Source organism: Rattus norvegicus, chromosome 11, assembly GCF_036323735.1.
Source record: "Rattus norvegicus strain BN/NHsdMcwi chromosome 11, GRCr8, whole genome shotgun sequence".
In the NCBI taxonomy this organism is placed as follows: Eukaryota; Metazoa; Chordata; class Mammalia; order Rodentia; family Muridae; genus Rattus; species Rattus norvegicus.
Window position 1 is genome coordinate 50,557,153 of NC_086029.1, and position 288,358 is coordinate 50,845,510.

Consider the following 288,358-nt stretch of genomic DNA (forward strand, 5'->3'; position numbering starts at 1 on the left):
CCTTGCCTATGAGGTTGCAGAGAGGCTCAGAGGCTTAGAGCACTAGCTGCATTTCCAGAAGACCCGGGTTCAATTCCCAGGATCCACATGGCAGTTCACACCTGTTTGTAGCTCCAGTTCTAGGGGATCCTATGCTCTCACACAGACAAACATGCAGACAAAACACCAATGCACATAAATAAATAAATATCTTACCTTCATACCCCACCCTGTATCCTCCTCTCTCCTTTCACTACTCTTATCCGCCCCCACGAACTCCCCACTTGCCCCACAGTAGCAAGCAGTGTCAGATGAGATTGTTGGCTACTTTGCCCACTGACAGGAGACTCACTCTGCAGCTTTAGGCTCAGGAGGGAATAAATCCATTCCTCTCAGGAAGTGGGCTGAGCAGCCAGGAGAAGCCAACAAGGCCCTGACATGAGTCAGGATGTGGACACTACCCTGGTCATGAGATCATTTCAAAAGCATAGTTCTGCTGTGGAGGCAGGTGTCAGGGACACCACCTTGAACAGAGAGTTCAGCCACCAATAAGAGCAGCACAGCAGCTGAATGGAGACCCAGAGTCCCACCCAGTCTTGCCCACTTGAGCATGTGGGACACCCCACAGGGTGACTCCTCACTGAGTCTTCCCTTTTGGAGTCATAAAAGTTGACAGGTGACGCAGCCTATATTGTTTTCTGCAATTTGAGGGGGCTGACCCTCTGTGTCTGCCCTCTTTCCCATCATATGTCCTTGGACAGAAGGCCCAGGGCCCAGGTCACATGTTCTTCTGAGGAAATGACTCTGGAGTCCTCAGGCTATGAGAGGGGCCCTATTATGGACACAACCACATCACCGGAAGCAGAGGGGCCATGGTATGATGGATCTGAGTGGGTCATGCTCACCAGGTGAACTCTGTTTGTGCACTGAGGCTGCTGTTAACATCAAGAAAGAAGATGGATCGTCCCAAAGCCCCTGGAGAAGAGGGGTCTACAGTGAGGGCAGGTTCCTAGTGAACAAATGAAGGGATGAACAATGAAGAGAAGAGAAGAGGAGAGGAGAGGAGAGGAGAGGAGAGGAGAGGAGAGGAGAGGAGAGGAGAGGAGAGGAGAGGAGAGGAGAGGAGAGGAGAGGAGAGGAGAGGAGGAAAGGAAAAAGGATTTGGCTGCCCAAAGAGAGCTGTGTTCCTAGCATGTGCCTGAGCACTGAGAGCTGAGCAAGCAGAAAAGCAAGTACTGGTGAGCTTGACATCAAAGCAGACCTGTAATATGACACAGAAGCAAGCTGGACCACTTTAAAAGGACATTCTCCCAGCATTTAGTGACAGCCTGGATGTGCTCCGGGATCCTCCCAACAACAACAACAACAACAACAACAACAACAACAACAACAACACACACACACACACACACACACACACACACACTGAGCTCCTCACGGTAAGACAGTTCTTCCACCAAAACACTCAGGCTGGGAGAACTTGCTGCCTCTGCAAAGTAGAGCCAGGCAGCTGCTGGAGGAAATCGGTTTTGAAGACCACTACTACCAAAAGTTTGACCTGTCTCAAAAGACGCCAGTGAGAACTACCAGTGACAGCTGTAGGTGTGGCCTCCAAGGAGATGCAGCACTTCACAGATTTGGCTTCTTTCAACTTTTCTCAAGGGTCAATGGGTCAATGGGTCAATGACAAGGAGCTTGCTCTACTTCCAGATGGAAGATTCTAGCAGCCTAGAAAATGAAGTGAACAGAAACCCACTAAGGCAGTTTCCTGATGTTCTGGAAAGCAAATGTACATTAAATGTACATTAGCCTCATATTTTGCTTTGTTCAAGTAAGTAGACATGACAGGTCAGACCCCTGCCAGGTAATGTCGTCTCTTGAGCAGACAAGACTGGGGTGACATACCTCAGACAAGTAGGAATCATTTTCCCTTTATGAGAAGCTTGGGGATGAGTCCCAGTTTCACGTCATCAGAGCCAGCAAGCATCCCAACAAGACCTGGCTCATTTCCTCAGGTCATGGGTGACTGCTGAGGTTTAACCAAGACAATTCTCTTACGGCAGTGGAGACCAGGACAGATCTATACAACGTCTCACTCTTCTGGACAGTAGTAGCCAAGACAAGCAAATTCGGGGATAGTGACTGAGTTGGTCTCTGGTTGTCATGCTGAGTCCCTGAGGGCCAAACTTGCAGCTTCTGCAAGACTGGTGAGGTCTGAGCTCATTTCCAGTGACCGACAATGATGAGAGAGTTTTCTGCAGAGCTGGTACCCTCTCCAAATTCCTGCCTCCTGCCTCCTGCCTCCTGCCTCCTGCCTCCTGCCTCCTGCCTCCTGCCTCCTGCCTCCTGCCTCCTGCCTCCTGCCTCCTGCCCCCTGCCCCCTGCCCCCTGCCCCCTGCCTCCTGCCTCCTGCCTCCTGCCTCCTGCCTCCTGCCTCCTGCCTCCTGCCTCTGCCTGCAGCATCACTTACCTCCTTGCTGCAGCCTGCTGGGCTGGGAGCTCTGATTCTAGGCTGCCCCCCTGATCCGTGCCAAGGTAAATTATTCATGAGCCTAACGCACACGCTGGTAGAGTTCCCACAAAGGCCACTAAGGGAACTGCCTGTAACCTGAAGCCCTAATAAAAGTGTGGGGCTTTAGTGGTAGGGAGGAGGTTGTGTTGAGGACTCTAACTTCATTTCCAAGTCAAACAGAAGGAAAGTCATTTTTTTCCTTTGAGGCAGCCAAACTGGATACAAGCCAAGAGCTTTTTCCATCTGCCACCATTTTCAGTCTCTGAACTACTGAGAGTTGAGCACTGGGCTTGTGGCTTGGGGTCCCCATCCTGGGTGTCTAGGCCTTGGTGAGAACAAAGATCTTCACTTTTCTGTGCCCAGGTTTCCAACTCTAACCTTGGTGGTGCTGCTGTGAGGATTAAGTGCTACAGTCCCCTTGAGATAGATGGCAGGAGACCCACCATGCCCCTTTCCTACATGCCCTTACATCCCTCTCCTTTGGAGTCTGAGGCAGATCTGAAGTCTAGGCAGGTCTATGGTCTTAGTGGCCATTAAGATGCTATGCACATAGCATCACTCCACTTCTGAGAATGAGAGTGTCCTTTAGAAGAGGGTAAAAGAACAGTGCCCGAGGAACAGACTACTGTTCCCAGGGAGACTTGGGAGCTTAGTTCAAAGGCCTGGTTCTGGCCTAAGACTCCCATGCCCTTTTCAGATAGGAGAGTTTCTAGAATGGGGCCAGGGTACACCAATCCCGGCAGTGGGAGATACCTTGCTTCATAACTGTTCTGGGGTTACTCAGTATGACCATATGTTAGCTTTGTAAGAGAGCTCCCACCTCAGTTTGCTGGATACCAGAACTCTGGTGTACCCAAGATACCCAGTGAGAGGTAAGGTGGAATAAGGCAGGGTAGACTTGGCTTGATCTCTTCTGAATGGCTCTGTGAATCTGGGAAGCTTGTATATTTTTCCATAGATTATTCTTACATCGTGCCCTTCCTGGAAATGGCACTCCACCTTTGTGTTATATTTTGTCTCGTAGGTGATAGTTTACACTTTGATTTGGGGCTTGTGTCACTTTGTCTAAACTGTGAGGACGGGAAAGAGAAAGTGGAACAAACCTAAAAACGGCCCTTGCCCTAACTAGTGGCACCACATTGGCCATCAGGAGGGTAGTTTTGCTTTCCAGCCTCCTCCATTTGTCTGCGTTTTCAGTCCCCAGAGTTCAAGGACACCCTTCAAAATATCTATTAGTAGCCGGAAGGCTAAAACAAAGGCACAAGGCACAAAGTTTTCAAAACTGTCCCTGTTAATCTCCTGAAACAGAAGCCCAAGTCATGCAGTCTTCAGAAACGTCCCTGTTAGTCCCCAGTGAGCTTTTCCTCTAGATGCTGGATCTCACTGTAATGTGCCGTCTCCAACTCAAGTCTCAATGCTCCTATCTCAGCCTCCAAAGGAGAGCCTGGCATTACAGACATGTGTCTCTAGATCAGTTCCCTGTCAGTCTTCAAATCTGAGGAAGATACTGGAAAACATAAACAGAAGTATCTGCAGGATTGGTCAGTTAACCACAAGATCCCAACTAGAATCATGGCCTCTCTCTCTCTCTCTGGATCTTGCTCACTCCCTTTAACCACTGATTCTGGGAACTCCTTGTAGCTCTTCGTGGCTCCTTGGGCTCCTCAGGCTCCTTGGGCTACTTAAGGTTCTTGGCACTAGACTGGGAAGCCTGATCAGGGATCTTGGTTAGAGTTTCTTCTTTGACTCAAACAGCCCAGAGACCAAAGGTGGTTTGGCTCCAGACTTCTAGAGTCTCATTTCAAGCTCAAAGAAAGTAGAGACCTGATTGCCTTTTTTTCTGGTCACCTGTGTCTTTAGCACCATCCTGTAGAGTGACTTACATAGGAGAGAGAGGCCTAGCAAAGGTGACAACTATTTGAAGGCCCTCCTGGGCCTGGATCAGAATCCCAAGGTGGGCTCCTTACGACTAAGACAGCTGAGTCCACCCAAATTCTAAGGGGTCACCTAGTCTCAGGTAGGTAGCAATCTTTTTGAGAAGCAACAACTTGAATGATGAGAGTCTATGTCCAGTGTCCAATGGCCTTGTGTGACCACATGCTGGGCATAAGACCATTGGTAGCTTGTGTCTCAACTTCCTCTTATGTAAAACAGAATGAGCTAGAATGCTCGTGGCAAAGGCCACATCAAGATTTAATATTGCTGGTGTGTTTTGTTTTGTTTTGTTTTGTTTTGTTTTGTTTTGTTTAGACAGATCTTACTTTGTAGCTTAGGCTAGACTAAAACTTGCAATGTAGCCCAGGTTGGTCTCCCAAACTTAAGACAATCTTCCTACCTCGACCTTCAAAATACTAGGATTATAGGTATAAACCACTACACCTAGATCAGTTTTATGTAAACCATTAGGAAGTGCCAGTGAAGAACAGAATGACCCTCTTTCATTTCCCTGTGCTCCCCATCTTTCTTCCCCTCCCCCCACCTGGCTAAGTGCAGCTTGGCCTGGACCCTGCACTAAAACCTTGTTTTCCTAACACAAGCAGAGGGCAGTCAAATTTAGACTCCTTGTCCCAGCTCAGGTATCTGAACTCACAAAACCTGAAGAGCCAGTTCCTTGGCTCACTTGAAAGGTTAGAAAGGGGAGGAGAAAGTGGCCTTGGAAAGAAATCTAGGGGGTGCTCTGCTTCCAGAAGAGGCCAGCACCTGACTCCTGTGCTTTTCTGCATCATGGGCTCAATCCAAAAACAGCCAGGAAAGGGTTAAACAAGTCTTTCCTAGGAATCTGGGTTCTCTGCTGATAGTCCCCTGGAAGTACAGGGCAGAGTAGGGAGGCCATCATCCCCTAGAAACACTTGTATTACTCCCTTTGGGACTCAAGGTCTTTCCTAACCGGGGTATATCTCTCCATCTGCAGCATGAGACCTCCATACATCCCCTTCATTGCCTCCCCCCAAAAAAACCCCACCAGGATAGCTTAAGAACTCTCTGGGGCATGGACTGTTCCCTGCAGTCCCCTGTGCTCACAGGTGGCTCTTGGGCTTCCCATCTGCTGGATTTCATCTAGCATACCGTCAAGCACCACTCTCTCCACTTCCCACTGCTGGGACTGTCAGTCTTCAGAGGGCTCCTCCACCTTGGAGTCCTAGCATCACCTGTTTTCTCTGCCAGTAAGATCCTTGTCACATGACCATTGGCAAGTGCTCGCCTCAGGGGAAGCTTTGGTGGAAGATCTAAGAGAACCTCTTAGCTTCCATCACAGCCACTGTCTAGGCTATGCAATCAAAATTCTTATCGAGTTAAGGAATCACCAGTTTTCACACCTGTTGCCCTACTGGACCCAGAGCTCTTACAACAGGACTGGTGGTTCCAAAGTGCAGCTCTTATTCCTGGTGTAGGCAGCTCAAAGTTCAACTCATCACAACTTGAGGGACTCAGGCTTAAGGCAGGCCCTGGTCTCCAGAGCCACAGAAGCTGGCCAGACTGTTTCTCTTACTGATGGTCTGCCTCCTTACTTGCAGAACGGATCCAACCTCTGACTCAGAATCTGCTGGGGATCCACATTCGAGCCTGCTTTGTCTGGCATGGACACACCCATGGACAATGGGCCATCAGCAGAAAGTCTGTCAATAGAATGATGAACACAACTGCCAGGGACCCCAGGTAGTGGCATGGGCCACAATGCCTATGAACAGAAATTGTCTGAAAAGAGGCCTTAGCCATGAGCCCACTATGCCTAAAGGCCAGAGAGGCCCTGCTGTTCAGAGCAGAAGCATTTTGACTATTCCTATGCCAAACCTTGAATCTTTTCTCAGACACCACCTCCTGTCTTCTCTTCTGGAATTATCTAGATCTGCCCACCCAACCAGACACCCTTCACATAGCTAAGTCAATACCCAAGACCTGGTATTGCCATACTTCCGCACAGGCTGAAGGTGAGCTTCCAGGCTATACAGAGGCTGCTGTATACTTGGACCCTCATGGGATTCGTCTTTCATATTCTCTGGGCAATTGACTCTCCTTTCTCTTCTTGGTAGCCAAGGATAGGTTAGGAGGCTCCCACATAATCACATGTTCAGGCTGTGCACTGCCTTCCAAAACCACCTGATACTTGGAAATGCACTACATGAAAACCTGGAGACATTCAGTTAAAACCCTTAACTGGCACTGACCTGAGCTGTCACAGAAGATTTCTGTCTATCTTAAGGACTGGAATTGCATTGGGGTCTATGGTTACACCACCCTGAACATGTCCAATCTCCTCTCAGAAACTGAGTAATGTTGGGCCTGGTTAGCACTGAGAACTGTTCTGGGATCTGCACACACAATAGGGGAATACATGCATACACAAACACAAGTATACATATGTACACATAAACAAACATGCACAGATGTGTAGCTGGTCTTTTTAGTACATTTTGGGTTCGTTTTTTTTTTCTACCCTTTTTTCCTTTCAACCCCCTAACACTAGATAGAAGAAGAAAAACGTATAGATGGGAAAGGGGATGATGTTATCATTAGACTGCTTCCTGCTGATTGAAGGTGTTGAGTTCCTTAGGGAAAATCTGATCTTTGCTGTAAGGATATCTAATTCCTTCCGCTTGTTGTTTTTTCTTTGTGCATGACTACCTAACAAACCACAACCAACGGCAACCAATTATCAACCAACAAAGCACACCACCTCTCAGTGGTCCTAACATTTATATACCTCTGAAAAGTTTCCAGAATTCCAAATATCACACAATGCAGAAACTATCTGCTATGGGCAAACCCATGCTTCTGCTAGAGCATGAGGCAAATCTTAGCTACTGTGGACAATCTGAAACAGCCCCATATCCCACACCAGGGATTAAAGTAAGAACATATTCCCATTATATTTCTGTTCTTTTTTTTTTCAAGAAATCAAAATTCTTACCACACAAGTTTATATATATATATATATATATATATATATAATATATGTGTGTGTGCGCATACCTACACAAACACCACAGCACACACACCACAAATACATACACATAAATACCTACTCATATCTACATGCAAAAAATGCATACAAACATACAGACATGTAAATATACCTAGGTACGGATGTACATTCACACATATACAATACAAACACACATGGACACACATGCACACATGCACTGCCAATCCAAAGAAGCACCTTGCATGTTCTTGCTTTAGGGTTCATGCAGTAGAAACTAAAAGTGATTGGTTCCCAGGCTGCATACTGATGCCTAGAAGCACAAGTGCACGTGTGCACAGCAATACTCAAAACCCCACAAGAAATCACCACACAAGACACATTCCTCACTTCCACCTGTGGGACAGGAAAGAGTGTGACCTTCTTTTACCCCAGAAGTGGAAGCTGGAGGCTAAATCAGTAGCCTGTATCCAGGGTCCCGGATTAAAATGAGTTCAGCCTCAGGTCTTCCCCACCTGACAGGAGATCCCTCTCTGGGGCTGGAAAGAGGCCCGTGGTCTTGTGGAGTAGACTAGCTGTGCATGTGCACAGGTTGTGATAACCTCGCGCCTGTCCTGGCTGGATTGATTCAGTCCAGCCTCCAAAGTTCCCATCACTGTGTTCTCCTCTTTAAATATGGATGATGCCAGCTACTCGGTGGGATGGCTGGGAAGTTGGAAACCTTATTTCTGGAGTCCGGAGCATAGTGCACGGTGTGAGGGGAGCACGTGGAAAATGGTAGCTGGAATCGGAATGCAGCAGGGAAGGGGAAGTGTGCAACTGAGTGGAGGCAGGCTTCCCACAGAGGAAAGGAACACCTTGGGTTTAGAAAATGAGTCTTCAAGGGGCTGTGGAACTGACTCAGAAGGCCAAGTGCTTGCTGAATAAGCATGAGGACCTGAGTTCAATATCCAGGATGCATGTAAAACATGCAGGATGTGCTGGTACATGCTTGTAGTCTCCAGGCTGGGAGGGTAGAGACAGGCAGAACCTTGGAGCTCGTTAGTCAGTCAGCCTAGCTACTTTGCAAGCTCCAGGCCAGTGAGACGGCCTGTGTGAAAAACAGGTAAACCATTCCCAGGGAACTACCTCAAGGTTGCCCTCTGGTCTCAGTATGCACACTTATATGCACACAGGAACATGCATGAATACACACACACACACACACACACACACACACACACATCAAAATACTAATGAAAGAAGAAAGAAAGGTACTTCTAGGAAGAACACTCACCAGCAGACAAGGAGGGTGAGTAGATGTCCAGGCAAGGTCATTTTAGCTTATTCTGTTCTTGCAAGGGGCAGAGTAATGGGGGGCAGGTATGTGAGATGAAGGAAGAGCAAATTGCAGTGGGCGGGGCCAGAGCTCTGGTATGAATTCATCGGGGTTGAGGAAGTAAGTTGTTGGACTGTCCCACTGTAAGGATGCCCCAGGGAACCATTCTTCAGGAGACTTCAGGGATCAAACCTGAATCAGGGTGGCAAGGCTGCCCAAAGGCTTCGTTCATATCCAGAGGTGCCTTCAGGTCTGGCCTACTTGTTTCCTCAGACTTTTCTTCTCCCCTACCTGATCTTATCCTAGCTTTTCTCTACTTTGTCCCCAGGAACTTGCATCCTGCTGGGGAACCCTGATTTCCCAGAGCTGCAACTCCTTGCTTTCCAATCCTCTTAGGACACCTTAGGCGCTATAAAAAATCGAAACTTACCTCTGAGTTTCAGATGTGTGCTCCTTCAGAAGTTTCTTCCATGTCTCCTCCTGACTCTGCTCAACTACTAGCATGGCCCCAACACCTCTCTAGGGCTGTCTTACCAACAAGACTGTTCCTAGACCTTCCTCTCTCTGCACCAGAGACTCCAGCACACACCTGGCTTCCACAGTCTAGCCATTTTTTCTGGGAGGGAAGACAGCAATATGGGCAGAGCTGAGCCCTTGTCAGTAGGGCTGTAGTCTCTCCTCATTCGTGACAAGGACCCTCACATGGGGCCACCATCCCTGTGCTACACTGTCAGCCTACAAAAGGTGCATCAGAGCTTAGGGTGGCATTAACCAGCTTCTCCCTGTCTGCCCATCAGTAATTAGAAACTGGCAGGTGGGCGGTGAGGCAATGGCTTGGCATTGTTTTCACTAGCATGGAAATACTTTCCCTGGAAGTAAAAACCTGCCTCAGCCAGTTCCCATGACTGTGTCCCCAAAGGGGAGGGAAAACATGTTTGATGCCATCAATAGAGGACAGAATTATGAGCCTTCAAACATCATCTTAAGGGCCAAGCCACATACGAACCTTTGGGGCAGCACGGGGGCCTCCTGGAGAGCAGAGAGTTATCTTCCTAGGTTTGATTTCCTAGACTTTAGGACCTAGAACCTCACACAGTATACAATACACAGGAACAAGTCAGTGAGGCACAATAGGTTCCAAAAATTTTAAAGGCCATTGCCACAGTAGAGTGTCTAGGCATTTACCCCCAATGCATGCTTTGAACCTTAAGCCCTAAGAGGCTTGTGTTAGGGGTAGGGTCTTTTCAGAGACAGGGTGTGGAGGGGTGATTAGGTCTCAGAGGGGCAGCCCTTATGAATGGACCTCATATCCTCATTGGACGTTAGAAAGGCGATAGTTCTCCCTCTACCATGGGAGAGAAGGTGGCATCTTAACCAGAAGCCCATCCCAGACACAGATCCTGCCTGGATCTCAGACTACCTGCCTCCAGAACGGAAGAAGCTTCATCCAGCTTCTGGATGGAATAAGTTTTCCATGTTCCATCTCTCCTGTGGCCAGAGGGACTCCTGTGCTCCCTACAGCGACCCAGAGTCAACGGCATTTTTGGTTGTGTGGTCAGGGTGAACCGAAGCATTCATCATAACCTTTAACACCTACCAACTGGAAGAATGGAGATGGAATGCCATTCAATTCCACCGTTGAACTCAGACAAATGAATCATCTTCCTGACTCCTGCAGTGCACAGTGTCCCTGAGAACAGATATCTTAAAGCAGCATGACCTGGTCTCAGGCTGTTTGCGCAGAACCGAAGTCTGAAGCTGAGGATGAACTCAGCAATAAATTGATTGACTTGTGTGCATAAGGCCCAACGTTCAATCCCTAGCACCACCAACAAATAAACAACAGGCCTAGGACTGTGTTCTGTGTATAGACGCTACCTTTAAACCTGGACTCCTGATCCTAGCCCTGGCAGCAAGCAGGAACCTTGGGTAGCTGCTCTGAGGCCATGCCTATCTTTGAGAAGAGAGATGTAACGTTCACAAAAGGCCAGAGCTTCTCCAAAAATGAAAACAGTGCAGGAGGCAGACAGGATTAAGCTGACGGGTACATGAACAATAACATGGCTTCTTGTATGGGTGGTTAATAAAGGGCTCTGTGGTCATTTAACAGAGAGGACTCTGGGAACGGTCTGAACCAGATGACCTATGGGACCAGATACAGACACAAAACTCAAAATATGAAAATCTCTCTGATCAATGCCTCTATCCCTGTTTTCCTCCTTGCCAATGTTACAGATACTTACACCTTTTCTAAACTTGCTGGGTAGAGCAGAGTGTAGAAGGAAAGGCAGGAGAAAGGAAGTATGGAAAGCTTAAGTTGTGTTTACCATCCTGGAAAGGGAACGTTCTGGGAAGAAGCAGCGTTCAGGCTTGTTATGGGATGAGCTGACCCAGACCCACAAGCTGATACCTGCAGGGAGGGTCAGAAAGCAACTAGGCCAGGGCAGTGCCCCAGAAGATATCTGTCCTCATGGATACTGTGCTGTGCCAGGATAAAGTCCACTCTCCCCATGATAATCACACAAGGAAACTGAGGCTGGATCGATGGAGTCATTTGCCAGGCCACACATCCCAAGCTCCCTGTTTGCAGCCACCCTGCATGTCCTCTGCCCAGGGCATGTCTGAGCACCAGTGTCTTTTCAGCCCTTTTCTGATTCCCAGTGACAGTTTCACAGCCCTGCAGCCTAAGCTTTTTTGGATTAGAATTGTAATGCATCTTTATGCTGAGACAGCCTGCACCAGCTTGTCGGGACACCCGTCATGAAGGATGCTGTTTTTTTCAAAATGTGTATGAGAAGGAATGTGGGGAGGCAGGTTAGGCCAGCCAGAGTGTGAAGGTCTTTTGACCTGGGGCTCAGAGAGAGGACAGCACCTCCCTAGACAAGGACCAGGGAGAGTGAGGGGTATGAAACAACCAACTGCTAGCACTCTGCAGACACATTGGTCAAGGAGACCCCATAGGAAAGTTAATTTGGATAATAACCACATGATATGTGATCCAATAACAGTTGTAATCACCAGACAGATACCTCTCCACCCAGGATAGTGTCATGAGGGGCAACCCTGGCTACCACTCTCTTTTCTTTACACCTGCATATATTCTCTCTCCCTCCCTCCTTCTCTCCCTCCTCCTCCTCCTGCTCCTCTCTCTCTCTCTCTCTCTCTCTCTCTCTCTCTCTCTCTCTCTCTCTCTCTCTCTCTCTCTCTCTCTCTCTCCTGCAGTTACATCTCAAAGAGCTGCTAAGAAACCTAAGTGAGAGTACAGGGTTGAGTTGCATGAAGAGGGTTGCAGCTCAGACTTTGGGTGTAGCAAGCAAAGGAAGCTTAGGTTATTTTGTTTTATGACAGAGAATCACATAGCCCAGGCTGAACAACTTTTTCTTTTCTTTTCACTTCTTTTCTTAAGATAGGGCCTCACTATGCAGCCCTGGCTGGCCTGAAACTTACTATGTAGAGCAGTCTGGCCTCACGCTCAGAGTTCCTCCTGTCTCTGTCTCTAGAGTTCTGGGATTAAACACACGGGCCATGATACCCACTCCTGAAATCCTTTCTGTGAGAGAAGAGAATACTCACCTGCCCATTATGCTTGATTTTCTGGGATCCCCAGCACCTAATAAACCATGGGGTGTACCCACCTGTAATCTCAGTACTCAGGAGATGGAAGCAAGATGGTCAGAAGTTCTAAATTGGCTAGGCTTGGTGGTACACACTTCTTTTTTAAAAAATTTTATTGGATATTTTCTTTATCTACAGTTCAATTATTCCCCTTCCTGCCCACCCCCGAAACCCCCTATCCCATCCCCCAAACCCTGGCTCCATGAGGGTACTCACTCACCCACCCACTCCCTCCCACCTCCCCACCCTGGTACTCCCCTACACTGGGGCTCCAAGCCTTCATAGAACCAAGGGCCTCTCTTCCCATTGATGCCTGAAAAGGCCATCCTCTGCTACATGTGCAGATGGAGCCACGGGTTCCTCCATCTGTACTCTTTGGTTGGTGGTTTAGTCCCTGGGAGCTCTGGGGGGTCTGGTTGGTTGATATTGCTGTTCTTCCTATGGGGTTGCAAATTGCCTCAGCTACCTCAGTCCTTTCTCTAACTTCTCCATCGAAGACCCCATTCTCAGTTCAATGGCTGGCTGCAAGCATTCTCATCTGTATTTGTCAGGCTCTGGTAGAACCTCTCAGGAGACAGCTATATCAGGCTCCTGTCAGCGTGCATCTCTTGGCATCCCCAATAGTGACTGAGTTTGGTGACTGCATGTGGAATGGATTCCCATGTGTGGCAGTCTCTGGATGGCCTTTCCTTCAGTCTCTACTCAAATATTTTGTCTCTGTATTTCCACTGGTGAGTATTTTGTTCCCCCTTCTAAGAAGTACTGAAGCATCCACACTTTGGTCTTTCTTCTTGAGCTTCATGTGGTCTGTAAATTGTATTTTGGGTATTCCAAGCTTTGGGGCTAATATCCACTTATCAGTGAGTGCATACCATGTGTGTTCTTCTGGGATTGGGTTACCTCACTCAATGATATTTTCTAGTTCCATCTGTTTGCCTAAGAATTTCATGAAGTCGTTTTTGATAGCTGAGTAATATTCCATTGTGTGGATGTACCACATTTTCTGTATCCATTCCTCTGTTGAAGAGCACCTGGGTTCTTTCCAGCGTCTGGCTATTATAAATAAGGCTGCTATGATCATAGTGGAGCATGTGTTCTTGTTATACGTTGGAGCATCTTTTGGGTGTATGCCCAGGAGTGGTATAGCTGGGTCTTCAGGTAGTACCGTGTCCAATTTTCTGAGGAACCACCTGACTGATTTCCAGAGGGGTTGTACCATCTTGCAGTCCCACCAACAATGGAGGAGGGCTCCTCTTGTGAGAGGATCCAAGATTGCCCATCACCGACCCCTTTGCAGACAAAGATTCTTGCTTATATTTGCCCCTGCTTCTGTCTCATTTAGGGTCAACCAGAGACTGTCAGGTATGCTTCCCTATTTAATCACATGGGACACCACTTGCTTCTAGGGACCCCCATTCCCCTGGATGGCACCCCCTCACCAAGACACACCTGGTGTCTTCTCTCCATGACAAGGCTTTCCATTCATCTTCAAAGGCAAGGAGCTTGACTGCCTTGCTCTAGAGAATAAAGTAATTCTTGGTGTTTCTTATTCACATGGTCTTATAGGATGCTGCTGCTCCACACATTCCAGTCTCCCTCTCCCTCTCCCTCTCCCTCTCCCTCTCCCTCTCCCTCTCCCTCTCCCTCTCCCTCTCCCTCTCCCTCTCCCTCTCCCTCTCCCTCCCCCCCCTCTCTCTCACTCTCTCTCATAATGACTGCGCTGCTTGGGGGCCAGAGGACTGATTGGTTCCATTCCCCTCCTCCCTTCCCCTCCACCCTCACATGGGATTTTCATGCCCGGTACATGGGGAAAAGTAACATAGAGAAGAACATAGTGCAGAACAAGGGCTGCACTTGGGCAGCAGCAATAGCCTGGTGGTAAGGCTCAGAATTGCTTTCACAAGTTGGAGCACTAGATTAGAACTTATGGGGGCTGGGAACTTATGTCCACAACCTCTGCCAGGGATTTGGCGTTAGTACCATCTCACAGGAGCCACATGGGCTCTGAAGGACAGTGTCGGTTATCACTGCTCACCACACCGGATGCTGAGGACAGTCTTTCATCCATGGCCTTCCGGAGGCAAAGCCACAGCTCCAGGCAAGGGCTGAGCCTGGGAAAATCGTTTTGAAAGTGGCTCCCAAGGCGCAGTGGGTGCAGGTGAGGGAGGATCAATAGCATTCATCTGCCCACATCGGGGAAAGAAATCAGGGCAGGTAGCCAGGCTCTTGCTGCAGGGAAGAGATAAGGGGCCTCACAAATTGATAGTGGAGATGGAGGCTAAGGAAGCAGAGAAAAGCTGTGACTGCAGCACAGCCAGGAAGGCTGAGGTTCAAATGGCTGGACTACGTACAAAACCGGGACTGATGCTCTGCCTCCCTCCAAAGACTCAAGCAAGTATGGAGCCACAGAGAAATATAGGGTGAAAAGTCTTGTTGAAGGCCAGGTGTGTTCTTTTCTTCCCAAGCAGTAGACATGGCTGCCTGAGAAAGTGTAGGAGCAGCGAGTCCCTGCCGACCCCTACGGTCCAGCATCCCTGCCCGCTATGGTTCAGCATTTGAAAGGATTGGAGGGATGTGAAGTGGCAGCAAAGCTGGCTCAAAGGGGATTCTTAGAAACTGCCTTTTGTGAAAAGAGCCAGGCATAAGAGAACGTTTTACTAGAGAACTTCCAGAAAATGTAGCTAGAACAGCAGTGATGAAGAAAGGTGAAGTATAAAGAACTTTCCGGAAGTTTGCTGCCAAGGGAAGAAGATGCAACAGTGGGCCCTCATGCTCCACTCAAGAGTGAGGCTCTGAAGAGAGGGGTTGCTCAGGCAAGGAGTTCTGAGCAGCTATGTGAGGGTGAGAAGATCAGTCTCTAAGGTGGTAGTTTTGTCGTCGTTCTTTAGAAGCTTTGTTATTTTGGGTTTTGTTTTTTGTATATGTGTACATGTGTGGGGACCACACAAACCACAGTACTCGTGTGGAGCAATTCACAGGAGTCAGTTCTGTCACTCATGTGGGTCTCAAGGATTGAACTTAGGTTGTCAGATTTACTGGCAAGCATGTCAACTGGTGGGACCGGGATGGTATTTGGAGTCAAGTCTTTGACTGGATTGTTTCTCCCTTTGGGGGTGTGATTTTTTATGACATTGTTTAGAAAATCCAATACTGATACAAGAGTATGACAATATACATGAGCACTTCACGCCCTTCCCATCTCTGACTCTCTTTTCTGGGGTCATCTTGCAGTTGACCCTCCCAGCCGTGTTTTGGTTTTTTCTTCCACATTGCTAACTATTGGTAGTAGTATTTTTTGTTGCTTTTTCTTTTTCCCCTCATGCATACTGCAAATCTCCATGCACTCTCACTGCATAATACCCTGTTCACTATACATATATTTTTTACTTCTAGTGTCATTATGAGCCATGAATGTTGTCTCAACTAAGACACTTAGGATGCTATAGTTACTTTTTCTTTTTTCTTTTCTTTTCTTTTTTTTTTTGTACATTTAGTTTTCCCCGCAATTAACTATTGCACTGTTGTTGTTGAAAGGACAGGTACTATGTCAGGACCACCAACAGGGGGACAATCCAAGAGAGGAGAAAAATCCAGGACCTGTCAGGATTTTCAGAGGGTTAGCAACAGACACTGGATTCCAGTGGTGGGGTCACCAAATGTGAAAGGAAAACTTCCAACCAAACCAAACTGAACAGGATGTGCCTATCTGCCATCCAAGGGAGTCCACCGTAATCAATGAAGGTTGTGGTGGGGTGCGGTCTTTTCAGTCCCACAGGACAGAACAGGGACACTTGACAGTACATGTTTATCACCTGATAACCTGGGGACTGCTTAGGACAGCAAGGGTTGAGGACTTACCAATCAGCTGCTGCTGGATGAAGAGAACATTCAGAAGGTCTGAATGTTCAAAACCTGGGTTACGCACAGGGTTAAGGGGTTCAGAAGACCAAATCCAAGTCACAAGACCATAAAAGAAAAAGTATCGGCTTAGGACCCCTAAGACCAAATTCTCAGCACAAAAGAGATTTCTTTGCCCTAGAGGGACAGAGGGCGGGGATAAGGGACAAAAGTGGGAGGTAGAGGACAAGGAAGAGGGAGAGGGGACAAGGGAGAGGGGAGGAAATGGGCATGGGAAGGGAGGAGGGGTATTTCCTTGGGGGGGGTGTCAATAAAAGACTGCCTCTGCATAGAGAGGAGTCTGTTGATTGCTAGATATTTATACTTTGATAGCTGGACATTGGTAGTCAGCTTCAGGAGGAGGGATTAGCCAAGTAAGGGAATAGGCCTTGGGGACTAGCTTTAGGAATGTAATCTAACAGTTTTTAGCAAGGCAGAGGGAATTGTGGAGAAGGGCAAGACTGGCCCGAGTCATGCCCAATGTCCACCATGCTCAAGATGGCCAGAGTCCCTTCAATTGTTACTCAGCTTCTAACATACTTTCTACCAATTGTTACTCTGTGATTAAAATTCTGTTAAACTCCTAGTTTTAGTTTTATTTCTGTTGCTGTAATAAAATATTCTAACCAAAGCTATCTTGAAGGAGGATAGGGCTTATCTGGCTCCCAGGGTATAGACCCTCATTGAGGAGAGTCAAGACGAGAACTCCTGGGGAAACGGGGAGGTGACTTCCAGGGGACAAAATACTAGAAAAGGCAAGTTGTGGAGATGGAAAGCAGCTTTGGGAAGGAAGATGTAGACAGCCAAGGGAAGTGAGGGTGGTTAGGCGTTTCCTGTGTGTCCTGTGTGTGCATTATGGTGGTGGCTGTCCAAGTGTGTGTAGAGTTCACAATGTACCCATTTTATCTCAGAAATTTTCATCTTTTAAATATATATATACGTGTACATATATATAGTTGCTGTTGTAATGGGGATCCAACCTAGGAAATCCAGGGTCTTGTACGTGCTTGGCAAATACTTTGCCATTGAGTTTCATCCCAGTCCAAGGAGCCTTACTTTTAAAATAAAGGTTTTGGAGCAACAAGCCCTGATCACAGAGTCCCTGAGGATTAAGCTTAATCAGGGCCCTTGATCAGAACTGAGAAACCCTATAGTTAGTTCATGTATTCAGTATAATTCTCTCTCTAAAGCTTTCCAAGGGACAGACTTGGACGGCTATCCAGAGGGGATGCTGCGAATCCCTCTGTATCAGCTGATCTTGAGGCTGGTCAGATTTGGCCGATGGACTCTCTGAGGGCCCTGGGGTAGCTTATTTGATTCTGCTTGGAGCTTCTCTGAGGAGGAAGTGGCTTCTTCTACCTTTGCACACATTGACTACAGTACTTTATGACCCCAGAAATCAGCAAGAAAGGTAACTCCCACAAGAAGCCGGGCTGAAGCCCAGGGACCCTGGGGAGGGGACCTGAGGGCGCCTAGCAGGTCACAGCCCTGATAGTCTCATCCTCCTTCACAGAGACTGATGCAGGGCAATGTGTCAGTGGATTGAGAATGGTGTTCACTTCCCCTTGAACTTGCACCAGACCCCTCTAAGTGCCTGTGATGTTACTTTCACATGGCATGGGTCAGGGGACTATACCAGGCAGTACAGAACCATCCTTGCCAGGGTTTGCCCTTGAAATCAGAGCAGGGTAGGGTATTCGTATCGGTGCACTCAGTTGCTGCCATGCTCAGCTCCATGGATGATAGCCCCCCAAGGGAGCCATACATGGAACCCAAACCAGAAAAAGAGGCCGTTGTACAGGGCTGGCCTGTCTCGCTCTGCCAGACTGGAATCTCTGGGCCGTGCCTCTGCCTCACCTTATACGTAGGGTGCCAGCTTCCTGCCAGCCAATCAGCTGCTAAAAATAGTCCTAACCTGCAGCTAGAGTCGGATGACATTCTTTCCAGGCACCAACCCAGTGACAATCAGGTCTATTATGGCTTCCACTGCCTCCTGAAGGCAGGTAGCAGCAGTAGCCAGAGAAGCGTTGCAAACTCAGTCATGGACCCTGGGAAATCTGCAATTTGAATGGTGGACACTGGGAACTCTCTGGACTCCACACATCTTCTGAGGGCAGGTACAGTAGGACCATGGTAGCAGCACACTCTGGAGAGGAGCTGGCCTAACAAGGACTTTCAGATCCAGAAGCAATGAGATCCATGGCTCCTACAGCAGAGCAATTGACAAACATCAGTGTAGATAAAAAGAATTCATAAATACATGGGTTGGGATGTAGGTCAATTGATAGAGTGCTTGTTTAGCACCCATGATGCCTTGGGGTTAGTCCCTAGTACCACATACACCAGACGTGGTAGTGGTGCATGCCTTTAATTCTAGCAATATGTGGAGGCAAGAGGATCCGGAATTCAAGGTCATCCTCTGCTTCAGTGTAAGTTCAAGGCTAGCCTGGACTATATGAGACCCTATCTTTAAAAAGGAATCTATAAATATGGCCTACCACATGTTCTTGTTGCTTTGGGTTTCTGGAGACAGGGTCTTTCTACACAGCTCTTGCTACTCATCATAGCTACTCATTATGTAGACTAGCCTGGCCTGGAGCTCACAGAGATTCACCTGCCTCTGCCTTCTAGATGCTGGGATTAGAGCCTGCTCCCACCACATATTCTTTATTTTGCAACAAAAACCACAAGCAAGCCCACATTTTAAGTCCTGGAAACATTGCATAACTTTCCACCACTGTCCAGGTACTTCCCACAGGAGAACACGTAGGTGGTACAATATGGCCCCTTGCCCTGGACAAGACTTGAAAGAATGTTTTTCACCCATGCTTGGCAACTTGACTCCCTGTTTTAGTCTATTACGTCAGTGTTGACAAACAGTTACAGACTGGGCCCCCTAGACAACAGAGCGTGCCTGTCACAGTCCCACAAATTGTAATCTCCTGAGGGATGACAAGGGTAGGGAGGAAAGAGGGGGAGTGAAGGAAAGAGGCAAGAGAGGAGGAAGAGGGGAAACTGCTTCTGGATATCTGGATTTGGTTGAAGTGTTTTGCACCAGGAAACCTACCTGGCAACAGAACACAGGACAGTAAGCTCGGGTCAAAAATTCTTGAAAGTACGGAGGACCCTACAAGACAAAGATGTCATCTTCCTATGGGTCTCTGACTGGCTCTTCCTTCTAACCTCAGTCCAGCTGTCTCTAACTTGGCAAAGTTCTAAGTCAGAAGCAAGCCCTTGGTCCCAGAGTAGCCATATTGAAGCCATTGAAGGCACAATGGAGTTGTGCCTCTTGTCAGGAGATATTGAACTTGCCTTGCAGCATCTAGGGAGCTGGTCCTAACCCATCAGGAACGTCTGAATGTACTGTGGTTTCTACTCCACTCCTATGAGAGCTTATAAGGCTTTCTTCTGATCCCAAAGGACCCATGAGGTGTGCTCCTATGAGGGTTTAATATTCCAGAAGACCTTCTGCTCGCTCTGCCTTTAATAACTTTCAGGCAGTCAAGGCTCCAGGTATCCAACTGGCCACTAACTCAAACCACATACCTGCCTATCGCCCTCTAGATGACAGCTTACCTAAACTGCTGGTTTGTGGGTTTGATGCACACACTTGAAGGAATCTTGCCTTTACCCAAGTAGACTCAATGGTCACCACTCAATACAGGGTGTGTGATAGCCTTTAAGATTCTTGAGACCCTGAGCACCTAGATGAAGGCATTTTTTGTCTCTTCAGAGGGTTATTGCCTGCCCCTCACTGTACTGGGCTGCTGGCAGGAAATTTCCACCCACTGGGACAATTCAGTGCTTTCTCTTACACAGCAGTTTGGAATTTGTGCCAGGCTGGGCCAGGAAGAGCAATTCCACTGAGCTCAGAGTTGGCCCACCTGGAGCCTACCACTCTCCCAGGAATGCTTTACTGTCAGAGCAAAAAACTTACAGGCTATTTGCTGGATTTACTCCTAGAAAGTTGGGGTTGTTTACTTGCTCTGAGATTGGGTCTCGAGTAGCACAGGCTAGCCTTAAGCTCACTGTGTAGCCAAGGATGGTCTTGAAGGGCCGATCTTCCTCCTTTAGGTGCCAGGGTTATAGGCCTGCTCTGTCACAACCAGCTTCTGTAGTGCAGGGGGCTTAGTGCATATTAGACAAGCACTGCACCACCTGAGCCACATCACAGCCTTCCTGGAAGACCTAATTATTTGTATTTTTAGGAGGAGGAGGAAATGCCCCCACCCCCACCCCGGGAGAACTCAGCATTGCCAGGTTACAGGAGGAGCCCGACATCTCTGTTACACATCCTCTGTTACAGGAAGTGAAGTGCTGAGGTTAGGATGACTCAGAGGCTAGTGTACTCACCCAGCACGCTAAAGGCCCTGGGTCTGATCTCTGGTGCTATGTAAACCAAGTGTGGTTCTGTTCTGCTCACAGGCGAAGGGTCAGGAAACCAGCTCTGTGCTCTGTGGTGTTCTCCGTCCTTATTCAACTAGTGGAGTTCAGCTCACCTGTAATATTAGTGCTTAAATGGAGGCAGGATGATCAGGAGTTCAAGGTTACCCTCGGCCACCTAGAAAGTTCAAGGCAAACCTGGGATGTGTGGAGCCAACCTCAAAGAAAGACAAAGGAACAGGGGAAGGAGGAAAGCAAGCAAGGAAGAAGAGAAGCTTTAGGTTTCAAACCTGGGACCAAACACTGAGGTGCCTACTTAACAAATCGAAGCAGAGCTGGTCATCCCACCCTCTATCACTGCCCCTTACTGGGTTCTCCTGCTTCGCATACCCTGTCTCTACTTTATACTCCAGCCGGGGGGGCTGGGCTGCTATTCCCTAGAGGATCCAGATATAATGGTTAACAGTTCTCATTGTACCTTTGTACCTCTTGTCTGCTGCACCTGGTTCTTCTCTCTCTACTCCCCACTCGTCCCACATAGCACAACTCATTCTGGTCATGCCCACTCCGGACTCTCCTGCCTCTGGCTGTGCTCTCCCACATATCTAAAATAAACCCTTTCCTCCACTATACCTAGGAGCAGTCATATCCTTTCCTTTTTATTTCTTTTTTCATTCATCTGGTTATGTCCTTTCTTCTTATTTCTTTCATTCATTCATTTACTCATTCATTCATTCAGAAGAGAAGAGTAAAGAGAGATGCTATTTCTAGAAGAAGTAGATCCAAGGCTGGCAGGACAAACTGCAGAAACCAGCATGAACAGTCATATCCCTTTATTGGTGCTGGTTTCATTTTCTTTTCAGGAAATGGATTGTGTTGTGATCTCAGTCTCTTGGTTCAGGAGTGGACATGAGCTCCATCTGGCCGATGAAGAATAAGAAGCCACTACATACTCTGGTCAAGGCAGGATTCTATGGTGCAAAAGTAGTGAGAAGTGAAGATATTCTTCCTTTCTGCATTAGCCGTTGTCCTTGGAGGATGTGAGGCCTGGAGCTCTTGAAGCCGTCTTGCTATTGTGAGGAAATCTAAGAAAATCCTATCCATTCAGTGACTGTCTCTAGACTTTGTGAAGCGTCACTTTAAGAAATGTCATAATCCCTTCCCCAAATATCCTAACATTGCTCTCTGCAAACAGGGCAATCCTGCTCACAGGCAGAGAGCCAGGAAACAAGCCTTGTACTCTGTACTCTGTACTTAAGTCAGAGTTTGGCTCAGAGGCCTTGGCCTGACACCTTCACTCTACAGCTGTAAATGAAAACTCCGACTCTTGAGATTTCCTCACCTCCCCATTCCCAGGTGGCCTAATCTTCTGTTTGTGAAATGATTCCCAGTTTCCATGGAGACCAGCCACCTACAATCGAGGTAGATTGCTAGATGGGTCTAGGGATCAGCCCTTGAGCAGAGGGCATAGAGGGCAGATTGGGCCCTTCCTAATGGCCTGGTTGTTACCGTTCTCACACGATGGTCTGCTTACTAATTCTTCCCAAAGGACAAGAGACAGACCTGCCCCAGATCACCTTCCTTGTCCTACTTGTCCTTCCAAGGCCTACTTCTCCCAACCCCGCATATGTCTCAGCTCCTAGGAACCTTCAGGCCACTGCCAAGCTGTCCCCAGGGCAGAAGCAGGGCCTTTACTCAGCAGCCCTTGGACTGGCAAGGTAGAACCCAAAGGGAAATGGCAGGAAGCCTCACCCTGTGAGCACATCAGATCTGGGAGAAGTTCTAGGTGGGCCAGTTGTTAACACACCAAGCAGATAGGCAGAAGCACTTGTGAAGCACCCTCTGCATACACTGCCCACTCTTGCTTCAGCCCCTACTAGCCTCTCTGAAAATGGAAAAGGTGCTGACATCTTTGGAGAGGCCATTATTCTATCCACCACAGCAAACCCTGCCTGAGAACAGAGTCCAAAAGTAGGCTCAACTAACTTTACAGGAAAGGTGGTAGAGGTGCCTTCCTTAGAAGCCTGGGCAAACCACTTCCACACCAACACAGACTACTGGTGTGGTTCAGTTGAAATTGGAGAGGGAAGGTTGTCCTCAACTAACTGGGTTGCCAGGAGTCATTACAGCTCGCTGTGGCTTGACGGCCGGACACCATGACTCCCTTTTCTTAAAACACCAAACACACAAAATAACCCCTCTTTTTGGTGTTTGTGAAAAAATGCGTGAGGGCGTTCCAGAATGTGAGTGCAGGCATGAGTGTGCCATGGCACTTGTGTGGAGGTGAGGTCAACCTTGGGTGTTGGTCCTCACCTTCTGCCTTGTTTGAGACATGGTCCCCTCCACCCCTCCATACACCCCAGGCATGCTGAGTTAGGACTCAGGTGCTCCTCCAGTCTGCCCTCAGCAACTCAGCACCAGCAGACACCAGACGGTCATCACCTGCTGCTGCCAGGTGTGGTGCCTTTCCACTGCCATCACTGCATATACAGAACGTGCACCCTTGAAGAGGTCCCTCCTGACATCATGGCTTTCTCCTGTCTTGTTCCCTCTCTCTATCTTCCAGTCTCTCTGCCTGCCTGTCTCTCTGTCTCTAGCTCTCTCATTCTCCCACTCTGAGACCTCCTTTCTCGTCTCTTCCCACACCCCCATCTCACATCCCACCCTGCCAGTAAACTTTTTTCAATAGATCTTTAAATGGTGTGTTCACTTTGTGGCACTCCTTGGCCCCCATCTACCAATGTACCCCTGCCGCTAAATCCTAACAGGCTGGCCTGTGAGACTCCAGGGATTCTCCATGTCCCATCTTACCACAAGAAAGCTAGGATTACAGATGCTCTCTCAGGCCTGGCTTCACATAGGATCTGGGGATTCCTGTTCAGGTCCTCCCTCATGTGCTCAGCAAACCACTTAGCCACCTCCCCCAAACACTGTGGCTCCCTTTTGACTCTGGTTACCATGGAGACTGAATGCAACTGCTGAGGGTCTGACTTCCTCCTTCAGAGTGGAAAGAGTTCCTGCCCCTGTCAGGCTCAGGGCCCTGCTATAAACACCTCTGCTTTTCACAGTCTAGGATTTAGAGCCTTTCAGTGCTGCAGGTTAACCCAGGCCTTCCAGGTAACAAGAACCCTCGTCTCAGGGGAAAAGAGGCATCTTGACTTCTGTCATATTGAATAACCCACACATTTAAAAAGCTCTGCTCTTTAACCCATAGAAAGACTGACCCCTGGTCACCTGTGGCCCCCTCCCCTGCCTTGCTATGTAGCACAGGTGACATATTAGCTCAACATGTTTCTACTTTTACCTCAGGAATCTTTAAAAGACACTTTGCTGTGTCATGAGGAGCTGAAATACTTGACAGACCCTTATTAGCCAGCTGGTGGCATTAATATGGCTCTTGCCCGAAGGGCTTTCCTTGGTTTCTGTCTGTAGAACCCCCTCTCCTTTTCTTTCTTAGAGCCTAACAGGTACAGCCTGAGGAGTGGCTCTTGTCTGACTGTCTGGGAGACAGTACATGAGCTACAGGGCCAGAGATCTCAAGGGAATCTCAGAGATCTTTGGCTGCACTTTCATTGGCCTTGTATTACAGAACCCCACCATATGTACCTCATGCCAAGCTTGGCTTCCAGGCTGGAGACACAGAGGGAAGAGAGGCAGCAGCCACTGTGCCTTGCCCAACTTCCAATCCCAGTGCAGAAAGAAGAGAGTGAAACTTAGACTCCAGATAGGTCCAGTTCACTTTTGGCTTTGGGAGAATGGGTTCACAACACTGCCCCCACACACCTTCTCATTTCCAGTGAGTAAGACCAACTCATGTAGACTGCATGCCTGGACCTAAGCCAGTCTTTACTGACCATCCAGGTCCTTCACTCAGCCCCATACTTTCCCTCTATCTCCTTTCCCCAACACCCCCAATTTTCTAGCCCATCGTATGTAGATATACCTGGAAAATTGCAGGAGAAACAAGCCTTTTCCCCAGTGAGAGGTACTAACTATGATGAGACTCTGGTTGCTGGGGAGACACCTCATATGTTAGTTAGGCCCTTCATGCAGACTACAAGAAATGTCAGCCATGTGTTTCCGAGCAGTCTTGTACTCCCCAGGCCAGTATGTGAACATCTATCTATCTGCATTGGGCTCAGAGGTTTCCTGGAGAAGGTGATAGTGACCTAGGGGCAGAGGCAGTGGAAGAGGTGAGGAGTGAGTGGAACCCAGAAATAGAAGGATAAACAGGGATGGGGGGAGAGGGGAGTCCCAGACAGTCAGGCCCCTGGATGAGACCCTGACTACCTACAGAGCTTAGAACCTGGAGGCTTGAGAGCCACTTAGAGAAAGGCTGAGGAAGGCTGAATACAGGAGCCCAGAGACTGCAACCTCAAGATGAGGGTAGCAGGGTCAGGTGCTGGATTCAGAGAGACCAAGATAGAACCAGTGGCTTGATTAGATCGAGGAGATTGAGAGGCGTGAGGAAGGACAGCTGCTCTATCACCACTCAGATTTATGACAGAGGGAGGGGAAAAGTCAGAGCCTTGTTATAGGTGTCAAAGGGCAGAGTCCTCCCCACTCTGCTGCTTGATTTGGGGGCCCTCTGAGGCCTCTGAGATTTAGAGTGCAAGTGAACTCTGATCTACAGTTTAGCCTCCTAAACGAATCCCTAAGAATAGCAGTCAGTTACAGGCTTTCTTTTTAACTCACATTTTTTTATGTCACACCCAAAATAATTAAATATTAAAAAAAATTGGACAGGACCTCCGCTACCCCCACTTCATCAGCTTCTTCTAACAGGGTAAATTCAAATTAGGACCCAAAGTCCATCAGAGCCATCTGCACTGGGTAATACAAGAAGGGAATTCAGGTTTGGGGACTGAGGCAGGAAGCCGGTCTGCTCAGTGCCTTCCAGCTCTGAGGATCATTAATTCAGCTTTGTCCTGGGGCTGGGGAATGGCATGCCTACATCCGGCTTTGCTTAACCTCTAGGGTGGCAGTGCTTGTCAGAGCCAGAGGACCAGGCTCCATGGTTTCAGGTGCCAAAACACATCCCTCTGCTTCCCAGAACCGAGATAGTCTGCTGTGTGTGAGGCTGCTCAGACCTCTGACCCTCTACGTCGTTGCTCCTCCACTGGCCTTTTACACACTATCTGGGACCCAGAAAAAGGAGCAACTTCCTTTCCACATCTCTCAGCCCAAGCTCCCTCTGCCTCAGAGGAAAATCCCAGTCCTTACCAAAGGCTGACACCAACCTCACCAGTTAATCCAGATTAATAGGAGGAGGCCAGTGATCCCTCAGGCTAGGGGACACACCCTGGACCAGTGGCTAACCACAGAGCAAGCCATGTACCAGATGTTTGTCTTCACATCGGCCACCCCAACCTCACCTGATCCTGCTCCACCCTCTGTGGTCAGCACTAGCCAGACACCCAGCTTGTGAGAGCCACATTGCATGGAGCCGAGCCGTGTGGGGCTGCAGGTACTGGACGTCTGCTCTGGACGCCTGGCTTTGCCTGGCGCAGGCTACTTCCTGACTTTAGCCATCTGTCCCAGGGCTCATTGAGGAACTGTAAGTCCCTCCAAGGTGGGAATAGTCACCACACTGCCTCCCCCAGCTGTTCCACCAGTGGTCACCATGGCAATTTCAAGCAGTCTCCACAATTTGCCACTTTGTGGGAAACCCCTGCCTGCTCCCAGGAGACCTAGCTTTGCCGAGGCGGAGTGACTCTGAAAGGCAGCTAAAGACGCCCCCGCCCCCACTAACAGTTACAGCAATCCATGAGCACAAACCCAGAGAGAAGCTCATTTAGGGGGAACTCCTATTTCAGAAACATTTCAAAATAATGTTCCTGAGCATAAGAAATGCCAGGAAGCCAGAAGACCAAGAAAAAGAGGCTATTCCTAGCCAGGCATTGAGGTGCATGCCTGAAATCTCAGAATTTAGGAGGTGGGGGCAAGAGATCAGGCATTCTTCAGCCTGGGCTAAATGAGACCCTTGTCAAAACAAAACAAGACCAAACCAAATAATTCTCAGTATGACGTTTCATAAACAAAGTATAAATATAAATTATAAAGCTTACAAGGTATTCATCAACCAGTGCAAACAAAAACCCTCATAATAACTGAAATTTCAGTATGCAATAGTTAGAAGATATTCACACTAGGAAGTTATGAATTCAAGCCAGGTATGGCGTTTCACAGCTGTAATCCAGGACTCAGAAGGCAGAAACATGAGGATCTCTGAGTTGGAGGCCAGTCTGATCTACATAGTGAGCTCCAGGCCAGCTAGGGCTATACGTAGTAGCACCCTGTCTCAAAATGAGTAAACAAGCAATAATATATAGACATGTGGCAGTGGCATGAGGCAGGCATATGTAAGTGGACTGGTCATGAGTTTGAAGTTAGCCTGGGAGACATAGTAAATCCCGACCCTATCTCAAAAAATATACTAAAACGCAAGGTATATAACAGATAATTCGTTCAGTATGTGAGATATGCACTAAAAACTGATTCAGTTCTGGAATTCACAGGTAAACTGGCCATCTTGTATTCTGTTTACAGGTTTAAACGGAAGCTTGGCTCATCCGTGGTCTATATACAACAGGCCTCTGTTGTGGCCCTGGCCTCACCCCTAATGGGATACCCTAGTTTATCTCTCTAATGCCATAGTTTCCCCTTACTCTCCTGCAGAACGGTTCCTATTTGAGGGGGGAGGGTTGTTTCTCCGTGTGCTGTTGATGTTGTTTTGTTTTGATGTGTTTTACTAGGTAGCCCTGAGTCTCCCGGAACTTGCCGTGTAGACCAAGTTAGAGTTAAACTCACAGTGATCTGCCTGGCTTCTTCCTCCCGAGTGCTGTGCTTAAAGTGGTGCACCACTATGCCTGGCCAGTTAGTTCTTCTTGAAGGCATCAGAGATAAGATGGAAACAGGATAAATCCAAGGTTTTCACTACATTATATTACATTAATTATATTATATATTATATGCTTATATTATATATTCATATTTTCTATGTAGTATAATATAGTTGCATATACATACATATATACATACATATAGTATACTATGGCCTTATGTTTCTGGAAGGGTATGTTTAGAGGTAGAGCATCCTTGTAGAGCGTTCTGTGCATTCTGGCAGGGGCTATCGAGTCTGGTGCTCTGCATGTAGCTGACTGGTTACACTGGCTAGTAATAAGGTGCAGACATCCTGCACTTTCCTTGGCTGTAAGGGAAGCCATGTTATGGAAGGAGTTGGGGGTTGAGCAAGACCCAAGGAGTCCTAGCCAGGGGCTGGAGGCTCAGTACCATAATCAGAGACGGGAAAGCCCAGGTAGGGGTGGGGATGCAATGGGGCATTTTAACATTCACAGTTGACAATGAGGTGGGTACCTCAGCCCCTGGCATATTGCCCCCGCAGTCCCACATTCAGACTCAGTCCCTCCCACACCAAGTCCTTTGGCTATAGGTCTGCATCAAAGATCTAGAAGAAGCAAATGCCAGGGACCCTAGACCTACTCAGGCCAGGTACATAGCTGGCCGTGGTTGCTGCAGTACACACAAGCCCTTCAGAGAATGCTGGGCTGTCCATATTCTTTGAGAACAGAGTACGTACACCCTCTGAGAAGCTGCTCACCCTGGCTGTGATCCTATTCCCCCCTGCCAGTTTCCCCTGGCCAGATGGTGGGAGGTTGCAGGCCTCCCCTGTCTCTAAGACAAAGGACAGTCTACATCAAGGACAATGGGATGGATACACCCAGAACAGAGGGCCCCCACCCAGTGAAGATTATGGCTGGTGATGATTTCCGGTAGCAGGTCCCAACAAGCCGTGTCTGGCTTTGAGAAATGAAGGAAAAATGTTCCCAGCGGTTCTTGGCAGCCTGTGAGGGTGGCACAGCCTCAGCTCCAACCCCTTACCTCATGCAGGGCTACTGTGACTGCCTGCATTCTAAGAAGAATGTCACAGCCAGCCCCTCTGGGCTCCCCTGAACATTAGGCAGTGTCCACAGTGCTTGCCCAACTCAAAATGGGTCAGAAGCATAGGTGTGGGGATGAGGGTCTATGTCTCTACCAACTCCTCCCATCCCTTGTGCTGGTTAGTTTTTGTCAATTTGAGGGTCATCTTAAAAGAGGGAAACTCAAATTTTGCCTTGGTTTCTTGAGATTATGACAGTCTCTTTCTCCTTAAGTTGATTTTGGTCACCACAGCAATAGAAGACAAACCAGGACATCCTGTCATGGTCTACATCTCCTCTCCCTCAGTTTTCGGCATCAATCTCGACCAAGTGAGCTTGGTCAGGACAACAGGGTCAGGCCTGGCCAACTGCCCTCTGCTCTCCCCACTGCAGAGGCCTCCTGGTGATAGAGGTGCATGGAAGGAGGTAGAAGACAAGTTCGTCTGCTTTCCTAGGTTGGGCAAAATCCATCAGGCCAGCCACAGGCAGTTACTGAAAGCAGACCTCAGTCACCTTCCAGAACACGGCATTCGCCCACACATGAAGCAGCTGGAGGGCACCTGGCTAGGGCCTGGTAGCAAGAGCAAGGTGGGATCCACCCAGGGTCAGAGGCCTCTACATCCTCTAGAGGCTAAATGGGAGGCTGGGTGGAGGGAGCCAAGCAGGAGAAACCAGCTCCTCAGAGTTGCTCTGCCCAGTTACTCAGACAAGGAAACACAGGAAACGTGGAATGTTCTCACTGGGGCCCAAAGCAGTGGGCAGGAACATCTCAGAACACCACCTCCCCACCTCTGGGAAGCTTCTGGTGCCTCTGAGGGCTGCTTGCATGGGAAGAAGTCAGGTGCGAAGTGGTGAGAAAGCCAATTGGCAACTTTGCATGCCCACCAGGTTCCTTTGTCTCACTTCCGTGTATCCTCCTTCTCTGCCTCAGAAAGCTAGCAGGCCACTGGCCCGCTCACTGGCACCTGGGGGACTGAAGCCATGTGCTGCAGAAGTCCATCCTAAAACTCCAGGCCACTACCATAAAAAGTGAAAGCACTGGTCCACTCCTGCGACTCTGAAAAAGGTCCACGACTCTGAAAAAGAGTCCTACCAGTGTCTGCACCCCTGCACCCCTCTGTATCTGTGCTGTGTCCCACTGAGACCTTCCTGCCTGCACACAAGTTGAGACAGTCTTTTCCATGTTGCCTGTTTTTAAATTAACACAGTAAAAGTGCTACAGCAAAACTGAAAGGCTCACATGGAGGAAACAGACCTTCACAGCTTCTCTGTCCCACCCCCCACACCCCCAGCCAGGGTCCAGTGCTTACCTATCCCATGCTCTGTTTACCCTGTGCTTTTTCTGCTAGAGACTGTGAATTCCCAACTGTGCAGGATGCAGATGTGCCTCTTACACAACAGCCCCACCCACACCCACGGGGCTGTCATGGTTATGTCACCGCTGTCACTGGAGTCCAAATTCACTGTTTAGACATCATTATGACTAGGTCATGGTTGTTAGACCCACCCCTCTTTGGCGATTTGGTGAGACATTGACTCATGGCTTGCAAAGATGTTCATTTTTAGCAATCACATTCCCTTGCCACACTGCCGGACTTTTGGCCACACCAGAATCCTTACAAGTGACTATTAGCGGAGAAGGAGAGAGGACAAAACTCCAGGGCAGGAACTAAAGGAATGAAGATAATTGTGGCTGACACCACCTGCCCTCAACTGAAATAAGGACGGTGCTAAACTCAGTAATAAGGGACGCAAGTGGAATCTTTCAGAAACCAGGGGAAGACACCACCTGCCCTCAACTGAAATAAGGACGGTGCTAAACTCAGTAAGAAGGGACGCAAGTGGAATCTTTCAGAAACCAGGGGAAGACAAGGCCCATGTGATGTAGCTGTTATGACAGAAACCCTGAAGACTACTCCTGGAGGAAAATATCCCACCCACCAGCAAAGACAGATTATCTGAACATGTATCCCAGCCTGAGCTATGGAGAAATCCAAATACCCTTGAGATGCATTGTGCCAAGCCTCTGTGTTCTTGCATCTTGCCATCTTAAACCCTTCTACCTCTGTGACCCAGAACCCATGAACCCTGAAAAGAGCATAAAACCAATCACAGTTTAACAGCCCAGCTGTGGATCTCACAAATAAAAAAAAAAAATCCTTCCCAGGCCTAAAAGATTCCCACAGATATAACAATATTGAGAATGTGCTCACAGTTCATAAAGGTAAGAAAGGCAGAAAAGCAATCTACCAGCAGACCCAACAAACCCAAACATTAATTCCCTGAGAACCTTAGGTAATAGTGCAGGCAGGTGATGGCTTTAGGGAAGTGAATACCTGTTCAAATTATTACAAACAAAGAACAGAAGGAAATGAGCTCCAGACAGCTCTGTAAAAGCAAGACAGGTTTGGAGAGAATGGATAAGGTTTGAAAAGGAGAAATAAAGCTAGTGAAATAAAAACCTCAGCACCTATGTTAATGGCAGAATGAATGCAGCCTCATTTACAGTAGGGCCAGGGCAGCTCAGCAGCCAGAATGTTCAGTGCCTGTTGAGACAGAGACCGAAGGTTGGAACACAAGGGGCCAGAGAGGGGGACTAAGAACAGCAAGTCCAGATTCAAGGGAGTTCTTGGGTGAAAATCATTTTTCTTAGAGTGTTGAAGGTGATGATCTCTTTTTTTTTTTTTTTTTTTTTTTTGGTTCTTTTTTTCAGAGCTGGGGACCGAACCCAGGGCCTTGCGCTTGCTAGGCAAGTGCTCTACCACTGAGCTAAATCCCCAACCCCGAGGTGATGATCTCTTATTCCTGGCTTCGATGTTGCTCTGGAAGACAGATCCATTGGATTCCTGTGCTAACGCCCTCCCAGCCCCTCCTGGAAGCTTCAGCAGCAGCAGCATCCCTCCAAGGCAATGCGTTCAGAGTGTGTTCTCACTTGCTCTGACCTTCAGCTTGGGGAGCAGTCTCTTCTTTCTGTAACCCCCATGTTGCAGATATTTTGCGTTCTAACATAACTCATTTTCTTCATCTTCCCTCTCCCAAATTCTACTTTTTTGCTTATATTTTCTTTCTGTGACAATTTCTTCTTTAAAAAACATCTACTATCATTATCATCATCATCATCATTAATTATTATTATTGATGGGATAGATCATAACCTGCAATTATGAACTAAAATAAATTCTTTCCCCCAAATTTATAATTGCTTTGTCTGGCTACTTTGCCATAGCAAATGGGAAGGAATCCACCACGCTGTGAAGCCTCCTTCGACCGCCATCAGTGAAGGCACCTTCCATCTCTTGCCCAGATGCAGCTCTCTTCCTCCCTCCCATCTCCATTCTCACAGTCCGCTTCTTTTGCCTGTGACGCCTCCATCCGCCTTCCCCATCTTTTTAGAACGACCACCTCAAGCTAGCTTTTCAGCAAATTCTCATCTAGAGTTGGCTGGGTGGCCAAACTCCCAGAGATGCTGTGCATGGGTGTGTAGCCAGTACACAGCCACCTTGTGTTATTGATGACCCCACCACCACCATCTCCATTTCTTGTGTAATTTGTCCTTTCCTAGCAGTAAGATGGGGTCCTTGCTTGTCCCTCCCAGTGCAGAGAAGGCAGGGGTCCTTTCATAACCTCCAGGGAAGATGGGAAAAAAGGAGCGTGAGGAAGGACAACTCAGGCTGCAGCCCCTGGAGGAGGCTCACTGGACTTTTCCGCAAGGGCCACCTCCCACCAACCACACCTGTCATACCAGCCGCACCTGCAGCCTCAGCTGCCACCTCACAGAACCTTGTTTTTCCAGTGGCCCAGCTGTTCCTGGCAGTGACTCCAGGAGGAAGAGGAGCTGAAGCTATGAAAGGAGACCATGAAGAGACCTCACTTTTCTGGGTTGCCACGGAGGAAAGGCTTGTTGATGGCTCCAAGCTCTGTTCCAAAAGGCAACACCTTCCAACATTACAATGTGAAACTGGGTTGGGGGTTCTTCTCGCTTCACCTAGAGTTGCACACTTAGGGTCAGCTCACATTGTGGGGATCTAAAGAGCTATCCCAGCAATGGGTTTACACCTTTTTATTACGTGTAAACTCGATGACAATGTGCAGAGAAAACACCCACCAGATCGCCTTCTCTGTCTCCTTTCTCCTTAACCCAGCACCGGAGGGACTTTTTGTTCAAGCTTCCTTGCTTATCGTTCAGATATCTTTCATTGATAGCAATGGCCTTTGGGCAGGGAACAATAGCTTACTGCCTTCATGGTGACCCAGGACAACCATCCAGCAAGCTCTAGAATGTTTTCACTTCCAGAACTAGTCTGTGTTAGTGTGTATGTGTGTGTTAGTGTGTATGTGTGTGTGGGGGGGGATGAATGAGAGTGATATATGTATATATGGTATATATGGTATAGGGTGTATGTGGTCTGTGTATATGGTGTACTGTGTGTATGGATGTATGTGTGGTGTAGAGTTGTGATATATATATACACAGCGTCTATGTATGTTATAGGTGTGTATAGTATGTTTATGTAGTTTATGTATGGTATGTTGCATAAGACCAGGGGCACTTCTGAAGCAGGTCTAAGAGAAGAGCTAGGCAATCCTCAGATCAGGAAATTGCTTCTGAGCAAAGGCCAGGGCTAGAAAAAGCATGGACGAAAAGCAGGAACCTGTGAGCACCTGGCTGCATTACTCCAACCTAGAGCTAGGAGTGTTTCTTCACAGCAATAGAACATTAACTAGCACAGTTCCGGTTTATAGCTGTTTACATAAGTAAGTTCGTGTTAGTGCCCCACGAAGGGAGGGGCCAAATGGTAGTGTTGGCTCTCAGGCCTGTATAAAGACTGACAGATAAATGATTCTGTGAGGTGAAGGCTCTGGGCTTCTGAGCAGACTGAGTGCAGCAGGCTGAGGCAGAGAAAGTTCTCCACTGAACTAAGCAGCAGGCAACACTGAAGTTGTGGGAACCCAGATGAAAGTTCTGGTAATCGGGAACGCTGGAACTATTGGTGGATAGATTGTTGGTGAAATCCATATAGGACACAGATGGGAGTGTGCAAAGCACCCTTCCTGATCTCTTTGCTAAGACTCTAGCAGTGAGGACACTATTAACAGTGGGAACGGCACTTGGACCAGCATTTTTCAACAACATTCTCTGTCAATTTTCTTGTGGGGGGCAAAAAGAAGGCCGCCCCTGGTTGGAGGTCTGTATGGCAAGACTGTATACTGTCTCAGCCAGTCACAGCACTAAGTCCTCAAGCTGGCCAACTTAGGGAAACACTGAGCATTAAGAGATAATGGAGTTTGGCCCATTGGCTAAACAGGAATCTGACTGTGTACCAATATCAGTGAAAATAAACAGGGAGATAGAAACACAGTATTCAGTCTGTTGTGTGCTGGTCAGAGCTGGTGAGCCTAACCCATCACAAGGTGGGTCAGCCTTATGTAGGAGTGCCGCATGTACCACGGAAGCCCGGAACTGAGCACAGAAGAAAATCAGAGACGTGACAACTAAACCAGGTCTCCCGAGGTTAAGAACCACTGCTGCTGCCTTGAGGTCACCAGTAAAACTTTAAAAGGATTTATAGACGAGATAGCACGCTGCTGACGTCCTGATTCTGATGGCTGTTAAAAAAATTAAAGCCCTTGGTTTTGAGGAAATACACACTGAAGGATTGAAAAGTAACTAGGCAATCCTCAGACCAGGAAACTGCTCCTGAGCAAAGTTACTCTGAGGGGTAGTCAGAGAGGAAGGCAGACAGGTGGAGGGGTGGGCGGATGGGTAAAGAGGCTGGACCATTGGGTAGACAAGTGGGTAGTTGCAAGGTCGAGTGTGGTGGTGGAGGTGGGCTGATGGACAGATGGATGGAAAGGTAGTGGCTAAGAAAAGGATAATCAGGAAAATGAGGGCAATTAAACTTAAATTAATGAGAAACCCAGAGTCAATGTGAAATTATAATTGACACAATCTGGAAGTGTTTCAGATGTAAAGTTAACATGAGAATAGTAAATCATTTAAAAATGCAAACACCGCTGCTGGAAGCTCCTCCCACCAGATATGGTGCATCCAGAAAGATCGATGCCCTGGGCCATCCTCTGCTTCCCGATCTCCCCGGGCCTGTGCTGTATCGATGCAACCTCCCCAGACCCACGGTACTGCCCCAGACCTCTGGTTTTCAAGAAGTGAATGATCAGAGCTTATTGATAAGAAATAACAGTCTGTGGATTCCAGAAGTAGGTGAGTCCTTTATTGACATCAATCAATCGACATCTCCCATGGTCTCTGTTTTTTTTTTTACACAAGAGCGGGGAGGCAGTGAAGACGAACTGAGGCATACTAAAACATAGCCAGCTCCACTACGTCCCGTCATGAAAAGGCATCCTGTCCACGATTCATATCAAAGTACACAGTACATTAATACCATTCTGTGCCACACGCCATGCTACAGCATGTGTCTGCACACGGGTCACTTCTACGGTGAAGTGTTCAGAACACAGAAGGTACAACAAAGGCTATCAAATCTGACTTCTCAGAGCATGACCATCTCTAAAGGCCACCCTGAGCCACATTCATCTGTGGCTGGAACACGGCATGAGTTGCCCCAGGGCAAGTCAGCAATGCCCTTGGCACAAACCATCACTTCACCAAAAGAGCCTGAAAAAGTGAACTGTTTGACTAAACAATTTTTAGTATAAAACCCATTTACAAAGAATTTTCCTGTAACATATATATATATATATATGGCTCTGATGTTTTAGGTGAGAACTCAGCAGGGAAAGTGGGGGAAAGAGGCGTGGTGACCTAGACATCAAAACTAAAAACAGAAACAAAAAAACAACCCAAATGAAACATTGTTTTCACGCTGGTAAGGTTGTTCAGTGTTAGGACCAGCCCTGTGGTTTTATAATCATTCCCTTTCTAGACTCCATCAATCAGATCCTCAGAGGTCTCAAGCAAAGCTATCATGTCACTCATGTATAAAGAACCCACTATGGCTTCAGAGACAGATACTCTGCCCATCGCAACGAGAAGACAAAGGACACTGCCCTTCCCACATCTCTCCTGAAGACGCCATGCGCCAAGCAAGCAGAAGTGGCTCGCTCTGGGACAGAGGGCACATTCTTGTATAGGCTTTGTCATAAAAGGCCTGCATCAGCGGCCATTCAATACCACAGTGACATGACACCAACCTAATCCCATCTGATATCAGATACTGGCTATGCAGGTCAGCAGTTGGTGGTAGGCAGCCTCTGTCCTGACTCTGCTACTACTGCCTTGTCCATTAGCCTCTGCTTGGTCGGTGTATGGGCAGGCCACCAACAGGGTGAGCAGTGTCCCAGGACCATCCCGTCCCCATGAGGGAACAAGGATGGACCAGAAGCCTACATGGAGCCCTGGTTCTGTGGCTGGCAAGCTAGGTCTTGCTGCGTCGGAGCAGTGTGGCAGTAGAGCTCTGGCCTCCTTGGAACTTGAGACTCTGCAAGTTAATGTGTGCTCCATGTTTGAGCAGTATCTCCACAGTCTGTGAATGCCTGCCCTGAGCAGCCAGGTGTAGTGCACTGAGGCCCTGCTCATCAGACAGGTCAATGAGGTCAGCACTGACCAGCTCTTCTACCACCTCTGAGTGTCCACGGGCAGCAGCCAGGTGCAGTGCTGTTTGATTCAGGGGCCCCCGAGCCAGCACGTCAGCCTTCTCCTCTATGAGCAGCTTGACAGTAGCTAGGTGTCCATTCCGGGCTGCCAGGTGCAGGGCAGTGTAGCCCTCTGAGGTCAAAGCCTCCTTGCCAGCACCACGATGCAAGAGTAGCCTGGCAGTACTAGTGTGTCCAGTCTCTGCGGCAACATGCAGAGGTGTCTGTGCCTGCAGGCTGCAGATGTTAATGTCAGAGCTCAGGTCTATGAGGATGCGAGCCACACGGTAGTGCCCCCTCTGAGCAGCCAGGTGCAGGGGTGTCCTACCATCTAGTGTCTGGGCATTCACACTCACCCCAGGCTGCTTGGCTAGCAGCTTAACAATGGGCAGGTGGCCCTGCCAGGCAGCATAGTGCAGAGGCAACCAGGCATCCTTTCCCTGCAATCCCACGTCCACACCACGGCGGAGCAGGGTGCGAACAATGTTTTCCTGTCCATGCTGGCAGGCTACATGCATGGGCGTTCGGCCCTCGAAGTCAACCTCATTGACAGAAGCATTCTTCTCTAGTAGCAGCCTTGTGCTGGCCTCATCCCCATTTTGGGCTGCAAAGTGCAGGGCGGTCCACTGGTCTTCATCCTTGGCATTGACGCTGGTCTTCCGGGCCAGCAGTAGCTCCACAATTCCACGCCCCCTCCTCTCCACAGCCATATGTAGCGGTGTAGAGCCCTTCTTGTTGGTCAGGTTGGGGTTGGCATTGTTAAGCAGCAGCCACTTGACACACTCCTCCTGTCCAGCCTCTACAGCCAGGTGCAGCAGGCTGGCGCTGCTGTCCAGAACCAAGTCCACGTCTTGGGGCTGTAGGATCTTCATCAGCTTGTTAGTGTCTCCTGACACGATGGCATCCACTAGCTTCTTTTTCTGGATGTCTGTGGGGCCCAGATCTGCAGGGAGAGGAGAGACAATGTCAGAGGCCAGAGTAAGGCAAACACTATAGAATGTGGGCGTCTAAGGCTTGGGGGCTGAGGTCAGGTGGATGACACCTTAGGGACTCTGAGGAAGGACATCCAGGGTACATCTCTTATTTGCAGGTCTTTAAGCATCTACCTTGGGCAGTGTAGTTGATGTCTCCAAAGTGTTCCTCTGTTGATTTGTAGAATAAAACTCTAGCTTTTCTATGGTTGGGAAAGCCCTCCTGCAGCATCAGCAAGACTGTTCACACTCATTTAAAAAGAGGTGCACCAGAAAGGAAAGCCAGTCAGGAACACAACATCCCCAAAGACTTAGACCTGCAATACACTATTCCTGGCCTACAGACCTGGCTCCTGGAACTTGGAGGAGCACAGACTCAAAGTGACACCCATGTTATCACATGGGGTGTTTCTGAAATGATTCTCAAAACTAAATTTCTCAGAACGCACTGCCCAATATTCACAATGGAACTTCTACTGAACCTGAAAATCCGCTGCATTACTGGAAATCCTGACTCCCATAAATAGACTTTCCCTCTGCAGGTAGAACACTCTCTAGGCTGTTTTTACAGAGCAGTGGAGGTCTGGGTGGTACTAAGGAGGCAGACCCGGACTGGTGTTTAAATACTACATTCCTTTTTCTTTGTTGTTTTGAAACAGGGTCTCTCCATGTAGTCTTGGCTGCCCTGGAACCTGCTTTGTAGATCAGGCTGACCTCAGCTCACAGAGATCCTCCAGTTTCCGCCTCCCAAGTGCTTGGATTAAGGACATACCATGACTGGCTTAAACATTACGTTCTTATAGGATGGTAGTCATCTCTCGGACACGAGGACGAGGCATCACCAGAGAGGGCTAAGCCCGAAGAGAAGATTTTAGGACACATCTCCCCACGGCAGGCAGTGACACGGCTGCGGCTGCTGGGAACTTAGCTCTGAATGTCCTTTTTGACTTTATTGTCCACTGCTTGGCTAGAATCAAACTCGGTTCTCTCCGCCTATCTCTGCGAGGCATTTCCTTAATGTTCAAAGGTCTTTGACCCAACATTCTACTGGAAAAATCCCTGCGAACTGGTGAGGCCTCAGGTCTTTGCAAGTCATCTGCACTCTGCCTCCCTTGTGCTATAGCCCAAATGGAAATGCCCGTGCCTTACAGAGGAGCCGCGGCCCCCCAGGTGTCAACACCTCACAGTCAGTCAAGCCAGCTTGACACAAGGGTATCCATAAACACAAAAGCTTGGGGCAGGGGATATCTGGAAGTGTCTGAGTCTGAGGCAGAAGTAAAGTCCCCAGGGGTCACTAGTTTCACTGGATGGGACTTGGGCTTTCCAGGTCGCAGACTTGAGACCAACCTCTGCCCCAGGGCTGACTCGGCCTGGTGATGTGGCTTATCCTCCTCAAACATTAGACACCCAGCAGAACCACACTACTGAGGTGGGACTTTCTGGATCTGTGTTCTGAGCACAAACTATGGTGACACCAAAAGCTCATCGGAGAAAACCGAGAGAAGACAAGCTTTACCAGGGAAGAGACCCTGCACAGTAGTTGCTCAGACTCGAATACGCAGGTGAGCCCCACACAAGCTCACCAGTGCTCACAGACACTTACCGCCCGTCGAGGCTTCCCGCTCAAATGACAGTGACAGTGATCCTCTGGAGGAAAAGGCGGAGTCCACGGAGGACACCCCCGAGAGCCTCTTGCCACTACTGGACGATGGGAGCTTGCATTCTGAGGAGCTCCGGCTGAGCTCCTCGGGGCCTTCAAGAGTCTGGGAGATCCCAGAGTCCAGCTGTGACAGCAGCTCGGAGAGACTGCAGTCATTATCGAAGGGGGGAGCAGAGGCGCGCTTGAGGCGTGAGGACTCAGGCCTGGCCTGCAAAGGCGGAGAGGGTAGTAGTAAGGACTCTGCTCCTCAAGCCTCCATGTCAGAGCACAGAGAACAAGACAGGGGGGACCAAAAACTACCGGGGCAGAGGTGGAGGTCCCATAGTTGTGCACTACCACGGACAAAGAGCATCAAGAAGCCCTGAGACTCAAGGCTGCAAAGAAACCTCACTGGACTTCCCTGGCAGAAAGAGAGAAACAACTTTATAAACATGGAAAAGTCTAAGTACATGATGCTCCCACCCACTCGGGGGCACTGTCTAGGCCACAGGCAGTCCGGGTAAGCTGTGAGAGCACAGTGCAGGCAAGGCCAGACCTGGGGGCTACCCATGACAGGCAGCCCAACAAGAAAGGAAAATACTTAGGCTGGGGGTCTCCCTTGCTCTGACAAAGCGTCAGACTTCTCAGGAATGTCTTGGAGTTATGAGAACGAGGTCACTGCGGGGGCAGGGGTTGGGGGAGTACAGGTCTGGTTGCTTCAAGAAAAGCAGATTTCTAGTAACTGAGTCTGAGGATTGTCACTCTTTCCGAGTCCTCTTCCCTTTGGGAGCCACTGCCTTACTGTGCTTCCACTTGTGCACTAAGTCATGTCTACTTGCTGGCTACAAGCATATATCAGAGGTAGGTTCTGTCTCTTTATTGCTGTCAGGAGAACCTTTGTCCCCAATTCTCACCTGTCCCACAGCTGTTCTCCCCAGGAGAAGCTGTCCAATGTCAGAGAAACCACCACCACCTCACCACCACACCCAACCCTTACAATGGAGTTCCCTGCTTCAATCGTTACCCTAGAGGCATTCAGCTAGCACTGCCTTGGGAGCTTCTCACCGCTTCTGAGTAGCCACAGACACTCATAACACAAACCATCATGAGCAGACTGTGCTGAGATCCTCAAGCCCCACCTAGCAGGGGCCCAGGAGGATGGGGGCCATCTGCCCTTTGTGGTTCTCTATCTATACTTATCAATCTCCAGTGTGCAGAGCAGATGGGGGACTGCCATGGGATTGCACTTCTGGGAGGAGATGGTAGTAGGATGGGCTCAGAGGGAAACGGGGAGGAATTTTCAGACAAGATGTTGGATAAGAAAAATCCTGCCACAACCGGAGCCCTGAAGATGCTGCCGGAGACGCTCACCTCACTCCTGGGCTCTGGAGAACTTTTCTCACCCGGCTCATGAGCCAGGTCTTTCACCTCCTCGTCAGGTTTTTCACAGAGGTCTTCGGTTTCTGAGGTAATTTCTTTGAGAGAGAAAACAAAAGGGGCTGACATTTAGATAGAACTCCTACATAATTCTATGGGGACAGAGGCAGTGACACCCCTGTCTTGACCAGCGGAGGACCTGCCCAGTACCACTGTCAGTTTGTAGAAGACACCCCAGGCTTCACTAGAAGACAAACCCAACCACCATCCCGAGTGTCTGGTCAACCACCTGCCAGGTCTCACCAGGAGCAAACAGGTCTCTCTTAGTAGCCTGCCCGACACAAAGGGTTAAAGCTGTCAGGGCTGGCAGGTGAGCCCTGTCTATTCATGTTGCCCCAGATCGATGTGAAGGCAACTCTATCAGGTTCACTTTTTTACCCCAAAGGCTCATTTGCCTATGAGGACAACAGCCTAAGAGACGTGAGAGAAAACTGCAGGCCTTTAGTCTCCTCCAGCTGCCTAAAAGTACGCCATTGCACCTGCACTTACAATCCAGGATTCTAGGCTCCCTGGAAGCCAATGCAGCCTGCTAGACTAGGTGGACACTGGGTCTGCCTGTCTCGTTCTAACTGCCCATTCCAGCCCTCAGCACTGGGCAGTAAAAGTAGGGGATGGGCCAACCTGTTAGTGGTGGGTTTGTTTCATCCCTGTCTCTGCATGCATTGTTCCCCACCTGAGCTTGACCCTCAACCCTGTCCTGGTCATCAACCCTGTGGCCTGTGACAGTGGCAAAGCCATCACATGGCGGTGATGAGACGGGAAGGGCACTCACCTTGGAAGGTGGGCCGCACCTGTGGGTCTGCATGCCAGCACCGTTGCATGAGCCCTATCAGGCTGGCACAGGCGCGCGGCCGGGGTCTGCAGATGGGTGGCAGCTCTGGGCGGTGGCCCTTCACCACTTTCATCATGATGTGTAGGATGTTCTTCTCATCTGCAGAGGAGAAACAGATGTTCAGACTTTGAGGAGCAGGAGATGGCTTCTCACTTAGATGTATGGACAAGTGCTGGAGACACGCTATGACTTGCCCATCACCTAGGATACCACCAAACCTGGTAAGTCTCCCTTTCTAAACCTGGAGTTTTCTTTAATCCATATTTTTTATAGGATATAACATTCTCTGTTTTTCTCAGTTTTACAGACTCATGGGCACAGACTTGGCCATTATAATTACCAACCCTAATTGGGAGGGGCTCAAGAGGGACTCTCAGTGGGTGACCTTTGGCTCATCTTAAACCACGAGGCCCATCAGCCACTTGTTCCCACGGGCATCTCCCCACCCCTGCATTCCAAGCACACCCTGTGGAGCAGCAGGCACCTATTGGCAGGTATGGAAAATTGGCCCACAGTCACCATCGGCTGCCAGCGTTCCACACTGACACTTTGTTCACTTTCCCGTTAAGTCTTGTGCAATGCCGGTCTCTTCCGTGTATCTGCAGGTTAATTCCATGATAACCCAGCCTTCCAAACCCAGCAAGTTTTCCAAATGCAGTGAGAGTCAAGAGAACACCTACAAGATTTGTTGCTGCCAAAGCAAGCTTGATGGGGGTCTGCGTGACATCTGAGAAGTCCTGCTCTGGTCCCTCTACCTAGTAGGCAACAAAACCCGAGGGCCTTCATACGTCACACACTGGCCCAAGAGTCTCTGCTAGACATTGGACAAGTTCACGTCCGACAGGTAGGCTGTCACGCTGAAAAGAATTTGGTATGTGGACCTCCATGGTGGGGAACACAGTTAAAAGAAAAAAGCAATATGGGAAAAGACTGGAGAGATGGCCCAATGGTTAAGAACACTGGCTACTCTCTCAAATGATCCTGGTTCAGTTTCCAACATCCACACAGCAGCTCAAAACTGCCTGTAAGTCTAACTCCAGGGAATTCAGAAGAGGGCGTTCTCTTCTCACCTCCCTGTGGAGGCCACATACAGGGCACAGGCATCACTTGGGCAAACACGAATACACATAAAATTAATATATCTTTTCAAAGAACAAACAATGGAGGACAGGAACAGAATAGAACCAAGCTTCCAACATCCCCTAAATCCTGCTATGCTTGGAGGATCTTTTCTCCACCCTTCCCCGTTTCCGTGCCTGGTTTGAGTGTGTGACTGTGCCAGCAATGGGGCCTCAACTTGAGGCTCTGACTTAATGATATCTGTCTATGGTACTGGAGACTGAACCCAGGACCTCTGATATACTGAGCATGATCTCTGTTTTCAAATATCTTTTGTCATACCCCACAGTGCAAATAGCCAGGAATGTCATAAAAGAAAAGAGACTTTTCTCTTCCCAATGTGACTAAAAACGACTGAAGTTTTATAAACCTGAGTTGCCATGGTAAAACTTCTGGAGAGGGGGCAACCACGTGAATGCTTTCACTGCTATTCACAGTGTGTTTAGAGTAGTTAATGCAGTAGATTCGGTCATGTGTGTTTTATACCATTTGTTTTTTAAAGAGAGGGAAGAAGGAAGGTGAAGGAAGGCTATCTTCTTATAAAGACTTTTAACAGCACAAAACACTAAGCAGCATCAAAGGAAAAAGTTGCATATGTTCCAATGGTCCCCCCATTGACCTGTTTGTGTGAAAGGAACACAGCAGAAGGGCCAAGCCACACCAATACGAACTGATGAATGGGAAAGAAAGTCCATGCTGGTGTTTTGTCAACCTTCTGCAAAAAGCTGGCTGTGGGCCTTCAGTGTATTCTCCAGGTGGGTGTAAGGCACCTGCCCTGAGGACAGGCCCTAAGTCTGGAAGCCCAGAGGAGCCCTGCCCGGCCAAGTAGAGGCACTGAGGGGCTGAGAAGGTCCAAGCGCATGCCCACTGGTCTTCATGCAGAGCGCTTACCTGAAAATGGCTTCTTCTGTGTAAGCACGCCCCAGATCACGATGGCAAAACTGAAAGAGAAACTACGTATCAGTTGGTGCTGCAGCCTCGGGTTTGATAAGAATTTCCAAGCTCTGAGCTGCCATCTCACAGGGGCACAGACCAAGTACTCAGACATCTAGGGGCACTTTTGCCCCCTGCTCTTCTCTGTCTTGGCTTCAATCCTTTAAATCCAAGGTCAGGTTCTGTTTAAAATACTCCTCTAAGAAGCCCTGGAAGGCTTCGGCAGAGAGTAGCTAAAGAAAATGTATACAAAGTACTAAGAAGCAACAAGCTGAGCCCGAAACCCTCTCAGTTACTAAGTAAATTTTTCTAGATACATTGAAAATGGTCCAATCTTAAAAAAAAAAAAGACTGAAAATTGAGCCTAACTCATTAACTGGAAAATGCTGGTTCAAAAGTTAAAGCCAACATTAAAATAAACAAAGTTCTTGACTATCCCCAAACTCTGCAAGCCCTGACTCGTCCCCAGAGGGCCATGCCCAGTGGGACTCACTGTTCAAAAGCCCAACACCGGCACATTTGCTTCTGTCAAACCAGTTAGCTAGGCCTAGTGACAAAAGACAGAGCTGGCTGCTCCGGCCCTTTCTTTTCCGAAAGTCTGTTGGAATAGGACCCTCACAATCTCGGGAGGGATGGGAAGTAGTTCTTATGTACTTGGATCTTGTTTGTCAGATCCAAGGGGAACTCCATTTCTCCAATTCCGATGGTTAGACAAAAGCCAGCATTAACCAGGAACTTGTGAAGCAGGTTCCCCTCAAACAAAAGGAGCCATTTCCCTTATCACTAGCAGAAGGGACAATTGGCTATCTGTGGTGCCTATTAGCATACCAAAGCTCATGCGGGTCTCTAGGCTCCTAAGGTACACATTAAAGCCCAGGCTGGCATCCTGGCGCTTCTTGCCTCCTCCCCTACCCTAAACTTGTCCAGCTCTTTCACCTCAGCCACTCATTCTCCTTATAATCTTGTTACGTTCCCTCTTCGCTCTCCCCCACCTCCTTCCCTCTTCGCTCTACTCCTGCTTCTCTTCTGGCCAGGTCCAGTTTACCAGCCACGTTCAGACTGCTACTTTCTCTCTCTGCTGTGGAATCTTCCAGATGCCTTTGGCTGCTCTCTCTCATGTCTACCATTAAAAAAAAAAAAAAAAAAAAAAAAAAACAAAAAAACAAAAAAAAAAAAAAAACAACAAAAACTTCCCTTTAACCATACCATGAAACAATCAGTCAAGGTGTCAGTTTATACCCTGGGGACCAAAAACTGAGTTGCTCACTTTGGTATTCAGAGGAGTGTGAGCTTTGAGGAGCACAAACCCATACACCCATGGCTCTGCGGGCTACTCAAAGCAGCAGGTTCTTCTGACAGACAAGTAATAAAACCCATGTTTCATGAAAATGCTGTATCATATCCAAGCACTGGGCTACAACTCCTTTTTCTAACTACTTCTGCACAGCACCAGTCAGCATCGCCCACAGGAAAGAAGTCTTCCATGCACCTGGGGAGCAGGTACGTGCCAGCTAAAATCCCCAAGTCCAACAGGCACGCACCATTTGCATGTGCATCAAACCCCATGGCTGAGTGGTACCCCAGAGCCTTTCTGGAAACTGCTGTTCAGGGCAGGAAGCAACGGTGAAGCTTAGAGCTCTTAGCCTGGCACGTAGGGCACGGTGACATTTCACACACCTGTATACATCATGTTTGGTGTCAAACAACCGGCTCTTCTCACGAATTCGCTCTGGAGGGAGGTAGGCGATTGTGCCAAACAGGCCATCCATGCTGAGGTCATGAGAGTGGGACATGCCATTGCACTTGGCCAGCCCAAAGTCAGAAATCTGTAAAAGCAACCCAAAGGAGGCACGTCAGCCTTAAAGGGGGCCACTGTGGCATATCTCCTGCTGCCACATCAGATGGTGGGTCCCCAGCGCATGCTCTAGGGGCTCACCCCCAGAGGGAAGGGTTGGCTCCAGACAACCCTGTCTCTAAGCAGGCAGGAAGCATAGGGATGCAGAAGGGCTAAGTCTGGATGTACCATCAATATAAACTTGATGAATGGGGACAAAAGACACCATGCTTAAAGAATGGAATTCACCTGGAGAAAAAAACTCAGAATGACAGCCAGCCCTGCTTCCGTAAGGCTTCGTATCCACCCTGGTGGCTGTCTGTCACAGTCAGCATGAAGGAAGGGAAAACAGCCTTTAGCTTTCAGGCAAAGGGAGCCACGTGACGGGCTAGGGCATCTATCATCTATCGCCAGTCCGGTTATGCAACCTTCCAGCTGGGGCAGCTACAAGTGCCAGCAGGTCCTTTAAAGCGCAACACGCCTTCAGAGAGCTTTAGAGTGAGCAAAACACACGCCTCATCACCTTCCGGGCTCACTAGTCTACTCCAGACATAGTGTCCCCTCCCTTGGTGATGAAGTCACTGTCAGGACCCCAATCTCTACTTCCAGAGTTCATGAGCAAGGCGGGTTCCCCACTGGCAAAGGTGTCCTTGCAGCTCAGACCTGCAGGCAGCTCTGGGAGTTTTCCTTTTCTGCCCACGCCACCACATCCTGGTGCAAACCAGACCCTCTGAAGCACTGTGAATTTGTAAGACCAAATTCAGCACCAAGCGGCCTTCCAGTGCACATACAAATGGCCCCTTTCCAGTCTCCTTCAAGGCTGATGTCGTTTCAACCCTTTTAATTCACCCCTGGGCTCATCTTCAAACACACCCTGACAGTAACAGGAAGTGGGCTGAGTCAGGATTCTTGTTTCCAGACCAGCCATACCCATGAAGGGAGCCTACGGCCTAGTGTCATCAACTCCGAATCAGGAAAAGTGCACTTCTGTTTGTTTCCAGCTTTTTGTCAGTGACTAACTTTACTGGTAACAGCCCGGCACCACACAACAGCAGCTTTTGCCACTCCTCTCAGGGTGGCTGAGGTAAGGGGGTGGCCTCAGCATCTCAGCTTTGGGACAAAGTCCCTTCGTGATGATGAAACACCCTCTCATCAGGGCTCCACAGCTTTCAGCCCAGCCATCCGGCTGGCACTGTAAAAGTTACAAGTGCCATCAGGCTGAGGGGACAACAGCCTGCAAGAGAATGTCAGCCCAGAATGTGTCAAGGGCAGCCCTTACCTCCTCAGTGAACAAGCATTAAGTGCCTGCTGTGTACCAGGTCTGAAAAAAAACCACCTAACAGAGGACAATCCACTAGTAACAAACTAGGTACTAGGACATCACTCTGTACTCCCAAAGGGGCTCTGTGTGTGTGTGAACCCTGACCCTCACTCATCTAGATAGCAACCCGGAAGTAAAGTGTCTTTACTCCACTTCTCAGCAGAGTGACAGAGCTGGGCGTGTTGTGTCCTTGTCCCAACTCCTGACTGCACTCCCAAGGGTAACACTTGGAAGAGGATGGTACTGTGCCCCCTCAGAAGCACACCACAGCTCTCCCGAACAGCCACACACCTCTCAGGAGAGGAGGGCAACATACAAGGGAATGAAACATCAAACACTGGCTGCACCTAGGGACTCTACAGAGACCCTGGGTAGGGTGACTTGGGCTACGCCAGACTCATGGTCCTCGAGATGGTGCTGGGTGTATACTGACAGCAACCCTGGTTAAGGCACATGTGTTGCAGCCAGCTCCTACTCAGTAGTTCTTAAAGACACAGGAGCTTTCAAACACCACCCTCTACTCAGCACTGCCTACTGCTTCCTTCACCCCTTCTCATACTTTTGTGTGATTTTTCTGGGCCTCCTTTTACCTCAAGTCTACTCTCCCCTGCCTTTGCATGCCCTGCTGCATAGAGAAGCAGAGCCTACCCCTGTGGAGGCCCCAGGTATACCAGGGGCTGTCTGCACCTTCTACCTTCACAAGCCACCTAGCTTTCTGTGACTGTGGTTCGTAAGAGGAGTTTCCTGACCGTGTTGTGTATGCATGGGAGTGGGTTGTCAAGACCTCTGGAAGCTATGATTTCAACTCCTGCAGCCACCAAGCAGCTATGGGCTCCTCTGCTCTGTGGTGAGGCCCTGACCCAGGGTAGGGGTCTGTTATTATTTTCCTTTTCTGGTTTAAGTTTCACATACGAGAGCAATGTTTTTATGACGCACTGAGCCCACAGGCCCTGCTCTGCCTGGGAAGAATGGAAGCCAAGCCTTCCCGGTCATGTGGAAAAAGAACCCAAGAAACTCAGGTTACGAGAGGATGCTGGAAGCCACCTTGGAGCTGGCTCACATCAAGTTGTGTGATATGTTGTCGCCCTTTTCAAGATATAAAGGCCACGGCTGGGCATTGTCTACCTAAGCCACAACGCACAGCAACTGTACGGAGTGGAAACCATTTTCTCTGCCTGGCTGAGACTGAGTCTATGAGTAGCGTCACACAAGTCACACAGGTTACCGTGTACTGAGTCAAGATGAGTGTCACGATGAGCCTCCTAAAAGTCAGGCCAGCAGGGTGGGTCTGGGAATGTTATACAAGCAGACATATCTCAGTAACATAGGCTGGGTACACTGTTCCTCGCGTGAACACTGCTTGCTCCAGGGCTGTCTGTCCCTCTCCCTCACTCCGTCCATCTGCTTCCTTGCACACAGAGGAAGGAGATTGTGACCAATACCGTGGGCCCATGACCTGGGCTCCCCAAGGCCACGTGCATATCATATGAGAAAAGTCCATGAAAGGTGCTGCCCTTGGTGTTGACGCAGAGGTGTTCAGAGGAAAACATGTCCGAAGCCATACGACCCAGGACAACCTGTCAATACCTATATCCAGGCAGGCAGCACCTGTCTCCTGTATCACTCCTCACACTCTATTTTATAAATTCCCAAAGAAAGAAAGACTCAAATCCTGTAGGCCTCATATCAATGACTGTCCACAGCTTCCTAGCAGAGGACCGAGAGATGAGTAAGTCCTCTTGGCAGCCTGAGTCTAGAATATAGCACCTATTCCACAGTACCAGAATACTGAGGAAAACCAGCTTCCATTATCAGAGGACACAAAATCTCACCACTTCACAACCCAACTTCTGATGTGATTTCTCAAGACAATAAACCTGGGACCCCTAAGTCCCTGATCTGTTTCAGGGTGCTCAGAACCTAGAACGTACCCGGATATGGGGGAGAATCCCATGGTTTACAGGGGTTACCCTTCCAGGTACCTATCATGTGCAGATCAAGTGTGACCAGCTGGGCTCTCCAGTAGGTCTTACAGTGAAAAGGGCCCTGGCTTCAAGTTCTCTGCTCTTCTCTCAGGCTCTATTCCAGAATCCCGGACCATCTAGACAGAGCTCTCCCTAAGGCGTCCCGCATCCTGGTTGCCCGCTCCCCAGGGCACGTGCTGTCCCTACCTTGACATGGTAGTGGGCATCCAGCAGGATGTTTGCTGGTTTCAGGTCTAGGTGCAGCAGTGGCGGGGACATGCAATGCAGGAAGTTCATGCCCACGGCTGTCTCATGCACAATGCGGAAGCGCAGGTCCCAAGGCAATGGCTCTGAGGCCAGCAGCTTCTCCAGGGAGCCTGTCTCCATGTACTCCATGACCAAGCCAACAGGTTCCTGGCATATGCCATACACGGGGAGAATGTAGCGGAACTTGGCCATCTCCATCTTCTTAGCTTCCTCCAGCAGCTCCGTGCGTTCCCTGAAAAAGTTCGCAGATGTGAGGGCATGCAGCTGTCACCTAGCTGGACACAGAGCCACCAGCCAGGACACAGCCAATGATAAATGTACAGGTGTACAAAGTTCATTGTCACGGATTAAACCCGCCTCTGCACCTGGGGTCACTGTGAGGATAGAGCCTGGCGGTTATCTGGATACCTACAGGCGACATCATGTCCCTTGTCTGGACAGAAAACTGCTTGCTAACGATCCAAGGACCTTCACTCTCACCTTCTGTTAATCCCAACTCTTTCACTAACCCAATCACTCCTGGATCTAATCCTGAATGAGCCTATAGCAAGATTCGGCCAAGGGCCACATACAGCTCTCCACACTTTCTACTGACCACACAGTCCATATTCCTCTAACTACCCGTAAGTGGACAACAGTGGCACTCCATATGTAGCCATCACTACCGTCTACACCCAGGACGCTGTCATCATGCCTAGCAAACATTAATCACCCAACAGACCCCACGTTCTCCTGTTTCTGAATCCGGGTACCCCAAATGAGTGGAATGGTCTCCACCATTCTTCCGTGTCTGCCTTACTTCATAAGGCATTTTCAAAACCCATGTGTATTGTTGCACACATCCAGGTTTTATTTGTGCAGCCAAGCAATGGTATAGGAATATACTACATCTCGCTAATCCACCCATATGACTACGGACAAGACTGCTTGTACTGATTAGGTTTTTTTTTTCTTTTTTTCTTTCTTTTTTTTTTTTTTGACAACTTGACATGTCTAGAGTCATCTGAGAAGGAACCTCAATTGAGAAAACGGTCCCATCATGTTAGACTGTAGGCAAGTTGGTGGGGACAGAAGGGGCCAAGGCCACTGTGGCAGATGGCCCTGGATTGCACAAGAAAGCGGCTGAGCAAGCCATCGAGAGCAAACTAGGAATCAGTGCTCCCCCATAGCCTCCACTTCAACTTCTGCCTCCAGGTTCCTCCTTGACTTCCCTTTACAACAGCCTGTAACCTTTAAGATGAAATAAACCTTCTCAAATTTCTTTCGGCTGGTACTCTATCAGAGCAACAGAAAGCAAACTATTCTTCTTGTTTGCTCTTGAGAAGAATGTCTATAAAGCCTTCGTGTTAGTTCTTCTGGGTATCTGCCCAGAAGCAGAGCTGCTGGATCATGAGGCAGGTCTATGCCTAATGTCTAGAGAAGCTGTGGTGTCCGCAGCCTGCTACTTCCTAGCCAACGACCTTCCACTAGGGCTGTCTCCTCATACATTTAGGCACCGTCTGTGGCAGAGACAGCTGCAGCATGGGCTGCATTTACCAGTTAGAGCCAAAGGTTAATTCCATGATGTTTATACAGATGACAATTGCTGTGTAATGGTCTGTGCCTGTAACAGGGGTCAAAAGTCTCAGTGTACACTCAGGGAAAGGCCCCATCCTAAGAGGGTGGGACTGAACTACATAGGATCCGGGTCAGTGTCTCTCCAAATAGACACAAGGAGGTACTCAGGAGGCTGGGAAGAGGTTCTCATGCCAGGGCTACAAAATCTGCTTTCTAGTAATAGAAGAACTCCTTAAAGGAAACTTCTAGAACCACTCCTAGAGAGAACTGTTGGAGCTGGGAACTGGGCAACCTTGGCGACCACACTTAGGTCTAGTAGGCTAAGGTGCCTTGGTGCCTTCCCAGAAGGCGGGCAGAGTAACCTGTGTCTCACTGGGTCTTCATTAGTTCCCCGTAGGGACTCTTTTGGGTCTAAGTGGCTGCTGGGAAATCACCAGGTACATGCTAGAGGACCCAGGATGGTGCTAACAAGCCACTTCCAAACCTGCCCTCCCCCTCTCAATTGCAGGAGGCTTCCAGGCTTCCCTGGCCTCGTGTAAGGACAAAAGCAGGCAAGTGGAGCTACAAGAGCACCAAAACCACAGCAAAAAAGCCTCATACACTGACAGCTGAAACTGCCACAAATTCTAAGGGCTGAAGAGTTTACCCCTCTGCCAACCAGCGCCAATCCTACCTGTACGTAACTAAAGCTTAGTCCTTGTGAGCCCACAGTCTGAGCTTACTGCTGGAGTGACAGGCAACAGACCCCTGGCTAAAATGAAGCATCTGGAAGGAATCAATAAATGACTTCAGAACAGAGTCTAGCGTGGTGTGCTGTCCCAGCCTTCTGGAGACGCTGCTGAAAGCAGCCAGTCACTGGAGTACAGGACCAGCCGTGAGATACTTGGAATGGGTGGACAAATACTCTCACACCAGGATCTTGTCCACTGCCTCTTCCAACAGGAGGCAGAACCCTGGGCACCACGCTCGCCTTGGACAGGACAATGTGGAACAGGCTGGAAGACTCCTGGTCCTGTTCCTGTACTCCGCAAGTATCTGAAAAAACAGTACAGCGAAGAGCTAGATGCCCAGGTTAAGCATTAACAAAATAAAGGTGGTACTTGAAGGAGAAGATCGTATTTCTTGGGCTGGGCTCCTTTCTTCCCAGGGGAAGGCAGGAGCTGAGGACCTCCCTGTCCAGTTCTCAAACACAGCATCAGAGACCTACTCTCGGGTGCTGCTTGGTCTTTTGTATGAAGAATAAAAGTTATAATTTGTAGTCCCCTTCTCCTCCCTCACCCCACCCCCGTTCATTTTCTTCTATAAAAAGGCCAGCTTGCACTTTCCAGTGTGGGCATCCTTCCTGCCCAGGTGATGGCCCTACAGACTGTAGGGAACTATCACCAAGTGAACTGAGAAGGTATACCAGCCCATCTCCAGTCTAAGGAACCCATGTCTGCAGGCTGGCTATAGCAAGGACCCACTCTCTGGACACCTTTACTCAGCCAACCTAACCAATCTCTTTATTTGCCCAAAGATTTTAATATACACAGCTAACTTCTGCTGGTAGTTCTTGGTACCCACTCCCAACAGCCTTGCTAGCAGAAAACAGCTAGTTCTATCCTTCCTACCACTCAAAATTCAACAAGTTCACCCTCCCTGCCCCAGGCCCTTTCCAGAACACAAACCTCATTTAAACAGAAAGGGCTGCTGAGCCCAGCACATTTACACACTCTGCACAGCAGGCTGGACATGACGTCACCCTCTTGCCCCGGCCGCACGCTTCAAGGCACTTAATTGGAAACTGGCCAACTGGCCATTGTTTCCTGGGTCAAACATCAGTCATCTTCATGGTTGCATAACCAGAAAGCTCAGGGCAGAAGGGGCTAGCACTGAGGCAGAGTCGTGGGACATCCAGTAAAAAAACCTTTCAAAGTCTTTATTATCTAATATCCTTTGAACTAAAACATTCACGACATTATCCTGATGCTCTGGGGACAAGCAGCCTGGGGCAACCTGTGGCCAGAAGCTCTGGCCTTTTGGTGTTATCAGGAGCACTTGCAGCCTGGGCCTAAACAGGGCCAGCTCCCAGCCTGGGAGAGGCAAGAGAACTCCAGTATACATAAAGTTCGTTTTATGTTTTTGGTTCTTATCATTTAAAATACATCTTATAGGTGACATTTCTTATTAGTATTGATAACAACATAAAAAGAACTGTACACTTGTAATCCTGACTATTGTTCTAAAACCTGGAAGGATTTTCCATCTTGTCCTAGCCTGGATGCCTGGGTGGGGCAGGATCACAGGTAGCAAGCCCAGGGCATGCTCCTGGTCGCCATTCTGTTCTTTCTGCTCACAATGAACAATGTTTCTGGGCCACAGAACCCACTGACTCAGGTTCATTAAAACACAACTTGATCTTTGCTTCTGCAGGAAGGCTGAAGTTACAGTTACTCCTCTCCTTTGCCCCTGGAATAGGAATGGTAATTCCAGTCTCTGAGGAGGAAGAGAAAAGATACCTCTGCCCCACTCTCATCCCTGTTTTGGGGTTCCATTTAGAAATCTGGGCCCAAACAGGCAAAGTTAGGGTTATAATTTCTAAAGACACTTTTGGGGGGAGGCATAGCTGGCTACTCAAGCTAGAACCTCCCACATGCCAGGCAAGGTCCTAACTGAAAAGCTATTACCCCCCCCCCAGCTTCCCTCCAAGTTTCTTTTTCTTTTTTTACCCAGACTGACCTCGAACTCACATCAATCCCCCTGTCTCAGCTTCATGATTACTGAGATTGCAGCTTAAGATACTTTTCAAAAGCATTTACAACAATTCACACACTTAACAGCCCATTTACACCAACTACATCTGGTCTCCCACCAAGGGAGGGAAGTGGTGTATAAGTGGAATGTCAGGGGTAGCTAATAACCACCATTTCTGGAAGGTCTGCCTCCCAGCTCGAGAAAAAGGGAGAAAGAGAGAGAGCCTAAGACCAGCTGTGAGTGAGCCTGATGCCTGCAGGCAACACGGGGTGAGGGGGACTCTGCTACAGCTGCCAGGAAACCTGGGAAGCATTGCTGGGAGAAGAGTATTTCAGCCTCTCCGCTAGGCTCCTGCACACCAATCCAATTAAGTTCCCAGGAGCCTCAGAGGGGTTCCCACACTGCTATTTTTAAAACTGACAAGAATCAGGCTTGTCCAATTGTCAGCTCTGTAGTTACAAACCTGGGGTTTGCTCGGGCCCGTCCCAACGAGCTGAGGCATTAGTAGCTTTGGGCCCCTGTGCCAGGGACTTTGTTTTTCTGAGCTCCTCTTAGCTGGGAGCAGGGAGAGGCATAGAGCCCCTGGGTCATTTTGTTCTAAGATTGCCAGGCCTATTCTCCTGTACCTGTGATCTTCCAAGTGAGAGCCAGCCAGGGAAGATAGCCTTCTCCCCAAAGCCAGGGAACAGGACCCTCCCAAGACACCTGGCCCCAGGAAGAAGAGAAATCAGATGAATAGGGAAGTCACTTGTGAATTATGCTGCGGTCCTCTTAAGTGTCCCTACCTTGGCAAAAAATAAAAATAAAAATTTCTATAAGTGCCCCAGACCTGGTAAGGCCCCACCTTCCCTGAACTGAAATGGAGGGTCACAAGCAGAAGGATAGGGCCTGGGCAGCTGCTGGGGAGCCAAGAGACCCCCAGCCAGCTTAAAGGGTAAACAGCCTGGCTAGTGAAAATGGGACTGACCCACCTATGTGGCTAAAGTGAACCCCTCCCCAACCAGCAAGTAAAGGCCATAAATGACAGCAGCAAGCTACGCAGAAGAGGTACATGTTAGCTGGCCTGGATGTTATTATGGATGACACTACTTCCAGTACCCCTGGGGAAGCACCACAATGGCCCCTCTTTAGAGGTAAAGTTAGCAAGGCTTTGTCATGAGGCCAATAGAGGAAGGCTGTTTCCTCCTGGCAAAGTATGGATGGCTATTTAAAAACAAAAACAAAAACAAAAACAAAAAACAAACAAAAAAAAAAACCCCAAGGTCTCTCTGCATCAATGGTTCTCAACCCCCTCTGGGAGCCACATATCAGATATCCTTCATATCAGATATTTACATAATGAATCATAAGAGCAGCAAAATTACAGTTATGAAGTAGCAACAAAATAATTGTATGGTTGGGGGTCACCACAACATGAGGAACTGTATACTAAAGGGTCGCAGCATTAGGAAGGCAGAGAAACACTGTTCTACCTAGGCCGGATAGTCCTGGAGCTAGACAAGCCTGGCCTCAAACTTATAAAGATTCCCGTGCCCCTGCTTCCTGAGTGCTGGGGTTAAACGGATGGGCCACCATACTGAGCTTATTTACAAGGTAGCAAAGGCAACTCGTCCCTCCCCTCAGAAGCCCGCCAAACATACGGACGGCAAAAGACCCCTAAAAAAGCTTTAACTGCAAGAAACACAATTCACCTAAAGGTGTGTTAAAGAGATGGAGGAAATAACTACCCTCCTAGCGAAATGTATGTGTGATGCCAGGGAAGCCCTAACTTTGGGGAAGCTGCCTGCAGGCCCTCACTGCTAAGCCTGTATGTTTTTCACAGCTTTTCCTTTCTTTCTTCCTGCCACCCTTTTTGGTATACTAGCCAAAACCCTAAGCCTGTTCACTCTAACGCCCTGGGCATCTTTCCACTCTCTCTGTGTCTGAAGTCCTTCTTGAGGTCCACTGTGGAGCCTGCCTGCCCGACCTCTCTCAGAAATGGAACTTTCTCTTTTGTGTCCCCGCTGCTAAGACTGGCTTGTTGGTCCTGTTGTTTTCTCTCAAACCTCAAAAAAAAGTTCCTTGAATTCCAAGTTGAAATCCTCTAATCTCTGAGGTTAGAATCCTGCAAATAAGACTTCCTGTCCTCTGGCTGGGGATGTGGAGGGGCTGCATACAAAGCCCCTAGGAAAATTCTGTTTCTAGTTCGAAAGGTAATGCCTTGCAAAGGCGGCCAAAGGCAGGACTACAGCAACAGCCCAGGTAAAGTCAGCCTCCCTCTCAAGCTTCAGAAGCAACTTGGCTAGCCCGGGGCAACAGGCCCCTCAGGCAGAGCAGAACAAAGTGAATTCCTAAGCATTTCCTGGCCGCAACACTTTGTGACTTCCTAACACCGAAGGGAGCTTAAACACTTAGCTTGTCCTGGGTGGGAGAAGTCAATCCTACGTACAAAAGAGCAAGGGCAGCCCTGACCTGGTGGCCAAGTACTTCCTGCTGGGTGCTGCTGACCTCTACCTGCCTGCTAACATGCCACCACCTGCCTGCTTCAGGCAGGGAAGAAAGACCTTGCAATTAAAGGACAAACAATTCAACACAGGCTCTCTGCAAGTGGGAAAATCCTGCCTTCGACCTGGTCACCCCCACCTTCCCCAAAAGACCTGTAGGACTGTACCACACATTGACTCCAAGGACGCCACCCCTGGGGTGGTTCATATTTACCCTCCTATAATCAAATTCTGTCAAGTGTTTGATGGTGAATAACATTCACTCTGCCTAGAAAAGGATCCCACTAAGTCTCTGAGGGCATAAGAAACACCCACGCACAGGTTTTTGTGGGTGTTGTTTTGTTTTTGTTTTTTTACCTATGAAAAACTGTGGGCTGCTATTCAAAAATGGTTTGGATTTCACCTAAACAACCATAGTGCTAGTTTTCCTCCTGGCCTGAAGGGTCGGGGAGGCTTTACACAGCTTGGTGAGCTGGTAGTGATTTTAGACACTAGTTTCCACTGTACTACAGTTTCTAAGAAAAGCTGGGTGACAGCAAAAGGCAATCAAGCAAGCAAACACAAACACAGGAGAGCTCTGACAGAGTCTCCAGGCTAGAGATGAGGCATAAAGGGAGAAGACAGAGGTCTCATCCGCAAACCATACTCCTTATTGCCACCCAGGCAGCCAGTGACACCACTCCAAAAGTAACGTTGGAATTCGGAGTTCCTGTGGCTTAAGGCTGGTCCTGCAAGCAGCTTGATGGAGTTTAAGAGGTATCTCTGGGTAAAATGCCAACATCACCACCATGTCAGCTTAATTAAAGAATAAGAATGGCATTTAAATCTGCCATTCTAAGGCTCATACATAACCTATCACTACCCCGACGTAAACAGTGAAATCTGGGGAAAATGCTTTGGAAGAACTGCTCAGCACCTCACTTCCAAATTTACTCACAAACCACAATCGCCATAGAGTTTACGGGGGACCGCTCTGAGTCCTTTCCAATCGCTGAAACAATCCGCTAGGAGGGACAAAGAAAGGCCCAAGGTGCCCGGAGTCACCTGCCCAGGGTCAAAGAAAGGCGTTTTCTGGGTCTTGGTTCCCCACCCGAAGTCCCCGAAAACGAAGGTGTGCGGAGGAAAGCGGTGGGCGGAACCAGATCCCAGACCCAAGCGGGACGCGGAGCCCTGTAAGCCGCTTTGCGCCTCGCCTGAACCCAGCCGGTGCTTCCGAACAAAATAATTACGGTCTTACACCAATTTGTGCTCCGACGAAAATTACTAAGTGGAACGGAATCTAACTCATTCACAAAGCGCGGAACCCCACACGGCAATTTCTCTAAGCCCGGCGCGGACCGCAGCGTTTGGTGGGGTCTTGGACGAGCCCGACGCACCTCGCAGGGCTCAGGGCCACCGCTCCGGATCCCAGAAGCTCTGGAGCTGCGAGGGATCCGTGGCCTGAGTGCCTCAAACTCTCTTTCCCGGCGCCTCACATAGCGCAGAGCCCCCATCCCACCCGGCCCCGCCCGGAAGCTGACCTGTCGTCGACGTGCAGACTGGGCGAGCACTTGATCGCGAGCCATGTCTTCCAGTGCACGTGGCGCACCTTGTACACCTGTCCGAAGCCGCCCGAGCCCACCTTCTCCCAGCCTGCGAATTCGCCCGCATCGAAGGTGCGCAACAGCCCCAGCGCCCACCGGCCCCGGCCCTCGCCCTCCATCGCGTGCGTATTGCCGCAGCCTGGCTCAACCGTGACCGCCCAGGTGCTCAGGTGCGCGCCCCGCCCGTTGACGTCACTTCCGACGCTATCCCTATTCGCCAGCCGGCCCGCCCCCCCCCCCCCCGACGCCTTCAAGGGAGCGGCAGTGGGTTAGAGTCCTGTGCCCGGTGATGCGGAACCTTCACCAGGGGATCCGTGGAAGCCCTGCGCTCCCTAGGGCATGCGCTGTGACTGGGCAACTTTTCACAGCAGTTGTAGTTAAGTGCCTAGTTCACTTCTCACACTGCTGCCACTCTGCAAAACACAGCAAAGTATAATCTCCAACTGGATGTGAACTTAAGATCCAATCAATCTCCTGGCTTGATCAGGTTTCCCCGGTTATGCGCATCTTCGTTTGCGGACGTTAAATCCTACACAATGCTATCGTCTGGGTCAGTTCGTGTACCCCACACCAGTGGAAAAACAGAACATTCTGTGCCCTCCTGGGAGCCTTTTGCAACTGCGCTCTTAGGTCCTGGCCATCGCTAGTCTTTTTTCTCCCTCACCTCCCCCTGCTGAAAACATTTGTTTATATTAGAGAGTTATATAGTATTCAACCTTTGGGACTGGTTTTCCACTCCTCTTGCGTCTTGTTTTTTCACCGAGCTCCTCATAGGAGGTAACTGGTTCTTTAAAATTCAATCACCCCTGCCCTATAGCTCAAGCCTGTAAATCATAGTTCTGAGGAAACTGAAGCAGGGGGAGTCACCTCAAATTTGAGATCAGCCTGGGCTTCAGTGTGAGACCTTGGTTTAAAAGCAAATATCCCTTCATTATGGAAAACAGTGACCTTTTAAAGGTAAACAGATGGCTGGAAAAGGAAGGATAATCGACCTGTTCACCTTTGGGAAATTTCAGCTTTAGGAAGAGAGCCCGGGTGAGAGGTGAAAGTGCCTGCTGGTGAGCTCTCCACTTTCACAGTGGAAACACTTGGGTCCACTGTGCTAAAGAGCCAGCTATTCCTCACCAAGCCAGATGAAAATTGGGAGAAGGGGAGCGGGCGATATGAGGACAGTAATGCTGGAGAACCTCTCTCCTGAGGGGTAGACCATTTCAAGTCATATCCTGTAACTGAGCCTTCTCCCCTGAGCCTCATCTCCCAGCTGGCTTCCCAGTGAAGGGGTCCACAGTCCCATCCCCACATGCTTACTTGGGGTTGGAGTTGGGGTTGGGGTTGGGGTTGGGGTTGGGGTTGGGGTTGGGGTTGAGGTTGGGGGTAGGGGTTTCCTAGGAGCCATAGCCACCACCTTCCTTTTCCACATAATTCGAGACCAAGGCAGCAGATGGCTATTTTAAACTCATCTGTAGTGAATAGACCTAACGTATAAGCTACCCCTTTAAGAATAATTGGGGCTTTTCAATGTATAAATATAACTTGAAAGTAAACATAGTCATTATTTTGGTAAGGAAAATAATTGACTAGAAAATGAGTCATGGCACCCATTTCCGGGGTACAGCTCCAGATATCTTTCTGTTCACGTTTCTAGTCTCACCCCGCCTGCTCCACACCAAGGAGGAAGGGGGTGACTAACAGCCCATAGTAGTCAAGTAATAAAACACTCCAATTTCATTTATTTAATCATCCATATGCTTCACTCAACAAATATTTATGGAGTGTCTGCTGCAGCCTCCGTATGGAAACTGGAGCCCAGGAAGAACAAAACAGACAGCTCACTTAGGGACCCAAGTCACAGCACTGAACTGGCTTCTCTTTTTTTCTGAGATGTCGCTTGGCTTAGCCTGCCACAGTGCATAAGCCTTGGAAGGTTTTTTGCAGATGAGCTGGAGGCTTGCTTATCAACTAGGAACCTGGGGCGGGTGGGGGTGCTGCTCACACATTCAAGTCCCCTCACCTTCCTAATGCTTATCCTACCCTTCAATTGTAAGAATGCCAAAGTTGGGATTCTACCTACACCAAACCCAGCGGTTAACCTAAGTGGTGATGCTTCTCAGTTCTCAAAGTGAACTCTTCTCCATCTGGCCCATTTATTACTATGCCCAAACCAAGGGGGTTGGCAGAGGACCCTGAACAGGACAGGGCAATTACCTGTGGCATCTTCACTGGGAGAGCACAGTTAAGCCTTGCAGGCCCAGGGCAAGAACTCAGGGCAAGTAGAGCCAAGAACTCTGGGTTTGTGGCTGCTCCACCTGGGATAGGGTCCCAAAGACTGTGACTTCAAGAGACTGAGGATTTCCCCCAGATGCTCAGATGTGGGAGGATAGCACCTACTCCAGGCTAGTCCTACATGCAGCCCTGCAATGATAATTTGAAAGCCAACCCTACCTGACAACCGCTAAACAATGGTAGTTACTTCCTACTCCCGGTGTGTATCTGGGCCAAGGGGGTTTAAAGGGTTATTTTCAAGTTAGCGGACTTCTGGATCCCTAGAGCAATCACAGCTCTGGGATGGAGTTAAGCCCAGGAGTGTGGAGCTAAAGAAGCCTGAAGCCTGAAGCCTGCCCTCCCCACTCCACCCCACCCCACCCACTTACCCCTCACCCCAGCTTCTTTCCTGCCAAAACTTGAAACTTACCAATTGTCTTTGAGTGGTGTTTTTAAAAGAATCTAGCCTGATCTTGATAGGGATTCTGCCTGCCTTAATTCTAAAGACCTCGCTTGGGTGAGGCCTGGGGTAGGTGTCTAGCAGCCCCCTGGGCAAAGGGCTGAACATACCCTCCTTTGACTCCCCACTGCTTGTCAAGCGAATACTTTCTGTTTACAGAAACACTCCTCTCTCAGAGACTCCACCCCCTTTGGCCCCTGATCCCCCACCACTCCCATCAGTCTTTCCCACGCTCTTCTGGAGAACTTTCATTCATTCCCTGCCCCAGAGATTCAACCCCAGGATGAGAGCCTGGCAGACAGTCCCAGGGGGTGGTGTGAAGCTATAGCCATATTGGCAATGACCGGCCTCTCTATTTCCTCCACACACAAGTTTCTGTGGCCTTAAAGTCCTCATTTGAAGGCTGGTGTGTGTGTGTCTGTGTCTGTGTGTGTGTGTGTGTGTTTGTGTGTGTGTGTGTGTGTGTGTGTGTGTGTAGCTCAGCACATGAATGGAGTTCTAGATCTGCATAAACCAATCCCAGCATTCTGTAAGATCAGATGCTCATCCTTAGCTACATAACAAGCCTGTGGCCAACCCAGGCTATGTGAGACGGTCCCCCAAAACAAAACAAAGCTTCCAAGAACCTTTTCAAGTAGACTGGCTCAGGCTGGAGAGAAGGCTCAGTGGTTAAGAGCACTGACTGCTCTTCCAGAGGTCCTGAGTTCAATTCCCAGCAACCACATGGTGGCTCACAACCATCTGTAATGGATCTGACGCCCTCTTCTGGTGTGTCTGAAGACAGCGAGAGTGTACTCATATAAATAAAAATTAATAAAAAGAATTTTTTAAAAGGTAAACTGGCTCACCTCCTTGGAGCCAGTGGAATTGGGGTTAGAGCCTCCCTAGAGCACCCTGAAGCCTTTGATTTTAGCTAGCTCCTCAAGGGAGCCCTGTTTGAGGACCCCCTGATGCCCAGGAGCTACCATACCAGACTCACTCTATCGGAGACACCAATCCTGGTCACTTTTATCTAGTGTTTCCAGACCCAAAGCGTTACCTGATGGTCTCATTTATTAGGTAGTTGAAACCAAACAATTTCTAAGATATGAGAAAACAACCTGAAACTTCCTACAAAATTAAATCTCAAATCACCGGGAGACCCTACAATTCTACTTTTAGGTATATGTCTTGTTTGAAATGTATGATAATTGCATATATCTTGTTTTTAGGTATATATCTTATTTTTAGGTATACTATTTATTTGAAAACAAGAATTCAAACTAAAATATGAGTATAATGTTCACATAGGTGTTATCCATAGCAGCAAATAGTAATGACTCCCAAGCCCAAAATGCATGGATGAATAAACCAACCAGGACATCTGCACACTGTGAAATAACGATGCAGCCACTAAAAGAGGTAAATTTTGGAGCTGGGGAAAGGCTCAGTAACTAAGCCCTGACAACTTGAATTAGACTCACAAAAAAAGCCCAGATGAGACTTGCATCTTTTTTCCCAGTAACTGAGAGGCAGAGACAAGAGAATCACCCAGACACTCACAGAAGCTCCTGGGCTATCTGGACTAGCTAGGCAAGAATACATAACACAGAAACAAGAGAGACCCTGCCTCAAAAGCAAAGAAGGAGAGAACCAACTCCTGAAGGCAGTCCTATAACCTCCATGCCAGTGACATGGCATATGTGTACACACACACACACACACACACACACACACACACACACTAATTTTCTAAAAAGAGTAAAGTTCTGATGTGTGCCATACAGGTGACCCTCAAGGAAACAAGGTAAATGATGAGTCACATACCAAGAAAAAAAAAAGCATGATTTGTGTGACCCATTTACATGACATGTTCAGAGTAAATAAGCTCATAAGGGCAGGAAGTTGGTCTCTGCCAAGGGCTGAAGGATGACAGGACTGAGGTTTCTGTCAGGTCCACGACCATGTTTTAGAATTAGCATAGCTGGGTGGCAATGGTTTATGCCTTTAATCCCAGCACTCAGGAGCCAGAGGAAGGCAGACTTTCTGAGTTTGAGGCCAACCTGGTTTATGAAATGGGTTCTAGGGCACAGTACACAAGAAAATCATGCCTGAAAAAGCCAGAGAGGGGGGAGCACTTGTCTTGCTTATGTTCAACTCTGGACTGCATCCCTAACTCTGCAGAGAAGAAAACGAAAGTTTGACTTGGGCCAGCGGTAGTGATGCACACTTATGTCTTAGCCCCAGGAAAGTGGAGGCAGGAAGATCAGGAGTTCGAGGCCACCTCAGCTATGTTGTGAGTTTAGGGCCATCTCAGGCTCCATGAGACTTTGAAAAAAAGAAAAAGAAACTTGGTAATTAATATTTTTCGAGTAGGGCATGGTGAGACACACCTGGAATCCCAGCACTCTGAAGCAGAGGCAGGAGGATGACTGCACATTCAAAACCAGCCTGGTCTCCATAGCAAGCTCTAGTCTGGCCAGGCCTTCACAGTGAGAGAGCTGCAGGCATACTTTCTCCCAGCGTGGGAACCTCACTGGGCCTGCTCTTACCCAGCATTAGCGTGCAGTCATTCTATATCACAACAATCTCTGAAAACCCAACTGTGCAAAGACATGACATCACCAAAAGGAATTCGTTAATGCTGCCTGGCATGGCGTGGCATGCCTTCAATCCTCCTGTATCCTAGCGCTCAGAAGTTGGAAAAGGAAGACCAGGCAGGGCGACCAGGCAAGACCCTCCTCTTCAAAACCAAATAAATACACAACGAGCCCAAACCACATAAGAACTTATCGCAACCTAAAGTTAGGTGCAAAGCTCATGTTTCTAACAGACCTAACTGGCTCCCTCCGAAATTCGAGCTATCCCACTGCCTTATGTGAGTTCTCCGTGCTGCCCTTCCCACAAGCCTGGGCTGTCCTCATCTGCCTGGGATGACTCTGTTGACTGCCAATGCTTAATGTTTCCTTAAGCACCAATTGCAGGCCCCAGCTTCTCCTTCCTCTCTTGTTTACTTGCTGTCACCTTTTCCTTTCACGTAACTTTGTAAACAACAGCCAATTACTCCCTAAGACTCAAACCTCTGGAAGGCTCTCTTGAACTTACAGACCCCTCCTTCACTGGGGCAGCAGAGGGTAGGCACTGATACCCACCTCCACATAGGTCACATGGATGCATTTAGGGAACTGAGCCAAGATTTTCCAGAGTAGAAACACAAACCATGGAGGCTGGAGCATTGTTCCAAAGATAGGCAGGCAGGCAGGCAGGCAGGCAGACAGACAGACAGACAGACAGACAGATGAACAGACATGGGTCACATAGGACATCAGTGAAAGGATGGAAAAAGCCCTAGAAACCTCAACTTAGTGTTGGTACCAAGATGAGCTGAGGAAAAATTAAACAGGCCTTCAAACATCGGCTGCTGTTACTTTGAGAGGAGAAAGGGGAACAGGAAGGATTAGGGGGTGACAATAGCTAATGAGACTGATGTGACACCTACATGTGAGGGGATTCAAAGCAAGACAATGCAAAGGTATATGTGAGCACACACACATACACAGGAGTACCCTGAAAGCTACTTTCTTTCCACGAAACCACCCTGGACACTGGAGAATGGGTTTGACTCTGGCATGAAAGGTGTTCTTAGTGGCCAAGAAAGGGCTGTAGTCCTATCTTCAGCTGGAAAAAGTCCAACACAGGGTCCAAAACTTAGCCCAGAGGGCCAGCCAGTGTTACATACAAACTTCAGGCAAGCTACAGAGGGAAGGTCCACTGGATCCAATCTTGAGTGGTCCAGGGAACTTGGTTTCTTTTCACTAGTGTGCAGTTCTAAGGCCTGAACAGGTCAAATGCTCTCTGAGGGTGGCTGACTCCACTCCTTGGAGCTGGCAGCCCAGGAGGTAACCATGTGCCTTCTTGGTAGCCTCCTGGATGTTCTGATGACTGACCAGACAGAAGTACAGGAGAAAATTGAGTGGCGAGCCTTTACGGTGTGCCTTAAACTGGTTCTAGGGAATGGGATGGGGGACCTGCTAAGGCCACAGAACAGAATCAAGCACACAGCAGTGTACCTGTTTGTCCCTGGGTCCAGAGCCCCTTTTCAATAGGTAACATGAAATAGTGCATACCAACAGGCTTCGGGTTGGAAAACTCTGCCTGGCTGTAGGCTGATCTCCGTGTTTACAGCATACTCAAGGCTGACAAGGCCAAGCTGGGAGGGTTGGGAAGGTAGATTAATACATTCACAACATGTTATTTTTCAACTTCCTGTGATTTCAATGGGACATGTTCTCATGGTAAGGCAGGAGCATGTGTGATTGTGTACATGTTACACGGACACATCTTCTATTGGTCCTGTTTTTCCAGAAGGTCCCCAGTGAACATGGATCTTGAAGGTTTTGTTTTGCTTGAACCATAATCTCTAGATCCAATAGAACCCCCTTTCCCCTAGATTTCCTAGACTCACTTGTATCTGGGATAGGAGGCTGGTTTTAGTGTATCCCAGGCTGGCTTCTAACACTCGGTGTGACCTTCAAGTTCTGATTTTGCCTCTCTCTCCTGAATGCTTATTTTATAGGGAGCCCCTACTTCTCCAGAACAGTTAATTTCTTTGCAGCCCGTTTTGTAGTTGTTTTTCCTTTAAATTGGAAATCAGTTTCTAAGCTCCAGTAAGGAAGCTTGTGGTGCGGTGGTGGCGGCAGCTGCCGCTGCAGTACATCCTGTACACAATGCAGAGGCTATCATTCTCAGCCCTCTAGACCATCTGCCAGAAAGCTGCCGAAAAGTAAGCTGTAGGCAGTCCTTTGAGGCTGACCACGGTGGTCAGCGTCATCAGAACCTGTGAGCAAGGTGGGAGTCGCTTCGGCTCAGCAAGAGAAGGTGCGCTGTTCCTCCCCAAACCTGCTGCTGTTCCAGGGAGGCGGTCCCTGCCTGCTCCAGCGTGAGTCACCCTGCTGTGTTCTGAACGCAGCAGCTCTGCCAGCGGGGTCCTTCTTATCAATGCTCAGATCACACACCGGCAGCCAAGACTTTTCTCCTTAAGCCCTCTGTTTGGAAAAGAGTGCTCTCAGGGTTCTGTTTCTCACACTCGCCCCAGATAGCTCTGCCAGTCTCCAGGTCGTCCCCACCTGCCACCTGCCGGCTGTTCTGGGAACCGCAACCTGGCTGCTTGGCCCTTTGCACCTAATGAACTTACCAATTTCCGGCCAGAGTCTTAAGTCACACACACACACACACACACAGCCAGAGTCTTAAGTCACACACACACACACACACACACACACACACACACACACACACACACACACACACACACACACACACACACACAGCCAGAGTCTTAAGTCACACACACACACACACACAAACACAGCTCCTGCAGACACAGATGTTGGTGGCCTGGACCTCTGTATTTCTCTTTTGTGCCTCAGTTACAACGCTGGAACTCTATTTGTTTTATTGAACACATGATGTACAGTTATAACTGAAAAATCTCACTTTTTGTTAGTGCGAAAGTCTCTGTAACTTTTGGGTTGGTTTAGGTCCATTAGTTTTCCTTCTTGTTTTGGGTCTCGCCTGGTCTCAGGTATGTGTGGTAATCTTTGGTTGAAATCCAGGCATCTTGGTTTTGCTCTCTTGGGTCCTGGGTATTTCCTATTGGCTCTCAAGTCCTTAAAAATACCTTACACTTGCATCTCTCCAGTCTGTCTCCTCCAGCACCTCGCTCCTTCCATGTGCCCGTTACCCCGTTATGTGTCCCAGATACCCTCTTGTCATAAGGATTTAGCCCCTGAAAGGCCCACATTGATTTAGATTGTCACAGCCATGGTGTCAGTGTCCTTTCCAAACTTGTGTAGAAATTTTTTTGGCTTGGCAGTGGTGTAGAGGAGCAGAGCTTTTAAGAGGTGATCAGGTTAGGAGAGCTCTTGGGAACAGAATGCCATGATAGTTGAGTGAATTTGTTATACCAGGATCTCACCCCAGCCTGTGATGCTGGGTGCTATGGAACACCCAGAGGCCCTTAGCAGAAGTGGCCCAGTGGCCCAGTGGCCCATCCATTCTGGGTTGTGATCCCTATAAACTGTTATTTTTGTTTGTTTGTATTTAAATTTTCATTTTGATATCTCTCTCTCTCTCTCTCTCTCTCTCTCTCTCTCTCTCTGTGTGTGTGTGTGTGTGTACATGCATGCCAGAGGCACCTGTGTGGAGGTTAGAAGAAATTGACCTCTCAGGAGTCAATTTCTAACTCAGGTTATCTGGCTTACAAGGCACACTGAGCTCTCTTGTCAGACTAACTACTTATACCCAATCTACGGTATTGTTATAGCCCCCAGGAAGTAGATGAAGCCAAACAGGATCCTGGCTAACTACAGCTGCAAAACCCTATTAGCAAAGGGATCACACCCAGAGGGATAGGGTTGGGTTGGACACATCTCTAGGGGAATAGAGCTATTGCAGCCTTAGCACCAAGCTCGCCTCTCCTTTGTTGGTAGTTCATTAGGCTTCTCATCAGTGTGTAGCTTAGAAGGAGGGCCCAGATGTCTACTTTGATGCTGAATTCTCACCACTTCACATAAGCTTGCCCTTATGTGAAGACCCAAGAAATAGGAGATCTTTATGTCTAGAAAGGTTCTGTCTCAATAATCCCCTGACTTTCCTCAAAAATACAATTATACATCTGTTGGCACAGCTTTTGTCTCTATTTACGATCTTTCCAATTAATTTTTTTTACTAGAGAGTTGTATACTTATGCATATGTTTGATGTGTATGTAAGTAAGGGTGTTTTTCATGCCACAACATGTGGAAGTCAGGGACAACTTTAGCAAGTCGGTTCTCTCTTTCCACCATGCTTTTGAGGCAGGGTCTTTTTGTTGTCTCTGCTGATGCAATATGTGCTCCAGCCCTTAAGCTTCTGGAAGATCCTCCTGTCTCCACTGTTTGAACTTTTACACACACACTCACACACACACACACACACACAAACACACACACTATATACCATATATTATATATACTTATTATATATGTACATATTTATTAAATATATTTTTAATTATGTATATTTGGGGTTGCCTGAGAATGCAGGTGCCTTTGGACGCCAAAGACATTGAATTCTCCTGGAGCTAGGATTCCAGGGGGTGTGGACCACCTAATTTCTGTGCTGGGAACTAAACTTAGTCTGTTGAGTGTATGCTACATCTGGTTACTTAGTTGTTTAATATTAAACCCATTCCCCACTTCTTTCCCTATGCTGACCACTTACTTCTGTCCATAAGCAGTGGTGAGGGTTTTTTTTTATTTTAAAACTCATTGTTGTGGTTGGAGAGGTGGTTCACTAGCTAAAAGCACTTATACAGTGTGTATATATCCACACATGCAAACACTAGAGGCCAGCAAAAACACAACCAGCTTTCCTTTTTCAACAAATATACTATCCCATTCTATTTATTAAAAAAAGAGTTAAAGGCCAGATTGAACTTTCCTTAAGAAAGAGAGGTGGGTGGGGAGAGAGAGGAAAAAAGGGAGGGAAGGGAGAGAGAAGAAGACAGAAAGAATAATTTTATGTTGTAGCCCTTAAACACAACATGATAGTTTTTATTTAAAAAAATAACAATTCATTCAAAATAAAGAACAAAAATAAAGAATAAAAAAATCATGCAAAAAGCCAAAAGAACTATATTTGGGAGGGAAAAACAAATTTAAAAAAATTGAAAAAGAAGTGGTTACGAAGCCAAAGTCGGCCTAGTGTTTATAACTTGGTAAAATGAACCTCTCAGAATCAGGGCTTTGGGCTGCCTCCACCTGCTGGTGTTCTGACTCAGGAGCAGAATGCCTGTGTATGTGTGTGGTGCAGTCACTCCCTCTGTCCTTATAGATGGCCCCAGAAGTACCTGCTTACCTATACCCTGTGACAGCTGCTGGGATCAAATGAAAGGGATCTTAATGAAAATAATCTTTAGATGGTATTTCCTCACGCCTGTTCTTTTTGACTTTCACCTCATTAGTAACCTAGAGATTAAACAAAGTACAGCATGTACTTTGTAAATGTAAATGGTCATTGTTAACTTGCCAAAAGCAAAGTTAGTCTCCATCATTAAAAATGTGACTTGGGGCTGGAGAGATGGCTCAGCAGTTCAGAACACCAGCTGCTCTGCCAGAGGTCCTGAGTTCAATTCCCAGCAACCACATGGTGGCTCACAACCATTTGTATTGGGATCTGATGATCTGATGCCTTCTTTTAGCATAAAAGTATACATGCAGATAGAACACATGAATGCATGCATGAATTAATGAATGAATGAAAGACAGAAAGAAAAATGACAGAAAGTTTAAGAAAAATGTGGCGCCCAGGAATGGGAGCTACATTTCTTTAATCCCAGCACTCTCAGGATGCAGAGGCTGGTGAAACTCTGTTGAGTTTGAGGCCAGTCTGTTGAGTTTCACAACAGCAAGGACTATGTAGAGAAGCCCTGTTCTCAAAAATAATGTGGCTCTAGTATAAATCTATCCAGCAGAAAGCAGAACATCAAGATATGACGGTCAAATACAAACCAAAGTTTTGAAACATCTCACTGTATTGCCCAGGCCTGCCTGAAACCCTTCTGCCTCAGCGTCTTCTGTGCTAAGGATTGCAGGTATAAGCCACTGTGCTTGGCTTTGTTTCTTTTGTTTCCTTTAATCTAAAACTTTACCCTTAAACTACTTTCCTTCATTTCCTGTACTTTCTTCATGCTCTGGTCTTGTGCACATGGGTCAAGTGTAGAGCATGTGCACATGGGTAGATGTGTGCAGTTTTGCCTGTGTGTTTGTATGTGTGCACACAGGAATGTGCAAAAGATGCTTCACACCAAGCCTCAGAGGGGCAGTGTAAGGCGAATGAAACATTCTAGCGTGATTTTCCTCTTTCTCCCCACCACGTTTATCATCTGGAATACTGTCAATATATGCACCTATCTGTCTGGTGTGGATTTATTATGATGGACAGCTCAACATGACTATTAACCAATTTTTGAAAATTAACATCTAAGTGGCTGGCTCGGGAGTTAAGAGCACTTGTTGCTCCTATAGAAGACTCAAGTTCAATTCTCAGCACCCATATTGTGGTTCCAAGGGTTAAATAGTCTCTTCTGGTCTCTTCAAGCACCCAGGCATGCACGCAAGGCATAGACAGACATACAGACAAGCAAAACCTATGCATATATATAAAATAAAATAAATATTTTCCAAAACATTAACACTTAACAAAACTAAAGTCCATACCTATATTTGGTAAACCTTTTAAATATGTACATGATGAAAACATTAATTTGCCCCATTTTTGGTACATTTGTAAAGATATACATCCCTTCTGTGGGAATAATCTTTGTCTGCAACTAGCCAGTATATGCGCACGGTTCTGAAAATGCACAACAGGGAGGAGCCTGCATGTGAAGCAGGCCGGAGAATTCTGGCTGGGTAAATATTGACATGGCTGGTGCCTGCAGGGACGAACACATCCTCCAGATGGGACACACCCCAGGTGTCCACTACAGGTGGCTGGCGGGTGTAAGCCCTACGTGGGATGCGTTGAGTCTGTTACACTAAAAGCCACCCAGCTACTCTTTGGAACTTGGGCTAAGTATAGGACACTTATTGTGAAGACTCATAGCAGTGCCAACAATAAACACTTCCCAACTCTAAAAATAGACACAGTAACTTTTTCTTCGGCTCTTGATGCTCAGCTAGAACAAATGTCACCCCAAGAGCCACTGGCTTTGCCGCCTAGGGGACAGCTGGGGGCCTGACTAGAAAGAGACCTGCAGAGAGCCCAAAGCAAGATGAGGTGTTTTGTCTCAGGAGTTTGAATCTTTACTTTGTAAAGAAAAAAAGAAAAGCCTGCGTGGCTTTGTTCTGTTCTGTTTTTAATTTTATCTTCTATACGGAGATTCAGGTTAGCCTTGTAGTTGGGACAATCCTCCTGCCTCAGTCTCTCCAGTGCTGAGACTATAGGTATGCACCACCGTGCCTGCTTGTTTTTTCTCAGCAGTGAGTACCAATGCTCCTGGACTTTCCTATGGTTGTACTTTTGGTTTTGAAGGTGGGCTGTTTTGTCGCTCTTCTTTTCAACTTTGGTAGAGTACAATCTACCAAACACAATGCTTCGTTAGCGTAGCTGGTTAAATAACTGTAGAGTAGCCAGTCTTCTTATATCTCTGCAAAGCAGTGTGTATTTATGGGAAAGACACATGAGACTCATTCCCAATTCTATCTTGGCTTTCCACCCAGACCTACTGGTGTTTCCAGCATGAAATTAATTTTGTCAGTATGCTGTGGTTAGGTAAAAGAGTTTTTAAAATTTTAATATACATTCCATTGACAATCTCTGTAAGATAAAAATATGTAAGAATGATGCCCACAGATTCAGTGAGGGTCCAACAGATAGGATCAAGAATCCAAGAATAACCCAGAAAACAAAACTTTCTGAAAATAAACATCCCCTTTCGTGCACACACACACACACACACACACACACACACACACACACACACACACACACACACACAGAGTAAGAGAAGGGGAGGAGAGAATAAAACACGTTCTCTTACTCCCACCACCTGTGAGGGTTTTGCAAGTTTGCAAGCATACATTATAGGCTAGGAGCCAACACACATAGCTCAATCTTGTGATGTTCTCACACGTCTGCCTCTCTGTAGAAACAGAACCCAAGGCTACACTGCCTGTGCTAATTCAACATAGACAGCAGCAACCCAAGACTTAGTTTATGGGGCCAGAAACCTGAACTCCCCATATCCCTGCAAACTCAGGTTCCTGAGAACTGTACTGTTAGGAGACCTGGACACCTAGGTTCAATCCCTTGAATCTAATATGAAGAGAGAGAAAGAAAGAGAGAGAGAGAGAGAGAGAGAGAGAGAGAGAGAGAGAGAGAGAGAGAGAGAGAATCAACTCTCAAAGGTCTTTTGATCTTTCTGTCATGTGTCAAATGTTTCTGAAGAGAGTGCTGACTTTTTTATTTTAAATTTTTCTTTTTTAAAAAAGATTTATTTTATGTATATATGAGTACACTGTAGCTGTCTTCAGACACACCAGAAGAGGGCATCAGATCCCATTACAGATGGTTGTGAGCCACCATATGGTTGCTGGGAATTGAACTCAGGACCTCTGGAAGAGCAGTCAGTGCTCTTAACCTCTGAGCCATCACTCCCCTTAGTTTAAAAAAAAAAAAAAAGATTGTACTTTCAGGAGTCAGAGAGATTCTTCAGTGGCAAAGGATAATTGCTCTTGCAGGGGATCAGGGTTTGGTTCCTAGCGTATACACAGTGGCTCACAGCTTGCAACTTCAATTCCAGAGAATCCATTGCCCTCCAGGGGCACCAATAGCAGGTGCAGAACACAGATATGCATACAGGCAAAACACACACACATGCATACACACACGCACACACACACAAAATTCATTAAAAGATTTTTGTTATTTTTAATTATGTGTATTCATGCGTGTCTATATGGGTACAGGTACCTGCAGAGGCCAGAGGCGCCCCTAAAGCTGGAGGTACGGGTGGTGCTAAGCCACTAGATGTGCGCTTGGGTTCTCTCTACGATCAGTGAGTTGGTAAACACCGCACTATCTCTTCAGTGCCTGAATTGTCTCCTTGCTGTTATACCTGAGCTCTCATCATCCAATAAGTGTGTATATTTACATGTCTGTCTATGTGCCTGTACATGTGCCATTTCCTTATGTAACCTGGAACTGCCCCAAACCTGATTGTACTAGATGACCACCAAGTACAATGAATTTCTGTACATCCTATTGATAAAGATGGACCAGTCAGAACATTCTAGAAGATCCCTGTGAACTTGAGTCGAATCCAAATGAAATAGCCCTTCCAGAGAGACTATTACTAAGCCTGTGGAGAGAGCTCCCTCCCCTCGCAGCCTTCCCGATAGCATGTGAACCCCTTACAGGTTCAGAGGGGAGAAAGTGTCTGAGAAACACTGGCTGCTGCTGAGATAGCCTAGGGGTCTAAGAAGTGAAAAGCTATTAGGTAGAAGGCTATAATCAGCTCTTCTTGATCTTGACCGTGACCAAGAACAGAGTAAGAGTGGGCACTGCCAATTATCTGGCACGAGGCTGCTTTGGTGCAGGAGTACCGTGGGAGGATTGTACATTGAAAAATCCATTCCATCCATTCCCTTCAGAACAGAATAAATCATGTCTGGGGTAGTTCAGCCATGTTTCTGTTCTTGCCTTCAAACAATGGCCCTCAAATTACAGCCCAGGGCTATAAAATGTGATTTGTCTTGAGATGAAGGCAAAGACGGTAGGCTCAACCGTAAGTCAGTGCAGGGGTCATGAGTTATCCACTAAGAGCTCTCACAGGAGCCTGCACTGCAGAGCAGTGTGCCAAGCCTTGGAGATGGAAGGTGACTTTGACAAATCAGTTCGAATGTTAGCTTTGACTCTACCTGAAGGCAGGTATGGAGGAGGCAGTGAATTGCACCCCAGTAGGGATGCTGGGATGTGGGGCCAGCACTACTAGTATGGCATAGGAGCCAGCAAAGTTTTTTTTTTTAAATGTGTACTTCTAATGTGTGTGAATGTGCGTGTGTGTGTGTGTGTGTGTGTGTGTGTGTGTGTGTGTGTATGTGCATATGTGTTTGCATGTATGTTAGGACACGGTGTGTGCATGTACATTTTGTGTGGAGACCAGAATTGAACACTGGGTGTTTCTCTCAGTTGTTTTCTATTTATTAAAACACTGACCTGGAACTCATGGATTTGACTCGCCTGGGTAGTCAGAGGGCCCCAGAAGCTCTCCTGTCTCCACTTCCGGTGGGAATTACAGGCACACACCCTCACGCTCAGCTTTTTTACATGGGTTAAACTCAGGTCTTTATGCTTACGTGGCAAACACTTTATTGAGTGAGCTGATTCCCTGTTCCCCCATTGACATCTGTGTTGGTATCTATTAAATGAAAAAGAAAAAGCAGATTTCTTTTAAGGTAAATATTATTCAGTGCCACATTCACAGGTTGGCTATCCCTGGAAAGATTTGTCTTGTTCTGCTCTGACATAGGCAGGTCTCAAGTTTTCAATGCTCCTGGACCCCCGGCCTCCTGAGTGTTGGGATCACAGCCTTGAACTTCTGCACTGGCTACTAGCTCTCTACGCGTCACTTTTCTCCTGAAGGGCATCCAATAGCTTAACCTGTGTAGGAGCAGAAGACCTCTTGGAATTCAGGATTTCACACAAAGTACTAATGATGAGTGACCCAGCCCCATGGGCGGGATCCACTGAGACAAGGCCATCTGTGGATAACATTGCAATATGTTAACTAACGGTTTCCCCTCCTGGTGGCTGAATCCTGTACCTTCTGTCTGTGCTTTCCAGTTGTCTTACATGGTCAGTTTAGGTCCCACTCCACCTCAGCCACAGCAGAACTGCTCAGCCGTTGATACCTTCTACACCCTTTCCCCTTGATTTGACAACCAGCAAACGTGAAGTCAATTTTCTAGGGATGGTTTTCTGAGAATAATTCCCCAATGTTTGTGCAGTTTGGGGAAGAGAGAAACTTTTTTTAAGCTCTAGGTCTTAGTATTACTGTATCATGAACTAGTTTATTCTGACTAGATCAGGTTGTATAAGAATTAATAATAGGGGCTGGAAAGATGGCTCAGCAGTTAAGAGCACCGGCTGCCCTTGAAGAGGACCCGGGTTCAGTTCCCAGAACCCGCATGTAGCACAATTTCCAGGGGATTTAGTACCCTCTTCTGTCCTCCATGGGCAATGTATGTAGACAATGTACAGACGTACGAGCTGGCAAAACACCTATACTTGTACATACACATAAAACAAAACGGCCCACTGGTACATACACATAAAATAAAAATAAATCTTAAAAAAAAGAAGTTGGGTATGGTGGCACACACCTTTAATCCCAGCACTTAGAAGGTAGAGGCTGGCAAATCTCTGAGTTTGATGCCAGCCTGGTCTACAGAATAAGTTCCAGGGCAGTCAGGATTACACAGAGAAATCTGTTTTGACAAACAAAAAACAAAACAAAGCCGGGTTGGGGATTTAGCTCAGTGGTAGAGCGCTTGCCTAGGAAGCACAAGTCCCTGGGTTCGGTCCCGAGCTCCGGAAAAAAAAGAACCGGAAAAAAAAAAAAAACAAAGCAAACAACAACAACAACAAAAAGAATGAAGTAAGACAAAGCATAAGATGATGAAGCACACAAATAGGACCCAGAGCATGACGAACATGTGCACACACTCGTATGTGCACACTCACACACGAGTGCACACACATGAAGGTACCCTTGGTGAGTCAGAGCTGGTTCTTCTGTCACTGACCGTTAGTCTTTACTGGGCTGGGCAGGCTTAGGGGGATGTTGGTGAGAAAGTAAGGAAACAATCCTTCCCTTCCAGCTTATTGAAGGGCAGGACAAAAGCACATAACTGTGACTGCAGGCCTCCAGTCCTTTGAAGAAAAGACAAATCATTGTCTGAGTGGGAAATGAGAGCTTCTAGAAGATTCCTAGAAAAGGTATTTGAGCCATAATTTAAGAGGCACGTGAGCATTATCAGAAAGGAGAGGCCTCAGTTGGGATGACTGGTTCAAAGCTGGAACAGCATGAGACCACCCATGGGAAGGTCACCTGGGGTCCAGCATGTCACCAAACACGCTCTGAACACTTTGCCACAGTATTTGGGTCTTTGGGGATCTGGTGGCAGTTACATGACACTGAGGGTCCCACAGAGGGTGCTGGGCTTTGTTTTAGATGACATGGTGGAGCACACATCTTTTTGAGTGCCACTGACAGCACGGAGATCCGTCTTTGGGGATAATTAGCTTGATGGTCTCCTGGAGGTGAGAACTAAAGATATGAACTAGGGGAATCTGGGAGAATGGGAGCTAAGCTATACACTGAGTGGACAATGGGCTGCTGAGTGTGAGGACAGAGGGGATGGCTAGGTCTAGGTGGCAAGACTGACTCCACAAGTTACATGTAGTCATCTTTATCATTCCTTGAGACACTGAGTGGAGATGGACTAGTATTTAATGCAACAAGAAACAGCAAAAATGGGCTTCCCGTGGCTGAAGCCAATTCACCCAGCAAATCTCTATCATCATGTTCTACTTACACGTGGAATATTCTAGAAGAGAGTTCATAGCCTGGCCAGCAGCTCCATTTCATTCTGGAAGAGAAGAGCTTATTGGGGGCTAAGCTCCAGACTTCACACATGTGAACAACTGCCAACGTAGGGATGGACGTGCATCCAACAAGCTAAGCTCAGCAGGAAGTTCTTGGGCCCCCAGCCTCCCTTTTTCTGGAGGAGTCTCTCTAGAGTCACAGGTGGGTTTACTGTAGCAAGGGGTACCCTTACCCATCTGTTTGTGGAAGCAAGAGGGCAAGCATGTGAGGAGGGACAGCAAGATGCTGGGATTTGAGGTGCCTTATAGAGTCCTGTTTCCAGTGCTAGCAGCCTGTATACTTAAAGTCTCAGAAGAGTCAGTCCCTGAAGAGGGCTTAGGTAGAAGGCTGGTTCAAGCCGGACCAGCATCTTCATTTTAACCTGTCGACACTGATGTGTTCAAGTCACACAGAAACTGGTAAGAGAAGCCAGTGGGCCAGTTGGTTCTATTTCTTTGGGATCTTTTTACTGTATGCAGAGAGAACGTTAATAACTTGGCTTATATACGTAAAGACGTGTCTATTGAGTATCCTCCCAACAGCTAAGGTCTGACTACATAGTATGCTGCAGCCACAGTCCCAGGGGATATGCCTTGAGCTGCCAGCAGACTCACATTGTGTATGTGCTGCTGGTTTTAAGCTAGTGTTGAACTCAATGTTTATACCAAGCTTCCAGAGAAAAGCCTGGGAGGACAGGCAGTGTATAGCAGGGTTGTGTTTCCTTCACGGAGTCCCCAAAAATCTGTATATGTGAAGCCTCATTTCCAGTGGATAGATTCCAAGAAAACAAATCATCTTCCTGTAAGAGCGACAGGTACTGACAAGGTGAAGCTGGCTCCAAAGAAACCACGTGTGCTGCAAATGGAGTGGAAATCCGAGCTGCTGTAGTCACCGGCACACGGACGGTGTGACCCTAGGCCCCAGATGTTAGATGTGGGGCTACAGGCTTAACATTTACCTGCTGGGTTGGGTATGTCCTCGCTTAGGCTATTCTGTGCCTTTATTTTCTCAAGTCTAAAAGGTTGTCTTTTATCTCAGTAGATACTATGCAAGTGTTGGGGCTGTAAAGATCTGGGACTCTTACAGTTGAATGTAGCTGCATTATGAGGTAGCGATGAGAATGTGGGCACTAGGAACACAAATGTTATGGTTCAAATCCGCAACGTCTCCTACAGACTATTGGGAAAAACTATTGACACAAGTTCCTGATACTACAGATAGGGCTGTTCCCGGTACCCAACTTCCCCTGCCAGGAAGGACTGCACCAACTGAAACAGGGAGCCCAGGTAAGCCCTCCTTTAAGTCCTGTCAGGTGTCTTCAGATCAAGTGTCTGAAAGCAGACATGATGGGGTACATTATGGTGCTAGTGGATCTGCTGTGGAAATGAGAAAGGACTGCGCCGTCTCTCCCACTGGTACATCCAATGTCTGCTGAGTAAAGAGGGAAATAGAGGCTTGGACCCACAGGAAGGGCCCCTAACTATTAAGGTTAAATAAGTTTTACCAGCAGGAGAGCTAGCTGCTACTGGATGCTAAAATACATGAAATGTAGTCCTGGTAGCTAACTCTTCTGAGAACTGATAATAAAGGTGTTTCACAGTTTTAAAAAGACTCCTACCTGGACACAGTAGTGCATGCCTATAATTCTAGTTTGGGAAGTGCAAACGGGTAGGTTGGGGTCCGGGGAGTAACAAGATGACTGGAAATTCAGAGTCTAAAGCCAGCCTGGGCTATATGAGACTCTCTCTCAAAACAAACATAAAATACATAGAGACAAACTAGGATCCACCACTTAATTTGATCAATATAAGTAAGGGACCATCTGAGATCATAGGCCCACAGAGAAGCTTTGCCAAGGACTACCTGGTGGCCACTATGACCTCAACTTTACTAAGAAGCCCACATTGCAACTCTCGGGGAAATTCTGACCTCCGTACCTTAGTGTTTCAAATGATCCAGACATAAACCTCAGGACTTCGGGGAAATGAGACATCACCTGTAACAGGAGCCAGAGCCATTTTCAAAGATTATCAGGTACAACTCTATCATGGGCAGGAGAGCAGAGGGCCAGCGAGTGAGACACAGGTCACAGCACCTTTATTTACCCCCATACACACAGATGTGACATGAGACACCCGGAGTTACAGAACGGCCTTCCACAACCCTCAGACTCCATGGGGGCCACGGGCATGGCCTCTGCCTGGACACCGACTGAGAATGGTGTGGAGGAGGAAAGCTCTGCCTTTCATGAAGGGCCACTCTCCAGCAGGCTTTCATGCCTGACACAGGAGAGGGCACCTGGTACAGACCCTTTCCCTGAGAATGTATCACTCGCTAACACCGTCCCAGAGGATGGAACCCAGGCTGCAACTGTAAGATTGATCCTGTCATGACATGTGACCCTATAGCATTATCATTCACAAGGTGTAAACAAAGTCTGGTACATTTATTTATGTGAACCTAGACATAGTCACAGGGCTTGCTGGACACATAGCTATGCCCACTTTAGACCAGATTTAAAAAAACAAAACAAAACTCCTGAACACTTCCTACCAATTAACAATGGTTTATGTATGCAGGGCACCTGGAGTGTGGAGATGCCTTTGTTTTGCTATCCAGTTGCTATATGCAGAATAGCTGTAACTATGCTAAAACAACCTTTTTGTCTCAATGACTGGTGAGACTGTGTGTCCCAGACACTTGGGGAGAAAGGCTGGTTTTATCTGAGTTCCTGCTTACAACAGCAGGAAGCAGACGCCTCTGTATATTTAAGCACACAGAGGCGCAGGAGAGACTGTACAACCTAAGCTCTGTCTTTCAACAGGATCTGACGACCTGGCTGTAGGCACACAAATACATCTTTAAAAAATAAAAATGTGATTTCAAAGGCCTTTCTTTCAGTGGGAAGAGAATAGAAGTCAACCGCTAGTGATGTCTGCTTGAGCCCAGTGCTCATCTGGGCTGAGCTCAGGCATCTCTGAGGCTGTAAAGGCAGAGGAATTGTGGTTGGATTTTTTTAAAAAACAGTGTAGAACTATGAACTGCCCACAGCTTCCAGGAATAGTTTTATTTGGAGAACAAAAGCTGTATTTTAGAAAACAGTTCACCCCTAGGCCGAATGAAACAGTTCATTTCATTAGGGTACTGTGTACAAAGTAGTTAATTATACACATAAATAAGATAAAAACAGCTGTCATAAATTAAAACGTCCACGAATTCCCAGCGTGCCATCTGCCAAGAGGTGGGACTGGCCTGTGTGGGTGTGGAGAGGGTGTGGCCAGGTGACCGTAGACCTGCAGACCTGTCCTCCAGTGTCACCTCCTCCTTATGCTCCAAATGTGAAACACAAGCTCCAGCCTCATCCTCAAAGCTTGCTCTCTGGAATGAGGTATTGAGAAAGTGGCATCTTGTCTGACATCAGGCTGACTGCAACTTGCCTTGTCCACTGCTGGTTAGTAGCCATCTCTGCAGGATGGCTGCCCACATATGAATACATCCAGGGAACATGGGACCAAGGACAAAGTAAGGCAAGTTCATCTTTAAGTTCTTCTTTTGTATGACATTAAAATCTGATGAGAGTGAGACCAAACTCTCTCCTCACCTCGCCTCTCCGTGTCCCTGGCTGGGCTGTGGACCTATGATGGCAGCCTGGCCTGTTGCCACTGGGACAGCACAGGTCTGTGCTAGCCATGCTCCCCTCAGAGCTGGGTGTGGCCAGTTTAAATCCACTGTCATGATGACCTCTTCTGCCCTCACCGCCACAGGAAAGCACCTCTCAGGTTTCTTAAGTCACTAGCTACGCTTCTCTCCTGTAGAGCTGAACCTCTCCATTTCATAGGAAATTGGTCTTTAGATACAGCCACCTTTGGAATTAAGGCTTACACAGAAAGAAGACATGGGTTCACTCCCCATCCTTCACTCAGGGTGTGGCTACGCTGCACCGTGACACATGTGTAGATGGCAGAGTCCTGAGATAGCTCTGGAGGAGCACTGGGATTCAAGCGTGAGGGCTCACTTTGCACACAACTGTGTGGGGCCTCTCGAAAGGCATCTGTGCACAACTGGACAGGGACCAACACCCTACAGTGCAAACGACTTTATCATATTAAAATAATAGAAATCAATACGCCACAAGAGGGCCATAATACATAACGTGGTTATGAAATAAAACAGACTGTTTATAAAAATCAATCAATAGATGTTCCCAAGATGTCTTTTGTGCCTGAGCTGGGGGCCTCAAGATACTTCCTACAGGAGGCCTCGGGCCACAGCTCTGTGATATATGAACTGAGACTTCAGAAGAAGAGTTACTTAACTTCTCCCTGCTTGAGAATCCAGGAGCAAGGATAAACCTGGGTTTGCGTCTGCATTGCCTGAGAAGGCTAGCCATGTTTCAGTATCTCACTGGAGTGCTAAAGAAAACAGAGCAAGTCTCCCTGGTCCTTGGGATATCATTCCTGCTTTTAGGATCCTGCTACCTGTGTCCCTGAGCCCCATGACAATTATAGACCTCTGAGGGTGACACTTATGGTCTGGCCAGGCTGTACCACCTTGGGGGAACACGTGGTAGAAGCACCTGCTTGCCAAAAGCGGACAGGTAACTCTGTGATGCTAACCTCTGTGATCTTGACATGCGGACACCCTCCCTGTTTGGTATCCAGCAAACACCTCAAGACCTCAGAGCCCCCGCCGGCTGCAGCTCAGCCGGTTCTGCAGCCACAGATCAGTAGCTATACATCTGCTGCTGCTCATTCTGGACCTGGGGTTGCACCGCCTGCTGCGGGGCTGCAGGGGCCTGTGGCGGCTGCAGTACATCTGTCTGGGGCACAGCTCGCCAGGTGAGTGGGTGCTGCTCACTGAGCTGGTTCCCCAAGGGTGTGATGGAGTTTACCAGGGTGGTGAGGTTGATAAAGTGAGCCACTGACTGAGGGTTTGTGGCTTCTGGCTGTGGGTGGATCTGGACATCATTTTGACGGTTGTGCAACATGGCGGAGCCACTGACAGTGTCAAAGGTCACAGTCAGGATGGAGTTATCTAGTTGTAGCTGGCGTTCAGGGTTGGTAAGATGTCCAACAGCCACTGGCTGTAAATTGGTAAACTGAGTTCCAGCTGCAGTGGTGATGGGGGTCACGGTGATGTTGGTTAGGCCAACAGAGCTTGATGGAGCAGTCACATTGGGGTCCCCTAGGGTCACCACCACCTGTAAGAGTCACATGGAGAAAGAAATAATGAATTGCTTCTACAAGAAGGAGAGAGAACCTCCCACAGCACCCACAATCTGTGCTAAAGTTGCATGCTCAGGCCAAGGAGCAAGGCCTCCGCTGGGGAAAGCAGAGCCCAGTGTCCTTGGGGAATTACACCAGTGGAAGAGAGGAAGGAAATATGGATAATCCTCAGGGGTAATGCAGGAATGGAAAATCAAGCAAACATCAAACGGATGAATCATGCTTAGAGCTGGGGAAGACAGTAAAGTGCTCACCACTGATTCAAGAGGCCCTGAATATGCTATCCCCAATTTCTTACTCACTCTGTGTCTTGTGTGTGTGTGCGCGCGCGCACACACACACACACAGAAGCATGTGCCCCAGAGAGCAAATATGAAAAGGAGGAAGCCAACCCTTTCTTTTCATCCACCCCCTGATTTGCCTGTCTCAATGGCAGCCACAGCTGCAGCTTCCTCATACCTAGTGCTGAAAGGCAGATAGATGCATGCAGGTTTACTGCAGAATCATCATCTCCAAAAATGAGACACGCTTACAGACATGGGGTTTCAAAGTCAAGTGATATAGACTAAGCAAAGAAGAGACTGCCCAGAGAAGCCAGCTCAGTGGCTGGCAGCTGTCCAGGTTCTTCTTGGCAGGGCTGTTAGGGCACCCAATTGGGAATGGTATTATTTCAGTGTTTCATTGTGTCACACTGTTATTAAAAATGACATGTGTGATCTGGAGGTCATGCTTGGCATGGTTTGCATGAGGGTGAGAGTTGGAACCCCTGTGGACACACCCCTGTGGACACATAATAGGACTCAAGTCCAGAGGAGCTTCCCCTGCAGAGGCAGCTGTCACCGGATAGAAACAAAGGCATCAACCAACCTGCTGGATGCTCTGTACGGCAGAGTTTGTCTCGTCACCCACACTGCCTGTGAACTCTGGCTCCTTCTCGGGGTATTCGCTGAAGGTGGTGTCCTCAGGCACTGCGGCCCCTGCCTCTTCCTCTGGCTTCTGCTTTCTCTTGTGGCTGCGTTTGGCAGCCTTTCCATGCTTACCTTCTGCCAGTTCCTCCTGCTCTAGGCCCAGTGCAGGCTGTGAGGAGATTGGTGTCAGAACCCACCAGGGCAGTGGGTCGCATCTGGATGGGGGCCAGGGCAGCGTGTACTGCCTTAGACACAGTCACAGGGCATCAAGCTGTCATAGGACGTGGCTTTGTGTTCACAGAGAAACATCTTGAAAGGAGAACTATTTCCCTCCTGGGGAACTCAGATCAAGGGAAGTCCTTGTGAGCCACCACCCACAGCAGGAACACTGGATGTAAATGTTTGACTAAAACTCTGCAGACTTTTTCTGCTGCTTTCTGTGCAGCCTTATTCCTTTGCTTACACAGCTCTGAGAGTGCTGGCAAGATGGCCTGTGACCAGCATAGCTGGAGGGCAGGGGCAGGGTGGTCCTACTCTGTCTTCCTTAGGGTAGACAGACCCACCAGCAGCTGGCCAAAGTATGGTGTTGGAGAAACTTTCTTTCCCACCATCACCTATGAACTGTCAGGCACATAAATGGCTCACAGCAGGGCTAGGTGTGGATTCTAACCCATTCATTCCGTAAGCCATGGACACCTGAACTCATGAGGCACCCATTAGCACAAATCAAAGCACTCGGGTACAGACTTAAACACTGACAGTGTAATACTCTCTTTATGATTAAAAATAAAATTGTCATAAAAATACTGAGTATATCCAAGCATTATGGTACACATCTGGGATTTTAGTACTTGAGTAGTAAAGGCAGGAGGACTAGGAGTTCATGGCTAGCCTTGGCTACATAGCAGGCTCAAGATCAACCTGAATAGCATGAGATCCTGCTTCAAAAAAAAAAGTATTGAGTAAAATTTCCTTTAAAATCTAGGTTTGGCCAGGTGTGGTGGTGTACACTTCTAATTCCAGCCCTGGGGAGGCAGAGGCAGGAGGAACTCAGTGGGCTTCAAAGCCAATGTGGTCTATATATTGTTCTAGGCTAGCCAAGCACACACAGTGAGGCCCCTGTCTAAAAAGAAAAGAAAATTCTAGGTTTGCCTAATATGGTTAAGTTTAATAATCATAATAAAATTCCTAAAAATGATCAATTTTAAAACAATTTTTAGGTTTGTTTTATGTGTTCTTTTTTCTTTTTTTCAGAGTTGAGGACTGAACCCAGGGCCTTGCACTTGCTAAGTAAGCACTCACAACTGAGCTAAATTCCCAACCCGTTTGTTTCATGTGAGTGTTGCTTGCATATACGTACGTGTGCCACGTATATGCACCATGTATGTGCCTTTGTGCCCACAGATGTCTGAAGAATAGTGCTGGAGTCCTAGAACTAGAGTTACGAATAACTGAGCCATCGTGCAGTTGCTGGAACTGAGCCTAGTCCTTTGAAAGAGCAACAAGTGTTCCTAGGCACTGAGCCATTTCTCCTGCCCCCCAAACTTCCTGTTTTCCTAAGATGCATGCACTGAACATCTGAACATCTGAATTCATAGCCACGACAACAAACCAAGATATATTCTCTTAAGGCTCTGGGAAGGAGGACAATCGAATCCCAGTGAGCCTATGCTGCTGTACGTCATGGTCAAGGGGGTCGGTGTGTCTGGGGCCTGCTCCTATTTGAGGCCTGTTCCTTCAGGGTCCACTTGGTAAGTTGAGTTCTGCTCCCCTCACACTCCAGCCCTGCAGATGTGTGTGCTTACCTGGACAATGCCGATGGAGGATGCATCGATGGTGGTGGTCTCGGGGAGGTGGTCCAGATCGTCAATCCGAACAGCGAGGACCTGCAAGGGGCAGAAAACAGCAGGGTAGGGTTGTTGTGCCACCCAATGGCTGCCCTGATGATGCAGGAGGAGTCCAAACTCGCTGTGCAAGGTCCACTGCTATAGGAGACTGGCTGCCGACAAACTCACCCCTGCTTCTGACTGCCAGGCTCAGGACTGACTGAAACTATTTCTAGAATGCTCTCTAGGGCATCCCCAGCCCTGTCCTCTGACCCCCATGCAGTGTTATCTGACCTGGTGGGGACAACTTCCTCCTTCTATGGCCTCCATGACATGTGCTGTCTGTCAGTGGGTGTACCCTATGTCACCACAGGGAGCTGAGTGAGCTAAGACAGAGCAAGAAGCTTGTCCTACAAGGAATCTCTAAAAGGTGGCTTCTATGGGCCAAACACTATACTCTTCACATAATACACGCAGCTACATGCATGCCAGCTTTGTGACAAAGTGAGGGCCTAGTCCTACCTTTCCTTTATTAACCCTGATCAAGAGGGTGCTTAGCATGCGACACTCACACCGTGACCTCTCCCATGAGCCACACGGCCTCCCAACAACCCCGCTGTCCTGTCAATGGTGAACAATACTCTGGTCAGCTGCTTACACTCACTACTTATGTCCTAAGTGGGAACTAAGTCCTATGTAAGGCAACAGACACAGCACAGGAAAGAAAATGAATACCCAGGGAGGCATATGAAAGGTGAGCTGCCAAAGAAACCAGGGGTAGGGAAACTGCAAGGCTGAGGGGAAGACTGCACATCTGACCTCACGCCAACAGCCCTTCTATCTGGTGCTCAGCAGAAGAGAGCAAAAGTGTAACTTTATCTGGCTTCGTTGTGAAACGAAGGTGGTTGGGCTGGGGCCAAGTTGACTGAGTGCTTTCCTAGCGTGCATGAAGCCCTGGGCTCAAGGCTCAGCACCACATGAAACTGGGTGGTAAGGTGCACGTCTGCAATCCCAGCACTTGGGGAATTGGAAGTAAGAGGATCAGAAGCTCAAAGTCATCCTCATATACATAGTGCGTTCTAGGCTGGTCTGGGCTGCACAAGCTCCTGTCTCAGGAAAACAATGACATGATTCAGGGACGTTGAGATTGGGGCTGTACCTTAGGCTCACACTGCACCAGGACAGAGGTGTCTCAAGCAGAGCAGGCACCCCCAGCCCACGGCAGGGCCAGGACATGCTGTGGAGATTTGGGAGTGGGTCCCCACCAGGCTAACCTCGGGGTGCTTGCGCCGCATGTGTCTGCTCATGGAGGCCCGGGTGGACACCTTGGTGCCACACAGCTGGCAGCTCTGTGCTTCCACCTTGTCATGGGTGAGCTGTACGTGTTTCTGAAGCATGTACTCCGTGACGTACTTCTTGTCACACACGGAACAAGTCCACTGCTTGCCTACTTCTCACACACGTAAATGGGGTAGAAAAGAGAAATGCCAGTTGACAGAGAGCTACTAATGCTTCACTCATCTTCCAAGCCAAGCATCTACCATAACGTCTCTTCCTCTCGAGAGAGCCATCACCTGGGCAGACCAGCAGGATTCCCCTGGCCCAAGACTAGCAGCAACAACTGCTCATGGTCCTTGAAGAATGGACACTGGAAAGGCACAATGGGACTTAGAGGCCAAGAAGCGGCATTAAACCTCGACAGTCCTATTCTGCCAGTGTTTATGAAATAGAGCAGGTGTTCTCATCTCTGCAAACTTGCACAGTCTGGACCAGCCTTGAGACTCAAGTTACCTGTGTGGATGAGCTTGTGTGTCTCCATTGTATTCCTCTCACTGAATGTCTTCCCACATAACTCACACATGAAGTCTTTAATTCCTGCAGGAAAAATCATGTTCGATATCACAAGCTTAGTGAGTTTTTGGTGTAAGTATACACAGAGGATATCTCAGTCTCTTCATGCTTCGGGATTTATAGTACTTCAGGGTAATGGTAAATTGTCAAAAAATCAGTATTTCAAAATTTACCCAGAAAACTGTTGGCCTCATATTAGGCCTTTATTCATATTTTTTAAAATGATGAGATTTGTGAAGGCCTGAAAACATAGATGTAGAGAGGAGAATCCAAGGTGAAGACAGCAACAATTTCTCTAAGCAGGGTAATTTACCTATACCTCTACTTAGCCTCAAAAAGCCTTGGGTAGCTTCTGAGACACACAGTAAGAGACTAAACATCAACAGAAAGCCAGGACCCAAGGCAGGAGCGGGAACGTCTCCATGACAGACAGCAGAGCTTCTGTGGACACATGAAGAACCAGGGACTTTTCACTACTGACCAGCACACCTCCGAGACAAGCATGATCAAGCAGAATCATCCCAGGATGCAAGGACAACTCAATCTATGCAAATTGACAAATGTGCTATGATCCATCAACAGGACGAAGGCCCAAAAAAATCTCACGATCATCTCTCAGTCAATGCAGAAGAAGTATGTGATAAAATCAAATGTCCTTTCAAAATAAAACACTGATAGAGCAGGTGCAGAAGGGTCATACCGCAGCACGAGGTTATGCATGGCAAATCCACAGCCAGCATTGGACCAAAAGGGAGACAGTGAAGTAGGCTCTACTACAGTCTGAAAGGAGACAGGGTATTGGTTCCCATGCTTGTCTGCCAAGACAGCACCTCAGGTTTTAGCACAGCGATTACGCAAGAAAGAAACAAAAAACAAAAATGCAGGAAGAGTGGAAATCAAATTGTCCCACATGTACACAGCATGTCTCCATGTGGGAAAGCCTGAAGACGCCCTAAGATCTTCTGAACTGATAATGAGGAGAATTACGCAACACGAAAAGACAGCACACGAATGTACACGCAAAGAATTGAAGGTAAAGACGTGGCCCTGTGGGCTGAGTGCTCATCTGCGTCACAAAGCTCCTGGGTCTGATCCTGTGCACTGCACAAACCAGGGGCAGCAGTGCACACCTCAGACAGCAGAGACAGGGGATCAATAGTTCCAGATCATCTTTAGTTACAGAAGGAGTTCAAGGCCAACCTCTTGAAATAAAAATTATACATCAATAATGCATATCTGCTGGGGAAGAAATCACAAAAACATACATCATCTGCATCTATAAAGATATTACGAAGCCGGTCATTTTGTACAGTAAATACACATAAGATAAAAAAGAAAATTCCTGAGAGTCAGGGAAATTCAGGCTGGACACTTAGTGAATTCTGTTAAAGAGAAGAATACCGTATTCAGGACAGGGACTCTGTGCTCAAGTCTTCAGACACACCAGAGCGTGACAAAGGCATGGAGTCTCTCATCGCACACACACAAACTACTGGGGAAAGAGACAAAGACACTAGGGCTAGTGAACCAGCACATCCCTCAAAGTCACAAGATCCCTCCAGGTAACAGTAAACTTAAAGCAGTTAGGAGCCCAGCCCGAGGCTGCAGCCCGGCCTTCCAGCAGAGAGAGCGTGTGCCTCCCGTGCACCGAGGTAGCTGAAGCCTGGGGAGCAGGCTGTAAAGCGTGATGCCACCACCGCTTCAGACTACAAAACACAAGCCACTTTTATTTAAAAGGAAGTCTTTTCATTAAAGTATACTCTATTTTTTTTGTTTTTTGATTTTTTGAGACAAGGTTTCTCTCTGTGGTCTTGGTTGTCCTGAAATGCACTCACCCTGTAGACCAGGCTGACCTCAAACTCACAGAGATCTGCCTGTCTCTGCCTCCTGCGTGCTGGGATTAACAGTTTGCACCACCACCTTGTGCCTTAAACTGCATTTTAAATTAAAACTCATGAAAGCAATTACACAATAGCTACAAAGAAACAAATACCTAGGATATCATGAAATCAGTGAAATGTTCCTCCAGTGACAATTGTAAGCATGACAAAAACCACTGCGGCACCAAACACTGCAGAGGTGCTTCACGCTCACAGACTGCAGCACCAAACACTGCAGAGGTGCTTCACGCTCACAGACTGCGGCACCAAACACTGCAGAGGTGCTTCACGCTCATAGACTGCGGCACCAAACACTGCAGAGGCGCTTCACGCTCATAGACTGCGAGAATGAATACTGTCAAAATGTTCACTCGACCCAGGGATTTACACCAAAGACTTCTTTACAGAATCAGAAAAACAATCCCGAAGTTTGAATGAAAGCCTGGCAGAAATTACAGAAATGACCTGGAACGAAACAGAAAGAGCTGCAGGTACCAGTTCCTTTGTTTGAAGACACTATAGGGTCCTAAGTACAAAACCATGATGGTTCTAGCATTAGAAACAAGCACACGAATCTACGAAATAGACCACAAGACTAAGCCATGCATGTAGAGCCAAGTGGCTCTCAACAACTCCGCCAGGAAAAATGGATGACCACCTGCAGAAGCTGCAAACTTGACTCTAACCTCTTTAAAGATTTATTTATTTAATTATATGTGAGTACACTGTCACTGTCTTCAGACACCCCAGAATGGCATTGGATCCCATTACAGATGGTTGTGAGCCACCATGTGGTTGCTGGGATTTGAACTCAGGACCTCTGGAAGAGCAGTCAGTGCTCTTAACCACTGAGCCATCTCTCCAGCCCCGACTCTAACCTCTTTAAAAAAACCAACTCAGAATGGATCAAAGACTAAATATAATACCTAAAAGAGAACTTAGGAGAAACATTTCAAGACATCGGTACAACAATGCTATCTGAGATGAGCCCTAAAGCCCAGGAAACAAAAGCAAAACTGTACATCACACCATGAAACTTCTCCAGAGCAAAGGAAACAGCTCAGAGTGAGGAGACAATGGACAGAGTGAGAAAACACATTTGACATATGACAACAGTCATATGTCAACAGTTCATATGAACAAGCCAACATTTTAGAAACAAGCAATCCGAGCTAAAAACCAGAAGTTATTATAATAGACAGATATAGGAAAAATACTATCATCAGCTACCAAGGACATGAAAACCACCACTCCAATGAGGAGCCAGCTCACCGTAGTTAGAACGGCTATTATTAAAATAAAAACATGCCAGGGGTGGGGGTGGGGGTGTGGTGGCACTCAGGAGGCGGGGGCAGGGGCAGGGGCAGAGGCAGGGGCAGAGGGGCAGAGGAGGCGGAGGCGGAGGCGGAGGCGGAGGGGCAGAGGGAGAGGCGGAGGCGGAGGCAGGAGAGGCAGGGGAGGAGGCAGAGGCGGAAGCAGGGGAGGCAGGGGAGGAGGCAGACTGATCTCTGTGAGTGGGAGGCCAGCCTGGTCTCCAGAGTGGGTTTCAGGACAGCCTGGGCTACAGAGTGGGAGTGGGGAGAGAAACACTAAAAAGATATGGAAATAAAGATGTCACAACTAGTGATGATGGGATAGGTGTGTGATCCTTTGCAGAAACGGAGTGCCCCAGTGTGGCTACGATTTCCTGGGGTCCAGCCAGAGACCTTCGGCAAACCTTTAAAAGCATGCCTGGCGCAGACGTTTACAATGGGGTTCTACTTGTATACAGGGTCACAGTGCTCATGAAGTAAGGGAGCTCCGAGGTGCACAGTCTCATCCCACAACAGCCAGCACAGTAAGCAAGCCTGGGCTAGGAACAGAGAGAGAAAGCCCAGAGGAAAGCGCTGTATCACTACTAGCTCTGGGGCCATGTGGTTTTGAAGAGTTGGGACACCTGTATGCCGTTTGTAGTGCTTGAGCATGTTGACCTTCTGTGCAAACTTGCGGTGACATTCCTTGCACTCATACTCCTTGATGCCTTTGTGCAGCTTCATATGGTGGCGTAGTGCATGCTTGGTCTTCATACCTGCAGGGAGCAGATCAGTATGAGCGCCACACTCCCCAGAGCTTGACCCAGGGCATTTGCCTCTCGTTCCACTCCCCTGAAGCACCCGTCTGAACCCAGTGGGCACAATATCCACAGACACAGAGTAGGCAGGGGACAAATAGGCTGTGGCCTTATCTCAGAGAGTCCTATTCCACCAAACGCAGAGTCCACAACGTTGCCACTTGTGCTGACAACAGCACCTGAAGTGATGTAGGAAGTCTATCTTGATGACATAAATGAGGACACTAGACCTACATTTAAAAAAAAAAGCCACTCTATTTTTAGCTGGGCAGTGGTAGTTATGCCTTTAATCCCAGCACTCAGAAGGCAAAGGCAGTTGGATCTCTGAGTTTGAACCCAGCCTGACCTAAAGAGTAAATTCTAGTATAGCCAAGACTACACAGAGAATCCCTGTCTTGAAAGTGTGTGTGTGTGCGTGTGTGTGTGTGTGTGTGTGTGTGTACACGTGCATACATGTACGTGCACACTATCAAGGTCGGAGAGCAATTCTCCAGTCAGTTCTTGCGACCCTGCAGGGTTCGGGGATCAGTCATTATACCTGTGTCGGAGCACCTTTACCCACCAAGCCATCTTGCCAGACAGAAAAATTTAACTTATTGCAGCCAATCTTAGGCACTGAAACAACTCAAAATCACACTGACTTCAGGCTGATGATGAGGAACGGGTGAAGCACCCTCATCAGCCACGACCCCGTTGGGTGAACAGCAGTGGTCACTGGCAGCGCAGTACACCCAGAGCGCTCACACACCAGGGCAGGCAGAGTGCAGTCCTTCAACCCTCCAGCAGACAAGCCAGCAGTGGTGTCATACTGAGTGGAGCAGTGTGCCCAAAGCCCCCTCTCAGCTCCAAGCTCAGTTGGACGACAGCTCACCCAGTCCCATTTTGTCACTACTCATCTTCACCTGCCTCTCCCTGTGGAGAGCCTTCAGGCAACCCAGCTCGGACACAGGGCCTGTCAAACCAGAGCCAGCAGAGGGCACATGAGTTCCACCCTGTGTCTCTCAGCTGCCAGTCCCTGGCTACGTGTCAGGCCTTTCTGACTATGGAAGATCAATTTTACCTTAATTCCCACCTCTGCCCAATCTTCATATTAAAAATGTCATATATCTCCCACTGCCCAAGGACAAAAACCACAGGTGATGAGAGATTCAGCCAAACCCTGGCCACCCATCAGACTATTCTTTAGGTAACTCTTCTTAATCCCTCTTGGGCCGTCTCCACATCAGGCTCTGCTCAAACAGTAGCACCAGTATTGCCCTCTGCCACTGCTTGTCTGCCTGTTTTGCAAAGGACTGCAGTCAGCTGATACAAACCTTACCCCCACAGTCCCAACACCTACTCATGGTCTCATTCATTCATTCATTCATTCATTCTCATAACTACTATGCTGACTTGTGTATGCCAGGACTGGAGACTAAGTGATATGCCAGACAGAGCTCCCTGGTCTCACAGGGCTTCTCTTCTACGTGAGACTGGGGGATGAGAGAACCCACACAGTATGTGGTGAGAAGGGAAAGCTAGGGAGAACCAGGCAAAAAGGGGCTTGAGGAGAGAGGTTGTACTCAAGGTCATCCTTGGCTACACATGGAGCAGGAAGCCAGCCTGGGCTACAGAGACCCTATCTTAAACAATAGATCATCATCAACTTGGAACATCCAGCTGTTCTTGCAAGCCATACAGATATCTTGTGGATGATTTTGTGGTAAGTGATGTGATTTTGAGAAAGATTCCTGTACCTGGGACCCTGGACCTCCTTTGCCAAAGAGACTCTCATGATTCCTAGCATCCCCACCCCACCCCCCAGGTGAAGGCACAGACTACATCTATGCTCAGGTCTAGAATTATGATCATAAGCAAGCTGAGTGCAAGGCTGAATATGCTCTAGTGGCTTGGGGTGTCCCATAACTCCAGGGACACCCTGTGGCTCGCAGAGACCTTCTGGTGCTCCAGGCACACCCACCTTTCCCGCATTCGGCACACAGGTACTCCCGGATGTTGTCATGCACACGCATGTGCTCTTTCAGCATGTCCTTCCTGGCAAAGGACTTTCCACACTGCTCACAGGCATGGCTTTTCACACCTGTAAACAAACACAGCAGTGCCTGAAAGCCTTCGCCCCCGATAGAAAGAGGTCTCAGCAAGAGGCACACGCGGGCTGCCTTTCAGACATATTCTACGGGAGTCTTTGGCATGAGAAGGCCCTGAGGACTGGAGTGGACACAGGTAGATCAGAAGGATGTGCTGCAAGTGGCAGGGAAGCCAGGATGAGAGCTGCAGAAGATGTGCTGTGTACACGGAGCCAGGGGGAGTGGTGAAGCAATCCTGGTGCAGGGGCAGGTGGGCTGGCACCAAACATCACTGCAGGAGCGTGTTACCTGTGTGGATGAGTTTGTGGCGCTCCAAGTTCCCGATGCTGTTGAAGATCCGCCCACAGATCTCGCAGGGGTGAATGTACCTGAAAGTAGAGGCAACGCGCAGGAGCTCCACAGCCGCAGGGCTCATCCCCTGAGGGCTCACCCACTGTGAGGGCCTTAGCTGCCATGAGGGGTCCTCGCTATGAAAAGCTATGGGAGCTCCTTTATCAATGGAGGTGAGGCAAAAAGGTGTTATGATCTCAGCTTCTGTAATGGGCTGAATTGTGTCCCTCCAATTGCTGTTGAAGTCCTAGATAAGGATGTGGCTGTATGTGGAGACAGAATCCTTAAGAGGAAGAAACAAGAGATGGACATGTACAGAAGGCTGAGCACGAGAACACAGACGATGCCATGCGCTAGTCAAGGAGTTTAGGGGAACCCCGAGATACTTGATATGAGACTCTTGCTAGGACTAGGAAGTATGAGGTGCTTGGTCACAGCAACCCTGAGAGGTGAATTCAGTCATCCTGTCGCTCACTACATAGCCCTGGAGTGACTTCTTACATGGGGTAGCATAAGTGAAACCTATTTAGGATGGAAAGGTGCTGGCTTGTCAAGTAGGCCAACATACTTTACTGTTAGAATCCTGTGAGGAAAAAGATGAGGATGAGAAATGGCCTAGGAGGTCAGAGGAAGAGCAGGTGCCCCAAATATCTGGCATAAGGTGACCCAGGTGATTGGCTAAGCCGAGCACTGCGGCTTTGCCGTCTCCCTCTTCCGCACAGAGTCTTACTTCTGCACGTTGGGGTCAGGCAGGTTCTCTCGGTGGATGACCATGTGGGCGTGGTAAGTAGCCTTGAGTGCAAAGCGTCGGTGGCAGATGCTGCAGCCATGGCCCTTCTCCTTGTGAACCTCCATGATGTGCTTCAGGTATTCCTTCCCACGGCCGAAAGTGAGCTGTAAGGGCACAGGGTGGAGGCTGCTGACCCTCGGCATCCTGGGCATCTTTACTACCTACACTTGTATCAGCCAGACACCCCGGGAGGGTCGTTACTCATGCCAGGGAGGGGGCTGGGGCGGGATCTGCACAGAAGCTGAATGTTTAACAGAAGACATGGAAACTCAGGCCACAGACTGCTTGGAGCTCAGTCGTCCTCCCTGTAAGCATGCGCCCTGCCGTGTGTAGCATGGATCAGTTTCAGGCTGGCTGGACCAAGAGAGGGACCAGTGAGGCTACTTAGGTACTGGCCCTGTGTGCCAAACCACAAGTGGGTTCTGATGGGTGTGGGGCCCACAGTTACCATCCCTAAGCTCAGGTGATATGGGACAAGCTTCTTTAGTGGAGAAAATTGTACAAAACAGTGCTGAGTTCCCTGTACTCCATGGTCAGATTCCTCCCCGGAAGCCGTGCCTGGGGCAGGGTGTGCAGTACCTGGCACCTCTTGCAGCTGTACTTGTGTGGCTCAGAATCTGCACTCTCATCAGAGTTGTCATCGTTCTCCTCTGAGGAGATCCCAATCTTGCCAATGAACTCCTCCCGCTGGTGGTCATCCATCAGCGCGATGTCCTGCAGAAGAGCCACAAACCCGGTCTCTAACACAGTGAACTGGTACGCTGGTCATTACTTTCAGGGAATCAGTTGTTTGCCTAGCGAGCTATACCTGTGTCCCTATGGATGGTACTGGGCCTGGCCATTCACCAGCTCTCAGAGTCACCCAAAATCCTGCTCTGCCCAGGCAAAGTCCTGGAGGACAGCCCAGACTGCTGCAGCACTGCTCTGGACTAGGCTTACTTTGTACTAGGCCTTTGACTCAGACAGGTACTTCTCCCACCTGTCCTCATCTCCAGTTCTCAACAACCTGGGGGTCCTGCACTGCTCATCTTTTCCCTAATGCAGGGAGGCAGCAAACTGCCACCCTCCTTACATCCATTGTTCAGGGAAAGGCCCAGGTAAGAGGAATTGTCAGGCCCCACACAAGGAGAATCTCTGTTCAGGCCCTACAGTTGGACAAGCAGGTGTGCTAGTGTACGTCTGATGAAGAGCCAGCTAGTGCCCATGTGTTAAAATTTCATCCCCAAGGTGACAGTGTGAGGAAGCAGGGCCTCTGGGGAATGACAGGTTTTGACACCCATAAGTCGGATTATAGCCTTTAAAAGGAAGATTCCAAAGATAGTCTCATCCCTCCAGCCTGTGAGGACACAGCAAGAGAGTGATGGATGAACGAGGACGCCTTCAATAGACAGTGAACTTTCCAGCACCTTCGTCTTGAACTTTCAGCTCCACAGCTGTGAAATACAGTCTGCTGCTGGTGAGTGCCTCATCTATGTGCTAAGAGATCCTGCCCCAGGGTGGGCCGGGTCCCCAAGTGCCACCTGTATGGGCCCCGCACCTTGAAGTGGACATGAATGTGGTCCCTGAGTACGTCCACTCGGAAGAACTTGCGCCCACAGATCTCGCAGGTGTACTTCTTGTCACCGTGGGTCAGCAGGTGCTTGTTCATGTTGCTCCGGCAAGAGAACACCTAGGGACAGGGAGCCAGTGCAGTGAGGGCTAAGTTATTGGACATACACATGAGCTGGTTCCTATGGCCCACAGGACAAGCTACCTCCAGACTTAGAATACATGGTAAGTTCTAGACTTATGGTGATTGAGACGTCCACTCACACCACAATAGAGGACACATTGGTTCCAGTCTCTGCTGCAATGGTGGTACAGCAGAGTGCTCATGCGGAGTTAAGCAGCTCACTGGTACAGCGCCTACTGAGGAGCCATGCAGATAGATATACCTACAATGTTCTCAAAAAGACACCAAAGAAGACACTCAACTCAGTTTGAATACTGCTTCATGTTGCTTTCTATTTCAGCCCAGAGAACGGATGCAGATTTACTCCTATGTCCACACTAGTCCTCTGGGAGCCACTTTGCAGCCAAAGCCAACCCTGATCTGGGGCTGGAAGGACGTGGTCTAAAAAGCAGACATGCAACCATTGTCAGGCACCCAGGAGTCCCACTGACCACAGAGCACCCAATGGCAGGGCTTGCCTCAGATGAGGTGCCCCAGAGCCCACTTATCTACTGCCATAGACTCCACCTCCCTCTCCCTGCACCTTCTGGCCCCCAAACCCAGAGTTTAAGAGGCTCCACATGGCTTTGCTACTCTGCTGATCCACAGGCTTTGGCTTGCCTGTGGGTTGAAAGAAACCAGGAAATACCATGAAAGCACGGTTTCTCATTTGCTCTAGGAAGCATCACTGGCTCTGGCAGTGCTGCTACATGCTCACAGTCGGGAGTCGGGAGCAGCCAGCCATGAGGGGCTGCATCCCCAGTGTGGTGGTACTCGGGTGCCCACGCTACGCTATGCCAATAGCTACTGTGTGCTGCTTTGACAGGCTCAGCAGTAGCTCCTTCTCTAAGCAACGCCTGAGGCTGCCTGAGTCACACGTATAGGAGCCTCTCAAGAACCCATAAGTGTACACTTGCACTGAACTTGTATCCCCCAATATGTGCTCCGTGCAGTGAGAGACACGACTTCTACTCCTCTGGAGACACAACTAGTACTTCCAGTTACCTGAGTTGTCAAAGTTGAGTGTAGTGAACAAGCAATGGCAATTCCGGTTGAGAGCAGGCGCTCATGTGTGACAAATGGGACAATGTATATGTGGCAGCCAGGACAGGGGCTCGGAGCTCCAGATAACTGCACCATAGACATGAGCAGGCCAGGGTAGCTCATGTGAGGCACCAATACAACAGCACAGGCTGCCCAGGCAGGCTGCCCTAGCATCTACAACCTAACCTTGATTGCCACGGGTTGAGCTATGAAAATACTTAGCCTACCTTAGAACATACTAACTTAGAAAATACTATCTAGACACTGAGGAGGGGTGGCCAGCACAGACAGCATAAAGCCCCAGGGCATCTCACCTCCTCAATGTGGAGACAAGGTCCAGTCATTTAAGAGGACAGCATGTCTCACAGAGTAGATAGGACAAAAAAAAAAAAAAAAAATTCTCAGTGGATCTTTGTAAACCAATCCCAGTGGCGGAGACCAAAATGCTGACGGTGCAACCTGAGGGATGCTTTAGTTAACACACAGGGTGCGCACGTTAGTCCCTGAGCACTGTTGTCGGCAGGTGCATCTAACCTTTGATACTGAAACATGGCATTGTCTACAAAGTTAGCACTTAAGAATTGCAAGTAGAACTGAAAGCCAAAAAATAATCCTCATCGTAGTGGTTAGTTTTCTGGTTGACACAAGCTAGAGTCATCTAGGAAAAGGGCACATCAGTTGAGGAAAAACCTCCATTAGATCACCTATAGGCAAGTCTGTGGAGGTCCAGCTCACCATGGGCAGTGCCACCCCTCGCTTAGTTGTCCTGGTGCTGTAAGAGAGCAAGCTGAGCAAACCATGGAGAGCAAGTCAGTGAGCAGCATCCTTCATGGCTTCCCGTCTCCAGTTCCTGACTGAGTTCCTGCCCTGCCCTCCCTTCATGACGGACTACAAGCAACTCTTTCCTCTTCAAGATGCTTTTGGTCACAGTTTACCAGCAACAGAAACCTAACTAGGACATGTTTTATGTCTTTAACGTAAGATTTTTGTGTTAGGCTGGATTCATAGCTATCTGGGGGTGCAAGGAGACAGCATGCTGTAGGCTGAACATGCCTTCAAGTTTCCTGGACAATGCTCCCTGCTTGCAGCTCTGACTTGAGCTTAAGAGAACAGGGACATCCAACATCCACGTTCCTACAGAACATTACCTTGCCACACACTGGACATCCAGAAGGTTCCTTCTTGTAACGAACCAGGCTTTCCCCGCTGGCCTCCAAGTCTTCTCTCTTCACCCGCCGCACACCTGAAGTTCCAGACCAGACAGGAAATGTGAGGCCACACAACACAGGTTGGATCCCAGAACTACCTTGGAACTATGTTGGAAATATTGTGGTACCAGATATGCAAGAGGCTGGTGGGAAGTCACTTAAACCCATGGGTTCAGGGCCACTTTGGGCAATACAGCAAGACTCCATCTATCTGTCTACCTAACTAACTAATCAACCAAACAACTAACCAACTAAACAAACAAACGTTCGTGTGAAACAGGCAATCTCTAAATTAAGGAGAGAAACTAGGTGTCTTCGGGCATTTCTATATAATCTGATATGAATACAGAGCTGGTGACCTCGGCATCAGGGAGCAGGCTGATTCCGGGTTCTAGAACTAGGAGGCACAGCAGAGAGTGGAACCAAGGTGAGGAGTATTCTCAGCTTCCAGAGCAGCCAGCTGCTGCCCACAGCAGTAGTGTGTGTCACATGTGAGTAGTGTACCTAGTCCAGCTAGATTGATCACAGAAAGCAGTGGCTTCTGGCAAGGGCCACAACATACTTGGTTCTGAAAAATTGGTCTGTGTTGGGCTTGAAGGAACCTCATGGTCCAGTCGTGACATTGAGCTCAAGAGGGTCAAGTATCACCTTCCCTGTACAGGCAAGAAAACTAAGGTATAGTGATTTGCCTACGGTTCTTGGGAGGTTGGGTAGGGGCCCGGAGTATACTCTTAGGAACCTCATAAGACCTTGCTGTAGGAACAGATATGGAACTCTGTGTGTGTGTGTGTGTGTGTGTGTGTGTGTGTGTGTGTGTGTGTGTAAGCAGGAACTTACTAAGGATATGACCTTGTCTTGTTTTCACAAACTCATATGCATGTATCTAACAGCTATGCTTTCTACACAGCCTGAATGTGTTCTGTAGTGTTTTCAAACACTAACCTGCGAGTGTTTATGTCAGTGAGTGCTAGTGACAAAGAGGCTGTGACTCTTAACAGGAAGTAATGAGAGCCTTCACCAGAATGCTGATTTTAACCTCTGTTTCACTTCTTACTCTACACTTGCTGCTGTCTCACATGTGTGCAGAGAGCTGACTCCGCTGGATCTTTCTCTGACCTCACATAACCTACCATGTAGACTGATGGCCTCTGCCAACAGTACTCACCAGCACATTCTCTTCTCTTTACATGGCTGAACTGGCCATGTGCAGGACACCATCATGACCTTTCTTATAGCTCATCACGCTGAAGTCATTCTTCACAGTGATAAGAAGTACTCTAAGAAATACTTCACCTAACTCAACAGCCAACAGAGTAGTCTCCTGTGCCCATTAACAATGTTCCTTCTCTCTGCTCACGGCACTGTTACTGCTATCCTAGGGCCCCTAGGACTGGGAGAAGGGTCACTGGGTCACAGGCAGGCAGGTGTCTCAGGCCCCAAGCTTACCATCCAAGTGCCGCCTCTGGTGGTCCAGCATGACATCCTTGCGGTAGAACATCTTACTGCAGACCTCACAGGCAAACTTCTTGTCCCCATGTTTCTTCTTGTGCTTAGAGAGGTTGCTGTTGGTGGAGAAGAATCTGAAACACATCTCACATTGGAACGTCTTGTCATCTGTCCAGAGAACAAACACACAACATGCGGTAAATCACCCCTGACCAGGATCCTGCATGTGTGCCTCAGCAGAGTGAACGCACAATCAAGGCAGGAAACCGGCGGGGCACTGTGGCCCAGAACTCATCTACTGTGTGTGCTCAGCTAGACGTACAAATATATACGGGTGTGCCAACTCTCCTCACTGGGAGAGGCTGCCTCAACAGCTCTCTAGGCTCCTCTCCCTCTATCTGAATGCACTATAAGCTTCCTCAGACCCAGAGGTGGCCTCCTTGTCCTCAGCAGGCTCCACCTACTTCTCCAGCACAGTGCCAATGGCTGGCCTGTCTCCTCTCTGCCTGATTACCTCTTATAGCACCCCTACAGCAACACCCCAACTTCTCTAACTTTCTGAAGAGCTGTCTTGACCTAGGCCTCTCTTTAGTGGACTCACGCTCCATACTCACTCAATATATACCCCATAAATATACATGCACGTCTAGAGGCCAACCCACTTAACACTGAAGAGCACACACACATAGACAACCACATTCACACCCATCTCCACCCCTATTTACCACACAGCACATAAACATACACATTCACATTACAAGAAGTCAGCATCCTCACATCCTGGTCCCCACTTCAAAGTCCCCTCTGGAAGGCAGCCAGTCAAGTTGTAGTTCTTGCCTCTGAAAGTCTGCTGTACCATCTGGCCCTGCCCCCTCTCCCTGGTGCTGCAGTCTCTGTTCCTCATCCACTGGGTGCCTTGTTTCCTTGTGGACCAGCTCCCAGAATCACTTGCTCTTTCCTGCATCAGGATGTGGATGCATCTGATAGCAGGAAAGACAAGTATGCTGTTGCTTCTCTCAGGAGCAGAATATCTCTAGTCTCAGCAAATGTTTTCCTATAAAACCCTCGTCTCCGCTGGTAGGACTACTCAAGTGAGGCCTATGCTGCAGGAAGTCTTGAGCTCCACTCAGGAGATCCCATGTGTAGCCATCTAGAGGCCAACCCACCTAACACTGAAGAAAATCAGCCATCTTTTCTCCTCCTCCCAGGGTACAAAGACACAAGGCCTTCAAGTGGGCACCACACCTGGGGGCACAGCAGCACAGGAGCAGTGGCCTAGCTACAGCTTTTCCCACAGCGGGATGGCTCCTCTTGTGAGGGCATGGACTAGAAGCTCTATATGAGTCTCAGGAGACCCGGACCTGCACCTGGCAGTGTAACCTCAACACATATGAGAACGACACCATGGCAGTGTCCTGTCCTACCATGCAACTCACAATCCCAAGGTGAAATGCTATTCATATAATTCAACCCTCTCTCTCAATTGTTTGGCTACATCACAGAGCAGCTCTGCTAAGCCCCAACCAGGTCACAGCACAGGCAGGCCTCCCTCCTAAGCAGTGTTCACAGCACAGGTGAGTTCTGAACAGAACATAGGAGCCTTCTTCCTTATAGGTTCTGAACAGCATCAGTAACCATGGAAAGCAGCACTGCTGGCTGGGGCTCTAATGCTCTCCCTCACAAACCTCTCCTGGTATGTGGAAGGAGACCCTACTTCCAACTGTTTGATATGCTGATCACCTACACAGTCAACTAAGATGGCCCAATAACTGGGTACAAGAACCCAGTCCTCGGAATGATATCCTACCCTACTCCCGTACTCCAGTCACTGGAGATATGTTCAGGCCCTGTAGGTAAATGCTCCAGGATATGGTAGAGAGCAAAAGAGTGCACTCCCAGGGGCCAGGCTGATGGGAGGCTGTATTTTGGGGCCCTGACTTGGGCCTTGCTACCTGTTAGTGCCCTCTTTAGGTTTAAACACAGAGTGAGAGGGGAACCAATGCACAGGGGACACAGAAAAGGCTGGACAGCATGGGCTGCACAAATACTGCACTTGAAGCACCCAGCCCTCTATAAGTCTTTTGAGGATGCGCACTGTACTAACTTCATACCACAAAAGGCACGAGAGCACTTAAAGAGACTGCCACGGGGTCTCAAAGCTAACAGTTCATCTTCACTCTTAGTTCCTAGCCTTGAAATCAGCCTCAGGAGAAAACCTGCTTTCAGTTCATCAATGCCATAACCCCCTAACAAGGACAAGTGACTTGTGCAACAGTTTAGCCAACACACACAGCAACTGATTCTTCATTTTCTGTTCCACACTTGTCTGGAGAAACCATTAAACTTTAAATAGGAACAAGAGTTCTTCAATCTCTAAGGGTCAGGGTTAGGGTTAGACTTCAAGCTGGGGTTACTCTCACCCTGTTCTGCATCTCTCTGAGGAACAACAGGAAGGTGGCACCGATTCCAGGTAACAAAGTCTGCCTGAGGCTGAACCACATGGGAACCTGCCCAGATTCTCATGGACACAAGACAGTGAGGGCACAGGGTACAGATGCTCCCACACAGATGGGTCATGTCACTGACAGGCAACCTCCAGAAATCCCTTGTCCTGTCTCTCAGAACAGCCTTGTCACAGTGAGCAAGCCCCATGCTGAGGACAAAAGAAAGCAGCAGACAGAGAAAGAACAAATTGGTCTAGACACTGATATTCGCCAGTGTGGACAGAAGCCTGACAACAGAGCCAAATGTACAGAATGGCCTTGTAGGTCTGAATCACAGAGTGAGGTAGAACACAAGGCTCTGGTGACCTCCCTGTACACTTCCTCTGGTGACTTGGTCACATGGCCAAAGCCCAGAAACCGGTGAACTCAGGCTCTCTCTAGCACAGGGTATCCAGGCCTCAGGGAGCTGCCACTCCTTGGCCTACCTGCTGCCTGCACAGCCTCCACCATTCATTTACAGAGACAGTGCCTGAGAGTACTGTGGTCCCCAACTACAGCTGTCCTCCAGCATGGGCAGCTCACAGCACAGGAGCTTTGGGCTTCATACAAAGATGGCTTTTTTCCTTCTGAAGAGTGACAGATGCAAACAGGCTCAGGACGTAACAACCTGGGACAGGCGGCAACAGAATCTATCTGGATGCCCATAGGGGACACAGGTGCAGGAGACTGATGGTGGAAGGAAAGCTCCAACAAGGCAGGTAGTAGGCCTTTCCCACCTCAAGCCTTTGCATTTTCTCTCTCAAACACTTCTAGAACAAACTCAACACTGCTGCTCAACTGTCAGCAAGGATGAGGGTCCTGCATCACAGTAGCTTCAGGCACAGGGTCTGAGAATGCACAATGGACATGAGACAACCCATCCTTTCTTTACTAAGGGAAAGTTGCCTTAGACATCTCCAATGGCTGGACAGTTCTGAATATTCCTTACATTCTGTGATGGTTTGTATATGCATGGCCTAGGGAGGTGTAGCCTTGTTGGAGTAGGTGTGTCACTGTGAGCATGGGCTTTAATACCCTACTCCTAGCTGCCTGGAAGTCAATGTTCTGCTAGCAGCCTTCAGATGAAGACTCTCAGCTCCTTCTGCACCATGTCTGCCTGGATGTTGCCATGTTCCTGCCTTGATGATAACAGACTGAACTCTGAACCTGTAAGCCAGCCCCAATTAAATGTTGCCTTATAAGAGTTGCCTTTGGTCATGGTGTCTGTTCACAGCAGTAAAACCCTAAGACACATTCCTTGAAGTAAAAGGATCAGGGAGATGGCCAGGCAGCTCAGTGGAAACCTTTCTCCTAACACGAAGGGCAAGCATATGTGTTAGGGCCTCACCTGTCCTACAGTTGTGGAACTCCAGTGCACTCTCCATTCGGAACGTCTTCCCACAGCTGCCACAGCGGTAGCGGTACTCACCGTCCACCTGCTCAGAGGGTACACTGTCAGCAAGGAAGACTGCAGGAGTTCAACACAGGCGTCCCCCTCTGTGTGCTGTTCTAGTAACTTCTAGGGCTGGCTATACCAGCTTTCCTTCTCTGTTCTAGTAGGAGTACTCTTGCTGACCCACTGCCAGAGAAAGAGAACCCCAAACGCAGGTGACTGCATCCAAAGTATCAGCCACCATGTTCCCCCATGTTGTCCCTACTGTTTCTGTAAGCAGCGGCCTAAGCTGGGCTCAGAAAGCATGTGGGGTGGGGGCGGCTCCCTCTGGAAACTGAGAGCTCCCTTCTATCACGGCTCTTCCTCTAGAAAACAGTTGTTCAGTCAGTTGCCTGGGCGTTCACTTACCTCATTCCGGCTGTGCTTGTAGGAAACATGTTGCTTTAGACTTTCCTTACGGCTGAACAATTTCGAACATTCCTCACATTTAAACAACTTGTCACCTAAGGAATGAACCAACAGAAGGGGGATTCATTGCACTGGCCTTTCTCAGCAAGGCGCACCCATCTCTGAAACATGAGGCCTCTGTGTGGGCAGGGCACCCCTGTGCTGGGGGGTGGGGGGCGGACAGGCAGCCACAGGGCCACCCCTTGCAGCAGCTCTGCAGCAAGGACCAGCAATGGACACACACCTTCTTGGCCCTGCCCTGTAGGCTGGGCAGGCACTCACCGTGCGCGCACTCACCGTGCGAGCGCACGTGCCGGCTCAGGTTGCTGCTGTTCTGGAAGACCTTGCTGCAGGTGCCACACTGATGGATGCGTTTATGCTCACCCAGCTGTCGAACGAGCTTCCGCCGGACGCCATGTCTGCTGGACAGAACCAAGCCCCTCTTGAGGGCAATGGTGCTGCTTGGATGATGTAAGAACCTGCCCAAGAGAGGGACAGCTGGTCAGAGAGGTGGCGGCTGGGTCCTCAGAGTCAAAGTTTCCGATCACCGTCACCTCAGAAAGGTCATCAGCCACACTTCCCAGCTATGATTGGAATAAGGAAAGACGGAAGGCAGAACTTGGAGTCACCCGGTCCTAGGTAGCATAGACTCTAAGCATTAGCCTCAGGGCTGTCTAACAGTTCACTTGCTTCAGCCCTGGCCACCAGGAAGCCTGAGCTTCATTTGTTCTAAACAAGGTAGCCCTGTCTATGGCTTTTGTCCTGTCTTGGTATCAACTCTACTATGTTCTATGTTGACTCTGAACTTGACTCCTAAATGCTTCTTCATCCTGTCAAGTGTGCTTTTTCTGGTAAGTGCTTGAAATCCTCTGGGCAGTAAGACAGGAAAGAAATAATAAACACACCCACATTTTCACAGGTTCACCAGGTGAATTCTGCCAACTCCAAAGGGCATAGAAAACACCAGCAGCTGAGTCAACTTCAGGGCAAAGACTCACAAGGGAATTTTAACTGCGGTATAAACATTTCTTTCCCGTGCTCACAAAAAAGAAAGGAGAGCAAGATGTGAAACTTTTATCCAAGCATAAGCAACTGCTGAACCATAGCAGCCCTGCTCACATAGCTGGGGCAAAGCCCTCAGGATCCCCCATGGGTGAGCAGACAAAGCAAGTACATGCTCAGTACATGAGCCTTACAGAGATTTGGAGACACGCTATGGCATAGGAGGATATGTACTGAGCAAAACGAGCTATTCGTAGAAAGCAAGTACTGTGCGCCCTGCTGGCGTGGGGATATGGCTAGAGCTGCCTGCAGACAGAAAGCAGAATGGGACGGTTAGTTTTAGTTTGGGTCGATAAAAAACTTGGAAGATGGACAGCCAGTGTCTACACCCTGTCCTTAAAGAGTTGTGATGGTGAATTTTCTGTCATTTGTGTTTTAAGAAAAAAAAAAAATCTCACAGTGAACAAACTAGGAAACTCCTAGAGTTCAGAACGTGCATTGCTGGCCAGAAGAGATAATGCCCGGCTCGGCTGTGGGGATTAAAGGTGGGAGGTTCTTTCCCTTCCGTACCAATTAGCCATTCCCTGGGCTCCGTCCCCGAGCACCAGCCATGTACAATCAGGACTTACTTTGGCACTGAGCTGGCTTCACTTGTGGGGGTGGCCAGCTTCCCCAAGACTAACTCCATTATCCGTTCATCTGGTGTTGCGTTCACAGGCTCATCGGGGGGGACCTCGGTTATGATCTCTGCCACATGCTCTGTGCAAAAGGGTATGACAAAGGGTCATCACTAGTGTAGGGGGCAGACTGTAACAAAACCCAGGAGAAGCACCGCCCTGGGGGAGCGCATCCTGAGTGTGGACGCAGTAGGGACAAAAGCAGAACATTTTAGATTCTAAACATTTATCTATATTTAAAGAGGGTATAATGTTTCTAATCCAAATCAAAGTTACACTACATGCCTTGTACAGCCCAAGCATCACATGACCTCAGATTCTCCTGTCTCTGCCCAGGACACCATCAGCCAGATCTTGTAGCTTATTAAATGAGCTCTGACAGAGATTTACGAGGATGACTAGTTATCTTGAGGATGTTCAAGGGTGAGTAAATATTCTGTTTAGGGCCACATCAGAAATGAGATAAAATGAAACATGAAGATTTATACAGAAAAAAAATTCAACCACTGTTGTTTGGTTTTCTTGAAGTAGGATCTGATGTAGCTAGGGCTGGCCTTGAACTTACTATGTAATCAAGGACGACTATGATGTCTGATCCTTTTATCTCCTAACAGATATAATTCTAGTCTTGCATCATCGTGCTCAGTTTCTGTGGTGCTGGGGATGGACCCTGGGCTCTGTGAATGATGGGCACTCAAGAAACTGAGTCATATTCTAGACGCTTAACCATTGGATTGGTTTATATTTATTTATTTTTGTTTTCAATACATCCTGTCTACAGCCCCGCCCCCCGCCACCTTCACATCCACTCTTCCTTCATTTCTCCTCAGAGAAGAGCAGCCCTCCCAAGGATAACAACTGAACGCAGCAGAACAATACACTAGGCACAAACCCTCCCATCAAGTCTGGGCCAACAGGAAGAAAAGGGTCCCAGGAGCAGGCAAGTGTCAGACACACCCACTCCTACTGTTAAGAGTCCCCCAAACACCAAACTAACAATCATAACGGGTATGCAGAGGACCTAGCACAGACTATGCAGGCTCAGTGACTGCCACTTCAGTCTCTGTGAGCCCCTCTGAGTCCCGCTTAGTTGTTTCTGTAGGCTGTGTTCCTTTGTAACCTTGACTCCTCTGACTCCTACAATTCTTCCTCCCCCCTCTTCTGTGAGGTTCCCTGAGCTCCAAGGGTGGGGAATCAATGGAGATCTCCAACTTGGGTTTTCTCTCCCCCTAATGCTTGGAGGTGGGTCTCTGCATCCACTCCCATCAGCTGCTGTGGAATCATCTCTGGAGCCAGTGGCTTCTACCTACTATCACTAAATGCAAGTGACAGCCAGGAAGTAGTTCCTTCTGTCCCTTCCTGTCTATAGAGGCAGGGACATCCCACAGGGAGCTCAAACCACTCCTGCTCACGTGCAGATGCTTCCAAATGTTCAGAAAACAGGCACTGGCCAAGGAGAGGAGAAAATAGGAAAGGGGAGAATGTTCCATGGAAGCTGTTCTTCTATTTCCCTTTTAATTTCAAGCTTACTTCTCATTTCCACAATGGTAAGGGTAAAGAGTCAGAGTCCAGTCACACAGGCAGAAGGGCAGACATCTGAGCACTACACTTGTCCTGAATGTGAGGTGGACCTCGCGTCCAAAAGACCAGGCAGCTGGGCAGGGGTTGCATGAGGACCACAGAAACAATGGCTTCCCTGGGACATGTACATGCTACAGAGTGAATCACTACTGAGGGTTCTGTATAGTCAGTAAGGTGGCTCAAGTGGTCACCTGACACCAGCTAGAGTTACCTGAAAGGAGGGAGCCTCAATTGAGAAAATGCCTCTAAAAGATCATAGGGTTGCAATAGAAACCCTAACTAAGCTGTAGGGTATTTTTTAAATTAGTGATTGATGTGGGGGGCCTGACCAGTGGGGGTGGTACTATCCCTTGGCTGGTGGTCCCAGGAGACCACAAGTGAATCTCAGATATCGGGCACTGAGTGGTTTACACTGTCAGAGTTTAATTTTGCTTTGCTCAGATTATGACCATGCCCTGGTTCTTCCCTCTTGAAAAGTATTTAATTTTGATCTTATGGGCTCCCACAGCTCAGAGAGAGTTTTAAAAGAGATTTTAGAATTTTACAACGACTTTGGATTTGAATAAAGACTAAACTTTTAGGTGGTAAGATATCTACTGTACAGGCCTGGCCCCAGAGTTCCATCCCTGGAGTCCTCATAGAACTGAATGAAAATTACGAAGCCGTCCATCCTCTGGCTTTTGTATAAGCTGAGGTCTGCGGCCTGTTTGGGATGACTGCACATATACACAATGAACGAATGTGTGAATGAATGAAACATTTTATAAAGAACAGGGCTATGACCAGAAACATGGCCACCCATAAGTAGTAGGCAACAAATGATGGATTGAGGGCTGCTGGGTAAACAGAGCTGGGACAGACAGGCATGGCATGGCCAAGACTCACAACTGAGACAGTGACACAAGCACTTGGCAGACACAAGCCAAGCACTGCGGTACAGGTGAGTCATCCCAGCTCTTCAAGAGGCTGCGTGGGTAGGATCAAGAGTTTAAAGTCAGCCTGGGTTACATGCTGAGCTTAAGGCCAACCATAAATAGAAAACAAAGGAAAAATAAACAAACAGAAAAACAAAAGAGATTGAGGGCTCCAGTCCTGATGAGAAAAATGGCTACCCAGGCATCCATTTAAAAATAAAAATAAAAAATCTGTGTTTTGAACACTCTAGTGTGAAGATTCTGCATAATTGTACTGGCTGGTTTTGTGTCAACTTGACACAAGTTGGAGTCTTCACAGAGGAAGGAGCCTCAGTTGAGGAAATGCCTCCATGAGATCCAGCTATAAGGCCTTTTCTCAACTAGTAATCAATGGGGGAGGGCCCAGCCCTCATCCCAGGGCTGGTGGTCCTGGGTTCTTTAAGAAAGCAGGGTAATAAGCAAGACACGTAAAAACAGCACTCCTCTACATGGCCTCTACATCAGCTCTTGCCTCCAGATTCCAGCCCTGGTTGAATTCCTGTCTTGATTTCCTCCAGTGATGAACTAAGATCTAGCAGTGTAAGCCAAATAAACCCTTTCCTCCCCAACCTGCTTTTTGATCATGGTATTTTGTTGCAGCAATAGAAACCCTAACTAAGACAACAATCACACTTTAACAACTGACTGAGGAACTAGAAAGGACATAAGCCCTTACCTCATGAGCCCCCCTACCCAGAAAACTAAGGTGACAAGGACCATACCACCAGAGCTAGCACATACCCGGTCAGCTTCTCACCTGCAGGCTCCTTGTCTTTGATAATGACCAGAGGCTGCTCAACCTTGGATGCTTTGGGTTTCCTCCCCCTTCGAGGCTTTTTCTTTGGCTCTTTGGTGACTGTGGCACTCTGCATACTCTTGCTCTCAACTGCTGTAGGAGGCTCCATCCTGGGTGCATCAGGCTCCTTCTCAGAAGCTGCCTCTTGCTGCTGGCCACCTGCAGGGAGGCTTTTGGATTGCTCCAGGTGGCCCAAGAGATGCTCTGCAAGAGGAGACAGCTGATGGTGACACAGTAGGAAGTCAACTCCTGCCAGTTCACCACTGGCCTCCCTTCTTTGGCTTTCTTTGTTATGCTTGCTGAGAGTGCCCTCTGCATAGGTAAATATTATCTTCACCATTTTTAAAGAGAAATGGCTCTACTACACACATACAGCTTCAAATTGAGTTTCTCTCATCTGACATGTTCAGGACCAGATGGCTCCAGATCATGGCTGACTCTGAGTTTAGAAATTTATAGTGCTTCACAATGGGAACTTTCAATGGAGGCTGATCAGCTTAAATTATTTTTATTTATGTATTAAAGACTGCCATGTAGGGCTGGAGAGATGGCTCAGTGGTTAAGAGCACCGACTCCTCTTCCTGAGGTCCTGAGTTCAAATCCCAGCAACCACATGGTGGCTCACAACCATCTGTAATGAGATCTGATGCCTTCTTCTGGTGTGTCTGAAGACAGCTACAGTGTACTCATATACAATAAATAAATCTTTAAAAAAAAAAAAAAAGACTGCCATGTAGCATAGACCGGTTTCAACTTCTGATCCTTCTGCCCTACCTTCAATGGCTACGATTACATAAATGCCATTGTGCCCTGTTTTATGCAGTTCTAAGGCTCAAACCCAGGGCTCCCTGCATCCTAAGCAAGCACTGTGCCACTTACGTCCCATCCCCCACCCTGAAGCTATACTTAGAAGTAAACGAGGTGCAGGCAGGGTATGATGTTATGTGAAGAAGTCTGTAAATCTGGAAGTGCACACACTTATCTGCAGAGGCCATGCTCACATGCTGGTGCAGCTCCAGTGAAACCATGGGCAGCTGACTTACTTCCTTGATTGTACTTTCGTTTGGTTTTGTTTTAATAGAGTGTGACACACTAAGACGAAGCGCCTATAGAGGGTATTACCTGAAGCACAGCAAACATTTCTTCCTCCCTCTTCCTTCCTTCTTCTTTCTCCCCCCTTCCTTTCCTTCTTTCCTCCCTTTCTTCTTTCTTTCTTCTTCCCTCCCTCCTCCTTTCTTTGACATGGTTTCTCTGTATACCCCTGGCTGACCTGGAACTTGTTCTGTAGACCAGGCTAGTGCCAAACTCAGCGATCAGCCTGCCTATCTCCCAAGTGCTGGGATTAAGGTGTGCTCCACCACCGCCTGGCTACACATCTCTTTACTAACCCTGCAAGAAAGCAAAATGTCTTTGCTTATTTACCCCTGACAGAAAGTGTTCCAGACCACCCAAGAAAAAGCAGTAGAGACAGCACTGGAAACAGGCAAGCTGTAGTGGGCAAACGTGCTGGGTCGCAGAGTACCGGACGACAGGAAGAAGGGAAGACATGACAGAAGCAGCACTCTGCCTGGAGCTGGCTCCTTCCTCTGCAAATGTGAGTTGACTCAGCACCAGCACCAAGCATGGCCATTATCCCTGAATGGTCCAGCATTAGAGACCCTGTGCTAGGTGGTAGCCCCGAGGAACAGAGCTGTGAGGGAAAGCTAACTTGATCTGACACCTAACCAGGTTAGAAAAACAGAACACACACCCCGAATAGTTTAAGGACAGCAAACAAGACTCTGCCAATCACACAGAGGGAACTTAAAACCAAAGTGAAGGACACAGCGAGAGTGAAATCAGAGGCCATAGGCGCTCACAGGTGATCAGGCTGTAGGACCGAGAGTCATCGCAAGACCTGGGGACTAAGGCATCAAGACCTGGGGACTAAGACCATCAGACTTGGTCTACTCTGGACCCAGGCCCAGAGCAATGGAGATTCAAGTTTACATGGACTCTGTAGGAGACAGAGATTCATTCTACACTATAGCTCTGGGTCTGTGTTGGAGGCATTGCTTTTCATCAAAGAACAGAGAACAGAGGAAAGCAAGACTTTTGACTCAGACACAGAGCCATCCACAGTAGACAGAAGCTGTGATTCTCTGGGTCCAAGGTCCAAAATAAGCAGAGAAAATAAATGGTACAACAAGAGCTAGGAATCAGTGCTGTGGGCTTTGTGTTTGCCTGGCTCCCATGAAGTACTGCCTGGTGCCCAGAACTGTATAAACAAGTGTGGTGTCATATGCCTAAAATCCCAGCAATCAGAAGGTTAAAGCAGAAGGACCGAGAGAGACCCTGTCTCAGAAATCAGTAAATAAATGTATGAGAGGTGGGCCTGCAGGGATGGCAAAGTGGTTAACACTGGCTGCTCTTCCAGAGGACCAGGGTTCAATTTCCAGTGCCCGCATGACAAGCTCACATCTGTCTGCACTTCCAGTTTCAGGAGATCTTACACATACATACATGCAGTCAAAAACGCCAATGCATATAAAATTTTTAAAAATCATTAAAACATGCATGAGAAGCACAGCAACTGTGGCGCTGCACTCACACAGGCCACTGAGTCTGTTACCATGCTTATCAAATTCCCTGTGCCTTTGTGACTTGTGTTTGACTTGTAACCGCTCTGGTGGACATGTACAAATCTACCATGAGAGGAGACGGTGCAATTTCCTCCCTACAGCCGTCAGTCTATGAATTTCTGGACCATGTTATGTCATGCATGAGAATTGAGAAGCAATGTCGAATAAAATGTGGAAGGGAGCTAGCATGGCTCTTAGGGAAAATTTCAGTGCTTATATTAAAAAAAGTAAAACTGACAGGGTGAAGCATTCTACTTAAAACAGAGAAAACAAAACCAAAAAAAAAAAAAAAGGAAAAAAAAAGATAAATCATCAGAAGTTAATTTTTTAAAAGTGAAAATACAGTAAGAAATAGGGTTTTAAAAAAAAAGTCCATCAAAAAAGGTGCAAATGACTGTGTGATTGGTTCATAACAAAAAAAGAAAAAGAAAAAGAAAAATCAGTCTCCTGCCTCACACTGCCCATTCAATCATCTGTATTTTCAAGTCACCCATCCACCCTACAGAGAACAGTTTCAGGGACCTGAGGCTATCAAAACTCAGACACCCTAGTCCCTTACATAAAATGGCCCAGCGTTTGCGAGAACCAACACACACACACACACACACACACACACACACACACACACACACACACACACACACACGTCATACACATTAACATTCAAAACGCAGTAATAATGCTATGCAAATGGCTACTGCGCTACCTTCAGGGACTAATGACGAGAGAGAACCCTGTATATACTCAGTAGAGCAGCTTTGGGGTGTGCGGCTGTTGAACGCTGACACTAGGACGCCACAGATAAAGAGGCCTGACCATTTTAGGCTGTGTCTACTGATGACTTAAAACATGGGGATTCTACCTTCCTACACATGCTGTTTCCTTAGACCTCGGGCTCCTCCCAGCCACACCAACCCACTCTGATCACACTTTCGGTGTAAGCCAACTGGTGTTTACAAGACCATGGCCATAAAGATCAATTCACAGCTGTGCCATAAAACAGTAGCACTCAGCATTCTTTTCCCTAGAGCTAATTCCAGCCTTATCCTTCATCGGTCAGTCAGTCATTGTCCTGTCCAGCTGCTAGTTTGTACACCCCCTGCCTCTCTCCTCTCTTACAGTCAAACACAATTACCTCCTGCATTTCTCACTTTTCTTTTCTCTCATTTATTTATTTATTCACTTTACATCTGGATCAGACTCGTCTTCTCCCAGTCCCTCCCCCACTCTCCCTTTCTCCTTTTTCTATAGCACCTGCTCTTCCCAGAGCCCTCTGCTCTATCTAAACTGGGCTGGCGACCTGCATAGCCTTTCCCCATTCCCTGGAAAGGACTCTCTTCCTTTCCGTATGTGTAGAGGACATGCCTATTGCTTTGGGCAAGGTAGCACTGTAAAACTCAACAAGGTGCAAGGATCTGAAAGCCACACATGTGCGTGCCGGGTGTCAGTGTGGATTAGTGTCTTCACCAAGTGGTCTGATGGTGGCAACCTGTGCACTCCAGGGTTCTCCTCGGTAGATTTTTTTTTTTTTTTTATTCCTTGGAAATTTCTGGGTTAGCCGAGTAGGTTGCTGAGTAGTTCACTAGGTTGCTGACAGTGAAGAATCTAATGGCTAAGTTGCCTTCCTGTCCTATCTCTCAGTCCTCCTGTTTCTAATGGCTTGCACGCACTCTTAACCTATGTAAATCCTATGACTAAGTCCCATGATAGCGCGGTGGGTCTTTGTCATTCATGCCCCTGCTGGCTGCTGGGCCCTTCCAGGTGATAAACCTGCACCTTTTCTTCAGGTTTTCCTTGCTGACTATTTGTTCATCCGGACTGTTTCTGAGATGGGTGTCATGTAACTCAGGGTGCTCTCCAACTTACTATGCAGTGGAGGGTAACTTTAAAGTCCTGATGAGCCTCCTGCCTCATCTGCTACCATGTCTGGTTTGGGGGTTTTTACCTCAGGCTTGTGATGCTAGGCACACATCAACTTCCTTCCATCAACTGAGCTACATCCCCAGTCCACCGACTGGTTCTTGTTGCCTGTCTCTTTTCCCCACAGAACACTCCTGGCCCCCTGCAGTCTCCGACCATCCTCCAGTCTCTGTATCTCGTTTGTGTTCTCCACATGCTCCTCCTTATGGGAAACTCTCCCGGTGTTGTGGACACTTTCCCATCAGTCTCGTCTACTACCACAGCTCATTCTCACTCATCTAGCAGCCTCTGATTTCTTCAACAGTGGCCTGCTCTTATCTGAAGGATGCAATGCTATCCATCTCTCACCTCAGTGAGAACTTCAGCTTGGGAGGTTTTTGGGGGGACAGTTTTCAGGTTCTTCAGACAAGCTGTTTGGTTTCTTGTTCATGCTCAGCTTTCTCCCAGCACCTAGAGTTCTATTCTGCCAAGATGATCAGAGGTAAGCAGTCCCGCTTGTGGGTTTTTCATCTCCCTTGTTGGTTTCTACAGAGAAATTCTCCTTGTCTGGGGCCTGAGCTGGCTCTACCACTCTAAGAGGAAGAAGTGAAGATGTCTGACTTTGTGACTCCCTGTCCTTAGTAGCTTAGGGCTCCCAGTCTCAAGTCTCTTCCAAGGGTGCTGATGCAAGCAGAGATGCAGCTGGGTGGGGCCATGGCAGGCTTGGGACAGACCAGGAGGCCAGGGTTCTAAGCTGACAGTGTGTGCTTCCCTGCCCTCTCCTCCCAGACTCCTGACACCCCCCGAGCTCACAGGAACAGACATGTCTCTTGGCTTTGGCTTCTCTGCTCGCTTGATGCTGCTGCAAGCGCATCCTGACACCTCTTCAATCTGGCTTCATGCTCTTCACGTCTCCTTTCTTTGTCCTTGCATTCACGTGGAGCAGAATCCCAGGAGGGCGCCAAGGCCAGTACATTCACTATTGCCTCATGTTTAATCAGACATCCCTAAGTGGCCTCCAGGGACTGGAGTAGGGTTCCCCAGGGGGACACAGGAAATGACACCATCAGGTGAATGGTCAAGAACAGCCTGTGCTTCCTGTGTTGTCCAGCAATCTCAGTTGGTCTCCTGGGGCTCTGCACAGTGGTCTGACTTTAAGAGACACACACTGACCTTCACCTTCTCAGTCATGTATGTTCATGAATAAATGTATGAAATATGTTGAAGTTCAAAAAACTCATCTGGTTTTGAAGTTAACCAACCACAGAGAAGGCAGACACCATAGGTTGGAGCCTAAACAACAAAGCAACACCTTTGCACTTGAGGTAAGTCTCAAGGTTCTGCGGAAGGCAGTTTCAGGCACAGGGGTCATGGCTTCGCATTCTCCTACTTGACAAAGCACGACCCAGTGAAGCTAGTTCTCCACAGATCTGTGTACTAAGCATGACCCAGTGAAGCTTGTTCTCCACAGATCTGTGTACTAAGCATGACCCCGTGAAGCTTGTTCTCCACAGATCTGTGTACTAAGCATGACCCAGTGAAGCTTGCTCTCCACAGATCTGTGTACTAAGCATGACCCAGTGAAGCTAGTTCTCCACAGATCTGTGTACTAAGCATGACCCAGTGAAGCTAGTTCTCCACAGATCTGTGTACTAAGCATGACCCAGTGAAGCTAGTTCTCCACAGATCTGTGTACTCTAGCCATGCCGCTTGGCTCTGGGGTGTCTTCAAAGCCGGTCTGAAGGTAACAAAAGGTCTCTCTGCCCTGCAGCCCAGTTTCTTCTTCTGATTACCTGGTTCCTCAAGGATCAGGTTACCTACCAGACACCCAGGCAACAGTTGCAGGAGAAAGAAGAGCCCCACTACCCCCTGGTAACAAAGGTTCAGCAGCAACGCCTGCCCTGAATGTGGCTAAAGCATGTGCAACCATACGGCCTGGGCGTGCCGGCTACTCACTCCAGCCTCAGTCTGCTTATCCAGAAAATGGTCATCATGCCTTATAGACTGTTGTGAGACTCACTGAGTCAGTGCAAGAACATGGTAAGAGGTCTCAGCTGAGCTGGCATCTAGGAACACTGGCCTAGTTCTACTACCAAAGTGAATGAAAACTAGTCACCAAGGAAAATCACCCAACAGATCAAATAGGCTTCTTGATCAGGGCTGAGCGACCATATCTTGTGTGATGTCCCTGTACCCCGTGATTTCTACAGATGGGCCTTGCCCTCCTCTAGGGAATATGTTCTTTCACAGGGTCAGCACTCTTAAGAAACCTAGAAACAACAGCAGATGGAGCTGGAGGGATGCCTCAGTGGCTAAGAGTTCTTACTGAGCTTCCAAAAACCAAGGTTTATGGGTCTACATGATAGCTTACAACCCTCTGTAACTCCAGTTCCAGGGGATCTAATGCCCTCTTCTGGTCTCTGTGGGCACTGTACACATATGGTGCATAGACATGCATGCATGCCAAACACTCACATACATAAAACATTAAGTAAAAGGAGGAGGGGGAGGAGGAAGAGGAGGAGGAAGGGGAAGAAGATGAGGAGGGGAAGAGAATGGGGAGGAGGAGGAAGGAGTGGAGGAGGAGAGGGAGGGGGAAGGAGGGGGGGGAAGAGGAGGAGGAAGAGGAGGAAGAAACTGGCAGCTGTTCATTATTCCCATCTGTAAAACACAGGTGATTTCCCCAGTCAAAAGAACAAAAATGTCAAGAACAAGATTAGGAGGATGGTTCAGGAACACAAGAATAGACAGCCACAATCATTAGATGAACTAGCCCTGCCTAGTGTGACCAAGCTTTCTCCCAAGAATGTTCACATTAGCATTTCTGTTGCTAAAATCTGTCTAGAAAGAACCTTCTCATAGATCCCAGAGTATTCCAATCACTGACCTGGTCAGCAGGATGGTAGGGAGGGGCACACCATGGACCTGCATTGACTCAGTGAGTCTCACAACAGCCTATACAGCCAGGTGGCCATTTTCTGGATAAACAGACTGAGGCTGGAGTGAGTAGCCGACACTCCCAGGCAACAGTGTTGCACGGAAGAGGTCTGAGGGGCAGGTCACTGTGGGCCATGGGGCAGACAAAGACTAGGACATCCTGATCACCATGGGCATGTGCTGATATGAATGAAAAAGCTCAGCACAACAGTCTGCACTTCTTGGAAAAACACCATTTGCCACTTTTATCTTACCGTTCAGGAGCTGAAGCTCCAGGAAGGTGTTGGAACACACCTTACACACCCACTGGGCACGCTCAGGCTCCACAGTGACACTGGGCTCAGGGGTGCCTGCAGCTGCAAGACACATTCAGAAAGGTTAGCCACGAGTGCAGAGAATGGCCTGGCCCCTAGGTGATCTGAGAGGGATGGAGATGCCCACAGGCTCCTGAGCACTGCATTGTAGGAACTACCCTCAGTTTCACACACAGTGACCAAGCTCATCCCCATTTCACAGAGGAGGAAGCTGAGCAGATATGGTATCCCTGCTACTACCACAGGGTGAGCCCTGTCACCAGACACAGAACTGTGGCCCCTCCTGTGGGACCAGAGCCCTTCATATTCCATAAGAGAAAGGCCTCCAGGACCTATGCTTGAGCTGGGCCTGGTTGTGCAGGTTTGTAATACCAACTGCTTAGTAGGCTGGACAAGAAGAATGGGAATCTAAGGCCCACTATGGTCACAGAACAAGTGTGAGGACAGCCTGGAACTCAGTGAAGCCCTGTCTCAAAAAAGTTTTTTAAGAAGTGGGGTATGCCCTACCCCCTAGGATATCTCAACGCCCATGTACAACTTGAAGAAGTTATAGAGGAGTTGTCGCCCCAGTTCCCTGGACTTTTGGTGGGCCAAAAGCGGTTATTCTAAAGTTGTTTTTATGAGGAATTTGAAATTGGTTGTAATTTAACAGGGAGGAATTAGCTAGAGTGAGTTGTACAGTCATAATCTCATTTGGTAACTAAGCTAACATCATATCTTTGTTTTGGTATAGAATTTATTTGTCAAAAAAAGTTTAAAAGTACAAGATTTAGAGCCAGTCCTTCTATTGATATCATTACAAACTTCTGAGTTGATTACACCTTGGAGTTAAGGCCAAATAACAAATTCATGGCTCTGACTTTGTGAGAGTACTTTCAAGATAATATTTAGGATATGGATACAACAGTAGAGTTTGTCTAAGATAGATGGTTTTCAAAAACATCAGAAATCCACAAAATTTGAGACTTAAAGTTATTTATCTTTTGTTGAGACATATCTGTTCCTAAGTTCCCCTTTGGTGGATTTAATGAAGAATTTGAACATCTCTACCTCCAGATGAGGCAATACTTTGTGGCTAGGCAGCCACTGGACAAAACTGCCTGCTTCATCTGCAGACTAATACTGTACAGAAAAGGATAAATTATGCAGAATGGTTGACTGATAAACTCTGCCAAGACAGGATGATCAGCCCTTCAAATCTGCATTTCAACGGTCTGTCAGTTGATTTTGGGCCAGAAGGCTGAAGACTTGTGCTCACATGTTGCTAACAGAGGACTGTGCTAGTGGAGATTTGTCTCTACAACCTCTCAGTTCTGGAAGCCGTATTAGGCTTCCTATGTGTATAGATATTTGGTCTTTCAAAGATTTCTGATGTGGTTGAAGACTGGTGGTAGTCTTGTAGACAACCCAAGCTGTTTAGCACTGAGAAGGATAATAAATTTGAAAGGGTGATTTTTCAGATGGCATACTATCTCAAACCAGGATATAAGTCAGGTATAAAATTATAGTCTTTCAGGATAGATGACAAGGTACTTTAGTTAATGGACAAAATTGATGGACTGGGTTTTGAGTGTATCATATGTTTTATAAATTGTAGAATGGTAGTAATTGTACTCAATTTCTATACAAGTGAAAAGGCTAATTTTTAACTGGACAAAAAGGGGGAAATGTTGTGGTTTGCCCTGGAGTTATCTGTATTTTGATGCTAATTCCATTGTCCCAAGGACAGCTGCCTGTCACTACTCAGGACTCAGGTGACTTCACCAGAACCTTCTCCCCATTGAATTTGTAAAATACAGGTGAGGGGCAGATACAGGGTAGAAGGAGGCCTGTCAGTGGAGGAGAAGGAAGGGTGGGCGGGAGAGAAGTTTGAAGGAAGAGGAGGAGAGTGGTACGGGAGGAGAAGAGAGGAGGGAGAGGGAGAGAAGCCATGGCAGGTGACGTTAAGATTCCGCTCTGTGTATTTACAGGTTGTTATTAATGTTCTTGAGGGATGGATGGTACTGGGCTTTGTATGTTTAGGTGGGCAATTATATCTTATCAATTGGGGGAAAAAAAAGAAGTGGGGTATGAAGTAGAATGTTCTACCTTTATTCTACCTGCAGCAACACACACATACACGCACACACAAAGATTCTTCATATTTAAATTTTCAGTGGCTCATATAACAGGGTATGGTGAGACCAAAAACAGCCATCTCACAGTACTCCTGAGCCTAGAATGGCTGGGATCCTGGGCCAACATATCCCACAGAGATTTTTGTGATAAGTATTTTGCCTTGTAACTGTTGTCTGGCCACGAGGCCTTGTGCCTGTGCAGGAGTGAGCTTTAACTGTTCGATTTTTTAAAATCCCCAGTTGGGGTGGTGTTGGCACCTAGGCAGTACCTCTAGCCCTCCAATGATTTCACATACAAACCTGAGGAAGAGGGACAAGGACAGGGCTCAAGGTCCACAAACTGACCCTGGCTATGCACATGGGGACTGCCGGTTCCTTTCCTCAAAGTTTTAACTGACTAGAAACATAGGACAGCCCAGAGCCTTCTGTGTTAGGAACCTACACCAGTGAGATCTTTGCAGAATGTGGAGAACTGCCTAAGGCCTTTGCATCACATGATGCTTGGCATAGAAAGAAACCATTTTCAAGAGAGGTTGCTGAATCGGGGGTCAGAAGCAGAGCCACTGTCCCACTTTACTGATGAAATTCTTCATGACAACAATGAGCAGGCCCCGCCCTGGGAGACGCCTAGGACCAAGGTACAACAGGGTAAGTTCTGCCATCTCAGGGTTGAGGTTTGGTCTGTTGCTATGTTCTATAATGCTAAATTCTGTACCAGAAGGTGTAGGCCTATGAGTGAATTCTCACATTTACCAGCTGTTGTTGTACAAATCTTGTTCCTTAACTTACAACTATTGGTTAAAAAAAAAAAAGACAGTCACTAATTACTGGAGGGATTAAAGGTGGATCTTTGAGTTACCTGGTTGAGCAGGGCAAAAGGAGGAGGAGGAGGCAGAGAATGAGGAGGAGAGAAGGTGCCACAAGAGGAGAGGTAACATGAGCACCGGGTCAGGAGAAACAGCAAGTATTTGGGGTACACCGCTGGGGAGGTAGCCAGACCAGCAGTTAGTAAAATAGCTTAGGGCTGTCCCCCAGTTTGGGACAGTGAAAGGTACCCTGGTTCCCAGTTGAGAAGGTCTGAAACTCTGATGACCCTGAAAGGGACCGTAGGCATTTTCCCTAACTCCCAGGAAACCAGGCCTGTCACTAGCCATAGCCCTCCATGGATTTGTGGCCATCAGTCATGTAAGGGCAATGCCTAAAGCCCCTCCACAAGTAGAGGACGTGACCACAGGTCATGTAGGATCAAGACAGATCTCCCTTATAATGAGGTACCTAAAGGCCTTGAAGCTTAACCAATGAACTTTCCTTCCCAGACACTCCTCTCTACAAAAGGTATTTAATCTCAGGACCACCCTGGGAAGTAGGGTATGGTTTTACTCATCCACTTTCTGTCATAAACACCTTAAAACCATGACTATCTCTTTTCACTGGGATCTGCTGTGGGGAGCCACAGAGGCTTTTGCCTACAGAGCTGTGGTCTGGTCTCCTGTAGAAGGCCTCCCTGCGCTCCCAGCCTCCACCACCAGGCCTGCAGCCCTCCACCATCAAGCTAAGGACTATCCCCATGGGACCAGCCGGAGCTCCCCTCTTTCCCCCTTAGCCCCGGGCTAGATCCAGTCCACAGGCCCCCACTCCATTCTCAGCTCTTCTGCAGCATTCTAGTGGCACCTGGATGCCCAAGAACCTGAGAACCCAATGGCCCAGGCCTCCTTGTAGGCCTGGGGACCCCCAAGCCAGTTCCAGCTGTGTCTTGCTCCCAGACTGCACTTCCCCACCCTCCAGAGTGGTGTTTCCGGGCTGCCCTACAGCCTGACACCAGCCTGGTGGTGGTGTGGGGTAAAGTGGTCACCTTTCTGCATCCTGCTTCCCAGAGTGGACGAGTCCTGAGGTGGAACAGACGCAGGATCCCCCAACCATAAACCCTATAACTGGTGCCAATTATAAACCTACACTCCAGTAATTGTCAAAGCCAAATAAAATAACCATAGTCTGAGTCTCATTTATTTGTAAGCTAGTCGGAAATAAACATAAACTGATTCTACTACACTACTGTGACCTACTTCTCCAGAAAGATCCTGAACCTGATGACTCACTCAGATTATTCTTCCACACAAAAGTACATTCCTATGTGCCTATGCGTCAAGGCATACAAAAACACACGTCTGCATATGTTTACAGTGCACAATCATATATCTGTACATACATAAAAGTTATGCACATATGTGTACATCTGAGCACACACAGGCACATACCTTTAAGTATAATACACCAACATAGGTATACACCTGTGCATCTGTATATACATGTACATGCGTCCATGATGGTACATACACTAACTTATGGATCCATACACGCTACTGTATATACACGTGTGCATTTGTACACACATGCATACTCCTGCATGCCTGTACATACATACATTAACATATGTACACTCTATAACACAGGTACAAATCTATACATCTATATGCATACAAAATATTCACACTGTATTTGCAGTGACACATGCACACATCTATACATCTGCACACATATCTGTACATACACGAAGGTACCTACACATGTTAATATCATGTTTTCTGCAGGTTAAAACAACCACATGCACACACCAAAATATTCGTCCAGACATACCACACTTTTGCATGGGCACGCACACACATACATGCTTATGAACCAGAGTTGAAGAGGGCCGCAGTAGCAGCACTGGCACATTAACAGCACAGCAGCCAGATCTGCTGCCCCAGTCCAGGTCTCCTCACCTTCTGCACTGTGATGTAGCCTATTCCCTCACCTGACCCCTCTTTGAGGGGTCCAACGACCCTTTCACAGGGTCACCTAAGACCATGAGAAAACAGATACTTATATTATGATTGATATTACAAACAGTAGCAAAATTACAGATATGAAGTAGCAACAAAATAATTTTGGGTGGGGATCACCACAACATCAGAGCCCGTATTAAGGGTCGCGGCATTAGGAAGGTTAAGAACCACTGTTCTACACTATCACTCAGTCTGACCTGGGCCTCATCTTTTACACCATGATTTGACTTGTCCCTGGGCCTCTGTACTCACAGAAATAAACTTCTTCCTCACAGTATCAAGGGATGGGCTACTGTAGGAACCCGGAGACCAGAGCAAGCGCTAGCCTGCATTATAACCAAGTGCTTCAAATCACCTAAAGGCAGGGGCACCATCTCTCACCAGCAAGGGTCCCAAGATTTGGTGAGCACTGTCACTCCATATGCCCAGGCATGGTGACAAGCACTGCACCGGTTCCACCCCACCTCCCCTGTCCCAGCTGTTGACCCAGCAACTTCATTGGCATCCCTGGCAAGAGGTCCGGCCCTAGAAAGGAAACAGGATTTACCCTGAACACTGGAGCAGGCCTGCTTTAGCATGGGCTTGTCCATCTTCTTGGCATAAAAGGCAGCATACCACACACGCAGTTCAGTGCCTGCAGGAATGTCCTTTGAGGTGGTGAAGTACACGTCACTGCCATGCTGGTAGGCTGTCAGGTTCTGGTGCCCAGGCTCTAGTGCTGGTCGCACTAGCATCATCCAGTTGCAGTCATCCTCGTTGGAAGTGTCAAAGCACACAGGATGCCCATCCTTCTGAAATACCTGAGGGGAGGGCCACAGGCTGGTTACCCACCAGTCTATCAGTGTGGTGTGGAACCATGGGGGAGACCACACTGCTTCTGGTAAGACCTGTTGACAAGCTGATTACCATGGCCAGGGGATCAGAGAAAGACTCTGTGTTAGATGGGTCAGGCTGGTCACAAGAGAAAGGGATGTTGCTGAAGACACGCAACAGGCCCTCAGCATTGGCATTGATGAGGACTATCTGTGAGCCGTGAGGGGGGTCGGGGGAGGACACCTGAGCTCTCCTCCTGTGCAGGCGTCAAGGGGAATGCGAGCTCTCCTGTCCAGGAATCTGAAGACCTTTGACTCCTCTCTAGACATCATGGAGATCCTGAGCCCTCCTATCCAACATAACAAAAAGAGCTCTCCTCTCAGCTCTATTAGAAATAGGACACCTGTGTTCTCCCCTTGGCTCAGGTGGGTACCCAGATACTGAAAGTCTTCTCCTGGTTAGGCCCTAAGCATGCCATCAGCAGAGTCCTTCAGTCTAGGTGAGCTGCCCCAGTCTGCGGAGCACCACTAAAGCTCCAGGGTGAGGGCAGGGCAGGGAGAGCTCTTAGGATCTTTAGGTTTGAGTTAGCACAGGCATAGGGTATGTCCTTTATCTGTGGAATAATGACTACTTCCTCAGGAACCCTGCCCCACTGCCAGGCCTTCCCTGAAAAGATCCTTATCGTGAGAGGCTTTCAGAAGTGTAGTAACAAACTGGGAGGCCACCAGGTGCCCAGTGACCCCTAGTGAGTGTGGAAAGCACATTTCCACCCTCCTCTCAGGGACACAGGGCTTCCCTTGAGACACAGGTGCTCAGAGCTGAGAACAAGTTAACACCTGAAAATAACTTTTAGAACTGAGGAGGTGGAAGGAGGTCAAACAGGCATAAAGGGCCTTCTCTGGCCCTTTATGGGCACTAGTGTTTGCCCATAACCTGGCAAAGCTATAACCTGCAGAGAGCAGACACTAACCCACCTGTCTTTCTGGCCTCAGATTTAGGCCTTTCACATTACTCCTTACCACAGACTTCCTTTATGCTTCCCTTACACTCTCCTCCTGAAAATGTCCATCATCGGGCATCTGTCTTTCCTTGCTGGCTGAAATCTATCCCATAAATTCAAATATCCAAAGACTGCCAAACTCTTGAGACTGTAACACCTAAGAATGGTGGCTGCATCTTCCAGGTCTCAAATTGGAAGCCCACTGTCCTCAGGACTACTGAGGAACAACTCAGCCTCATTCGTTTATGTCCCAACTATTTCCAAAGGCTTGCCACATGAGAAAGCCTCCTCAGCCTCAGAAGGCTTCCTGGGGTTCACTTTAGATTCTCAGCCATTCATGTAACTGACATCCACTTTGGTTTTCTTGGTGTCATATCTAAGTTGGAAATACCCGTTCTCCCTCAGCCAGATGTGCTCTGTGCAGCCGCCAAGCCCCATGCTGTCACTGTCTCTGAGAGCTTCGTGCAACTCACACATATGAGTGAGATTGCCACACCGGTGCAGGAAGCTACAGAGACCATCGCTGTGCTGCAGCCACAGCACCTGCTGGGGGAGGAGAGGAGTTACATCAGCATGGGGTCATTCCTGACTGTTCTTAAACGTCCTCCCTAAAGACCTACAAGTTAGTAGGCACTGCCTTAACCCTCACCTCTGTAATGTAAAGCACACTAAGTGAAGGAAAGAGTAATCCAGCACTTACAAATCCATGCTACTCAGCAGCCCTCACCCCACTCCCACCAGAAGTCATGCAGCCCCAGATTCTAAAGGGGCCCTGAAGCCCCTGCCCCTGCGGCTTTTACCTTCAGAGGAAATGCAGATTCCTTCTCCCACTTGGCGACCCTTCTGGACTCAAATGGACCAAATTGTGTGCGCTTGACTAGCTGGGTCACTGCAAACACACCTTCAGCCCCGTCATCCAGGCGCCTGATCTCCAGGTTAGAGGGGAGGGAGGACCTGGAAGTAGAAGGAGTCTCAAAGAGGCCCTGTCACTCACAGCAATGCAATGCCTACAAGCCCCTCACAGACCATCATGCTTCCAAGATGCGCTTTGTCAGGGAACAGAATTTAAGCTCTCCCATACAGGGGAACAGGACTGACCTACGCTTGTGAGAGAGCCTACATACTAAGGGATACAGTTAAAGCCCCACACAACAATGCTGACCCCACATTCCTAGTGTGGGTGCTGAGGTAGAAGAACTGAATCTGACAGTTATGGCCTTCAAGACTGTATGTAGACAATGTGGAAGAAGGGAGAAAAAGAGGGCACAGAGCACGGTGAGGTGTTTTGTACATACTGAAGACCAGCAAAGGGGCTCTGGTCTGGGTAAGCTGGATATTACCCACTGACACTTTATTAACCAGACTAGAAGGTCAAAGAAAATGCTGGAAAAGGAGTTCATGGAACTGGGACCTCAGAATGGGTGAGGCTTGGGCCAGTGGGAGACAAATCCAGAAACAAAGGCAGACCACTGTCCTTGGGGACGGGCAGGGGCTGGGCTAAGAAGGAAGAGTGGACGAGCAAGGCTGTGTGCCCAGTGTCTTCAGCTAGATTTTGAAAGATTTCGATAGATCTCGATAGATTTCAATAGGCAGCTGGCACCTCGGCCCCACAGAAGAGCTCACCAGCTCTCTACTTTGGGCAAAGATATTTCAAAACGTAAGTCACGAGTAAAGGTAAATGGGGAAGGCGCCAGTTGGGTGATTTCTCAATAATAATAATTAGACACCGAGCATATCAGTTTATATCAGCCTGAACCAGGCACCATCACAGAGATAACTTTTGCTTTCCATGTCTCAGGCTACTGAGGTCCAGGAACGGAACATTGCTCTAAGTCTAAGTGGCTACTGCATGGCAGTCCATGGGCCTTAAACCAGCTTTCTGAAGACACAGGCTTCCAGGAAAACATGGGCCTGGAGAACAAGGCCTGGCTGCTGAGCTGACTCAGCACACCTGCAAGATTTTGTTTTTCCTGGTAGTTAACAGCAGCTTGACTTGTTCCACGGACTACCTGTCCAGAACCTTTACCCTAACCAATTTCATCTACAGTGCATACCTGTTCACAGAGACCTAGATTCAGAGAGCAGATGATACCTTTTTTATTTTTAGACAGGGTTTCTCTGTGTAGCCTTGGCTATCCTACAACCTGCTCTGTAGACCACGTTGGGCTCGAACTCACAGAGATCCACCTGCTTCTGGCTCCTAAATATTGAGATTAAAGATGTGTACCACTACCATCTGGCGAGTTTGGCCACTTTTGCTCAATACATAGTGATGAAATCCAGGCTGGCACAGCCCAGATCAGGAGGTCCCTGACTACATCAAAGAAACACACCCTCATGCTTTGAAACTCTTAGGTCTGACCCCAGTGAGAAAGTGCCCAGCTCCCTGAGGGGTGTATCACCCCCATACACAGAGCCTCTCATTTTGGCTCTCAAGTCTCCTTCATCTTCAAATACATGGGGCCTCTGCACTCTGGCCACACAAACAGGCCGAGAGCCCCTCCTCACAGACAGGGCTGCTGTGGTACTATGCACTTACCTTGCCCTGCTCAGCACAAAGGAGTCCTTGACCATGACCACAGGTCCCAGTTCAGGACACTCTGAGTCATGGTACTGGCTGCAGTCTTCACACCCTGCAAACACACACCAGTGTCAGAGGGGACAATGTTCAGGGAAAGAGAAACCCAAAGTCCACAAACATGGAAAAGGGGACCCTAATGCAATGGGGTTCCTGAGACATGTGTGCTGATACAAAGACTAGCAAGGGTACAGCAGCTGGAAGAAGCCTGTCACAAAAGTCACCTCTTAGTGCTCCTGAAACCACAGAATGCCAAGCAAAAGCCTTTTCAAGAGCACCAGTCTATGGCACTTTCAAACCTCACACATCATCTCCATGGTTAGGAAGATCAGGATTTAGGGTAGTAATAAGCCATTACCCTAAATAACCTTCATTCTTTCTAAACCTTGGGTGAGTTTTTTGAGTTAAGGACCATCCAGTCACGTGGCCCTAATGGGAGTCCTGAAGAGAAGTTGACTGAGGCCACAGCACTACAGCAGACAGGTAACACCCAGGCTCTCAAAGCAAGTCAGCAAACTGCAGACTCAGAAATGCATGTCTATGCTATATAAACAAAATATGGATGACACTTTGCACAGACAGAAAGTGTCAATTCCATCTGTGTTCTAGGGCACCACACCAGTACCAGACAGTTCTATGGGTCACTTACAGATAAACATGATCTCCTCACTGCCATCTTCAGCCATTGCTGATACCTGTCAAGAGATACAAAAGAGCCCAGTTAATAGTGAGTTTTACAACACAGTTTATGTGTGGGTTTTCCTGGGTGTGTACACGTACACCCATGTACACATGTGTGTGAAGGCCAAAGTCACCCTTAGGTGGCAATCCCTGGAGCCATCCACCATTTTCCAAGACAGGAACTTCCCTGGGACCTGGATTAGCCCAAGCTGGCTGGCCAGGGAGCATCAGAGACCCTGTCTCCACCTCCCCAGTACAGAGATAATATGTACCTGCCACGAGCCCGGCTTTTTAAATGTGGGTACTGGGGATAGAACTCAGGTCCTCACACATGCCTGGCAAGCACTTAGTTGACTGAGCCATCTCTTCAGCTCCCCACAAGAGATTTTAGAAATAATGTCTTTTAAGGCTCCTTGTTCCTGTGCACAGAACACAGGGAGATCAGTTTCTAAGTTTAAAGTTTTCCGTGTTGCTTAAAAATGCTAAAAACAACAATCACATCAATCCCCAGACTCAGCAACACATATTCTTTTGCCGAAGTTGGCATTCAAGCTAGAAGCTGGCTCCAGGGCCTACTAACTCTAACCCAGTTCCACGCCTCTGCCTGGCCTCCTGGGTCTCCTGGCAGGTGGGTACCATGTGAACTGAGTTCCAATCCAGGACGGGGACAGTGACTGGTCACTGAGCAGAAGGCAAGAAGAGATTGGCTCAGCTTCAGGGGATTCAGGCTGTGGTTGGCACTGCTGGTTGGAGGCCACATAGGGTGAGCAAAGCCACTCTCTGCATGGGAGCTGAGAAGCAAATGTTCCTTTTAGGGCATTTCCTAATGACCTTTCTTCCTCCTAAAGGTTCTGCTGTCACCTGCTGACACCATCAGCTGGGACCCAAACTTTTACTAATTGGGGTGGTGGTGTTGTACAACACAACTATAACAAAAAGGTAACACTTTACCTTTTCCAAATGCAATGAGAGGGTGACACTTATGTGTTACAAAGCCTGAGGGTCTATATGCACATCAGGAACCCAACTCTACCCACCAGCCACACTCAGGTCAGGGGCTCTGCAATCAGAACAGGTAATAAGAAGCTGCAGCAGGACCCCAGCAGGACACAGAGCACAGCCGATAAAGCTAGCCACAGTGGAGCAAAAGAAACAAAGCCTACTGTTCTGCTTGTTTTGGAGTCCAAATCTGTGCAGAGTTGTAGCATGATGCTTCTCCCTAGGGCAGCAGCCTAGCCTAGACTCACCCCTCGCAGCGGTGCAAGGACAGGAACCCTAAGATACTGATGTGAGAAGGGAGAACACTGAAAATGCCATGAAACTCGTCACTTACATGGTGCCTAACACCAGAGCCTGAGTATTCTTTACTAGAGGTATCCGGTCCCCACAGTGCAGCCTCGAGTGACCTTCTAAGCAGAGGCTGCATGTGGTAATGTGTGTTTTCCAGGTTTGCTCTCATCCATTAATGAGCTATGAGTGCTCCTTTGTAAAAGTCAAGTTCAGTCTCCAGATTTCTACGACCCTCACAGGTTAACAGTGCGGGTGTAGTAACACTCACCTATGATCCCCACACTAAGCAGTCTGAGGTAGGAAGATTGTTAGTTCAAGACCAGTCTGGGCTATTCGGGGGATAGCTTGTCTCAAAGCCAAAAATGAGAAGGAAATCCCCAAAAAAGAAAATATAGAAAGCACTATTTTGAACAAAAAAAGGGGAAGGGGATATTAAATTTTTGAGAGAAATTGGCCTCTCTCCAGTGGTTCAGAGTATGTTCTGTGGACCAGAGGCACTCGCCCAGGTGCTGGCTGGGTCCCAGCAGGTTTTTGCACTCTCCAGCTGACTCAACTACAACCCAAACCTGGCCAGTAGCTAGAGTACACCAACTAAACATGGCTGTAGTGACAAAGGGCCACCACTACAAGGAAAACAAACACAATGAGAGTGTCTAGAGGTTCTGTCGAGGACCTCCTGAATCTAACTGGCTGGTGACAGTGGACCCCAGGCATACCTTCCCCAGCACTGACACAGGAGTTTTACACAGCCTGCCCCAGGTGACACGTGTAATAGTGACATTCATTCTCAAAGTGACAGGTTCTAGAATCACCTAGTGGGCTGCAGGAGGACTGTCCAGATTGGGTTAACCTCTGGGCATGCCCGTGGTTACCTAGTTTGGGATAACTTAAGGAGAAAAACCCACCTTAACTGTGGGGACACCATTCCATAGGCTGGAGTCCTTGGCTGAATAAAAATGAGAAAATAAGCTGAGAACCAGCATTCTTGGCTCTCTGCTTCTGGAATGAGGATACAATGGAGCCATCTCCATCAAGCTCCTGATAGCATGTTTTCTCCACTATGATGCAATATGCCCTCAGGCTGTGAGACAACATGAGCCCCTTTCCTTTCAGTTACTTGTGTGAGGTGTTTTATTGCAGCAACAGAAAAAGTAATTAGACAAGCAGGTTAGTGGGAACATTAGATCTACTCACCCCAAGCTTAACAGTGAAGCTTTAGTGTTGGAGGTCTGGGCAGGGAAGAAGGACAGCATGAAGATGATAAGCAAGCACAGATCCACACGTGCCCAGCCACGTTTCTGTGAAGTGATTCCGTGGAGAGGCCCCCCCCCCTTTTTTTTTTTTTTGATTCTTTTTTTTTTTGGAGCTGGGGACCGAACCCAGGGCCTTGCGCTTCCTAGGCAAGTGCTCTACCACTGAGCTAAATCTCCAACCCCCGGGAAGGCCTTCTTTCCTATAAATGTTGCTGAGATGACTGGGCATCCCTGTGCAAAAAATTAACCCTGACCCCATATCTTCAAAACAAAACAAAACCCCAAACCACGGGTCTGGGCATGGTGAGCAGGTAACTGCAGCATTCCAGGGAGAATCGATGTGCTGGGTCGGCTGAGGCCACACAGAGGACTCTGCTTCAGCATTCACCATTAAATCCATTGGCTACGTCCATGTGGCTATCTCAGTTGTCTATTCTGTTCTGATGGCTGCTCTGTGACACCATACGGGAAAAGCACAATCAACAACCTGCCAGTCTAGCCCTACTGTGAGGCCTCATTACTTCCTGCTGAAGTCTTTGGGAAGATGGTTCATCTAGTATGGTTCCTTTGCCTCTCCATTAAATTCCCCCTCCTCCTCTTCTAAATTTCCTTCCTCCTCTCCTTTTTCTTTTTGTATTTTGTTGAGATAGTGTCTCACTATGTATCCCTGAAACTTGCTATGTAAATCAATATATCTGCCTGCCTCTGCAGTGCTAGGATGACAGGCAGGTCTTTCTATGCTGGGCTTCTCCACAGAAACTTTAGGATAACCCTGTTTACAGCTATGAAAAGATCTTGGAGGAGTCAAACTCACAGACTTAGTGCTTCCTCACACCCCAAGCATCCTCATGCATGTAATTCATGTTTTAAGGAATTTTCTCACATCAAGTCTTAGCGGTCTGAGCATCTTCTTCACTTACAATGGATCTTAGCTTGAACACAGCTCAAGGATTTAGGAGCCAGCTCTGGGCTAGAGGTCCTGGGGATTTCTGCTTAAACAAGGGGGCCACCTTTCCACTGGCACGGGCTTTCATAACTATATTAAAATCGGGAAGAAATCTCTATAGGAAAAAAGAAAATAAAGCTTCCCAAACTCTGTACTGTGTTCTAGTTTTGGTATGTGCTGAAGAAGGGATACTGGGCTAGGCAGAGAGAATCCTGCTCAACACTTGAGAGCACTGCAGACCCCATTCAAGTCACACGCCAGGCATTGGAGGCCAGAGGAATCTCTCAGAATTGATCTGCTGGGATCAAGGCAGGCCAGCAGCTCATCAGCCTAGCTGGGAAGAGGGAGCCTCCTTTTGTGATGGACAGGCTGAGGAGCCAAGGACTATAATTAGTCTGTACTTGTAGTACAGGAGTGCTAGATGCCAGAGATCAGCCTATTTGTCACTGCTGATTACCATCCTTTCCTGGGCCTTGGTTTCCTCACACTTAAGGCCTTTCTGGTCTGTGATAGTCTTCCTACTTGTAGCCCCATCACCTTGTCCTCCTATGCTGCTTCCTGCCCGTTCTGTGTAAAGGCAGGCACCTGTGGCTGAGTGTTTATCTAGAAGCAGATGTGAAATGGTTCCAGCCATTCATGCCAGAACAGCACAACCTAAGCTCTGGCTCCCATATTTGGCCCTGTGGCTTCCTAAGCTCATTTCCTGTGGAGCACAAAGCTTTCTTTACACTATTTAATAAATGGTCCTGTCTGGACTCCCAGTCGGTTTTAGTGTTGTTTCCTGCTGTTAGTTATAAAATACTCTAACAAAAGCAACTTAAGGAAGGCAGGATTTATCCTAGCTCACAGTTCAAGGACAGTCAATCTTGGCAGGGAAGTCAAGGCAGCAGGAGCTTGAAGCCACACCTCACACTGGATCCATAGTCAGGAAGTAGAGAGTGATAAACACTTCCCAGTGCTCAGCTGGGTTTCTCCATTTGACGAAGTCCAGGATGCCCTGCTCAGGGAATGGTCCTGCCCATAGTCAGGACGGCTCTGCTCGCATCAGTAAGTGCACTCAGGATAAACCACCAGATTCTGCTGCTGGAGGAGAGGAGGCTGCACATTCCCACTGTCTCCGGAACTTCGCCTCGCTGCAGAGCAGTGAGGTGAGCCCTGAGTTCCTTCTCCAGTATACTCCATCCCTTACCGCCACCACACTTTACAAGTGCATTACTGTTGTCTGTGCCCGCCTCCCTGCTTCCTGGGTTCCTCCTCGGCAGCCTCCCTGCAAAGCCTGGCTGCGGTCTGAGCGTGCTCATTTGAACCTTGAGGCACAGCAAGCTGCCAAGGCACGGCAATGTCACTCAGAATGCTAGGTGCTGCCAGCACACCACCACCATGTCTGATTTCTTCCCAGTCAGCAAGGCACCTGTGTTCGACTTCTACCTCCAGAACCCTCCGGACGGTGTGATTTAGCTCCTACTATCTGAGGTCTTAGGGCTAGGCCTGCCATTCTGCCATCTTGGGAGTCCTCAACCGAGGTTGTGTAGTCCTTTCTCTTTCCTAACTTCTCCATCCTTTCTGACTTCTTGGCTCATCTCTGATGAGGCTGTGTTTCCAGTGTTCACCTCTGGCTCTTACAGAGGAGTCTCTGGGCAAAAGAGAGACGTACAGGGTCGTGCGTAAAAATGGAACTGAGGTAGTGTGTCCTCCAACTTGAAGATCCTAGCTCAACCAGTTAGGATGGCGGAGTTTTGGCAGCAAGTGAGGGCAGAGTTCTGGAAGCATCTTGCCGAACACACTGCACTAAGCTAAGCAGTACTGTGACTCATCACAATAAAAGGCAAACGTGCCATCACTAATTAGCCTGTGTTCCTCAAACTTAGAAAATGCCACAAGCCCGCATGGAGAACTAGACACGGGGAACGTGCTTCTCAAAGGCAGCCTCTTAACACAGTAGGCTTGCTCACTTCTCTCGGGCAGTCCAGTCGTATCACCCCTCACACCCCTGGCAATGCTCAGGGCTCAGGACACACTTGGCTTCAGTGCTGTCCCTCAGGCCTTGTCGTTCATCCAAGGTTTCCTGTGGTACTGGCGCTGCCTCAGCCCTCAGAACGGTGAGTGGAGGCCCAAGGCATATCCCAGTGGAGGGAAGTGGGGTCTTCAAGCAGCCCTGGTCAAGTTTATACAAGTTCAGCAACAAGGCGCATCAAATCCCACCAGACTCAGTGCCTGCCCCTACCCCACGTGACAGGGTGAAGAGGATGAGGGACTCCAGCATCCACTAGTACAGGTTTCCTAAGAATGTATTCAGGTCCCCTTCCCAGCCTCCATGTACCTACTGCTATTTCCTTTCCCAGAACTGCTATGAGGTGCATATGGTCTCAAAATTCTGCTGTGATAGCTGTCACTGTGATGGTGCCATGAGGTGAGTGAGTGGCCTGGAAGGTGACTGAGTCACAGGTATTATCCCATCTCCTGAGTCTATATAGTCATGGTCTCCCCTCCCCTGACTTCCTCGTCAGTGATGCTCTCCCACAAGACACTGCAAGATGGCCCACACCTAAAAGGTAGGCTCCAAGGCCCAGGTTCCCCAATTCATCATCCCGAGGATGTCCAACCTGCGGGGTTCCTGGTGCTCTCTAACCCAGCTGGGAACAGTCTCCATATGGTCTCACTCTTTATAAATTACCTAGTCTGGGGAATTCTTTCATTTCACCACAGAGTAAGCTAAAAACCTTCCCTCCATCTGTCAAATACACACCTACTGTTCACGAGGTCTATCTAACAGCACTCTCCTTGCAAGCACATCCGCCATGCAATGAAAAACAGGCCTCCCCACTTTCCCTGGAAGCCCTTCCTATTGCACCTGTCTGGCAGCACCTACGGACACTCAGAGCTCACACACTGAAACTACGGGGCCTTTGCCTGGAGGTCGCCTGTGTAACCTCTTTTCCTTCCACGATAAAAGTCCTCAGAAAACTGCCGGCTTCCTCACCTTCTGTGGCAGTGGTTCTCTACCTTCCTAATGCTGTGCCATTCCTCGTGTTGTGGTAACCACCAACTATAAAATTATTTCATTGCTACTTCATAACTGTAATTTGCTACTGTTACAAATCATAATGCAAGTATCTGATATGCAGGAGCTCCTTCTAGGGCTAAAGAGAGAAACCAACGTGGTTCCAGCAAATAGCTCTACAGAACACCCTCATTCTAGCCCACACCCCCCGCCATCATTATCTCAGGTCCCTCCCTCCCCTCAGATGTTTTGCTTCAGTGATCAATCTCCTGCTTTGCTTCCCTCACTGGACACCCTATGCCGTCTGCACCCGCCTGCATGCAGTCCTCTTTGACCCCGCTCTTCCCCAAATATGGCACAAAGTTGAAAGGCACCTCCAAGTCAGGATCTTGGTGCAGCACTCGCCTCTCCCTAGGTCTGGACCAACCCGAGGAACACTGGATGCCTGGTACCAGGCACGGCATTCTCTCTGCCAATGTCTCCACAAAAGTATTTCACCAGTCGCATTCCCAGTACCAGCTTGTCAGATCGGGCCAGGTTTAAGAGCAGCAAATGAAAATTCCACTGACCTCTAAAATAGATCCTCATCTCTTATAAATGCAGCTATGAAATGCAAGCCTCAGGACAGCATGGCCCAGTCACCTCCAACTCACAGGAGCCAGCTTCCCTTTCAGCATCAGCAAGCTGACCCCGCCTCTTCTCTGTACCCTCCTTCCCTGGAGATCCCAAACCGTCCATTACACACTGCTGCCTGCAATTGCTCTCCTGACGCCCCTGCTGTAACTTCTCGCAACACAAGTATGTCTATTCATTGAATCAGACATGATTTCACAGGACCACAGGCTACGCTCGCTTCTGGGTGAGCTGTGATGGCCTTCACTGAACTGTCATCCAGTACCCACAGAAGGGTCTACTTGAAGAAGCTGGTTCAAGGTTGGGGATTTGGCTCAGTGGTAGAGCGTTTGCCAGGCAAGCACAAGGCCCTGGGTTCGGTCCCCAGCTCCAGGGGAAAACAAAACAAAACAAAACGTACATAAGAAGCTGGGTCAAGGAAGTACACAGGGCATTTTACGGTTCTCTGTTATTTCACCTGCTGACAGTAAATGACCACTATAGCTCTTTTCCTGGGAGATTAGAACAGAGAGCCACATGGGTGAGGAGATGGAGCAGAAGGCTGGGAACAGCAGAGCTTCTTGCCTACCCTTCTGAATCAGGAGACAAAACTGCCAGTCAGCTGCTGGTGGGTGGGCATGAACAATGACTCCATGTCCCCCCTATACCTGTGGACCAAGACATTCTCCAGGGCCATCCCTACACCAAACCAGGGGATAAATGGATGAATGTGGTCTCCTGCCCTGGGTGAAGGGAGATCCTAAGGGAGAGTCTGTCAAGTCCCATTCGTGTCCAGACTCTCAAGACGCCTGGGCTGTGGACCAGTGGTGCCTCTAGGATAGCAGCCATGTGCTGGATCACCTCCTCAGTGTTTTCTTCCATTTTGGGTGCAGTCTACTAGCCTGTACTCCTGTGTGCTTTGGCTCCCCAAGGCATCCACAGATCCTGTGCCAGTCCTGCTCAGAGCTCTCCATGAGCATCCCCCTGCTGCTTCTCCACCCTTGCCCACTGGCCTTTCCCAGCTTGAGATGTCAACTATATTCCCCACTCTGCTTCCCACCAAGAGGCTAGATTTCCTCGCAGCATCTGGTCTCTTCTAGATAGATGGTTCTGGTCTTAGTACTGAGTGTGCCAACCTCTGCACACCCAGCAACCTTCCTCTATGTCGTCACTCTTGTGTAACCATTGTTACGCACCTTTTCCACTGCTCCTCCGGTTGTGTGAAAGGTGTCAACAAACATTTACCACAGAAATGGCCTGGTAAACCAGTCTGGGTAATGTATCCCGAACAGGTGTCGGCCACATATTACAAGTGAGAAGCTGGTCTGGGCAACCTTTGAGCCACTGCTGGTAGCCAGTTTTAAACTCTATTACACCTCCAAAATGCAGCAAGGCCTTCCTTACCTTCTGCAGATAACCTTTCAGGAAAAAAATGACAGGACATCCCATGGGGACAGCTGTCCTTCTCAAAGGTAATCTAAGACAGCCTTGTAATTGTAGCTGACTTTGTATGGCACAGGCTTCCCTGAACATCAACTCCTGTCTCAGCCTCCAGAGTACTGGGATTATAAGCATTTGCCATCAACTTAGCTGTGGTTGGTGTTTTAATTTACCCATTTGTCTTCTGGAAAAACAAACTACCTTGTCTGTTCCCCCAAAGAGAACAACTAGTATATTCTTTGCTGACATTTGCGCAAAAGCATGAATCACAGACAGAAAAACAAACTCCATAAGGAGAAAACTTAGTGCTTTTTCCTGAGCTAAAGGTTTTATTTCGGAGTAAAGCAGTGATTTCAGGGCAAGTCTGAGGAAGCAGCTGCAGTAGGTAAGATGTGGAAAGCCGGTAGGTTTGAAGCAAAATATGGTTGGAGTGTGTAAGTGATCGTGTCTCAGGGACTACTCTGAACTCTCCAGGGAGTACTGTCTCCGCCACCCGGGTGGTTCCCACAGTCAAGAGATTTCAGGTTTTACCCTGAAAAATGCCTTCAGGACCCCAAACGGGACTCTGCAAAGGCACCGCCATCGGAGGATTCTGACCGGCTCTAGATATGTTTTAAAAAGATGCGTTGGCAGCTTTAAATTCAGGCACAGGTCCACGTGTCTCCAGCTCACATTCTTGCTTCTACCATTTTAAACCACCTCGGAGGAGGGGGACGCTTGTGAGCATGTGTGAAGAGGCCCTCATCCACTACAAGAAGGGTTCCCGGGGATAAGCGCGCCCTCGCCCACCGCTGGTTAGTGTCCTACCTCTGTCCTCTCAAAACTCACCTCGGGAGCACGCAGGCTCCACCTGGCCCTGGCCCCACTTGTCCACCCTCTTCCCAGATAGTAGGCGGGCACATGTCTCCAGCCAGTCTTGCCACCATAATCCCTGGGCCACCAAAAGGTAGAGACGAGTAAGACGCCAGGGCCTGGGAGCCACGGCACAGCCTCGGACTTTCTTAAACGCCAAAGGGGTTGGAGACCAAGGCCCCTCCCTGGGCTGTGCCCGAAAACCGGGTAAGGCGGCCGGGTAGCCGGGAAGGGACTGTAGGGACTGAGCTCGCAGCCACGCAGGGCCTGGCTGTGGCCTCTGGGCCTGGGAGCACTGGGGGCGCAGCGCTTGATCCCGCGACCGGGCGGGGGTCGCCGAGCCTGCAAGTGGGCAGCCTGGCGCCGGTTGGCGTGGGCCGAGCACGCGGCGGGCAGTTGGCACGGGCCGGGCGCGCCGTAGCCAGGCCCGGCACTTAGGGCAGAGGCCAAGCCCGCGGCGGCGGAACCCGGCGGGCGCAGGGCGATCCCGGAGCGGCTCCGGAATCCAGCCGGGTTTTGACTCCGATCGCCCACGGCGCCCGCGGCCGCGACTGTAACAAAGAACAGGCGGCGCGGCGGCCGGACCGGGGTGGGCGTGGGGGGCGCGGCTGGAGGCCAGGCCCGGGCCAGGCGCGGGCCTCGGGCCGCAGCGGGGGGCGCGCGGTGGGGCCGCGGCGAGCACGGGCCCGGGGCTTTACCTGCCTGTGGAATGTGCAGAGCGGGGTCGGATCCGGACTCCGGGTTGCGATCCGCTCCGGAAACTGCGCAGCACCGGAAGCCGGGGGGCGGTGGCGCGGCATCGTGGGAGTTGTAGTACGCAGTGCAGGCCGACGGGGCGGGCCCTGGGCTCCGGGTGCTTGTACCTGGTGCTGGGGACTTCGTGCTGTGTTAACAGGGAGTCAAGGATAACTGTGTAGAGTAGGAGCTAGCTGGGACTTTGTAAACAGTGGCCCTAGGAAACGGCTGTGTGAATTGAACCCGGGGACAAAGATTCGTGGTTGCAGACATGGAGGATGTTTGACTTCCTGCATGCGGAGTTGGTAACTGGCAATGTGGATGGGGAACAGGAAAGAAAATGTATGGAGATCTGGTGAAGCAGGCTGTGAGGATCCAAGGGACCGAGTGGACATAAAAGCTGAGGAGAAGGGCTGTGTGATCAATGAGAGTTGGCCAGATGGTTTGTGGACTGAGGAGTTAGGGTTAGAGCTGTGTGTGTGTGTGTGTGTGTGTGTGTGTGTGTGTGTGTGTGTGTGTGTGTGTGTGTCTGTGTGTGAGAATGAGGGAGGTAGTGTAGTGAACTGAGCAGACAAGGACATCTTTGCCCTTCAAGACACCTTTAAAACAGGTACACATCTCACTGTCCCGTATACCACTTTCATTGGTATTGCTCATTCTAAAGTGCCCAGAAGGCCAGCTCTTTGAGCTTCTACGTATGAAGCAGAACTAAATGTACAAATAAAATCAGGCTGTGTACAGGAGGAAAAATTGACAGGTCACAGTAAGAAAAACAATATAAATCTGGAGCTGAGGAAGACATGGAGGCTGAATGGATTTCACCTACTAAGCTACACACTTTGCCTTGGAACAGGGTATGAAAGCAGTCTTACTTGAGAGACTTTCCTTTGAAGAGAGAGCTCTCGATGTCAAGGCTCCCTGCTTCTACAGGGCCCCCATAGTAAGTTGTGACCTTAATGTTATTTTCACCATATTTAGCTGCCTAAGCACTGAGGCCATGGTAATGGTGACCCAAGAAACCAGCTACTTTTTGAACTGGCAAGGCACTTCGGTGTTATCCATATGATACTAGTTTTGCATACATGCAAAATATAAATACAGGAGGCCAAATGATATGTTGTAAGGTCAAAATAATTGTGGGGAGCCACTGAAAGGATAAGTGATGTTTGAAGCTAGCAGAAAAACTGAAAAATTAGGAAAGGGGATAGGAAGTTTGAGATACCAGGAATGTGGGATACGCTAAAATATCTATGTTCAGCGAATCTAAGCCCAAGAGAGGAACATGTGGACTAACCACGGTAGGCAGCTGTTCTTGTGAGCCTTTTTTGCTGGCTACTTCTTGAGAAGGCAGGGCCTGAGCCTACCCATCTAATAATATAGGGGTGATACTGAGAGTGAATGTGTGGAGTCTAGAATGACTAAGGGTTGCTGATATGGACCAACCCTGGCAGGGAAGATGGGTTGTTCAGAATTCCTCTGGAGGTGCCAGCAGAGATCAGCCTGGACAGATGGTAAATTATGATCAGTGTGGCCTTCTAGTCCCCTCTTGGGATGCCAGCACAAAGCAGACCTTGGTGGTCTACAGGGAAAGCAACAGTCCCCCAGCCCCTCCAATCCTAACACACTCCAATCCCAGATACAGGCATTGCCATCACTGCCTTGCCCTGTGCAGTATGTGGGGCTGAGGAACTGGGAGTGAGAGTACTGCCATTGCTCCAGTAGTAAGGTCCCCACTCCTGCTGGGGTCTGAATGAAAGAGGCTTCCCAAGGGCTCTGGTATTTGAACACTTGATCCCCAGTTGATGCTGCTGTTTGGGGGATCAAGACAGTGATTCTCAACCTTCCCAACACTGCAACCCTTTAATATAGTTCCTCATGGTATGACCCACAACCATAAAAGTATTTTTGTGGCTACTTAATAACTATAATTTTGCTATTATGTAACAAATTTTCTGTGTAAATTTGCTACTAACATAATGTAAGTATCTGTTTTCCGGTGGTCTCAGGTGGCATCTGTGAAAGGGTCTTTGAACCCGTAAAGGGGGTCACAGGTTAAGAACCACTGCTTTAAGGGGTACAGCCTTGCTGAAGGAAGTGCACCACTGGCTTTCTGGGTTTATAACCTTGCCTCACTTCTTGTTTGAATTTGTATGTGAATGACAAAGTAACCAGCTGGCTTCCTTCTCCTGCCTACTATGCTTTTTCTTATAATTGCCTTTCCCGCCATTATGGACTCTGATCCTTCTAGAACTATGAGCCAAAATAAACCCTTTCTTCCCTGAATTGCTTCTCGTGAGGGTGTTTTATCACAGCAACAGATGCCACGGTAGATGCCACCTTCGATGCAGAAAATGGATGGGGCTTGACTTGGGTGACTGACTCCTCCTGATGAGCAGATGACAGTGGCTGACCACCCCATGGGCTGTCCCATAGGCAAGCGGGCTGAATAGGGCTGAAGCGTAAGCAAGTCCGAGATGGTCTCCCTGGCGGTTCCCCAATGCAGCATCTCTCCAAATGCAATGCTTTTGTTTGTGCACATGGCAGAGCAAAGTGAAGGAGACCACAGACACTGAAGACCACGAGGAGGGGGAGATGCTTACAGCAGGCAGCAAGGCTGCTCAGCCCTACCCCAGACACCACTGCCATGTCCTGTGAAAGCACAAACGCTGTCACATACCCATGGCTCCCATAGCTAAGCTATTACCTGTTCCCTCTGCTAGGACAGCAAGGGCCCAAACCGATGAATGTCCCCCTGCCTTCATTCCCCACACACGTCTCTCACGGGCCATATCGGGCACTGCTTTGGGGACCTGGGCCAGGACAGATTCTGGCTTGCAGCATCCACAATTCATCATCCCCCAGGAACTCCCTGGAACTGCTAAAGTCCTATAGTAAATTTTAGCCCCAGCGCGGCCTGGGTGGTGCTCAATAGCACACAAAACATAGAACACGAGGAGCAAAGTCCATTGCCCAGAATGAGGGTCAGCACAGGTATTAGTACATCTTTCTTGTACCTGGCAGTGATGGCCAGTCATACAAAAGGACAGGATGGCAGTCATTCAAACATTAGAGAAGCCCCTGGTACTCTTAGGACAACCCAGCACTTGGAAACAACTCAGCTTAAAGTTTTCCATGGGCACATTTATTTCTTGAGAGGTCAGTAAAGTTGCAGCCATGTCTCACTGCATGGCATCCTGCACCACTCATGTCTGTTGTAACAAACACAATCATTTTCACAGATGCCAGTTGTCACACACCAGCTTCAGGCTCACCACATACCTGGGAAGCCTTTGCTTTTATTCTCCTTGCCATAGAGATTTGACATGACAGTGGGCAGAAAGCTGCAGCTTACAGCCCGAGGGATAATCTTCATTCCACTATCAGCACAGTGAGCCAGGCAGCTTGGTGATCCCAAAACTTATTTATACGCAGAACACGGACATTTTGCATAGAGCCAGAGGTGATAGGAGCTTGCACTGCTGGTTTGAACGGTGTCTTTGTCCCTGTACAGGTGCTTTGGTCCACAAGTCTTTTCGCCTGTTTCGATAGTGGGGAAAGTGCCTGGTTGTCAGTCAGGACCCACACCTGTTTCTGTGACAGACACATTTTGCCTTCCACCATCTATCAACTTGAACTTTGAAAGTTTGGTATTGACAGCCCTGAGCTTACTAACCAAAAAACAAAACAAAACAAAACAAAACACTTTGGGTGGCAGCAATGTAAATTAATCTTCCCCTTTCTACATAAGAAAATTCACAACTCTTTTCTGTAAATGTGGCCAGGGAAAACCCAAGCAAAAATCTGATTTGGAACTGGTCAGCAACAAATGGCCAAGCAGCCACAGCTAGGAAGCAGGGCTAGTTTTGAGCCTAAACTAAAATGTAAAATAAAGTGCTTTGTCTAAAATTCTCTTGCTCACAGTGTGTTTTCAATCAGAGCAAGAGAGCCCTAGTTATTGTTACACCAACATCACACAAACAGCTCTATTCAGTCACTCACTGCATGGAGGACAGGGGAAACGTGCCCAACTCCAGCCAAACCTGAGTTCTGCCTCCAGATTCACAGACGCATGGATTAGTGTTCACGAAAAACTGCTTCAAAACTAGCACTCTGTGGAAATCTTAAGACAGAAGCGAAACCAAAGGACGTAGAGGAGATGGTTGGACAGCGGTGACTTGTGCCTGTGTGCTGTTGGCACCTGGTACATAATCTTAATGACTCATTTCAACATAATTACCCTACACTGTGAAGAAACAGAAGTGGATAAGCAGCTTGGAGAAGGGCTTTTATAGTATGGGAAAGGCCCGTTCTCTCACGTTACTCTCCCAGGCTACCTGTCTGCCATCTCTGCACACTCTGCCCTGATGTTGTTCACAACTGGCAAAAGCTACTCAGTAGAGACCCTAGAAGAAGCAGGTCTCACACGTAGTTGAGAAGCCGGGGGCGGGATGCTCACAGAATCGTTTGTGAGCTAGGATGGCTAAAACTCATTTGTTCTTTTCTGTTCTTGCTAAGAGTATAATCTAAAATGCTGATACCTTCACACTTGAATAAACTTAACCTAAATGCCAAAACCAGTCAAACCAGTAACACCTGCATAGGCTGAGCGGCCCTAACCCAAAAGTCTAAGACCCAAAACTCTGTGTAAAGTGTCTAAAGGGTTTCCTATTTCTGAAATTTTTATGTTTTGAGATGCAGGGATGCTCAGACAGTAAAGCCTTTTCAAGATATCCCCAGATCCAAAAGAAGTCTGAAACAGCTCTGGCCCCAAGTATGTTGGATGAGGGCTACGGCCCCACACTGAAAATACAGCATCAGAATCAGAAATCCTGGCCCCTGTAGTCTCTGGGAATTGACAGCTATGGGTCACAGTTCTGCAAACTGCATGGAGTAACAATACTTCAAGTAAAGCACAGCATTTAAATCACTTCCATTCCCAAAAAGTAGTGAGGATTACTGGCTTTGGGAACCAACTTAGTATTGACGCGCCATTCTAGAACTTTGCAGTGAGTAACATTTGGAGGTCTTTAAAGACAAAGCAGGTTTATAATGTCCCTTCAACGTCATCTGAGAACTACCTGAGAGTCTTCGAGGTTCTTTTTCTTCTATTTCTGTTGTTTGCTTTGAGAAGGGGGTCTCATGTAGCCCAGGTTGAGATGGAAGCTAACGTTCTCCTCTCCCCACCTCTAAGTGCTAGGACCACAGGCCTGAACCACCAGCGCACCCATCAAGAATTTTCAAATGTTTATTTGAAAGTTCACTGGGTCCAATGGCTCAGACCTGTACTCACGGCAACTTGAAAGACGAAGGCAGGAGAATCAGGGTCCCGAGATACGCTTGGGCTACAGAATGAATTACAGGGCAGCCCAGGCAGCAACTTAGTAAAACCTTAGCTCGATAATGACAGTAATCATGATGACGATGATTGTGAATACGCTTGGCCCAGGGAGTGGCACTGTTTGGAGGTGTGGCCTTGTTGGAGGAAGTGCATCACTGTGGGTGTGGGTTTCGAAGCTGCCCAGTACAAAAGAGCCAGTCTTTTCCTAGCTGACTACCGAATGAGATGTAGAACCCTCTGCTCCTCCAGTGCCATGCCTGCCTGGACGCCGCCATGTTCCCACCTTGATGGTAATGGACAATCCTCTGAACCTGTAAGCCAGCCCCAATTAAATGTTGTCCTTAGGAAGAGATGTCTTGGTCATGGTGTCTGTTCACAGCAGTAAAACACCCTGACAACTACGATGACCAAAAAGTGAAAAGAGGGCCAGGGAAATAGTTCAGTGGACAAGGGCTTGTCTAGTGTGCACAAAGATACAGGTTTAATCCCAAAAACTGAGGAAAAGAACAGAAAGAAAGAAAAAGGATTTCTAAATGTAGTTTACAAATCTTTCTTGCTAAAACAAGAAAAAAAGAGAACATTTTCCTATAATGTTGGCTTCCATAGACATTTTTAGTCAACAGTGACTTTGCCCCTGAAATACATGTTTCTAATGAACAGAAGACACCAGAAGGAACTTCCTGACTTCATATCAGTGACAGAGCTCATAGGTCTTTCTGTCAGCTTTTCCACTACTGTGGGAAGAAAATTGACACCCTAACCCAAAGACAATGGCCCTGGAGGGTTGTGACACCCGGTGAACCCACAGTGCCAGGCACACAGATGAGGACAGCACCTTACGAGCCTTATGTGGGGACACTGAAGCCAGGTGCCAACTTTATAATTTTCCCGTAGTAAACCAAAACCAGAATACCCTAAAATATGACCAGGAGTCTCTGTTCACAGTAAAATTCTGAAGATCCAAAAAAAAAAAAAATTCCTGCAAGTTTGGCCCATTGCTTTGGAACTTCTACTCCTAAAACTAACTAGCATCTGAGAGCAATTTCCTCAGTTGCTCTAAAAGTTCTTTGATTTGGCTGTCAGCTATATTTGGCAAGAACCATATATGTGTGGTCATGTCCTGTAAGCTGTCATTAATTGCTCCTGATGTCAACCTCAGCATATTTGAACTCAGCATGCTGTCTGCACTATGGAAAAAAACAGAGTCCCTGACATAAGAAACGAAGAAACACATCTGAATGTCTACACCTCCACTTGCAAGAAGGCTAGAGTAAATCTGGAAGCGTCTGGCACAATCTGCATAGAACATACTTAGTGTTTGCATACTTTTTAATTTCTATGGCTAATATCAAAGGTGAACACCTCACACTTGTCAAAGCACATCTTTTCCTATCTTTTCCCCATGGGTCAAAATTCCTGTCTACATCCATACTCCTGTCCCCGGCACCAGGTGCCCTTTTTAATTCTAAACAAGTTAGGTGAGGTAGCCCATCCTGCTCATAGCAACAGCCCAGAGGAACACCTCTCCCTCATGACATGGTCTAGACATGAACCCCAATAGTCCTGCAAGAGAGAGGAAGAAGTAGGTGGACTGGGATCCCTCCTGCCTACCATCCATAGTCCATCAGCCCACACATGGCTTCAATGATGCAAGTCTCCCTCTTAAGTTCACCCTCGGCACTTGGATGGCATGGTGAAGCTGGAGTCAGACACTGAGTATCCGGTAGCAAACTGGACTGAGTTATCAGAAGCTTCCCAGCCATACACACAGATTGCTTTTTTTTCCCTTTAAAAGACTAGATTATTGGGGGGGGGGGACCCAAGCTAGACAAGCAGGCATCTGATGGTACTGGTCATCCTCCAGCTGTGAGGATAGGAGGTGACTCGGGCTATATGCAGGGCTCTCTGGGTGGTCCATTGAGGGTGTGTTTGCCTCTGTGCCTGGTAAGCAGCTTTCTGTTCAGGAGCCGGCTGAGGGTCGCCCCTTTCTTCTGCCTCCCCTCTGGCTGCTGCAGGAATACCAGGTCGTTATGCGACTGGCTCAAGCTTGGGTCTTTCTGATGGTGTCGCCGGCGGAAGAAGAGCTTGGCACCTTTCCTTAGGATTCCTTCTGCAAAAGGGGAGCATAGGTGTGGTCAGGGCTGTAGGGAGGATAAATTCAAGCCAAGGAGGAAGCAAAGTTGCCAGCAGCTGTGACAAAGAGTCAGGCACTCCCTCAAAGAGTGACCACTGCCCAGGGGAGCAAACACCAGAGCCTAGATGATAGGCGGTCACTTTGCAGTGTGAAAGGCAGGAAATTCCAACATTAGGACTGGCACTGTGGAGTGGGTGGGTTGGGGTCCACCATGGCCCCTCCCCTTTACCAGGAACTCTGTGATGAGCAAGGCTATGTATGCTGTATGCCCAGGAATAAAGGCCACGTTCCTGATAGTTAAGTTAAGAGCCCTGGAAATCATGGGGCTCATGTTCTCAGTTAAGTTCTGTTCTTCAGGGAATAAGGTCTGCTTTTAAAAATTAATTCTAGATCATTCTACACACGTACACTAGGTATTATGTCTATTTTATCTACCAGTCTATTCATCCACCCATGTACTAAACCATACTAGGCCAAGCCATATGAAATTTGTTAGTAGATCATTTTTCAACCCTAACCCTCAGCCTCATGCTAGGCTGAGAATGTAGCTCAGTAGTACAGTACTTGCCTAGCATGCACAAAGCTGGGTTTAATTCCCAGCACACACACACACACACACACACACACACACACACACACACACACACACAATAAAAATACATAAAAACAAAGAAAAGGAAGAGGGCAAGAAAAATGAAAAAAGAAAAAAGCCCTAGGCTCTGTATGGTTCAACTCCTTGGCACAGTTGGCAAGAATGGGATATGAGATAGAAAACAAAGAGTGGTAGCACTTGCTAGAGTGGAAATGGTCCACGAAGGTCAGGTGCGGGCAGGCACAGTGACACAGTGCACAGACACAGTGCAGACAAGCAGCTCAGCGTCACCTTTTCACCCATGAGTTTAGCATCCGAATACCCCAGGCCCAGCAAGGACAGGGCAAGGGTCAGGCAACCTGCAAAGCTCTTTACTGTTTGCCTCAAGGAGTTTTATTGAAAAGAAGAGAAACCTGGCCACACAGCCAGGGAGATCTGTCCTGAATTTGAAAGTTTGTTTGGCATGTGAGCCACATTCAATAGCCATGCCACATACGCATGAGTATGCACATAGAGAGAGTGAAGAACATGAGTGTGTTTCCATACCAACATGTTAGCCTCTTAGGGCAGGGAGGAGACCTGGTCAGTATCTCCCTAGCATCCACATTCATAATGGAAAAAGAAGCCGGTCACTTTAAAAAGCCACTTTGTGCTGGTGACGGTGGTGCACATCTTTAATCCCAGTACCTGTGAGGCAGAAGTAGGTAGATCTCTGAGTTTGAGGCTAGCATAGTCTACAGAGCTAGTTCCAGGACAGCCAGGACTATTTCAAAACAAAAAACACCCTAAAAACAAGCAAACGAAAAGTCACCTTGGCAGAAGCAGAGAAACTGGACTACCCCAGAGGGACTAAATTAATTTAAACTGTACAAAATTGCCTGAAAATGTTTAAAAACCTCTACCTTAACAAACAAATTGCTTGTTGTGAAGCCTAGTTAGGACAGAGTTTCACATTTTTCCAGGAGCAACTGCTAGGGTTTGGGGAATGCTGGGAAGAGAATGACAAGGAAGTGAGTACAGTAATGCAAAGGGCTTTGCTCCCAGCCACGAGCCCATTGATGCCACTGGTAGGATTCTGGTTCCTAGTGTGAGTTCCATCCCTGAGCAAGTGGCCAACCACCAGTTTGTGTTTGGATGACTGGAGTTGGCCCATGTGTAAACACGGAGACTCACGTGGACAATTTTGTCAAATCAGAAGCATTAGCTGGGCAGAGGACTGCGCTCTAGGCACCATACTCTAGGCTTCGGGGAGTGTTACCTGGACTGGAGTTGGGGATGAGAGTCTGTGAGGATTGCAGATGTACAAGCGCCTTCCTGGGATCTGCTCTACGTTAGCTTTGGGGTTCCCAAGAGCTCAAGCAGCTGTAGTACCCACATTTGAAACAGAGGAGGTGAAGGTGCTGAGGGTAAATGGAAGCCCTGAGCCAACTGTAGACCCCAGAGTCCTTATAGTAGGAAGTGCCTATGTATGTCCCTGAACTGAAGCTTGGCCTGGGGAAGGGTCTGTATTATATAGGTCAGGATAGTGCTACAAGCTAAACTGTATCCTCCTCAAATCCCTGGGTTGAACTCCTGTTCCCCAGAATCTCAGAGTGCACCCTTATTTGGAGATGGAGTCATTCCAGAAGTGATCACTTTAGAAGGTGATAATTAGGATAGGCCTAATCAAACATGTCTGATGCCTGGTGGTCTTATAAGAAGGGAAATTTGGAAGGAGACACAGAGGTGAGGCAACGACTGGGATACCTACAAGGCAAGGAAGGCCAAGGATTGTTGCAACTCCTGAAGCCAGGAAGGCCATGGGCATGGAAGGAGCCAGTTCAATGGACACTCCCATCTGAGGCTTGCATTAAAAATAAAAGATCATGAAGCTTCTTTTTAAGACTAGGCATGGCACTTTGCTACAGCCCCGCGAACATAAATATAGCCAGGAGAGGGAACAGAAGTATCTGGATGAAGATGATGACCAGAAACCACTGTACTGATTTCCATTTGGTTCATAAAACCTTACCAGATAGAAAAGCAAACATCAGAGAAGTAACCAGTGGGGCCCTGCCCTCATCCTCAGTCAGCATCTTATCCAAAATGTTAAGGCTTGGGTTCACATTGGGCCATCTGATGAATCAGGTTCTGGGGACCTCTCAGAGAAAGGAGCATTTCAGTCGGCTGGGCTGATGGCCGTTGCCCTGCCTCAAGTATTCCATATCCAAGGCTACAGAGTCAGACACTGTTTTTTTGTTAACTGTTGTAGGCTGTGTCATATCTATCTCTTGGGCTGTGTATGACACAAAGGAGACCGACCTGTCTGAAGGGCACATGTGATGGTTAGTGTCAGGTGTCAACCTGACAGGTTCTAGAATTGCCTGGGAGACAGGGTTTTGGCAGATTGGAGATTACCTTGACTGCATTAACTGGGGTGGGAAGGTCTGCCCACTGTGGGTGACAATACTTTGTGGCTGAGATCCTGGACTATATAGAACTGTATGTAACTATAGACTGTACGGAGCTATCGACTGTACGGTGCTATAGACTGTACGGTGCTATAGACTGTATGGACCTATAGACTGTATGGAGCTATAGACTGTATGGAGCTATAGACTGTATGGACCTATAGACTGTATGGAGCTATAGACTGTATGGACCTATAGACTGTATGGAGCTATAGACTGTACAGACCTATAGACTGTACGGATCTATAGACTGTACGGAGCTATAGACTGTACGGAGCTATCGACTGTACGGACCTATCGACTGTACGGAGCTATAGACTGTATGGAGCTATAGACTGTATGGAGCTATAGACTGTATGGAGCTATAGACTGTATGGACCTATCGACTGTACGGAGCTATCGACTGTACGGACCTATCGACTGTACGGACCTATCGACTGTATGGAGCTATAGACTGTATGGAGCTATAGACTGTATGGACCTATCGACTGTATGGAGCTATAGACTGTATGGAGCTATAGACTGTATGGAGCTATAGACTGTACGGACCTATAGACTGTACGGACCTATAGACTGTATGGAGCTATAGACTGTATGGAGCTATAGACTGTACGGAGCTATAGACTGTACGGACCTATAGACTGTATGGAGCTATAGACTGTAAGGAGCTATAGACTGTATGGAGCTATAGACTGTATGGAGCTATAGACTGTATGGAGCTATAGACTGTATGGAGCTATATAGATTGCATGGAACTGAGCACCAGCACTCATCTCTCTTTGATGCCTGACAGCAGAGGCCATGTGACCAGTTTCTACAAGTTCCTGTTGCTTTTGACTTCCCTACCATAATGGACTATATCCTTGACCTGTAGCCAGAATAAACCCTTTCTCTCTTAAGTTGACTTTGTCAGAGTTTTTTTATCACAGCAACAGGAAGAGAAATTAAAGCACAAGTGCTTCAGTCACAAGCACAGATCAGCTCATGTTAAGGCAGGAAGTCAGACCATGAAGACAGGCACTGGGTGGCTATATTCAAATATCAAAAAGATAATCTTCACACTTTCTGGTGATCACTACAATTTGCCCAAGAGAAATTGCAAAATGAATGTCTAAAGTAAAATTCCTGCCCTAAAGTGTCAATTTGGGTGTAAGACTGATAGACTTGAGAGACTTAGATTTTATTGTTTCTCAGCTGTTTGGCTAAGATCAACTGCAGAAAGATTTAGAAGAGAGAAAAGAAAGAAAAAGGAAGGCTTTAGGTATGTGTTTGCTGTGTGTAAAACGATCCAAGGTGTAAACTGCCATTTTAGCAGCACCGTCCGTTCAGCAGGCCTGCACCTGTTGTAAGGCCCCACACCATGCTGAGGCCTAAAGCAGGTTGTTGTCTGTTCTTCCATCCGCTCTCGTCAAACCTCGTCAGACTCTCTGCTGGTTTGCCAAGCTACATTTTCCAGAATCAGTCAGAATGGATGTTATCCTATGAACCTGTACTGATTTGTTGAGCCTTCTTAGAAATTATGGCTTCTGTGGGATGACTTGAGTTTCTAGACAGAAGGGAATGTCTTTGATGTGGGTGCTCAGACCTATTTCATTAGGCTTCTACTCAGGGTTCCCATCGAGTTGGGGGAGGGGAAGGTGCTTGCTGAAAATTGAGGACATCAGAGTTGGAGAAGTGACTTCTCAGGTCACACAATGACATATGTGTGAGCCCAGGGAAATTGGTCCCTGAAGCCAATGTCCTATGCTTAGCTCTTTGGTGCTGCTAAGGAAAGTCTGACCTTGAATGTCAATGATACTACCCTTGAGAAGGAGCCACTAGGTGCCTGGAGCAAAGGGTGCCTCGTGGTCTCAGGGAGGAACATACAGACAGGAGGACAGAGCATGGTCTTTGGTAAGATTCGAGAAGAATTCTATCTCCAGAGAGGGATATCAAGATGTGGGGAGGAGGGGACATTCCAATGAGGAAAATTTACCTTGACATTGGCAGATAGGCTGCACCTATGAAGAGTAACTCAAATAAATGATTTCTGCCGTGTGTGTGTGTGTGTGTGTGTGTGTGTGTGTGTGTGTGTGTGTGTAGAGAGACAGAGACAGAGACAGAGACAGGGGGAGAGAGAGAGAAAAAGAGAGACAGAGAGAGACAGAGAGAGAGAGCACACGAGCGAGCGCGCTGTCTCTGTCTTGTGGTGCTGGGTGTCAAACTCCCTCCTATGCATACCAAGTAAACCCTCTACCACAGAACGGCAGAACTGTACCCCTAGACACAAACCAACACATTTACAGTCTGTTTAAACCTCAACACCACAATTATCACTGGGAAAATAATTCTGGAAGAACCATGGCCATAGATATACATAGCAATCGAGAGAGGGGCACCGTCACACTGGGGCGAGGGAACTTGGCTCAGAAGACAGAGGGTAGAGTCTTCTAGAGGCTGGGGGTTAGACAGAGGGGGGGCCACTCATGGGGATACAATTTGCAGCTCTCTAGCATAGCAGATAACCACAGTTCACAGTAAGCCACATGAATACACAGGAGCAGGGAGAGGGGCTCCATGCATCAAGTCTTATAGAAAAGGAAACTCTCCTGCCTCATCTTTATGTGAGTGTCCATCTGCCAAAATATGACACTGGCTTTCACAGGGTATGATTAGCATCTAAGTCAGTGTTTAAGGAGACACCAGCACTGACCATCCTGGTTTGATTGTCACATGGTAATGCTTTCAAATTTTCACCTGAAGCTATATGAAATCTGAGGCAAATCACATTCTTTTTAAATGGGTACAGGCAGTGGGGAAAACTCTCTCCCTGGATTTAGTTCCCTTTAAACACCCCACGGAGATTGGAACATGAATAGGAGGAATTTGAGAATTATTATAAATTCTAACTCTGCTGTCACGTTTCTAAATTTATCCTGTTTATTTCTGTAGAGGGACACAAATGGCCATGGAAGAATCTGTATTAAAATCTGCAAGTAGGAAAACAATGGTCCTAGCGACCTGGAAATGTGTGCTCTGATGCCCAAGAGCAGCCTCACCCTTCAAATGACACCTCAGGGACAGGAAGCAGGTGAAGGGTTCCCTGCCTGGCCCCTTATCCCAGTCAGGCTGCGCAGGTGAACCCTTGCTTATGCCATCACAGCGAGATGGCTTTGCACCATCACAGTGAGGTGGCTTCGCACCCTGAGAGGAAATGTCCCATCTGATGGCTGATGAAGGTGACAAATCCACCTAGAAGCCAGAAACACATAAAAACAGCAAAGGGAAGGTCAAGCCACTAAGCCAGGAGAAAGGCAGGGATGGCCTTAACTCTGCTAGGCATGCTCCGCATAGTCAATTACATAGAACTTAAAAAAAGGCAAGACAAAAAAATAACTTACTGTGTAGGTAATTAATTCTGGTTGACATAGTGATCCTCTTAAGTTAAAGGGGACGAACACGAAATGCAGAGATGTTGAGAGGCAAAAAGGAAAGCAGGCAAGAGCAGAGTCAGAGTGAAAGTCAGAGTCTGGAGTCACTGTATCATATACTTATGTACACACATGCTCACACACTCGCACACATGTGCATGCACATGTACATACTACTGCAGACTCACACACACATGCCCACATTTGTACACATGCACACACAAGCACAGATTCGTGCACATACATGCTCACATGTGTAAACATGTACACACATGCACATATAAGCAGAGGCTCATACACATACGTGCTCAAACTTATATACACACATATACATACACCACACACGTGTATATACATGCATATGTGAGCATGGACTCATGCACATTCATGCTCACACTTTGTACATACATGTGGATGCATATGCATTTGAGAGCACATGTGCATATACATATACATGTTTTCACATACACAAATGTACTTTCAAGTACACACATATGTGCACATACACTCATGCACACATGAGTATATACTTAGGCATATGCACACACATGCAAACATGCAAGGTTGCCATGCAAGATATTTGGCAATGTTTCTTTCTGTTTTTTTTCTCAGATTTCTCTTAGGGCATTTGTGATGAATTCAGACAGGGTTAAAATTTGCCCCAGACCTATATGCACAGTTCCAAATGGGCTTATTGTCACACAACTGCAGCAGTATTTTATCTTTTTCAAGTGCTGAGAACAAACACAGGACCTCATGCATGCTACATAAAGGATTCTACCACTGAGCTACACCCCCAGTCCTGGTTTTTGAATTTAAAATAAATCTGAATTTTGGGGAAATCAGTTTTCTGTTTTGGCTGAAGTATAATAATATATAAATTCCCAGTCAGTAAACGTCCTGGAGAATTCCAGTTACATAGGCTTTCTTGAAGCTTCCAACATTCTTCTCACTATACCAGAAGGCAAAGATGATCTGCAAGTCATGTATGTATACCTGAGTTTAAAACCAAACCCTGGGGGCTGGAGAGATGGCGGAGAGATTAAGAGTACTGGCTTAACCTCTGGTCCCTTCAGAGGACCTGTGCTCTTTTCCCAGCACCCAGTGTGTAGCCTACATCTACCTGTAATCCCAATGCCAGGGAATGGGAGACTGTCTTCTCACCTCTGCATGCTTGTAAGTAGTGCCTAAATATTCATACAGGCAAAACACCCATACACATAAGATAAATACAAAATAAATAATGTGAACCTATTTTCTTCTCAGACTAAGTACAAAGCTTCTAGAAACTGTAGGATGAAAACCAAGTATGTATTGTGTGGTGCATATCCGCATGACCTGTATATCTGTGTGGAGGTCAGAGGTCCATGTGTGGTGTCCTCCTCCATTATTTTCCACCATAGCTTTTGACAGAATGTCCCATTAGATCTGCATCTCACCAACTAGCTAATTTCATCTTGTGCTTCCTAGAAGCTCTGTACTTAGCTTGAGATGTTGGTTGGCAGAATCTTAAATAGGTCTAAGCCGCTTGTCCAACCATTTTCATGTTATGCCAGTTTTTTTCAAAACTGGTGCTATAGGGAATGGCTTGGTGGGATTTAGTTTTATATATAGATGTAAAATAAAATGTTTTTTACATAAATACATAATATATGTGGGCTAGGATGGAAATATATATATATATTTATAATATATATATTATAAACAAGGTCTCACCATGTAGTCTGGCTGGCCTAGAACTCACTATGTATACCAGGCTAACCTTGAAGTCAGAGATCCTTCTGCGTCTGCCTCCGAGTGGTAGGATTAAAGGCATGTGCCACCATGCCTAGGCCCTACAAAATACCTTTTAAGACATTGCCAAATACTCCCTTTCAGAAAACTTAAAGTCAAAGCACTCCAAGAACTCAAGGGCAGGTTCAGCCTCTGCTTCCAGAGTAGCCAGGAGTGAAATACACACACCAGCCAAACATGTTTGCACCTCCCCGAATATCTAGCGTTTCTGGGGAGGCTCACATGCACAGAGGCTGCTTCAGCCCTTCCTAGAGGACAGACCAGACCGATTCATCCATCTGGCCAGTGAGGGGAGAAGGATAATAGATACACAGCAAGAAGGGGACCCCAAAGGAGGCCAGAGTTAGTGGGAACGGGAACGGCTGGGAGAAAGCACAGCAGTGCTGGACGGTGTGCTGGGCTGTCAGGCAGGCTTGGCAGCTCTGAGAAACCTGGAGCGTGCAGAGGAGGTTTGGATTCTTCAGGGACATGAGGATATAGACCATTGACTCAAAGTGAAGTGAGGCATAGGGTACCTCCCAGTGTCCCCAGTTCCTCCCTGCTAACTGACTTTCCCAGCAACCTCCCAGAGGGTCCTTTGACCCCAGGACAAAGACCTGGCCAAGGTGTATACATAGAGTGGCCAGCAGACAGTCCACCTGACATCCTGAGCCACAGTTCACACCAAGAGAGGACACAGGATTCAGCTGAAGATCCCCAAGGACAGGCTGTAGGAAATTGCCTGGATGGTCTAAAATCTCCTCCCAGGAATAAACGCTTTCTCTCCTCTTTTGATGTTCAAATTCATCCCCTGTCTTTCCCCACTTGGTACTGGCATAAGTCACAGGCAAGCAGCTACCAACAATGGCTAAGGGATAAGCTGAGAAAAGGTGGAGCACCAAGGGGTGGTTCTCAAGCTCAGCACCTGGGACATGTGCTCTGCTGGGTGGTGGTGTCTATGCCATGTGCCCTAAGGGGTACAGTACCTACTGTGAGGTCTGGTTTGGTTCTAGCTGGAGGAAGAAACTGAGCAAATCAGGGGAGCTGCCAATCTCTGCTTACTCTGTTCTGCCCCTGGCTACTATAGCATCTGGCTCCTGGTGACACTCTGAAGCCTTGGATAGCTGTGCTTCCAGATGGAGAGAAGCAGACAGGGAGGGTGCTTGGGGTCATGAAATACAATGGCCCCCAGATGCAGAGATGAAGCCCCAGCTGCCCACATGCAGGCTCCCACCTTCTTTCCAATTCTCAGTGGCTGAACAGACTGGGATGGAGGGGATGAGACTAGGACAGCCTCACAGAGGACAACAGGAAGGGAGGCCAGCATAGGAGCGAGGACACAGAGAGGGAAGCCCAAGTGAGAAGCCGGAGGCTTGGAAATAGGTACCTTTATGCTTCTTGATGGCTCCTAGCTCTGAAGTACTCAGGGAGCTCTCTGACAGTTCGTCCCCATCAGGATCCTGCAAGACTGGACCGCTCCACGATGCTACCGGAGACTCCTTCTCCAGGTCCCAGGAATCTAAATCATCCTCTCTGGGCTCGAGGACTGGTAGGGCTTGGGCTGGCTCATTTTCTTCAGGTGGGGTGGTGGCAGAGGCTTCAGTTGCCTCTGGATGGCACAAAGCAGAAGTGGCCTCTCCCTGGTTGGTGCTGTCCATAGAAGCTGCATAGTTCAGCATGAGGGCAGCACTGTGGTCCTGAGATAGTGAGGTCTGTCAGGGAAGACATACAACAGTGGCTGAGAGCAAATGAAAAGCCATCCCAGGGATGCAATGGGAGTTCACGGTAGGGAGGGAGGGTTTGGCATTTGCTAAGTGACAGCTGGAGATGAACCAGCTTACAGAAGTGCCTGACGACTACTAATACAACAGTCTGCGTGCCAATAAAATTAGTATATGGCCTACATATACTAAGTGTGAAGATTAGTTGACACTTCTGAAGCAAAGTCTGAAAGTGGAGAGCAGACAGTCCTGGTCATCTTCATCTTCTTCACTTATCTAACCCAGACTGAGTAAATGCTTCCACTATTTGGCTTTGTTGGCACCAGAGATCTGCCTCTCACACCCCAGTGGCTGAAGAAGCCAGACTAAGAGGAGATACCCCTGCCTTAATATTCAAGGACACCAATGAGCATTTCTCGAAGTCCTGGACCCAGGCTACCCACGCAGTGTAGACACTACCAGCTATGGCGACTCACCATTGGCCCTTGTCAGCAACCATGAGGGTGATTTGCAGCACGCTGTCCTGCCACCCTCTTGATGACCTTGAGATCCAATCTATCCAGTCATGGCCACAGCTACCTAACCTGTCACTCACTGGGCTCTCTCTCCATCTGCATATTTGGAAATGTCTAGAAAGAAACAGGATTTCTTGTATGGCCCTGTGAACTGACGATCTAGCCTGTTCTGCAGCCCGTGGCATGGCTGCCATGAGGGGCACTTCGCGCCCTCCTTAGCTCCATGAAGATACCACAGAGCGGAATAACAGGGGAACTGGACTGGAACATTTTGTAGAATAACCTTTATTTCTATCAGATAGAAGAAAGGACTACACATATTTTTTCTTCAAAATATTTAAATGTTTTAGAAATGAATAATATCAGGAAAAGTAAACCAGGGAGGCAGCTAGGTGTAGACTTCACCACAGGGGGTGTCTTACATGTGCCTTTATTTCTGTCTTAGTAATCATTCTAGAAATGACTCACCAAGCTCTCAAGCCTCAGAGCACCACCAAGCAGACAGCTGCTAGCTTCCTGCATCAACAGGACCAAGGACTACTGTGGTCCCAGAGGTAACTGACTCTGGTGGGAAGGAACTGTATTGGACTCTGCCAAGGGGACCTTCTGGATGAATGAGGAACTGGGGTACTATGCTGACAGACTCCCACCTCCTGCTGCTGCGCTCACCTACCTTGGAGATCCCTGAAATTATGATGGTGCTTTTCTTCCGTGGGGACTTCAGTTTCAGCTTTGAGGACTCGCTGAGCTGCCGAATGGCAACTTCAGCCACAGGATCTGAGCTGTTCAGTACCAACAGTTCTGCCAGAAAGAAGGTAGCACTGAGTTCAGTAGCAAACTTAACAAGCTCCAAGCAAAGCCCCAGAACAGGGGGCAGGATAGTCTATAAGCAGTGGTCGGCAGGCATTTGGAAGAAGGAGGGAGAAAGTAAGTTGGGGTTTTTTTCCCAACTTATCTCCGCATAAAGTAGAAGCAGACAGGAGCCACATGTAAATGAACAGGCAAGGCCTGGTTCTGGTAAAACTTTATTTTCGGAAACAAAGGAAGGCCACTGTTATCTACAACTTGACTCCAAGTAGTTATGAGCTTCTCACCGATATGTCTGTTTGAGGCTCACATGTTTTTGTTTATAAGGTAATGCTCTTTCTCAAGAGGGCTATGTGAAATGGCAAAGGCCAGCAGACAAAAATAATTTGTTGGCAGAGGAGATGGTACAGTAAGTAAAGGCACCAGGTCTAATGATCTAACCTGAGTTTGATCCCTGGAACCCAGTGGGAGAAGGAGAGAACAGATTCCTGCAATTGTCCTCTGACCACCACATGCGCTCTCTCTGTCTCTGTCTCTGTCTCTGTCTCTGTCTCTGTCTCTGTCTCTGTCTCTGTCTCTCTCTCTCTCTCTCACACACACACACACACACACACACACACACACCTACACAAAGAGACAGAAAGAGAGAGAGAGAGAGAGAGAGAGAGAGAGAGAGAGAGAGAGGAAAAGAAAGTTTTTAAACATTGAGAAAATTTTGACCTCACAAAGGCATATAACTCCTTTTCCCTCCAAAAGTGGCTGACACAGATCAGTAATCCATGGCAGCCGATAAAAGCTATTAAGAGCTGGCCCTTCCGGTGTCATAAATGTACCAATTGCTGCTGACGGAGCCTGCATGCTTTGTCATCTGCTCATTCCTTAGCTCCATCAGATAAGTTCTTTCTTTTTAAAAAATCTCCACTTGACAAGATGCCAGGCCATCAGGTAGGTGGCTAAGTGGAGAGGGCTTTTATCCCCCAGCGAGTTAGCTCTTCTAGCTTATGCTGTTCTGCTAAGGCAAAATTAAACATGACAAAAGGAGGTCCAGGGTGTAGCTCAATGATACAGCACCTGCATAACATACATAAGGCCCTGGGTTTGATTCCCAGAACTGCAAAAGCAAATGAAGGAACCAGGACAATAAAATCGTTTTAGGAGCAGGACATCGGCCATGGCCACAGGCCACAGGGACTGGTTTCTACAGTCACACACTTGGCCCCAGGGCTGGGCTCAGCCACTCCTTGCTTTTTAGGTGGAAGCTGGAGATCAAACTCAGGTCCTCACACTGACTTATGAACAGGAAGATACCTGTTCAACATGTTGATTACCTGAAAATAACCCTAAGATTACAGAGTTGGTACTATCACAGCTTGAATGTAAAGTGTCCCCCAGAGGCCAGTGTTTAGAGGGCCTTCTGAGATGGCAGTGCTACTCTGGAGCTGTAATACCTTTGAGGATGAAACCTTGATACCCTTGAAGGTTAGCCTGGGCTCTGGTTCCAAAACTTCCTCTCTGCTCCCTGGTTAGCCATCATGTGAGCAGGCTCTGTCACACACTCTGGCTACAGTGCATTTACTTATCAAACAGTGAGCTAAAACAATCCTTTCCTCCCTTATACTGTTTCTGTCAGATCTTTTTGTCATAGTGATACAGAATATACAAAAGAGCTAATCCAGAAAATTGGTACAAAAGCAGGTTATTGTATTTGTGAAACCTATGTGGTTTGGTTCTTTGGAACTGACTTGTGGGAAGAATGTGGAAGGGTTTGGAGATGTGAACTAGAAAAGCCCCTGAAGAGGCTCTCACAAAATGACACAGGCTACTGCCATTGCTCACTGTAACTAGAAGGTGAGACCTACTGCTGAAGACATGACACACTTTCAGTTAGAACACAGAGAAAGCTGGAACTGACCTGAAAATCTCCTCCCTGCTAGAAGGTGCTATGCAGGCAGCTGGGGGAGAAAAAGAATCAGTGGGCTTACACAGCGGAAACTGCATTCCTCTGCACTGAGCTGACAGGCAAGACATATTTCCTAGTGCAATAGCAGCATGACTGCTACACGATAACCTTCTGCCTTTTGGATGTGAAGTCAGCTACACAGGAAGGAATTAACTCCTGATCCTACAAAGCTGGTCAAAAGCCCAGGCTTGGGAAGGGGCTGTCTACTGTGGCTTTGCTCAATGGACATTGGTCAGAAACATTTGTTTTCATTCACATTACTGTTTGCCTCAGCTTTAGTCAGAGAAGCCCCCTTTGGCAGTGGTCAATGCAGAAACTCATAAAAGAAAATATCTGGCCTCCCCAAGACTCAGGGAACACTCTGGAAGAAAGGGAGGAAAAAGCTAGAGGCTAGGAAAGAGTGCTGTAAACTGCTGTCCTCTGGACATGAACTGGCCTTTGTACTCATGAAGCACAGCAGCAGCGATTACTTGCACAAGATCAAGTCAGTCAACATTCCACATGCATGAGTGGGTTCACAGTCCCTGTTCCTAGCTGAAGGGCTACCGGAACTTGATGGCTGCTAGGAATGGGAAGTCATTTTTCTTCAAGGATTGTAGTCACTGGTAAGTTACCCATGCTCTGGTGGATGTCCCCGTATACACACAGGGACTCAGTTTATAAAAATCAGAACGAGGCGCGAGGTGGGGGGATTGTGTTGGGGAAGGTCTGAGAAGACGGGGACTGGGGAGTCGTGGTGGATATGATCAAGATACACCATATCAAAACATAAAAATATTTTTAAAAATGAAGAAGAGTTCTAGAATACTGTGAGTAGACCTTATTTCTGTGGGTGTGTGGAAGACCTGAATGCTGAGAGAAGCACTGAGTTTGAAATGGGAACAAGGACTCCATTAGAACAGGATTAGAGATCCTCTGTGTTACATTGTGGCACAGAATTCAAAGGAATTCATAGCACAGCATTCAGACGATGGCATGGTTACTACTGGCTGCTTTAGTCAGGCTTACAGTGGGGCTGAGAATACAAATTAGAGCAGAAAGACAGGAAAAATGAAGTCTTTGGCTAGGAAAGAAGAATCTCTCAAACTGCCAGGTGGTCATAGTTATTCAAGCACCATTAGGAAGAAGTCAAATAGTATGTACTAGGACGTAGGAAGGAAGCTCTCAGGACATTTTAGGAATTGGTAAGACCCCTGATACCTCCAGCATATAAAACTACATATCCATTTGAAAGATACTCAAATGGGACTTCATAGAGAGATGTGTCACAGGTTCACTCATCGGGGACTCAGAAGCCACTGTGGTCATGATACAAGGAGGCCTAGCTACATAATCAGTGAAACTTAGGGTTGTCAGCATGGTGCTAGGTTTTCAAGCATGCAGCAAACAAGGGTTATGGGATCATAAAGGGTTGCACCTAGATTCAGGAAAGCATGTAGGGCCAAGTACTATTCATTCAAGGTTTCCTGTGGGGAGAATCTCATTGGGCGAAATCTCTGAAGATGAAGCCTAAGCTGAAGTAGAGACCCCAGGATGTTGGCAATGCCAGGACCGTAAGACAGGTCCCAAGGAAAGCTGTGGTAATGAGTGGAGCCAGGCCAAGAGACAGGCCACACGGCTGCAAATGGCAAAGGTCCAGGAGTGGAATTCTCTGTCTCTATTGGTGCCAGATCATTTCTACCACACGCATTAAATGCCAGACACAGGACTACAGCATTCAGTGTCCTTGTAGGGTTCAGTCTCCCTCTAGTCTAAAATTTCCTTCCATCCTCCCATTTCTCACTTCTGAATGGGCACAATTACTCTGTATGTACCCTTGCAGTCTGGAAATATCTAACTTTCCTTTTGATTTTACAGGAGCTCACAGATAAGCGACATCCCTGAGTCTCAAAAACCAAATTCTAAAACTTAGATCCTTTAAGAGCGTTTGGAACTATTAAGTTTATAGGGACTCTTAAAGTTAAACTAATTGCATTTTGCATTATAAGATGACTATGAACCTTTGGGCCAGAGTGCAATACTGTGGCTTAGATATCAAATGTCTTCCACAGGATCGTGTTCTGAACACTTGTTCCCCAGCCAATGGCACTATTTTGGGAGGCTGTGGAACCTTTAGAAGGTGGGGCGTAGCTGGCAGACATTTGACACTAGGGATAGGCCTTTGAAGGGGGATAGCCCTGGGTTTAGAATCTCTTTACTTGCTGGTCTAATGTGAAACTGACTCCTTATGTGTTTACATGTCATGCCTCCCCCAACCCCATGACGGACTGAAACTGGACCCAAAATAAGCTTTCCCACCAAGAAGCTGTTTCTGTTAAAGGTTTGATTGCAGCTATGGAAAAATAACTAAAAGAAGCACCCAGAGAGCTCAGAAAACCACTCTTAAATGCTCGAGAGGACAGTGTGGAAAAGCACAGCATCTGGTCCATGCTGTTCCCAGGGTGGCTCATCCAATGGCACTGACATCATCCGCATGCCAAATGATAAGAGCTTTCACAGTTACAAAGTGGGGCCCCTACTTCCTGCTTATTTTGTTAAAGTGCTCCACAGATCTATTAGGGACCCAGCTCTGTCCTCAGTCTCCCTTTACGTGACATTCTCATTCTCATTTTTCATTTTCTATTTGCCACTAAACCAAAGACTCCCTGAGTAGGTTGGGGAGGGGGAAACATTCACTCCTAAGCTCAGAAGTGCAGGTATCTTACCCGTGTCAGAAGAGGAGAGTGTCTTGCTGACTGGGGCGCTGTGGCACGAAATGGCCTGGACAGAGATGTCCTTTTCAATGACCTTCACTTTGATAGGTGTCCTCACAGGGGACTCTGCAAGAACAAGACTCCATCAGCAAGGGCATGCAAATTTTCAACAGAAGATTCTAGAAAGCTAGAGGAAGCCCCTACTGCACCTTGAGGCCCTACATTGATTACTGGCTGGAGCTGGGCTTTAAGATTTACACCGTCTATTCTTTCACTGTGCTGGCAAAAGTGGGGCTGGGCGTCTAGACTGGAGTAAAAATTCAGTGACATTTTAATAAAACGAATTCATGTGTGAATTTTGTGTCCATGACCTGTGCCATTGGAGTTACTTTTGGGAAGATGGTTCCTTTACACAATATACCAATAAAATAACAAAACTTCATTTCCCCACCCAGGGGCCCAGCTACATTGCAAAACAAAGGTTTATGCTAGCCCCATTTACAAAACCAAAATAAGACCAAAAATAAAAAAAACAAAACTCTTTTTTGAGACATGGTATCATATACCCCAGGTTGGATAATATTTCGTGTTAGGCAAGAATGACTCTGAACTCCTGATTGTCCTACCTGCATTTCCTTAGTTCTGGAGTCACAAATATGTGCCACCATGGCTACTCCATACAATTCTGGAATCCAATCCAGGACTGCATCTATGCTAGATGAATGCTTCTCACCTAAGCCACACCCTCAACCCCACATTTAACATACATTCAGTTACCTGTATTAGACTTTTAATAATCATGAGTGTGATGGAGTACTGAGTTCCATGTGGCTGGAGTCTTAGATCCAGACTGTAACTTTGGTGTAATTGCAGGAAGAACCCCATGTCTGTTTGTCTGTCTGTCTGTCTGTCCGTCCATCCGTCCCTCCCTCCCTCCCTCCCTCCCTCCCTCCCTCCACCCCCACTCCTCTTTCTTTCCAGGCCACCAAACTTCTTTGCAAGCCTTGGTGCTGAAGCTCACAGTGCTCAGCGTTGCAGGGTGAGCCCCGCCCCACAGAGGCTGGTCTCTCCTGCAAGGAGAGTGCACTCTGGGCTCACCTGAGCTCAACGGGGATGCCCTCCCAGTGTCAAAGCGAGGTTTGGTCTTCACGGCAGTGACAGTGGTGACCACAGTCCCACATGGCATCACTGTACGGTCCTTTTCTATCTTTGTAGCAGAAACGAGGGGAGGAGCTGGCCAGGACTTCAGATCACCAGGTTCTACATACGAAAACTATGGCAAAGATAGACATTCATTTTGAAACCCAGAGGAACTTCCATGGTCAGCTGCTTCCCACACTCACTAAGCCACCACCCATACCCAGAACATGGTGTCACAAGGGCACAGAATACCATGTCCTTTTCTGGTATAGTAATGACCTCTAGATGACTTCTCAAACCAAATACAACAAAAATGCAAGGGAAAAGCTATTTTCCTGTACTGCTCAAGGAATTTCGGTAAGAACAAAAGGTTATACTTGTTCTGTCTGATGTAGTTCAGGTGTTTTTTGTTTGTTTTTCCCTGAATATTTTCAGGCTGGTTGGTGCAAACTACAGCTATAGACCTGCAAATATGTATTCTGCAGAGAGTAACAACAGGCTGACTTAGCTGCACTATACTGGCTTTTTTTTTTTCTTTTTTCTTTTTTTTCCGAAGGTGGGGACCGAACCCAGGGCCTTGTGCTCGCTAGGCAAGTGCTCTACCGCTGAGCTAAACCCCCAAGCCCACTGGCTTTTTTTTTACGCCCAATAATCTCTAGTTTTTTCACCCATGTTACTTAATTTTTTTTTTTAAATCAACCTGAACTGACAAAGATCCAAGAGAGCCAGACTCAAATCCATCAAACTCGAAGCAAAGGATTTTTTACAAGGAGGGCAGCTGGGTTAGCTGAGTTAACACAGGAAAATGTCAGCGCCTACAGTAGCCAGCGTAAGCCAGTCCTGGCAAGATGTGTCCACCTGAGTCTGCTGAGGAAGAACATCGTGGGTGAGCTCGGCATGTCACGTGGAGGTCACAGTGAGAGAACATGCCATCATACCTCTGCAGTGACTGAGCCCAACACCGAGCTTTCAGGCTCTGTCCCACTGACCAGTCTGAAGGTCTGTGGGCCATTAGGCTGCTTCCTAAATAAGTCCAGGTGAACGGTTGCTATCCCCATCAGACCTAGAGTGGAAGACAAGAAGGATCGATGGTGATGTTTCCGGTCACACCCGAGGGATGTTCTGTTAGGTTCACTACACAGTATTAGTATCACCAAACATAGAGGCTGTGGGCACTCCAGAGGGAACGAGGCTACATGCCAGGCCTGGCAAAGGCAATGTCCAAACCACATAGGATGTAGAACTGCACCAACCATCCTTGAACCACGACAGAAACTGGAAAACAGTGGGGGGATAGGGGGGTGGTATAAAAGGAAACGAAGAAGCTATTAAATGTCGTGGGTGAAACATACATGGGAGGATGGAGGGGTCAAAGCATGATGACAATGAGGATGGAGGGGTCAAATATGATGGCAATGACCTACTATAAAATGTATGCCCTGAATGTGAAAAGCAAGAATAAGAGGGAGAGAGGGGGTGAGAAAGGAGGAAGAGAGAGACAGGTAGGAGTGCAATGACTAATCAAAGATTGCGAGCAATAGGGCAAACATTCAGAATGAGAACTAAAACACAGGCTGCGTGGACATACTCTGCTTGGCCTCTAAAGCTGCAGTTTCACAGACTCCACCAGGCTGCCCTGGAGTGGAGGAAGGTGGGCCACCAGGAGCAGGGGCCGGGAGGTACAGCTGGATAGGCCAATGGTCTCTTCCTTCTCACCTTTAATGTTTATATGGATTTTAGCATCCAAGAGGTCTGAGAGTGTAACTCAGTGGTATAACACTTATGTAACATGCCTGAAGCCCAGCACCACAAAAATGAAAGAAAAAATAATTTAAGGACCAGCGAGATGGTTCATCAGGTAAAGGCATGTGTCACCAAGCCTGACCAATGACACTTGATTTCCAGAACCAGATGGAAAGAGAGAATCAACTCCTGCAAGCAAGCTGTCCTCTGACCTACACAGACACACCACTAAATGTAACAACACAAGAATCTAACAAACATTGACACCGATGTAACCCAGGCGTACACTCAAGTCCATGACTATGTTGGCGACTTTACCCTAGACTGTTGATTTCCTGTCTGAATCGTGTGTCTATCTTTTAAAAGATTTATTTATTTTAATTATATGAATACAGTGTAGCTGTCTTCAGACACACCAGGAAAGGGCATCAGATCCCATTACAGATGGTTGTGAGCCACCACGTGGTCGCTGGGATTTGAACTCAGGACCTCTGGGAGAGCAGTCAGTGCTCTTAACCACTAAGCCATCTCTCCAGCCCACTTTTTTTTTTTAATTTAAAAAAAAAATTGAAGGAAATCCACTATGTCTAAATGGTTTGAAATTGCTCCTCTAAAAATTATTGAAGAAAGATTCTGGATTTTAAAAGTAGAGACTGAGAGATGATTTAGTGCTAAGAGTGCTGGCTATCCTTCCAGAAGACCCAGGTTCAGTTCCCAGCCTGACAGCTCACTACAATCTGGTCCTGAAAGATTTGGCACCCTCTTGTGGCCTCTGTAGGCACCACATGCACATAGCGCACAGACATGCTTGGAAGGCAACACACACACACACACACACACACACACACACACACACACACACACACACGTCAAAACAAAGGAAAAAGTTTAAACACTAGACAAGCACGTCCCAAATGGATGACATGGTTGATGCTTAACTTTGTACCAGACATTCCATGTGGAGACCTGTGGTTCAGAGGAGGAGGCTCCCTCCTTCGCAGGGTTTCTCCCATCTACACTCCAGAGTGCTTATCTGGAGCACTGCTCTACACGTTCACCACCCACCTTCAGACGAGCACTCCTCCTGTGAGATCTGCAGGAGCAGCTCCTTGGATTTGGCATTCAGTTCACTGCAAAAAGAACAAGCCCGTGTGAACCATCCAAAAATCTCAATGCTATAGGGTTGAGTTTTCCCCCACACCCTGCTCTCTGTGTGTGTGTGTGTGTGTGTGTGTGAGTGTGTATGTGTGTGTGTATTATACTAAGGAACACGAGGCTGTCAGTCATTAAAAACACACTGCTTGCAGCCTGACAGTTCAGAAATAGCTACTGATGCACCCAGGGGTTGGCCTTTCAGCGGGGACCCATGGAACACCCTTTGGTGATAAGAAGTATATTAGAAAGAGCTAATACAACAGCTGTGTAGCACATGACGGGCTGGCAGTGCAGACTGAGACCTTGATTTCATTTGGTTAATTTTTATTAACCTAAAATTAAAAGTCACATGTCACTGCTACCATTTTTCAAGTACGACTATGCAAAATTAACTGAATATAAAACACAGAATATCCATCAAGCCTCCCTTCCTCCTCCTCCCCCTCCTCCCTATCTTTTGCTTAAGATCCACGCAGTATTCCTGCTTCCATGCTGTCACCTTTAACAGCTTTAGGTGATTCCCTGGAGAATCACAGACTGCAGAGCAACTGCACTTTTGACAGGTGTCTAGAACTCCGCTGCCTTGGCCTTATTAAATTTTATTCATCCAAGTCCTTACAGATAGACTGTTTGATAACAGAGTCCTTTCCAGTAAACGGATGGAGGTTAACATCCTCACACAGTTGGAGGTCAGAGGATAACCAAGTGGGTCCTGAACACTGAAATCCTGGAATCCTTGTCGAGTTTGGCAGCGAGGGCCCTTGCCGGTTCCCTTTCCAGGATCTGCCCCTCATTTCTGACATTTTGTTTTCTAAGTGCACTAATCAATTTGTCTAGATCAAGATCATCCTGTCCTGATGCCAGTGGTCTGCTGCCATGACCAATCATTCATGGTGAGATTTTAAACTCCTTTTACAAAAGTGTTCATGAATTTCTCCTAGTTCAGTGTTTCAAGACTGGGAGCCAGTATTAAGCACCACTGACTCTCTTTGGGGCAGGCGTGAAGACGGGCAGTTTACCTTCTCCTATGATTTGCTGACACTGGGAGTTTTTAATGAATTTTCTTATATTAAGCCAGCTTTACATTTCTGGTACAAACTCGAGCGAACTTATTTATTTATTATTTGTTTTTGAGACAGAGTCTCTGGACAGCTCTGAGTGTCCTGGAACCAGGCCGATATTAAACTCAGAGATCTGCCTGCCTCTACCTCTGCCTTTCAAGTACTGGAATTAAAGGCACTACCACAGCCCGCTTTGATTTATTTATTTTTAATAGAATGGCTATATAAACCTTTAGATTATTTAATTTATGTGTGTCCATGTTTTGCCTATATGTATGTATACCACATGCATGCTTAGTTCCTGCAGAGGCCAGAGGAAGGAATCGGATCCCTGGGAATGGTCGTAAGCCACCATATGGATTCTGGGAACCAAACCTAGGTCTGCAAGAACAGCCAAGCTCTTGACCAGAGCCTTAGCTCCCAAATAGATGTATTTTAATGCATCATTGGACCCCATGTGATGACTTTTTTATTTAGTATCTTTATACTGTTGTTTATAAATGGTTTTCATGCCCCTTTTCTATTTTCTCCACCAGAGGTTGGCATCAGTTGGAGGCTTCCTTCTGCTCTGTGCGGCTGGCCGCTAAGGGAAGCAGAGAATCCTTAACAGTCCTTTGTCCCAAAAAGAGAAGAAGGGTGATCCCCGGAGCTGCCTTTAAAAAGAAGTCCATGGCTGTCTTTCAGAAACTCAGGACAACTTGTTTTCATTTCTTTAATAATTTTTAGTATAAACAGTGCTACACAGTGGCTCCAGGATCTGTCCATCTTGTCACTACCAGGCCTCTGAGGATGCAAGGCTGTACTCACAAGGTGAACTCCTCCTCCCAGCTGAGGTCAGTAGTGTTTCTCACTAGGGTGCTGATGAATCGCTGTGCAGGCTCGTTCAGCTGGGCCACACACATATGGCTAATGCCTGCGATCAGACGAAGCAAGGTTGTATTTGGCTTTTATCTTTTAATTGCATTGCTTACCCACACAAGAAAGAGTAAATTAAGTGGGAAAAAATCTCACCCAAAAGAACCTTCCAGTTACACACTCTCAATGCTGGGGCAATAACTTGGTGGTAACAGCCCTGGACTGACCCCAGTGTCCCACTTCCTTCCATCAATTCGTCAATCCTGGAAGCAGCAGGACTCCCAGGTATGGAGCCTCACCTTGAAGCAGCGTGCTATGTGCTGAGGCTTGGCTCCTCTTTAGACTAGACTAACGGCCTACCCGAAGGATGGTTGGTACTAAGCTTTCCTGTGGCTGCATCTCACAGACAGCCCTATCCTACAAGCAGCAGGTGTTTTCACTCCTCATCTAACCCAAGATCCTTTAGTGGTAGTTCTATAGGCACTGTGACATCTCACAGCTGTTCCTGCTCTGAGACAATGTTTCCTCTATAGCGTCAGTCCCAAAGTCCTCTGTGGTCAGTAACTTGACCACAATGCTTGACCACATTTCAGGTAGGGTAACTGTCACAGTCACTCCTCCAGGGAAGACTCAGATCCACTTCCAGATACGGACATCTTGGTATGGACAGAGAATGTGATCTGGTTTCATACATGTGCACCCCAAGCTGGGACCCCACCTCTGCCTGATAGTCCAGGGGAGCTACTCAGCCACAGGTGATCCAGGTATGAAAGGCAATATGCAAGTACTTGCACCGAAAACATCAGCTACAGACATGTTTGTAGAGACTTAGTTCAAATGAAGCCTCTTTATGCCTTGTAAACTAGAAGAACCTTGGCAAATAGTGACCAGAATTCCTAGCATTTTTAACCCATGACCAGAACCTCACTCCATTCTCGTGACCACTGGAATCCTGGGGACGACCAGGACTCCACAGCTGCCTTCCTCTAGTGGCAGCACCAGAGGCACAGAGACCCCATAAGCCACTCAGACACCCCACGTCTTAGGACAGCATAAGTTGCACTGCTCAGAGGCTCAGGGGTACTCAACATGAATTTATTGGCTGAAAACAGAGAGAGCAACCACAACACTGCTTTCCAGCCTTCATGTACATGCAGATGAGTTTAGATGTAATCCTTATGGGGTGCGGTGTGATGCTTCATGGCATGTATGTCCTGTATAATGATCAGATTCTGTTACTCACATTGCTACTGTTTCAAACACCTGCCCTTTCTCTGAATTTGGAACACTTAGAATCCTTTCCACAAACTTTCCACCACCAGCCACAGTGGCTCACTGTGCTCAGTGGGTTACAGCTCATGGCCTTTGGACCCCAAGCCCATTAGCCAAAGACCAAGTTTTTCACTCTATTTCTGCCAAGAAAGGCAGGGATCACACTATAGACCCAACTAGGTTGCCACATGAGAATTCGCCATCCCCAGCCAAAGAAGATCCCTTCCACAGTGTGGGCAGACCCATGAGGCTCTGGCAGCACCAGCACCCACCTGAAGCACCAGGGTGGTTTAGCAGGGAAACTCGGATATTCTTCACCTGCAATTTTAGTTCATGAGCCCTTGGAGGTTTGGGAGGGCAGGGTTCCTGAGCAGTGGAGGAAGTACACTGTAGAGTCTGTGGGGGGAAAAGCAAAGCAACGGATGTGAGGATGTGGGGGGTTGGCCAGGGGTACTGACTTCTACATGGGACAGTGTCTTCAGGGACATCAGAACGGGGCACCTGACCTCCAGGGTCAGCTTAGAATTAGCACTCCTCTCTCACGGAAAGGTTCTGTTGCCTCTGCAGTGAGCCTTTTCTATCCCAAATGAAGAACCTGCAGATAGTGAGGACCCTGTTCAAAGCCTGCTTGTGGACTACCTTCCAGGGCAGTGAGGACTAGCCAGCACATGGCCCCATGCTCAGACCCAGGGGAGGTGCTTTTAGATAGTGAGTTGGTCCCCAGGCTGTGTTGCTGGACAGGACAACATCCATCAGCCTGTGGTCATTTCCTGCCTCTGGTCATAGGAAAAACAGCTATGAACCCCTGATACTGCACAAGTGAGGGGATAGAGGCAGGTGCATCAGGCACTGGCTGCCCTGGCAGTGCTCACAGGGGCTCTTAAATCTAGCACAAGAATGTAAGACTTCAGAAGGTTCTCTGAGAGGTGCTGGGCTCTCAGTGAAAGCCATGCAGGAGCTATCCTGGGTGCTGACTGGGCTTGAGACACTTCTTAGAACACAGTTACTAATGTCTCCAGAGACACTTATGGGTACCACCCAGCAAACACTGTTATGTTCTTCCCTTCCGTGAGTGAAGAATACTAAAGGCCATGAAGGACTATAAACTTCCTTAAAGCACTGGGATGGGTTGGAGATGAGATACGTCATCGGTTGTGTATGTTAGGCTATTTTTTTTTCTTTCCTTCGTGTGTATGTGTACATGTATGTATGGGTGTTAACATGTGTGTAGGGGCTCAAATGTGTGTGAACAAGGACATGTCCATGCATATGAAAGCCTGTGGTTGTGAGCAGCTGTAATCTTTAATCACTCTCTAACTCAGCTATTGAGGCAGGCTCTCCCCCTTGAACACAAAGCTTACCAATACGGCAGTCCAGTCAGTCAGCTTCCTTCAGGATCCCTAATCTCTGCCTTCAGAGACTAAAATTACAGGCAGACTACCAAGCCCACCTGGCATTTACTTTGGGTTTTAGGAATCCAAATTCCAATCTTCATACTGGCACAAGTGCTTCAACCACTGAGCTATAAGGGTTCAACTTCTGGGCCATAAATACCGAGCTTCTCAGGCAACACTATTCTGAGTGTTTCTATGATGGTTGCTAGGGATGGGATCAATGTTCAGGACAGACTTTTTTTTTTCTGGGACAGGGTATTGTGTCACCCAGGCTCAGTTGGCCTCAGACTCATTTTGTAATGGAGGAAGACCTTGAACTTCTGATTTTCTGGCCTCTCCCTCCTGACTGCTGGCATTAGAGGCATATGCCTCCATGCCTAAGATATACGGTCTTAGAAATTGAATCCTGGATTTCATGCAGGACCCTTCCAACTAAGCTACAGCCCAGGAGACCAACATTTAAATGGACAGAATAAATGAAGTAAATGGCCATTCCTAGTGGGGTGGGCTTCATCCTATCAGTTGAAAGCCTGAGTAGAAAAGTCTGAGCCATCCACAAATGAGAACGATTCCTCCTTACAGACAGCTCAAGCTGGGCAATAGTCTTTTTCTGCTTTTAGAATCAAACAGAAACACTAGTCCTGCTAGGATTTGAGCTCTGAGCCTGTGGTTGGTCTGGACTTGGGCCAAACCATCAATTCTCCCAGTGTTCAAGGCTTCAGACATGGGCTAGAATCACACCATGTATTTATCAGCCACAGTATCATAACATTGTTTGTAAATTTCTCTCATCCCCATGCTCAAGTGCTCAATTTCTCTGGAGAGCTGCCATGAGTGAAACAGGACAACTTCATTTTAGAATGTGATTAGATATGATAGCCTAGGACCTTTTGTTTTTGAGTCCATGGATTCTGAAAATACAAAACTATTTTGTGAATTGCCTCAGATTTTTATATTTCTGGTTGCCAGTACCCTCTGCTCGCCAAGAATCCACTATTAATAGGAATACTAGAAGAGAGGTTTGCTCCTACCTCCGTGGGTGTATAACTGATGGTGGTACTTGGGAAGAGTGAACCCCTGCCTTATGCCTCTGAGAGGGAAGACTATAACCCTGTTGTTCTTATCTGCTAGCTGAGCTCTGCCTGCCACCCTGTAAGCAAAGGAGAGTAAAGATGGCTTCTTGTATTCCTGTGACCCTAGTCACCCAAAACTTAGCATCCAACCCTGTCACCAGCTGACAGTGTCTATTGAAAAGAACAAACTGGAGGGCCACAGCTTCAGCAATGAGTGGCCTGGCAACCTTTCCCACTATGGATCTTGAGGCTGTATCCTAATACCATGGGTGATATCTGCCTGTGCAGTGTCAGCCCCACCAGGGAAAGCGAAGGCCGTGGGAACACTAGCTCAGAATCTCCCGTGTCCTGGGCTTACCTGAGCTTCCTTGGCCTGCATGGGCTTGGTGCTCAGGAAAACAGATGGCGAGGCAGCACTAACTAGGTGCTTGAAAAGATCCTTGAGGGCTTCAGAAAGCACGTTTACCTCCAGCACCTGCTTCTGGAGAGAGACAGGTCATCGGATCACTGCATGGCAGATACGAGCACCTGATTGGTGGGCTAGATGTTAAACCATCAGACGACATCATGCAACCTTGGTTTGGTGCTAGCTCTTCTCTCTAGGACTGCAACTGTCCTGCTAGCTCACGACAAGCCAGGAATGGCGGTAGTCTTCAGGAGCACAGCGGTGAGAAATCGGGGACCTTTGTATTATGAACCAATCATATCACCAAGTACGTGGGGCTGAAAAGTCCCCTGAGCTGTAGAGGAGCACAGCACAAGAACTCGATGGCAAGTAGACAGAGTCGGGGCTTAGGACCAGACAAGCTGTGCAAAGACTCCAGGCCCCAAACACTGAACATCAATAAATACGTGTTGCTTTCAGTCATTGGATCTTGACTGTAGCTGTGTGGGTTATCTGGTTTATTTGGTTTTATTTTAACAAAAGCCACTCAAGGAAGACAGGTTCATTTTGGCTCAGTTTTAAGGCATGGTCTATCGTGAGAGGGAAGGCAAGGTAGCAGGAACGTGAAGCCACGAACCACAGTGTGTATCAAGAGGCAGAGAGAGAGGAATGCTGGTGCTCAACTTGTTTTTCCTTTTTATTCATCTGGGATCCCAGCTTATGAGACGGTGTTGCCCACATTTGGGATGGGCCTTCCCATCTCAGTTGAAATTCCCCCAGTGACTTGTTTGGATCTCATCAAGTTAAGAATCGAGCTTTAACTGCTACCACTCTGTAACTCAGACATCTCCCATATTCAACATGTCAGGGTCCCAGTATCCCATGTAAAGCCCGGTAAGAGACCACAATACGCTTCCTGGGATTCATTTTGCACCGTTCCTATTTGGGTACCGGTGCCTGTCCATGTGTGCATGGTTCTGATCTGGGCAGCAGATCTCTATAAATCAGTGGTTCTCAATTTATGGGTCATGACCCCTTTACGGATAGAAGGGCCTTTCCCATGGGACCACAATTGGTTGTCCTACATATCAGATATTTACATTACGATTATAACAGTGGCAAGATTACAGTTATGAAATAGCAATGAAATAATTTTATTTATTTGGGTGTCACTACAACATGAGGAACTGTATAACAGGTTAAAACAGTTAAGAGCCTGTGCTTTGAAGCAGGAGGCCATTACCTATCCCCTCAAAGGCCCCTTGAAAACCTAAGTTGAAATAAAAGACACATGATCTAGAATAACCATTTAAAATGTACTCGTTTGTATATACACAGTACTAAGTTAAGTATCCACTACTTAAATATGCTCAGTACTCCTCAAAGATGAACCCTAGACTCCGTCCTATCCGGAGTCACGTCTCCAACCCCCTGCATTCATCTTTTTCCCCCCTGTGGATTGCATCCTCTAGAATGGATGTGTCATAATGTACATATGTCTCCTGAATCAAGCTTCCTTTATCATTTACAAGCCTAATCAGAATACAGCATGCACCAGCACATCAGTTCATTCCCAGCTGAATAACATCCCATTTTATGACTGTGCCTCACATTGAGCTCTTGTTTCTCTGTCTGACTTGCACAATGGCTTCTTCTTTTTTTTTTTTTTTTTTTTTTTTTTTTATTAACTTGAGTATTTCTTATATACATTTTGAGTGTTATTCCCTTTCCCGGTTTCCGGGCAAACATCCCCCTAATCCCTCCCTCTCCCCTTCCTTATGGGTGTTCCCCTCCCCATCCTCCCCCCATTGCCGCCCTCCCCCCAACAATCTAGTTCACTGGGGGTTCAGTCTTAGCAGGACCAAGTGCTTCCCCTTCCACTGGTGCTCTTACTAGGATATGCATTGCTACCTATGAGGTCAGAGTCCAGGGTCAGTCCATGTATAGTCTTTAGGTAGTGGCTTAGTCCCTGGAAGCTCTGGTTGCTTGGCATTGTTGTACATATGGGGTCTCGAGCCCCTTCAAACTCTTCCAGTTCTTTCTCTGATTCCTTCAATGGGGGTCCTATTCTCAGTTCAGTGGTTTGCTGCTGGCATTCGCCTCTGTATTTGATGTATTCTGGCTGTGTCTCTCAGGAGCGATCTACATCCGGCTCCTGTGGGCCTGCACTTCTTTGCTTCATCCATCTTGTCTAATTGGATGGGTGTATATGTATGGGCCACATGTGGGGCAGACTCTGAATGGTAGTTCCTTCTGTGTCTGTTTTAATCTTTGCCTCTCTCTTCCCTGCCAAGGGTATTCTTATTCCCCTTTTAAAGAAGGAGTGAAGCATTCACATTTTGTTCATCCGTCTTGAGTTTCATTTGTTCTAGGCATCTAGGGTAATTCAAGCATTTGGGCTAATAGCCACTTTTCAATGAGTGCATACCATGTGCACAATGGCTTCTTACTCAGTAGACAGAGGAACTCTGGACTGATGGCACTACACACACAAGATACACAGACATCTATGCAGGCAAAAACCCCCATACACATATAAATAAAAATAAATATATAAATCATCAAAGATGGGGGAAATTCTATACCCGTACACTGACCGAGGCAAATTAATCAATATCAGAATGGTAACACAGCTACCCATGGGGAAAAACAACTCAAGGAATCACACAAACTGGTGATTTTCCCATAAGAAATTCCCTTTTCCACATAAGAAATTCAACACTGCTGAGCTTGCCTTTGTAGACTGCAGGCCTAGACAAATGATATCATCAGAGAGAAGCAAGAAACAAGAAGGAAGTCCCCAGCCCAGTTCATTCTCTTTTTCCTCCTTCCTTCTGCTGTTTGCTTCTCTCAGACAATGACATCAGCTGTCCAGGCCTCAGTCCATACAGATGAGCCCTGACATGTTCAATCTCCTCTGCCAAGAAGGGGACCATTCTGTGTTCAAGTCCCCCCCCCCCCCATAGCTATGTTATCAATCTCATATTAGTTATTTCTCCTTGGTCAGTATTGTGTGTGTGTGCATGTAAAATTTACCAGCTCAAACCAAACCAACTAAACCTTTATACTACACACATCTACATAAAAGTATGAAGGCTGAGATAGTGACAGGACTAGGATGTCGCACTTGCTTAGCATGTGCAAGGCCCTGGGTTCCATTTCCAGCGCCAGAGAAAAAGCGAAGAGAGTGGAAAGACAAAAGTGAGGCGAAAGGAGAAAAAGGAAAGTATCTTTGTGTAAACACCCCGCGAAGCCCACACACTTCTAACTGTGGTGAGGCTTCAGAGGCTGACCTGGTTGAAATGGAACAGAATGACAAGGGAATTTTGTAAAAGCCACAGAAAGAATTCCCTTGTGCAACAAAGGAAAGTGACACCCGGACACTTCACACACTCACTGCAGCCCAGCTTCTGTCCTCATACCCTAAGGCCCCAGAAAGTGGAAACGAAGCTTCCTCTCTACCAAAGTTGTCCCCACAGAGCCCTGTCTCTTGTGACCTGAGTTAGATTGGGGAAAGTGGGTAGTAATGGCCACCTACTTTCAAGCTGCCTAATTTGAGACATACCCTAGCCACTCATGCATCCTCAAACCAGTGAAAGAATGATAAAAACTTACGGACTGACCTCCCCTGGGGCCTGGGGCTGGATCCTGATGGCTGTTTCTGGGGCACAGGTAAAGGACCATGTGATCTGGATGTCTTCTCTCTTCTCTTGCATGTGGAACTGCACCTATGAGAACAAACCACCAAGTAATAGTTACCAGGCAGCTGAGGTCTTCACGTGAGCCTTAATTACATCTTACATGGACGCTGTTACGTGTGTCACGTACATGCATACTGTGTATACATGTGCTGTATGTGTGCACATTGCATGTGTGTGTTGTGTGCTGTATTTGTACAAGGTGCATACATATGTGCATGCAGTGTGCCGTGTACATGTGTACTGAAGCTTTTTGTGTGTTCATTTTTTTAAGATTTATTTTTATTTTATGTACGTGTTGGTTGATTTTTGTCATCTTGACCTAAACCTAAACATACCTTGAAATCATAGCAGCTTAGCCTATCGTCAAGTATGCAGGGATTCTGATTAGTGACTGATAGGATGAGCACAGTTCACTGTGGGCAGTGCTACCCCTGAGCAGGTGGTCCTAGGTTCTATAAGAAAGCAGGCTGAGCAAGTCATGGGGAGCAAGCCAGGAAGCAAAACCCCTCCATGGCCGCTGCTTCAGTTCCTGCCTCCAGGTTCCTGCCTTGAGCTTCTACCCTGACTTCCTTCAATGATGGAGTGTTACCTGAGAGTTACAAGCTGCAATGAGCTCTCTCCTCCCAAGTTGCTTCTGGTCATGGTGCTTTAATATGGCAACAGTGAACTAATTAAGATGATATATTTTAGTTGCCTGTGTGTGTGTAAGTAGACTGTGTGCATGCCTGGTGCCCCTGGGGGCCAGAAGAGGTAAGATGCCGCCTGGAACTGGAGTTATGAGAGACTGTAAGCCACCGTGAGAACGCTGGAAACCAAACCCAGTTCATCTGCAAGAATAGCATGTTTTCTTAACCTCTGAACTCTAGCCCTTATGTGCTTTTTTAGTCACGTGTTCTCACAGACAGTAGCTCAGCTTCTGCCTTGGTCTACCATGTTCTTCCAGATAGACGTAAAGATCCTACTGAACTCCTTTCCAGTCTCCCCCCTGCCCGGGTAGCCCCTCAGGCCTGGTATTCCTAACACTCCATAGACTTATTTAAATGAGGAACTCGCTGTGCACTGTGCTTCTCTTTCTGTCACCAAGGCACAGGAGAGTGGAGAGAATAAAGGGACCCAGCACACCCTGTCTTCAGTTCTGGGAATGGCCAGTATCCATGTCCCTATGTCCCTGGTATAGAGATACCATGGAACACTTCCCCCTCACCTGGGGCACTCCAGCAGCCTCAACTGCTCTCCTATATTGGACAGTCCTACTCATGGAAAGGTGCCCAGGCCTTCATCCATGAAGCCTTATATAGGGCCAGACATAGTAAACAGGACCTGGCAGGTGTGATTAGGGCCTGGACCTTAAGGTGGTAAGAAAATCTTATATCTCCGGGTAACCAAAAGAAATCATACCCACCGTTAACAATGATAGGGGCTAGAAGGAGAACAGGCCAATAGGTATGGTTTGAGGACTACACCCATGGAGACTGAGCTGAAAAAGAACAAGGTACAGTGGCCACGCAAAGAGTGAGGTGGTACACCAGCTCTGTACAACTAATATATAGCCAACAGGACATCAGTCTACAGTCCTGTAGCCCCAAAATGACTGCCATTTTTATCAGATCAACTGTGCCCACTTACAAAAGATCATCCCTCATAGGATAGGCAAGGTGGGTCATGGGACCCTCACCCAGTTATCTAGTCACTTCTCCCCACCAGTTATATACACTATTGCCCTAATTCCACATGATCTCAGAGAGGGGACAGAGTATATAGGATGAAAGAACTAGAGGAGGAAGCTTCAGCTACATAGCTGTGTGTGTGTGTGGGGGGGTGTCACCATCTATGCTGGGAACAGACCTTACAGGGAGGTGTGCTTTTCTGAGTCATGTTCGTGTTGACTTACCGTGTAAAGATAATGACCTGATTCATAATTAATGAGAATGAGACTCAGAGCCCTGTAACTCAGCATGGAGGAATCCTCCCTGTGGCCCTCCTATGGTAGGGAACACAAGGTCATGACTACCATGTATTTCCTGTGACTGATAGCATCTATACAGTCTTACCTTTAAATGAAAGGGGGAAAGCTGGACATCATATAGCTGGCACTCTGAGCCTGTGGTAGAGGCAGGGCCCGCACTGACCAAGAACTGAAGATTCTCGCCCACCACATGACAGATCACCATCTGGAGAGAGAGGGAATAGGGTATCCTCAGAAGACATCAAGGATGGTGCCTATCATAGACAGCTTCGTTTCGGTGAATAACCTAGACTTTCTATGTCAGCAAGGAAAAAAATCTGGGGTCTCAACTTTGGATTGATAGTCAGATACACAAAACTAGTCAAAAACCAGACACTGCCTCAGACCCTTGATTCCTGATGGATTCCCAAGAGATTCTGTTCTGCTTAAATCTGCCATGCTTTTTCCATATATATAGAAGGTTTTGTTCTTTTAAAATCGTTGCTATATTTTTTCGCAACAGCTACTTTTAAATTCCCTAGACAGGGCCAGTGAGATGAGTCACCACCTACAGGTGAGTTCCATCCTTAGGATAACATGATGTAAGCAAATACCAACTTATACAAGTTGGCTGTGACCTACACACACACATACACACACACACACACACACATACACACACACACACACACACACACACATAATAAATGCACTTATTTTTCATAAGCTCTAGACATTTCTACCCTCATGGAGGGAAAACTCACTTGGTGTCTTTAACTAAAAGTAAGCCTTTAAAAGAAACTAAGTTATAGGTATCAAAAGCATAAAATTTAAAAATTAGCTGGTATGGTGGCATACACCTTTAAAACCAGCACTCAGGAGGCAGAGGTAGGCAGATCTCTGAGTTTGAGGCCAGCTTGGACTACAGAGAAAGTTCCAGGACAGTCAGGGGTACACAGAGAAACCATGTCTCAAAAATCCAAAACAAAACAAAAGCTTTAACATGCGCTGATAAGAAAAAAAGTTAAAAATCTTATATAGAACATAAAAATTATTTCTATCTAAGTAATTTATATTATTTTTAATATGAGAATAAATCTAAAAATAGAACGCATTAGGTAATTGTAAAATTAAATAACTCTAACAGAAGCAGAATTATAACATGAGCTCAAATATAAAATGAACTTGTATTTTAGAACAAAGTCATAGAAGACAGAGACAAGCAATTGTATCAATGACAAACCAAGCCACAATCTGTCTTAAGGTATTTCAGAGGGGTGACTTTATGACCAAAATAACACAGTGGTTTCTGTCAGTGAGTCCTAGAGGAGCAGAGCTTCGAAGTCAGACTCCAGCCATGTCTGGCAGAAGCCCTGAGGATGCCCAGTGCACACCAAGACCAGATGCCAGGTACACAGGGCTGCAGCAACAGCGCATGCTAGGACCTACACAACGGGGAAGCCAGGCCCCTGGGAAGCTGGCCAGTGACCAAACAGAAGTCTGAAGATGACACAGGATAGACCTCTGTCTTCCCCAAGGAACAGCTGATCCCATTCCTGAGGTTCACTCTGGGAGTCATAGAAAACTCTTTAATTCTCCAGCGTATTTCTCAGAATCTAAAATGCAAAGTGGAAGATTATGGAAATAATTACTTTGCTAGACCTGATGCACAAAGTGCAGAGCTAGGCCACACCCCTCCCCTCTTCATTTCTCCTTCCTAGCCGCCCACACACAGCTTTCTGCTGCTGCCCCTCAAATGCGTACTCTAACAAACCCTCCGGGTGCTCTGAGCCCCATTATGGCAACTTCTGAAATCTAGGAGCACATAGGCCTATCAGGAATTCACCTAAAATATCACCTTGCTTCTCAGATCTGGAAGAAACGGGTTCACCTTTCTTTCCATTCCGGTGACATTGCTCTCAAAAGATGGATGACAGGGACTGGTTATGTGGACCGGAGTCCACAAAAGGTTAGAACAACAACAAAAAAGTTGTTTGGATAAGAAATGTCACTGATGCATGTTAAAAATAAATGTTCTATAAACAATCCTTTCTGGAAATTTTTGATAACAGAAACTCCACAGACCAATGACTGATGCAGGGAAATGTCGTCGTTCCCAGGGCCTGTGCCTGTTACTGCTTTAAAATAAAACAATAAAACAGAGGAGGCTTTGCTGCATGACCACCAAGACGTTCTAGAACCTTCTACGCTGAGCCCATCAGCACTGTACTAAGAATACAAGCGGCTTGAGGTACGGTGCTCTTTAAACCTCATAAGAAAGTTTGGTTTCCAAAGATACATAAAGCTGCCCAGCGGCCATCCTTTGAGAGACACAGGGCATCTAAGCACTTGGGTAAACCTAGAAAGAAACCAGGCCAATAACTAAGTTCAAAGGACTTGAGGACCTCTAGGACACGAGACTCCAAAGCTCGTGACTAGCTACTTGTGATGGTCAATGTCAGCTGTAAACGTGACAGGATCTGGAACCGCCTAGTAGACAAGCTGCTGTGCACAGTCATGAGAGATTTAGATTAGGTTGGCCCTGGGCATGCCTGTAGGGATTATCTTGATTAAGTTAACTGAGGTGGACAGACGCATTATAAAGGAGAACGGCGGGGACCCTGGCTTCAGTGTAAACTGCATGAAAAGAAGCTATCTATCAGAGCATCCACCACTCTGCTTTCTGCATATAGACTCGGAATGTCCCCAAACCCTTCCTCCCTTAAGCTGTTGTCAGGTATTTTATCAAGGTCATGGAGAAGGACTGAGAAGCCACTCGGCTCCACACTCCAGTGCTAATAGCATCACTAATGGGGTGGCTTCAGGTTGGGGAGTCTTTTCATAGCAGCCCAATTCCTCCCCAGCCCTACTGCACCTCATCAGTCACACACAGTAGCCTTTGTTGGTGCCTTCGTGGTATATCATGAAAGCTCACTAAACAAACCACTTGAGCCCATCTCAGTGGTGTGGGAGTAGGAAGTGACCTCTGTTCATTCTTTTTCTTTCTTTCTTTCTTTCTTTCTTTCTTTCTTTCTTTCTTTCTTTCTTTCTGTCTGTCTGTCTGTCTGTCTGTCTGTCTGTCTTTCCTTCCTTCTTTCTTTTTTCTCCTTTTAAAAGTTTTTACTTTTATTTTTTTTATTTTCATTTTTTGGAGACAGGGTCTCACTCTGTAGCCCAGGCTACCTGAACTCACTCACTATTGGGCTCTCCATCCTTCTGCCTCAGCCTTCTAAACACTGGAGTGATAGGCTCATGTTATAAAATCTCTCTTAATCACAACTTCTTTTAATTTAAAAGTCTCACTTTGTAGCTCGCTAAGTGACTCAGGCTCATCTCAAACCCATGACACTTCTTTTGCCTTGACCTCCTGAGTAGCTGTGAGGAAGGAACGAGCCACCACACTTGGTTTACCTCAGCACTTTGATATGTCAGGCTGAGCAAACAGCTCTCACTGGACAGACAGCCATCAGGGCTGAACCCCTCCTCAGGGTTCTGCTTCTGCCACCTGAGAACCACAATGCCTCATTTGTCAAATAGAGGAGAACCAAATCGTTTTTAGTTGGTAATCTTCTATACCTATATTAATGTTGATCCACAATAAGGATTAATTCTCTCAACCGACACAGAAGGCTTCACTTTCAGGTCTCTCAACTGAACAGCAGCAAGCAGGATCCCATACAAGTTCTAGGGACCCTGACAATTTTACAGCCATCTTAAAGAGCCAAAATGCCCAGGGTTAACACCTACTTCAGTCTTTAAGGAATAGAGACCTGGTTGTAAATCCAGAGCTTCCTCAAAGATGACAGCTAGGTTTTCTAGTTAGCCCCTCCATCTGCATTATGTAGACCTGTCCAAGCATAGTTTTTAGGTCCTTCTGGCATGGGTTCCAAATATCTGTTCTGGAATGCCAGTATGCAATGTATGTGTTTGTACGAATGTGTGCTCATGTGCTACCCCATCTAGGCAAGTGTGGGGGTCAGAGGTTGATGTCTGTTCTACTCGATTGCTTCCCTACTATTTTTTGAGGTAGGATTTCTTGATGAACCTGGAACTCACTATTTCTGCTGGACTGGCTGACCACCAAACCCCCAGGATCTGCCTGTCTGCACCTACCTGGGTTACATACAGACACTGCCACTCTGACTTTTAAGTTGGTCTGGGGATCTGAACTCAGGTCCTCATGATTGCATGGCGGACTCTAGAAGCCTGCCTGTCTCCTCCTCCTCAGGTGCAACAAGCACATGCCACCACGTCCACATTTATTTTTTTTTATTAGATATTTCTTTACTTACATTTCAAATGTTATTCTCTTTCCCAGTTTCCTGTCCATAAGCCCCAACCCCTCCCCCTCCCCCATACAGATATTCCCCCATCCATCCCCCTTACTGCCTCCCCATATTGCCCTGCACTGGGGGGTCCAACCTTGGCAGGACCAAGGGCTTCCTTTTCCCCACATTTATTTTTAAACATCAGTTCTAGGTTGGAACTCAGGTCCTCATACTTGCAAGGCAAACATTTTGCCAGCAACCACCCCACAAGTTAAGCAGTGGCTTTTTGAAAGGTTAAGTATCACTTGCCTCCCAGGAATGAGTTTCCTAGACAAAAACAAAACAAACAAAACAAAAAAACAAAACAAAAAACAAAAACCAGAAAAAACATACAAACAAACAATCAAAAAACCTGAGCCACAGACCTGCCTGAGTCCTGTGATCTTTTCTCCCGAAATCACCCACAGAGTCCTAGGTGATGCCACCATTTCAGAACAGAAGGCTGACTACAATTCCCAATAAATACTGTCCTTTTCAAGACTGAAAATGGTCAAAGTGGCTGTGGTAGACATAAGCATGTGTCTAGGATACCCCTAGATAAAAGAGGGTGGCTTCTAATAGGTTTTCTCTGCTGATGAAATAAGTCAATTCGAGCTGAATTAAAAGTATAAAAGTAGGGTTTTTTGGGAATGGCTCCCAGGTGAATTACCTGTCTTAGGGGACAAGACTGAAGAAGTCACCATGCAAGCACGGGAGACAGAGAGGTGAGGAGGGAGAGGAAGAAGCAGAGAAAGAGAGAGACAGAGAGAGAGAGAGAGAGGGAGGGAGGAAGGGAGAGAGAGAGAGAGAGAGAGAGAGAGAGAGAGAGAGAGAGAGAGAGATCTGAGGTGGCTAATGGTCCTTTTAATCAGAAACACACACCTGACACACCTGATGGTGTGTGATGTAAGCAGTTGCTAGGTTCCTGAGACCAGGCCAGTAGAACTGTCTGTATACTAACAGGGTTAGGAGTCACAGATTTGAAACCTACAAGCTTCTAAGGGTGAAGAAGAGAGACTCGGGTCACTGACACCATCCTGTCACACAGCATGTCCTAGCAAATAGCAGCCAGAGTCTGTTGTTCACCTTCTTTCCCCTGTCTGACTTCAAGACCTTACACCCCCACACACAGCTCTTGTCTGGGAAATATGTCTTGTGTAGACAGGGAGCCCCAGATTCCTGCCAAAGGTCCTCCCAAGTCATACAGTCATGCTGTTGCTTGCCAACAGGGAAGCCCAACCCTTTAAAATCTCACCACTGTTTCACTTTCCAACTTACCTGTGGTGTAGCTCCTCTTGGAACATTCTAGAACTCAAAATCATTTATTACTTTTGCCTCCAAAAGAACTAGGGGCACAGCTGAGAAAATGCATATAAAGAGTTACTGAGTACATTTTACACGCGGATCACGTGCTGTAAGGAAGGAGCCACCAAATAGAAAGGAAGTAGATCTGTTACCAGAGCTGCAATGTCAGAGGGCAGGCTCTGGAAGCTCTAAGAGAAACTTGGCTATGAGTCTTCAAATAAGTCAAACAAACAATAGAAAAGCAGAGAAAGGAAATTTATTCAATTTGGCCCACATTGGGAAGAGGAAATTAAGAAAGAGGTTCAGTTACCCCTCAAGTCCGTCTTGTCCCCCACTGAGGCGGCTGAAATGAGGATTAGGTCCAAATGGAGGGCAAGAGGCATCATATACAGATAAGCAGTCCTGTTGAAGGTGGGTCCCACCCATCGCTGCCCTGTAAGGTCTTGGTTCCCATTTCTCCTATCATGAGGTCTGACAAATAGTATGGAATCCTTTTCAGGAGGCAAGTTCCTCCCCTAGCTGGCATCAGAACTTATCCTTTTCTTCCCTCAGCATGAGATTCCTCAGGAGATCAGTTATATGGGGCACATTGTTTTCATATGTGAGGCCAAAAGGAGGGATATGAGTCAGTCTCAGTCTCTCTCTCTCTCTCTCTCTCTCTCTCTCTCTCTCTCTCTCTCTTTCTCTCTCTCTCCCTCCCTCCCTCTCTCTCTCTCTCTCTCTCTCTCTCTCTCTCTCTCTCTCTCTCTCTCTCTCTAGTTAAACTTTTCCCTACAGGGAAAACTGTCTCCAGTTCCCAAGGCAGGTGTCATTCCCAACTCTGCAATCTATTCTCACCTCTATAAAGATCTTAAAGATAGGAGGAGGATATCAAACCCAAGGTCTACTCTGAAACAGGAGGTCTTCAGTTTAGAAAGTAAAGCCAGCCAGAGCTAAGTATTATCGAGTCTACAGGATTCACCCTATGTGATGGTCTACACTGTCAACTTGAAGATCCTAAAATCACCTCAGGCACTCCCTAAACTGGGTTAACTGAGGTGGGAAGTCTCATTCTGAATGTTGTAAGTACCATTCCATAGGCTGGGGTCCTGGACCCAAAAGACAGAAATCCGGCTGAGTACCAGTACTCATTTCTGCCGAGTTCCTATGTGACCAGCTGCATTAAGCTCCTGTCCAATGCCTTCTCCAACAGGAAGAACTATACCCTAGACTACAAACTAGAATAAACCCTTCCTCCCCTAAGTGTCTTTTGCTGGGTATTTTGTCACAGCAATGAGAAAGTAGCTGGTACACCCTATTTGCTCACGAGTCACAGGAATAGGCCTGAAGGCTTATTTCATAAAGAGCTCTCCCAGGGGGCTAAAATGAAAAATTCTGGAAACAAGATGGCAAACAACTCCAAGGCATGCTGTGTAGACAGGGTGAGCCTGTACCACATTGGTTCCCTGCTCTAGATTCTAACTCTCACTCCAGCAGTGTTCTCTGCTCATATCAAGGTATTATGGGGCTAGAGAGATGGCTCAGTGGTTAAGAGCACTGACTGCTCTTCCAGAGGTCCTGAGTTCAATTCCCAGCAACCACATGGTGGCTCACAACCATCTGTAATGGGATCTGATGCCCCCTTCTGGTGTGTCTGAAGACAGTACAGTGTACTCATATAAATACATCTTTGGAAAACAAACAAACAAACCCTTAAAAATAAAAAAAAATGTAAGTGTAAAGACATATTTTAAAAAAAAAGATATTATGAAGCGAAAAAGGAGTCTTTCCCCCAATACTATACTGCAAGGAGAACTGTGACTATGTAATATGGCTTCACACAGAAACAACTGCATATAAGCTTTCTCTCTCAAGTATTCTGCATGTGAAAACATAGAAAAGATGTTTCCTTCATAAGAAAGACTGGAAGGAACTGGATTCTTTGCTTGCTGTCCCTTGGTGCTTCCTATTAAAGGCCATGCCGTCTACCCATGATGTCCTGTATTCTAAAATCTTACTGATCTACCGGCCCCCAGCAAGGGTCATTTCACCATGTGTCAATCAATACCCAACAAGCAGGTTCTCTTGGGGAAGTGTCTACAGTGGCATTCAGAGGGTGGACCCTCCCAGGAGGAGTTTCTACCTGCCATGGGAAGGATCCTACCTCCAAACAATTGCACAACCTATAGCATCTTAGCATACATACCAGGTTAATGGCATGACTGAAATTTCAAGTCAGACAAAGCAAACAAAAAGATCAGTGGAGATTTCTGTTAGGGGTTAGTAAAGACAAACTTGCTGAATTCACCACCTTTGTATGTGTTAGCATACAAAGGACAATAGCCATGCGGGTAGAAATCAGTGCATTTACTGGCCGCACATCCTGAGGCCTTTCCACTGTCTACACTGTTTGTTGCTATGGTTTCACAATCTCATAAGATGCCTCATTCCTCGTCATATCTCCCTTTCTCGTCTCTTCTATGATAGATGTGGACAGGTGCAAGAGCCACAGAGAATGTTGTGCACCGTGGCCAGAGTCACCACTTGGTAGCTCTGTTCTTTGGCCAAGTGACTTATTCTCTTGTGTCAGTTTCCCCCACATCCAATGGCACTGTCTGTCTTTTACAGAGGAGTATCATGAGCACAAATGAAAAGAAACACAACCTGAGCCCATCACATCCAAGGCCATCAAGAGGTATGAATGTCGTGGGATGCTATGGAATCCTGCCCCATTTTCTATGCTCAGACTGGGGAAGGGTTTGCAAATAATAAACATGAACCCTATGTCCTGGAGTGAGGAGTGAGCGCCCACCCACCCCAACCCCTGGAGCCTCACTGGGCCTTTCCTACATACTTTTAAAACTTTAGCCTAAGTTGATCCTTATATCATTAGGAACCTTGGCTTGAGTCAAAAATGCCTGTTACAGGGCACTGGACCACTCATCTGGAAAGATGATGCCATTTGCAGTGTTTGAGGTTGGTTCTAAGTGTAACCACTGCTGGTACTGGGAAGTTTCCTAAATATGTGTACGTTACAGCAGAGCTCTCGGAGTACAAGTAAACCTAATGGCCCGGCTCAGGCCTGGCTCAGCTACGTGCTCCAGTTTACCTACTGAAGTGAAAAGCAGAGAAAGTAAACACTGTGAGCCTTGCTGTTCCCTCTCCACCCCATCTCTCACCCTGTTCGCTCCCTCTACCTAACCCTGAACTTTATTTCCCCTCCTCAGTGAGAGTCAAGCATCTTCCCTTGGACCCTCCTCGTTACTTAGCTTCTTTGGGCCAGAGGGTTTTAGCAAGGTTATCCTGTGCTTTATGGTTAATATCTACTTATAAGTGAATATATACCATGTTTGTCTCTCTGAGTCTGGGTTATCTCACTCAGGATGATCTTTTCTAGTTCCATCCATTTGCCTGCAAAGTTCATGTCTTTGTTTTAAATAGCTGGGTAATATTCCATTGTGTAAGTGCACCACATTTTCTTTATCCAGGTAAAGTTATGCCTATAAATATTGTCGAGCAAGTGTCTTGGTGGCATGGTAGAACATCTTTTGAGTATATGCTCGTGAATAGTAGTATAGCTGGGTCTTGAGGTAGTTTAATTCCCAATGTTTTGAAAACCTGCCAAATTGGTTTCCAAAGTGGTCATATAAGTTTGCACTCCCACTAGCAATGAAAGGGTGTTGCCCTTCCTCCACATCCTTACTAGCATGAGCTATCACGTGAGTTTTTGAGTTCTTAGCCATTCTGACTGGTGTGAGGTGGAATCTCAGAATTGTTTTGATTTGCATTTCCCTGATGACTAAGGATGCTGAACATTTCTTTAGGAGCTTTCCAGCTATTAGAGATTCCTCTGTTGAGAATTCTCTGTTTAGCTCTTTTAATTGAGGTATTTGGTTTGATGATGTCTAATTTCTTGAGTTCTTTACATATATTGGATATCAGCTCTCTGTCAGACGTAGGGCTGGTAAAGAACTTTTCCCATTCTGTGAGCTGCCATTTTATCCTACTGACAGTGTCCTTTGCCTTATAGAAGCTTTTCAGTTTCATGAGGTCTCATTTATTAATTGTTGATCTTGGTGCCTAAGTTGTTGTTATTCTGTTTAGGAAGTTGTCCCCTGTGCCAATGTGTTCAAGGCTATTCCCCACTTTCTCCTCTATTATATTTAGTGTGTCTAGTTTCATGTTGAGGTCTTTGATCCACCTGGACTTGAGTTTTGTGTAAGGTGATAGATATGGATCTATTTGCATTCTTCTACCTGCAGACATCTGGCTAGACCAGCAACATTTGTTGAAGATGCTTTCTTTTTTTCCATTGTGTAGTTTTGGTTTCTTTGTCAAAAATCAAGTGTCTATAGTTATGTGGGGTTTACTTCTGGGTCTTTGATTTGATTCCATTAATCTGGTTTTTTTGCCAATACCATGTGGTTTTTATTACTATTGCTCTGCAGTACATCCTTTGAAATCAAGGATGACCGTACTTCTAGTTCTTTTGTTTACAGGATTGTTTAAGCTATTCCAGGGTTTTGTTTTTCCATGGGAAGTTGAATATTGTTCTTTCAAGGTCTGTAAAAATTTGTGTTCGAGTCTTGGGAGGACAGAGAAAGAACTGGGAGAGAGAACTAGAATTGGTGGGAGGGGGGACCTCTAGGACAAGCTAGAATGGAAACTTCCAGGAATCTATGAATGTGACCCTAGCTAAGAATCCCAGCAATGGAACCTGAAGTGGTCACCTCCTGTAACCAGTCAGGATTTCCAATAGAGGGATGGGAATACCAACCCAGCCACAAAACCTTCAGACCATAATTAATCCTGCCTACAAGATGTGCAGGGATAAAGATGGAGTGGAAATAGAAAGAATGGCCAACCAGTGATTGGCCCGACTTGAGACCCATGCCAGGAGAGAGAGCCCACCCCTGGCACTACTGATGATATTCTGCTACACTTGCAGACAGGAGCCTGGCATAACTGTCATCTGAGAGGCTTCGCTCAGCAGCTGATGGAAACAGATGCAGAGACCCACAACCAAACGGTAGGCAAAACTCAGGGAATGTTGTGGAAGAGTGGGAGGAAGGATTGAAGGAGCCAGAGAAGTCAAAGACACCATAAGAAAACATACAGAACCAATTAACCTAGGACCATAGGGGCTCACAGAAACCGAATTACCAACCAGAAAGCATACATGGGACAGACCTAAGCTCCCTACACATATATAACAGACATGCAGCTTGGTCTGGGTCTCCGTGTAGCAAAAGCAGGGGCTGTGTCTGTCACTGCGCTGCCTGCTTCCTTTCCACGAATTGGGCTGCCTTACCCTGCCTCAGTAGGAGATGCACTTAGTCCTACTGCAACTTGATATGCCAAGGCGGGTAACACCAATGGGAGGCCTCCCCTTCCCTGAAAAGAAAGGGAAGAGAGGGTAGAGGAAGGGGAGAGGAGAGTGTTGGACTGGGAGGAGAAGAAGAAGGAGAAGGAAAAGACACCATGGTTATATTGGAAAGAAGAACCAATAAAGGGTCGTGATCTCAAGTCTATCAGCAGGGTCCTGTCATGAGGTTGATGTTTAAAGAGAGAGCTGTAACACTCTTTGCCAAGCAGAGAGTCAAGGTGCTGTCCATCCATCACTCACCCATCACTGTCTTAACTTCCATCTTCCCTGCCAAAAAGTCTGATAAGCTGTCAGCACTATGTGAAACCTCTTCCTGGGAGACAAGTTCCTCCTTCGACTGGCACCAAGCTTCAGCCTTTCTTTTCCCTGAGCACAGGATTCCTGGAGAAGTTTCAACTCTTTGGGCTTCATTCTTTCATTAGGCCGACAGTGGACAAGAAGGACACCGATGTCTCCTGAGAATTTCTCCTCTTCTGCCAAGGGTTGCATTGCATTTAAAACAACACCCTTCCCATCTGTTAAAGGGATATGATTGAGTGGATAGCCATGGCATTGTGGGCTGCTTTTGTCATTGGGTTTTGTACCTAGATTTTCAAAACACCAGATAGAGAAGCCTCATGATCCAGCTGAGAGACAAAGAAGGGGTCCTGCTGCATACTGTAGAGGACGGACAGACTCCAGGCTACTCTTGTATGGAAATAGAATCTTGGGTGGAACATTCTAGAACAGACATCTCCCAAGATGTGAGGAAAGAGAATGTAGTTAGAACTAGTTGTAATTAAGTATATAATTAAGTCTAGGAGAATCACCAGTTGGTGCATGCTTAGACTAACCAAGGCAGGAAGGCTTCAGGAAAGCAGAGCCCAAACCCATGGATAATCTCTCTACAGCAGGCCTTGCTATGACCAGTGCCTGTCAGCTGGGCCAGTCTTGTGCCTAGAGGAAGTTTCATCTAACAGGATGCCCCTTGGGGGAAATTATCACAGGAAAATGCCACCACCCTTCAGGTTGCTGTGGGTGATAAGCAAGTGTCTCTTGTGAACTAACGAGGCAGATGGTAGCTGGAGTCCCTAGACAGCTTCCAGGTAGGATTGATCAGAAGGACTAAGAGTTCTAAAAAGCCAGGAGACCGGAGGTCCAGGTTAACAAGCAACTGAACAATAATCAGTCATTCAGAATGCTGAAGCCTTCAAGTTCAGGTGAAGAAGGGAGGTCTGGGAGGAATCATGTCCAGAGGGGCCTGGGGGCTATGCCTACTCCATAAACATTATGCACACATCTGTCATTAATAACTTCGTAAACCGGAATTATACAAACTTTTCCTGAGTTCTATGAGCCATTCCAAGCTGTTAAACTAAAGGGTCCTGCCAAACCCCAATTTGTCCCCTACTAATCAAAAGTGGGGTATGCAGCTGGGCTAGTCTTATAGGCCTCAGCCTGGAACCCAGCTAGTTACACTAACTTCTTTCTAGTTGTGAGGGTCAGAATTGAACTGAATGGGAAAATACTCTGTATGAAGGTACTCACTAAGAAATGCAATGCCCAAAAGTGTCTTGTGTGAACCAGACTGCCCCAGACTCAGTGGGGGGTGGGCAGGGCCTGAATTCTTGGTACTTTTTTCTGTTCATGCCTTAAGAGATCTCATTGTGGGCTATGGAGAGGAACTGGTGTTGAACCTATGTTTGCTAAGACAACTGTGACACAAAGAGATCTCGAAAGGCTACAGGACAGAGTTCAAGCGTAGGGTCCTTTGTATAAGCTCACAAGCCAATTAGCCAATCCTCCCTTTTATTCAGTTGGGAGAAGACTTATGCAATGGAACATGCTGAGCTTGGGAGGACCTGTTCCTTTCTTAGCATAAGATATGTAGCCTTGGCGAAGGACAAGTTAGAAAGATGAAAACAAAACCTGAGGCCATGGGGAAGCTGGCAGCAAGGGCTTCTGAACACTCTTGGAATTAAAGTTTTCATTTCTCTATGCAACAGACTTTGGTAATCAAGTTCTCAAGAATTCTGCGTAGCAGGGAGACTATGTGGGGAAAGTGATAGACTTCACTGGAAATGTGCACCCCATGGGAAATGGTCAAGTAGAACACAGCAAAGCTACAACCAATCCCAGAACAATATTAAAAAGAGATACCCATGCCTCCAGTCTTTATCTAAGGGGGAGTTAAGTAATGTCCCAACGGGGACATGCTATGAGAAAAGCTTATTTTTCTGGCTCTAGTGCTTTCTAAAAATGAGTGTGTTATGGCTGGCCAAGGCATCTGTCCAAAAATAAAAAGGCCACATGCAGAAACCAAGAATATAAAGGGTTTTACCCTCCCAGAAGCTCAGGAAGACCATACACACACACACACACACACACACACACACACACACACACACACACACACACCCTACTCCCATAGGTGGACAGAGGTTAGGGACAGCTAAGACAAAGTCCACCCTTCCTACACCCATAGCCAATAGCCAATGGAGGGCAACCACTTTAGGAATGAAGTGCAAAGGTCTGTCTAGCTGCCTGGCCAAGCCGTCTGACCTCAGAGAACAGCACCTGGACACATCATTTCTTCATTTGGCCAAGAAAATGCAAAACCCAAGAATTATTTAAAATGTGTGTGTGTGTGTGTGTGTGTGTGTGTGTGTGTGTGTGTGTGTGTGTGTGTGTGTGTGTATGCCTTGCAAATTGTCTTGGGCAGGTTACAAGCTACTGAGGATGCTACTGTTAATAGATCCATTGCAGGAGAGGAGGTGGTCATTAACAAGGGGAGGGGGAGCTTCATTTTGGTTTGTGTACTTTTCAAGTTCCCAGCACATAGCATTTCCTGTAAATACTATGTTTATGTTTTATAATATGTATACTTTATTAGCTGTGTGAAAATGGACACATTGCCATCATTCCCTTTCTAAGGTTGCCTTCCTTGTAGCCTATCAAACCCCTTAAAAATGCTTCAACTCAGGGGCTAGAGAGATGGCTCAGTGATAAAGAACACTGGCTGCTTTTACAGAGAAACCAGGTTCAATTCCCGGCTCACAGTCACCTGTAAGTACAGTCCAGGGAGTCTTCTTGTTTCCATAGATACTACACAAACATGCATGTAGGCAAAACACTCACCCATGTTTAAAAGAACAAACATGCTTCTAAATCTTACCACAGTACTTCCACTTCTAAGAATAATAAAGCAATAAACACAAAGTGAAATGATGCTAGGGCAAGGGAAAAGTGGTTCTTGCGGGCTAAGCGATCCAGTGCACCACTTAACTCATACCATCTCTATACCCAAGAAGGCTGGGAGCTGCATGTGACCAGCTATACATCCAGACAGGAAGCCAAGCCTTGTGTGAAAAAGCAAGGGGACCCAGCACCTAGTCTATCCTCAGGTCCCTCCCTCACCCAAAATAGCACAGCCTCTGCCTAACAGGCAGATCGCCTCCGGCAAGCCCTGTGCACCCACTGATAAGGGGGTTAGACAATTTAAAGAACACAAGGGAAACATAAGTATGTGGTGAGAGGAAGCAAAACGACAGACGTGTAGACTAACATGCTAACCTCAGGGAAGCTCACATGTGTGTGTAAATCATCTCTGTGCTCCACGTGGCTGATTTTGGAACAGTAAACTTCTACATTGAGACAGTGATGCATCACTTGAAGCAATCTGTGCCTAAACTCCTGAACCGTGAGCAGCAGTACACCATGGCACGCACGGTCCTGCCCGTGGGTGTGAGGCTCCCACAATAATCAAGCTAGGGGCACGACGGGGACAAAACCACAGTGCAGCCATAGGAAGGGCCATAACATTTCAAATAAAGCTGAGTGGATGAGATGAAGCCCTTTTAAAAGGTTTATGAATTTCTCTATTGGCTTTCACAATGGACGAAACTTACCCTCTCATTTATCCCTGGGCAGGGAATTCAACAGTGCCACCACCCAACTCCAGAACTTTGCATTTCCCAAACAGAAGGTCTGTCCCCACAAAAAAAAACAAAAACAAAAACAAAAACAAAAACAAAAACAAAAACAAACAAAACAAAACAAAAACAAAAACAAAAACAATTCCATGCCCAGCGTCTCCCAGCCCCCATTCTACTTTCTGCCTGTGCCCTTGACCTACAGGCCTCATCTAGAGCCTCACCTAATACCCCTTACAGTGTTTGTTCTTTTATATCTGGACATAGTAAAAGGTCCTCATATACTTGGAAGAACATGTCAGTATTTCCTTTCTTTATGAGGCTGAGTAATATTATATGTCCATATTGATGTATTTACACATCTTGGGCTGCTTTTCCCTTTCGTCTATGGTGAATGGCATGATTCTGAGCAGGACGAACAGCCACGACTAACCTAAAGGCTTCGGTTGCTAATTCACCCGTCCACTATCTGAGGCTGCTTTTTTGGCAATATGAAGACATTTAGTGCTGAACTGCTGTAATGTCTGCACCTCTGTCCTTCCCCAGCTGCCGGGCCAGCTCTTGGCACTAATCTGCTGAACCTCAGAATTGGCAGTTTCATAAAACGACAAACACAAGCTGCTCGGGCTCCCAAGAAGTACAGTCCTTATCTGCCACTGACAGAGTCAATGCTGGTTGTTAAAGCAGGCACTTTCCCAAAAAGGTGCCAGGAAGGTTGGGCCCTCTGCTCTCCATGCCTCAGTTTCTACCCACAGGGCCACAGTCCTTACCAGATGCATGGGCTGTGCCAACTTCAATACTCTAATGCCTGCCACAGGCTTCAGATCCTTCTGCCACCCCAGAGAGTTCTTTGGACTCACTAAGGGGATGACTTCTGTACTATCAAGGGTTGGGGAGTAAGGGCCTCCCTTGGGCTGATGTCATAGCACCACAGTAGTTAATCTGACCAGTTTTAAACTGAATATCTTGGACCTAACTAGCCCACCCTAGCCTGGCACACTTGATTGTGCACCTGGGAGGTTGGGAGAGCAGTCAGGCCCCTGAGACATCTGTTATTTATGCCTGTGAGAGAAAAAAGTAAGCTATTTATCCAACCAAGGAAGAGAAATGAATCTGTCTGATTCTATGAGCCCTTGACCCTAATGATGGCCAAGCAAGAGGTACACACAAGCCTGGTTCATCCAGACCCTAAGCAGTGACGGCGAAGGAAACAGAGCTGTAACTAATCAGATGAACCTCAAATGTCACAAAGAGAAATCTTGGTACTAAAGAATGCATAATAAACCGATAGGTTAGCAAATACAAGCAATCCTTCTGTAAAGGTAACACCAGATGTGTAGGGTGAGGAGTGACAGCATTCTCCTCCAGCCTGGGCTGTCTGCTAAACACTCCCTACACATTTAACCTGAAGTGAAATGGGTACAGATCTTTCCTATGAGGGAATACACAGAAGGCTGGGAAGGAAGGAACCAGACTAACTTCAGGATGGTCACCACTGTGGGAAGGAAGCCAGGACAAAGAACAGAACTATCGGCTATGTCACAGCCTAAAAATATATATTCTCTTCACAGAGACACTTGTACACAGATGTTTCTATCGCAGTATCCACTATAGCTAAGTTATAAAACCAGCTTAGATGTCCAACCACAGAGGAATGCATAAAGAAAATACAGCTAGAAAACATGGAATTCCTTTCAGCCATTTAGAAGAATGAAGTTATACCATTTATGGGAAAATGGATACAAATGGAGAGAATCTCATTAAGCCAGACTCAGGAAGATACATATTGCCAGTTTCTCTCATTTGTGGTTCCCAGATTTTATACAGATACACGAGATCGTACGAGCATAAGCTAAACTGTTAGGGGGACAGAGAAGACCAAGAGTGGCAGGCAGGTAGGAGATGCTTATTTTAAAAAAATAAAAATAAAAAAAAGATATGTGCAGATAACCTTGGAGGCCAGAAGAGCTATCAGGATACCCTGGAGCTAGAGTTACAGGAAGTTGTGATTAGCTCAGTATGGATGTTAGAAAACAAACTTTAGTCCTTAGCCAAAGAAGCAAGCACTCTCAACTACTGAGCCATCTCTCTAGCCCAAATATAAATATATGTATATATATGCATATATACATATGTGTATATATGTAAATGTATGTATATATGAACAGTTTCAAGAGTTGTAATGAATGACACTGAGGGGGTTCCTTTTCCTCTTATAGTAAGACTCATCTGACATCCATAGGAACCACACTGGCCAGGACATCCCACTAGCCATGTAAGCCTTTTTATTAAAACTACATTTCAATTTTATCTTTTACATGTTGTTATAGTTGCCTGAATGTATGTTTATGTGCTGTGTATTCCTCCTGCCTGTAGATTTTGAAGAGAGCATGTAACCTCATAGAACTGGGTGCTAGAAAACAAATTACATATTACAGGCTTTTAAAAGACGTTTTAAAATCCAAACTGCAGATCAAACTTTCGAATGTAATGATGGTACTAAAGCAAATAATCCATTTTTAACATAGGGGAAGTTTTAGGCCCACAGATATAAAATGCAAAGTATTAAGAATAATCATTAGCAATAAAGGCAGTGAGAGAAAGATAGTTCGTAATTAGAGCAGGCAGAAATCAATCTTTGATTTTTGATATTTCTTGGACTCAGTCTTATTTCCTGAGACTTTCTGGTCAGTCTCACATATGCGTTTCACTTAAAAATTCAGCAATAGAACTAATTCTATATCACATCTCACTGGCTCAGAAACTCAGCCTCACACGGATGATTCACATATGTACACACACCAGCTTTACTGAAAGGTCATAGAATTCAGTCTTTTAGACTGAGCACTCAAATGCTTTGTGGGTAGCTACATGGACATCATACCTTCTGCCTGTAGGCAATCACTCCAATCCCTACCAGGCCCTTCACCCAGCTCCTAGCATCTCTAGCCTGGTCCAATTAGCTGGTTTACCTGTTCTGGAAATTTCATATAAATGGAGTAACTAACACAGGACTGCATGATATTTGTTACTTTTGATACAAGGCCTCATGTAGCTGTTTGGCCTAAAACTCAATACGTAGCTGAGGAGAACCTTGAGCTTCCGATCTTCCTGCCCCTACCTTCTGAGTATTAGGATACCAGGTACATACCACAATACCTAATTTATATCCTAGGGATCAGACACGTGATTCATGCATGCTATGCAAGCATGTTCTCAATTGAGCTTCATCCCAGCTCCCAGTAACGTGTTTTCTAGGCTCACCGATGGTGTGCACGCATATGCTGGGGTTTCTGTCCATCTCAATGCCTAGTGATGTTCTTTTATGTGCGGACTAGACTTTTTTAATCCATTTATCCAATAATAATCCATTTCTCCCAAGAATAATGGTTCTAAACTTTCAGTAAATCTGAAGTTAAGCACTTGCCTAGCTCCAGCCTGGCATTCACTCGGTACACAGGGAAAGATGGCATAGTTCAAATACCCAGCTCACCTTCTCCTGGGCTGACTTGACCACACTGGATACCTCCCCAACTGTCAGTTGCAAGGACTGTGGCCGTGGGTCCTTCTGGAAAGAGAGACGCAGTGGACCCTGTAAAAGAGAGGCTGTATGAAGAGGAATGCATAAGTGTAGTTTGGATTTTATTTATTTTTAAATACACACTTGCTACAAAATCAAAACTTAAAAAACTGTAACAAAACATCCCATCAATGGTTAAATATCAGTAGGTTATGCACATGGCGTGCACACGCACGCATGTGTGCCATACATGCGTGCGCGCGCACACACACACACACACACACACACACACAGAACCAGACAATGTTGGATCTTGTTCGGCATTTGGCAAGCAGGACCCCACAAAGAGGGAACGACAGAGATGGCAATTGACTCAAAGATAAAGCAAAGAAACATTGTGCTGATCCTGCTTTCGGAGGTCATAGGGGCTCTGGCACTTGAGGTACCATCTCCCTTCTCCTCTTCCACTGCTGAGCAGAAACCCAGAGCCTGGCATCTCTCTGGGCAGTGAAATGACACAGAAGACTACTGACTGGAAAGGAACCTGTCTAATGGCTATGTCTCAAATCTTTACCTCACAGCCATCCAAAGCTGCCTGGTTCCCCAGCTACATGGTTCAATAACTTCATGCTTTCTCCAGTGAACTCTTGTGTCTTTCTTGCTTTGTTTTGTTTGTGTGTGTGTGTGTGTGTGTGTGTGTGTGTGTGTGTGTGTGTGTGTGTGTGTGTGTATGTAGATCAGAGGAAATTCTTGGGTCTCAGTCCTCACCTTTGTTCAACCTTGTTTTCCAGGAACTCTCATGCCTCTCATCTCACCATATGAACTCTATAAAGTTATAAAGACACATGCTACCACGCTTGACTTTCACATGTGTTCTGTGAATTCGAACTCAGATCCTCATACTTGTATGGCAAATGACTTACTCACTGAACCAGCCCCCTCTTTTTCTAGGGCAGCGGAAGTGAGTGGTGTCTTTTGAGTTAAAAATTTCCACTGAGGGCTGGGGATAAAGCTCTGCTGGCCAAGTTCCTGTCTAACATACATGAGGCTTTAGATTCATTGTGCTACATGCTGCTGAAATCCTAGCACCTAAGAGTTAGAGGGAGAAAGATCAAAAGTTCAAAGCTTCTCCTGACTACATATTGAGTTTGATATCAGCCTAGGTTATACAAGACCCTGTTTTGTTTTGTTCTTGTTTTTTTTTTGTTTGTTTTAAATCTCCAAATGTCAGATATATTAAATCGATGCCCTAAAACAGTAAAATTGATGCCTTATATAAGTAAATATGGGCTTGGACAGCGAATCAAGGACCGTCCTCTTAAAATGAGTTCTCTATAAAGCCCCAGATTGTTTATCAAGATGCCCTTAGATTGAAACCTTCTTTAACTTTTCCTGCCAGAGAGCCTCTCCTATCTAACTTCTGACTGGGTGGCAAGAAGCTGCTGCCCTTTGTGTGTCCTATAAGCCAGGACTCCATGACAGTGAGACAGTTACCTACAGGGGTACGAGCAAGGATAGAAGACAGAACTGGCATTGATGGGACGAGAGATGCTCTGGCAGCCTAGTGAGGAACAGCCATGGCAGAGCTCTCTCCTGACTTTCCAAGGATTCCCAAGTCAAGCATAAAATACACAGTTTATTTAGATTTAGGATTTAGAACCTCACCCTGTGCTAACAACACCTGCCTCATGCCTCAATCATGAGAGGTGGTAAAAATCTACATAGGAGTGGGGATGAAATCACCATGTCCAGGCTGCTCTGGCACAGTCTGGGGCTGAAGCTGGTTTTGGAAGGAGCAGCTGGCTAAAGACTGTTGAACTTGCCAAAGTCACTGCACTGACCTTGTGGCACAGAGGTCAACAGAGTGCCCAGATGCTAAGGTAGGTAAGCCAGCAGAACAGAGAGATGCTAAGGTCAGCCAGCAGAACAAAGCCTCCCAGAGAGAACCCTAGAAACACTGGGCTACATAGACACAGACTGTCCTGGAGCCATAGCAGGGCAAATAGGGTGGAAGCTCCTTCCTGTTGTGCCTTCTGGGCAAAACCACAGAAAGATCTTTACTGTCAAGGGATGCTCTTACAAAGGACACAAATTATAAGTTAAAATAAGGAGGGAGAGACTACCTTTCTACTTCTAATCCACCTACCCCTGGGGCTCATGAGTAGAGTGAGCCCAAACAAAAACTAAGAAGTTAGATGGGTGACCTTCATACGGTGATGAAAACTGTGGCCCTGTGCAACGATGGAGAAAATGTAGAACAAGTAGAGTGCAAGTGGAAGTTCAGCCATCGGGCCACAAGTGGAAAACTCCATACTTGAAGCTGTTTCAACCACAGGACTGTTTAAATCTGTGACAAATTACTTTCAGGATGTACTGGCCTGGGCACCATGCACATTCCTTAAGATACCCATGAAACAGAAGAGATGTTCATGTTTAGGCTCAGGAACCATCCTGAAGGTATCTAATTATGCATACATAAATATTTCAGAATCAGACATCAAGGATACTTCTGACCCAAGAATTTCAGGTAGAGATATCACATGTGGCAAAAGTGACAACCTGAGGCACTGGGAAGTCAGGGAGTAAATTTAAAACTTAGATACTTGTAGAAGTCAGAGTACAAATCAGTTGAGTCTCTCTTCTTCCTCGTAGGTTCTAAGGGTTGAACTGTGGGTATCATGCTGGCAATAAGCATCCTCACACACTGAGCCTTTGCTCCAGCTTGATTTGTTTTAAGTATTTTATTTGTTTCTTACTTATTTCTTTAGTGAGGCTGAGGAATGCATGTGGAGATCAGAGGACAATTTGAAAGGGTTAATTCTCTTCCACAAAATGGGTTCTAGTGATTAAACTCAAGTCATTGGGCTCAACTGCAAGTACCTTTAAACTGAGATTAGAGAGAAACAAATACTCACAAGGAAGCATAACATGACACATGAATAACATAGCCATTCAAAGGGAGTAAGATGGATATTAAGAACATTCATCCTGACTATGCACAGGACATGTCATCCTGCACAAATGATTCTACAAGTTTCACAATGTGTGGACTCAAATTGATCAACTGATCATGCAAGAAAACTAAAAGTGAGGAAGGTGGCTGGGGATGTCTCAATTGGTAAAGTGCTTGCTGTGCAAGCTTGGACCTGAATTCCACCCTGACAGGCCAAACAAAATAGTCAGATGTACTGATGCTTGCTTGAAATCCCAATAGGGGAGGTTGAGCTGGCAGACACAGGAGGATACCAGAGGCTCACAGGCCATGAGTTCCAAGAGATCCTATCTCAAAAAACAGTGTAGATGGCACCTAAGTAATGACAGCTGTGCACATGAGTAATACACACACACACACACACACACACACACACACACACACACACACACACCCCAGAAGAGAGAAGACTAAGATGAACCCTGCTATTGAGCTATGATATGCATTCATAGCTTAGAAGCCAAATACTAATAGATATGAAAACACTGATATTTTCATGCCCACACCTATGCTGATGTGCTATCCACTGGAAAGGTCTAGAACACTGAGAGATGAGTAGTAGTATGCATACCCAAATTCTACATCCTCAACTGAAGTTGCTCAGAAAAGTGGATAGATCCAGGGCCAGGGAAGAAAATACATGTAAAGAAAAAAAGGGAAAGAAAAAAATAGAGGAAGGAAGGAAGGAAGGGAGGGGGGGAGGGAGGGAGGGAGGGAGGAAGGAAGACAAGTGTGGGCTGACAAGAACACAGCTGGCTAGAGAAACACACAGCAGCAATTTTGGCAGCAAAGTAATAGTAATGGTACAGGATCAGAACCCATTGAATAATTTAAAGAACAAGCCACAAATCCAAAGTGATGTATATAACCAGCTAAATATACATACAGCATTACCTCTCTTGGTAGATTTCTAATTGATAACATAAGGAAGGAAATAGCAAATCACCATCAAGGAAACTCCACGTAGGTCATTGTTGTAGGTGAGCCACATGGAGGGACACTAAATTGAGAGCAAAAACATCCGAGGATGAATCTCCCAAGACAAGGTAACTACAGTCAAACGTGAAGACACAAGGCAGAAAACCGTCTCACCAAAGGAGCCAGGACCCACTATCCCAGTAGCAAGTTACACCAATACCATGAGCTCCTCATACTGAACAGTCATGGGTTGCTATTTCTGTATGTATAGTCTCAAAAGAACAGCAGGATAAAGCAAACAAATATTCAGCAAAATAACAATCAATACCACTCTATATTACCAAGGTCATAAACAACAAGACAAAATGAGGAACCATTACAGATTATGGGAGACTAAGAAGTACCAACTAAGGGTCACCAGAGACCCATGGGGACCTTGAACAATAAGATGTTATGCTGAGAAAGCTACTGAAATTGAGAAATGCTTTGTTTTCTTATTAAAGGGATTGTGATAATGTTAATATCTTATAGAGTTACACTGTTAATTCCACTGTGCTTCTAGTTGTAGCTACACTGTGCTCAGGTTAGCCTCTTGTTCTATACAGTGTTAACTTTATTGAGTGCTTGGTTATAGTTACACTGTACCTAGGTGAGCCCATTGTTCTACCTAAATTTCTCCAGTTGTAAGTTAATAGCAACACTGTACCAATTATTAGAGTAATTCTGCTCTAATAATTGAGTGAGAGTTATGGGACACTGGGTGAGGAACACAGAAAGTCAATAACTTTTCCAACTTTTCTGCCAATCCAAAAGCAAATCAGTTTTCAAAGGAGAACCTTCAAAGAATAGCCCACCTTACCTACTCATGATATACCAGGCCCTACTTACAGCCGCATACAGGCTCATAACATCTGGATGGCATTCCCTTCTGCAGAAATACAGAGAGACCAGACTTGCCCAAGACCACACAGCTAGTGAATACAGAGTTGGAAATCAAACTCCAGGCATGGCTCTCACAGATCTTTCACATGGTTAAAGAACTCTTCTCCCTCCTCAGTCACTAGGAGTGGTTTGGAGTTAGCTTTGGCTGATTTGATTGGTGTGGATAAGACACCCACTCTTTTCTGAATTCCTGTTGGGAGCATGGCTGAGTACAATGAACAGCTCCACTGGCACTTGTCTTGGGCTTCACACCGCTAATCTGCAGTCACTGGCCACCTTCATTTCATGTTTCTGTTCTTCGGAATCCTAAAACAGAGCACATTAAGCAGGCTGTTGTTCTTCTTGGGACTGTTGGCTCCCAAGTCTGAGGCTTGCATTCAGATGCCATGGTGTACACGACACTGTCTTCTTCTACCAGGCCTGTCTTTTACCCCACTCACCCACAGGGCTTGCTTCCAGCCACTTCTGAGCTGGGCATGAAGTCCACGTCTGTGTGGAGAGACCGGAGTTCTGCCTCAGCTCACAATGCAGAGGACAGATGAAGTCACAAGTGACCAAGAAGGGAACAAGTGCAGGCTGCTGAGGCTGCTGGGTGTGTGGTGGGGCTGCATCCTTACAGAATGGAAGGAGTCAAGAAACTAAACAAGAAAGGAGATACACACTACAGGGACCTTCGAGAAGGTCCTTGTACTGGGAATAGCCCTGCGTGTATAAGCTACAAAAAAGGAAACCTGGGGTGTGAGGGGCATGAGTTCACAGCGTTGCCCCAAACCCATTTTACGTCTCATTGGGAGGAGGGGGGACAAGCTTGAAAGTCATTCGATAATGGAAAGGCACTGCAGTTACTGGCCACTATTTACATGCAAGCTTCAGAATCTCAGAGAAGTCAGTGTTGTTCAGACATGTTCTAAGTTCACACCGACTCCCCATTCTCCAAAGACTAAGAATTGTTCAACAGTCTCACTCACTTGTTTTAGAGCATCCCTATGAAGAAATCCTGAATTGAAGGAGTATAAAAATGAGCAGGTCTGAGACTCTTCCTAATCGAGGACCACAGGCAGTTGAGGTCAGGGAGGAAACACCAGAGAAACCCATGACGACAGCTGCAGAACATGGGCTCTGAGACCTGCACGTGTTCGCCAGAGCAGTGGGGTAGAAGGGAAGTCCTGAAGCACAGGTGAGGCTACCTGCTACCAGCATGCTGGCATCCCAAGCCAGGGCTTTGGAAACAGCAATCTTGGGTAATCTTGGGCGGTGTAGGAGTATGGGCCATCATTAGTGTAACTGATTATTACCACAAGCCAAAGTATTCAGGTGACTGCAGGCCAGTCGCAGGGTAACCCTGAGCAGCTATCTCCAGATAACACAATACTTTCTTGGTTCTCTGGCTCTCTGTTATAGAAATATGGCCCCAAAAATGGACATAAGATTTTGTAAAGTCAACCTTGGTGAAGAAATGAGTCTTAATGTTAAAACCATCAACTATAGGCCTTGCTGGGTACAGCAGATTTCTGGTTGACAGATGGCTAGAGACAGGTGTGTACAGTGGCTTCTCACCCAAGGGGAAGAAAGTATCTCCTGTTCTCTAACCTTCAGCTAACCCAAGCCCATCTTGTGCATGTGGCACTGTGATAGAAATTCACGCAAGGGTACTTCTTACGAGTCCCGTAATTCCTACTCACTGGGAGGTGACTGACCAGATGACAGGTCATTGATGGCCTCCTCTATTTCCCACCTAACTAATCACCCTGTAAACTACTTCTGGAGTGATGGTTGGAATCTGGGTTGGAACTTACACAGCTACACTTAGAAGAACACAAAGAAGCCACATTGAGTCACTGCTTAGTCCTTGGAATCACAGGGATTCAGCTAGGCCCTCTTCACTCGACCTTATTCAGAAGAAAAACTTGGGGCTCAGGATGAATTCGCTTCCCACAAGGCATGGCTGCAGCTGATCTGGAACCATGAAGAAGCCAGACCTTGAGTTCTCAAGCTTCAGCTCCTCAACTCTAGAGAGAGAAGGGCTTGAGTAAAATGTTTGAGTTTCCATTTTAAAACAACTAAGATAGCTTAATGAGTAAAGTGCTTGCTATGTAAGGATGAGGATCTAAGTTAGATTCCCAGACCTTAGGGAACTAAATTAGGTGTGAAGGAGCAGCATGCTATTAATTCCAGCATTGTGGAGACTGTGGAGGTTGTAGAGGCAGAAACAGGTAGATTCTTGGAGCTTGCTGGCCAGCCAACCTAACCAAATCGGTGACCTCCAAGCCAATCAGAGACCCTGTCTCAAAACACACCTGCATGTGAACCTGCATACACATCACACACACAAATACAAACCTAATGTAAAATCTGCAATGGGACAGGTTACTGTTACCACTGCGTAGAAAAATTCCCTTTTCATAGAAGATGCTGGATCTGACTGAACATTACTAGTGTCTCTCCATTCCACTCCACCGGTGACAGACCAAGTATTGGCTGACTCCCAAGTATCAGTTCCCTACATAGCTGAGGCAAAAAGATTTCAGGACAGAGTTAGGCAAAAGACCTCTAAGCTGTTGCTGTCTGTGCCTAAAGCAGTCTGGGAATGTCAGGGATTAGTGGCATTCGAAGTGGGGGAAGGGCAGGGAGAAATTTCAGCAGGCGTGGCTGCCGGGGTCAGGCTCTCACTAGTATAAATGCCTGCATCTGTTCCTCCTGTGTCATTACCGCAACAGCAGCCAAGTCCCAAGAAACTGGTAGAGAGGTAAGTTTCTGAGTTCCTATCTACATGCAAAACCCTCCACTTGAATACAGTCAAGCAGCATTCTCAGGTATCAGGCATCAGTTAGTCAAGTAGAACAAGAACTGTACTAAGGGACAGCCAACACCAATCTCTGTGCAAAAGTGCCCCCTGCGAAGTTACTTTGAGCTTAAACCCAATATGGGACTGGAGCTTTCAAACAGGAGCTCTCTAGAGATAAATGGCTGAATTTGGCAAAGAACAGAGAACAGACAAGACCATGCAAACAAGACAGTGTTTCTAGCCCACCCTGACTTCGTGCCCACCCCTAACCAAAAAGGCCATAGTGACAGATGAGAGGATTTCACCTGCCACTGATTCCATGGGAATTCACTTGCCCAACCAAGGCCAGTGCTAAGGAAGGGCTTCCTCTTCTTTCTGGTCAACCCTCCAGACACAATAAACCCTGGGAGGTGTCTAGAGTGATCCAACTAAGAAATGACAGGAAATAAAACATCCAAAATTCACAGAAGGAAGGGGCACTGACTCTGGGCCACCAGCGTCTCCCTCCTACAGGTCATTAGACCAACATGCTCGCTAGCCAGCACCCTACAGAGAGCAAGACTGGCATCAGCTTAGGCAACTCTGTGTTCTCTGTACTGAAGCCAGGCTTCTCTCACCAGATCAAATGAAAATGAAAGCAGCTTCATGGTGGGATCATGTTTACTCCTACATATGAGGACACATGGCTTGAGTACTGACCCTGGGTAGAGGTCCAGCTCTGAATACTGGGCACCTATTCTAGGTATCAAGACAGATGTCAACTGAGCTTGTAGCCTTTGCATCCAAAAAAATCTTTTTCCAAGAGTCCAGAGCAAAGTCTCTTGTACTGTTGGATTTGTGCTAATTCATACTTAAAGCTTTTTTTTTTTTTTTTAGCTCTATGGCTTCATGCACCAAGACCATGATACAAAGACTAGGCTCAGGACCTACTGGAATATTCTGAAAGTGGATAATGACTGAACATTATGATATTCACTGTGTTCAAGGTTGGCGGTGTAGGGCCTCTCCACTGGGCTGCACAGCAGGTACAGAGGCCCGTGTACCTCAAGTTGAGGGACAGCTGCAGTGCCGACAGGTGCCAGCTTTGTCCCATCAACCTCCTAGTTCCCCTGTGGAATGCCTCCAAATTGTAGACGCCAGGAACGTGTCCTTACACTAACATCTCTTAAAAGTAAAAATAAGTCAGCAAGCAATTAACAATGAAAGAAGTAACCACAGGCGTATGAAGCACAGAGCCGGGTAATAAGCCAAAGGTGTGAGGTCAGCACATTTGGGTTCTCATCTTGGCTCTGACACCAAAGACTACTTTAACCTTACAGGCCTCAGTTTCCTCAGATGTATGATGATGATACCTTGCTGATTTGGAAGTGACATAAGCATTTACGGTCCCCAGGGCCATATCTGGGAAGCAGTGAGATCTCAGTAAACGGTCACTATTATCTGTGCTCAGAAATACAAACCTTTTAGAATTTAGAAGCTTTAGGCCGAGAACAAGATTCGAAATGGAAGCATATTTGGATCACAGTTATCCATTTATCGGGTTCAAAATCAGTAGGTGCCCACCCGGAATCTTCTAGATCCCGGTTGGGTGGTTCTCCCACAAACAGCCCGGCGGAGCTGAAGATGTTTGCTGTGTCAAATAGTCACGTTAACTCCCCACCGCAGGTGCTTCACTCTCCCTGGTTCTAACTTCAAAGAATGCCTTGCCTCGGCAGGCTCAGGATGGCGAGTCAGAGACTGTGGCGGCCTTTTTCCGACGCCCCTCTCACCTTCAAACACCACGCCCTCTTAGAAACTTACCCCACTCCTTTCAGCCTCGTAGTTCAGGGCAGTCACCCAGGCAGCCAGCCACTGGTTCCCCCAGCTATCCCGTGTCAGTATCCAGGAAAGGAGGGTGTCCGACTCCTGGCGCCTTAGCTCATCCGGCTCCGCCCGCCGCCGGGGCGGGGGTCGCGCCTTGGCCAGCGCCCACTGCGCCAAGTACAGGCCCACGGTGCCCAGGGCCGCGACGAAGAGCGACACCAGGAAGAGCCACTGCACCTCGCCGAGCCACGAGCCCATGCTGACGGCGCATACCCGGCGTGCGCGCCTCTACTTCCCCGAGCAGCCGCGGCCCCAGGGCGCGCGGAGCCGGCGGGTGGCGACTCAGGACATCCGCCGGGACAGAGGGACACAGAGTCTAGGGCCTGGGAGGCCAAGGCAGCTGGGAGGGCGGCGAGGAGAGATAAGCGCACCAAATTGAGCCCTGCGCGCCTGGGAGCCGAACGCGGGACAGGGGAAGCTGCTCCCCACGCGTGGTTGGGAAGTGCAAAGCAAGGCTCTTCTTCCCAGCTTGCTGCCGGGGTGTCCTGCCAGCCGCCCGCACTAACCGCAGGAGGCCGGGCCTAGGGGCGGAGCAGGAGAGGAGTCTCCTTTTACAGCCCCGCCTCCTTAAAGGCCCCGAGGGCCCTCACTGCATAAACGCGCAAGTCCTCTCCTGCCACTACCTTGACTGGTGAGGTGGTGGCCTCTTCGGAGTGATGCGCTTGGAGCTTTAGATCCCAAAAGGTTACTGCCAGGTGCCTTGGCTGGGATCTGTGCGCTTGCACGTGGGTGGGATGCCCAGATAAAGTGAGAATTCCAAGAATTTCCCCACTGCCAGGACTAGGTCTTTGCAACCACAGATCCCAGACACAGCAGCCTGTAGCTGTCAACCTAAAGTAGGCTGGTCTGCAACATGCGTATGATACCTGTCCTATTTCAAGATCCAGGAATGTGCTGTCAAACCCAGGCCATAGTTCAGGATGTAGATGGATCTTTGTTTGGAGTGTGTGTGTGTGTGTGTGTGTGTGTGTGTGTGTGTGTGTGTGTGTAGATGTACGTGTGGCATGGTAAGAGGTGAATTTGGTATGGTGTATGTGGTGATGAGATGTGTGTGTGTCGTGTTTTGTGCATTTGGGACAGCCTTCTGCATGCTCAGCTTGAGAAGGAAAGTTTCAGAAAGTTGTCAGAAACAGTAGTCAGATTCTCCAAGACCTGACATAGCCTAACTCTTAACATGGTTCAGCTGTGTTTTCTGCAGCTGCTTCAATGATGTTGGACTTCAAGTTGGGCTAGGTAGACCTAATAGTCAGTCTTATCTTACTATGTGGGAGCCAATGACTGGCTACATCAGGGGAGATATGGACCTACCACCTCTATCTTTGAGGAGGAACGACGCTGGGTGGCAGTTGGACAGAGGACTTTGTGGGAACAGAATGGAATCAGTTCAAGGCTTCTGGGATTGAACTTGAACCTTTCCTAGTTAGGATATGAGATTAAAACTCCCTAACCTTGTCTTGAAAAGCCAAAAACAAGCAAACAAACAAAAACAAAAAAACAAAAAAGCAAACAACAAAAACAACCCTAGACACATCCTGCAAGTGCCATAGGCTGATGAAGCCTAGCAGGCACAGTTCCTTGGCTAGAGGCTCAGACTTACTCTCTTCCTCTCATCATATCTGGCATTTTAAGCAGAAACAAAATCTATTCTCACTTAAAGAAAAGGCCGTTTGTTTTCTAACCTATAGCTAGATCTACTCAGTTGGATGATGTGGGTCTTACCAGGCACCTGAAAGACTAGACCATGTCTACCTGTGTTCATATGTGTATGCTGGCTGCTACTGTGTGGGTGGTGACAAGAGCTCATCCATCCTGTGTGACTGGTACAACCAGTTTCATTCTTCCACTGACTTGTCTCAGGGGCTGCTTACCCAACTGGCTTGTAACAAACTACAAATTAAACACCATCCCTCATCTGGAATGTATCATGTTTCTATATGCGTCTACAGAGGTTGTTGACATGTAGACATGGAGAGTGTCAATATTTGCTTCTAGAAGCAAACTTTGGGGAAATAAAGAATGACCCTGGCTTATGGGACAATGCAGATCATCAAAACATACTTGCAACCAGAGCAGAAACACCTCATTAGTCCATGAAGAGATCAGGCCCCTCCAGTTTCTGCTTCCAGTGGAAGACCCAGTGGCTGTGGGTTAGTCAGTTTGCTGCTAAAGCAGCAAACACCTTTCCCCATTGTGATGTTTCTTGCTTCCCACCAGCCCATTTCTTTCCCCACACTCACCTTTGACTTGGGGAGCAGACTACAGTTCTCCTGTGAGGAGTGCCTGCTCTCACTTCAGTGGGTTTTACGGATCTAGTTCTCAGTCACTTTTGGCTGTGGCTATTTGTTGTGTTTAACCATTCTCTCTCTCTCTCTCTCTCTCTCTCTCTCTCTCTCTCTCTCTCTCTCTCTCTCTCTCTCTGTGTGTGTGTGTGTGTGTATGTACATGTCCATGTGTGTTTTAAGTGCATGCACACATGTATAGGCAGCAAGGCTGGAGAAGGACATAAGGTATCCTACTCCACTTTCAGCCTTACTTTCTCGAGACAGGATTTCTCTCTTTTTTTTTTTCAATTTGTTTTGCTTTTATTCTTTCATATATTATACCTTGTCAGCAGTTTCCCTGCCCTCCATCTTCCCAGTCCCACCATTACACATCTTGTAGGCAGGACAGATTGTAGGTCAAAGGTTTTGTGGCTGAGTAGATTCCCCAGTCTCACTGCTTCAAATTTTGCCTGGTTATAAAAGATGGCCAATTCAGGCTCTGTATCATCATTGGGTCACTCTCATAGATTCCAGGGAGTTTCCACTGCAGTACATCACCACTTAAATGCCCCCTAATTCCAGCTGTCTCTCCCAGTACTCTCTCCCTCCTTCCCTCCCATTCCAGCCTGATCTCTCTTGTTCTGATCCCCACCTGCTCCCAGTCTTTCCACAAAATCTATTTTCCCTTTCCAGGGAGAACCGTGCCTGTGTTATTCCTGCTCCCTGAGCCCTCTTGAGCCCTCCTTTTTTAACTTAGCCTATCTGGGTCTGTGGGTTGTAACACGATTATCCTTTACTTAACAGCCAAGTGATGTCAGCTCACACCTTTAATCCCAGCCCTTGAGAAGCAGAGGCAGGTGGATCTGAGTCCAGGGCCAGCATGGTCTACAAAGACAGAATCTCTTTACTCATCCTGGAGCTAGGTTGATAACCAGCAAGGCCCAGCACTCTTCTATCTCTACCCACTCCCCACCAACACTGGTATGGCAGCCATGCAGCCACATCTGGATTTTTACATGAATTCAAAGAGATTTAAACAGGTCCTTCACAGCAAGTGCTCTTACCTACTGATCCATCTCCCTAGTCCAGGCTTAACCACTCTTCAATGCAAAACTTTGTGATTCTGAGTTTCTATGAGTAGGTAGGGTAGTGAACTGTGCATGAAGGAGGAGCCTAGGTGTGTTGGCTGCTGCCCTTGGGTCCACACTCCCCTGTGGTAGTTAGTGGGTGATGAAACATCTAGCTGCTTAGTCAGTGCATCATACATCATACGTTAATCCACAGAAGCCTTCTGAAGGCTTCGCTCTGACCTTCGACGAGACTTCCTGCATTAGTACGCTGGATATCATGGCAGAGTGGAGAAAAGCACAGATGAAAAAGCATGAAAAGCACACGTGTTCTGAAATCCCCTCCAGCCGCAAAGCCTGAAGCAAAAGACCCCACTGTTCCCATTTTCATCTCCGAGATTTTTGAGGTGTTTGTCCTCCAGTCAAGAGTTGCATGTTGGATGTTCTATGCTGACTCACCCTGTCTTCGAGCAATTCCCTCACCTGTACATCAAGGTTGGACATATTTACCATCTTAACAACCAAGCCCAAATATATGAGACTGCTATGTTTTTAGAAATTAATACACATACCTAGTGTTGTAAGTTTTGTGTCGTCTACAGTTGTTCTCATTCATGTGAGAAATTATTCATTACTGTTGAACAGACACTTGGGGAGATTCTTAGTCTTGTATCACTCAGGATGGTCTTTAACTAGGAATATAGTCCAAGATAATTTTAAACTCCTGATCCTTTTGCTTCTATATCCCGAGGGCTGGGATTTTAGATGTATTCCACCATGCCCAGCTTTATGTGACATTAGGCATGGAGCCTTGGTCTTAACGCATGTTAGGAAAGCACTCTGCCACCTGAGCTACATCCCCAGCTTGCTGAAAGGTTCATAACCAGACTTCCAAAGAATCGGGACTTTTGTTAAATTTCCAATATAATTATCTTAAATGTCTGAATAAAAGGGAAAGGGTGCTCTGGAAACTCTCCAGTTTGTCTCTTCTCTTGGAAATGGCTGCTGTGCCCAGTACCCTGGCAGATAGCTGTCTGTGGCAGGGAACTATAATGGTTACCTCCCAGGTCAGTTAAACCATCAGGATCCATACTGCTGCCTTTCAGCTGCCTTTATGGTGTAAGACTCAGGGCTACGTTGGGGGAGTAAGCAGAGTGTAGGAAGACATTAGGCCCAGTACCCTGGCTCCATCCATTTTAGGCCGATTTCCTGTCATGCCTGTAGAGCCCAAGCAAGGAGCCAATGAACCAGGCAAGGTACACACTCGTATACATGCACACATGCACACGCATGCACACGCGTGCATGCGTCCTCCTATCAGAACTATCCCCAAGGGAAATTGCCCTTCCTTTCATCATATCACTTTCTTGGTTGTGTCTGGGTCCTTTTCCCTGTGGTTTTCCTTGGGCACAGCAAGAGCCACCAGCACTTTCAATAAAAGAAAGTGCGGCCTGTGTGGGTAGAGAGCAACCAGCCAGCTACCTGGAGTGCAGTCAACAGAAACAGCAGTATTGTGACGCAGGGCCCCTTTGCACAGGGATTCCACTCCAACTCCCACAGATGCACCACCCGCTCGGCGAGACGCCTGCCAGCACTCATGAAGCCATGTGTACTGAGCCTCAGCTGCCCTCAGATCCTGCCCAAGACACTGCTTTATGGACTCAATTCCTACTCATGACAACACTGGAAGGAAAACATTATCCAACTTTTAAAATGAAGCTTAGTTTGAAGATGAGGATGAATTAAAGCTACAGGAGAATGGCTGAACCAATGTCCAACCCCTTCAGGTTCTTTGTGACCAAAGCCAACTTCCCATCCTCCTTTATAAAGACAGAGGCAAACAAATGTTATACTTAACGTTTCAAAAGCTGGAAGTAAGAGTCCCCTTTTTCCTAAACACAGGCAGAAACTTGCCTAAAGGAAACATGTAGGCTCTTAAACCTGAGAGATTAGTCACTGAGGAACCCACTCAAGAAACAGTATAGAGTATCTATAGGTATCAAGCGCATTCTGGGAACAACTGAGATCAATCTAGTTCTAGCACCTCTGTGGAGATGGCCAGGCAATCAGATGATCACCTTGAGTGGTCAGCATCCTAGTGCAGGCGCCCATCAATCAACAGGATGTGCCTTCAGACCCCACCCAGACATCTGTTGATAAGCCTGAGTCACAGAAACACAGAGAAGATGGTGTCAACATCTGAGAAGGGCCACTTGCCCTAGGCAGACTGAGGAGTCAGCCATGAGTCTGCCCAGAGTGAACCTAATAGATGAATGTACCTGGGTAACAGTCTGCTTCCGGCAGGCAGCTTGAGTAAGCTTCCCATGGGATTTCCCAGGAGCACTTACTTGCGTGATTGGCTGGTTTCACTCTATGGAGCAGAAAGCAGGAATCCAACATGTTGAGGTATTTCTCCAAAACTCTCTGTTTACTCTGCATTTTCCCAACTCCAGGGAATGCTGGTCCCTCCTGTGCTTATACACCTGAAGTCTCATGGCAGAAGCCAGCCTGGGAACTGACACTGTTTGGTTCACCATTAAAAGTAGAGTTTGTAGGGACTTAACTACAAACTAGAGCAGGTGAGGCCCATGATAAGAGGATAAACTGAGGAAGAGAGAGATGAATGCACAACAGACAGATCTTCCATGCATCCTTGATGGACTACGTGCAAAGGCTCCATTAGAGGTAGTCCAGGCTCCTTGCTTGCTCGGGAAGGTTTTGGGGGCCAGTTTCTCAGAGCCTGCTAGATCTGCTTCTGCAGCCCTGCTACCAAGGCTGTTCCCTAAGATGAAGCTGTGGTTGTACTGTGCTAGGATTGTAGATGGGCATGGTTGTACGTTTCCATAATATCAAACTTTATTTAATAACAATGGAGTCACAGAGTTCAGTGGCTTTAATAGAAGCAATTTGCCAGATGATCCCATCTACCTTGGTATTCTGGACCAGGCAGATGCAGGTCCTTTTACTCAATCTTAATACTAATATTAATTCTTATATAACCCAATGTAAACATAATTCAATCTCCATATATGTGGTTTACATAATGGGTACAAGTTAAAAGAGGCTGCAGCAGAGTTCAAAAGGTCCCAGAAGTAGGCTGATAGGAATTTTAACAAAGTCTCTTATAAATAAGATAATGAAGATGAACCCACACCAACTGCAAGGAAGCTATGAGTTTAGAGAGACCTTTTGAGAGTTGGGTTTAATGACAGCAAGGCTCAGGGTGGAGCAGAGCAGACCAGGACAGATTCAGATCCAAATGAGTGAACAAAAGGGCGGGCAGGCAGTCAAGCATGCTATGGCTGAGGTCAGATCTGAGCTGAAGCTCCAAGGAGTCAGGAGTTTCCTGTCTGTCTATCCCTGACACATGCTGGGTGTCAAGTTGTCGAGGTTATGCCTTCCTACTGTTATGTGTTCATCTTTGTATGGGGTCCAGTTGAGGGAGTTACACCCTTTTATCTCTATGGCATGTCTAATAAGTTCCTGGGCCTGATTTTCTTGTTATGATTTCAATAGACCCCATATGCCCCTACAGTCTTAACTTGCCCAATATACCATTTTCTACTCCTAGGAATAACTCATTTATCAGTGCATGATCTATGAGTGGTGCCTGAAGATGGTGCAGTTTGTAGGTCGTGCATCCAGGGACTGCAATCATTATCCTCCCTCAAAACAGAGTCTCCCGGGTCAAAGCACAACCTAAAAAAAACCATTGTTTTATACAATGTGGACTCATTTATAATAGGGTACAACCTCATGTCAGCAGCTGACCTTGGAATAAGACCTTGGCTGGATTTACAAGTCAATCAGGCCTTGCAAGCTTGGTTACCCAACTTGGGGCATAGTGTAGCATCTTTTGCCAGGGGACAGTGTGCATTCCTTACATTGATGTTTGTCCTGAGTTCTGGCCTAAGGCTTCCCTTTGTGCATTTTTTGTTTGTTTGTTTTCAGGTTTATTGAAAATATGGCATAACGGATTAAACAGCTCCATGTGGTGTTTTGAAATTCATCCCAACAGTAGGCTGAGTGACCTAGAGGTTGGAGAGATTGCCAAAGTCCAGAAGCTTCAGCATTTCCTTGGTGTCAGGATCTACCTCAGCGATCTCCTGATCTAGGGCTGAGACCTCAGGAACATAATTATCTCTCCTCTCCCTCTCTTCTTCCTGCAACTTGATAGAGATAGCACCCACAGGACCTCTCTGAATCCTCTTCATCAGATGGGTTTTTGTTCCGAAGGTTTTTGCTAGGGATGATGGTGATCTCCTCACACACGCGCTTGTTGGTGTGGAAGTCATTACCCAGGCACGTGTAGTACTTCTCAATGATGACCCGGGCCGCCTTCTTCACAGTCTTGGTGAGAACGTGGCCCATGTTGACGGGTCTCGGTAAAAGAGGAAACCTTGTTTTGTTTTTTTAAGTCAGGGTTTCTCCGTGTAGCCCTAGCTGTTTTGACACTCATTGGCTGGCCTCCAACTCAGAGGTCTGCTTCTACCTCATAAGTGCCAGGATCAAAGGCATGCACCACAGTCTGGCTCCTTTTGCAATTTTTTCCCATTTTATTTATTTATCATTCATTCATTCATTCATTCACTCATTCATTCACTTTACATCCTGATCACCGCCCCCCCACTTCCTCCCAGTCTCCCCTTCTGCAATGTTTTAAAGACTATTTGTATATAGAAACAATCCAGAGACGAAGTATTCTCTTTAAGAGTTAAAGGAGACCAGGTGTAGTGGTTAACATCTTTCATCTGGTACTGGAGAGCCATAGCAAGATTATTGCCAGTTCAAGACCAGCCAGAGCTCTTTAGTGAACTACCAAGCCTCAATAAACAAGAGCAACCGCAGAAAGAACTATGGTGGTATGCACGTACAATTCCAGTGCTTAGGAGGCTGATACCGGAGGATCTTGAGCCCATGGTTAGCTCAGGCCATAGCAAGATCCTGTCTAAATAAATAAATAAATGACTGAAGGGAATGATTAAAAGTGCACACTAATTATAAACTTATCTGTTGTATTATCTAATGATGATCCCCAAATAGAACAATTAGACAAGGCAGACAATCACTGGCCTAGAAAACACTAGGAACCTGTTTGATGGCCCTTTGCAACCACCCTATTCCCCAGCCACAAGCATGAAGTTTCACTGCACTAGGGAGATGGTGGGGGAATCTGGACCAGGGTCATGCTTGAAGACAGTCTGTGTGTGTCTGTGAAGCAGAGGCAGCAGCCCCTGAGGCATAGGCACACAGGTACTTCATCTTCCTGGGTGTTGATGGAGTTTCTGGGGTGATGCATGGCCATACATGTGGGTGCTGGAGTCAAAGGCCATCTTTTGCAGCATCGTTCTGCACAGAGGGATGTGCCCTCTGGAATGTGCCCAGAATCTGGAAGAGCTCTACAGAGCAGTCACCACCTCCAGCTCCTTAGGTCTTCATGCCCCCCAACTTTGTCTTATCAAGTCTGCTGGGCTAGGAGTCAGGGGACACAGAGACAGGAGGACAGTGTCAGGGTGGAAGTGGTCTAGTCTTCTGTCTCCAGACTCTTCCTCTAGGTTGAAGAAACGCCAGGCATCAGGAAAGCAGTAACTGAGGGTCCCAAAGGGAGAGGAGGAGGTTATCCTGTCCTGTCCTGTCCTGTCCATTAAAGTCTACTTTGAAGCAGAATTAAATCTTCCCTAGTATAAATAATCCTCTAGATTTGTGTGTCCACAGGAAGAGGTAAAATAGTCTGGGGTGATCTATACGCACACGCACCTGGGGAGCTGCTTGGTATCCAGCCAGCATCATCTGGCTGAGTCCTAGAGCTTCCCTCTAAGGAACAGGAAACAGGCAGGCAGGTGGGTGCTTGTGCCCTCATTTCTCTGAAGCAAGCATAGCGGTCACTTGTCACTGAGGAGCAAGTGTGCAAGGCCACAGAGGAGCAGATAGAACTGAGACCCTACCCCCAACAGACCCTTCCGGAGCAACAAGAGAAAGAATGGTGTGTGTGGGTGTGACAGTCAAGGACACTCCTCTGGGGTCACACCCACAACTCATAACCGCAGGAATCTGTCAGAGTCTCGGGAAAGGCAATGTCTTAGACTGGGGTATAACAGAGTCCCAGTTTGACTGATAAACCAATATCTGGAGGCAGTTTGGAGGCTGGGGCCCAAGGATGGGATGTGGCATGATGTAGTTCTTTGAAGGACAGGAAGTCTTTGAGTTGTGAATTGTCATCTTCTCAGATGTCTTCACGTGGTAAAAAGGGTGAGAGAGCTTTCCAGACCCCTTATTTATTTATTTATTTATTTATTTATTTACTTACTTACTTAATCATTTGTTTGCTTATATTTTTGTGGTGCTGGGAATATAATTTGGGGCTTAGAGCATGCTAGGCATTGCTCTACCTCTGAATTATATATCCCCAGTTCTCTGGGGGTGGGGGCATTTTATAAAGGCACTAATCACTAGCCCTACCACCTCCTCATTAACTTCCAAAGATCCCATCTCCTCACTCTATCACATAGGAGTGGAATTTCTCCTCTTCCTCCTCCTCCTCCTCCTCCTCCTCCTCTTCTTCCTCTCACTCTTCTTTTCTTTTGGGTTTTTTGACATGGGGTTTCTCTGTGTAGCCCTGGCTGTCCTGAAACTCAGAGATATGCCTGCTTCTGTTTCTCAAAAGCTGGGATTAAAACTGTGCACCACCGCCTGGCAAGGTTGGGACTGCAATGAATAGATTTGGTTTGGGGAGAGAGGAACACAGGGCTGTCAGACTGAGTGTCCTTGGCATTCCTATCAGAAGCCCTTCTGGAAGTCAATTTTGTTGGTACCCCAGAGACTTCTTAGCTATGGAGACTGCCCCCATAGGACCAGGTTCAGAGATATAGAATCCTGGAAAAGCCAGAAGGAACAGCAAAGACCAGCATTAAAACTCCCAGGAACTTGATCAACAATAGATTTTGGACTAGCTCATAAGTAAATTGACCAAACATACTTTAAAGGGAATTAGAAACACTGAAGGAGCCAGATGTTGCAGGCTCTGAGTTTAGCTCTTAGAAACAGTGTGGTGTGGAAAACACAGATGCTACATCTTGCATTTGTAAGAACAGAAAAGAACATAAAGTCTGGTTGAAGCAAGGATCCTACGATTCTCAACAGCCAGATGAGGCTGCACCGGGTACATCCAGGTCTGGCTTCCTACAAACAGCCCTTCACCTGCTGAAAATTCACCATTGAAAGAACAGCTGCAGTGACTAAACCACTCTTCTGAAGACAGTGTCTTAGGGTCTCTACTGTTGTGATAAAACACCATAAAGAAAAGCAACTTGGAGGGGAAAGGGCTTATTTTGCTTACAGTTCCACACCAAACTTCATTTACTAAAGGAAGTGTCAGGGAAACAGGACAGGAATCTGGAACTAGTGCAGAGGTCACTGAGGACTGCTGATTATTGGCTTACTCCTCATACCTTGCTCAGCCTTATAGCACCCAGCGCCCAGGGGTGACACCACCCAGAGTGAGCTGGGCCAACCCATATCAATTGTGAATCATGAAAAAGGCCCACAGTCACTCTGATGAAGACATCTTTTCAGTTGAGGTTCCCTTTTCCCAGATGATTCTAGCTTCTCTGTCTCTGTCTCTCTGTCTGTCTCTCTGTCTGTCTCTCTGTCTCTGTCTATCTCTCTCTGTCTCTGTCTCTCTGTGTGTGTATGTGTGTGTGTGTGTGTGTGTGTGTGTGTGTGTATGTGTGTGTGTGTGTCTCCCAGCCTCAGGTGTTGTTTCTCATGCACCCTCTACCTTGTTTGGGACAGGTCTCTCACTGGTCTCCAGTTCACAAAGTAGGCAAGGTTTTCTGGTTAGTGAGCCCCAGGAATCCACTAATTTCTGCCTCCACAGGGCTGGGATTATGAGCACCTGCCACTTTGCCTGGCTTTTTCATGAATTTTTGGATCAAATTCAAGTCTACCGCAGGTCTTTACCAGTAGCACCCTCTCCAGCCCTACTTTAGCTCTGAATAAAGTTTCTGCTTTGTTCTTCCCTGACATTTTGCCATACTAAGTGAGGAGTGAGGTGGGGCTTAGAGTCTGGACGCTGAGAAGTCCAAGAGCATACATAGCTCCAGAAACTGAGAGGGCTCCATTCTGCACCACGTGAGACAACAGGGGGTTAGAGCTGTCCAGGCATGACCTACCTCTCAGGACACTTGAGCCAGCTGCAAGATTCACCTCTCTCAGGACAGCTAGCCACTCCCTGGACCTCCGCACAAATCCTCATTGCCTCAGCTCTCTTAAGGCCCACTGCCAGTACTGTTGCATTGAGAGTTATTTCCAAGGTCAGACATGGTGGTGCATGCCTTTAGTACCAGCACTTGGGAGGCAGAGGCAGGCAGATCTCAGAGACAGGTCTGGTCTACAAAGCAAGTCCTGGAAAGCCAGGGCTATTAAACAGAGAAACTCTGTCTCAAAAAACCAAAACCAAACCAAACCAAACAAACAAACGAAAAGTTGTTTCCAACATGACAATCTGGGTAGATGGTGTCTATGGAATGCCTTCTATATCGAGATGTCATTGTGCTTGAGTACTTCTGAGATGCCTCTGATCTCAGCAGACGTTCCCTAGCAGGTCTACCCTTGACTGACTTTGATGTTAATTGTTCTGGTCTGTATTCTGTTTGGTACGATCCCTTATATGAAGGGAATCACACTAAGAGATGCAGATGAAAAAGGAAACCTGGGAGTTAAAGCATGAGGATTTGTATGAAAAGAAAAATCCAGAGCTGGGTGTGGTGGCTTGTGTCTGTAACCTCAGCACTTGCGAGGCTGAGGTAGGAGGATCACGAAGAGTTTAAGCCTGGCCGCTACAGTCTAAGACCTTGTCTCAAAAACAAGGCAAACAAACCTAAGTATATTAGTTCTTTGTTGTTACTGTGACTACTTGACAAGAGCAACTCAAGGACGGCAGGGTTTATTCTGACTCAGAGTCCAGGGCACAGAGGCCATTATGGCGGGGAAGCCAAGGTGGCAGGACTTAAAAGCTGTGAAGAAAGCAGAGAGTGCTGAATGCTGGTGCTCAGTTCTCCTTTTTATTTAGTCTGGGACCTAAGCCTACCAGATGGTACCAATCTACAAACTCCCTCACAGGCATACCTAGAAGTTTGTTTCCGTGAGTATTCTAAAGCCCATCAAGGTGACAATTAATCTCATTAAGTACTCAAGGCAGACATGCGTCAGGGCTCCCTGGCTCTTACTCACCTGTCCTGGGTCCTCAGGGATCGCGTGCCCATGGTGGAGGCTGGACATTGTGTGCTGAGTCTCCACCTTTACCCCAGGAGAGGAAGGAGACCATGGTGCTGTAAGGGGGTCAGAGGATATCACAACAAAACAAAACAAGATGTCTCTGTAAAACCAAATGTTTGTGAAATCAACGTTTAATTTCCATGTTTTCACTCGTGTTCTCATTTTCCATCTTTTGTTATAGAGTTTATGTTTGTTCCCTTCTGTTTTTATAGTCCAACTTTGTTACCACACACTCACAAGCATCGCTGTTTTGTCCTTACCCCTGTCCTACATGATTTCAGGCCAGTCTTCCCTTGCTATCCCCGAAGGCCGCTTCTCACTAACCTTTGGAGAGGGCATCATGACCTGATTGGGGGTCCCTGCTAATCTCCATGTTTCCCACCCAGTGTGTGTTCCTGAGTCTTTCCGATCTCTCCACTGTTCTTTATGTTCTCTTCAATGAAGGCTTGACCAATCCTCAGCCTTTGATTTTATCTGCAAAGATGATAGGCATCAGTGTGAATTCAACATCTTCTTCATCATGATGGATATTGGCGGTAGAGGATGTGTTAAAGACATGGAAGAAAAGTTGGTGAGGGAGACTGGCCCTGGGCCTGCATTCTGGAGGCTAGTTTCCTCAAGGATGGTGCACACAGCTCCATCTTGCCCACAAGTGTGCTCAGGTGTGGCTCCTTTCTTGGACACCAATCAGGTCTGAATGCACAAAAACAAGGCTACTTGTTCCTGTTCATTCTTCATTCAGCATTCTAGAGGCCATAGCCCATGGAATACAAGGTGTGCAGTCCATGTTCTAAGTCACACCTGAGAAGAGCTGTAATTTGCCTGGTGTTGAATGACTGAGGCCACAGATGGTGTCCTCCTGACCTTTGTGGCTCAGTCTCACTTTGGTCCCAAATGGACCCTGGCATCATTCTGCCTCAGCTGAACTGTTGACTGACTCTTGCCCAGATTTTTATTAACTCCAGGGGAGGCTGGTGCCATTCTGTGCAGCAGTCCCGGGTCTTAAGTGAATACACTGTCCCTGGGAACAGACCTAGACAGGAGATGGAAGGCAACTGACAAATGCTCACTTCTGTATCTGAAATGCTTTTCTCATTGTTAGAGTGTAGCCATCCTGAAAGAATGAAGGTATTCAAAGAGACACATACCTGTGCCCTCACTTTGGCTGTCAGACTATGGAAATAATGGTTTCCAAGGAATTAGAATTTCCACAAGGATCTTTTGTTGGACGGAAAAGGCTGAAGCTTGGGACCAGGATGAGGAGGAATCTGGGCCATCATAGATTTTACACAATTCTGACAACTTGTCAGACCACCTTGCAGAAGGGATTAGAGTTAGGGCAATGATTGGTAAGTGATGGTCAGGGCCACACCTTGAGCAGAACTTAGCTATGTTTGCCTCTTGCCCTTTATTTAGACCTAAAATCCAAGTACGAATCTCTAAATGGCAGTTGTGGGTACTAGAGGCCTATGTCTGTATCTCTCCTCAGTGTGGGGGTTACACTGAATGCACCTCCTCTCTCTGCTTTACGTTGTTACCTGTAAGCAGCCCATTGAGGACAGGGTGCTGAGTTTTGCATGTCAGGGCCACTAGAGCCCAGGCTCTGACCCTAATAACTCCTGTAAGGCGAAGTCTCCTTAGAAGTCAGCCCTGCTTACCCACAGCGCAAGCAGCTCAAGGGAAACTTGGCACAGGCTCCTGTCTGTGTTGCCTTCTTGGGTCCTGGGGCAGCTTCCTAACAGTCACGGGGAATAGCTCCTACTCTTGTGGAGAAACACTAAGGTGGGCCACAGAGCCATATCTCTGAGGTTAAAATAAAAAGGCATGCACAAAGACAAAACAACTGGCAAATCCCACAGGAACAATTCTCCATATTTTAAGAATAGAACATCAAAGAAATTGACTGAAAGGTGGGTAAGTAGGCGTCTCATATTATTTTAGGGTAAAATATTTCACCAACACCATCAGAATTTATTAAAATTTGACTTTGTTAGGTTTCATAAAACAAACACATCAACAAGCTAAGTGTGGTGCCACATACCTGTAACCTGGAGGTGGGGACAGAAGAATCAGGAGTTCCAGACCAGCCTTGGCTACATAGTGGGTTAAAGGCCACCCTAGGCTATATTAGAACATGTCTCAAACCCCTCCTCAAACAACAAGAACAATAAAAACCTCAAAACATCAAAATCTCAAAGCAGCAGTATTTTCAGCAACTGATTAACTCCTGCCTTTCAGTTCAGATCACTTCCATGCGTGATAATTGCTGTTCACCAAGTAATGGTCAAAAATATTTTAGAGAGAGTGAAATGGTTCAGTGGGGAAAGGCACTTGCTGCCAACTCTGATTGCCCAAGTTTAAGTCCCAGAATCCATATGGCAGAGAGAACTGATTCCTGCAATCTGTCTTGAACTTACACATGAAAGCTGTGACTTATGTGTGTCCCTTGTCCAAACTCACACACATAAACAAACAAACGGGTAAATAAATGACTGGAGAAATGGCTCAGTGGCTAATAGCATGAACTGCTTTCGCAGAGGACCTGAGTTTGGTCCCCAGCACCTGCATCAGACATTTCACAAACTGCCTGTAATTCTATCTCAAGATCCAATACCTCTGGCCTCCTTGGACACTCATGGGCACAAACCCACACATAGATGCTTGTATAATTAAAACTAATAAAGTCTTTAAAGAATTTTAGCTTTCATTAAATATTCTTTTTAGTATTAACTAACACTCGACATCAAAATTTTAATAACTGGAGCTGGAGAGATGGTTTAGCTCTTCCAGAATACCAGAGTTTTATTCCCTGCACCCATACTAGGCAGCCCATAGTCACCCATACCTACAGCTCTAGGGGATCTAATGCCCTCTTCTGGTATCTGCGGGCATTGCACCCACAGGTCCATACTCACCCACAGACATACAATTAAAACTAAATGTAAAAAAACAGGAAGCTATTATACATGGAAATTCTCATTAATGATAAGTATTATTATGAAGTATTAATGTCACACACCGTTATGTATTAGAGGGTTTATTAACATTATATGAGAACTGTCACATCTTTGGTTCTAGAGAAATAGGTCCACAGTTAAGGAGTACTGGTTGCTCTTCTAGAGGACCAGGGTTCAGTTCCCAGCACACATGTGGCAGCTGACAACCATTTGTAACTCCAGTTTCAGGGAACAAACTTCTTCTCCTGGCCTCTGTAGACAATATTGGCTCTTTGCCTGCATCCATGTCCTGAGAGCTGTTGGCTCACCCATTTTATTTTTTATTATAGGCAGGAAAGCAGGTCCATTGCTAGTAACTCATCTAGCCAGAGAGACTTCTTAATTTGTGTGTGTGTGTGTGTGTGTGTGTGTGTGTGTTGCATGTACAAGTGTGTGGCTGCATGTGGAGGTCAGTGATCAATTGTTGGTGCTGCATCTCAGGATCCGTCCACCTTTTTTGAGGAATAGTCATTCACTGGGACCTGGTGCTCCCTGATTAGGGTAAGCTGGTTGACCAGTGAGCTCCATGGGTTCTATGTCTCCACTTCCAAAGCACCACCACACACTAGAATTTCTTAATATGGGTTCTAGGAATTGCACTCTCATTGCTTGAGAGTCAAGAGCTTCCACAACTGAGCCATGTTTGTCCTCTTAGCGTGAGTGTCCTTTTGATGTTTGCCATCTTTTTTACACTTTTGTGGTTATGTGACACAATGTCTCATTATGTATCCCAGACTGACCTGGAACTTAGAGATCTTTCTGCCTCTGTTTCCTCAACTTGGGGGCTAAAGTTGTATCCCCTGCCTTGCCCAGTCTCTCTTATTCTGCTCAACCTGTGGATATTTTACCTATGTGCTTGCTTGTTCACTCTTTATAGTCCCACACAAGTGTGTCTGTCAACTCACTTCTTAATTTTTGATTATTCATTTTTTTCTTTTTTTAAGTGTTGTTTCTCCTCAAATCCACCTGCTGAGCCCCAGTGATGCTGTTACCTGTCCTTCTCATTATACACTTTCTTCTTTCCTGTCTCTCTCCCTTTCATTCTTTCTGACCAGGTCTTATGAGCCCAGGCTTGCCTTGAATTCATTACGTAGACAACGATGATCTTACACTGATCTTCCTGCCTCTACCTCCCAAATAATAAGATTATAGCCATGGGCTACCATGCAGGCTCAGGCTGTGCTGAGGACAACTTGTTTGACAAGATGAGAAGCAGAAACTGGAGAACTTGCTGGAAACTCCAGGGCCAGAGTTCCATACTAGAGTATGGAACACAGAAGCCGAAACTAGAGACCTATCTTCAAGCAAGGAGAAAGGAGAGAATCGGTTTCTAAAATGTTGTCTTCTGACCTCTCCATTTGTACTATGGTATATGCATGCCCAGACACAATAAATAGATATAAGAACTTATGTCCTCATAGGCTTCAGTTCTCACATCTGACCTTCAGGAGGCTGTCAGCAGCAGAACAACTCTTATTTCTGTATCTTGGCATCTAGTTTTCCTGGCTGGCCTGTGAAACCTCCTTGTTTGATCTTGCTTCATTTTCCCCTCTAATCAAAGTCAACTTGACACAGGGGTACAGAATGTTCATCCTCTCTGTTATCTGTGTCCCTCCAAGAATAAGGCTTCTAAATTATGTCCACTGTGAAGCTGTGTGGAACTCTATTACCTCTTCCCACCATCATTATGACCTATCTAAGTACGTCCAGAGAAGTGCCCCTTCCACCTGACCTGCACTACAAACTGCCCCTTGGTGGCAAGCACCACCATTCCCAAATTGTCACCCCTACAGACAGTTCTACGGCAGTGTACATGGTGGTGGTAGAGGGGTGTAGAAGAGCTCCTAGATCTTCTCAGAGACAGAACAGTCCTACAGCAAGTGATTTTGTGTTCAATGAAAGATCTAGCAGGATGTTTCACACTAGATTTTTTTTTGACCTTACCAAAAACTCAAACAGAAATAACATCCGACTTTACCCACAGTTCAATAATCCCCCTTTGATCTACTGAACAACCTTTTTTCTTTTTTGAAAGAAACTACTACATATTTGTGTGTCTATGAGCATTGGCATGTATGCCACCTCACACATGTGCAGGTCAGAGCACAACTTTCAGGAGTTAATTGTCTCCCTACACTACCTGAGCCATGGAGAGTGGACTCGGGTTGACAGGATTGCTGAACCTTACCTACCTTTTTTTCTTTTAAAGACTTGTTTCATGTGGTCTAGGCTGAACTTAACTAGATATGTAGCAGGGGAGTGCCTTAAATTTTATTTTGATCTTCTTGCCTCCACTTCCCTGAATGCTTGAACTACAGGTGTCTTAGAGTTTTAGTGCTGTGAAGAGACACCATGTCTTATAAGGCAAACATGTGATTGGGTCTTAGTTTCAGTCCTCATCATGGCGGGAAGCATGGCATAATGCGGGCAGATTTGGTGTTGGAGGAGCTGAGAGCTCTACATCTTAATATGAAGGCAGCCAGGAGAAGATTATATCGTCCACAAGCAGCCATGAGGTGTTCTCTTCCACACTGGACAGAGCTTGAGGACTAGGAGACCTGAAAGCCGGCCTACACTGTGACAACTTCCTCCATCAAGGCCACACTTCCTAATAATGTTACTGCCCATGGACAATCATTCAAACAGCGCAACAGGTGAGTGTCATTATGACCATCTTATGAAGTGTTAATCAGAAAAACAAAGGCTTCCTCATACCAGGCAAGCATGCTACCAACTGAGTCCCTGTGATGAACTCTATAGAATTAACTTGCAGACCCACCTCAACAATCATGGAATCTCAAAGAATAAAATCTCTGCCTCTTTACATGCCAGATATCCTTTTCCTAGTGGTACAAAGGCTACCTACCTATCCAGACTTCCTGATGTCCCCATTATATCAGACAGAAAAGCAAGTCAATGTGCTTGCTGTTTTAACAACAAATCACCTTAGTTACCATGCACGAGGAGAATCCACAGGGACGTGTTCCCCAGGTGAGCAAGCCAGATGCCACTCCAGCCTCCTCCTCTAGGGTGTAGTCTTGCCCCCAGGGTACCTGAGGAGTTGGGCACAGTAAAGGCAGGGTAGCACTCATTCTCAGGTTATCAAATTCAAGTGCCATGCTGTGGCTTTGGGGATCACTGTAAGTAAAAAAACATGGTTATTCAGGTTTACTGTGAAGATAATGTAAATGTCAAGCCGCTATAAAAGCACTAGCCACTTCCAAGCAAGTTCTTTTAAAACTGTGACCGCACAAATACCAAGTACTAGAGAAACACCATTTTCCATTCCATTCTCCCTCCACCCTAATTAACTCTCCTATTCCTTGGTTCCAACAATTTATAATACGCCTGTGTGTTCATGTGAGTATGTGCATGGAGTACAGATGCCCTTGGAAGCCACGAAAGGGTATCACGTTCCCTGGAGCTGGAGGTGCAGGCAGTTGTGAGCTGCTCGGTTGGGTGCTGGGAACCAACCTCGGCTGTGAAGCAGTGGTGTCTTAGGTTTCTACTGCTGCAATGAAACGCCATGATCAAAAAAGCAAGTTGAGGATAAGGTTTATTTGGCTAGCACTACCACATCTTAGTCCATTATTGAAGGAAGTCAGGACAAGAATGCAAAAAAGGACAGGAACCTGAAGGCAGGAGCTGATGCAGAGGCCATGCATGGAGGAGTGTTGCTTACTGACTTGCTTTGCATGGCTTCCTCAGCCTGCTTTCTCATAGAACCCAGGACCACCAGCCCAGGCATGATACCACCCACCACAGACCGGGCCCTCTCCCCTGATCACTAGTTGAAAAAAAATGCCTTACAGCTGGATCTCATGGAGACCTTTTTCTGAACTGAGACTCCTTCCTCTCTGATAACTCTAGCTTGTGGCAAGTTGACACAAAATCTGCCAGTACACACAGTATGCACTCTTAGTGAGCTATGTATCTGTCTCACTCCTACTCCTTGTGTGTGTATGTGTGCAGAGGACAACCTCATGTGTTATTCCTCAGATGCCATCCATTTTGTTTGTTGAGATGAGTACCTTTCTGGGGGCTGGAGAGATGGCTCAGTGGTTAGGAGCACTGGATGCTCTTCCAGAGGACTCTGGTTCAATTCCCAGCACCCACATGACAGTTCACAACTGTCTGAAACACCAGTTCCAGAGGATCTGGCACCCTCACACAGAGATGCAGGCAGAAAACCAATGCACATAAAAATAAATAAATCTTTAAAAAAAGAAAAGTCTCTTGCTGTCCTGGAACTTAACGAGTAGACTAGGCTGGCTGGCAAGTCCCATCTACATGTCTTCCTTCTTGGTGTTGAAATTATCATTGTAAGCCACCATCTGACTTTTTCCACCCTCAGCCTTTAGGTATGTATTTGTTTATATTACTAATTTATTTTGACATAGGCTTTCACTATGTACCCCTGGCTGGCCCGGAACTATGTAGACCAGGCTGGGCTCAAACTCAGATATCCATCTAGGCAGATGCTCTGATCTCCCAGTGCTGGGATTAAAGATGAGTGCCACTAGGTAACTAGGTCCTTGTTTGCAAGGTAACTAAGCTGTTTTTCCAGGTGTGTGTGTGTGTGTGTGTGTGTGTGTGTCTGTGTGTGTGTTCCCTTTAAAGTCTGAAGCACCTAGGATCCCCACATTTGAGTGCCAATGGAATCCATGATTCTCCTTTCTAACCCTCAACTAAAGAAACTGAGGAAATGGCTGGGTTCAGAAATCTAGGAGAAAAAGGATCCCATAAGGCTATGTAATATCTTATGCTCCAAAGCAAATACCTGAAGGAACATGCAGACTAATTTACACATTAAATGAAGATGAAAGGCAAGAGGCTAAAAGCCAGTTAGATAGAACAGAATCAGTGGCTCCACAGCACACCAGAGTAGACAGGTAAGTAAGAACAAGAGAATTGGGATATGTGAGGGGTTTTGTTTGTTTATTTTTTGGCAAGAATGAAAATCTATAAACAAATAAAGCCAGGGTGAGATGAAGCAATCCCCACTTGGCAGTGACTACAAAACAAAAAGAACCTAGGTATTAGTCAAAGCTACAGGGTGAGGTTGGGAAAAGGAATGGGATTTTGGTCTCAAAACATCTCCCACATATTATGTTCTGGTTGCAGAGAAGCTGGGCAGGGTCTGTCTCAGGCACAAGACAGAAAGGCACAGACCAAACACAGGGCAACTGCACCACAGTTGTGTATATGTTTGTGTCCCCATGGTGGGATGAGAAGAAAACACAGTTTCTGAGATACTCTGGCCCAAGCACATGCATGGGAAGGATAGGTTCCCAAGCACATGCATGGGAAGGATAGGTTCAGTCAAGGGACACTGTACCAAAGGACCAGCTCATAGTTTTTTCGAATGACCAAGGCTATAAGAACTGTAGGTTAAGGCATATCCATGTGGAAGAGGACCAGCTGCGACTGGGCTGCCTAAAATTGGAAACGGGATAAAGTGAGAGCAAGCCCAGCGCTGGTGTCTCGTAAGAACTCGGTGTCAGCTGTTATGTCTCTTCTTAGTCATGACCTCATTTGAGCTGCTCACTGAGAAGCACCAGTGACTGGCACCTAGTATGCCACACGTCTGTGACTGTTGATAGCACCTAGTGGTCCTTGAGTATGAGGGGCTTGCCCATCTAAATCTGGCTGTACTTTCTGTATGGGAGCAATGCAAGCAGCTCCACTCACCGGTGTAGGAGTCTGCCCATTCTCTGTGCCCTTCTTACCTGGGTGACATACCCATATGCCTGGTATCTGCAGAACCAAAGGAGCCTCATTACAGTGAAAAATGTTACAATCAGGAAATGAGACTAGAAAATAGTAGTTTCAAACTGAATAAGGGCAGGAATGACACAAAACAGGTATAAATGTTCATGCATCTAATCTTAATATTCACATATCTGTGGTACCCTGCACAACTGAGGGCTCTAGTCACCATAGGCAACTTGGAATAAAGGTTGGGGTGAGGAAATCAAGTGTTCTTAAACTCACCAGCAATGCCTCCATCATCCATTGTTGGTCACCATTAAACAAGGAAAGACGACAGAACTAGATTGGGTAAGCAATGAGGCATCATTACATCCCTAGTGTACTATGTATTTTCAGTCCCCAAAAGGTTATGTCTTAAAAAAGAATTCTGCAAAGACATGTAACAACACTTGTACACAATTATAAAACCCATTTGCTTTCAGTTAAAACACAGTTTGGTGAAAAGCTGTTCTCAGGACAGTTTGAATTAAAGCCAGCTACAAATGGCCCCCTTCTGAAAAATCAATATTAACCAAGAACCATGGAGATTCAAATGGTGTGCACAAATGACCCAAGAATGTGGAACTCAATTATTTAAAAGATTTGTAGGAAGATACTTCTGATTCACCAAAGTCTGTCTCTAAAACAAATCTTTAAAAATGCCAATACTAACTTCCCTTTCTTCTCTAGACTCTGAACCCAATTTAGCTCCCTGCCCTGGAGAAAAGCTCTCAATGGTCTTCTTCCCAGCTGGAGTCCTCACTAAGAGGCACTGAAGAGAACATACTAAAAAAAATAATAATCACAAAAAGTTATCAAATGTCTTAAGTACTAAAGCCATAAGCAAGGAAAACCTACCTGAACACATTTACTTATTCTTTGAAGATAGTATCAATGCTACTCCAGTGATCCTCCAGCTCAGCTCCCCAGAGAATATGGTGACAGTAGGTGCAGGCCACCACATTTGGACTAAATCTGCTTTTAAAGAACACTTAGAGGGGCTGGGGATTTAGCTCAGTGGTAGAGCGCTTACCTAGGAAGCACAAGGCCCTGGGTTCGGTCCCCAGCTCCGAAAAAAAGAACCAAAAAAAAAAAAAAAAAAAAAAGAACACTTAGAAAGGATGTGCAACTTGCGGCATTTGAGTCATGCATTTCACAACTACCCCCAAAACACCAATCAGATATCAGAAATTAACAAACTGACTTTGAATGTTCTAATAAAATTAATGGATGAAATCCATTTATGAAGAAATCCGAAATGAAAGCTACTCATTTTATCAAAATCTCTCTCTCTCTCTCTCTCTCTCTCTCTCTCTCTCTCTCTCTCTCACACACACACACACACACACACACACACACACACACACACACACACGAGCCCAACTATAGGGAACAGAGAACAACTTCAGGCCCGCCAGGCCTGGGAAAGCAGTGTTCAGGCTCTGTCCCAAAGAAAGGACTTATCATCTCAGTCACCACTATCATCTCAGTCACCACTTTCATTGGCGCCAGTGAGGGGTTACATGCAGGTTCAGGTGGGAAGTGACTGAGTACCAGGCAATTTTTTCAAAGAGAAGGACACAGTCTAAAACAGTAAAGCAGAGTGCATACAGCCCTGGCAGAACCACAAATGCATGTGAACTAGTTTTAAAGGGAGACTTTGCTAGCAACCTGGAAATGGTAGCTCCATTGCTTACTTTGAGTGGGAAAAAACATATTTTAGGTACTCAATCCTTTCCAAATAAAGAAAACAATAACAAGTTCACATGTTAACAAAGAATATATTAAAAGTTTACATTCTTTCCACAACTGCATAAAAAAACAGGCATCTTAAATAATTACAAGAAACAATGAGCTCTCTATACTTGCAAAAATTAATACAATCAGAAAAACATTTACAAGAATATCTTTACTATCTAAAGATTTACAATGGTGAAAGACTAGTTATTTCGCACTAAACATCTGCCTGCTGAGATAAACATTCTCTAAAAAACGGTTTACTGAATAAAGTGACTACTGTTTTTTATTACTTTGTTTCTTAGCATTTAAAATAGTTACATGAATGGAAGGATAGTGTTTGACATCAAAATAAATTCTTGCAGCCTGATGTCTTTTAAGATACAGTATAAAAAGCAATAGAAAAACCACAACTGCATTATAAATGTTTTTGGTTCAAAATTTTATTTGAAATCTTATGTTTTCTTCCTAGACAAAAAAAGGTGACAAACACTGGTAATTTGTAAAACCTAACATATGCAGAGCCTGTATTTAGATCAAAAATACTTTTTTTCTTTTTTTCCAAGAATGTTATTTTATAAATCTTCAAAAATGTAGCATAGGTTCAAGTCTTGGGGCACTGAGCTGGCAATGCCAGGTTTGGAGGTTATCACTCTGTAGCTACACAGGAGATGACCATGCAGGGAGATGGCCTTAAAGAAGTAGTAACACTCTGAGGAGAGACCATTCACTCACCACAGGAAATGAGTTCAGTGGACAGCTACTTAGCCCGGCACTAGCTTCATTCATTAAATGGTGGACACTTTTAGTTTATCTCTAAAATGCATAGTTCAAGAAAGCAGATGGCAAGAATTAGTAACTGCAACTTCATTTTATTTCCCTTCTTCGCTGAATTTTAAGAAATAAAATAGGAATACTTAGGGACTTTTGATAGCTTTTTCAAGTGAAAAGATAAAAGGCAAAATTCCACATATAGCTTCTATAATATACAAAGTCAGTTAGTATTTTATAAAAAAAAAAAGTTTCAATATAAAGATTGCCTTTGCTCCCAGGGGTGTGGAATGCTGGTGAGTAGATGAGTCGGTGTCTCTGTTGAATGCACCTTAAATGGGAAGAAACAGCTTGCAGCGAAAGTGAACAGAGAGTTTGTGTCCCCTAATTTCCTTCCCAGGTGTGAACTTCCCTTTGTCTTTTGAAATATTTCACTGAACTTTGGATTCTGCCTATGGAGAGATTTAATTACAGCCTGCATAGAACAAAACAAAAACAGAACAAGAAAAAACAAAAGAGGAGCCCAAACCCTAAGTACCAAGTCAAGTAGTAAAAACTAATTTTGGACCCTTGCTAGTGCTTTAATACACATTTGCATATTGGGTAGTGATAATTTCACTGGTGTCCATTCCAATACCCCCACAGACGTCCTCACAAAAGGCAGGCAGAAAATGTTATGTTGTGTGTACGGTTCTTGGAAAACACATGGAAGCTGCAACATGGCATTTCCTCCAATCTTTGAAGCCTCTGGAGTGAATGGTGGTCTAGGATATGGTAAGGCTGTGCTCTGCTAACCTCATGCTAGCACTGCTTATCTCAATGCCACCTGAGTTTCAAGCTGACAGAGAACATTGTCAGTTCTAAAGCGCCAGTCGAAAGCCATGCTATGATGGAGAGAACATACCAGAGTTCAGCGGCTTTCACAACTAACCTGTTGCAGCCGATTGTAGAGCACCCCACAAACTTGCTTCTATTACTCTGCCTCCCTTAGCACGTGACCATCACTGATTATATGGAGTGATTGACAGATCGTTCTTTTATAAAAAAATCTAAGTGTGACTATTGCTGATTTAAATTCTCACAATTTTCGTACAAAAAGAAAGTTTCCTAGGACCACAAAATACCAATTATTTTTCTTATCAAGTGTCAGGATAATTTACTAAAGTTGGGGCTTGGCTTTTCTTATTGCTAAAGTATTCTAAAATCTGACTCAATACTGCAAATGACTCCTCTTCTTCCTTGTATGTTTTTGGCCTTAAAAACATGGCTAAGGGTTACCTCAAACTTAGGTGTCTGCAATAATCAGAAAACAAAAACAAACCCAAAACCAAAACCAAAAAAAACCTCTTCCCAGCATCCCACTACCCAGAAACCAAAAACCTTAATCACCAACATTAACCCAACTTCAAGAGTAATAGAATCCAACCCCTGCTGCTGAGGTCCAGAAAACTGTGAGGTCATTCCTAGCCAATAGTAATTCATCCCAAACTTAAATTCAAACATAAAAATTTCCAACCTTTATTATTTTTATCAAATATTCTGTCTTAGGACACAGTTCACAAGCTGAGGGCCTGCTGCTTTGCGACAGGTGAAGGGGAGGCCCTTTAATTGTGTGTCTGCTCATGACTCCAAAGGCTGAAGGCCGTCTTGAATGTCCTGTGGCAGAGCTTGCACATGAACTGTCTCTTAAATGTGATTGCTGAAAGGGGCGGGGCGTGGTAGAATAGGGTATCTGACTCCTGGGGTGCAAAGAGCTTCTCTGTAGCTGGGGCTGGGTTCTCAGGCAGGCCTGTGGGGCTGTCGGGCTCCAGGGGCTGAATCTTGGGCAAGGGTGGTGGAGGTGGCAGAGGTGGTGGTGAGGGGGAGTTTGTGGGCACAGGACACACCTCAGGCTCTTTCTGCACAGGCTCCTCTGTAGCCTGAGACATGTGGGACTGGAAGTGACTCCAGAGCCGGAAGTTGGTACGGAAGGCTTTGTGGCATACGTGGCAGATGAAGGGCTTCACGGAACACAGCAGCTCCTGGTGCCGCTCCAGCTGCTTGTGTGCCGTGAACATCTTTCCGCATTTCTCACAGGGCCATAGGCCGGCCTCCTTGCTGGGGCCGGCCTCCCTGGGAGCTGCGCTAACCTCAGGAGCCTCCTCCTCAGCCTCCTCCACAGGCTCCTCTTTGACTTGGACTTTCAGTTGCTTTGAAAGACTCAAGTCTTCAGGGAGGCAGGAGGAATCCTCAGAATCGAAGTTCACTTGTTCTGAAGAGTCGCTAAATGCCGTATCCTCTTTCGGAGTGGCCACATGGTTTACCTTGCTGGGCTCAGTCTGAGGCCTGGAAGCAGCTGCCACTTCACCGTTGTGGTCCAGGGTGGGCATGGAGAAGTTCTCTGCTAAAGCCATGTTGTTCTGGTTATGCACTTCCACCTGGTGCCGCCAGATGCTGAAGGAGGACTTGAAGGTGCGCATGCACTCCAGGCAAGTCAGCTTTTTGTACTCACACCTGTCCTCATGTTCCTGCTTCAGCGCGGGGGAGAAGAACCTGAGGCTGCAGTAAGGGCAAACGGTGGCGTTCCGGCACAAGCGCTCGTGGTTGCCTTGCTCTAGAAGAGAAGAGAGCTTAGCATTACAGAGGCGGCACGGGTAAACCTCCTTGCTCTCTACCGCGCGTGCTTTTGGCTTAGCAGCTCTGCTTACTCCGAGGGGCCTCTCTCCCGGGTGCATCTTTATGTGCTGCTTAAACTGAGAGAGAAAGCGGTATGCCTTGCCACAGTAGGCACAAATGTAGGCCCCTTTGGCTCGGGAGCGCAAGTTCCTCTTGATGACTTGCTGTGCTGGGGAGCTACTCTGTCCCTGGAAGCCAGGCTTGCTGCGCCTCAGCTTAATGATCAGGGCCTTCTTAATCTCCCTCTCTCTCACTATGTCAATCAGCTTTCTTTGGAATTTCTCATCCAAAACTGCATGGGAACTAGAGGCTGGCGATGGGTTCTTCACTATGCCGTGTTGGGTCTGACAGTGTGTCCACACTTTGAAGTTGGTATGAAACCTCTTGTGACAGATGTCACAAGCGTAAGGCTTCTCGGGGTTATGGTACATGTTAACATGGCGGTGAAGACCCGCGGTTGATCTAAAAATCTTAAGGCAATGTTTGCATTTAAATTTTTTGTTTGGTCTCGTCCCCTCCAACTCACCAAACTCCTCTCTGTTTAAGTCAGAATCTGGGAAGTTGCTGTCAAGGGAAGGAGGGCTCCTGCCCTCTTCACAGTTCTCTTCTGAGACAGCAGGCCCGTGTTCATTTGCCTTTGGCTTCTTCAAGGGTGACCTTCTGTCTGTCTGGAACCTTCTCTTTGCCGGGAGTCTGCTCATATCTCTCTGGTCTTCCTCTGTTTTGAGGGGCAGCTCTCTCGTGGCGGCTGCTGCTGCTGCATCTCCTCCCACAGTGACCCGGATGATGTCTGAGGGGTCCGAAAGTGGGCTGCTGGGCTCCGTCTTAATGCGTACCTCAGTCACAGGGGAGGCCTCCTCCCTGTCTGTCGACTGAGAAGCACTAAAGGACCTGAGGCGATGAGGCTGGAGCACTTGAGGCCTGTCATCCAGGACTTTTTTTTCACTGCAATCTTTTAAGGATGACTTTTGAGACATCGCACAGAACACACTGCCCGGTGCCTCATTTGCCGCTGAGGATGATCCCTGGGATGACTTCAAATCTAAGGAGGGGGAGTAAACAGGAACCTGGCTGTCCATAGATAGTGACCGCCTGAGGAGGCTTTTCACTAGTGGGCCACTTCTGTCAATGCTCTGGTTTGCAGAAGCAGGACCACCAGATGGGACCACCAGCCCTAGCTTAGAGTAGTAGAGCAAGTTCCTATCCTCCCCCTGACCGCCTCCTTTGCTAGTTTCTTTTAAGAGATATGGAGTCTCTGATGAGCTATGAAGAGACAGAACGGGGGGCCGTGGTCTCTTCAGTGCCAGTTCTATAGCTTTCCCCTTGGGAAGCTGGCTGCTCACCCCTGGTTTATCATCTGTGGCCTCTCTGTCCTGTGAAGGCTTTGGGGGCAGGACTGTAGTTCTCTTTACCAAACTGCCCCTATTAGGATCATCCAAAGCCCCAGGCTGTTCCAGAGACTTTGCATAGACTGCAGCACTCTCCTTTGTCCAGCTCTTTTCAGTTAAGGACAGACTATGAAGCTGCTCTGGTGGCTTGGCCACATGTGGCTTACTGGTGCTGGTCTTGACTGAACCACTGGGGGAGGCTCGGGCAGCATGGCTAAGGTCCTGCATGGCTGGACCACTGGCTTTCCCTGGCACTTCGCTCCTGCCCTGACATACAATGACACTTCGCTTTTGAGAGGTGGTTTCATCATCTTCCACTGGCACTCTTTTCCTGTTGGGACAGGCTGGAAAAGGAGCCTGAGGGGCTTTGGCAACGATGTTGGTCAGGAAGGAGATACCAAGGCTATACCCCAGCTCCTGCACAGCAGCAAGGCTGCCCTTCTCCACAAAGAGGGAAGAAGAGTAAATGTAGTTCAGAACGTTGTCAAAAGCATCAGGCTCACAGAAGTCCAGCTGAAAGACAGTCTGAGCCTCGTTCTCCTTATTCGTGAATAAACTCTGGAAGTACTCACTGCTGGCAGCCAAGACGTTCTTATGAGCTCGGAACTTCTGGTCTCCAACAATCAGGAGCACGTCACACAGCTGTCCCTTGAGGCGCTCCTCATTGAGGGCACTGAGCAGAGAGATGGCATGTGCTGGGTTGATGTAATGCAGTAGTCCCTCCATTCTGCAGTTTATCTGAAAGAAGAGGTGAGGCCATCACCATTTGTATTCCACAAAGGCCTGCACAAAAGCAATAGGTACACACAGAGAGGAACAGGTTTGCATAGAGAGGACACTTGATAACTAAGTTGAGCACTTAGGACCCTTACCCATCTAACACTTAGTTACATTTACTTTATTCAGGAAATAAGTATGGATTGTCAAAACTTTTAGCCTAGCTGTAAAGTTTCAACTGAAAGGTCACTGAAAATTTAAAACCTAAAGATGAAAGAAAGCGACTTGGTGAGTGAGTGTGAGCTTTGGGCTAGATGCAGGCCGTGGCGCCAGTCTCATCCTGTGAGCCCAGGCCTCTGTACATAGGTCTGTACATGAAGTAACAACTGTTTCTTCTAGCAAGGGTATGGCAAAGATCAGATGAACAAGTATCTAGTGTAAACACTCAACAAATGTGCTACTAACTGTCAAATTGTAAGAATAGGTTTAACTTAGTAACAGAGAAAATCCAGATTTCCACCTCTGGAGCGCTAAGGAAAAGCAGGCTTCTCATGTGACAGGATATATGGGCTCTGCTGTATGAGCACCTCCTCTCTGTGATCTAGTTTTCTATCACTGTCTCTATTTACAGTATTGACATGGAAATGGGAATGTAGCTTAGTACAGTACCTGCTTCGCATGTGTAAGACTCTGAATCTCATTACCAGCACACAGTGTATGTAAATGTGGGGTGTGGAGGGGGAGGAGACAGAGACATAAAGAATCAGACACTGATTTTTTTTACTATTAGAATGTATCCACAGTGACTAGATACATCTTTAACAGATTATTCTAGAGAGGGACTGCTACTGAGAACCACACTCAGCACCAGATACAAGTTAACAAGTCCAGAGCTCCCAGCTCCAAGCTGTCCAGGGTCAACCTTTACTAGTCACTTGGAGACTATGCTCTTCAGCTTTCAGAGAGAACAGAGTGCAAGATGCAGACAGGGGTGTGGCTCTGCCATAAGAGATGACACTAGCACCCACCAGGTTTCCTTCATGCCTGCCTGCCTTCCTTTAACAGTGGCATGCAGCTCTTTTACTTGTAACAAGGACTTGGATAAGATCCTTTTTTTCTTCTAGCCATTTCTATTTCTCACTCACTCCGAGTTCACTATAAGAACCACACATCTGTGTAAAGACACATCTCATCTTTTACAGGGATCAGCAGAAAAGCACCGAGCTTAGACTGTCACAAGGCTGACTCAGCCATGCACTGGCAGTCTGTAGCACTGAGAATTTCTGAAGATGTTGACACAGGGGAAACAGCAGACCAGAAGTAAAGATTGGGCAGACATTTGTCGAGTAGTTTTGTTTTTTCTTTTAAACTCAATTTAATGGTCTGAAACCAGCAATTAAAAAACAGATAAAGCACCAAAGAGAAAATATAAGAAAGTACTAAACGTAGCAAGGGCTTGGGAAACCTGTTTCAATTACAGACAGACATATCCTTATGTGCAAACACACATTCAGTTGAGTTGTAAAAGCAGTTTTTCTGGGAGGTAAGAGTCAGCCACTCTGAGCCCCAGAGACAGTAACAACTTCCACACAGTGCTGCTGAGGGGCAAATGGGATGATTATTCCATCCCTCACTCAGCTCCTAACACAGTACCTACCTACCGTGCTTTCATCAGTCACGAAGTACATTTGAGAAGACTGGAGAAAGTAGGGCATGAGCATGGGATTATGGAGAAATGACAACACAACAAGGTAAATACTAATGTGATATAAAACTGGAGCCAAGAGAGGAGGGAGTCATGGACAAGATCATCTCAGGAGTCAGACTGTAGGAAATAGGTAGCCATTGGAGGACCATGGGCAACAAGCCTGAGTTATGCCTTAATTATAACAGTTCTGGCTTCTTTGCAGATGACAAAGCAAAGGACACAGGAGTCTACTGCCATGGTAGCAGTAGCATGGGGCTGACACTGATTGTAAAGGCAGAGCAATTAAGTTTTCTAATGGCGTAACTACAGAGCAATGGGAAGTCAAGGATGCCTCCAAAGATCCTGCCAGGACAGGGAAAAGGATGGCCTTTGAGACAGATTTGACAGAGAAATTAGACTGCATCCCTAACTCTGCCTTTCTAGGGGATTCAGTTCTGACACTCTATAGGTCAGTGACAGCCTATTAATCTTACCTTTTACACATCTTTCTATTTCCTTTTCTGAGCTCCCTGCAATCTCTGCCCAAACATCTATATCTCAGTCACTGTATCAGGTTCCACTTTTGAGAGAAAAAAATAAGACACCAAGACAACCCAAAAATACAAATATAAGCTAAGATCCACCTAAAATGTACTAAAACTCTACTAACCACAGAGGATGTCAAAAAGACAAGCGCAGTCTTGTTCCCGGAGTTTAGTCTTGCACAAAAACAGCACAAAGCAATCGGTTGACAATGTACATTATGGAGATACAGAGGAATGTCTATGGATATCCTAAGAGATGCAGTACAAGTGAAAGCCACCAGTTCCAGGTGAAAGGCAGCCAGACGAGGAACCAAAGCATGTGGAAGAGACAGGGATAAGGTGAGAGGACCTGCACGGGACGAGCAGTATGTGCAGCACCACAAACAGACATAAAAGAGTCGTCCTGGGAACTGTCGTGACCCTGCGGGAGATGAAAGGGCTCTGGTAATCAAAATGAAGACACTGGAGTTCAGAAGAGGACAGCTGTTTCTACAGTATCTGGAGACTGAGGAGACGGCCAGGTGGAATGGATTCTCCTTCACATATGGGTTTCTTTTACACCTTAAGTCAATTATGAGGACTTGAAAACAATGGCTACCGTCCTGGTCCACCTGCAAACAAGGACTATTTGAATTCTTGTACTTTGATTACAGTAGGTGTAACCACTTATTGGATTTAGTAACTAAAGTTAAACACTGCTTGAGAGATCAAAGAGAAAAAGCAGAGCTGCGAGTGTTGCCTGGCAATCCAGCACACTGTGGCTGGGGAAGCTCAGACTAAGCCTCCAGACTTCTCAGACCTGACCCTTTGACAGTTGTGCTGCTGGGGGTCCTTTCTCGATGAGTGTTTAAGAATAGCAGACTCATGTTCCTGCATGAATTAACTACAACTCAACAGCAACACCAATGTCATAACAAAGCACTATGCCTGGCTTGCTCGTCTGCACCTCACTCACTATGCAGAAACCCCATCAATCGAGCAATCGAGCATGACAGAACAGCCTGGAAGGTGCTCAGAACTGAGCTGTGGAAGAAAAGGACTCTAAGAGCAGAAGCAGCTGAGACGATGACGACCTCCCTTAAAAAAACAGGTTCTGAAACAGGCTGACTTCCTTATTACATGGATCACCCTACAAATACCTTCCCAAACCCCCCAAGATGGTTCTACTTAATGTTGTTTTCAGAAGGTTCAAAAGGGGGAGAACGGAGAGAATTGTGAGGGTAAAAGCTCATGGCAGACAGCTATATGGGGGAAGTCTTCAGTCTGCTGCCACCTGTCAGGAATGTAATCTTAACCAGACTGTTCATCATTTCTCAACAGTAGTGTCCTTGCCTGATCAGTGCTAGCCCCACCTATACCATGTGTAAATCACATGAGGCATAAACAAGGCAACTTGTGAAAATCCCGGTCTGCAGAGCAAATCCCACCTGGCAAGCACACATCTTTCTTCTCTCTTCCTCTCCCGAGTGTTTGTGAGCCCGCTGTACACTGTGCATCATAAGAGGTGCTGATGATGGGAGGTGAGCTCGTTGGCTGGCTTCCTGTTCTCCTGCACCTCACATTCCTGTGACTGGGCAGACAACAATGTGATAAAGAAGGCACAGAGTGTGGAAGAACACTGCTGTCAGCAGGCTATCAATGTGGTCAGGAGCTGGTAGGGTGGATGAGTGAGTGACTGGTGGGAATCAGGGAAGGCTTGGGATTCACTTGATATTGCTGTTAAAAAGATCCAGAACTTCCAGGAATTTTATATGGCCCAGATTAAAATCTTTTGAAGCTTGCCCTGGCCTCAAGTCAATTTCCTAAAGTTCCACACAGCTGGACTCAATGAAATTTCTCCATGCCATCACACAAATGCCTATGACACACTAGATGCTGAGGTGAGACAAATCTTAATATATCTTAATATAAGTTAATTCAACCCAAGCATTTCCATCCTTACGTTACTTGGATGAGGGACTTTGGAGTTTAAGGAAGGTGGGCAATTTTGGAATAGAGTATTCTGGAGACAGATGCATAAGAAAGGGAAGCACACAGTCACAAACTCCACAGGATACTATGAAGGGAAGGTGAGAAGGAGATGAAAGGATTCAAAACAATCTCCCCTATTTCAATTTAAGAGACTGGTGCCACAGCAAAAGATCATTACAAAAGAGTTAGGCTCTAGGACTAGTCCAAACATGCACACTAATAGCTCTGTGGGAACTGTCCCTTTACTAACCTACAGCTAAGCTCTAGGAACACTGCCCTTTGCAATGGTGAAGCATGCCCACATGACCTACCATGACCCTGGAACTAGAGGGATGCACATGAACATCCAACATTTAACTACATACACAACTCATCCTTAGGCTCACACTCTCTCCACTTGATGTGACTCCGTGGTGACAGGAAGTTGGCTGAGCTTCAGTGTTGTCATCACTCACCTGGTAACACTGCAGACATCCCAAAATTCTCTAAAGTGCCTCCGGTTTCAAAGCTAGACAGGCTTAGGGGAATCCTTCATGGTGTCAGGTTACTGTACTCCATTTCAACACATTTCAGCCTCCCTCTCTCTAGTTCAAATTTGGTTCAGGGGCAGCCTCAGCCAGGAGGATGACTTCACTTTAACACAGTTTAGGCTCTTAGCTATGCTGCATACAAGCAGCCTCCGTTGGTCTGCTCTGGCCACCCAGCAGCCACTGCTGCTTCTGCAGAGACCCTCTGCATTGGTCTGGAAGAATACTCTTGCCTAGCAAGTGCAACCTGATGGTTGTAGGCATACAAACAAAGCCAGGCCAACTAGAAACTTTCTCCCTAGACTATGGTTCATGAGAAGACAAAGGCAATAGTTGAGTGGAGCCAAATGACTGATCTCAGTGTAGGCTGACTTGTACATTCTTGTAAGTGGTTTGGTTTTGTCATTCCTGTCCCAAGGTTTTTTTGGTGTTTTGTTTTGGTTGTAGTTTAAGCTTTTCCTCAAACCTCAAGAGTGATCATGCATTTTTTATTTTATTTTTAAAATAAATCCCCTTTTCAACCAGTCAGTTTCTGTTCTGGCTTATTTCTGCATACTGTGTGCTCATGTCCTGTCTTCCATGCTTGTCTTTCACATGCTAGATTCCTCAAGCAAGGCTTCCATTAGTGCCCCAGCACACACTATCTTCCATGAATGCAGCTTGCTCACTCGCCCTCTCCAAGTGCAAGGCATGGTTAAATATATGAGACCCTTCAGATATACACTGCATTCTTTACATGGGGATACTCAGAACAGACAAAGCCCTGCTGTCTAGAGATAAGGAAAACCCTAAAGTCAATTTCAATGTGTTAAATGTCTTCATAGGGACAGAGGTGTAATAGCTGGTGTAGTTCACAGCAGTGCAGAGGGAGTTCAGGAACCACCTTGGTCTATCCCTGACTCTCTTAGTTAAAAATAAAACAGGCTAAAATACAAAACCTATTTAAAGAAAAAAAAAAAAAAGCTTTACGCCTCTATAGACTCCTGTATTCAAACTACTCCTAAAATTCTTACCTACTGTGGCTTTTCCCTATTTCTGTTCCTGAGACACAACCTGCCTACCCGACCTCCTCCCACTCAACCTGAACCATCCAGATTTTGCCAAACCCCTTTTGCAGCACAGCTCAAGTTCTAGTCCTTTAGGAATCTTTTAGGGCTAAACACTTCCAGCCAACATCCTAGTTTGTCTCTTGAAGTTCTAACTTCTGTACCTTAAAAAGGTCTTTAAGACACAGCTAATTAAGTTAAAATGTACCTTAATCCAAAAAGAAGTGATGTCTCTGAACAAAGAATTAAATCAGAGACAAGCATAGAGGGAAGATTCTATGAGGAAACTATGTACAAGCCAAGAGAAGAGGCACAGGAGAGACCTGGTCTACCAACACCACTGTTACCTCCAATGTTCAGTTTCTGTAACTGTGAGAAAATGCATTCCTATTGTTTAGGTCACTGGTCTGTATACTACATTAAAGCACGCCAACTAAACAAACACAGTCTTAAAGTTACTTAAGCTTAGAACAAGTAAGCAAAATACATCGTGTGGCACATGTCTACAGTGCCAGTTCTTGGGAGACTGAGGCAGGAGGATTATGAGTTCAAGGCCAACATAGGCTGCAGTCCCTTGGCAAAAAGCAAATGCCTACCACCAACAGTAGGCACAGCAGTTGTCACACAGAGCAGGCACAGCGCCACATGTTTACTCCCTGACATATGCTAGCTGTTGTGTCCCACCAGGACTGCAAGCTCTTTAAGGGTCAATACATTCTTACTTTTGGCACTCCTCATGATGCCCAAATTGGGAATCCTACACAATAAATGTGATTATTTTTACTCTATACTCCAATTAAGGAGTAAAAATAAAGTTCTTTGATTGCTTACTCCAAATAAAGCTGGTCACTTTACTCACCTGTTTTAGACTATAGGTTTTTTTTCCCCTAAATTATTAATGGCCCCAATAGATTTGCATGTTTGAATGCTTGGCTCATAGGGAGTGGCACTATTAGGAGCTATGGTCTTGTTGGAATAGGGAGTAGGTGTGGCCTTTTTGGAGTAAGTGTGTCACTATGGAGGCAGTGAGGTCTCCTATGCTCTGGCTATTCCCCATGTGGACACAGTCCCCTTCTGAGACTTCAGATCAAGATGTAGAATGTCTAAAGCTTCCATACTTCCCATCATGATTATAATGAAACCTCTGAAACCGAAAGCCAGACCCAATTAAATGTTTTCCTTTATAAAAGTTGCCTTGGTCGTGGTGTTTCTTTACAGCACTAAAACCCAAACTAAGACAGTGGCACCCCTTACCATCGAACCCACAAATCTGCACTTCCAGTTTCTGAAACCCAAAAGTATCTTTTATCTCTCCTTTACTTGGCCACTTTGTACAGAAGGATTCAGATAGAAATATAAAGCTTTTGCCACTTGCCTCTGCACATCCCTCTGCAGTAACCCCACGGTGATTTCAATGCATCAGCTTTTATATGTGAACCCCTCAGAGGACCCCATTTGCTCCCCCGGAAAGCCTTCATTTCCACTTTTGGATTCCTAGCATCGGACTTGGCAGGTGTCTACCACGTAAAGAAAGCTCACTAGACCTGAGGCTTGGACTTGTTCATCTTCATCTCTCCAGAGTTCGTAGAACCCAGCATGGGGTGTTTTCTCAGCCTCTCCCGAGCTTTTGTGGCTGTATTAATAATTGAACTGACTCTACCTATTTCTGCTCAGACTTCAAGCTCCAGCCCCTTCCTTCTGAGCAGATCCATCTCTGATCACACTTGTCCTGCATGGTATGGTACTCGTGATCCACATTCTCACACCTGCTTGTCTCCAATCATCACCTTCCTAGGTTGGGTGATGCCAGCCATCTCTCTTCTGGCAGAAAATTCTTTCCTTTGCCCTTTGGCTAATCTCTCAGACCTGTAAATCCAGCCCTCAACCAGCTCTAGTACTGGGACAACTAAAATGGCTTCTCAGTTATCTCTTTCTCTAGAGCCCTCTATGCTAACTCTCTTGTTGCTTTTACTGTTCTCATACCTAATATTCTCTACTACATACTACTGTCAATTCCTCAAGGGACAGTTTCTATTGACAATTTATATTTCCTAAGAATGACACTGCCTATACCTTCAATAAACAGTAAATAAAAACGCTATGCTGTTTAAGTGCATCTGCTGAATTAAAGAGTCACTTTTAAGTAAGCCAAATTTCTACTTTAAAGTCAATATTTAGGGGTAAGGTTAAGGGTAATGATTAATCACCAGACATGGAGGAGGGTTTTCAGTGGAAACACTAACATGGATTAACCTACTTTTGCCCTCTGAAACAAGGTGGGAGGACCATGAAACAAACCCAGGAACTTATGACTCAGGGTCATGCTTATGAACAATCACCAGACTATGCTGTAACACAGATGTCGAAGGACGTAGAAGCGATTGGAGTTCATGCACCACACAAAATTTCCAAGCTTCAAAGGGCTGCTCAGTGTCCCCCCCAACATGGCCCCTGTGTCGGGCAACCTTAGGGAGTACCTGCTTAAGGCTCTCTGTACACGTGCTGCAGTGTGCGGTTCTCCAGAACCAAGAGCCTCAGGGACGCACAAGTGCATGGTTACAAGGTGCAGTCTCTGCAGAGGGGCACTCAAAGGTGCTCCAAATAACCAAGCCTGTGAGATGGGGAGACCCGGCCAAGATGTGAGCTGTAGGGAGGTCTTCCGTGCTATGTCCCCGGAGGAGGGTCTTTTTCCTAAGAAAAGCCTCGGGCCCGAGGGTCGGGGTGGGGAGTACGATAAGGTCTGCATGGGCTAAGGAGGTGGCCGCGGAGGTGCTGGCTGCCAGGCTGTCACGCTCCAGCCGCGGCAGGTGTGGGTGCCGCCACCGCCCACCAGTTTCCCGGCCCCGCGCGAGCGCGCGCCACCCAGCCCAGAGAGCGCGCCCTTGCCCGCAGCCGCGTCTCAACGGCTCTGCTGTGGCCAGCGCCCCAGACCCATACCGCGGTTACTCAGGCCGCCCCGGCCAGGGTGAGTAGCTCAGCGGCCTGGAGGCTGAGCATGCGTAGGAGCGAGGGTGAGGCCAAATGCGGGCACAGAGCATGCGCAGTGCAAGGACACATAGGGCTACGTGGGAGTCTGGGCATGCTCTGTAAGGACCGCGGCCCCGCGCACGCGTAAAAGGGCCCGACGCCCGCAACCCACTGGTGGAGGAAAAAAAGGAGAGAAATCACCTCAGAGTTACGTCAGGAAAGGCCGCGTTTTGCAGAGAGGCCGTAGCCCGGACAGGGCCCGACGTCCTCCTAGGGCGCGGAGCGTGACGGTTACTCACCGCTCTTCAGCCCTGGGGCAGGCGCCAAGCCCCTTTCCGCTCACACTCCGCTCGCGCAACCCGCAGCCTCCGCTGCCGCTGTGATTCCATCCATCTTGAATTTGACGTCATCCCACACCAGGGATGAGGTCATCGCAGGCAGCGCTCGTCACGTGCGTGGCGCTGGGATTGGGTGTCGATCGGCTGGGGGCGGGCCGGGGGCGGGCCTGCGGGAGCGCGGCCGCGTTGGGTCCCGCGCTTGGGTGCCTCTCCGGTGAGGCGCGTTCACGAGCAGTGGAGCGCAGGGACGCCCGAGGGTAGGCGTGTGGTCATGGGAAGCCCCTGAATGGGGAGTTATCGGAAAATAGCTCATCCCCATTTCTTCCTCCTGGGGAAAGCCGCAATGCACAAGTTGGGCCCCCAGGTTTCCCTTATTCGTTCTGTGGCTTTTTCAAACACATGTCCAAAACTTACCTTTTTAAAATGGTGTTGAAGCTGGGCAGGGTGGTGCATGCATATAATCCCAGCACCCAGGACACTGAGGCAGAATTCCTGTTAACTATTCTAAACTACAGAATGAGGCCCTGGCTCTTTTCAAAACAAAAGACAAAGAAAATGCAACCTTTTTCTTGCAACACCAGCTCTCTTTTAGCCTCTTTGCATGAAAATTACAGTTCCATTTGTCAGATGACTGTAAGCCAAAACCAGACAACTGGGTAACAAATGCCAAACTACCAATCACAGCTGTGAAGAAAGGGTCTCTAGGTCACAGAAGTTTTCTAGAGCCTGGAATATAGCAGCAGACAGTCTCGACAAGTGAAAATTCTACAACAGACTTTAAAAATGCCTACATCTTAAATTAGGTGCTCTATGTTTCAGGAAGTGTGTGATTTTCAAATCTGCTTCTGAAGGTGGGTTTTAGCTACATGAACCAAGGTAAAACTCAATGAAAAGCTCAATGAAGTGTGTGAGGGTTATGTGGGAGAAGGAATCTTGCATTAGCTAGATCCAAATTGGGGTGGGGTGGGGGGGGGCTCCAAATGAATAACTGAATATTTAATGTCTTTCAAGAGTATGCCCTTTAGAATTTCACACTAAATATTCTCTTTTGCAATCATTCAAGAGTTTTTTAAAAATGTCTTCGTACTTTGAATTGTATGGCAGTTAAAGCAAGAGGTGGTCTTGTAAAGAGGGCTTTCAGAGGACCGCCTGCAATGAGGTTGCATGTGCATGCACCATTGCGCCTCTTTTTTACATGCAGAAAATCAATATGGAGCTGCAGAGCCTGTGGCCTAGAGAAAAGCCAGATTCGCTTGTTTTTTAACCACATGGAGTGCAAAGCAACCTCCCTCCAACTGTTTCCTAGCTCATTTGCTGTGTCCCCAGTGCCTGCTGCCTGTACACGGGGCATGTTCAACCAATCTCTGAGTCTGACCTAACTGCCAAATACAACAGAAACCTTTGGATCTTTCGTACACCTCTGGCTTAATGATGTTTTATTGGTTCCTTCTTCAAACTTAGTGGCAGGGCTGTGTCATGATGATAATGGACTTAAAAACTGTATGCTAGCCCCAAATAAATGTTTTCCTTTGTAAGAGTTGCCTTGATCACAGTGTCTCTTCACAGCAATAAAACCCCAAGACACAGACCTAACCTAGAATGAAATGTTTTGATCAGTAACTTGTCCCAAGCCTATTTTTCTCTTCATAGTACACTTACATATTTGCAACACATGAAAGCTCATTACTCTCCTTTTCTGACCTATGCAGCCCTCACTATTCTACAAGGTAGGGTCCACATTCTACTCTTAATTCTAACTTTTTTAATATATTTAATTAATTCTAAATTTAGAAGTTAAAATAATTAATTCTAACATATTTTTTCCAGATATTATCTATCTGGAAAAACAACTTAAACATCTCCTTAAAGTTTTAATCAATTACCCTTTCTAAAATGATTTAAATAGAACCAGGCATTGTGTAGAAGTATTAAGTCATATAAACTATGGAAAATCTCCCAATAGAGTGGGCCATCTCCAGGAAGTTCACCTGCCCACACAGGTTCTGCTTGGCATCCACTATTGCCCCCATTTAATCCAATAAAATACATTTTCTATACAATAAGAACAATTATGAAAACTTTTGGGTAAGAATTACATTCATAACGCCCAGTCCATTTGTATTTAGCAAACTTGGAGAACGTAATCTACTATGTAGTCTACTTGGTGAGTTCAAAGTTTTGTATCTAAATCACTTCCTATCATAACTTGTATTTATCAACCTATAAATATCTTTTTTGACCTTAAATTTTTTTTCTTAAATCCTAAACAACTCAGGCTTAACTGTGAGACTCTATGTATTTAGTCTTTAACCCCATCGGAGACCTGAGAAGGATATTGCCTAAGTAAACAGGAAGTGCAGAACAAGCAGTTTCTAAAACTATAGAAATGACAGGTTCCTGGCTTCGTGGATAGTCACGCAAGACCCCTCTGCAATGTGGGGGCATCCATCTTTTCACCTACTGGCCCACAATATCTGATAGACTTTCCAGTGAAGCAGGAACTAGAAAAGACTGGCTTACTTTGTCCTGGCAAACTTGGGCAGTTGGCTTCCTTTGTGTCCTGCTTGCCCACAGCTTGGACAGCATACTGTTGGCAGTTGAGGCCAGGGCAGTTTTTGCACAGTGGGTAGCTTTGCACATTTGAAGCAAACTTCGTATGGAGGTTTTTGATGCCCATCATCTCTGAAGCGGTATGAGGTTGCTGCCAGGAGCAAACATGTCTCTCTATCAAGCCTTTTATTATTAAAGCATCTTAAAATGCTGTATTCTGTAGATCTCTAAAGTGTTTGAAGACCATATCCTATAATTTCTGTCTATTTCAGTATATTTGAATAGTCAAATATTGTTTATTTCTAGCTACTTGCTATCTGATTAACTTTGAAAACATCTACAGGAGACTAAGTAAAGTTATTTTTGTAATTAAGTAACCTAGTACCTAACAAGACTACAAGTTTGATTATTGCCTACTAACTTACATTTCTTAATTATCCTAAACAATTTATAATAGTAGCTTTCAAAGACTAAAACTTTATATTACATTTTAAAATGAGTTCCACAGGCACAATACCTTAAACAAGAGTTAAAGCATATATATATATGTATATATGTATATGTGTGTATATGTATATATGCATATGTGTGTATGTATATGTGTGTGCATATATGTATATATAATATACATATTAACAAAAATATAAATTCAAATTTGTATCAATATGCAATAATCTGTAACAATGTAAATATTTGAGTCTTGTTGCTTTCTAGTCTAAGGGTAGATTCAATAATCTACCCTTTTGGCCCAAGTGAGGGTGCCTCAATCTACTTGGGAGGGAGAAGACAGCAAGCACAAGGGGGAAGGGAGGAGGGACAGGGGAGGGAAAGGGGATGAGGGTGGGGGAGAGGAGAACATGATCTGTTATTGGGTGGGGGAGGGCTGAAGCCCTGAGGGCCAGCAGAAGAACGGAAACAGAAAGCCTCAGGAGGAAGGAGGTTGGGTGGAGACCTGAGAAGTGAGAGACCCTCAGGACTCAAAGAGGGGGACCCTAGATGAAATGCCCTACAGTGGGGAGAGGGGACTTATTGAACCCACCTCCAGCAGAAAGACAGGGCATCAAGTGAGGGATGGGGTTTCTATCCCACAGCCAAAGCTCTGACCCATAATTCTTCCTGTCTGAAAGAAATGCAAGGATGGAAATGGAGAACAGGTTGAGGAAAAGAAGGCCCAGCGACAGGCCCAAAGTGGGATCCAGCTCAAGGAGAGGCCCCAAGGCCTGTCACCATCACTAAGGCTTTAGGGTCTTCACAAAAAAAGGAACCTATCATGACTGCTTTCCAGAAGATCCAACAAGCAGCTGAAAGAGTCAGATGCAGATATGTGCACTCAACCCATGAACAGAAGCTGCTGACCCTTGTGGTTGAATTAGGGAAAATCTGGAGGAAGCTGAGGAGAAGGGCAACCCTGTAGGAAGACCAGCAGTCTCAATTAACCTGGACCCCAAGATCTCTCAAACACTGCATCACCAACCAGGCAGCGTACACCAACTGAGATGAGCCCCCCAACACATATACAGCAGAGGACTCCTGGGTCTGGGTTCAGTCAGAGAAAATGCACCTAACCCTCAAGAGACTGGAGGCCCCAGGAAGTTTAGAGGTCTGATGGGGGAGATCCTGTGGACACAAAGGTGGGAGTGGAGGGAAGGGGGAGGAGGTATAGGATGAACCCTAGGGGGTGGGGGTGTGGACCGGGAGGGGAGTAAAATCTGAAGTGTAAAAATTAAATAATTAAAAAAAATCTACCCTTTTATCCTATCATTCCTATATCCCCTTTTGTTTTTATCCCTCCCCCTCCCCATTTTAAATTAGTTAATCAAAGCACGTGTATTTCTTTCTGGGCAGAATATCAGATCTCAGATGTCTGAAGATGACTGGAAAAAGAAACAATTGAAGTGCAAAAACAATCCTATAATAACTCCAAAATGTATAAGGAAACTACATAAAGAATTATTCTTAGCAAAACTCCTAACTGAATTAGAAAAATAACTAGCCCTTTCTTCTGCAGAAGAGGACTAACAGCATTGATCTGAGAGTGTGGAGTTTCCACATTAACAGCAAGTTCTGAACTTTTCCTAACACCTTGTAGGGGTGCTTGTACTTGATCTCAGGACTTCTCTGACCCATTGAGGAACACAGATCCATTTATAACGGACATACAAAGTGGATAGGCATGTCTTAATATTTTTAGATAGTCCCCATGTAAAGAATGGCTTTCTCTAAAGCACTAATTTTATCAAACTTTGATCAATCTTTTCCTGAGTAATCAGTGTTAAGGAAACATTTAGGGATAAGGAATGCACATGGTTGGTGGTGTGAACCTGTTGAATTAGAGCAGCAGCTGAGGTTGACACAGATCCTGCCTCCTCAAATGAGTGCAGCTATAAATCTCTTTGACAGAGAGGGAGAGAGGGAGGGAGGGAGGGAGGGAGAGAGAGAGAGAGAGAGAGAGAGAGAGAGAGAGCGCATTTGCAACCCGTTCCAATGCATACATAGCAGGATCTTTATATCCAGGTAGGGAAAGAGTAACAAATAACAAAACGTAAGGAGCTGACATACAATGAGGAAAAACAGGTAGAATTAATACAATCAGTCAAGTGACATTTTTCACGGGGAATGGTATATATATATATATATATATATATATATATATATATATATACACATATATATATCCATTTTTAGTAATTTTTATATCCCTTGTATGCCCTGGGTGTAGAATAGCAAAGATAAAACAACAGGAAGAGGGATAGAGTCCGGCAGGAACTGTCTACCATATCTTCTTTTGAGGGAGCACCCTACATAGGTGGAGAGGTAGAAGATATTGGTGACTGAGATGGTGAGGAGGTGGCAGGTGTGGACGCCTCCGCCCACTGTGGGCTGAGGTAGAAGTCCATCACGGCTCTACCCCTGGATAGGCGTGCACTGATGAATCCTAAGCAGAATCTCCAACTCTGGCTCCATGTACATGTTTATGCACATACGATTTAACCACTTCATTAGGATTTACCACCTGGACGAGTCCCAGCCATGGACTTGGAGATGCTCTGTCTGCTCTGTCTTACCCTTAAAATGTTATTCGATGTCCTATCCTACTTAATGGAACTGCTGCCTGCTCTGCTAACCAAATCTGAAGCCTGGGATTACTTTTCCATTTCTGCTTTCAGCTGCCACTAGGTTCTATCAGGTTACCTCTCAGGTATCCCTCAGATCTGTCCTCACTGGCCCTGACTCTGCTCTTCCTGGGCTCTTACTGGCCAGCCTGTAGCTACCTGAGCAATTTCTGATCCCCTTCCCTTAGTAGATTCCACTTCTAGCTGTATGCATTCTTTTTGTTCTTTTTCTTTCTTCCCCCCCCCCCCCCGGAGCTGGGGACCGAACCCAGGGCCTTGCGCTTCCTAGGCAAGCGCTCTACCACTGAGCTAAATCCCCAACCCCTGTATGCATTCTTTTAAATGTATGTTTCACCAACACGTGCCCAGGTACTCTGTCCTGTAGCGTCCAGTGGTCTGCTGAGTCAGCAGCTTTCTGCCTGCCTGAGACCAGTGTTCACACCCGATCAAGTCCTCCTTACCAGCTCCCATGTTCTCACTCATGGCCAACCCACAGAACCTCCCTTATGCTTCAGTTGCTCCTCTGTAATATCTATGCCATCTCATTCCAGCTGCTTGAAGGTTTTTTTCCCTCCATTAGCATATTCCTTTGGTATGGCAACTGTCTGGTACTCTGGATGTTCCAAGACCTTTGGGCTCATTGCTAGGGCTGGGTCCTGGCCCAGCTGTTCCCGGTGGCTAGAGTTTTCCCTCAGAAACTGGGTTACAATGCTGTGGTACTATAAGACTTTGTCTGAAGTTTTTATGCTAAACAAACACATTCTGCCTGTAAGTTGTGGAGGCACATCTAGGTGGGGCTTGAACAAGTTCTTTCCATCTTTTACTCAGCTGTGAGTCCCTTAAATATCACTTTACTTTGAATACGTACCTGGACACCCAGCTTCACCCAACTTGTGGGTCTGGGTTGTTGTTTTTTTAAAGAATTAGGCCGGGGTAAGGGGTATAGATGGTGTGTTGTGACTTCTGTGATAAAGTGTCTGACCTTAGAGGCGTCATGCAGGTCAGTCACAGTCCAGGAGGTAAGTGTCTAAAGTTATCCCGACTAGACTGGAGTCTGGTGTCTGCAGGTCCTGCACCCATGGAGGATACTGGGCTTTGAACTCCTCCTGATCTTTTCGCGTCCACCTTCCGAGGTTGGGTTTATGAGGTGCTGGGAATCAAATTCATAGCTTTGTGTATGCTCGGCAAGCACTCTGGAGCACTCAGACTGAAACCAGGTCAAATGACTTAATTTCCTTTGTTACTGGGCAGCCTTCACTCTCTCCATCCTTCCCTCCCTCTGGGATGTGACTCAGTTGATCTGGCATACTGTTAGTTCTCCAATGTGTCTGAGATGACTTCTAAAAATAGGTGAATGCCCCCTTTCTCACTGAGTTACTGAGGCATGCTAATAGCCATGAATGTCCCTGCACTTTGGAAATTGTTAGGAAGAAATGTCTGTCGAGCAGAAGCCGTGGTGACATCATCTGTGGTTCTACAAAGTCTGCATGCTGAATCCATTTGACACACTCTTGGCTAGAAGTCTAGAATACCCTAATAACACTGGCAATATCCTCAAGATATTTTTCTCTTATAAAAATCAGCTACAGTTTTACAGTGAGATGGTACAAGCATGTTCCAGGGCTACAGAAGGAACAAGACTTGGCCTCTTGATGAAACCTGCTTTCCTGTCAATGCGCAATTCTCCCCTCGCCACCAGTGGACAAGAGTGATCATCATGACAGCCCAACTGCAGGAAACAAATACTCATATTGGATCTTCTACTCCAATTTACCCAATCTGACCACAGTTTGGGACAGGGGTGTGTGTGTGTGTGTGTGTGTGTGTGTGTGTGTGTGTGTGTGTGTGTGTGTGTGTGTGACTCTCCCTGAACTATTACAGAAGCCAGGCTGTGGCAGTATTATGAGAATATTCAGTGTCAGAGCCCTGCCCTGGCTGCACTAACAGGCTGACTTTGGCCACATGTTCTCAAAATCCAATTAAAGAGGCAAGTGCAGAAAGGAAATTTATTCAATGTCACTGTAGTCAAAGGAGGAACAAAGAGGTACAGTGAACACACACACACACACACACACACACACACACACACACACACACCTTTAGAGTCTGAACAAGCTTAGGTATAAGTAGACAAAGGTATACATAGCTGAACAGTTATGATCAAGGCATGGTCCTAACTTATTGACCCATCATTGTCTCAGCTCCTGCTAGGTGATCTGACATGTTGTAGGAGCTGTGTGAAATCTGTCCTCCAGACAGTTCCAGGCCTCAGACTTCTCCTCTCAGCAGGAGACTCCTGAGGAAATTCCAGTTTCTTGGGGACAATAGGTTCAGTCGCCTGACAGCCTAAGGGCGGAACACACATCCCTTTAGGAGACCAGCATTATTTCCATGATGGTTAGAGCCATGGATACCATGTGTAATTCTCTAATTTGAACACCATCTACCTGGGACTAGCACACAATTCCTGAGGTTAAGGATGTAACCCCTAACTGACCCCCACTGTCAATCAATTACAAGCCCCAATTCTGACCTATTCTTCTGGTGACTGGCTATATATTGGGGTTCCATATCCATGTCCTAAGGTATGACTGGCAAAATGGGTCATAGTACCCAGGGGAACACTTATTTACAGAAAAGAAAATCACCAAGGAGCTCTAGATGGCTTGGGTTTTAGATGAATGAGTTTAAGAAGAGATGAGGGTACAGCTTTCAGTTCTCTTTGTAGGCGCTTTTATAAACAGTCACAGCAACCTGTTAGAAACTCCATGAATTCTTGCCCTTTGGGTTGGTATAAAGGCTTCTTCACACAGGATTGACTAATCCAAGAAAGTTTTATTGGCGATAGGAAGTGCCCAGCCAGAGGCATCTGAAAGTCTGGACTGAACATGGCCAGTAGATAGACTGGGCCATGTGAGAAAGGGAGGGAAAGCAAGAGAGGAAGAGAAGAGAGAAGAACCAAGAGCCTAGAGAAGAACCAAGAACTAGGATCACACATAGGCAAAATGGCTAGGTTCTGTAGGAGAAAAGAGAAGCTGGTATCAAAGCTCAGGGGCTGGAGAGGGTAAGGGTAGGGATCAGTGAGAATTGCTGAGAGTAGCCAGGACTTTGTAACTGGTGCTGGGAAAGCCTGGTGGTCTGTGTTTGCTTTGATGTTAATAAGCTTCTCAGGCATTTGTCAACTCTATCCGGAGATTGGTGCTGGAACTCCATACCTTCCAGTCCTGTCTTGGTCTTTCTGTGACCTGCCTCAATCCTCAAAGAACCTGAGGACTGCTAGCTAGCATTCTGTATAGTGTCCAGAAAGATGACCCTTACCACTTTGAAGAGCCCAAGGATTTAAGGAGACTTTGGGCCAGGAAATGGGGATAGAGACTGAAGACACTTTTGATTGTCACATTTGAATGTTAAGATCACATTGGCAACTAGCAATATAAGTATGTGTGCTATGTGTGTTATATGTTCATATGTATGCATCTGTGTGGTGAAGGCCAGAGTTCAACCACTTCCATTGTTTTTTAAGACAGGGTATTGCTCTGTAGACCAGGCTGGCCTTGAACTCACAGAGTTCACTTGCCTCTGCCTCCCAAGTGCTGAGATCAAAGATGTGCACCACTGCATTCTTCTGTCATATTTTTGAGGCAGCGTCGCTCTGATACTAGAGCTCACTGATTCGACTGGACTGTCTGGCCAGCAGGCTCTTCCTGTCTCCACCACCTCAACAGTGGGGTTACAGGTCTGCATTCACACTCCTGGGTTTTCTGTGGTTGTTGGGTTCTGAACCAGATCCTCATGCTTGCACAGCATGTATTTCATTGAGCCACCTCCTGGCCTGCCACAGACTTCTAAAAGTTAGCCCTGTATGCTCTCTTCTGGACTGGAAGTTCACTCATCGTAACTCAGTATTAAAACGAAGGACGGAACAATGCAGCTTTGACTACTAGCCAGTTTAGGGGCCCATCCTGGGATCGATTGCCAAAGGAGACCCGAGTGGCCCTAAACTGGTTATAATAAAGACACGGTTGGGGTTTGAGTGTGAACTGTTTGAACACTTAGTCCCCAGGTAGTGGCAGTTTTGAAAGGTTGTGGAAGCTTAAGGAGGCAGAACCTTACAAAAAAGTAGTTCATCGCTGGGGATGAGCCTGGGAGGTTTACATCTGGGTTTTGCTTCCTGTGTACTCTTTGTGTCCCGTTCTGCCAAGATAGATGTGGTGTCCCAGGTGCAAACTCCTGTCACCAGGACATGATCTGTCACTATGCCTTCAAACTGTGGCTATGCACACACCCATTTGCTCCTTCTTAGGAATTTGAAATTGAGAAAGCAATGATTAGAAAGACAACTGATGAGCGCACCCGCTGCTTTTTTGTTTAGTGCTGGGGACCAAGTCCAGGGGTAAACATGAATGCAGGTGAAAGGTGATGCCAGTGTGGAGAGCACTGTGTGTGTGAAGATGAAAACATGTGTAAGCATCACCATCAAGTATTAAAGCAAATCGTCAGAGAATAAAGAGACATGACAGTGAAGAATGTTAATGAACCTGGCCTTTAGGCCTAAGGACTGGTACTCATTGTCCTGTAAGGAGACTGAGAAATTAAGGAGGAAGAACGATGAAAATGGTTTTGTTAGGCACAAATACTGTGCCCCAGGCACAGATAAACAAATTCAGGGTTTACATCAAAAGGCAGAATACATCATGTTGGTGTTGGGCTACCAGCCTCTGAATTCAACTGCCAGGTCTCCAGTTTAGCAACTGGGTAAGCCTGGCCTATGCAGTGTCATCATCATCCAAAGGGAAGATTAGCAGCTGTCTCCTAGCTTGGAAATGAGGAGAGGACAAGGGCCCGGTGCTTAGTACAGAGCAAGCACTGAACTGAAGACAGGTACACTCTTGTTCCTTAGAAAGTGACTTGAGGACTGAAAACTATTTCAAAGAAAAGTAATCAGATCTAAAATACGTTACCATCAACATGGATCTGGTCCTGGAGTGCATGGTAATAGCAGAGTGTGGTGGGAGGGAAGCTGAAACTATGCATGCTCATTCCAGAGAAAGTCTGATATTTAGTTAGAGCATGGTGGCTACATTGACTCATGGCTATAAGATAAAATGGCAAACCTTAGGTTAGATAACCTGTGTGGAGAAAAGCTGGTAGAGACACTGAAAAACATGACCTTTTCATGTTCATAAAAGCCAGGAAAGTGGAGCATAGTGCTTACAGAAAGATTAAAAGAAATTCTATACTAACATGTAATACTTTAAAGTAGGATGCTAGGGAAGTGTGATGGTTGGTTTCACTGTTAGATCGATGGGGTTTAAGATTATTGAGTACTCCTCCACCTGTGTCTGTCAGTGTTCCTCAAAAGAGTTAACCGAGAAGGGAAGATCCACCTGAACACGAGTGACCTCATCCCATGGGCAGGGCTACACCGAATGGAATGGAGAGAGTGAGCAGAGCACCAGCATTAATGTCCCCACTTCCTGACTGCAGAGGCAGTATGGCCAGCCACCTCATGTTCCTGCTGCCATTCCTTCCTCTCATGATGGACTGTACCCTTACATTGGGAAGTAAAGCAAACCTTCCCTAAGTTCTCACAAGTATTTTGTCATAGCATGAGAAGAGGAAATGATACCGAAATGTTGATAAAGTAGAATTCAATTTGGTCAGGTTGAATGGCTTCTGAACAATTATAAGAGGCCATTGTCTTAGCCTGGGCCCCTGCTCTGGGCCTGAGCAAGTTGGCTAAAATATCAAAATGGAGTCATTCATGCTAAAATTCTGGGTCATTAAGCGGAAACTGGGAATTATCATTAGCAAGATAACAGTCTTCCCCAAAGAGGCCTTGTCAGGGGCATGATAATGAAGTTTCCTTCTTCCTTAACCCTTACACGACAAGGATAATGTAAAGTTACTCAGTATTAGAACTCAGTGGTTCTCCTCCTATGGCTCCTACCCCTGTCCCTGACAGACATGGACATGAGTTTGAAGAACATGCCTTTTGTTCTTTGTTTTTGCTGACTTCTTCCCTTCTCTGTTGGCTCAGTCAGATGCTCCGGGTGTCCTATGCAATGAGATGTCTGATTCTAAAATAGGAGCAAGTTAAGATCTTTAAACTAAATTGCTGTGATTTGGGCCTTTGTGGGAAAAAAAAATCCCCAAATTGACCAGTTACTTGTGAAAAGAGAGTGACAAGAGAGTATCAGAAGATGTTTGGTTTCCTCTCCTGAGGCTATAGAAGAATTGGCCTTCCGTAGGAGTTACACTAATTAGAACTAGCTTTCTAATTAGTATATGTATGTGTAGTGTTGCCTTGTCCTTCTTCAAAATGTAGAACAGGCAAGTATGCTGTATGACACACCTATTTCTGCCCTCCCACCAGAGCCACCTCCAGCACGTCTAACAAGCAGCTCCGATATAAAGAGGTCCCGGGAAAAGGCAGCGATACTTGCCCGCCTGCAGATGTTCTTTGGTGAGTATATGTCGATGCCACTGCTGCTATGCCCACCATCCTCCATTGACATCAGGTTCCAGCTTCTTCAATCTTCCCACTTAGACTTAACACCTGCAACTCTGCAGAGAGCATCCGCGCTTTCGGAACAGAAGAGTCTCTCCGGGCTAGATTGGGACTGCTGACAAATTCATCTTCGTGGACTCAGCCATCTCTAGCAAGCATGTGTATCGATGGGGCTAACCGTCTCTATCACGCATGCCAATATCACAATACAGATGTACTCACTGGTTCTGTTTCTCTAAAGAACTTTGCTGAAAACAATATCCAATGGAAGGGAATATGAAGACCAAATGGTTGGTCCTGAAAACATACATGAGTGACATTATCCAGACTGAGCTGGTTACATATACACAAGAGGAATATATGTGATGCATGGAGGGATATATGGGCAAGTTTGAATAAAGGAAAGGGAAGGGAAAATAATGTAATTATAATATAATGTAAAGAAATAAAAGAAGTAATTAAAAGGGGAGGAATAGAGATGCAGAAAAAGAGGAGCTGGATTTGTGATTCTGTTACCTGTGGGAGTATACAGGTTTTCAAATATGTATATAACATTTTATCTCTTACCTGGGTTGTAAATAAATGGTGTTTTACTGTTCACTAAGACTGGCCTATTCTGCCCACAATGCAGTGCAGTTGGTCACAGCCATCAGGGTGAGCTTTGCTAAAGAGAACATTTTCTTACAGGTCCACCAAACCTGACAAGATGTGAGACCCAAGGAGGAGAGGGATATTCTGCGTCTTCTTTTTCTGTGACATAACTTGCAGAATCCTTTTAAAACCAAGAAGCAGTAAAGATCGCCTACTCCTTCACTCACAGATGGGCCCTGAAGCTCAGGGCCCAACCCTTCCTGTTGCTGTAGTTGATTAATCTGTTCTACTTGCCCAGCAATGGTGCCGCAAGTTTCTTGCTACCCGCCCTGATGCTCCAGATTCTCTCAAATGAAAGACACACACACACACACACACACACACACACACACACACACACACACACACACAGAGAGAGAGAGAGAGAGAGAGAGAGAGAGAGAGAGAGAGAGAGAGAGAGAGAGAGAGAGAGAGAGAAAGGCAATTCTGTTTCTTCTATGGTGCCTTCTGTCTCCCTGCCCAGCCATTGGCTGCCAGCAATTTTGTTCACCAATCAGAACCAGCTGGGGTCAGGGACCTCCATCATCTTACATGCAGGATTCTCGTGCAATTTGGAAACCCAAATAACATAATACAAACATTAAAACAAATCCACAACATCTTCCCTTCTGAAACGGGGGTGTTAGGAAACTACTGCTGGCAGTTTGTGCTAGTTGAGACTGGCTTTCTTTAAAACATTCCAATGGCGGCATCAGTCACTTGTTGAATATTTTTGAAGTGACTTTTCAGCTTCATGACTGTCATATGCTTTAGAATCAGATGTGTGTACCACAGTCAGCACTGAGGTCTCAGTGTTGGGATTTAAATCTTGACTCGAGTCCAGACAGAACACACCAAGCCAACATGGTTCCAGGTGGAGAGGTTTAATGAGAGAAGAAGAGGAGAAGAGGGGAGAAGCAAAGGCCGGCCATGAACACATGGAGGAAAGGGGTCGATGGGGAGAGAAGGGACAAAGGGGAAGAGCAGGGGAGAGAAGAGAGCAAAGAGTAAGAAACAATGAGGAGGGGGCAAGCAGCCCCTTCTATAGTGTTGGGTACAGCTGACTGTTGCCAGGCAACTGCGGGGCAGAGTATATCTGGCTGTTGCCAGGTAGCTGTGGGGGTGGAGCTTAGACTGAATACCCACAGCTCAGAACAGAGAATATGCAAGAACAGGGCCCCTCTGCCTTTTTCTTGTTGGCTTTGATAGCTGCTTGGCTCAGGCTTGGCCACTGCAGATCCTCGGTAGTTGTAGGTACTGCTCTGAAGGGCTTCACAAGAGCCTGGAACTGTTCCTGCATTTCCAGCTCTTTCCTCAGGATGTGGGGCCTCATAGTTCCTCAGGGACAGGTCAGGAGCTGCCATCTTGAACCAGTACAAGGTAAGCCTAGGTCCTAGAGAAGCAAGAGCTTGCTGAGCTTCCGGACCTCTCAGCTATGCTAGCTCTGTAGGCCTGAGTGGTGTGCATGTCCCAGAGAAGCCTGCACTTGACAAGAGCCCCTCAACCCATTGAGACAGCAGTGGCTCCTGCCATTTCTCTCTAGTTGGATTTTAATCCTAACCCTAAGTCCTTGTCTCTCACAGCAGTGCAGATCAGGGATGGTCTTTCTGTGGGCCTCTATCTGTGCTGACACTAGGGACGGACAGCCGGTTAGAGGCTTCTAGGGCTTTATTTCATCTGCAAGGGCACCTGAGACAGCCCAGAGCCTTGGGAAGTGGGTGCCTGGACACCATCCACTCGATCCCAGGCTGTGCTTCCTGAGTCTCTCAGTTTAGACTCCTCAGCTTTGTTTGGTTCTGCTGTTTTTAAGACAGTGATTTCGATGGAAATTATTTCCAACTTGCAGAAAGTGTGCAGCTGTGGGACGCGGGCACCCGTGGGCTCCCTCCACCCCCGCACCACACATTAATCAAGACATTTTGAGAGACAATTGCGTCCTTATAACCCTGATCGTCCAGTATGTCAGTTTGTAGATTATTTCCTTAAAGTACTAACACACTGGGTCACAAGCTCTGAAAACCAGCAGTGGCTCCTGGCCACTGGAGGAGGTGGTGCTTTTGTTCTCAGCTGGAGTCTTTCCTCTGCGCACATACCAGTGTCTGACCACCATTCCTGAGGTCAAATCATCCTGTTATGCTGTCTGTGCACCGTTTGAGTTCCCAGGGGCAAGGCTTTGTTACTGCTTTGTTCGCAGGGATGCATTTCCTCAACAAAGGCATTTCCTAATCTACACGAAGGGGCCAGGAAACAAAGGCGTCCTAGAAAATTGGAGCAAGTCATAGCTCCTATTGGTATTCTGTCTAAGCTCCAACCCCACAGCTACCTGGGAACAGCCCCGTATGCCCCGCCCCACTGTTGCCTAGCAACAGCCAGATGTGCCTGACTATATAAGGAGCTGCTTGCCCCCTCCTCTCTCTCTTGCCCTTCCTCTTCTCTGCTCTCATGCCCTCTCTGTCCCTGTTCCTTCTCTCTATCTCCCCCCACTTCCCTCCACGTGCTCATGGCTGACCTCCTTTGTTCCTCCCTTCTTCTCCTCTTCTTCTCTCATTAAACCTCTCCAGTGGAACCATGTTGGCTTGGTATGTTCTGTCTGGTCACCGGGTTGAGATTTAAACCCTAACATCGGTGCCCTCTCTAGTCAGGCACAGCTGGCTGTTGCTAGGCAACTGTGGGGCGGAGCAAACCTGGCTGTTCCCAGGTAGCTGTGGGGCTGGAGCTTAGACAGGATACCAACAGCTTTAATAAAATGAGACAGGAGAGAGGCATCTGGAACTGAATGCTCAGAGTTGTCCTGGCCACTTAGAGATCTGTTCTGATGGGATGGGGCAGCTGATAGCCTGGAGGGAGGAAGGAACCCAGCTACTTGGGAAACTGATACGGAAGAATTGCCTGGCAAATTTAGTAAGGCTCTGTCTAAAAACAAAACAAACAAACAAAAAAAAAAAAACGAAAAAAAAAAAGATTGGTTGTGTGGCTTAGTGGTAGAGCACTTGCCTGGCACTTTGAATATCTAGGTTCAATCTCCAGAACCATGAAAGGAAGGAAGAAGGGAGGGAGGGAGGAAGGAAGGAAGGAGAAAGAAAGAAAGATAATTAGAAGGAACTAAGCCATTGTGAAGGTGTGTGTGTGTGTGTGTGTGTGTGTGTGTGTGTGTGAGAGAGAGAGAGAGAGAGAGAGAGAGAGACAGAGAGAGAGACAGAGAGAGAGACTGCATTTTCTCATTATTCTGTGGCCCTACCATTGCTTGGAAGGAAGACTTAACCCACAATAGAGCAGAAGCAGGACAGAGTCCACCTCCTCAGCCTCCTGAAGATTCTGTATGTGGCCTCGAGTAAGGTTCCAGGAGCCGTCTAGGAAAGGCTAAGGCTTGCAGGTGACCTTCCTGAAGATGGCCCAGTTTTTTAACATGGTCTGCGATGGGTGAACTCTGTGAGGCAAGGTCCCACAGAGACATCAGGGATGTTTCTTGCAGCTGATATGCCTTTCCTATTGCAATTATTAAAAAATATATAAAAGTCCTGGACATTAGTGCACCCTATTGAGCAGATTTCCTGCTTCTCAACATAAAGATTAACTTTTGTGAATTAATGATGTTTAGATGAATTAATGATTTTACAAAATTTCTGATTTGGTTTCAATAATCTTAGAAAGTTTTAAGAGATAGTTTTAGCTGTTTTGCTAAAAAGTTGTAATAAAGTTAGAATCAAGAATAGAAGGTGCCCATTCCTCATAATAGTAAGTAAAGGCTGCATAATAAGAAATACAATGAGCTTTCATAATTATACTAAAAAGAAATAGACTTGGGACAAATTTGTGTTTGAGGAAAAGCATTCAGGTCCAAAGATATAGCCATAGTGTGCACTCTGATAAGTCAAGGTCATATGAAACTGTTTCTTTGAACATACAATGAGCATATAGAATGAAACAGTGCTTTGAACTTGTTATTGATACTCTGTAATTCCCATTTCGTGTAACAGTTTACCTATGAGATAATTTTCTAAAGACCTTTTGTCTAAGAAGGTATAAAAAGGTCAGAGAAAATAAAGTTGGTGGCTTGGGCTCTGCCCCATCCATCCATCCATCCATCCATCCATCCATCCATCCATCCATCCAAATGTTTGGGTACAGCCATATTCTGCTTCACCTGGTGTGTATGTGTCTGTGTAAGTGATATCTTTCCTTTATTCTTTTCTCTCGGGTTCACAAAGAGTTAATGAGCTCACTGTTCAGCAAGAGGCTTCTGGCTGACAAGAGAAAGGAGCACTAGCAGAAAACACTTTTACTTAATTCCCCAAATGGCATGTGTTAATTGACAGAATATTAGCGCTTTCTAAAGCACGAGTAATAAAGTGTTGATTTTAGCACGGAACAATAAGCCAGAACAGTAATAAAGATTGCAGTTTCAGGCAGCCCTGGGAGCATGGTTCCTAGCAGAGCCTTCTCTTCACTGAGCAGTAGGAGAGAACTGAGCAGTGGCGCTAGGATGGGAAACAGTGCCTTCCATTCTCATATGGAAACAGCGCAGAAAACCGGTGTCTGTCAGCTTAAAGACCATGATCTGACTGAGTTCCCCTTAGAGTTGCAGAAGCTGATGAGCAATCTTAGGACCATCAATTTGTCCAACAAAATTGACAGTCTACCACCTCTGATAATAGGAAAGTTCACTCTTCTAAAGAGCCTATCCCTCAACCTCAAACTGACTGTTCTACCTGCTGAACTAGGCAATCTGAAAAAACTAGAGACACTAAGTCTCAACAACGATCCCCTGAGAGAGCTACCGTCTACCTCTGGGCAGCTGTTGGCACTGAAGACCCTGAGCATCTCTGGGAATTAGCTGGGAGCATTACCACCCCAGCTTTGTAGCATGTGACATCTGGTTATAGCAGATCTCTCCAAAAACCAGATTCAGAGTATACTTGACACAGTCGGGGAGCTGCAGGCCTTTGAACTCGATCTCAGATCTCCGTGAGGATATCCTGCTGTCCTCCCCTCAAAGTCCTCCGGCTGGAAGAAAGCTGCCTTGAGCTCAGCCTGCTTCCACAAAGCGTCGTCAGCAACTCCCAAATCTGCCTGCTCACTGTGGAAGGCAATCTCTTTGAAACAAGGAAACTTCGAGAACTAGAGGGTTGTGATAAGTACACGGAGAGGTTCACAGACCAAGAAGAAATTTGCATGATGTTCTCCAGGACCATGGGACACTGACTTGGAACCTCTGTTGGAATCTGAGTCAAAGGCTCCTGACGTTGGATGCGCTGCAGATAACATTTTACTCAATGACCTTTTCCTTTTCAGGACTATGCCAGATGAGTTAAAGGAAAGGGATTTAGAAGTAGGAGACAGGAAGAACCCTTCATCTTGAGCCATATAGGGCCATGGCCAGTGTCGATCTTCAAAACCGCGGTTAGTTGGGCTCTAAGGAACCAGTAGGCAGTTGCTGTTCATGCAGGAGAATGCTGCCTGTTAACAGGGGGACCCATGCCGCAGCTTAAGACTTTGTTGAATTGCAGACTGTCAGCTTTCACAGAGTCAGTCCCCATCAACTCTGTGTTAACACATCATATTTTTTTATGAAATTCTAATTTGTGGGGAACATGTATGGCTAAGGGTGGATGCTTTAGTTCCAGTACATTAACTCAGTAGCCATGCTTACACTTGGAACTTGGGATATACATAAACACGTTAACTGTCTTAAAGAGAGCTTTGTCAGGAGGAAGGCCACCAAGAATGTTCCCTAAGGCTGCAGTAGCGATTTTTGTTTTTTAACTATTGCAGGTGCCTTATTGGTAGAGGGCTCTGAAAGAGCTAAAACTATATGGAAAATTATAATTTTTTTTTGTTTTTAGACAGGTGTTTGCTATGTAGCTCAGACTTGCCTCAGACTCAAAATCTCCTGACCTCAAACCTCCCCTCTCCCCAACATGCTGGGATTATAGGCATGTGCCACACGGCCTACTTGTAAGATTTTTAAATTAATTTTAGTATTCAAGATTTTCTTGAAGCTTTGTTAAAAATCATGTGCTATTTCTGGCAGCCCCTCCCCTTTTAGTATTTATAACTGTACTAATTGGATTACCTTGAATAAAACCATTGCTACAGTATTTTAAAGTAACCTATATTTATCATGGTTATTCTCTGAATGAGAATATTCTAAATAAAATATTTTTAGTGGAAAAAAAAACAATTAAGTTTACCCAGTGATTAATAAAGCACAGAACAATAAGAAAAAGTTAAATTTTTAGCACATAACAGTAATAAAGAGTTAAATTTTCCCAGCACTTCATGAAGCATAGAACAGTAAGACAGAGTTAAAGTTTTTTTGCACAGAAAAGTAATAAAGAGTTAAGCTTCTTCAGCGCTTAATAAAGTACAGAACAGTGATATTGAGTTGTAAAATAAAGATACAGCATTTAATAAAGCACAAAGATTTATAAGATAAAAATAAAGCACAGAGAGATAAAGACAAAAGAAGCCTCAGAGAGTTAAAGAGAAAAGAAGCCACAGAATAAGCAAGAGCGTGTTAAGTCTCCTTAAGCCAGTAGCTAATAGCATCCAGTACAGTTAGAGAAAGAGATCATCAATATTTTGGCCTGTGTCCAACGCTGTGTCCTACCTCAATTCCCCTAAAGCTGGGCAGGTCCCCGGCAGTGTGGGGCTCATGGTATCTTGTCTCCCTCTACCTTCCACCAGCTACGTATGCAGCTGACTGTGACCTTAGGGTCATAGTAGGAGGGCTCAAGTTCCAAGGGTCATTTAGCATCATGGATCAGTGCACCTAAGATATGGAAAAGGGGAGACCACCCTTTTTCCTCTCCCTTTTTAGTAACAGAGTTTGGTTTTATATGAGATGGCAATGTGCTTCACTAAAGAGTTGCCTTTTCTATCCTCTTGGCTCCTATTTAATGTTCTTCTCAAGAGATGCTCACAGAAACATGGGCTGTCCTGCCCTATCTGGCTGCCTAAGGATGGTTTTCCTCATTAGAATTAAGCCTGCTTATGCTCAGTGATAGTTCAGTCCTTGTGTTCAGTTGAATTGAGCCCTATCATTTTCCATGCTTCATTCCAAGGTAGAAGGAAGACATCTTCTTCATAAAGAGGTTATTTATAAAGAACATGAACACACTTAGTGCCCAAAAAGAGGTAAGTTTCTTTCATTCTGTTAGGCACAATACTAATGTTTATCAGGGAAGTGTTCAGGTTAGCTTTTTGTCAACTTGACACAAGCTAGGATTATCTTGGAAGAGGGAACCTCAACTAAGAAAATGCCTCCATCAGATTGGCCTCTGGGAAACTCTGTATGACATTTTCTTGTTTGATATGGGAGGGCCCAGCCCACTATGAGCAGTGCTACCCCTAGGCAGATGGTTCTGGATTGTACAAGAAAGCAAGCTGAGCAAGCCAGTAAGTAGCACTCCTATATAGCCTCTACTTCAGTTTCTGCCTCCGAGTTCCCACCTTGACTTCCAGCCCTGACTTCTTTGGACAATGGACTACAAGGTATAAGCCAAGTAAAACCCTTTCTTCCAAAGTTATGTTTGGTCATTGTGCTGGATAATTTTATCTGAACCTGACACAAGTTACAGTCATCTGAGAGGAGGGAACCTCAATTAAGAAAATGCCTCCATGCAAGCTCAAGGCCCTGGGTTCGGTCCCCAGCTCCGAAAAAAAAAAAAAAAAAAAAAAAGAAAAGAAAAAAAAAAAAAAGAAAATGCCTCCATAATATCAGGCTGTAGGCAAATCTGGAGGACATTTTCATAGTGATTGATGGTGGGGGGCCAAGCCTATTGTGGGTGATACCTTTTCTGAGCCGGAGGTCATGGGTTCTATAAGAAAGCAGGCTAAGTAAGCCAGAGGAAGCAGCACTCTTCCATAACCTCTGTATCAGCTACTGCCTCTAGGTTCCTGCCCTATTTGAGTTCCTGTCCCTACTTCCTTCAATGATGGACTATGATGTAGAAGAGTAAGTGATACAAGCCCACAAACCCCCCTTTTCCACAACTTGTTTTCAGTAATGGTATTTCATCCTAACTAGGACACTCATGTAGGTTTTTTAAAGATTTATTTCTTTGTTTGTTTATTTATTATAAGAAGAGGACACCAGATCCCATTACAGGTGGTTGTGAGCCACCATGTGGTTGCTGGGAATTGAACTCAGGACCTCTGGAAGAGCAGTCAGTGCTCTTAATCACTGAGCCATCACTCCAGCCCCATCACGTAGTTTTGCAACAGCAATAGAAAGTCAGTCTAGAACAGTAGGCTTCTCAATCAAGCTTCCATGAAAGTAGACAAAAAGTAGTAAACACATTTCAGTGGGATTTGTTTTAAGTAAAGACAGCATAAGCAAGAATGCACATTTCCCTGCAGTAAAGGTATAAAGATTTTAAGTTGTTGTAATGGATATTCCTTGTGCTTGACTGTATCTGGAATGAACTACAATCCTGGATTGGAAGGCTCACCTGTGATCCAGATCTTGAAGCTGGGATATATAAGTTTCTGACCTGGATCTTGACATCGAGATCTTGTGGCTATGAATCCCAGGAAGCAAGGCAAGGAGATCTTTGAGTTCAAGGTCATCTGAGACAAAGCAAGTCCCAGATCCAGGCATGGTGGTACACACCTTTAATCTGGGACACAGCTTCTGCTGGAGACCTACATAAAAACATTGGAAGAAGGAAGATTCACTCTTCTTCGCCTGCTTGCGTCGTGAGACTGAGCAACTATTAGATCCTTGGACTTCCATTCACTGTGGATCATTGTTGGGGAATTGGACTACGACTGTAAGTCATCATAACAAATTCCCTTACTCTATAGAGACCACTCAGAAGTTCTGTGACTCTAGAGAACCCTGACTACAGTGGTCATGTGAGTATGGGAAGTTCTCCATGTTATGCACACCTCCAGGCTGTGAAAGCTGATGCGCATATCAGGAACACTAGCACTATTGTGGATCCTTTGCCTGGAGTTGAGCATTAGCCACATGGGTGAGGCATGGTTGGTGGCTAGTGGAGACTTGATGACTTACCCCATATTCTCTAGATGAGTCTATGGCTTGGCCCTGCAGTGAGAGTGGCCTACTGTAAACAAGATGTGAGCTATCGTACAGCACTGTTGATACAAAAGAGTGGATGTGGTTTCCCTTACTCCCCAGCCTTAAGCATTGGCCATTTTCAAGATTGGCAGCATAGTGGGAGCTGGGTACTCCCCACCCTCTACAGGATGTGCCATGAAGTTGCTGCTCCATAATATGTTTTGTGGAATTGGATGCTCCTCACAGCCCTCCACAGGATGCTCCATGGAGCTGGGTGCTACTGAAGACGCCCTGACCCCAGACCTCAGTCTTGGAGCTAATTCGAGCACTGCTTTATTGTGTGCACTGTGCATGAAGAACAAACTCACTTCTAGTCTTTCATCGTTGTTTTCTCCATTACTTGCTCTAGAAGAGCCATCTTGTCCCATTCTGAGACTGGATGCTCCTTGTTTCCTTTCTGTGCTAGGGCTATGAGGTCCTTGGCCAGCTTGAGGAAGGAAATAATAGTCCATAGATATAGAGTGACTCTGAATGTCTCTAAAAGCTGCCTTGGGAAGCTTTTGGGTGGAGGACTTCATAGCTCTTAGACTTTCCTTGTGTCTTTGGTGCCTTCCTGGATTTCGAGCCACTCTGTCCTGTCCTGTGGCTCTGGCCCCTTAGGCTCTAAACTTCACTGTGGGGTTCAGTTTGCTTGGAGCATTTTTGTCAACTGGACCAGAAGGCTAGCTATCTCCTTCCAGGAATTTGCATTGCCATTTGGATCAGAAATGATGTCTGGACCAAATCTCCCTCTTTGACATGAGCCAAACTCCCTATGCCAGCTGCCCTGTGCGGTGTCTAGCCACAATCAACAGGTACTTATTCCAACCCACTATTTCCCACTTGATATTGAGTTCTTTCTTGTGAATATCTCACTAATGATATAGAAAGCCCCTCCCTGCCTAGAAGGATAGCTGGTCTACCTTTTCGGATCCTTCTGGGCTCCTCAGCCACTTGCCTGGTAGTCTGCTGAGTTCCTATGAGTACATGGGCCAAGAATTCTGGATATTCTTGTCAGGGAGCTCATGACAGTTTGGAGAAGATAGACGAATACCAAGGACATGAGTACTCTGATATTCAACCCTGCTGTGCAGAGAGATATGATGAGGAACTTTAGGTATTATGACAGGACCAGGCTGTCCTAGATTGGCGTATGGCACAGACTTCCTCGAATAGTTTGTATTAACAGGAAACTGCTCCTATTGGAGTGAGAGGAAAAGAGAGTCTAGATTTTCTGGATGAAGTCAGGATAACAGAGTCTGGATTGAGATTTATTTCGGAGGCTTATGTTCACCAATGTGGATCAGTGGTTTGGGGAAAATGAGGGCACAGGAGGCTCAAAAGTGAGGTGTGGGAGGGACTGTGTGTTCTTTCTGTGAGAACCCCCTTATCTAGGGTGGATGGAGATGTGAAGGTGATGGAGCAATGAAAGGAAGAGGGGAACCCTTCAGGGCCCAGAAAAGACCTTTGCAGTACCCAGTTTCTGAGCCCAAACAACAGTGATGATATCAAGGCCTAGGGGCTCTGAGTCCTCAGGCTGAACTAAATTCAGGGATCATAACGGAACCATCATTTTTCTATGGGCATAAGGAGCCACAACTGGTCCAACAAGCATGGAACCTGTGACCCATGAAAAAACTCTCAGTGCTGGCTATAGAGCAGCCTAGGCTACTTGGTATCCGGACTACAGGAACATCATAAACCTGGAGCAATAAACTGACTGGCTGGTAAGCTTCCACACCAACGTTGATCCCCGTATTGGATCACAGCAACACATCCACCTACTTGGCTTACCTTCACTATCAATGAAAGCTATCTGGGGCCTGAAACCTGAGCTCAGGGAAGTTGTGGGCAGCTCCCAGTGTCTGTGTGTCTTCTTAAGATCTCATCTTGCAGGAAATCAGGTGGGTATGATGGGGGAAGACGGTAGGCTTACAGCCTGGGCTGGGGATGAAGACACCTCAGAGCCTTCCCACGAGATCTAATGTTAGGAAGATTGCCTGCACAAACTACACCCCTGCAAGGTTTATCAGATGCCCTCCTCCAACATCACCACCACCACTGACTCTCCTCCTCCAAATTCTCTGCCTCAGAGATGGAATACACTATGTAACTGTGTGTCCATTCTATAGACAAGGAAATTTAGACAAAAAATTTTAAATATAAAACCAAAGCACTTTGTCTAAGAATGTAGAGATAGCTTAGTGAGTAATGTGCTTGTCACATAGGTGTGAAGACTGAAGTTCAAATCCCTAGAAGCCATATAAATGAGTGGCCTATAATTTAAGATTCAGGAATGCAGAAACAATAGATGCCCAAGACAAGCTGGCTAATGTGATTCCTAAAAAAACCCTCAGACTTCCACAAGCACATGTGCACCCCCACTCACTCGCTCTGTGCACACATACATGCAGCATACAAACACAAAGGGAAAACTTATCAGAATACTTACTCCTAAGATTTTCAGTCAAAATATAGCATATTTCATAAAGCCTTTCACTTATGCCTAGGTGGTACTATTTCTTATCTTCAAAGCCATAAAATATGAGGATGGAGGGGACAACTCGGTGGTTAAGAGTAATCTACAGATTCAATGCAACCCAAAGAGAAATTAAGGGGGTTGGAGAATATTGTCAAAAAACATTATATACATGCATGAAAACACTATAATAAATCCAATTATCCTATATAATAAATATTTATTAAAACATTTTTGAAAGCTTTACTATAGATCCAAGCTGTTTTCAAAACACACACACACACACACACACACACACACACACACACACACGCGCGCGCGAATTTGACAAAACTACAAAACACCAGTCAATGTTCTGCCAGTGTTCCCAGCTTTAGTGAGGTAGAGAGAGGTGAAGCCTGGGGATGCATTGTCAAGACAGCCTTGCCTAAATTATTGATCTCAAGTGAGAGACCAGTCTTCATTTTTTTTTTTTTTTTTTGGTTCTTTTTTCTGGAGCTGGGGACCGAACCCAGGGCCTTGCGCTTCCTAGGTAAGCGCTCTACCGCTGAGCTAAATCCCCAGCCCCGAGACCGGTCTTCATAAACGCAGTGGATGTTACCTGAGGACCAGTACCCAAGGTCAACATTTGGTCAAGAGGTGCGTGCAAACATACATGAACACACACTGTATACAAATGGAGCATAATTCAGACTAAAAGCTATGGCACATGCCAGAACATAGATCCCCCGAGGATTTTACACAAAGAGAAATAACACAGTTGCCAAGAGACAAATATTTTATGGTTTTATTTGTACAGGGAGCCTAGAGACATCAACTTGGTAGCAATGGAAAGTAGTATGATGGCTGCCAAGGGCTAGGAGAGGGAGAAGTGAAGTGTTAGTATTTTTATTGGGTATAGAATTTCAGTTTGAAATGGTAAAAGAATGGTGGTGATAGATGGGAATCATAATCCCACAATACTGTGAATGTACTTCATGCCACTCAACTATCAACTTAAAAAGATAAAAATGAGAGCTTTCATTTTACAAGAATAATAAATAAGAGGTCCTCCCCTCCCCATAAAATGATAGGGAGTCTGGGCCCTGTAGAGCTGTAACTCAGTAACAGCAATGTTACCGACTTTGGTCAGTTTCTTAACAGTTTCACTGCATTTACATACATGTATCTTAAAAATAAAGTAACATTAAAGTGTCTACCAAGGTCTTTTCTAAGGTATCTGTTGAAATCTCAGAGGAAACTCCGTTGAGTGACTTAGTGTAATGGAGGCGGCTGTTGGCTGTGAGGTGCTGAGAAGAAGGCAGAATCACAGAGAAGCCTGAGTGCTCTGCACAGCACTGACTCCCAGGCAGTGCTTAATTAGTTTACTTTCCTTTATTTCACAGAATGAAATGTTATGCCCGTCTGTTTGGGTTGGTGAACCACAAGTACTTTCACCAGAAGTCAGCATTAGATGCTTCCTTTGCCCACAAATGTCTTTTTTTTTCTTTTCTTTTTTCTTTTTTTTTTCTTTTTTTCTTTTCAGAGCTGAGGACTGAACCCAGGGCCTTGCACTTGCTAGGCAAGCGCTCTACCACTGAGCTAAATCCCCAACCCCGTCTCTCTCTCTCTCTCTCTCTCTCTCTCTCTCTCTCTCTCTTTTTAAAGGTGTGTCACTGCGGCTGGGGTGTGTGGAACCCCTGGCTGCACTGGTGGTGGCCGGCAACGTGGAAGGATTTTCACTTCACTAAATGTTTGTGTCATGTTTGGTTGTGGGGAGATGTTTAAATTCATGCTGGCATAGGAAAAATATGCTCAGTGCTTCTTTAGATATTTAGACTAAAGTTTCACGTAACAAACCTCAGTTTATTACTCTTAGGATGGCCAGCCTCCTCAAGACAGGATAAGCAGTAAACACTTAACATTCGATGTTAACATAAGATTCCAGCTCTGAGTCCCAGACCAATGGAGAACCTTCATCTGCAAAACTGACTAAATAGCCATACCTTTCAGGATTACTGCAAAATTAGGGGTGGAATATGTAAAACTGTACAGGCCCTGTCACCTAATGGACACCAAATAAACGTTAGTTACTATTTCTGTCACTGGTGTTAGTGTCATTAGAGAGCCTGTGCAGGATAGGGGACAACAGTAAGTGTACACAGGTAAACTGGTTTTTTTGTTTGCGTGTTTGTATGTTTTTTCACATCATTAGGAATAATGAGAGACCTAGACTAAGACAACTCTAGCAATTAGCATTTTGGGTTGATTGCAATGACATCCTTTCACTTGATCTTGCTAACTCTGAACTTTGCTAATATTCAGCCCACCTTTTTATCTTTTTTAAAAAACAAAAAGTATATAAAATGCAATATTAAGTCAGGCTGACAAGTACTTTTTCTTTTTAAAATTATTTCTATGTTTTTAGTATGTATGTGGGAGTGTGGGGGCCCCTCAGAGACTAGAAGTGTCTGGTCCCCTGGAGCTGGGGTTAGAAGCAATTGTGAACCTTCCAAGGTGGGTGCTGGGAGTCAGGCCTTGGTCCTCTTCAATGGTAGTCTGTGTTCTTAACCACTGAGCCATCTCCCCAGCCCCATAACTGCTTCTCTTAGTGAATAAAGGAACATCTGTTTTAAAATTGCATCACATTACCTGGTAAGGACTATCACAAAGAACACATGCTGTTTAAAAAAATTACAGGCTGTGACTTAGCAATTAAGAGATAGAAGACATGCACAGTGCATCCGGTGTCCCTCTAACTGTCCTCAGCCTCTGTCAGATTTGCATCAGATGTAGTAATGGAGCCTCAGGTGGGATGTTCTTAAAGATTGGACGCACTATTGCCCACCAAGTTTGCAGAGCAAATACATGTTGTCCCAAACTGTTGTATATTCTTCAAGCCTGTGACTTTCCCTAAATGATTTTTACTGTTTGTTCTAATTTGTTTCCTATGCTGTGATAAACATGGCGATCAACAGCAGCTTGATGGTTTTATTTATTCTGTCTCACAACTTATAATCTATCACGAAGGGAAATCAGGGCGGGAACCTGGAAGCAGGAACCTGGAAGAGCGGAGACCACGGAGGAATGCTGTTTACTTGCTTGCTCCCCATGGTTGGCTCAGCTTGTTTTCTCATACGACCAAGGACTACCTACCCAGGGGTCACATTGCCCACAATTCTTTTCACATCAATAATTAATTAAGAAAATGCCCAACATATTTGCCCACAGGCCAGTCCGATGGAGGCCTTTTCTCAAATAAGAAGTCCTCTTTGAAGATGAGTCTCACTTGTGTAAGGTTGACAATGAAAAGAAAACAAAACAAAAGCCCAAACAACAATAGAAAAACCCAGCATGCTGTCTATTTTCTGACATTTCCTGTATTTCACTTCCCCTAGAAAGAGTGGGGCCCAAAAGCTTCTGAATCATATTGGGCTAATGCATTATATACCTTTCTCCCACTTAATGTATCTTAGACATTTTATTCCAGCAAACCTTCAGAGGGCAGAGGGGAAATTCCATTTAACCCTAGCGACCTTACCCTGCCCTGCTGCACCTCAGCTCAGTGGTTTACCAATGGCAAAATTTTAATGCAGCTTTGATAATGTTTCCTTTTTTTAAAAGAACAATTTTTAAGATTTATTTATTTATTTTATGTATATGAGTACACTGTAGCCGTCTTCAGACACACCAGAAGAGGGCATCAGGTCTCATTACAGATGGTCGTGAGCCACCATGTGGCTTCTGGGAATTGAACTCAGGACCTCTGGAAGAGAAGTCAGTGCTCCTAAACCCTGAGACATTTCTTGGGCACTTGATAATGTTTCTTAACGAATCCATCCACAAAGTACAGGGTAAAACAACACTTGCTTTCAAAACTTAAACAGTTGTGTAGCCATTCAATAACAAATAATATTTCATTCACGGTTTGTCAAGTTGCTTATGCATGTCTCGTGCTGCCACCTTTAAAAGAAGAAAAGATGTTTTACTTCCATGAAAGTTGTAGTGCATATAGTTTTTGAACTGAAGTTCTAGTGATGACTGCATTCATCAGGCTTCAAGGCAAGGGAAAGGAGACTCGTGCCTTTCAAATTCTTTTTAATACCACAACTAAGAGCTTCAGTTTATAAATGGTCAATACATTTCAAGAAAAGACTCTGACAGGCTTCAGTGAGTGATCTGTAAGAAATGGGTGGTCCCATTAAAGTCATAGGCTCATGGATTTATGTCAGCATTTTACAGTACCTGTCTGCATAAAATATATTCTAGTGATGAAGCTCTTAGTTGTGGTGTACCAGGCAAGTATTTGCAACAGAGTCATGTTTTGGCTGTAAAGTAAGCAAAATAATTAAGAATCCTGTTGCAACCAGGTGATGTGGTACACGTCTTTAATCCCAGCACTGCGGAAGCAGAGGCAGGTGGATCTCTCTAAGTTCTAGGCAACCATGCTCTACAAAGCAAGTTCTAGGAAGTCAAGGCTACACAGTAAAATCCTGTCTTGGAAAAAAAAATCCTGGTGCAGTAAAGTGCTTAATCAGGGACAGCAAGATGGCTCAGCTAAAGCCACTTGCCCCCAAGTCTAATGACCAGAGTTCAATTCCTGGGACGCATATGGTGGAAAGAGAGAATTAACTTCCTTGACTTGTCTTCTGGTCTCAACATGCACTTCTGAGGTTTACACACACACACACACACACACACACACACACACACACACACAGAAAGAGAGAGAGAGTCACATGTGTGCACACACAAGTGCAATTAAAATGGAGCATAGATCCATAGAGATATGAAATGGACAACAAAACGCATAAAATAAAGAGGAGATTCAACATAAAAAGAGAATAGCAAGGAATGAGTAAAAGCAATGTTTGAAGAAATTGTCTTATTATTTCATAAATCATGAATCATATATAAGCAAAATAAAGTCCAAAGTGAGCTGCTTTTATCAGGGAATTTATCAAATTCAAAGAGAAACTTCCAAGAGCTTCAGATTAGGGGAAAAAATGACATAGCTTCTTTATTAAAAGGCTCCAAGTAAGTATATCAATTACAAAATATGGAAAGCAGAACATAATGGGACACCTAAGGGAAGAGTAACAGCTAACCTGAATGTATTCGTTGGTAGCCAATCTTTCACTTGCCTTTTTACCTCTATCCCTTTCTACTCTCTACTTTATTTTTAGTAACGTTTTTAGTTTACCTTGTTCAGCAAGGATTTGTCCAGTTTTATTTTTTTCTTCTTTTTTCTTTTTTTCGGAGCTGGGGACCGAACCCAGGGCCTTGTGCTTGCTAGGCAAGCGCTCTACCACTGAGCTCAATCCCCAACCCCTGTCCAGTTTTAATTATCTTTTAAAATATACCCAAATTTGAGGGCTGGAGAAATGACCAAACAGTCAAGAACAGCTGTTGGCCTTTCCGAGGACCTGTGTTCTGTTCTCAGCTCCCAAGTCAAGAAGCTCAATAGTTTGTCCATGTGATACTCACCAATGACTCCATCCTATGTCCGCTACGAGAAGACAGTATTGGTTTTCTTCTCCTAAAGTTTACTCATTAGGAAGAAGCGTCTAATGTCAAGTCACTACAAAGATTCACAATGTAGAATGTGATCACAACTAAATTATTTTGGACATTTACTCTGGAAACACCTTCAATAATGTCAGTTTAGGGTGCTAACAGAGGCCACTTGAGAGGTCATTTAAAAACAACAAAAAAGAAAATCCACTTGAGAAAGGGTTAATAATCAGTATAAGGACCTCACATGGGAACTATTGAAAGTTGCTGTACGCAGACTTTAAGCATCAATTAAGGAAGGGGTAATTGTTCAAATTCTGAAGCTTACGATAGAATCAATAAAAAAATCATCTTTCTTAGTTAATCATAAGCTAGTAGCTTATGATTTGAGCTCATTTTCCAGTCAATGGAAGCTTGTGGTTTGAACTTGTTTTCTAGTTGGCACGGCCACAGCCTTCCCTAGGTCAGAACCAAAAGCCATGGACTTTAGAATGCTTGTAAGAGTCTCAACATTGACAGTAGAATTATAAAAATACCTGTAGCCAACAGTCACATGAAGAGTTAACATAAAACTTGAAACAAAAGTAGAAAAATTAATATTATTGAATGAATACAGCCTTGCATGTGTTTTATTATACCATGTCGCTAAATCAGTAAACATATTCACTAATATTGTTGAGTTAAACATTTTACAAAATAAAATGACTTTAAAATATTTATTTACTTGTGCGGGTGGAGTTCCTACTTGCACACATGTGAGTACCACAGTGCACATGTAGCGACAAGAGGACAACATTAAGAAGTTCGTTCTCGGGGTTGGGGATTTAGCTCAGTGGTAGAGCGCTTGCCTAGGAAGTGCAAGGCCCTGGGTTCGGTCCCCAGCTCCGAAAAAAAGAACCAAAGAAAAAAGAAGTTAGTTCTCTCCTTCCACCATATCTATTCTGGGGCTACAACTCAGATCGTCAACCCACTGAGACATTTCACTGGCCCTAAACACATTCATTAAATCTATATTTATATCCCTCAAAGTTTCTGTACTCAAGTTGACTAGAAAACAAAACAAAAAATTCTATCTTAGTTCATTTGCTGTAATTATAACCCCATGCCACAGCCTGGGCAATTTTTTAAAGAAAATAGACTTGTTGGGCTCTTGACTGTGGAGACTTGGAGTTTAAAGAACACAGCAAAATACCTGATTAGGGCCCTCTTGCTATATCATAACATGATGAGGGCATCACCTAGTGAGGCAGAACAAATGTGATAATGAGGTTTCTCTACTTGTCCTTATGAAGTCACTGTGCCATCATGGGGATTCTTTTCATGGTCACATCTAAACTCAAGTTACTGGGCAGGTAATGAAGACACTGGGCAAAAGCTTTGCTTCTTACCACACAGCAATAGATGTCTTATTGCTTTAAATAGAAGAAATCTTGCTCCACCAGACCACAGATAGGCCGGCCTATGACAAGCAGAAGTGGATCCCACCTTTCATCCTGTGTCCTCGCTTGAATAGTACTATTGCACCTGTGATTAATGGGCACTTGCTGTGCACAGAAGCAGGGAGATCAGTCAGGTTTGTGGTAGATGCTGTTTAATGTACTTCCTGTAGGTGGCTTCCCAATAGATATCTTCAGAGAGAAGTATAAAAGCAGAGACCAATGAAAGTTGTTGTCTCTGGGTTTTGCCTTCTTTTTCCTCTGGACAAACTCTTGTCATAGAGCAGGCTACTGAAGAGACAAGAGCGAGGGCTCTTGGTGATCACTGTTTGTCTCTGTGCCATGTCCCCCACACTGACCCTGTCTAACCATACATGGGCCAGACTCATCTGTATTAATGAATCTTCTCCTAGATTCTCATTATCACCTTGACAATTTCTATAAGGTGTAATTAACAGTCAGCATCAGTCAGTTCTCTGTATACATGGGACTTTGGTTCCAGACCCCCTCATCAATATCACATCTGGCCAGGTCTCCTGTGTACAATTGTGTAGTAATGGTATGGAGCACAGAGACATCTTCCTTACACCATAAATCAACTTAGATGTCTTATTCAATACAGTGTTGATTCTAAGAAAATAAATTGAATTATTATGAAATCATGACAAGCAGATAGATCTCTGCATGTTCGATACAGAAATAAAAGCTTTTTCTTTTCTTTTCTTTTCTTTTTTTTCGGAGCTGGGGACCGAACCCAGGGCCTTGTGCTTGCTAGGCAAGCGCTCTACCACTGAGCTAAATCCCCAGCCCCAAAATAAAAGCTTTTAAATGTCTCTTCTTCCTTCTCTTCCTCTCTCCTTCCATTTTTCCTCATCTATATCCTTCTACGTCTACTTTTCCTTTCCATCTCTTTTTTTCCCCATGAGGACAGTGATGTATTGATATAATCTCACATGTAACCCAGGGTAACCTTGAATTGAAAATTCTCTTGCCTCTACCTCTTGAAGGCTGAGATTATAGGTGTGTATGTCAAGCCCAGGTTTTCAAGCAGAAATCCATGAATGTGGAACCCTGAGCTACAAATTAACTGTCTGATCTTTGGGAAGTTGCTAAGGTGATGACAATATTGAGGGGTAGACTCAGAGAGTACAGCCATTCTTCCACTTGTGTTAGCTCCTGGAAGCCCATTACTATAGGGATATAGAGTAGCCTAGGCATTAGTTCTAAAGCAGTCTGTTTCACTTGAGACATAGAGGCACCAAAAATGCCCAAGAGGGACTAGAGCTTAAAGCACAGAAAAGGCCCTCTCAAGCCAGACTCCATCACTGTAAGAGATGCTGTAACAAATTAAATGATCCTTGGCCAGAGAGGACCAACCCCATTGTGTTATAAGGTGTAAGAGAGGGTAGAGATGAGTATCTTTAAGATTCACAAGGCAGTCTTTCTAGATCGTTCTCCATGTCCACCTCCTTGCCATTCAACAGAGCATCAGAACATAGGATCTGCTGCTGACACATTGGAGCAGTTCCAGAAAGATCCCTGTTATGTGACTATTAGGTTTTGAAATGTTTAATTTCAAGCTTCTTCCGCATTTGGATGGAACATACATAGGTTCATAGGACGAACATACAATGTGTGCTTTTGGCTATGTTAGTGATGGGCAGGGAAAGAAAAGTTTTGCAGATTTTCTTTCTTTCTTTCTTTTTTTTTTTTTTTTTTGTAACATGACTCCAGTCAGTTCTGAGGCTGAAGTGGGTTTATTTTTTTCCAGTCTGCTTTTATACCACTTTAAGTACATGCGAAATAATGAGATCAGTTCTGAGTCAAGGAACAAGCAAGACAATAAACAAAATCCTGCAAACAGGGTTGAGGATTTAGCTCAGTGGTAGAGCACTTGCCTAGCAAGCGCAAGGCCCTGAGTTCAGTCCCCAGCTCCGGAAAAAAAAAATCCTGCAAACACCTTTCTAGGGGATAGTCAGGATGACCAAGACAAAAGGACTGCCCCATATGTCTCTACTGAGCAGGCTCTGAGCTTTCATTAACTCAAATGTAAATGCTCTTAATCTGGGCCTATTTCCTCAGCCCAAGCCCAAAGACAGATTACCTTAAGCTTACTTCCTTTGTCCTAGCCAAATTCCCACCAGAAGCAAGTGGCCCCAGAGGCTCTCCACATTTCCCCCTATTTATTTCATAAACAGGACTGAGCCTGTCTTAGGTCATCATTCTGACAAGAATGCCTTCCTTACCCATTGGGGAATATGCATCATCAAAAGCAATGCTCTTCTTCCTTAGGTGATAAGGCTCTGTGCAGAATCTTACCTGTCCTTGGCTTGCCAGCCTGTTAATTAATAACTATGTCTGGGGGTCCAGTTTTAGTTTCAAGCCATGTATTTTGGCAGACAGCATGTTGCTGTTGTTAAAGGCAAGTTTTATCACAATGGGCGGAAATAAAAGTATTCCTCGGGCAAAAGGGCTAGTGTGATCAAGCTATATAAACCATTCTCGAAGCTTGACCAAGATGGACATATTGACCTCAGGCCACAAATAATTTTATCAGCAATATCTGCACCATCAAAGTTCAGTGGGGCAGCATTCTTTAAATTCATAATCTCGGCATGCAAAGTTAAAACATCCAGAGAGGTGTTAGAATTATGCCAAATAGCCCTCAAGTGCTGTTGAACTTTTTCCCAATTATAGTGATGATCGCATACATTTTAGAAGGCCACAAATCCACTGGTGTTTAGCATGACACTCCAGATGGCTTCTTAAACTCTGAAGCTTCTTTCCAGTCATTTGAATGGTATTAAAAAGAGCATCAGTGGTGTGTTAGATCAGTGTTGTTCCACACACCTATCTAAATCCTCGAACACTCAGACAGAGCATTAGTAACATCATTTTGTTAGATGATTAATGAAAGTAGCTGTCTTAACTTCCGGTGTTAAAGTGAGAGTAGAAGCAGAATGCGATTAGAGCTGCTATACCAGTGCTATTAATGCGACTAGAGCTGCTATACCAGTGACAATCAAGCCCACTACCCTCTTCCTTCTGCCTAAAGCCTAACTTGCCTCTTCCAGTATCTGCAAGCTTTGTTCACAACACCAGGGTCCTGTAATACTCACAGGCAATAGAACAAAGGTTGGTTGATAAACCGCCATAACAGACATGTCAGATTTCAATATATTAACAAAATTAGAAAGTGTACAATCAGGGGTTGGGGATTTAGCTCAGTGGTAGAGTGCTTGCTTAGCAAGCGCAAGGCCCTGGGTTTGGTCCCCAGCTCCGAAAAAAAAAAAGAAAAAAAAAAAAAGAAAGTGTACAATCAACACAACTTAGGCTAACTATTGCAGAAGACACAGAAGTAATTTTAACATGACCAATTAACAAAAGATTAGGAGTTTTAACATACACACAATGACATTTGTTAGAAATCCAGATCCTGTCCCAATTTTATCCACTGCAAATATAACTTCATACAAGGCAATTGTGAATTTTTAAATGTCTCTGAAAATGTCCAGAACCAACCTTCCAAACGAAGACTGTCATTTCTTTTTTTCCCAATGTTGGATTGATTTCTAGACCAGTCCATGATTGAGTCAATAACTGGTCACATTAAAGAAAAGAGAAGGGTCATTATAACCTCTCTCATTTGATTAATGTTCTGAAGGCAGTTTCCACAGTCTCTGTGTTCTCTGTCCCACAAGGCCTAACAGCTTGAAGCAAGGCAGCGTGTCCAATCTGGGATATAGGCGAGCAAAGGTGGATCAGGAACATATGCCCAAAACAGGTTTCCTGTCACCATTGTCAGGGCACTCAACAAACATCATTCTTTTTTTTTTTTTTCCCTTTTCTTTTTTTCGGAGCTGGGGACCGAACCCAGGGCCTTGTGCTTGCTAGGCAAGCGCTCTACCACTGAGCTAAATCCCCAACCCCAACAAACATCATTCTTTGTCCCAGCATCAGCGTGTCTCTCACTAATCACTCTGGCAGCTAGCACACTCCTTTAGCATCCTGCCAGAAGAACACAAACATGCCTTCTTCGCCATAGTAATACCTGACCAGGATCATGCCATATGCCAGTAAGTGGATCCTTGCATTTCAGCTAGGCATAAGTATGCCTAGCTGTAGGGTGCCATAGACACCATTGGCATCCAAATTTTAAATTTTAAAATAAAAAGAGCATGATTTAAATAATTGACAGCTATACGGGGATATACCTCCCTCTTTTTTATTTTATGAAGATATTATTTTAAAGTTCTACAATACTAATTTCACGATACCTTTTCCTAGAGGATTATAAGGAACCCCAGTAATATGGGGAATATTAAATTGCCAACAAAAGGTCTCAGACACTTGACAGCAACGAACAGTTCCATTACCTGTTTTAATCTGATTTGGAACACCAAGCATAGAAAATCAGCGTAGGCAATGAGTAATTACATTTCTAGTGGCTTCTCCCGTTAAAGCAGTTGCAACTAGAAAGCCTGAAAAGGTGTCAATAGTCACATGAACATATTTTAATTTTTTGAAGTCAGAAATATGAGTAGCATCCATTTGCCATAACTGATCAGGTATCAATCCTGGAGGATTAACACCATTATGTGGTACAGGAAGAAACTGAGAACACTGAGAACAAGTCTTCGCAATCTGACGAGCACATTGTCTAAAAATATCAAATTGTTGTCTTAAGCTATTACTATTTTGATGATGTACAGAATGAGATTGGTTGGTTAATTGATCCTGGGGAAGGCCTATAATCTCCCGGTAGACAAGTCTGCCATGGCATTGCCCTTACTAAGGGGTTCAGGCAATCCAGTATAAAGTGTGGAACAGTACGTTTCCTTACGTTGAGTTGCTTTTGCATAAATAATTGTAAAATGTGAGAATTAGCAGTACCTAAAAAAGGGACAGTTTCAAGCAGTTGCAAACTGTAAGCTATATATTGGCTATCGGTATACAAATTAAAAGCTCGACTTTTCAACATTTCAAAAACAGTCACTGCAGCATGTAATTCAATATTCTGTGCTGAAGCAGGGGGATGCAAGGGAATAAACATGCGATCCGATTACAGATGCTGCCTTCTCATTGGATGAGCCATCTATAAATACAGTCAGTGCATTTTCTATGGGCTGCATGCGTAAATTTACAGGAACTACAAAAGCATGCGTCGAGGTAAATTGAAACAACTTCTCTTTTGGATGATTACAATTTTGTCTGAAAAATTTGCACATGCAATAGGCCAAGTATCAGTATTCTGTAATAACCAATTTAATTGCTGTTTGGAATAAGGAGTAAGTATTTCATCAGCTTCTTTCCCAAAATACTCTCTTGATTCTATCCTACAATTCTCTATTAACACAGCAACAGCTTCCTAATAGGGTGCTAAAACTTTCTTTGGAGAAGATGAATCCACATTTATGGTCCCTTTTGCCAAAGGACTGCTGTGGGTACAAACAACCAACAATTGGTCATAGTCTATATAATGTATCTGTTGTAGACTAATAGCTTCCTCTATTTCTGCAAAGCTATTCTTCCCTCATCAGTTAATTGTCAAGGGGAATCAGGATTTGCATCCCCCTTAAGAATATCAGAGGTTTAAGTTCTCCCGTGGAAAGCTTACGGTGAGGTCTTAAGCCAATTAACATCTCCTAACAGCTTTTGAAAATAATTTAAATTAAATAAACTATCTTTTCTTATTTGAATTTTCTGTGCCACAATTTGTTTAGGATATAGCTGATGTCCCAAATATTGCAAAGGATATATTGTCTTTGAATCTTTTCTAGAGCAACAATTACTCCAAGGATTTAAAGCTCATTGTATAAGAGCAAAGGCTTGTAGTAAAACTCCTTCGGAGGGATCAGCTAATAAAATCCCTTCCATATAATGAATAATATACACCGAAAGATTCAGAGTCCTGACTTCTTATGTTGAAGCAGTGAAAATGCTTTTACATAATGTAGGGCTATTAGCCATTCCTTTGCAAAACTTTCTGATAATATCACTTCATGGGCTCTCCAAAATTACAAGCAAGCTCACTAAATGCAAACTTCCTACCGTCACCAGGATGCAAAGGAACAGTATAAAAACAATCCTCCAAATCCTTAATAATTCCATATGCATTTCCTGAAATGGCAGTTGGAGTAAGCAAATGGGCTATAATGCTCTCACAAGTTCTATAGCCTCATCAACCCTTTGCAAACCCTGCAACAATCCCAATAAATGTGAGTTAGAATCCTGGACCTGTGATCAAACTGCAAACTGCAGCCAATGGAACACTGGTAGTTCAACCACAATCTTGAAGTTTCCCTGTAACACCAGAGCGCAACCACAGCTTTGGAAAGGAAAACTCAATCTCCAAACAATCCAGTCTCTTCGAAATCAACACCAAGTCCATCTCCCTCATGATACAAGGTTTGACTGCCAATTCCTGCACATGAATGCACGACGGTGTGGCCTCCAATACCTCACCAAAGAGACATTGCCCTAAATCCTATCTTTTATAATTCTGGTTTCTAGGATAAGAATGAGATTAAGTATTACCCAATTTAGAGGTATCTTTAGAGACCTGTTTCCCTGGGTTGGCTCATACCAGGCGTTGTTATCTAGAATGACTCCCATGGAGTTCCCAGTGTTAGGCCAACTTTCTATTACCAATGTTACACGTTTTTAATCATACCCAAAAACTTATAAGCCAATAATCTATAGCCAAGACATGCACAAACATAGTTATACTTTTTGGTGTTTGGCTTTCTTTTTTTTTTTTTTTTTTTTTTTTTTTCCGGAGCTGAGGACTGAACCCAGGGCCTTTCGCTTGCTAGGCAAGCGCTCTACCACTGAGCTAAATCCCCAACCCCATATTTATACTTTTTAAACCAGTAGAAACAAAAATGAAGTGGCTACACACATCTTATATATTTAGACCAAACACAATTTTCTTACTTTTTCTAGCTGTAATTTCAAGAGAGGAGCGGCTCGTCACCTGTTGAAGCCAACAGACACAGTCACAGAGATTTTTCTAGGAAAACCAGCCATCAGCTTCCTTACTTTAGAAGCTTAGAAGCTGCTGTCCTCTGTAAGAGCAGCTTGTGCAGACAATCAGCCCCTGGCAGGGCTTCTCCAGTTATGCTAGACTCCTAGCCACAGGTACAGGGCTCCCAAGGCCAATTGAGATGCCCCCCCACCCCTTTTTGAAACGAGTTAAACTAAATCAAGGGGTAAACGACCAGCAGATAGTTTTAACCTTTTTTTTTTTTTTTGAACATGAAACAAAGAGCAGCAAACAAACAACAAAACAAAAAGACAGACAAGGACATATTGGTGCTCCAAGAGCAGACAACAAACATAGAGAGAAGAGAATTAGATGTCCCACCAAAGGGACCCAAACCCAGAGTGTAAGCATTCCTCCAGTGGAAGCCAGAGGAAGCAAGATGTCTTCCAACCTCCCCCTGAGCCTAGGAGTGCTCGGAAACAGCTTACATGCATTTCCTTCTCTTTGGCCAAAGCATCCCCTGATAGGAGGGGAGAATTGCCTTTCTCAAACCCATTTTCTCTCTCAAGTGTGGGGACTAAACAATCTCTAATCCGGGTTCAAAGACTTAAAGCATCTATGAGAACTATCTTCGCTCCTCTAGACTTTTAGAATATCTCTAAACACATACACAAAAAAGCGTTTTACCAGTACCTTGTCCCTTTTTCCAAGGTTGATTCACCGCTGGCCCAACACTTCTTTACTCTCCTTTGCACGGGCTTTTATACCCCCGGTGTCTTCACTGTATCCCGCTTATTGGAGCTCCAACATAGAGGCACCATTTGACCAAGTCAGCTCAGTCAGTCAACAGGTTCTCCAGGGCAGGAGTGAGGATTAAAGAGAAAAAAAACACACAATTAGACAACATTATAACACGACTCCAGCCTGTTCTGAGCTTAAGCCGCGGCTTTCCTTAAAGCTTTCCCTCCCGCGTTCTTCTACATCATGCAAAGCATGAACTGTGGTTGTTCTCTGAGGTCTTGCACCGCTTCTCCTCGGTAATGTCGCCTGACGAGCAGGCAATGAATCCTGGTCTCTAATGTGCATGCAGAGATCACAATCTCCTAATAAATTTAGCGTGTTTTCTTAGAATCGACATCGTATTGAATTTTGTAAAGTATCTAAACTGAGTTGCAGTGTAAGGAGCGTGTGCCTGGGTTCTATGCTGTCACTACACAATTCTATGAGCATCGAGTGGAGTTTAACTCCACTACGTCGTTGTGGCTGCTCAGTATCACTTCCTGACCATCTAACTCCCAGGAAGCACGGTATACAGGAAAACCACCTTTTCAATTTGTTATTTCATGAAATTTGCACTAGCAAACATTAAATTGAAAAGGGTTATTTCTCTGGAGTGTGCCCAGCAATTAATTTTGTATCAGCAAATTAAGAGAGCAGCTTTCAGAGGCACACATTCACAGTTAAAGAGTCTGCTTTTGCAAACTGTCTTCAAGTGTGAGGCGTATTTCTTCCATCTAGTCATCTTTATCTACTATAAATTCGTTCATTGCCAGAAAATTAAAGTACATTAACTAAATTATGGATAAAGTGATACTGAGAAATTATATTAAGAATAAAAATGCACTGGAGAGATAGTTCAGAGGTTATGAGCACTGACCTTCACAGAGGTCCTGAGTTCAAGTCCCAGAAACCATCTGTAATGTGATCTTGGTGCCCCCTTCTGGCGTGCAGGCAGAACACTGTATATAATAAAAAATTCTTAACAAAAAAAAAAAGGAGAGAGCCCGTGGGCAGCACCCCGCGAGCAAACTTGAGCCTCGGGACCACAGGTAAGACAAACTTGTCTGCTGCAAGAAAGCTGCCTGGTGAAATCGGGACACACAGAGGCAGAATTCCTCTAGGACCGGGCACGTCCTGTGTTTACCGGAAGTCCCACACCCGCGGATCCCGGCCCGCAGCAGCTCTCTGCTCCCAGACACCGTGGGAGAGAGACCTCACCGCCTGGTCAGGTGGGCACTCCTGAGGCTGCAGAGCGGAAGAGACCACCCCTGCCCACCCCTGCCCACATCCCTGGCCCAAGAGGAAAATGTATAAGGCATCTGGGCTCCCGTGGGGGAGGGCCCAGGAGCGGCAGGACCCCTGCCTGAGACACCGCCGGAACCTGAAGGAAACAGACCTGATAAACAGTTCTCTGCACCCAAATCCCGTGGGAGGGAGAGCTAAACCTTCAGAGAGGCAGACAAGCCTGGGAAACCAGAAGACACTGCTCTCTGTACATACATCTCAGACGCCAGAGGAAAACACCAAAGGCAATCTGGAACCCTGGTGCACTGAAGCTCCCGGAAGGGGTGGCACAGGTCTTCCTGGTTGCTGCCGCCGCAGAGAGCCCGTGGGCAGCACCCCGTGAGCAAACTTGAGCCTCGGGACCACAGGTAAGACCAACCTTTCTGCTGCAAGAAAGCTGCCTGGTGAACTCAAGACACAGGCCCACAGGAACAGCTGAAGACCTGTAGAGAGGAAAAACTACATGCCCGAAAGCAGAACCCTCTGTCCCCATAACTGACTGAAAGAGAGGAAAACAGGTCTACAGCACTCCTGACACACAGGCTTATAGGACAGTCTAGCCACTGTCAGAAATAGCAGAACAAAGTAACACTAGAGATAATCTGATGGCGAGAGGCAAGCGCAGGAACCCAAGCAACAGAAACCAAGACTACATGGCATCATCGGAGCCCAATTCTTCTACCAAAACAAACATGGAATATCCAAACACACCAGAAAAGCAAGATCTAGTTTCAAAATCATATTTGATCATGATGCTGGACGACTTCAAGAAAGACGTGAAGAACTCCCTTAGGGAAACACAGGAAAACATTAATAAACAAGTAGAAGCCTACAGAGAGGAATCGCAAAAATCCCTGAAAGAATCGCAAAAATCCATGAAAGAATTCCAGGAAAACACAATCAAACAGTTGAAGGAATTAAAAATGGAAATAGAAGCAATCAAGAAAGAACACATGGAAACAACCCTGGATATAGAAAACCAAAAGAAGAGACAAGGAGCTGTAGATACAAGCTTCACCAACAGAATACAAGAGATGGAAGAGAGAATCTCAGGAGCAGAAGATTCCATAGAAATCATTGACTCAACTGTCAAAGATAATGTAAAGCGGAAAAAGCTACTGGTCCAAAACATACAGGAAATCCAGGACTCAATGAGAAGATCAAACCTAAGGATAATAGGTATAGAAGAGAGTGAAGACTCCCAGCTCAAAGGACCAGTAAATATCTTCAACAAAATCATAGAAGAAAACTTCCCTAACCTAAAAAAAGAGATACCCATAGGCATACAAGAAGCCTACAGAACTCCAAATAGATTGGACCAGAAAAGAAACACCTTCCGTCACATAATAGTCAAAACACCAAACGCACAAAATAAAGAAAGAATATTAAAAGCAGTAAGGGAAAAAGTTCAAGTAACATATAAAGGCAGACCTATCAGAATCACACCAGACTTCTCGCCAGAAACTATGAAGGCCAGAAGATTCTGGACTGATGTCATACAGACCCTAAGAGAACACAAATGCCAGCCCAGGTTACTGTATCCAGCAAAACTCTCAATTAACATAGATGGAGAAACCAAGATATTCCATGACAAAACCAAATTTACACAATATCTTTCTACAAATCCAGCACTACAAAGGATAATAAATGGTAAAGCCCAACATAAGGAGGCAAGCTATACCCTAGAAGAAGCAAGAAACTAATCGTCTTGGCAACAAAACAAAGAGAATGAAAGCAAACAAACATAACCTCACATCCAAATATGAATATAACGGGAAGCAATAATCACTATTCCTTAATATCTCTCAACATCAGTGGCCTCAACTCCCCAATAAAAAGACATAGATTAACAAACTGGATATGCAACGAGGACCCTGCGTTCTGCTGCCTACAGGAAACACACCTCAGAGACAAAGACAGACATTACCTCAGAGTGAAAGGCTGGAAAACAATTTTCCAAGCAAATGGTCAGAAAAAGCAAGCTGGAGTAGCCATTCTAATATCAAATAAAATCAATTTTCAATTAAAAGTCATCAAAAAAGATAAGGAAGGACACTTCATATTCATCAAAGGAAAAATCCACCAAGATGAACTCTCAATCCTAAATATCTATGCCCCAAATACAAGGGCACCTACATATGTAAAAGAAACCTTACTAAAGCTCAAAACACACATTACACCTCACACAATAATAGTGGGAGATTTCAACACCCCACTCTCATCAATGGACAGATCATGGAAACAGAAATTAAACAGAGATGTAGACAGACTAAGAGAAGTCATGAGCCAAATGGACTTAACGGATATTTATAGAACATTCTATCCTAAAGCAAAAGGATATACCTTCTTCTCAGCTCCTCATGGTACTTTCTCCAAAATTGACCATATAATTGGTCAAAAAACGGGCCTCAACAGTACAGAAAGATAGAAATAATCCCATGCGTGCTATCGGACCACCACGGCCTAAAACTGGTCTTTAATAACAATCAAGGAAGAATGCCCACATATACGTGGAAATTGAGCAATGTTCTACTCAATGATAACCTGGTCAAGGAAGAAATAAAGAAAGAAATTAAAAACTTTTTAGAATTTAATGAAAATGAAGGTACAACATACCCAAACTTATGAGACACAATGAAAGCTGTGCTAAGAGGAAAACTCATAGCGCTGAGTGCCTGCAGAAAGAAACAGGAAAGAGCATATGTCAGCAGCTTGACAGCACACCTAAAAGCTCTAGAACAAAAAGAAGCAAATACACCCAGGAGGAGTAGAAGGCAGGAAATAATAAACTCAGAGCTGAAATCAACCAAGTAGAAACAAAAGGACCATAGAAAGAATCAACAGAACCAAAAGTTGGTTCTTTGAGAAAATCAACAAGATAGATAAACCCTTAGCCAGACTAACAAGAGGACACAGAGAGTGTATCCAAATTAAGAAAATCAGAAATGAAAAGGGAGACATAACAACAGATTCAGAGGAAATTCAAAAAATCATCAGATCTTACTATAAAAACCTATATTCAACAAAACTTGAAAATCTTCAGGAAATGGACAATTTCCTAGACAGATACCAGGTACCGAAGTTAAATCAGGAACAGATAAACCAGTTAAACAACCCCATAACTCCTAAGGAAATAGAAGCAGTCATTAAAGGTCTCCCAACCAAAAAGAGCCCAGGTCCAGACGGGTTTAGTGCAGAATTCTATCAAACCTTCATAGAAGACCTCATACCAATATTATCCAAACTATTCCACAAAATTGAAACAGATGGATCACTACCGAATTCCTTCTATGAAGCCACAATTACCCTTACACCTAAACCACACAAAGACACAACAAAGAAAGAGAACTTCAGACCATTTTCCCTTATGAATATCGACGCAAAAATACTCAATAAAATTCTGGCAAACCGAATCCAAGAGCACATCAAAACAATCATCCACCATGACCAAGTAGGCTTCATCCCAGGCATGCAGGGATGGTTTAATATACGGAAAATCATCAACGTGATCCATTATATAAACAAACTGAAAGAACAAAACCACATGATCATTTCATTAGATGCTGAGAAAGCATTTGACAAAATTAAACACCCCTTCATGATAAAAGTCCTGGAAAGAATAGGAATTCAAGGCCCATACCTGAACATAGTAAAAGCCATATACAGCAAACCAGTTGCTAACATTAAACTAAATGGAGAGAAACTTGAAGCAATCCCACTAAAATCAGGGACTAGACAAGGCTGCCCACTCTCTCCCTACTTATTCAATATAGTTCTTGAAGTTCTAGCCAGAGCAATCAGACAACAAAAGGAGGTCAAGGGGATACAGATCGGAAAAGAAGAAGTCAAAATATCACTATTTGCAGATGACATGATAGTATATTTAAGTGATCCCAAAAGTTCCACCAGAGAACTACTAAAGCTGATAAACAACTTCAGCAAAGTGGCTGGGTATAAAATTAACTCAAATAAATCAGTTGCCTTCCTCTATACAAAAGAGAAACAAGCCGAGAAAGAAATTAGGGAAACGACACCCTTCATAATAGACCCAAATAATATAAAGTACCTCGGTGTGACTTTAACCAAGCAAGTAAAAGATCTGTACAATAAGAACTTCAAGACACTGAAGAAGGAAATTGAAGAAGACCTCAGAAGATGGAAAGATCTCCCATGCTCATGGATTGGCAGGATTAATATAGTAAAAATGGCCATTTTACCAAAAGCAATCTACAGATTCAATGCAATCCCCATCAAAATACCAATCCAATTCTTCAAAGAGTTAGACAGAACGATTTGCAAATTCATCTGCAATAACAAAAAACCCAGGATAGCTAAAACTATCCTCAACAATAAAAGGACTTCAGGGGGAATCACTATCCCTGAACTCAAGCAGTATTACATAGCAATAGTGATAAAAACTGCATGGTATTGGTACAGAGACAGACAGATAGACCAATGGAATAGAATTGAAGACCCAGAAATGAACCCACGCACCTATGGTCACTTGATTTTTGACAAAGGAGCCAAAACCATCCAATGGAAAAAAGATAGCATTTTCAGCAAATGGTGCTGGTTCAACTGGAGGTCAACATGTAGAAGAATGCAGATCGATCCATGCTTATCACCCTGTACAAAGCTTAAGTCCAAGTGGATCAATGACCTCCACATCAAACCAGATACTCAAACTAACAGAAGAAAATCTAGGGAAGCATCTGGAACACATGGGCACTGGAAAAAATTTCCTAAACAAAACACCAATGGCTTACGCTCTAAGATCAAGAATCGACAAATGGGATCTCATAAAACTGCAAAGCTTCTGTAAGGCAAAGGACACTGTGGTTAGGACAAAACGACAACCAACAGATTGGGAAAAGATCTTTACCAATCCTACAACAGATAGAGGCCTTATATCCAAAATATACAAAGAACTCAAGAAGTTAGACCGCAGGGATACAAATAACCCTATTAAAAAATGGGGTTCAGAGCTAAACAAAGAATTCACAGCTGAGGAATGCCGAATGGCTGAGAAACACCTAAAGAAATGTTCAACATCTTTAGTCATAAGGGAAATGCAAATCAAAACAACCCTGAGATTTCACCTCACACCAGTCAGAATGGCTAAGATCAAAAACTCAGGGGACAACAGATGCTGGCGAGGATGTGGAGAAAGAGGAACACTCCTCCATTGTTGGTGGGATTGCAAACTGGTACAACCATTCTGGAAATCAGTCTGGAGCATCCTCAGAAAATTGGACATTGAAATGCCTGAGGATCCAGCTATACCTCTCTTGGGCATATACCCAAAAGATGCCCCAACATATAAAGAAGACACGTGCTCCACTATGTTCATTGCAGCCTTATTTATAATAGCCAGAAGCTGGAAAGAACCCAGATGCCCTTCAACAGAGGAATGGATACAGAAAATGTGGTACATCTACACAATGGAATATTACTCAGCTATCAAAAACAACGACTTTATGAAATTCGTAGGCAAATGGTTGGAACTGGAAAACATCATCCTGAGTGAGCTAACCCAATCACAGAAAGACATACATGGTATGCACTCATTGATAAGTGGGTATTAGCCCAAATGCTTGAATTACCCTAGATGCCTAGAACAAATGAAACTCAAGACGGATGATCAAAATGTGAATGCTTCACTCCTTCTTTAAAAGGGGAACAAGAATACCTTTGGCAGGGAAGAGAGAGGCAAAGATTAAAACAGAGACTGAAGGAACACCCATTCAGAGCCTGCCCCACATGTGGTCCATACATATACAGCCACCCAATTAGACAAGATGGATGAAGCAAAGAAGTGCAGACGGACAGGAGCCGGATGTAGATCGCTCCTGAGAGGCACAGCCAGAATACAGCAAATACAGAGGCGAATGCCAGCAGCAAACCACTGAACTGAGAATAGGACCCCCGTTGAAGGAATCAGAGACAGAACTGGAAGAGCTTGAAGGGGCTCGAGACCCCATATGTACAACAATGCCAAGCAACCAGAGCTTCCAGGGACTAAGCCACTACCTAAAGACTATACATGGACTGACCCTGGACTCTGACCTCATAGGTAGCAATGAATATCCTAGTAAGAGCACCAGTGGAAGGGGAAGCCCTGGGTTCTGCTAAGACTGAACCCCCAGTGAACTAGTCTATGGGGGGAGGGCGGCAATGGGGGGAGGGTTTGGAGGGGAACACCCATAAGGAAGGGGAGTGGGGAGGGGGATGTTTGCCCGGAAACCGGGAAAGGGAATAACATTCGAAATGTGTATAAGAAATACTCAAGTTAATTAAAAAAAAAAAAAAAGAAAAATGCAAAAATAAAAAAATGGGGGAGCATTCTCATCTCCCCTCCCTAAGGTAGGTGAAATTTGTTTGAGATGGCACAAGGCTCTATGGCTATTTGAAGAAGATGGTTTTTTACCCAGATGCTTTCATTAGCACCTAAACGACAGATCAGAAGATTCCCTTTTGTGTCGGAGGACAGTCATGTAAAATACATGTATTTGAGCAAGTTTGCACATCCTGTCCTCCAGCTAGAGTCCTGATCACATTGGGAATAAGCTACATCCGGAAACAATTTTTCTTTTAAAATTAAAGGCCATTGAAAGCTTTTTGAAATTTAATTTTTATTTTAAATCATTTATTTTTAAAATTATTGACATATAATATATAACTATTAAATTATTTATAAAAACTATTACAAATTTTTTCTAATAAAATAAGCATCACATAAGAACATTTGTTTAAAGAAAATTTACTGTACACAGCATAGCACCTTTCTCAAAATTAGTCTTTCATCTTCTCATTATATAGAGTCAGTTCAGTAGAAGCCGCCAGGGGGCGCCCTAGGCACTGTCTTCCGCTTGTGTCCTCCTTAAGGTGCCCTGGACACAAGGTGAGACTTCTCTAGAATTTCTCTAGAGATTCTTCTTCTAATGCTGCACCCTATTAGTCAAGCTCAAAAGGAAAAAAAACAAACTTCAACAAAGAGGCAATGAGACAGTGGGGATGAGTCATTCAGTGCTGTGGAAGAAAACTAGAAATAGAGATCCTGGTGGAAACAAGAGACTGCGATTCTCACACCTACTACCCCGACAGTCTCTTCCCCACATCCACAGTCTGTGAACTCTCCTGTACCCATGTGCGGAGTGATGCCATGACAGGTCTGATACACCTGCTGGTCTATGTCTTACGTGTGAAAATCTCCTTCAGTCATGAGGAAGAGTTTTCTTTAAAATAACATCCTGTTCTCCACTGGCAGCCACCAGGACCCTTCCTCCTTCCTGCCTGCGCCTGTGTGATATCAGAAGAATCAAACGCATAAGACTTTTCTCAGAAGCTGTGATTAAAGGATGTGATTGGAAGAATAACAGCTTTATGAGAGCAAAAACCAATGCCCATGAGGTCCTGAGAAATACCCATTGCCCCCAATTTCTTATTTCTTTTTTTTTTTTTTTTGTTCTTTTTTTTTTTTCGGAGCTGGGGACCGAACCCAGGGCCTTGCGCTTCCTAGGTAAGCGCTCTACCACTGAGCTAAATCCCCAGCCCCTCTTATTTCTTTTTTAAAAAAAGATTTATTTTTTTTTCATGCATATAAGTACACTATATCTGTCTTCAGACACACCAGAAAAGGGCATCAGATCCCATTACAGATGGTTGTGAGCCACCATGAGGTTGCTGGGAAGTGAACTCAGGACCTCTGGGAGAGCAGTCAGTGCTCTTAGCCACTGAGCCATCTCTCCAGCCCCCAATTTCGTATTTCTAGCTCTACTCCTTCTAGTAGCTGTCCTGCTGAAGTGGAAGACACTATTTCTCTGTAACTATATTTCTGTTACTGTTTTCTTCCATCAGCTATTTTTTCTTTAAATTAAAAGAGCATTCTATCTTCAATTTTCAAATTAAACCATATATTCTGAACTCAAAAAGAAAAATAAATTTAAGGCAGTGGCATGCCCCCGCCAGCAGGGACCCAGTTATTCGTGGGGGTCTAGGGGGACCCATACCTGCGGGAGAATGTGCAAGAAAGAGGAGCGAGACCTAGCAGTGTCCTTGTCAAGGTCCGTTTATTGAGAGGAGTGTACAGCATTTAGAGCCCTGAAGCAGGAACTAAAGCTTGGGGTGGGGGTGGGGAGAACTGGGAAGTGCCCAAGGACATAAGGTGAATCTCTAAACTGCAAGGTAGTCTTCTTAGACAGTGAGGCAACAGTCTTCCCGGAACCTGTTCAAGCCCTTCTCAGGAGTCTGCTCAGGGCAGGGCTCTAGCTTTGCCTAGTCCGGCAGTCCGGTCCCCAACAGTAGCATGAGACAAATGCCTTTTTCTTACGAAGAACACCTTCCCCAACAAGGAACTAATAGAACAGTCAAATTATGTGTTCCCCAGAATTACGTTTATGAGTCTGAAGCATTAAAGAAAAGCATTTTTGCATTCCAAAAACATATTCTGTATTTTACAAGCACTAGTTACTGCTTGTAAAGTACAGCAGAGTCAGCCTGTTACAACAAGTATGTCAGGTCAAACACAAGCCAAATTTCTTTTCTTACGTTCAAATCCCCAATCTTTATTTAGCTTTCATGTTCTTAACTTTTCTGTAGACTTTGGTACTGTTTACAATTAACTTCAACCATTAATTTGTAAGAGATACCCCCACTTGAAAGCAGCCCCCTTCCCTCCCATCTTCTTTCTTCCCTCTCTTATATCCTTCTTCTCTTTCCTTCTCTCTCTTTTTTATTTTTGAGACAAGGTCTTTGTATGTAGCTCAGGCTGGTCTCAAACTCTCCACTCTTCTGCCTCAGCCTCCCAAGCTCTAGATATTTGCCATACCACATGCATGTGTGACCTTTTCACTCAAACAGATTCTCTTTTCTGTAGTAGTGATGGCTTTTCCTTTATATAAT

At 46.3% G+C, this 288,358-nt stretch overlaps 4 protein-coding genes, 2 long non-coding RNA genes and 2 pseudogenes across 47 annotated transcripts; 2 read left to right on the forward strand and 6 right to left on the reverse strand.

Moving 5' to 3' along the window:
* Positions 1–21,443: 21,443 nt before the first annotated feature.
* LOC108352390 (uncharacterized) lies at positions 21,444–23,654 on the reverse strand. The gene is made up of 2 exons (XR_001840586.3): positions 23,437–23,654; positions 21,444–21,710 (listed from the first exon to the last, which is right to left on the reverse strand). It is a non-coding gene; the product is annotated as an uncharacterized LOC108352390 (long non-coding RNA).
* An 11,119-nt stretch (positions 23,655–34,773) lies between these two features.
* Ripk4 (receptor-interacting serine-threonine kinase 4) lies at positions 34,774–57,017 on the reverse strand. Of its 2 annotated transcripts, none has more exons than XM_017598012.2 (8): positions 56,646–56,755; positions 48,437–48,728; positions 44,788–44,936; positions 43,069–43,118; positions 40,999–41,157; positions 40,161–40,264; positions 38,754–39,018; positions 34,774–37,122 (listed from the first exon to the last, which is right to left on the reverse strand). In XM_017598012.2, the coding sequence occupies exons 2-8, from the start codon at positions 48,692–48,694 to the stop codon at positions 35,963–35,965; spliced, it is 2,145 nt and encodes a 714-aa protein (XP_017453501.1). In that variant the 5' UTR covers positions 48,695–48,728; positions 56,646–56,755; the 3' UTR covers positions 34,774–35,962.
* A 19,803-nt stretch (positions 57,018–76,820) lies between these two features.
* Positions 76,821–134,472, reverse strand: Prdm15 (PR/SET domain 15). Of its 13 annotated transcripts, none has more exons than XM_063270569.1 (24): positions 134,371–134,472; positions 124,247–124,292; positions 123,559–123,652; positions 121,820–121,973; positions 119,754–120,006; positions 114,205–114,306; positions 106,455–106,697; positions 103,116–103,245; positions 101,782–101,963; positions 101,446–101,540; positions 100,993–101,080; positions 97,162–97,329; positions 95,656–95,750; positions 93,290–93,421; positions 92,332–92,466; positions 91,693–91,856; positions 90,921–91,000; positions 90,506–90,625; positions 88,372–88,503; positions 84,496–84,579; positions 83,979–84,154; positions 82,684–82,764; positions 80,838–81,047; positions 76,821–79,945 (listed from the first exon to the last, which is right to left on the reverse strand). In XM_063270569.1, the coding sequence occupies exons 1-24, from the start codon at positions 134,470–134,472 to the stop codon at positions 79,469–79,471; spliced, it is 3,543 nt and encodes a 1,180-aa protein (XP_063126639.1). In that variant the 3' UTR covers positions 76,821–79,468. The 13 variants fall into 13 exon arrangements, with proteins under 13 accessions (XP_063126639.1, XP_017453586.1, XP_038944735.1 ...); XM_017598097.3 differs by having other exon boundaries at positions 101,767–101,963; XM_039088807.2 differs by having other exon boundaries at positions 101,767–101,963; positions 134,375–134,463.
* A 3,055-nt stretch (positions 134,473–137,527) lies between these two features.
* Positions 137,528–201,944, reverse strand: C2cd2 (C2 calcium-dependent domain containing 2). Of its 12 annotated transcripts, none has more exons than XM_017598013.3 (15): positions 201,370–201,944; positions 191,906–192,004; positions 173,631–173,750; positions 171,502–171,606; positions 167,852–167,974; positions 165,299–165,422; positions 163,707–163,812; positions 161,749–161,813; positions 159,879–160,003; positions 158,899–159,073; positions 157,813–157,926; positions 153,014–153,141; positions 151,492–151,816; positions 148,302–148,336; positions 137,528–141,855 (listed from the first exon to the last, which is right to left on the reverse strand). In XM_017598013.3, the coding sequence occupies exons 1-15, from the start codon at positions 201,628–201,630 to the stop codon at positions 141,844–141,846; spliced, it is 1,917 nt and encodes a 638-aa protein (XP_017453502.1). In that variant the 5' UTR covers positions 201,631–201,944; the 3' UTR covers positions 137,528–141,843. The 12 variants fall into 12 exon arrangements, 11 of the variants coding, with proteins under 11 accessions (XP_017453502.1, XP_008766798.1, XP_017453503.1 ...); XM_008768576.4 differs by lacking the exon at positions 148,302–148,336 and adding an exon at positions 196,961–197,090 and having other exon boundaries at positions 201,370–201,496; XM_017598014.3 differs by lacking the exons at positions 148,302–148,336; positions 201,370–201,944 and adding exons at positions 196,961–197,090; positions 197,225–197,263.
* On the forward strand, positions 173,746–195,592 carry LOC134480980 (uncharacterized). Its single transcript, XR_010056082.1, has 3 exons — positions 173,746–181,810; positions 184,064–184,144; positions 190,632–195,592. It is a non-coding gene; the product is annotated as an uncharacterized LOC134480980 (long non-coding RNA).
* A 152-nt stretch (positions 201,945–202,096) lies between the features above and the next one.
* On the reverse strand, positions 202,097–217,965 carry Rps17-ps5 (ribosomal protein S17, pseudogene 5; annotated as a pseudogene).
* Positions 217,966–224,544: 6,579 nt separating this feature from the next.
* On the reverse strand, positions 224,545–239,247 carry Zbtb21 (zinc finger and BTB domain containing 21). 18 transcript variants are annotated; one of them, XM_063270576.1, is made up of 5 exons: positions 238,996–239,221; positions 238,305–238,438; positions 233,711–233,853; positions 228,473–230,072; positions 224,545–227,884 (listed from the first exon to the last, which is right to left on the reverse strand). In XM_063270576.1, exons 3-5 carry the CDS (start codon positions 233,780–233,782, stop codon positions 226,896–226,898), a joined length of 2,661 nt encoding a protein of 886 aa, XP_063126646.1. In that variant the 5' UTR covers positions 233,783–233,853; positions 238,305–238,438; positions 238,996–239,221; the 3' UTR covers positions 224,545–226,895. The 18 variants fall into 18 exon arrangements, with proteins under 18 accessions (XP_063126646.1, XP_063126649.1, XP_063126648.1 ...); XM_063270579.1 differs by having other exon boundaries at positions 229,907–230,072; positions 238,996–239,220; XM_063270578.1 differs by lacking the exon at positions 238,305–238,438 and having other exon boundaries at positions 228,473–228,988; positions 229,907–230,072; positions 238,996–239,219.
* Positions 239,248–256,365: 17,118 nt separating this feature from the next.
* Positions 256,366–257,112, forward strand: Lrrc57-ps2 (leucine rich repeat containing 57, pseudogene 2; annotated as a pseudogene).
* The last annotated feature ends 31,246 nt before the right edge of the window (positions 257,113–288,358 follow it).

Bases quoted from the DNA above. Each gene is read 5' to 3' on its own strand.
- C2cd2 (NM_199391.1), bottom strand. From the start codon at position 201,630: ATGGGCTCGTGGCTCGGCGAGGTGCAGTGGCTCTTCCTGGTGTCGCTC. The intron at 167,975-171,501 runs GTCAGTCCGTAA...GTCTCTCTCCAG, and splicing joins AGCCCCAGGCCCCAGGGGAG to AAGCAGGTGCTGGAGGTAAA. The intron at 160,004-161,748 runs GTGGGTGGTGAA...CTTCCACTCTAG, and splicing joins GGAGGAGTGCTCGTCTGAAG to GTCTGATGGGGATAGCAACC.
- Prdm15 (XM_017598097.3), bottom strand. From the start codon at position 134,472: ATGCCGCGCCACCGCCCCCCGGCTTCCGGTGCTGCGCAGTTTCCGGAG. The intron at 84,155-84,495 runs GTAACTTGAGTC...GTGTGTGAGAAG, and splicing joins ACACAAGCTCATCCACACAG to TAGGCAAGCAGTGGACTTGT. The intron at 81,048-82,683 runs GTAAGCACACAC...ATCTCCTCACAG, and splicing joins CCTCCATCGGCATTGTCCAG to CCTGCACTGGGCCTAGAGCA.
- Zbtb21 (XM_006248169.5), bottom strand. From the start codon at position 233,782: ATGATGCACAGTGTACAGCGGGCTCACAAACACTCGGGAGAGGAAGAG. The intron at 230,073-233,710 runs GTGGGATTTGCT...CTCTTCTTTCAG, and splicing joins GAAAGATGTGTGCTTGCCAG to ATAAACTGCAGAATGGAGGG.
- Ripk4 (XM_017598012.2), bottom strand. From the start codon at position 48,694: ATGGAGATGGCCAAGTTCCGCTACATTCTCCCCGTGTATGGCATATGC. The intron at 44,937-48,436 runs GTAGGGACAGCA...TTGCTTTTACAG, and splicing joins ATGCCCACTACCATGTCAAG to ATTTCTGACTTTGGGCTGGC. The intron at 37,123-38,753 runs GTAAGTGTCTGT...CTCTCCCTGCAG, and splicing joins GCGGGAAGCCTCGACGGGCG to ATCTGGGCCCCACAGACATC.